Here is a 288,358-nt window from a genome sequence, read left to right as displayed (position 1 = left end):
TCTGTGGGTTTTTAAAAGAAAGTCTCACTTACGTTCAAAATCAGCTGTCGTAACTAAAAACGACTGCCAGTTATAGTAATAACGTCCGGACATCAATGGTCTTAACACCAATGCTGGGTCTAGACCATAGTTTCCATTATATTCCTAAAGAAAAATTCAACATGCTTAAAATATATAAAAAATCAAAAAAGTTAAAAGTTGTTCCAGTTATAAATATCAATTTATATTTAATGTGTTTGATTTAATACTTTGAACCACTTATGGTAACAAAAAAGAAATGATTAAAGAAGTAATAAATAAATGTTAAGGATACATGCTATAGCTTCGCATTTTGTGAAAAAACTAGAGAACAAAACAAGACACAAGGGCCCATGGGCCACATCGCTCATCTGAACAACAGGTCTTTTTATCATTCTACATTTGTATTTGAAAACTTAAAATAATATAATAGAAAATTTAAATATGTACCTCTTTAAAAATATTGTAAAACTCTCATTAATTCAAAGAATTGACAATACATTTACCAATATATAAAAAGAAGCCTACATTTTGGACATCATATCCTAGATCTATCTTAAAATACATGAACTGACCAATCGTATTATCCTAGCCCTCAAAGTATCAAAGATTACAAAATTATGATATGAGCTATAAACAATAAAATCATAATAAAAAGTAAAAAGAATGTCACTATTACAATGATATGAGGATACATAAAGATATGAAGATGCTAACATAGTAAAATAACTAAACGTAGCACTGTATTTCTGGAGAAAGAGATTTTTAAACATTTTTCCTATATACTTCTATGTTGAAATTTGAACCCAGAATGAGGCCCAAGTATTGGCCCAAGAGTGACATTATTAATAATTTGAAATTGACACTATTTTAGGGTACTTGCATAGTAATCTCTCACACACTATAGCATTGTTATTCTTGAGTAGAAGATTTTTAAACACTATCCCTATATATTTGAAGTTTGAACTTAGAACCGCTCCTGGTGCCCAAGTTTTGGCCTGGGGTTATGGTTTTAACAATTTAAAATCTATTCTATTTGACAAGGCTTCTAAAATTCATTTCACAAATTGAAGCTGCATGTGTAGTTCTTTAAAATAAAGTTTTAAAAGATACTAGTATTTCCTATAAATTTCTACGATGGACTTTGAACCCCTTCTGGGGCCCAAGTATTGGCCGGGGGATGTCATGGTTTTAACAGTATAGAATCTACACAATCTTAGGATGTTTGCATAGTAATATTACTTACTGTAGCATAGTAGTTCTTGAAAAGATGATTTTTAAACAATCTTCATATATAATGATTCTTATGTTAAACATTGCAACCCTCTTGAGACCCCAGAATTAGTTTGGGGGTCAATATTTTAACAATTTAGAATCTACACTATCTGAGGGTCCTTGCATATCATTAATATATGGCCAGTATTCCTTTATTGCCCTTGGGCATGTTTAAATTCATGTCCAGTCACGATACAATGACAGTCCTTGCTTTTAGGCGCATTAGAAAACAGTTCACATACTGTGCTTATTTAATTGGGAAAATTATTTAAAGGGTCGGACTTTGTTTAGAGAAAGATGTCTGCTGTACAACATTTTGAGTTTTCTGATGATCAACCATCATCAGGTATTGTGAAATCCAAATGTAGATACTGTTCTGCATACATATCAGGGAATGCAAAAACTACTTCAAATAGTAAATAATGCAACAAACATTGATACCAGAAAAAAGAGTCCTGTCAAAAAATGTGTTTTTTAAATGAAACATTTAAACTATGAAAAAACTGAAAAACAAATAATGTAATCTAAAGTAATCAGAAGTAATCATGATTACAATGAGGAAAAGTAATCTAATGTAATTGATTACTTTTAAAAATGGATGTAATTAGCCTGTAATCGATTGCTTTTAAAAGCCAAAGTAATTGTAATTTAATTGATTACTTTTGAAAGTAATCGACCCCATCCCTAAGACATACCTTAAAATTGTCATAAGATCTGAATTATGACAATCATAAGATCTATCACTTCCGTTTCACTGAACTATCTTTAAAAAAAAAATCTTAAGGCAAATCTTAAAGCACACTTCATGCTTGCATATCCTATTATTGGGAGTTCATTTTAATCAACTCTCCTATGCAGTTACTCTGGCAAACCGAAAGTGAAACAGTGTTTGGACCTTAGCACAAATCATCACCGCTGACAAGACTTAGTTCTCGGAAATAATCGATAAATTCGCTGTAATGAATTCAGAAGCATTGTTTTTCAAGGAAACTTATTTATAAATACCTTTAAAATTGTCAGATTTTAAATGGTAGGAACAATTTAGATATTTTTTGTAGTGGTTTGTATTCCTACGCAAGAGTGTTCTGTAGTCTCGTCAGACGATCGGAGGTTTTTGTAAATCTTCGACAAGCAGAGAATCTTTCTTGCTTGTCGGAGATTAACGGAGACAATCGAGCGTTTGGTTGAACGAAAATATAGTTTAATATTGTTTTGATCCCTACAATTTTTCTGAAATATTTCAATTACTGCTACGAACCTTGATGGAATTAATAGTATCTTTCAATATTACACGACATGATTCATATGAGGTTTTCTCGAAATTCTTTTCGGAAAAGTCCGAGTATTCATTTTATAAAAAATATGCGTAATTCAAAAACATATAAGAAACTACTTGCCATGCAAAATAACATATCGTTGATTCTAAAATAAATAACAATCGATAAAATCAACTCTCGTCAGTACTTCTGTACTTTAATTTTATGGCAAATTGCACCAACTGAATGTCTTTAACCATGGCGAAATGTTACTTAGTATTTCTTTAAAATGCATATATCAAGGTGTCTGACATATAGTTAAAAATTGTCATAAAAATAAATAAAACATATATTAGATTATAAATATCTAACTTGAGAAGAAATAAACATTATTTTTGATGAATTTAATTTAAGTCCTAGTATTACACGAACTACTGCTGCATTTGCGTCTGTACAAACAATAGATGTGTTCGAATGCACTCAGAGGTATAACCATTCAACCAGTAAAAGCTTCGAAAATCATCCACGACCATCTTCAAATATGCGAGCAAGTCATGCGATACTTTTTTCTTCGGTTCCATGCGAAATTTACAATACCAGAGCACGATACTGTCTTTAGCGCCATTGTAGCAATTTGTTCCACTAATGTCTTAAAAATAACAATTTTCTGACATAAATGTTATAAATAATTAAGGCAAACGTTGGTCTTATGACAGATTTTAGTCATAAGATAGTTTTGTGAAACGGGCCCCATACTTACGGCAGTTATTTTCCATTTAAAATTGGACATTGCTGTATCCTGTTTGAATGCACATGAAAACAGATCATCACTTAGCGAGCAGCTATTGACCGCATCAGCTACAAATAAGGAAATAAAAAGGAGAAGGGTATTTTCTATACAAGTTTGCTAAAGTACAATAAATGAAGTACAATAAATAAAGTACACTGTACCATGTGCTTTGATATTAATTTCGTCATGTTTTGTTTTATGTAATTTTTTGGGGAAACGTTTTCCATTCACATAAAGGATTATTGCAAAGTGGATTCATTTTTTTCGAATATATTTCAAATAGCTTAATATTTTGATTTTCTTAAAAATTGTTTTAACCAAATGTCATATACAAATTTTACATTGCTATTCTATCCATTTTAATTGCTCTTTAATGTAACTAAAGTACTGATTTTCAAAAAAAAAAATACTGCAGACGATCATAGGTAGTTTTATAATTAAAAAAAACCCATAACAATACTGTCATCAAACAATTAGTGTCACTATTAAATTTAATGTGACATTTTTTCCCTATAAACCTTAATTAGAAGCTTATAAAGTGCGATTGTATTTTGAATATCTTCTGTATGAAACCCAAGTAATTGATCAATTGGTCAAAATCTACATAATAATGCAGGTTGTCTATGATCATACTATAAATTTAAAAAGAGAGAGAGAGAGAGAGAGAGAGAGAGAGAGAGAGAGAGAGAGAGAGAGAGTGTAGTTGTGTGTCGAGATATTTATGTGTGTGTATGTCTAGATCTGTTGCAAAAAAAATACAACATAAATTTTGCTGAAAAAGCAAAAAATTAGTAAAAAAAAAAATACATAAACCTAAAAAACAATTTTGAAATGGTTAAGCAATTTATATTTTTCACATTTATACCTGCTATGTGTTCACATGTTGAGCCAGACCAGCCGTTGGTACACGTGCATACATATCCACCGTTTGCAGTTTCTGCGCACGTGCCTCCATTTTTACATGGGTAGTCAATACACCCTAAGGAAAAAAACAGAGATAAAATATATATCTTGATACTGATTTCCATTTGTGCAAGGTATACTTAACGCTGCTTGATCCGATTAAATATCAAATTTTATGCATGCTTTTAAACGAGGGTTTTGTTTTAATATGTGTATAATAATATAAAAGATATTTTCTGGGTCAATCGAGCTATATTTCAATGGGAAAATGATATACAAATGATATACAAAATTTGTTTACAAAACAAACTTGATTATAAAAGGGTATCGCTTTATTTAGGAATTTGCCTCTAACGTCGAGACAAATGTAAAAAAAATTATTGGCATTGGCAATGAAAAGAGGGAAAAGGATTTCAAAAATGTTTAAGCAAATCAAGTATAAACCTGTGTACATTTTTTAATAAACACAACCTGTCGGGGGAAGAGGGGCGAAACCAACTTGTTCCCTTTCTAAAACACGTCCATGATGCGTTTGCTTTGTTTTGTTTTTTGTGGGGTTCTTTCTGTGTTCTCATACTGAAATTATTTATTTCCACGTTCTCCGAATATCTTTATCATTGAAAGGAGACCTATTCTGCTGGTGTTAATAGGTGAAAGTCCATAACTTTTTTAAAGATAATTTATTTGCATGTTAATTTATTTGATACTGTAATAGCCAAAAAAAGCAGCTGTAAAAAACCCAGAGAAACCTGAATGAATGACTTTCATTTCATTTATCGATTGAAAGTAAAAGCATATATTTACATTTTCCAGTGTCTTTGCCTGTGATAACACTACGTATCGATTTTGTACTACATAACCCATAACGTCAAATTGGGGCGCCAGCAGGGTTTGCTTATTTATATTTAAATATTTAATCGTAAAATTAAAATAAATATAAGTAATAAGGAATCATTCTTTGAATATTATGAGGTGATAATTTCGGTCGGGGCGTGATCAAATCTCTCATAAAGCCCTTTGGGCTTTATTGGATTTGATCACGCCCAGACCGAAATTATCACCTCATAATACTCAAAGAATGATTCCTTATTCCTTATTTAATATATGAAGTGTTTCTTATACATGTAATTAGGCCTATAGCAACATTTTCCAAAACGATGTTTGATATCTTGCTAGATTTACACTTCAGAACATGTGTACTTATGCGATAAGGTGTTTTGGTCTTCTCAAGTCTTATTGAATCTAATGTTCGGATTCTGGTAGAAAATTTCTTTTACATGTTCATGTACCTATACTACATGCAGTTCCAATTTCTTTAACTCTTAAAAAAGAAAAACTTATATCATAATTTAATATTAAATCATAATTAAATACAAATTCTTTTTCATGGAGAATATCTCATTTTACATTAACAGATTGTAAATCTAATATGAACAACAACAAAAATGCTCATTCTTGTGATCCCCCCCCCCCCCCCCCCGAAATAAGAAAAAATAAGATAGTAAAATAATATAATAAACAAAAAAGAATAATTTAAAAAAATATAAAAATAGAACTGTCAGCTGACCTGAGGTATAGGCCTCCACTGTGAGTGAGAATCCTGCCCCGGGGGTCCTACTGCTGTGTTTTTGGCTGTCGAATCTGATCATCATTGCGCTCGGATTTCCGTCGATGCTTTTAACAAACTGTGACCCTCCCTTATTTCCGCACTTTCTATTAAATAATCCAATCAGAGTGTTAGAGCATAAAGTTTATAAATATTAATATGACTGTACTATATATAGTTACTAATGGACTACTTAATGAATTATCTCATTTCTTGGGTGAGAGCACGTCATTAGACCATTCCAATAATTTTTTTTCGGTATGTGACATCATTAAGAGAATAAGTACATGGGTATTATTTATCATTAAGTTATTCTTATACATGTTAATCTATAATCCACAATTAATAAAAAATCTTAAACATTAATCATCATTCATTATAAGTGTCGGGATAAACGCTGACACTAAACTGGTAAATGTATAGAACACTGATAAATAGTGCGTTTGCAAGCAGTAAAAATAAAAACTTATAGCAATATAGGAATTGTCACAAGACTCTGGCAGAAATTAGTCTTTATCATAAGATAAATGTACAAAAAGGCATGCGTTGCGATAAGCAACCAGTACCAATAACTATTTTTTTTATCTAAAAACAAAGTACTGAAGTACTGACGGGAGTTGATTTTATCGATTGTTATTTATTGTAAAATCAACGATATGTTATTTTGCATGGAAAGTAAATTCCTATAAGTATTTGAATTACGCACATTTTAATAATATGAATCCTACAGGAATTTCCGGAAAATCCAATATCAATCATGTTGTGTAATATTCAAAGAATTATTCCATCAAACTACGTATTAGTGATCGAAATACTTATGAGAAATTGTATGGATCCAAGAAAAATTGAACTCTACTCTCGTTCAACTAAACTCTCAGCTGTATCCGTTAATCTCCGACAAGCAAGAGAGACTCTATGCGTGTCGGTGATTTACGGAGACAGCCGAACGTCTGGTTGAACGAGATTATATTGAACTCTGGCGTAGGAATACATAAAATGTACGATTTCAAAAAATATCTAATTGTTGGTACCATTTAAAATCTGACTATTTACAATGTATCTATAATGAGTTTCCTTGAAGAACAATGCTTAAGAACTCATTACATCGAATTTATTGATTAGAACTAAATGTTGTCAGCGGTGTTGATTTGTGCTTAGGTCCAAACACTGTTTCACTTTCGGTTTGCCTGAGTAACTGCATAGGAGAGTTGATTAAAATCAACTCCCAAAAAACCTCTTTATCACTTACTCTAATCGCATCTTCTCGGGCCTCTCTGACAGAGCTCGGAAAAATACCGAGCTCTGCCGGAAAGACCCGAGAAATTGCGATTGCACTTACTCCTTTCCTGCTTGTCCAATCAGATTGTCTCTGAATTCTATCCAATGATAACAGTTGTACAGAGAGCTGAACGGTAGGTCCATGCTGTTTATTGTTGCTTTAATTCGGGTTCCGGCCGCTCCCTTAACATGGAATACAAAATGAAGAAATACATGGATTCAAACTCAGGCATAAAATCATATTCCACATCATTCTCTTTCTCGTTTTCTCTCCCTTTCTTTTCGTTTTCTCACGAGAGAGAGAGAGAGAGAGAGAGAGAGAGAGAGGTTGCTTTTGAAATTCGTGTTTTAATAACATTATATGGATATTAGAAATTATCCCTTTGCGCATAAAGTAAGTACTTGTAAATTTAACTGGACACGATACACCATATCATATATTCTATCTTCCCATTCCCATTTTACATTAGATGAAATTATAAATATCAACCCGAGCTTACCTTTACCAACCATGTACACTGGAGTCCAGTATTATAATTCTGAAGGTTTATTTGTGAACTTTGACCCGCAGCGAGGTTAATCACTCCTCCACAACCTACAAGATATGCCATAATATCTCACACACATAAAATGCATGAACATATACATTTTTTACACTATATAATTCAGTAAAACTGAACAATTGTTTGCTTGACATCGTTTGCTAAATTAAGGTGGAATAACACATCACCACAAAATGGCTGACCGCTGACCGAAACGACATTTCGTTTTCTTAAAAGGATTTTATGGACTGAAATATGAAAATTACTCAATAGCCGAGTGGATAAAGTGTCGAGCTTGTGATACGTACATCCCGAGTTTGAATCCCGCCGGGCTTTTGTTGTTATTTACTGGAATAAATTTTTTAGATATTCATTTTTTATCCCCAAACTGCACATTTTTCGCTTATTTGACATTTGTACAGGTTATCTATCATTATGTCTTTCATTATCAAAAAAATTCCTGTTAAATTGAGTGACTTTTTCCAGGTGTGTTATTCCACCTAAAAATTTTTGCAACACTAAGAAATAACCGTACCGCAACAGTACTATATAAATAAGAAAAATATACTCCAGATGAACGTACTGTAATTGAAAACATGCCAATTCAGCTCTACCTAATTTTGGGTTTTTTTTTCTGTTTGTTCCAAAGATAAATAAAAAATAACAAAAATTAGCAGCTAGTTCATTCGTTCATTCATATATTATTTTATCCATTTTGTCAATTCAAGTGTCATAAAGGTTTTCATCTCGTTAACAGTTCCGTAAAGAGATTTCAAACCACGCTGAAAATAACCAATTTTCTGAATTCTTAATTTTCCGCAACAAGAGCGGTCAGAGTGTGATACCTATGGTCAGCGGTGTTCAATGTTTTTATAATTTAGTATATAAAGCAAAAAATGAATTATACTTGGAAGGATAATCTCATGATGTTTAATTGCTTTCTGAAATACCAATGAACGAATATATTATGAATCACATTGATGTTCCGTAAATAAAAAAAATAATATGAAGCTGTCAATGCATACTAGTAGTAAAAAAAATTAAAGTAGGGCAAATCATAGCATGTACGAAAAAAAAAATGAAATTCGCTGGATGCCTTAGAGCACATATCACCGGATGCCTTATTTATAAACGCTTTCATAATATATATCGTAAGGAACAAAAAATTAATATTCCAATAAAATATTCAGGGTTTACAGTAAAGTACAGTATACGCGCCTCTAAAACTCAACGGTCTCCTACTTAACTGCACACCAATTCAAATATGACAAGACTCTTCAATACTTGATAGTACCTTGATAGTACCTGTAGTGTGTACTTACCAGCGCTGGAGTCGATCTGGGAGCAGGTCGATCCTTTAAGACCAGTTGGACATTCACAACTACAGACAGAACCACCGGGCTTCTGGACTACTCCGCCATTGTTACAAGTAATGCTGCAACCAGCTAAAAAAGACAAATATTACATCTACATATTGAAGAAAATATGCATATGTATCGGGCTATCGGGTTTAAGATTTAACTCATTTAAACCATTTACAATTGAGTCGTGGGACCTGATTGATGATTGACATACTGTTTAATAGATGAGTTCTCACATTGTATGCATTCGCAGTGCCTTTTTCTCGTACACAGGCTTTGCAAGCTTCCCATTGAAAATCAAAATTTATGCATACCATAATCAAGACACCCCATCCCCCCATCCTGGTTACTTCTAAATCGTCGATAAAGGCATTTCCACTGCGCATGCGTTGACTGAGATAACGACAACGAAACAACGATAATACGAATAAAAATGTGACTTTATACAAAATTCGTTCCACCCCTCCCTTGCCTTTAATCGCAAGGTCAGTAAAAATGTCACCAACAACTCGATTAGGCATTCAGGTTGTATGTTTCGACCATGAATTGCAGGTAAAAAGTAAAAAAAAAAATGCGTATATCCGGGTTTTTTTGCGCGTCACAAAATTTGCGAGAATGGGAAAAATGTGAGGCATTTTTAAGGTCGATAGCTAGTAAACGAACGGTGCCTACAGGTTTATAAAATTCAAGATATAAATTCTTTTATTGATGCTTCATAACAATATTTTGTTTCATAGGGTGTACTGGGGCTTAAATATTTGGTAAACACAATGACAAATTATGTTTTAAACTGTCATTTTCAATGAAATATGAAGGAGACAAGGAACAAATTTCGAATTTTTGTCATTTTTTGACTAATAAATCATATATAGAATGCCTACGGTCCCTAAAAAAAGCATTAACTAAGCTCTTGAGTCTCTCTTTAAAATGATGTCAAATTGAAAATAGATACCGGGATTATTTTTCCCGTGGTTAAATATTGAATGTCAAAATATTGTTTTATTTTCTACATAATTCCTTTTATAAAACAGTAACATACGGGAAAAGATTCATCAAATCAGTTATGACGTCATAATGGTTCTAGCACCAAAAAGACAGTCTGGAATCATTTACTAGATCTTGACCTTAAATTGCGATTGTCATTATTTGCGATTTAAAAAGTTTCTTATAGAAAATAATACAGAATATGATTTCTGCGTATTCAATAGTTTGCGATTTAAAAGACATCGCAAAAGATTAGATCATCGCGAAAATTACCGGATACTGTGGTTTCATTAATATTCAAGGATATCAATTTTCGTGGATAATGTGAAAATCACAGTTTCAAGGATACGTAAATTCGTGGCCAATGACCCCATCAATACAAATTGATAGTAGAAATTGCACTTCAATGAACATTTAAATTCAAGGATAAACTTAACAACGAAATCCACGAAAATCGGTATTCAGCGAATATTGATGAAACCACAGTATACGGTAATATTTACATTCCAAATATTTTTTCCACGTAAAGTGTGTGAAAAGACACTGCAGCTATAAGACCGTAACACACACAGGGTACTCAAAGGTTAGAATTACTAGTTTTATTATGACGTCACAAACGTTGAACGCTGTAAAATGCAACGTCACAAGCGAGAATCAAAGTTCACGCTTGTAGCTGTTACAGTGGCTCTTCCATTAAATTGAACTTTCCCTTAGGATAAAACAGAAATTTTGACGTATAAATCATATTTGAAGACAAAGCAAGAAGTTTAAAAAAATGTAAATATAAGCATTAAATCATTATTTTTTGAAAGATATAGTCTCACAACTGCAGCGGTGTGTGCATACAAATTTTCATAACATTAACGCGCTAGCGCGCATTACACAATTTGTATTGCAATTGCAAGCAATTGCAATTATTTTTCTATGATCGCAATTGCTCTGTCTGTATACTATGACGCCATAAAGGTGTGACGTCATATACTTTTCCATGACGTTAAAGATTTTTTTAAAACCACTATACGATACATCATGTGTTTTTCTTCCAACTCGTATTTAATATTTAAACATGTCTTATAATAACATTTTAAAGGAATTAATTGCTATTCATAACACCATGTTTATACTAAATAACGTTGTTTATTTCTTAATTAATCCACATTCGTAGTTAAGTTTAAGGTCATATACAGCTCCGATAAGTTTGAATAGAATAAATTTATGAGTATATCTACATGTACCTGTGCATTGATATGCTTCGTTGATTTCTGCAATGTCGTATATAGTTAACCCTTTATTGCCATTAGTGATCAAGTATTCCAAATCGGGATCAGCCATTTTCATTGTATCTCCACTAGCGCCAAAAGCCTTAAAGATAAACAACATTTTGTGTGAATTCATCGAGATCTAGCAAGATGTCTTCTAATGATTTTTCAAAATACAGTGAAAATACACGGATAAATAGAATTGAAAAGTATTTGGGAAAAAAATGCTGGTTTGCAAGAAAAAAGAGGTTTTTTCTCAAGAAAATGATCTTTTGTTAATTTTTATTGCATGGATGTTGAATGTGGTTGACAAATACTATCCATGAAATCCACAGAAATAGGTGCACCATATGATCAATGATATTACATAGAGTCATGTGGTCATCAAATGAGAGTAGACTCCTTGGGTACCATTTACCAAAAAGTTCATACATTGTATTTACTATATATTGACAGACAGCGTAGGTTTGAATAATGATAATAAGACCAGTTAATGTCTGATACTGCACAGATATCAATAGCAACTTCTCGGGCCTTTCCGGCACGCTCGGAAAAACACTTCGAATGTATAAAAATTACATTACGGATGTTAGAATTTTATACAAAATGGAGTCGTTTCCCATAATAATAAGTATCGGCTACAAGGCTAGACAGCCTTATAAGTCGCTTCTGTGTTATATTTTAGGGTATATCATTTACTTTAATGAAGTCTAGCTTATATCTCAACAGATTGTAAAATGTGTTGTATTTATATCAAGTTTTATAAAAAGGGGGGTTGTCATGGACGCATAGGTAATACATTCGAGGGTCACAACTTTCTAAGGTTGTTTACTCTGGATTATAAAAGCAGGAAAGAACGTTTTCCTTAATTATTGTTTATTTCTGTAAGATCCCATCTCCGTATTTTTTTTTATCCATTTACGTATAAATGTATATCAACAAACTTTGTCTATTTCTCGCATAAACATTCAATATCGACAACTCGATCCTTGACTTCTCCCACAAAAAAATAAATTAACCAGAACACTGACGGAGAAACACCTTTAATGCAAGCTTTGATTGTCCAATCGCACTTTTTATATTGCATGTTGTTTATTCTAGCAATAGATTGTCCTGTTTGGTAGTCCATGCAGGTATGAAGGTAGCTATATTGATAATATTATTCATTGGTATTTGATTCAAGCTAACACGCAATGCACTGAACAATGCTAAAATACGTTTAAAAGCAGTTTTAAAACTAAACTTAAAGTTTAAGGAATCATATTTACATACACTAAATATGATTGCTTTTATTTCTTACGGAAATTGATTGTTACTCATAGCTCTATAAAAACTGAATGGAATGAAATCTACATGATCCAGTTTTAACCAGTTTATCGATCAGTCAACCTAAGAAAAATCAGGAACTGCACGAAATTATCATGATGCTGTCAGACTCGAATTCCCATATCCTTAGTAAGACGACTTGGCTATTTTTTTCTTTTATCTAACTTACTTATGTAAATCAACAGTAAACTGTATGATTTTGAATACTTTAACGATCAATTTACTAATTTGTTAAAAGAAAGATTAAACATAAATAATAAAATGCTTTCTTTGATGATTCATGCGAGTTATGAAGGTATCGATCATTGCAGAAAAAAAATATTTAACCCGCGTTAGCGGGTAATGTACTTTTTCTCCAATGTCGCTACCTTCATATTCTGCATAAATCACAAAATGAGAGGCCCATGGGCCACATCGCTCACCTGAGCAACAATAGGTATGATAAAATCAGCTTAATGGAGTTATAATACAAAATATCTGGACAATGTAGCAAGATATTTGTAGATCATGTAGACATAGAAATACATTTTTTTTCCATTGAATATTCTTATGTTTACAATCAAGTCACTTTTCTAACAGGGTGATTTCATAGTCATATCACATGTTGAGTATTGCAGTTCTAAAAAAGATCCTAAACGATTGTTTACATATGGGATATAAACCTACATCATACTCTGATCCCCTTGTGAGCCCCAAGAATCATCCAGGGGCCAGAGTCTAAACAATTTCAAAAAATAAGCAATATGTCAAAATTATGCTTGCATATAAGTAAAACCATATATACTTGCATATAAGTAAAACCATATATTTTTACATTTCAGCTTTTGTGAATAAATAAAACGGGATCCCCAATGCAGCCCCACCCTACTCATTTTCTAGTATTTAAGAAGATTTTTAAAGACTTTCTCTATGCTCCGATATATTCCTATGTATAAATTTGCCCATCCCCCCCGTCATCCCATCCTTCCTCCGGGAATCATGAATTTTTTACAACTTGTAATCAACCCTACCTGAGAATGCTTCAACACAAGTTTCTGGCCAATCGGTTTTTGAGAAGAATATTTTTTGAGATTAACTCAATATTCCTATGTAGAAATTCGATCCCCATTGTGGCCTAAACCTACCCCCGGGGATCATGATCTGAACAAATTTGCCTTACCCGAGAATGCTTCCACATAAGTTTCAGCTTTTCTGGCCATTCGGTTTTTGAGAAAGAAGATTGGTTTCTGAGAAGATTTTTAAAGATTCACTCTCTATATTTCTATGTGAAAATTCGACCCCCCACTGTGGCCCCATCCTACCCCCTGGGGGAGGGGGTCATCATTTTCATAACTTGTAATCTACTCTACATGAGGATGCTTCCAGATAAGTTTCAGTTTTTCTTGTCAAATGGTTCATAAGAAGAAGATTTTTGAAAAATTCTCAATAATTACTCATTATCTCTCTATAAGAAAGGGCTTGGTCTTTAATTTACACAACTTTGAATTCCCTTTGTCTAAGCGTGCTTTGTGCTAAGTTTTGTTGAAATTGGCCCAGTGGTTCTTGAGAAGATGTACAAAATGTGAAAAGTTTACGGACAGACGGACGGCGGACAAAATGTGATCAGAAAACTTCTGAAAGCTCAAGTGAGCTAAAAAGCTTTTTGTTGCCTAGTTGTTATATGCCCGGGTCATTTATTTATTTAAACTGGTAAAGATTCGATTTTGTCAAATGCTGTCTGAACACAACCGGATTTCATTGAAAGGGGACAGGGGGCAGTAGATTGCAATAAATACAATCACAATGCAATGCGGTTTTTAACGCTATGTCACATATCAACTTACGATACTGAATGTTATCAAGTAACCACAAAAAAGTAGTCAAAAACTAACTGTGAATTACAGTTTTTAATGTGGAAGGCACTGTAGCTCCCAGATCGTTCATCCGAATATTTTCAGAGCTGGGGCTACAGACCTGCAGCTACCATGGGAAGGAGAGAAAACTATGCGCCTTACCGACAAACCGTACTGCATGACGGACGACAGGTCGTATGGGGCATCATCCTTTGTATCAGCTACATCAAAATTGTTTGCATATCCGTTTATGATGTTGTTCCACGTGATTTCTATGTAATGTGGCCTATCTATTCGACTCTGCTCGTGCCTACCCCCCATAGCGTGAAGCATTTCGTGGATCACTGTGTCCAACTGCAAAATACTTGAAAATCTTACTTGAAGAGTTTATGAATGGTTCTGCGTTGTTATAAAGTTTTGCTTAATGACAATAAAAGCTTAATACTTTTAATAATACTAGTATAAAAAAGATGAACATCGTGTTTCTTACAAAGACATATTGTGATGAATTTGAAATATTGATTTACTTGTAACGTGTATACAAAGGTCTTACATAGAGACATCCCCCGCTACTTAAAGTTAATGGTTGATAACCGTTAGAGAACTGGACATTCCCAATGTACGAGCTGCATCTACAATGTATGAAAAAAAATAACATTAAAATCTATTCCACATGTTCTACATTCATATTTACCCTATTTTAAAGAACAGAAACGTTCAAACATCATGCTGCAATACCTCTGGTGATTAAATAGACTCACCCGCCTCCGTTCTGAATACGAACGTAGTACTGTTCACTGTCTCGTACCTTCCACGTCACACAAGAGTGACTCTGGATGATGTTAGCTGCCTCTTGTACCAAGTTCTGAACCTTAGTTTGATCAGTGGTGGCTGCAAGAAGCAACAATGGATGTTAAAAACAGAAAATAGCAGCAAAAAAATTATAAAATTAAAGGTAAATATATTCTTAAACAGATTTTTATTCAAAAATGTTATATTACATATATTACATGGCTTCTCGGGCGACGATACCAGAATATTTGTGACAAGGCATCGGGCGACTTAACACTCCAGGGCTTTCCTGTCACCTTAGGGCAAATATTCTGGTATGTCGCCCTCGAAGGTATGTATACAGTTAATTCACGATGGCAATGCAATGCTGCGTTTTTTAAGACAATAGAGCCGGATATGGTATCTGTATCGGTAATGGTTTTTAAATATTGTATGTCAATGAGTAATGATTACATGAACCTGTACTATCGATGTATTCTAGCTCGTATAATTTATTTCCTGACAACAATTATTGCCGTTTAATTCAAATTTCAAGTTGTACATTGTGTGATTAATTTGATGCGTCGTCTTATTATTTTTTTTTAAAAAGTCTAATTCCTTACACAACCTTAACACTATAAGTATGCAAAGTTATGAAAAAACCCATTTTTGTTTACAATCAAATACAGATATAAAACAACGCACATGCATTTCGTTTTCTATTACGTTTTAATTTTTTCATGCGATCAACTTGCCGTTTGGCCTTTTACATATTAACAAACTTAATCAAGTTTTATATATATCATCATCCTAAATCAGACTTTAGAGATTACAGCTCTTCAAAACCTACAAAATTGACTCACTGTACGAGCTGGTATTAATCACGTAAGGAACAATTCCATTGGGCCACAACGATCCATTGTATTGAAAATTTCTCTTGGAGAGATCTTTACCTTTTCCTGATCCTGGTGGAGGCTAAAATGGTTTGAAAACAAATCAAAGTACTGAAACTATTTTGAGAAGGTTTTTTTTTTTGCTTTTATTACTGCAATCGCTGACTCGTGTGAAACCTTTTTTTAAAGAGTCTTTAATATTGTTAAAGAATTCACAATTCTCGATTCGAAGAATTATTTTACTTTGCGGATCCTTAATCAAACGAGTGATTATGTCGGCATCATCTTATATACTCATCCGTGGCGACTAAATGCATAATTTAAAAATCAACTCCTTTTTCAGTATCATCTACTAGAATACAATTGTCTAGACTAGTCTAGTAATTACACATTCTTGTATCTCATCTTCACTTTAATTGCGAATTAAAAATGCGCTTACCATTCCTATGCTAGCTTTTTTCGGATGGTTATCCAGACTCTGACTCAGTAAAACTTTCTTCTTCTTGGGATGCATGTTTTTGGGCTGAAATTACCTTAAATCTTTTTTACTGGTTCTATACTAGATGTATTCTGAATTTAACACGCAATTTTAAAAGGAAAAGATTAATTAAAGTTTAGTTAAATGGATCCTCTTGAAATATCCGTTTAATTAGGACTTACCTTAAACTTCCCCTTTTTTGTGTCGACTGTCTGTCTTTCAGCGTCATTTTCAAACGAAGATTCGGGATCTAAATCCTGAATCATTAAGTTTTGAATTGATTAGCGTTTGTTTATATTAGTCTTAAAGAAATTTAAAGAAAACATTGCTGAGTTTACGATGCAATGTATGATGAATTTACCTCCTCTAATGGGTTTTTCTTGCCCTTTGGCTTATCCTTGTTTTTGAAAACTCGTCTCAGGAGTTGCTCAAGCTCTTTAAACAAAAATATTAAATTAATTAAACTATATTTGAAAATATCAAGCACATTTAAGTATATTAAGTCAATACATTGTATATGCATAACACATCTTCTTGCCAAATCTTTTTATATCTCTTTACTCAGTTCTCATCTCAAACACTTAAAAGAACAGTCTATGCATTTGTGGTCAAAATTCAGACTCGAGGCATAGTAATAACTTATGGGAGTTTGATGACGTCGGTACCAGATATAGCAGATATTCTTAGGCATATATCTGGCTCCATGTGCATGTATGTATCCAAGGTTGGACAAAAAAAAGGGGGGGGGGATAAACGTACAACTCGAGCTCTTAGTTCGGTGTTTTTCAGAAAGAGGATTTTTTTTTTTTTTAAAAAAGGGGCTTTATCTAACAGTGATTTATTTATTCCGTTTTGTAAAATAATTATAACTACAATAGTAGCTACAGTTGGTTTTCATTGACTTGCATATTGACACCAAAAGTCTCTCCTAATTTAATTTACATGTATTCCGTGTTTTATGGAATCTCGAGGAGAATGTTTCAAAAATACGATTTCCTTCAATTTTTTCAGTGAAATTTCAACTTATGAGTAAACTATGTGCAAAATATAAAGTAAATCGACCTGATATTTTCTCTGTTTACCGCGCTCATATTTTGGTCGTATGTCCGAATAGTCCCCGACATTTCATATATGATTATATAGAGAAAATGGGGTTATCATTTTCAATTTAACATGGAAAGAAATACAAAAATACGATTTTCTTTTAATTTTCAGCGATGGAAGGTTAACGTATAAGTAAACTTTTAACCAAATTAAAATGAAATTGACTGGATACTTTTTAAGCTATCCGGTCCTCATAGTTTGGTCCTATAAACGTGTCTTGACAGCCATTATATATATATATATATATATATATATAAAGCACGTAAAATGACAAACGACACGAACAATAGAAATTGTCAAAATTTCAGGACAACCAGTCCCTTCTTCAGGACAAAAAGATAAATTACATAAGCAAAAAACAAAGAAAACAAAATCTAAAGCTACTACTTAACTACTACTACTAAACTACTAGTAGTTTAGTAGTAGCTTTAGATTTTGTTTTCTTTGTTTTTTACTTATGTAATTTATTTTTTGGTCCTGAAGAAGGGACTGGTTGTCCCGAAAATTTGACAATTTCTATCGTTCTTGTCGTTAGCCAATTTTAGTGCTTTATATATCCAGTTTACTGCCTTAGTATCTATATATCAGATCCGACACTTTAAAGATGCTTAGTATTGTTGATTCTATTCAGTGCTTTATATATATATATATATATATATATATATATATATATATATATATATATATATATATATATATATATATATATATATATATATATATATATATATATAAAAGGATGTTTGCGAATCAAATTTAATTTTACTTGCAATAGATTAAAAACATTTCCACTCACACGGAACATGAAAAGATCGCGCATATGTTTTTATTTTTCAAATTATATTTTCAATTTTAATTATCTATGAAATGAATTCAATGTCTACCCAAGTTCTGCGAATTTAACCTTGGTTGGGACAGGTTACGCTTTATAATCCTATAGTAATTTTTTGAGAAGTCATTTTATTTTTGAATAAAAACGCTACATGATAACCTGTGTATCTGACCATTTTACTCTACATTTGCGTTTTACAACAGTAATGCACAATACCCTGCATAGAGGGCGTAAAATTTCAAACCCGCGACCGACCTTAAATGGTTTTTGTTGTAATCATTCAGTCATATTTCTTATTTTATAAATTGCTATGATTATTTGTATTAATCAAAAAAAAAATTGAAATCATTTATCATGATAATATAAAACTTACCTTCTTCATCCCGACTGGGCCTGCACGAACTTATTTCTAAAGCAATGCAGAAAACAAATAATATAATCACAAACTTCATTATGAACAAAAGTAATGTACGAAGAAAAACAGAGTGCGCTTCTTTAAATAACCATTCACCCGTCAATCAGATCCCGGGGGAGCGCCTCAAAACTTTTAATTTGACGTAAATAAGTAACCCGATACATATGTATGACCTTTGAGAAATGGAATATTTTGTTTTTATCAAATGTTGATCACAATAACAATTTTTATTTGGAAATGGACCGCGGTTTTTTTTTTTGCTAAATCAGACATAATGAATTCAGAATTTAAAAAAACACATCGCACTTAGATGCACGAATAAATTAAACGTATCGAACATGAGAAATAATAAACAGGACATGGATAAATGTCCTCAATTCCACTATCCACGACCTTTGTCGTCGGGGTTTCTGAAAACGATTCTGATGTGAACGATTCAAAGTTAACAGGTTATCATACATTCTATCAAGTTTTGAGTTTTACCGCCATTTTAATCCTCCGATAACTGACTTTATTTATATCTGATATAATCATTCTCGTAACAATTTGGTTACTTGAGCACATACACTAAATGCTGTACCACCAACTCAACTTTCTTTCATAAATATCGCGTGATAAAAAGTAAACATAAACCCGGATATACGAGTTTTTAAAAAAAAAAAGTGGGGAAAGATTAGGACTTGGGGCGCCTTACAACAGCGTTATTGTGCTTTGATGCCAAATATGAAAACCGTGCATTTTGAGAGAAAAAAAAACCCCAAAATAACCAACATCAATAAATCTGCAAGTAAATGAAATAACGGTTAAAGTACAGAAGGTATTGTTTACCTGAATGACGTATTTCGGTCTCGGTTTCAATTTTAGTGCGACATACACGGTTGGAGTGAGTTGCTTATTCATTCCTATGAAGGTCTTAAAAGGAAAATAATTACGTTTACTTTTACAGCTGTTCAGGTATATGTGTTTAATTTTCGTATTTCATTATCATCCCTTCATTCAAAGTTTGAATGTATGTGTGTTTACAAATTGAAATGCTGTTAAAACTATTGTGATGCAGTTCGACATAATTTCTCATACCATTGAATCACCAATAAGATTCAAACCACATGTAACAATCTTGTAAAGCATACAAAACCAACATATATTGCATATATACACACAGATAAGGAGGTGTTATTGTTGATGATCATATTTTCTTCCATAAAATATAAACAAGTGAAATTCTCTGAGCATGCATAAAGAATTCATCGAATCTCCTTTTAGAGAGCTATAATACACTTCTGCCAAAATATCGGTATATCGATAACGTTATCGAACTCGAACGTCCGACGGCTGACATTTTTTGTTCAATCCGTTCGTCTGCGTTTGCAAGCGTTTCTCAAGTATTCGGCATATAAGCATGTTATGTCCGGTAATGTGTTCAAATCATGGCCTGGTCACCACAGGACTGAGGTGTCTGCTCACATGAAGGTAATTAATAATTACACTTCTGCAAAAAAATTTCTACGGTAATTAATGTGACTGTGGTTCTTTTTAGGAATAAGGAATCATTCTTTGAGTGTTATGAGGTGATAATTTTGGTCGGGGCGTGATCAAATCCAATAAAGCCCGAAGGTCTTTGTGATAGATTTGATCACGCCCCGACCAAAATTATCACCTCATAATATTCAAAAAATGATTTCTTAATACTTATATTTATGTAATTTTAAGCCATCGTGCGATTAAATATTTATATATAAATAAGCAAACCCCGCTGGCGCCTCAATTTGGCGTTGTTTGAAGTTATGGGTTATATAGTACAAAATCGGTACGTAGTGTTATCAGAGGCAAAGACACTGGAAAGTGTAAATCTTAGATATAACATTAGTCTGTTTCTCTTGACGTCTTCTTTGGATTGTTCAATCATCAGTATTTTAAATTTGTGTCGAAATACCGGAGGGATACAAATCACTGTGAAATTTCATTATCTGGGGTGTAACATACTCGCGTTCTTTGAATATAAACTTTTAACAATGGTTTTCAGAAGAAAAAAAATGTTAGGCGATGACAATGTTTGTTTAATGTTCTACTTTGATTTTATCGAATCTGTGAAATAAAATATGAATATATTATTTCTGCTTCCATTTCATTTATCTTTCAGTTGTGAACATAAATTAGTTTAAAATATATACGGCGGTCGGTATAGCATGCCATTGCTTATTTATACATGTAACATCCGAAATAAACCCGACTAGATGTGTATATTTAAGATGATTGTTAATTTTGTTTAAAGCCCCACCATTTCCGAAATAGCTGCATACGACATAATATTTGCATAATGACACCATTTGGCCCATTATAAACACTGAAATCAAAGCATTGATAAAAATTTCTTTTTGTCACATACAGATTTGAAAGTCATTAAAAGGAACTAAGGTTTGAAATCTAATTAGAATTCTTCACATTTTGGGCAACTCTTGTTCTCGGTGCAACATGGTACGTAATGATCTGAACAACAATAATTTCTCTTTGTATAAATCTTTTCTACATTCAGCATATACGCAGTTCTCCTTTTTGTAAGGGTACAATTGCACTGATTTTGCGTCAAGTAGCTATTTACTTATGTGTCACAATATATTTGAATCTGTAATCTATACCTTAACTCGTGTAGTTAAGTGTTGGAAAATTTCAGAATTGAAAAAAAAAACATCTCGAGGGATATATAATTATAGACGATAGAGACTCATAAAACTATATGTACATATATGTAAAATAGATATTTTGAAACATTTTTAATGATAAAATAACCCCAAAAAATTATCAATATTTCCTATTGGGGGGAGGGGTAGCGTTCCTCAAACTTTAATTTCACTATTAGCTTCCTTTCTTTAACTTCAATTTTTACATGTTTCAAAGCAAAGTTCGGGGAAATTTGGGGATTCCATGATATTCACTTTTCAATAAAATATTTGCTGCGAGAAAAAGTGCGCAAAAGCACTTCCTTCTGCTGCTTAAAGGGACATGGTGACGCACAAACCGATGATTCAGCAAATCTCGATTTTTTACCAGATTTCCACATATTTTATATATCATATGAAAAGATGAACTTTTGAAAAGTTACGGTGTTTCAAAGTAAATAAAACAAATTAAAAAGAGAATAATAGATGCGTTGGGCCAACACAAAAATATTCAATTTTCCTTAATTCCGCTTCAAAGCCACGCAAGCGCAGGGGAATGTAAATACTGCAGCGTGGCATACATCATGAACCAGAAAACTCTCATTGAAACATGATGTCTTTAAAAACTATATATTTATTAAGATGCATTCTCTATTAATGCATATTTCTTACCACATACATCGAATAGCTTCAAATTCTTTTTTCAGTGTGTCAATCCCATTGTAACTAAATTTAGACAGAAATCGCAATCCCGTGACACTAAACAGATGTCCAAAACAACTCGGTTTGTTTACACGTGCAATTTCTGGATGAATTTTATTGACCTGTAAATTGATAGGTGATGACTTGTGATGCGTGAAACCTTCCGTATGATGAAATTTCGAGTAGCTCTTTTTATTTTCGTTTTCATAATCAAAAAGTAAAACATCAATTTTGAGTCACCGTGCCACTTTAATAACTGTTGCCTGGATAAAACGTGTAATCCCCTTCCACACCACTTTTTATCTAAATTGAGACTTTTAACTCTAGGTTTACAAATAATATCTTGTTAATCCCTGATAAGAATTATTTTATTTACCTGTATATGTTATTTTTCTCTTAAGACGAATTGAATAAGCGTGTTTATAATAAAAGCTTTCTGTTCCTCGTTCCAGTTGGGTTTCTTTATTTCTATATTTCAGATGCTGCTCAATTAAATCTGCAGCAACCTTCATGTATATGGCGCCATGGCTTTAATTGGTTTATGGTGAACAGTCGAGTTTTGAAAGGATTCTCGCTGCATGTTCTATTTTATCCCAGGGTCTGTGACCAGTGACAAGTTTGTGGCTGTTTGATTTTATTGTTGTCAGTATATATATTAACGTACGTATATAGTTACTGTATACATGGAAATATTCGCCCCCCCCCCTTTTTTTTCGCCCCTTTCGCCCTCGTTGTCATCGGGCGAATTAAAGACTGGGCGAAAACGAGGTTTAAATTATCTCTCTTTAAACAAACCAAAACTGTTTTCAGTGAAGAAGAGCAAAAACATCGTAGAGCAAAAATAACCCTGTTTATAGTATATACATGTATTTGTCATAAACCATAAAAATCTATTATCTTTTGTCTCACGCACATAAATCATCAGCAGTATCAGGTTGATTAAAGCCAACGAAATTTCATTGTCGACAAAAGTCAAAAGATTAGCCTCAATATAATTATTATCTTTATTAAAAAAAAAGAATACCCAAATGTTTGCATATCCAAAAGTAATGGGAACGTTCCACCTTAAGAAGTGTTTCGCGATGTTCTTACTGTCCTTTCTGATATATTTCATTTTATCAAATAAAATGTACTACATGACTACTTTCAGTATATCAGAAAGGACATTACATCGACAGTAAAACACATAAAGGTTAAAATACAGTTAGTATTATACTTTATTAAATACTACAAAGGCGTGACTTCTTGTTTAGATAAAAAAAAAACTTTATCATGTTCGGACGTGGAAGAAAATCAACTTCAGGGTGTTCTTAATTGTTTATTTCTCTAGCAATAAAACGTGACCTTTTTGGGAAATCAATCGTAAAAAAACCCAAACTTCATATGTATATCTTAACCATTATTTCTTTACATTTTGTTTTTTAAGTTAATGGGTATAATGTTCCGTATCACAACAAGGTCGTTTGATTTTATCAATTAATGTATGAGACGTATAAATGGCGGCCTCAAAACTTTTTTTTAAAAAGAAGAAACTCAAAATTAAAGGAATTGGTCATATATGACTGAATTTATCAAAAAAAAGAAATGGCTTTAATGAAAAGTGTTAGTTTTTATTGCTTCAAAGCTTTTCTTTTAATGGATACTGTTTTGAGAATTGCTCGCGCAAAACTTCAGTATGAATTCGAAAATAAATACCTAATCACCTTTGAATTACAGTTTAATGTATGATGTGATGCAAAACAGACTGACATTTTTACATTATATAGTGTTATTTGAGTACTTTGAATATGGATTAATAATAGATCAAATCTTTTAAGAGTTAATTTAAAAAAAGAAACAAGGGTCACAAACTTTTGTATATGTAGATTACATTCCAATGACTTGCGTGTTAGTCTTTGAAATTCTGAAGATTTCACGATGAAAATTAATCTCCACAATACAGACAGGGTTTTGACTACTGATATAGAACAATACCTTACAGAATTGATATAGAAGTGAATCTCAGTTGTTCTACTATGAAATGGAATTTTATATATATATATATATATATATATATATATATATATATATATATATAAATATATATATATATATATATATATATATATATATATATATATATATATATATATATATATATATATATATATATATATATATATATATACATAAATACCTTTTTATATGTACATGTATTAAATACTCTTTTAAAATGTTTATATATTATAAAATGTCCTCTACATATTATTAATTCGAACACACTTGTAAAATTTTGACACAATATGATAAAACAAAACCAAGCAAAACTTCTTTTCAATCGGTTTACCCAAATCTTTTTTCTGGAGAACTTTTGTTTTGAGCTGAAAATTCCTATACTAGTATGCTAAAACTTTTTTTTCAAAATCTACTTTTGAAATAAAATCTTGTTGCATTCACAGGTGCTTAAGGACAGGATCGACCCCCCCCCTCCCCTTCCACAGCCCCCCCCCCCCCCAGTATATAGACCCTCGGGACTTAAATTTTTTTTTTATTAAATTATCCTTTTATGACATATTTCTAATCTAATTAGGGTCTTCCGTTTTCAATGGAAGACGCTCTTGTTAGGGTCTTCCGTTTTCAACGGAAGACCCTCTTGTTATTCTTCGGTTTCTTTTTATTAGGGTCTTCCGTTTCCAACGGAAGACCCTCTTGTTATTCTATTGTTTCTTTTTATTATTATTTTTTTTCTTTTTCTTTATTTTTCTGACTTTTTTAAAGCTTAATATCTCAAAAAGTTTTCTACGGATTTACATGAAATTTTCAGGAATTATGGAACATCACTGTGCCTTAAAGATGATAAATTTTTAACTATAACGTCACTTTTGTTTTTACGTTACGTCAATTTTTAAATTTTAAAAAAGTGATTTTGTCCAGGGCGTTTTTCAAAAACGCTTGAAGATAGAGACTTGGAATTTTTTGTGTTGAAGCATTGATCGTTTTTATTTGGACATAAGGCTGGAATTTAGTTTCCGTCACTTCCAGTCCAAACTGGAAGTGTTTTAAAATTTTCGAATTTTCGATTTTTTTGTTTCAATTTCAAATGTTTATGAGGTTTGTAGAGTTGGTCATGCTGAATACGAAACTGAAATCCGTTAAAATCGGACGATGCATTACAGAGATATCGGGGTTTAAAAATTGATTTTTCCGGAAATTTCGTTTCCGCGTCCTTGGTTTAAAAAATAGCGTAATGTTAATCGTAAAATTAACTCGTACCAAAAATAATTGTTAAGTCGTACTTAAACACATTCGGATTTTTTTGTTAAGTTGTTCTTAAAATCAAGAAGGTTTTTGTTAAGTCGTACTAAAAATGATTCGGATTTTGTTAAGTCGTACCAGGAATAATTCGATTTTTTCATTTTTTTATTATATTTTCTCTTGTTATTGGTTTATGAGCTCTGCTTCTTACAGGAACTTCCAGCTTTACTTCCGACATTAACAGGAGACCCACTCGTTGCTTTGCAACGAGCTTTGCTCTAGTAATTATTATACTTTTTCTTTTTTTTTCTGACTCCTTCTCGGCTTCATTACTCAAAAAGTTTCCAACCGATTTTGATGAAACTTTCAGAGATAATGTGAAACTATTATCCCTCAAAGATGTTAAAGTTTTCTTGACAACGTCACTTCCGTTTTTACGTTACGTCATTTTTAAAATTTTCAAAAAGTCATTTTGTCCGCGGCGTTTCTCAAAAACGCTTTAAGATTGAGGCTTGAAATTTTCAATGGTTATGATTTGGTCAATTTACCTCTGTAATAAGGCTCGAAATGAAAATCTGTCACTTCTGGTCGAAACCGGAAGTGAAACAAATTTTTCGAAAAAATGAATTTTCTGATCAAATCAAAAACGAATATGTGTTTTGTAGAGCTTATTTAGCTGAATCTAACACTGAAAGCCGTTTTTAAATCGGACAATGCATAACAGAGATATCGGGGTTTAAAAATTGATTTTTCCGGAAATTTTGATTCCGCTTCCTTGGTTTAAAAAATAGCGTCATGTTCAAAGTAAAATTAACTCGTACCAAAAATAATTGTTAAGTCGTACTTGAACACATTCGGATTTTTTTGTTAAGTCGTTCTTGAAATCGGAAATGTTTTTGTTAAGTCGTACTTAAAATCATTCGTATTTTGTTAAGTCGTACCAGGAATAATTCGATTTTTTCATTTTTTTATTTTAGTTACTTTTGTTGTTAGATAAAGAGCTCTGCTTCTTACATGAATTTCCAGCTTTACTTCCGACATTAACGGAAGACCCACTCGTTGCTTTGCAACGAGCTTTGCTCTAGTTTATTCATCCATTGCCCAAAAGTACCTAAAACAAATTTTTTTTTAAAATTCAGACCCTCTGTACATATAATGCAAGAAGGTTGTTAACTTCGTCCATCTAGAACCAACGGAAGTAAGGGTTTATCGCAAGGAGATAACTCGTAACATAATTTTTTTATTTTCTCTTTTATGTCTTCCATTGTAATACACTCAGTTTGAGTGCCTTCTTTTAGATTTTCCAGTACCCAAGACGAAAAAAAGTTTTTAGTTCTTCGCGGCTTGATTAGAATTCATACTTCTAATGAATTGTACTTTTTTTCGAGTTTGCCATGCAATTTCGTAAATCTCTCGGAGTTATCTTCCTTGCGATAAACCCTCACTTCCGTTGGTTCTAGATGGAATGGTTCAAAACTTGCAACTTGTCGGTGAAAATTGTCCTATTTGCCTAATAAATGTGTTTACACGGGCATGGCATGCAGATATTCAGTGAAGGGAATTATCGGACTATGACATGAGGTCAACCTTTTTACTAGTAGATGTAGTTTGATAGTACATTTCAACAAATATTCATCGGCAGTGCCTCTCGGCTGGCAGACGAAGTTAGCAACCTTCTTGTATTATATATGAAGAGGGTCTCATTTTTAGAAAAATGTTTGTTTTAGGTAATTTTGGGCATTGAATGTATAAATTAGATTAGAAATATGTCATGAAAGGATAATTTAATTAAAAAAAAAAAGAAAAATGAAGTCCCGGGGTCTATATACTGGGAGGGGAGGGGGGTCGATCCTGTCCTCAAGCACCTCTGGTTGAATTCAAATTTCATGAACATGGACACCTTTGCCATTTAAAAAATAACCCATGAAATGAATACTTATGTTAACCCCGATAGATCAGCGCGTAATTTAATCTAAAGTTTAAACAACACGTACAGAAATCCACACCAACTTGGGATGAGGTACTACGTCGATAGACCAACGTTCATTGAAATCAAAATGTTGCTTTTTCATTCATAAGGCAAAAAAGATTTCATCACCACTGTTCTGACTTTTCCATAATACATTTAATATTTTTAGTATTTGTCGATTCTAGGCTTTTCTAACCTCTTTGTTGGTATCCATTACATTTTGAATTGTTCTGCTTCTTTTTTGTCTAAAACTTGTGACCCTCAGCACCTTTTTTAAGTACAGTTGATACCTCGCCTAAGGGATAGGAGCTAGACAACATCCTGATTATGTCACTTGTACGTAAATATCTTTAAAAAGCATGAACATTTTGCTGAACTAAAAATCTAGCTGGGCGAGCTCAACTAAATGTACTTAATCTGTATACCAAATTTTATTTCAACATATGTATATATATATTAAAAAAACCTCTGCGAAGAAACTGAATAAAAACTGTAAATAAATATAATTTTTCTACGTCCAAGGGGCATTACTCTGTCGAAAATTGCTCGATCAAACCCAAAATCAAACTTGACCTTAATATTATTTAGTTTAACCTGTATACCAAGTTTCATTTCCATATATGCATCTTCTGCGAAGAAAGAAAGGAAACTGCAAATTACTGGAATTTTTCTACGTCCAAGGTCCCTAACTCTGTCGAAAATTGTTCGATCGTACCCAATACTTAATTTTTATTAGCTCACCGAGACGAAGTCAGGGGGAGCTTATGCTATACCCTCGGCGTCGGCGTCGGCGTCGGCGTCCGGACCTGGTTAAAGTTTTTGTTGCAGGTCCTGTATCTAAGCTATTACTTGTCCTATCTTCACCAAACTTGCATGGATGATGCATCTGGACCTACTTAATGACTTGAAAGACTTGGATGCTGAATCTGAGTCCTAAATTTCAGATGCTGGAGGAGGTTAAGGTTGTTAGACCAGGTTAAAGTTTTTGTTGCAGGTGCCCTTTGATAGCAATATCTAAGTTACTGCAGGTCCGTACTTCACCAAACTTGCATGGATGGTGTGTCTTATGATACTGATGCACCAGACAGGCTTGAGTGCTGAATCTGAGCTATAGGTTTCGGATGCTGGAGGAGGTTAAGGTTTTTGGAGCTAGTTAAAGTTTTTGTTGCAGGTGCTCTTTGATAGCAATATCTAAGTTACTGCTGGTCCGTACGTCACCAAACTTGCATGGATGGTGTGTCTTATGATACTGATGCACCAGGCAGGCTTGGGTGCTGAATCTGAGCTATAGGTTTCGGATGCTGGAGGAGGTTAAGGTTTTTAGAGCTGGTTCAAGTTTTTGTTGCAGGTGCCCTCTGATGATTATATCTTAGTTACTACTTGTCCTAACTTCAACAGACTTCCATGGATGGTGCATCTTATGATACTGATGCACCAGACAGGCTTGAATGCTGAATCTGAGCCATAGGTTTCGGATGCTGGAGGAGGTTAAGGTTTTTAGAGCTGGTTAAAGTTTTTGAAACAGGTGCCCTCTGATTAATATTTTGAGTTATTACTTGTCCTAACTTCACCAGACTTCCATGGATGGTGCATCTTATGATACTGATGCACCTGACAGGTTTGAATGCTGAGTCTGAGCCATAGGTTTCAGATGCTGGATATGGTTAAGTTTTTTGGAACAGGTCACATGTTTAATAGATAATAGTACTTTTTCAAACTTGCATAGTTGATTAAACTGTAGTATGAATGAATCACAGAGGAAGCTTCGGATGCAGAGCTTGATCTCCATTATCAAGGATGCTAAAAAATATATCTTAGTTATTACAGGTCCTAACTTCACCAAACTTGAATGGATGGTGTGTCTTATGATACAGATGCACCTGACAGGCATGGATGTTGAATCTGAGCCATAGGTTGCGGATGCTGGAGGAGGTTAAGGTTTTAATTGCTAGTGCCCTCTGATGATGATATCTTAGTTATTACTGGTCTGAACTTCACCAAACTTGCATGGAGATGCGTCTTATGTATACTGATGCACCTGACAGGCGTGAATGCTGAATCTGAGCCATAGGTTTCGGATGCTGGATGAGGTTTAGTTTTTTTGGAACAGGTCACATGTTTTATAGATGATAGCTTGCATAGTTGATTTAACTATATCATAAATGAAACGCAGAGGTTGCTTCAGATGCAGAGCCTGATCTCCATTATCAAGGATGCTAAAGAAATTTCCTACCTCACTCCAACCTGCTAGATAGATAGATGTGTTGATAAATGATATAACATGATTCCTATGATAAAGTATTGTATGGTATGAAACAATATTGTTTAATATGATACAATATAATATCATATGTAAATTTATAAAAAGTTATATGATACGATATGATATTGTATTAATTTTTTTGATATTTTATGTTATGATATTGTATCATGATATCGTTATGTATAGTGTTGTATATTATGATACAATATTGTATAATATTATATTGTATTTTTAATTTATTATTTAATCACATGATACTATTACATTAGATATTGCAAAATATAATATTGTATCCTATGATACTATATTGTATATTCTATAATATTGTATCATACAATTTTGTATTATATGATATTAGTTTCTGTAATATAGAATTATATCACATGAAATTGTATAATATGAGACTGTTATTTTATATAATATCGTATCATACGATATTGTATAATATGATATTAGTTTATAATATGATATATTATCACATCACATGAAATTGTATTGTATGATATTGTAAAATATATTATTGTATCATATGATACAATATGTATCATATAATATTGAATTATATAATATTTTACTTGATCACATAATATTGTATCATTTGATATGATACAATGTTGTATCAAATAATATTGTATCATATGATACAATATCATATTATGTATCAAAAATGATACAGTATCATACAATATCATACTATATTATACAATATAATATCATATGTTTCAATGTTATGATGTATTATGTAATATGATATTGTAATATAATACTATATTGTTTTATATATTATGATATTGTATTATTTGATCAAATACAATAACGTATAACACAATACATGTCATATCATACATTACAATATCATATCTCATCATTGTTTATTATGGTATTTTATTGTATTATATGATATATGTTGTAAATATGATAGGATGCAATATTTAATTTTATTGTATTGATTAACATATGAACATATGATTATCATATACTTTTTGAACAGATGATATACGATATTGTGTCAAAACAGAATCCATGAATATCCAAGATCATAAAGTATGATTTTCATTTAATATGATAAACGTGGTCTCATAAAGGTGATGTCTCATAAGGGTGATGTCTCGTCTCGGTGAGCTTTGTAATCTGTGATTACCTATGTTTTCAATATGTACATCTTCTGCGAAGAAAATTAGCGGATACTGAAAATAACTGGAATTTTTCTAGGTCCAAGGGCCATTACTCTGTCGAAAATTGCTCGATCGTACCCAGTGTCGAACTTGACCTAGACGTTATCATGATAAACCTGTATCCTAAATTTTATTTCAATTTGTTCATCCTCTGCGAAGAAAATGAACGGAAACTATTGGTGGACTGACCGACCGACCGACCGACAAACCAACAGACAGCAGCAAAGCAATATGCCCTCCCTTCTTCGAAAGGGGCACAAAAAGTGAATTGACGTGCAAATCCAAGACGTCAAGTCATCTAAGTTTATACGTGCATAGTTGTTGTACATCAACATATACAGTAAAACATTATTTTAACGAAGTGCCGGGGAACGGAGATTTTCCTTCGTTATAAGTGCTATTCGTTATATCCGTCAACATGTAATTTAGTCATTTGGAATGAAAAGTACTTCGCTGTAAGCGTCAATTCATTATAAGCGTGTTTGCTTTAACCGTGTTTTACTGTGTTTATTTCCGCAAAGTTAAACAGTTTAGATATAACTAAGAAAGGTGTCTTAATTTCTGAAACTTGATTTCTAAACCGGATATAAAAATCAAAGTAAGCTTTACTGAAACTGTACCATGTGTACTTGAAGAAGTTTAATTTATGTGCCATCATCTCCCTATCCTAAACACAGTCAATGACGCAGGAAAATATAAGGTACATTAAATAGTACAGGTGTGTGACAGTGTCATCTATTTATCTTGATCTAAATGACTTTGATCGGTTCACTTGCTCTAGTTGGCTTGTTTTTGTTTTGCATGTAATTTGACTTAAACGTTAACAGTTTGCTTAAATTAGGGTGGCGCTGGATTGGCGTTGGATACTCATAGCAAAGCTGTTTTTGCATGATGAGGGACTAAAATTTAAAGACTTTGTAAAACACATCAAAAAACCCACATGCAATGAGAATTTTGTTCCAAACTAAGAATGATTATTCTTCATTCTTTTTAACCGAATGCAAATCAAGTTATTAAATAGAATAAGCCACGTGTTAAAAATATATAATATTTGGTAACAAAATTATTTTTTTCTGTGAGGCCTTAATAAAAATCCTATTAAACCAAGAGCTCCTGCGAGACATAAGCAGAGACTTATTTTAGTGGATGAACAAAATATGTTTAAAACGCCGTCGCTCTAAATGAAAGAATACGTGGCAAAATACACTTATTTGTATAGAAGTATGATGACCTTGAACAAACTCTGAAGTAGTTTATACCAGCATTTTACTTGCCAGCGTTTAGAATGAATTGAATTTTAAAATGATATATTTAAGTCAATTTATAAATCTAATGAAGAATTGTTAGATTTTCCCACTTTGTTTCCTGATGTTTTTATTTTGTCTTGTCCTCAGCCTGCGTGAGCAATACAGTTGAGATTTCGTGATCCGGAAATTTTTTTCTCCTGCTTTCAGGTGAATATCATCGATACCAATTCAGGACATTGTTGATATGCGTTTAAAAAAGCTTTTGATGCACGTGTTCAAGATCGTGAATATTGTGTAATCACATAATTAAACAAAAAAAAATAAATGGCTCTGTTTCATCTCTTCTTACTCAAACGACATTCTGCCATGGTTCCATACAAAATATTTAATAACCTTTAAGTAATTCTGAAAATGTTATGTAAAGATCAATCAAAACACTTCTTTTAATTTACCTATAAAATTGTAATTCTATTAGAATACCTTTAAAAACTCAAATTGAGAAAGCAATGGATACATCGGAACGATTTTTATCTTATAAATCAGGCAAGGGCTTTTCTTTATCTTTGCAAAGTGATGGTTGTACAAAGGTTCTTGATTTATGTTATGTGTTATTAGGCATATGTGTCAAAATGTTTTATTTCGCTTTATTTTCAATAGTTTAACATGATGCTATGTTTTGTTATAAGTAATAAATAAGTATTTATCACTTATTGAACATTTACCTTTGTTCAAGTTGTATTATCAGAAATGGGTGTCAGTAAACTGCTGCCTGTACAATGTGCCAGAAATGATGTTCCCATGGGCAGCCCCACCATTCCCTGCGTGTAAATGACCGTCTGCATCATCACCATCGTCGTCATTTTCATCATCAGTTTTGTTGTCATCATAATCATAGGGAACGGGTATTTGTCGCTCTTTACAAATGTTATGTAGGACTGCACACGCTATGACAACTTGGCAAGCTTTCCGAGGGGACAATCGAATTTCCCCATGCAGAACATCAAAGCGCCGTTTCAACTGGCCAATCCCTCTTTCTACAACGCATCTTGTCTTTTTATGCGCCCTGTAAATAATTATTTTAATTTCATTTCAAATTATTAAGCCCTATCTCTCTCATGTACCTTTTCTGCTATACCAACACTGCATATGGGACACATGTACAGAGTTACTGTTGGGAGGCAGCCACCAAAGGACAGATGTTTAGAAATTCCTACTAAGAAAAGGAAATCTACATCCAATGACTGTCACAGTGATTCTGATGTGACAACAATGTTAAAAGTCAATATTTGGAATACTGTGATACATGTTTGTACAAAGAAGAAGAGATAAGGAAGTTTAAAAATCAAATAAGATGCCTCACTTTGGAGTTAAATGATCTTAAAAAGAAAACTTCAGTACATGTTCAAAATCAGCTCAAATCGCGTGACATGATGAGTTTGTTAGTCAATGATAGGAAAGTAAAATTCTATACAGGAATCCCTACTAACTCTGTCTTTAATCCAGTCTACAGTGCAATACAACCATCTCTTAAAAATGTAAGATATTGGAAAGGCCCATCCTATTATTGCACTACAGTAACTCTTAAATATAAAAAAAAATCAGAAAAATAGGGCTTGTAGAAAATTAAATCCAAAGGAGGAAATGCTTCTCACATGCATGAAAATCAGAATTGGTCTTTTAGAAGAGGATATTGCTGACAAATTTCAGATATCTCTATCATATGTGTCAAGAATTTTCACAACATGGGTGAAATTGTTGAAAAGGTATCTGAGCTGTTTAGTATTCAATGCTCAAATAGATGTAGTCAGACATAACCTATCCCCTTCTTTCAGAAATACCAAAAACTCCCAAGTAAGGCACATTACTGAGTATTTATTGTTCGGAGGTATTTATTGAAAAACCCAAAATTTAGTGCACCAAAACCAGTGTTGGAGCGATTACAAACATCATCACACTGCAAAATTTTTATTATGCATTAACCCATCAGGTATGATAAAATCTGTTTCAGAGGGTGGGAGGACCAGTGATAAGCATATCACACTTCACTCAGGGTTTATGGATCTTATAGAGCCTTTTGATTGTATTACGGCCGACAAAGGTTTTAGTAATCTATTGCAAGATTTCATCCTTCTTCATGCTACCCTATTGCCCCCCCCCCCCGGCAAACATGGGTCAGTCAAATGCCTGCTAATGATGTTAGGAAAACAAAAGAAATAGTAAATAGAAGGATTTTTGAGAATGAGGTACTTTCGCATATTGAAGTTTGAAGTCAAATGCCTGCTAATGATGTTAGGAAAACAAAAGAAATAGTAAATAGAAGGATTTTTGAGAATGAGGTACTTTCGCATATTGAAGTTTGAAATTCCCCTTCCATTGTGCCAACACCTTGATGATATTGTAGGAATAGGCAGTGGGGTGTGTAACATGTATCCACCTCTTCCAAAGTACTAAGAAAACTTACAATAGCCTATGCTAGAGTAGTCTAAAAATATATTGTTTGGTACTAATGGATCTTCAGTATATTTTTGGCATTTTGTTATATCATGTTATGAAATGCATTTCATATTCGAAGAGAATGTAAATTAAATTATATGGTATAAAATGAAACGAAAATGTAAACAATTTATTATTTTCCAAGTCATGCATGCAATGAAATATAGTACATACAAAGAACATACTATGAACATCAATGGTAACAATTAGAATATGTATGATATACATAAAATGTACATGCACATAAATATATCATTTTACAACAATTTTTAAATGTTTGCTTCAGATCATTTATTGAAAGAGGCTTAAGAAGAAGAAGATTGAATGCATTTCTGACAATGCCATGATGTCAAACATTTGACATATTTGTCAGTTATTCCAACACAATGAAAATGATACTAAGTTTGCACACATCACAATATATGCTACGCTTTTTAAGTTTGGTCACTTCATTCATAACAACAATATTACATTCAGGACAAAAATATCACACCTTCTACATGTACCTTGTCAATTTCCATTGGTTCCGGTGTATAAACATTAAAACCCTCTTGGGTCAAAAGATGTTGCAAAGACCCAGAATGAATCTCTGGTAAAACAAATGAATGATAGAAAATTCATGGTTGGATGACATTTCTGAATTAAAATGCTGGTCAAAAACAATATTTTCATAAAATGGTCCATTGCATGTATATACATGTATGTACACTATACACCATTTTCACAATGTAAGTTCAATCTGGCCCTGAATTAGACCATAATATGCCCCGTGTTTCAATGCAAGTGGTTCAGTGTTTTGTAAACAACTTTACAAATTACATATACAAAAATAGAAACACGTAGAACATTTTGGAATGAGAGGACATTTAAGTTCCACTAAACCCTCACCACAGCAAGAACATGATGCCAATAAATCAGGGGAAGCTGCTAAATAGGGATGATCGACATTTAAAATTATACCACATTCATCAAATGATACATTTTTGTGTTTTTTTCTGTACATTTTCATAAACTCAATTTTAGCAATGGGTTCCATTTCTCGTCCTTACTTTGAAGACATCACATTCGGATTGACAATTTTATATCCCATTATACGTGAAAGCAAAGACTTATTATCACAGTGTGTAGCGTTTCTCTTATAACTTTCACTTTTGTATGGACAGCATAGAAACTTGATGTCGTTATCCGTCCTTTCCTCAATTCTATCTAATGGGGGTTGGATGTTGACCAATGGTGAGGTTGATAATGGCTTGAAACTCAGTATCCATGACATGTTCTACATTGTTTTTAATCATATTGTCAATTTAATAACTTGAGACATCAAAAACCATAACATCAGCGGTTTCTTTCTGATTCACTGGTACATGTAACTGTGTGGTATTCTGGTCATCAGTGGTGTGCATTCCTATCATAAATCAAAGTACTGAAGTACTGAAAGTCGGGCTCTTTTGGTGTGTCTTTATGCATATTGTGTAGTAAAGACTGAAAATCTCTCTGTAATATTATTATCTATTCGGAATAATCAGTGTTGTACGTATATGACTTTGTCTACTTTCATTTATACATGTAATACCAGTTTAGGTACCTGTTTAAAATTAAATGTCGAACTAGAACAAACGTGTGGTTCACTTCTTGCCGTATCTCAACAATCATTTGATTGTTGTCTGTCATCTGTCCGTCATAACATTACATGGTGTCAGATGGAACACTTAAGACCACCACCGGAGCTCGATTTCTCATCATCGGATGGAAATCTACCCGAAAAATGGAGGAAATGGGAACAGACCATGCGACTGTATTTGAACATCGCCATGCATGAACGGGATGAAAAGGACAAATGCAGTGCATTCCTCTATATAATCGGACAGGATGGACGTGAAATTTTCAACACGATGACTATTTCACAGGATGATAAGGACAAAATTGAACCCTTGTTAAAAAAGTTCAAGGATTACTGTGCACCACGTGAAAATATCACGGTGTGGCGTCATAAATTCTACACGCGACAGCAAGGTAAGACTGAAACGATAGATCAGTATGTGACCGATTTGCGTGTAATTGCTAAAAACTGTAAATTCGGGGCACTGGAAAATGATATGTTGCGTGATCGCATTGTGTGCGGAGTAAATTCGGAAAAGGTCAAAGAGAGACTGCTTCGTGATAACAAACTGACATTAGAGAGTGCTTTGAGTGCATGCAGAGCCAGCGAAGAGTCTGTGATCCATCTGAAAGACCTACACAGAAGAAGCGGCAACAGTGTTTAAGAGACCGAAGACCAGCTTGTGGAAACTGGAGGAACAAAAAGAAACCAGGACAGTCTACAACAGCCTATGTACCTAAAGGCTCACCCGAATCGAGGGACAAAAAGTCATGTGGAAGGTGTGGTAAGACACATGAGGAAAAGAAATGTCCGGCATTTGGAAAACGTTGTCACAGGTGTAATGGAGCGAATCATTACCAAAAATGCTGCAGATCAAAAAGTGAATGTTGTTGATCATGAGGATGATGAAGACTGTCACTCTACAGATGACGAAAATTACTTCCTATGTGCAGTTACCAGAGAATCCGACAGGAAAGATGAAGCCCACACGACCATAGCCTTTAACAAGGTGAAAGTGAAATTTAAAATAGATACTGGATCTCAAGTTAACATTATCCCCAGAAGTATTCTGAGTCAGCTTCCTGTGAAAACCAATGTCACACGGACTTCAGCAAGAATAACAAGTTACACAGGAGACAAAATACCCATCCTAGGGAAATGCCACCTCCGACATGGAAACCATGTGTTAGAGTTTTATGTGACCGAAACAGATTCAGTACCTATACTTGGGCTCAGATCATGTAGAGACTTAGGCTTAGTCAAGCTGACATTTGCGACACAGAGACAGTCAAAGGACTACAGTAAGGAGGACATATTCAGTGAATTCACATCAGTATTTCGTGGATTAGGGTGTCTACAAGAACCTTATCACATACAGATAGACAGCACAGTAGAACCAGTTGTGCACCCACCTCGAACATTTCCCGCAGCACTCCGAGACGAACTGAAAGCATCACTCGAGGGAATGGAACTTAAAGGAGTCATAAAGAAGGTGGATGAACCCACTGAATGGGTGAACTCTATAGTTTGTGCTGAGAAGTCGAACGGCAAGTTAAGGATTTGTCTCGATCCACGCGACCTAAACAAAGCCATCAAGCGCGAGTACTATCAGTTACCCACGATAGAGGAGATCACCACCAGACTAGCAGGTGCGAAAATTTTCAGCAAGTTGGATGCCAACAGTGGCTACTGGCAGATACCATTAGATCCAGCAAGTCAGAAACTCACCACTTTTAACACACCCTTTGGACGATACTGCTTCTGCAGGATGCCCTTCGGAATAAAAAGCGCTCAAGAGTTATTCCAAAAGAGGATTTCACAACACTTCAGACACATACCTGGAGTAGAAGTGGACATAGATGACATTTTGGTCTGGGGAGAAAACAGAGAACAACATGATCAGAGACTTCGACAATTGCTAGAGAGGTGCAAGGAGATAAACTTGACTCTCAACAAGGAAAAATGTATGTTTCGTAGTCCAGAAGTGAGCTACATAGTACACATCATTAGTAGTGAAGGTGTGAGACCTGACCCCAAGAAGATAGAAGCGATCACCAAGATGCCCCCACCAGAGGACAAGAAAGGTGTAGAACGACTACTGGGGACAATCAACTACTTAGCAAAGTTCATACCAAACATGTCTAAAGTCACACAGCCAATCAGAACACTCTTAAGGAAGGACATCACATTCCACTGGGAACGACCTCAGGAAGATGCGTTTAAGGACATCAAGAAAATTTTATCAGAAGCACCCATACTTACCTTCTTTGATGTCAAGAAACCAGTCGTAGTGAGTGTTGACGCCTCGAAATTCGGTCTAGGAGCTGTGGTTCTACAAGAGAACAAACCAATTGCTTACGCTTCAAGAGCTCTCACCGATGCAGAAATAGATATGCTCAGATAGAAAAAGAGTTACTTGCAGTGACATTTGGACTTGAACATTTTAACCAATACACATATGGAGTGGATATTGTTGTGGAAAACGACCACAAACCGCTTGAATCCATTTTGAAGAAACCCCTATCACAGGCACCGCCTAGATTGCAGAGATTGTTACTCAGATTACAGAAGTATACTTTCAACTTCAAATACCGACCAGGTAAAGAACTAGTCATTGCGGACACGCTCTCTCGTGCATGCCTACCAGCAGGCAAGGAGGAGACCCAGTCACAGGAGTTAGAGACTTTTGTACACTCTGTGTTCTTAAGAAGCATACCCATGTCACATGATATTCTGAACGACATCTACCGGGAAACGGACAGAGATAATGAACTCAGTCTAGTAAGGGACTGTATACAGAACGATTGGCCACTCAGCAGAAAAAGATCTACACACAAATACTGGAAAATCAAAGACCAGTTAACAGTTGTTGATGATCTCATGTTCAAAGGAAACAGATTAGTAGTGCCAAAAGTCCTACAACCAGAAATACTGAAGAGGTTACACACAGGACACATGGGCATGGAGAAGACAAAGAGAAGAGCTAGGAACATCATCTACTGGCCCAACATGAACAGAGACATTGACGAGATGATCTCACAGTGCAACACATGTATGGACTTCAGGAATCAAAATCCTAAAGAACCTCTCGTGTCAACACCAGTTCCAGATGGACCATAGCAAACAGTAGGAACAGACTTATTCACGCTACATGGAAGTGACTACCTTGTAGTAACAGATTACTACTCCAGATTTTTTGAAGTCGTAAAGCTACCAAACACACAAAGCCGTACAGTTATTGAGAGACTCAATGTTTGCCAGATATGGTATACCGTTTGAAGTTATTAGTGACAATGGAACGCAGTACACCTCACAGGAATTTCGTGAATTCGCACAAAACTGGAACTTCCAACACACCACATCCAGTCCATATCATCAACAAGCCAATGGACTTGCAGAGAGAACAGTGTAAACAGCAAAGAGACTACTGGAGAAAGCCAAGACAGATGGCAAGGACCCATATTTAGGATTACTGGAGTACAGGAATACCCCAACGGACACCGGTTCGCCAGCACAGCTTTTAATGAGCAGAGAGTTGCGCTCTATTCTACCGATAACCAAGAAGCAACTTAGACCAAAAATCATTAACAGAACAGAGACGTACAAGGAAAGGGCACGAAGTCAACATCGACAACAGTACTACTACAACCGTACTACCAAAAGCCAGAAGGAAATTCCTCATGGACACAAAGTTCGATTCAAACTGAAGAAAGACTGGAAGCCAGCTAACGTCATCGCTCAAGACAATCGCTCATACCAGTTGATCACGCCAGATGGGGCCATGTATCGAAGGAATCGAGGGGATATCATAACGTCTAAGGAGAAGATGTTTCGTAAAGACACAGATATCTCTACAGATGAAGAGCCAAACCCAGATGTCAGTCAGGGAGAAGTCGTCGACACAAAGAAACCAAATCTGTTGACATCAGAAGTCCAACCGAGTTCAGAAAGTGGATACCGCCGCGGTCAGGAAGAGAAGTGAGGAAACCAAAGAGATTTGAGGATTAGTGAACAGTGTTATATTTTGTGAATTGGGGCAGAGTAATCCCCTGCATGTTTATTTTAGGCAGACTGGGCAGTCTACCAAAGTCTACAATTGTTATAGTAATCTCACATGATTGTGTTCAACTTATTTCATATCTAAAGTAACTTGATTCAACGAACATTAACTCAGAATTTTTAAAATTTTCAAATTTATTGACACTCATTTTTGATAAAGGGAAAGTTGTAATATTATTATCTAAAGTATCTATTCGGAATAATCAGTGTTGTACGTATATGACTTTGTCTACTTTCATTTATACATGTAATACCAGTTTAGGTACCTGTTTAAAAATTAAATGTCGAACTAGAACAAACGTGTGGTTCACTTCTTGCCGTATCTCAACAATCATTTGATTGTTGTCTGTCATCTGTCCGTCATAACATTACACACACTCTCTCTCTCTCTCTCTCTCTCTCTCTCTCTCTCTCTCTCTCTCTCTCTCTCGTGCTTTTAATGTCGGCAAAGCATCAGAGAGCGACCAAATTTTGTAAGCGGCTATAAACAAAAAATATGTCTGTTTAGTAGAAGTTAAAAAGTTCAACAGTTGCTGCCTTGAATCTTGCAACAAGCATTATATATTCAATCCCCATTTCTTCATTGCGCAGCAAAGTAGTTCATGGAAATTCATGCGCATTGTATGTGTCCAATATGCATAGTAATGTTTGTAAAACACGTTATTAATAAGAAAACTAAAAAAGATAGACAATTCATTCGAAATTTTAAAAAAAGAAACAAAATGCCAACACTTTTGACAAAACATGGCTCTTTGTGTAACTATTTGGTATAGCGGAAGTTGTTACCTTGAAGCTGTTTGGTTTTTTGTTTACTTTTGAAGTTGTGCTATTTATAGTAACATTGGCGATTTGCCTGCCTATAGCCAGGACTCTGCTTTCAGCAGAGCCCGGCTAAAAAGAATATATATTAACCAACAGAAAACCAGAACAGAAGTGTGGTTTGAAGGAGACAGAAGTTTAAATTATTTGTTAAACAAACGTATTAATTTACTCTATGTTCTCAATATACGCTGTACAATACTGAGAATCGATTTCTACATTTAAAACAAAGCCCATCGACAATAAGTTGAATAGAAAGCTAACTTACAAACTGCAACAATGCTTCATTTTTGTTTTCTGGGTTAAATTCAGACACATAATTTCGCCGATTTCAATGATACTTGATACCGCATACTACTCGCAGTAACCAATTTTAAAGTAATCGGTCCGGTTTTTTTAATAGTTTTAATATCAAAATGTTCTTGTAGTGTCGCCATGGATTTTTTTTATCTCCCAGAAGTGGTTAAAAGATGCCATGTTGCCCTTTTTTGACACATTGGCAACTTTAATATCTGGAAAGTGTTCTTGTACATTTTTTGTAGAGAGTAAGAATGTGACTGAAAGGGCAATGCTGTGTCAGAAGGATAAATAAACACTCAAAATAGAATGCATTGATGTAATAAACCTATATAATGCCAAAACCAAAATGTACTTATAAAGAAAAAGCCTGACATTTTATTTGGGTAAAAACTGACGGACAAGATAGATCAGCCGGGTACGTGTTTTTTTATACTTATAAAAGAGTGAGACAATTTCATATACTAATAAGCAGTTTACCACAAAAATATTTTGTAGAGAGTAATTTTCATTAAACGCGTCGGTTGACAATGGTTTTCTCGGGGTGTCAATTTCAACTGTTACCCTCCCAAACATGCACTATTTATATAATGTAATCTAAACAGTAACGGCTCCAACGACCTTTTTCATTGTATAATATGATATATTTCTACATCAAATAAGAAAGAGACGGACACATAACATTAATGAAAAAGCCTGTCTCCCTTTTTTCTTGCATCAAACATTTAACTTATATTTACAAAATTTAGAAAATTGAATTTGTATGGATTTAAAAATCACGAAATCGACAATTTTTCTGGTGGTCATGATATTTTCAATAAGTCTGATAAGTCTGTCAATCCCCCTTTTAATAAAGAATGCTAAGTGTCTAGGGGAGATAATAATTTTCTAACGTTGAATTTGTATGTATGTCGTTTTCAGGTATTTTACAGACGGGTAGACATAAACACTAAAATTTGGTTAATATTTCTTTACTTTTTGATTAAGATTTAAGATTGTTGATGGTTGAGAAGGAAAAGACAAGGAAATCTGTGTTAATTTTCTTCGTGGACTTTTATCATTTATGTTCACCTGTTCAGCCGAGACTCTTCTGTAATCATGTACAGAGCGCTACATCTGTCATTGCAACCATAGCTTTGACTAATGGTAAATCAAAAGTTAGTTAATTTTTGACAAGTGCATTGCTAACACTGCTAAAAATATAATGACATTTTACTTGTTTTTAATGCATAATATATTTTGATGAATTTAAGTCGTTATTTTAATGTCTGACCATAATTTTTCTTGTGTACTTATCTTTGATATTGTTATCAAATAATAGATCAATATTACGTGACAGCGATATATACTTCTTTTAGTTTCATTTTCAGTTTCATAATATTTCTATCCCAATGAAAACAATTTAAAATCATTTCTTTATTTGCAGATTTTATTTCTGAAAAGAATATATCCTCGAAAAACGTTGTCGTATTCACAGCATCATATTTATAAGCAAACTGTCCAAATGGTGTACAAATTTAATGTAATTTAATTATAACTTAATGCTCTCCTCTTTCATGCAAGTTTTCAACAAAGAAATGCAAGATGAACATGCAAGAAATCGACTATCTTGTGTTTGAAATTCAATTCAAATACAGAGTCTTATTAAATTGGGTTCTTTAAGATTGAATTTATGTATACCTGTTTGGTTATTGTGGAGTTTTTGAATGTTTTGATGAAATTAAAAAAAGTTTCTATCGTCACGATTTTGGTCAAATTCTATTTTTCTGTTTTTAATATTTTCAATGCTTCTTAATCATTTTAAGCATAAATAAAGAGTTTCTAACGTTTAACACATTCATTTAAGGTCTAACAGTGGACTGTTCACCTCAACATTCAAAATGAAAACAAAAGCTTTGTTTATATAGGAAAGAATTGCAAGCTCTGTAATTCGCTTATTACTCAACGAAAGCCACTCAAATTTTGGTTGCATATTAAAAATGGCTTACTTATTGTAAACATTAAAAACTAAAAAAATAATTTTTTGACCAAAATCGTGGCACAGTAAATCAATAGTAAATCAGAGAAAAGTTGTGAAAACATCTGCATTCATTGAAAAATGTTCAATTTTTTCTTAGTTTTAGATAACGAAGGTTCACAATTTAATTTTATAATACTTTTTCATCAAATAATATGATTTTTATTGGTTAATTATACAGAATAAATTAAGGCAATGATTTATACCGGTAGTTCTTGAAACAATTGTAAAAGCTTAACCAAATCTTGACATATTTAAATTTTACAATTTTATCAGTCTTATAAGTTTAAATATATATATTTAAATGAACCATAGACATCGTTGTGGGTTCAGTGTAAAGAGGATTTGATTCTTTTCTCAAAACTTCAAGATTTTTGAAATTGTTCATTTTCAATGTCTACACGCAACGTTAACAGCTTAACGCTAAACACAAGTATTCCAAGCGGAGTAGAGTAACCCGCATGGGATACTATTTTAAAATGTGTTGTAATACAAAGTTAATGCTAGCTTTACTAGACGAGTATACTATGAAGCTCGAATTTTCCAAAAACAACGCCACTGGTTAAATAGGAAAATGTAACCTGTAAATGTTTGTTGTGTGCTTTTGTTAGCTGGTACGTAATATTAAGTAGTATTATATGGATTCCTTGACGATTTAACTTATTACAAAAGTAACATTCTACACATTTGATATCAAAACAAGATTTGAGTTGCTTGGCTTCTATTGGCCCTTCAGTGCACTCAAAATGATCGTTTTGCTCTGAAATTGCACTTACAGATTCTGACTCTCTTTACTTTCTCATTTTCAACCGGGTTTTCCAACGGAAAAATTCGGTTATTGAAATGGTGAAAATGGCGGGCGGGCGGCTGCCAAAAGGGTACACTCATTGTACGGGTAACTCCTCCTACAGTTTTCAAGATAGGTTGTTGCTCTTTTGCAGATCAATTGTACATATATCAGGCGTATATCAGATGAATTTTTTGTACTTATATAGTGCATAATATATTATACTTCGTTTGTGAAAGTCGAGCCAGATAAAGTAGAAAAACATACTCAAACAAGGCTAGGCGGTTTTATCAATAATTCTTTGCGACTGGCTTGAAGTATTGTTATAAAAATGCATAATAAAAAAAAATTATATTTATTTTTTTTTTGGGGGGGGGGGGGGTGCCTCAATAACAGTCTCTGATCAAAAAGAAATTTGTCGCATTTACGTGCAACTTCCCTGTAATGGTAAACATGTATAAAGAAGAAGATCGTTCCATTGAACAGAATAATTTAGAATATCAATGCTCTACAGAAAGCAGGTTATGACAAAATGAAACAAAAGAAACACAATTTTTTCATTGAAATTTAATTAGTAACTGTCATACTGTGTTGAGTGTAACGCATATCTCATATTAGCTACATTAATTGGATTATTTGTAAAAAATTTGAGGTTTTTTCGGTATCTAAGACTTAGCAAGCAAATAAATTATTCAAAAGGTCTTACAATGGCTCTTAAGGTGTAATATCCCTTTGCTATTAATTTTGCCATATATGTTTAAAAAAAATTCATATTGATTTTCATCAAAGTCAATATCAATTGATTCATATGAAACAAAGTTTAAGTGATGAAGCGCTGCTAGATTTTTCAAAAATAAATAATATGCCAAATCTTGATATGAAGAAAACTAGACATAGTGATTAGAAAAAACAAAATTTTACCATCGCAGCATAAAATTAAAAATCTAAAATGTATATACAAATAATATAGAGTTATATACATTTTCAATTCATATTCCAAAACATAATGAAGCGATGCATTTTAGTTCAGAATAGCACTTTTTTGTATAGGTTTGGAACAAAAATTGCTTCAATCAGCAAGAGTTATCTTTCTTTATCATAGACTATTGAAGGTTTTACATACATGTTTTACATACAATGCATTATAATAAATTGCCACAGTTTCTAAATTTTCAGAAAAGGTTTTCTGTTTTTGAATTTGGATAAGATAATAGTAAATGGATATATATTTAAGAAATCCTAAATATGTAAACCAGAGCATTTTGTTATGTAACACAAAAAGGGGATCAGTGAATAATCTTCCAGTTATTGGTATATCAATATAAGTATATATTGTCTTGAATCAAAATGAGATATTAGGTGTATTTTTAATTTGTTTTCCCGTATCTGCTCCCTCAGAATAGAAAAGCCTTATTCAATTTTAAACATTTGAAATGTTAAAAGTTTTAAACGATTAAAACTAAGTCTAGAATTTTCCCAATTATAAATCATTCAGCTCTGTGAACGAGCTATAGATATAGAAATAAAAATATTCCATCAAAATATTCTCTGGCCTAAGACATCAAACATGTACTATACATGTACTGAACAAGTACATAAAATTTAGTTATATTTAAAAAAAGAATTTATCCATCGGGAGGGGGGAGAGGGGGAGGAATAGTCATGTAGATATTGCCTCATAAATACTTTATCATTATGATACATTTCTTGTAATATTTTGTAAAAGTTTTCTTTACTTTTTTGCCCCCTGCTTCAAAAGAGCCCTGGGGTTCAGTTCCTTCCGTTAATATTTTCTTTTTCTATATTTGAATTTGAATAAGTGTATCGCCTTCCAAAATGAATTAGGACCCAGCACCACCTCCCTTGATGTTACATGCCTTAACAATTGTGAGTTAACAGAAACAAAGTGATATTATTTTCTACAGAAGTTATCTCTCTTATCAGAGGGACATTCCACCTTAATTTTCATCAGACTGGTCAGAATGATATATTGTAAAGTATGGGTCAATTATTTCATTTCATTCCGTTAATTTATAAAATCCATCTATTAGTTAAATTAATCTAGACTAAACATGTTTTCTGGACTTGAAGAGTCTGGAGTCGTTCTTTTGAATATTGTTATTTTGAGTTGTAGTCCTTGACAGATGACAAAATCAAAAACATTATGTTCCAGTTAGTTTTAAACAGCGAAAACTTAACGGAAATTTAGGCTATATCACTAATAAAAAAACCTTTCAAAACCGAAACATGAGTTTCTGTTTTTTGCGGGTTTTTTTTTATAATTTCAACTTAAAGATACAGTTGAAAAATATGTACATGTGCACTCATAAGTTACCAACGGTTTCTGCAATTCAGATATGAAATTCCTCCTCACCTTGGATACAACAATAAACAATCTATGTCATTAACTGAGCCATTGCAACCAGGTGGGAAGTTATTATTCCCTCAGGTAAAATTCAAAACAAACCAACGAGGTATCAAATAATTACAAGTCTATTTTTGTAAAAATATCATTTCGTGTTAATTCTATTAAAAATACCACCAACACTTCCCTTCTATACGCCAAGGAAAGGAATTTATATTCCATACCAATTTATTATAGTTAGGAGTGTTATAATACAAATGATTTATTGCACGAAGTCAGATAGACAGGTAAGTATGTTAAGTCTACTTATGTGCGGCGTGTAATCATTGTTGCCAGGATACTACACCTGCATGATTTGATTTTTGAATGAATGAAGGTATTGAATTTTGAAATGCACATTTTAGAATTTGTATTTTTATTTTAAAATGTTTAATCAATCTTCTGTATGGACCTTAAAAACTCTGTACATGTAGTTATAGTTAACACTTCAATTCAATTAAATTTTTTATTGTATTTGCTAGCAAAAAGTAATTTATTTCAAAAATTAAATTTAGATCAAATTATCATGTACACTTTTATTTGTGCAATCACGTCTATTGTATGGAGAACACAGGTGATAAAAGACTGCGGGTTTATAAATAGAAAATGATGAATGGGCATACGAGAGGACAAAATACGTTTATGTAGTAAGTTTATGTAAAGCTAGCATCTACTAACATGTATCAAGGTCATGAATTACTCCGGTAAAACATGATGGAACAAGATGGCTAGCAAAGGGACATATTCTTAACATGGCAAAGTAAGATATTTACATATGTATTTGTATATTATTTGTATATTATATACATATGACATATTTCTGATTAAGTCTCAAAATCCTGAAAGGAGGTGCTCTAATTCATGTTGAATCTTATATGATTATCTATGTTTAATGTATTAGACATTGTTTATTTAGGCATAGATCTATAGCGGTTGATTTAAAAGGTTTTGACGATTTAAGACTCAAATCTATATCTGACAAATTAATAAGTTTATGGACATAAAGAGATGCAAAAAAAGAAGAAATATGATATTTTAAAGTTATGTGAATTTTATCTCTTTTCTTGAAATACTTTATTGCAAAAAACACTTAGTGTTTTTGTCATTTGCATGATGATTAAATGAACGAATTATATTAATAAATCAAATATTTTGATAGTAACGTCAACAATATCTATATTGAAATAAAAATCAAACAAAATCATAATGCCACATTTTAAACTATCTTTGTCTCTTGAACGTGTTTAAAAAATTTTCATTATTATCTCCTTTTAATTCCTGATAATTATCTCATCAACATTGAAATGTGCATAAATACATATCTAATGAAATTTTGTAAAAAAAGTTTTTGTGTAAAATTGCCAATATTTTTAATAACATTTTAATTTTACTGTCATTATGGGATTTCATCTAATTGTGTTGTTATTAAATGTTTTGAAGGACTCCGCTCATAATATAAGGATTCAACATATCATGCATTTCATACCTATTTAATCGTGTGACCAATTGTATATACCCTGTAATTATGATAATGAATATAAATTTTTTACAAAGTTTCTTTGCATTTCATCTGCAGGTAAAACACATACATGTATAAAAAGCATATGTTCGGCCATAGAGCTTTTTATCTTTTAAATGAGTAAGTTCAACCCTGTAAAGGAATAAGATGGACAAGACAAAGAAAGCTGTGGTTTTCTTTATTCTGTTGTTTTATCATCAATTAAATCCCGTTGAGCCAACACGATTATGCCTTCAACTACAGGCTACCGTGGCCATTTTTGCAACTATAGTTTTTACTTCAGGTAATTCTATATGTATTATTTTCAAGCACATGTACTGCTTGCTTACAAATATTTGATTTTTTTTTTCAGGGAGAATTTTATTAACATAAATATAAATGTAATTAAAGTCTCTTATTCATCATTTATTATTTTTCCTATTTTTTTTTTTTATTTTCAATTATTGATAATGATGATGAAGATGATGATACCATTAATTTCTACATATTTTCTTTTTATTTCCATTTGATATACTAAAGATCAATTTAGTTACCATGTATTTGATTACAGATTATGTTGGAGGAAAAGATGTATCTTTAGAAAAAGTCATCCTGTTTATAGCAGCATATCTTTTAGCACAATGTCCGAAAGAAGGTGACTTTTTGCCCTTTTAATGTTTTAATCCGTGTCTACTATATTAATAAATCTAAAACTTTTCACAAAGAGTCTGGTTTCAAAAATAAAACCAACTCATATACTAATATTTAACCTACATATAGAATTGTTGGACTTGTAAAAAATAAAAACTACATTTTGGTGTAAGCAAATGTTGGAATATACATTATAGCGATAATGCAGAGTATTATATGCTTATGTCTTTCTACTAAAGCTTTCCAACTCTGATTTGAATATTTCAGGAAACACTCACACAGATGAAGTCCCTGTAACGACCACTACTACTACTACTACTTCTACTACGACCAAACCCCCGCCACCACCTCCAAACAGATAAAACTCATTGCAATGAGTCTTGTCTTCTATTTGTATACAATAAAATATTTTGGAATGTGAAAGAATGTTTTAATTTTCTTATTGCGTGTGTTTAATTTGTTGAAAACAATTACTATATTTATTATCAAATTATATCTCTCAACATTAACAAATAAAATGAAGTTCTTGGATAAATAGGAATAAATTTTAAATGTAGAACAGAATTTGTATTCATTTAGTTCTGAGACGTACCAAAGAAGAACATGCGACTGTTATTTTTTGGGATTTATTAGCATCATACCTTTACAACATTTATCGATACATTGCAATGCTTTGGAAATTTGATTTTTTTTTTAGATAACGATTCTTACCCATTTTCCAACAAGCAGGTTTATTTTTTTTTTTAGTATGTATTGTTATTAAACAAAACAAACTTGATTTATTCACTCATTTAAACACAAAAAACTAATTTGTTAAAAAAGAACGGATACGGAATTTTGCAAATAACACTGTTTTAATTTAATGACTAATGATTGTAAATACGTCGTTTCATCTTGTCCTACTCCTTAGAACCCGGATGAGGCATGGTGAGATATTTTTCCCACACTTCAACGGATCTTTGTCAGTTAAACAACCTTGCATTGCTTTTATGATTGTTTAAATGTTGTTAACAGATTCTTGTATCATCATTTTTAATCAAACTAATAGGTAAGAAAGAAAACATATATATTAATTAAACTACATTTGTTATATTATATTTTGTATACAACAAATATAATGTATAGGTAAAAAATCAAATGATTTGATTGATGTTAGCAATCCAGTGGCTAATTAGAATACAAAAGTCCGCTTAAAGGGTTGTTAATATCTGTCATTTTGGTATATGAAATGAATTTTTAAGGATATTTCCATGTACATAGTACATACAAAGTACAGACATCCCACTGACCGACATCTGAACTTTGTCCAACACTTAGACCTGGGATCATAACCGTGTCTGACTCCCAGGTATCAGTGTTATACAACGGTAACACCTACAGGTGTCAAATACAGTTGTTTCCTTCAAAGAAGTGGAGAAAGTTCACCACCTATTACATTTACTTGTAGATTTGATGGATCGGTAGCTGATTGGCTTTTAAAGTGACATGTTTACCAAGCAATGTAGTCATAAGATGGTAATATCCCTTTTTTGCACGAATCCGGTCTCTGGAGCTACCAAATATATCTTTTAAACAAAAAACAGCAAATAAATCGCATTAAGATGGTATTTTTGTTTCTTTTTTTCTGTAATAAATAAATTTTTTCTTGAAAATCATTTCAAAATACAAAATTTTGATTTTTGAAGGAAACTATATAAATCAATTAAAATATGAATGATCTTTTTTAATTTACTTATCTTAGGACTTGATACAATAAATGTATATAAATAAAAATCCAAGATTTATAGACTTTGAAATCAGATTCCAAATTGTATTAATACAAACAAATCTCCCTCAACAAAAAAATTTCCAATTTAGTTGACTTTGTGTTTCAATATTTATTGATATTTTTTGTGTGTGTGCGTGTGAATGTTTTCTTATGATACCAAATGTGTATTTTCCTAAAAAGACAATGTGTTTAACATTCTAATTTGCAAGTACTTTAAAGAAAGTACATGTAACTAAGACCTTTATTAATATGTAATCTGCGCACATATGAAATAGGACTTTTTATTCTACGTTTATGTCTTTATATACTAGAACTTAGTACTACAATAATAATGATATATAATAACAGTCTGATACTTAAAATTCACTAAAAGGCAATATTATACATATTGCTGATAATTTTGGCCCGTGTCTAATTAAAGTCATACATGTTTTTGCATGCATATGAACTATAAAATGCATACCAAAGTTTCTTTTTAATCAATACTGTGTCTGTTTATATTGTGGGTACATATCTAAATCTCATATCGTCTAAATTGTATGAAAATTGTCATGTTCGTTGGAGTACAGGAAGGACTTCTAGAAATATACTGTAACATTGTTGTAACTAACCTCATTTTTGAGGCTACAAGGGGCATAACCTCTCTAGATTCTCTACTTTGTTTCACTTGCTACCGTACGAGACAACCAAATGAGTGCGGATATTTAATTTAAAACGAGAAAATACAGAGAGATTGCGAATGGCGTGCGACAAGACAACGTAAGGTTATAGAACGATTTTATTTTTAAAAATAAACAAAAATATTTAACAAAATACTTCATAAGTTTCAATTTAAAGAATTAAGTTTATAATTAATGTTGTTAAATAATATTGTCACGTAATATTAGTGACGTGGTAAATCTTCCTTTTTAGGATAGAGGCAAAACGAAGATTCAGTTTTCAAAATGAGCCGAAAATATAAATGCACGTGTTTATTGTACATATGCCTGATTCTGTCGCAGCAATTTGGAAGTGTTGACACATTTTTGGGATTAGACTTTAACTGTGTTACATTGAAGATTACACTTGCTTTAGCATCATCTGCACTACTATCAGGTATGTAATAGATTTTTTTTATTATATGTAATATGACTTATGGAAAATCTGTTTTTTAAATCATTAATCTTTCCCTAATTATTAAGCATTTCTTCTTATAAGATAAAAATTTGATGAAATAAAAATTTGGGTTTTTAAATTCAAAAGTTTGAGAAATAATATTGATGAAGGAAACGCTAGATAGAATTCAAGTGTATTGATATTGTTACAACAACAAAAAATTCCGGTTGCATTTATATAAATTAACTAAATTTGATCTGAGTTACATGGTAACATTTATTGTTTTTCTTCAGAGGATGTTTCTCAAGAATATCGAGTAATTATATTTCTATCCATTCTACTGATACCTTGTCAGTTTATTCAAAACATAGGTAAATATTTCAAAGCTTTTCTTTATTAGATTTCACATTTTGATAACATTAGATTGCGATATATTTTGCACATACAATATTACAAACAATATTCCGGGAATCCGAAATCAAATACTTGCAGGTTACAAAGAAGCTTTCTATTTTTTAAGCATATTTGAGTAGATTGATGTGTTTACTTTCAGTTTATCAATGAAATATCTTCAGGAAAAAAATTGTTTGCAAACTAACTTAAAGTTACTGTTCATTTTACAATGGAATCTATAACGTAAAATTATTCTTGTTTAATAGTTGTAAAATGTTGTTTTTTCTTATTGTTTTTTTTTTTCACAGTGATGTTTGGAACGAAATCGGAAGCAAAATCCGGATCAACAAAATCAAAAGAGACACCAGAAACAGGCCCAGATGAACCCACTGAGGTTGTCCAGACGACACCGGATCCTAACGGACCAATCATTATCGCATTCATAGAAAACAAAGCTGTATGAATTTTGGAGTACAATGTCATTTATTTGTACACAGATCCAACCTTTTCAAACATTTGACCCGCAAAGAAAGAACATTGATTATTTGAAATTGATTTTTTTTATCTAATATGCAACCTGTTGCTGCAAATTAATAGATATGTTCAGTGTAGTGAAGGATCTTTGTTATCATTCTGGTAATGAATCAACGTGTAATACTGTAGTTTCATTAATATTCAAGGGTATCAATCACAGGGCGAAAAACCATCTTTAAGCAAGTCCTTAAAGGTGGCTTAAAGGTGACTTAAAGGAGCTTAAAGGCTATACAACCTTTAAGCCGCCTTTAAGTCACCTTTAAGCAAGTGCTTATAGGTCCTTAATGTCCAAACTTCTTTAAGCTACCTTTAAGCCACCTTTAAGCCACCTTTAAGCATCTTTAAGTGGCATTTACGCTCTCTTTACACTGTCTTTAAGTGGCCTTTAAGTCAATATTGATCTTGACAAGCTGAACAATAAAAACATATATTACATGCAAAAGCTCTTTTATAGAGATGGGAGGGGGTCATCCGAGTGATAATATAATTTACAAGGAAGGGGGGGGGGGTGTTCCAGGCGGTTTTAATCGTCGCTCCATTAAACACAGAGCGCTATCATCAGCACCGCTCCGATGGACACAGATTGCCGTTATAAAATTCTTTATAATTTTTGGGGGTTTTCAAAATTATTGTAGGGATGAGCGCAGTCTCTGTATCTTAATATGTGCATAAAACTAATTAAAGTATGTTTGTTTCCTATTATAAATTAATCGGTGAAAATCTCTCTCTCTCTCTCTCTCTCTCTCTCTCTCTCTCTCTCTCTCTCTCTCTGTTCATCCGGTTATTAAACAAAATAAAGATAATGAACTCTCAACTGCCTTTGTTATATCGGGCAGGATATTACTGCTTTGTTTGTCTAGACATAGTTTTTTTCGTTTGTGTATATCTAATTAGAGTCTATTGTTTGTCCAACTTAAGAAAACCCCTGGAACTAACACAGAATATACAAGATATACACAGCAGTTGTGTCTTGTGCCCAGGTGCATGTTTGTGTATATCTAATTAAAGTCTATTGTTTGTCCAACTTAACAAAACCCCTGGAACTAACACAGAATATACAAGATATACACAACAGGTGTGTCGTGTGCCCAGGTGCACGTCAGGGTTTCTAAAGGCTTTGAATCTTAGTATGTACGAGTATACGATAAGTCTATTGAATAAAAGTTAATTTACATTTGTAATTCATTTTCAAAATATTATTTCCTAGCTCTGGGTTTCAAAGATGTTACGTCTACAAATTAACGATACATGTATGTAAAAGTAAAATCTTGAGGCTAATTAATTAATGTACCAGTGATCATAAATAGGGGTTGATTATTTAAATATATGTATAAGGGTATATATGTCAAATATACCCGGCCTGACACATCATACAATTGTATGTACAAGTCATTTGCAGTTGCCACATGCAGTAAATACGTCACCGGTAATTGGTAATTTTGTTTGTTACAGAATTGATAGTTTAAAAATCATGTACATGTACATACAATTACATGTAAATATTTAAACATATTGGAACGGCGCCGCGATCATGAAAACCGGGAAATTGAACAAATGCCCTAATAGTATCAATGCATTTAATAAAAGAAATGATTTCATTTTCTTTCTTACATTTTTCTAGCTATAAATTAGATGAACGTATATCTACTCGGTTTAAATTTATTAACTAAGAAAGGCTACTATAGTGAACCTAACGGTTTCCATTTAGGTATAATATATTTTTGTTCACTGAAGACCAAGTTCCGTTTTTCATTCTAAATACATGTATGCATGTAATTTATAAATTAGATATAATTGATTGTTACAAACTGAATGGTTTGTCAAAATCTTTTCAAGTAAACACATTCAATACAGTGATGCAATATCCATTGATATATAGGATATAAAACCGCTCATATATATGTAAGTTGCCGTGGCGCAGAGGATGTGTGGTGATGCTAGTAAATTAAGGGTCCCGGGTTCAATTCTCGCAGTGGCCTTTTTTTTTTTTTTTTTTTTTTTCATTTTTCTTTCAAGAACAAAAACCGTTTTAATACCTTTTCTTTCATAAAGTTAATACATTTTGTTGGAAATTAAGCACAATTTTGAATTAAATTTTTTTTAATGGCTTAAAGGTGGCTTAACGGTAGCTTAAAGGTGGCTTAAAGGTGGCTTAAAGAAGTTTGGACATTAAGGACCTATAAGTTGTCCTTAAAGGTGGCTTAAAGGTGGCTTAAAGATAGTCTTTAAGCTGCCTTTAAGCCATCTTTACGCTTTCTTTAAGCCACCTTCAAGCAATACATATAGCTTAAAGGTAGCTTAAAGGTGGCTTAAAGATCGTCTTTAAGCTACCTTTAAACACCTTTAAGCTATCTTTAAGGAGGACTTAAAGATGGTCATTCATCCTGTGCACAGGGCGAAAAACCATCTTTAAGCAAGTCCTTAAAGGTGGCTTAAAGGTGACTTAAAGGAGCTTAAAGGCTATACAACCTTTAAGCCGCCTTTAAGTCACCTTTAAGCAAGTGCTTATAGGTCCTTAATGTCCAAACTTCTTTAAGCTACCTTTAAGCCACCTTTAAGCCACCTTTAAGCATCTTTAAGTAGCATTTACGCTCTCTTTACACTGTCTTTAAGTGGCCTTTAAGTCAATATTGATCTTGACAAGCTGAACAATAAAAACATATATTACATGCAAAAGCTCTTTTATAGAGATGGGAGGGGGTCATCCGAGTGATAATATAATTTACAAGGAAGGGGGGGGGTGTTCCAGGCGGTTTTAATCGTCGCTCCATTAAACACAGAGCGCTATCATCAGCACCGCTCCGATGGACACAGATTGCCGTTATAAAATTCTTTATAATTTTTGGGGGTTTTCAAAATTATTGTAGGGATGAGCGCAGTCTCTGTATCTTAATATGTGCATAAAACTAATTAAAGTATGTTTGTTTCCTATTATAAATTAATCGGTGAAAATCTCTCTCTCTCTCTCTCTCTCTCTCTCTCTCTCTCTCTCTCTGTTCATCCGGTTATTAAACAAAATAAAGATAATGAACTCTCAACTGCCTTTGTTATATCGGGCAGGATATTACTGCTTTGTTTGTCTAGACATAGTTTTTTTCGTTTGTGTATATCTAATTAGAGTCTATTGTTTGTCCAACTTAAGAAAACCCCTGGAACTAACACAGAATATACAAGATATACACAGCAGTTGTGTCTTGTGCCCAGGTGCATGTTTGTGTATATCTAATTAAAGTCTATTGTTTGTCCAACTTAACAAAACCCCTGGAACTAACACAGAATATACAAGATATACACAACAGGTGTGTCGTGTGCCCAGGTGCACGTCAGGGTTTCTAAAGGCTTTGAATCTTAGTATGTACGAGTATACGATAAGTCTATTGAATAAAAGTTAATTTACATTTGTAATTCATTTTCAAAATATTATTTCCTAGCTCTGGGTTTCAAAGATGTTACGTCTACAAATTAACGATACATGTATGTAAAAGTAAAATCTTGAGGCTAATTAATTAATGTACCAGTGATCATAAATAGGGGTTGATTATTTAAATATATGTATAAGGGTATATATGTCAAATATACCCGGCCTGACACATCATACAATTGTATGTACAAGTCATTTGCAGTTGCCACATGCAGTAAATACGTCACCGGTAATTGGTAATTTTGTTTGTTACAGAATTGATAGTTTAAAAATCATGTACATGTACATACAATTACATGTAAATATTTAAACATATTGGAACGGCGCCGCGATCATGAAAACCGGGAAATTGAACAAATGCCCTAATAGTATCAATGCATTTAATAAAAGAAATGATTTCATTTTCTTTCTTACATTTTTCTAGCTATAAATTAGATGAACGTATATCTACTCGGTTTAAATTTATTAACTAAGAAAGGCTACTATAGTGAACCTAACGGTTTCCATTTAGGTATAATATATTTTTGTTCACTGAAGACCAAGTTCCGTTTTTCATTCTAAATACATGTATGCATGTAATTTATAAATTAGATATAATTGATTGTTACAAACTGAATGGTTTGTCAAAATCTTTTCAAGTAAACACATTCAATACAGTGATGCAATATCCATTGATATATAGGATATAAAACCGCTCATATATATGTAAGTTGCCGTGGCGCAGAGGATGTGTGGTGATGCTAGTAAATTAAGGGTCCCGGGTTCAATTCTCGCAGTGGCCTTTTTTTTTTTTTTTTTTTTTTTTCATTTTTCTTTCAAGAACAAAAACCGTTTTAATACCTTTTCTTTCATAAAGTTAATACATTTTGTTGGAAATTAAGCACAATTTTGAATTAAATTTTTTTTAATGGCTTAAAGGTGGCTTAACGGTAGCTTAAAGGTGGCTTAAAGGTGGCTTAAAGAAGTTTGGACATTAAGGACCTATAAGTTGTCCTTAAAGGTGGCTTAAAGGTGGCTTAAAGATAGTCTTTAAGCTGCCTTTAAGCCATCTTTACGCTCTCTTTAAGCCACCTTCAAGCAATACATATAGCTTAAAGGTAGCTTAAAGGTGGCTTAAAGATCGTCTTTAAGCTACCTTTAAACACCTTTAAGCTATCTTTAAGGAGGACTTAAAGATGGTCATTCATCCTGTGAATTTTCGTGGTTAAAGATAAAAACACAGTTTCAAGAATACGTAAATTCGTGGCCAATAATCCTTACAATACAAAATGTTGAAGAAATTGCACTTCAATGAACATTTATTTTCATGGATTAACTTAACAACAAAATCCATGAAAATTGGTATTCAATGAATATTGATGAAACCACGGTAGTTCTTATATAAGAGAAAAGGCTACCATTATTTATTGAAAGACTCTATATATATTCACGTTATAATTAAACAACAAATATGCAACAATTGACTATTATAAACCAATACTTATCACACTTGTACAGACTGGATTCCCAACAAGATTTATGAGGCCTCGGAGAATTTTCAAAACAAACCTTTAAAAAAATGCACATAACAGTAGTAATGACACAGACTTAAGGTGCACTGTCCATGGAAGCTCAGAAAACCGATGTCTAAAAATGAAATATGTGTATATCTACATGTATTACAAGGTGAGGGGGAGGAAGTTTACCTAAATAATACCAATATCCCTCTGTGGATGAGTACAGTTCATTCCGGCAAATTAGATTTGATCAAATATTAAGAAATACATAGAAAAGACACAAAAACGGGTAAAAAGAAAATATTACATAGACTTCTAATCAGATACGTTGTAAACACTGGCATAAACTCAGGAATCTCAGACACAAACATTAATCATAACTAGAACTTTTTTTGTCTTCAACAAAAAGTAAGGGCTTTTCGACATCCCCTTTCCCTTTATTGATTGTAAATGTCAGGTAAAATCGTATCTTATTTTATTTTAAAATTCCTCACCGCCTTGGTATAATCAGTTGCATATTAGAAATATAACCTTATAAATAATGCAATGTCAAAAAAAGATAACTGCAGCACTTTAAAAGTAAATATACTTTTAATTTCTAAAAGAATATTTCCAAAAAATCATAAAAAGTAAGTATTCCTTTCTCAAATAGAAAACACGGTATGCCTAGAGTATTAATTAATGTTCTACGTTCATTGAGCAAAGCGAGATAACTCTATCTAAATCACTTTTTCTACTTATAAAAAGTTGCAATATTCACACCCTTAAAACTCCTATAAGAAGTCAAAAAATGGCCCTACGGATCATAATTTTTAAATTGTACTCTTTACTCAAAACTTAAAACCGAAAAGATTTTAAAAATCGGATGAAAAATAAAAAAGATACAGCTAATGGGTTGTTTTTAGCTTTGACCCCTCTGGATCCCTTATCTTTCAAAATTTTTATCTCAAAACATTTTCCGGTCTGCAAATTAGGTCCCTCAATATAAATATTAAATATGCAAATATTTACTTGAAAACTGTTTGAGAAAAAGTGGCACGCGTGAATTCAGTTTAACATTAAAACACCCATAGACGATTTTTTATCAACTTATAAAACCGGAAGTTCTCAATTGTTTCAAACAAAACTTTACATATATGATAATTATGACAGTTTTAACATTTTCCATTCCTCATTTTAAAAAAATTTGGTGGTTATTTCAATTTTTATTTTTTTCATCCCCCCTTTTTTCATAGTTTGAAGTCTAATATCTCAAAAACGGCAAGAGATACAAAAATGTTGTCCCTTACGATTTTGTAAATCATATTATGAAGTATCTAAATCCAAAATTTCTTTGTTTATAATCAAAGAATAAAATAGATACAAAGGTCCTTTAAATATTTTGTTTTTTGCATGTGTAAACCGGGAGTATATAGACCGGAAGTCCAAAAAGGGCTATACGGGAGAACTAAACAATTGCTCAAAGAATCTATCATTAAATTTTTATTTTTCTGTTCCGTTTTCAAAAAATCCATGACGAAACTTTGTCGAGAAGAATGATAATAACTAGAACTTTTTTTGTCTTCAACAAAAAGTAAGGGCTTTTCGCTTTTTAATTAAATTAATTAAACGCTTTTTAATTAAATGTTCAAAAAAAAAATTCTAATTTATTTCCAAGTGTTCTAAACGCCTTGGTATCCCCAGTTGCTTAGATAGGAACTAATGAGTAATGCAGTGTGAAAAGAAAGATAACTCCAGAATTTTACAGGTAGCTTCACTTCTTATTTCCAAAGGAATATTTTCAAAAAATCATATTAAAGTAAGTATTCCTTCCTCTGACACAAAACTTGGTATGCCTATAGTATTTAGGCTCTACATTCTTACAGCAAAGCAAGATAACTCTTACTTAAAAAAAAATTGAAATTTAAACAAGTGATGATCTTTGGGCTCTTCAAACCCCTACAAGGAGTCAAAAAATGACCCCTTGGACCAAAATTTTAAAATTGTACTTTTTATTCTAAACAATAAACTGAAAAGATTTTTAAAATCAAAGGAGAAATAAAAAAGTTACAGCTAAAGGGCTTTTTTGTACGTTGGCCCCTGCAGATCCCTAATTTTCTCGAATTGTCTACCCAAAAACTTTTCCGGTCTGCGCATTGTGTGTATCATTATACATCTGAAATATTGTAATTAACTTGTAAGCTTTTTTGAGAAAACAAACGACGCATGATTTAAGTTTAACATTGAAACTCCTATAGACAATTTTTCATAAGCTCATAAAACCGGAAGCACTCAATATTTTTTATTCAAACTTGGAATATATGTTAAATGGGTCTATCTTAACAATATGTTGGCGTCTTATAAAATATCTAAGGTTTTTAAAAAAAAAAATGTTTTTCATCCCCCCTTATCTCAAGTTTGACCCCTAATATCTCGAAAACGGTAAGAGATACAGAAATGCCAACACTAAAGATTTTGTACATCTAGATAAGATGAATCTAATTCTAAAACTTGAATGCTCTATCTAATAAATAATGGAGACTTTGTGCTTCAATGAATTTTTAGCATTTCCCTTTTCAAAACCCTAAGTGCCGGAACCGGAAGTCCAAAACCTTACATACGCGTGTCATTTAAAAGTCCTTTAAGAGTGTTGCATAATTGTTTCAATATGTCTTTTGGTTTTCAAAAAATCGCTGACGGAAATTCTGTCGAGAAAAAGAATAATAAGAAACATCAGGATAACAATAGGTCTTTTTGACCGAAAGTCGAAAAGCCCTAATAAAACAGAACGAAAACAATAGGTCTTTTCGACCGAAAGTCAAAAAGCCCTAATAATAAACTCAATAGTTTCATTTTAATGATTTTTGTCAGGTGCTGATTTAACCATAAAAATTAATGCCCATATGGGTATAGTCCACTAATGCATTTTCCATAGCCGGTAATGTTAACGTTAGGATTCATAGCTCCGGCCCTAATGTTCGTTCATCAACGAGGGATCTCTTGAATGAAAGCTCATCAAATTGCCTCTTTCCTGTTAAAATTTCGTGGTTTGAAGTCAGATTCGTTTTCCGGCAAAATGCGTCTGCATTGAAAAACTCTGAAAATGAAAGTAAAAGTAGAGAATTTCTCAGTTTTGGAAAGGGTGTAAATCAAACAATTTCATTTCTCTTCTTCAAATGATAATTCAATTTTGACACTTGTTTTTAGAATTGCAAATCCTCTTTTCTGACATGTGTCAAGCATTCTGGTTTAAAATGTCCCAATTAATGTATATACACTCTGCAAGTATAGGGTCTATTTTGCTTAAAGGGACTACTTTGTTGTCCTACCGATTCTAAAAATAGTTAAAGAGATATTCCCATATCGGCTTTTTTAAACGTAAAAATATCGGCAAGAAACGATCATATTTGCAATCATAAATAAATAATTGTTTCAATAATACATATACATGTAAATGTTGGAAACATTTAAAAAAGATATCACAAATACAAAGGTAAAAGTAAATAATAAATTTGTAGTTTAATGTTGAAGTCCTTTTGGTAAGCTAGCACAATGTATATAGTAATTGTTTTCTAATGTTATAGTAAAGTGCATCTACCGAGATGTTGTGCAAGAGAGAACTTGACCTCCAAATGATAACCTATTAGAGTGATTTATGGCATGGTCACAAATTCACTTTGCATGAACACTACATTTTTTGCGGATCTTAATATGTTTGAGGTCACCGTTTAGACCCCCAGGTTTTAACAGATCATTGAACAAAACATTCACAAGCAGTTGTTTTATCCCACTGTGTAAGTAAACCACAAGGCTTTTAATCCCGAATAACGTAATAATTCTAATAATTGCAGTGCACGAATATTAAACGCGAGAGTATCTAGTTACGCGGTTTAAACCTTACCGCGTAACTAGTGTTAACCCCCATGTATAGGCAACTACTTTTACATTGTGGCATGCTTGTCTTCATTTACTTTTAAAAGAGTGTCTTAAAATTGCTCAACGATTGAAAAAGTTTTCAGAAATCTAGCATTTTACCAGTCTTTATTTCTCGCAATATTCAAGACAAAACTGGGTTCCGATGCATTTCACTACGTAGTTCACACGATTTGAAGCCACACTGGCTTTAAAAGGCAAAATAGCAGATCAAATTCATTATTTATGAATACGCAAAAAGGAAAGATGACAATCATTCTATTGCATATAACTTAAGATAATGACAAAATTGAATGAATTTGCAAATTGCAATGTATTTACCAGACATTGAGCAAGTTTGTAGAAAACAAAAAAATTATTGTGCAGTACACAATCGTTTGGAACGATAATGCAGTTTGCTTACAAACATCGTTGCTATTAGAATCGTTATTCTGTTGAGGCGTCACTAGAATTATAAAAAATGTTTATCAAGTATGTCAAAATTAAAAGAATATGATGCAACACATAGGCGTCGGAAGCAAATTGAAAGTGGGGGGGGGGGGGGCTAGACTAATCCTCAGAAATATTGAGAAAAAAGTAATTCCCAAAATCATGGAAATCCTAATCCGTGGTGGGGGGGGGGGTATACCTATACTTCCAAAAAATAAAATTACTTACCAATTTTTTTTTCTCCAAAATCATGATATTCCTAATCCGTGGGGGGGGGGGGGGGGGGGGGGGGGGGGGCTAGTACGCTTCTCAATCTAACTTTTCAATCTTTCAAGGTAAATTTAGGAACAATAATCTTTCCAGCGAGAAAAAGTGGGGGGGCTGAACCCTCTATCATGCTATGTTTCTAATGGTTAGGTATAACTTTGCAAAAAAAGTGGGGGGGCTAAGCCCCCCCTAGCCCCCCCGGTTCCGACGCCTATGCAACACCGACAGTTTAAATGCATTTATTTTTAGAATTCTTTGAGGCCAAATCTGACTGTGAACAGACCATTTTAAGGCCTTTGTGAAGGCATTTTAGTTGTTTGTTAAAAAGGAATTCATTTCGTTAACAAGTATTGTATATTCTTATTTATTGTGTATAACCAATAATAATATAGAAAATGTTTTATTTTTTTGTTCCGGGTTTATGAACACTAGGTTTTTGTGACAAGTTTTAAATACATGTATTTATTAAAAGAAACGGTAATATGAATTAGTAATATAGATTAGAGGTTTTTTGTATATTAATGTACAAAAAGAATCAGTTGTATTAAGTGAAACGTGCATCGACTTATTATGATAGTCACTTGACATAATTCTAAAATTTTGTCCATTTTAAGGAAGCTTTATTGAATTTTAGGCTGGTACCCAATACGAAAGATAACTGAACTTAAAATTGATTTCAAGAAAAATAATCATATTATAGTCTTATAGTCTTAAAATTGGTACAACGGTAACCACTGAACATATTTTTAAAAAAGGTTTATGATGTTATTTTTTTACATTTAAATTAAAACTTTTCTGCCGCAAGTCCAGTGGGCTAAATAACAGATTGCTATAGCTGGACACCCAAGAATCGATTAGTTAAAGACTACCACAATACAAAACATACGAAAAAGGCTTCTGAAACCTATTATCAATTTATTTTTCCTTCAAAATACTGCAGTCCAAACTGTTCATAATCCCTGTATATGTGAATTGATATTTTCGGATTTAAACGCGTAGGAATAATTCTTGCAAATCAAGAAAAATTGACAGCACACTTTTTTTTAACACAAATGAATTTATTCAAAATGATTCGATTTTTCGCATAAAATTGGACCCCAAAGGAGATAATTTGTCAGCACGGCCCGGTATGGAATACGACTGACGATATCCAAAAATAAGCATTCAATGTTTATATTCATACTTTTTTTGATGTTTATTTGTATGAAATGTTTGTGTATCGTCGCTTTAAAAAAAAGCCATTATACTCTCTCTTTGTCGGGGATATGAATAATAGATGCAACAGTAACAAAACATGTTATTAGTTCGATTCCGCGGCTAGAAATAAAATGCCAGAAGCTTTGTCTGGATTTTTTTTTTTTATTAATGAATAGATGTGATTTAACGATTATTTCTCACAATTATATATAAAATTGGTTATGTAATAAGTTTGAACGTTATAATTACATTTATTATATAATCTTACAATTCAGTATTAGTAACGACGTTTACTTGTACTCATACGCCGTGATCAGGTTTGGCATGTTATTGAAATTAAACTTCACAGATTTTAATGCAATGATAAGGGAAAATGTACACTTAGTGTAAATGTTGTTTATACAAATATAACGGATGTATGAAAGTTCTAAACGATTCTCATTTTGTGCATGCTAATTGAAAGCCACAATCCAAAAATAATAGACTAAAGCCAATATACAGTGTACTCATATCCGAGTATGCATGTTCGTCGTAATAAATATTCTCTCTCCTTAGGAGCCAAGCAAACAACGAGAAAATATGGCACAGTTTTTTGTTGGAGAGAGCCAGGTAGCCACGATGAAACAGAATGATCATAAAAACTGTTCTTAAGTAAAGAAAAGAAAAATGGGGTTTATTCTTAAAGATCCGGCTTGTAATCGGACAAGCTAATTACACTTTAAGGGTATTAAAGATTTTTTCTTCCTTAATGTGGACCAAGGATGTTAACGTGCCATTTAGTAAACAAAATAATCTCCAAAAGACTCTTAAAAGGTAACTAATATACAGAGCTATGCCATTTAATCTATTGAATGAATTTTAATTTTAAGTCCCAAATCAATGTTGTATTTGTTATGTGTAGAAAAGTTTATTATCTAACGACATTTAAAAATCAGGAAGAGTAAATATTTTAAATGTGTAATTCATGAAATAGAATAAGATGACCTCATATTGAATATTTTAGAGATTACTTCCCCATGTGATGCAAATGTTGATGATATGTTTGCGATGGAAACCGACAGAAAAGGGTTCATCCCAAGATCAGCTCTGTTGACCGCGAAAAAGCAGAAATCAACAAAGTTTGGGATAACAACTCTATTGATTTGCCCTCAATTGCATGCAAAATTGAATTATTCTAAATATTAAACATATGAATTTATTATTTGCAGTATGTGATAGGTTAATCAAATCAATGTTAAGGACGTATCCATTGCCAATTTTTTTAAATTACAAATGCGCCTTTAAAGGGGCATGGTCACGATTTTGGTCAAAAATAATTTCCGATTTTAATGTTTACAATTCTTCAATAACGCAGTTTTAATAGTCAACCAACATTTAAGTGTCATTCGTTGAGTTATAAGCGAGTTACAGAGCTTAAAATTCTTTGCTATGTAAACAAAGCGTTTGTTTAAATTTTGAATGCTGAAGTGAATATTCCAGTTTTAGACCAAAAATGAATGTATTAAACAATAGGAACTGTTTATCTATGATTAAAATAAATAAAAAGATAGACAAATCAGCTTAAAAAATATTTTTAACTGGTATATTGAACCTATGCAAACAAAAACAGGGCACAAGCCTTAATTACATGACAAAGAATTGTAAGCTCTGTATCTTTCTTATATCTCCATGAATGACTCTCAAATTAATATTTCTAATTTTTTTTTCATCATGATAACGTATTCATTAATGACCTTGATTTAAATGAATTAATGCTTCGAAAAATTTGGTCAGTTCTTGGTTAACTAAATCAAAAAATCCGCATCAGATGTGTTATAATATTGTTCTGAAATCAATCATACGAGTAAGTTAAATAATGCATTAGATACAAATACTCAGTAATCTAATCATTTTTTAGTCTGGATATATATTTAATCGATGTATATGCCAATTTTATTGTAACCTTCTTTGATGAAAGTTCTACCATTGGCATAGCACTTTATTTAAGGTCATTATCCATACGTCACAAAACAACGTCTGACGTAATTCACGCGTTATTACGTCTTATCCGTGCCCGATCTAATTGAGACCTAACGTTAAAAGGCGTATTTCAAAACAAAGAAATCAAGCTGACATAGAAATTGATTCAAAACAAATATATCAAAAATCCTGGCAACTGCAATCAATTAGGCCCACCGGGGTATTAATCAGCGAAATAACATGACTAGGTTGTGTCGATTGCGTACTCGTTTTGAAAATATAACGTTAGACCGCTTACTTTTGTGCTGCATAAACATCAATCCATTATAAGGTTGAATTTAATCAAATTCTTTTAGCATTAATCCCTGAAAGTCCATAAACATCCAAAATGAAATCCTGATCGAGATCTATATTTCAGTGCATAAGGGAGATAAAAACACAAGGGGAAATAATTTGACCTATATCATCTTTATCCTATTCGCTTAGCAACAAGCATAGATTTGTTTTCCACAAAAAAAATGTTTTTAGAAGAATTAAAAACCATGCGCTGAAGAGAAGTTATTTCATTATAAGAACAGTCTTTAAAAACAGTAAAAAAAAAAGTTTGAATAGAGGTTTTGTCTTGAAGGCATATATCAGGTAGTTAGCATTCTCCACGCATGTATCCGCAATTTCTAAATACCGATCTCGATCCATAATACTAACCGATATCCAAAGAAACAATCTTTTGCGATTTAAATGATACAGATTAATCTACAGTTTGTTTAAATCATATTTTCTATTTAACAATAATGAAAACATATTTGTTTAGAGTTATGAAATAATTAACCTATGCACAGTTTTATTTTTACGGATCTTTTTTCAAAATATATATTTTAATGATTTTGCCAAAAATATGCCAATTGTGATCCTGTAAAGGCCGGTCCCTTGGGTAATTTTATTTCCAATTGATTAATGGCGTTAAGATGTAAATAATATCAAAATTTTAGAGAATTCTGTACGTAAATAAAATCATAAGAGCTTATATTCTCTTTGAAAATTTATTCATTTTATCTAATTTGTATGCAGATTTATCTATTTTTTGATACATAAGCAAGTGTAACATAAAAATTTTTGTTTTGCAATAATAATTCCTTTATCTTACATAGGATATAAGTCAAAAAAAGTATTTGTAAAAGTCAAATTTCAGGCTTAGGCTTATATTCTTTGTGTATGAGAAAAGCGCCATTTCCGCAATCGGTTCTATTTTTAGCAACGGCCCTCGCTTTTATAATACCGATGGACCAGCCAACAGGGTAAAATTTGATAAGAACATATCCTCAGATACACGTTTGAAAAATATGAAAAAATTCTGTACGCATTTTATTTATCTAGTGGGGTATGGACCATTACCTTAAAAAATTGCAAATTACTTGTTTCAATTTACTTCTAATACACTTGACAAACCATTGATTGTTAATGTGGATATTTTATTAACAAGATTCTTATCAGTCATCGGGTATCTTATGTCTTCTTTTACTGCTCAATCTCAGCAACTAATATTTTGAAATGTATCAATGGATGTCAAGGCAGTGTGAAAATGTATGTTTACGAACAACTATTGAAGAGAAAAACTATATTTGATATACAAACCTCGACCTCATCACAGCTCGTTTTGCGGTTCTCAAAATAAATTAATATACGTGTATATCCTAATATGTAATCAAAACTCATTTTTTAGTATAGAATTGTATGGAAAATTATCTTCTTAATTATTTTTAAACTGAATTCTATTTAGAAACGGATAAAAATATTTCATCTTGATAAGAAAACTTTAAAGGACTAAAGAATATAAATCAGACCTGCATAACAATATTGAAATCAGCAAATGTAGCGAGTGATACCTAATGATACTAAAGTGTACTGCTTCGTGAACCGTTAGGCATTTAAAGATACCCCCTTCCCCTCCCTTAGAAAGTGGTTTATCTATTTTTTTTTTGTAGGTTCTGATGTGACGAAAGAAATGAATGATCAGCTTTTTTGACATAAAAAAGTACAAACATAAAGGAAATGTGTATTTTCTGTTAAATGTCTTTTGATAAGCTAGCTAGATTCTTTTTTCGACTTCCAAGACTACAAAGTCTGCATGAAATATTTTGTAAAACATTGAAAAAAAAACCATTGACAAAAACTGACGAGAAAACTATGCAAGTTTCATGGTGGTATATGCATATACAGTAATGGACAGTTATCATCTGAAATATACTCTTAATTTACTACCTACATTTTTTCAGTGGCGGAATTTGGAAGATTAAAAATAAAGTTTAATCATATTCCCTCTGGCAAAGAAATATTTACTTGTGTTTTTATAAATGTTTTTGAAAACTCGTGGACTTTCTCTACATTGGACTAATTTCAACTGTGTAATTTGAAGAAAACCCCTCCTGGGCTTAATAGAGTAACGTATAGAACACCCATTTTAGTCACGCTCTGAATACAATGTAGGTTCAAATGTGACGAATCAACCATCTTTTAGGAACTGATTATACATGTACTAGATAGTGTTTAAACGAATGTTTAATGTTTATTACAATACAAGCTGGCATGATTATCTTTTCAAACATTTCCTTTATATCGTCCCATTAAACTTAATTATTTTAACTGATTAATTCATCAGCCATTCCTAAGAAAAATATTAAAAGGAAATGTTTCTTATATGTCTGCAAGGAGGCTCTTGGTGGTATTAAACATTTTCCATTATATTACTTTTTAAGTATAATTACAAGAAGAAATATATCAAAAGTCTAAATTTGAAGACTTTTTTTCTTTAAGTATTTAATTAATTGTCGTTATTCTGTTGAGGCGTCACTAGATTTAACAAAAACGTTTACTGGGTATGTCAAAATAGCAAAGGTTATTATGCAACATTGACAATTAAGCGCATTTATTTAAAGAATTCTCTGCGGGAAGAACCGTGAATAGATCCCTTTAGAGTATTTGTAAATGTAGTATTGTGTGAATTTAAAGGGAATGCCTGTCGTTTTAGCTTGACGAAAATACATATTTTAATATTCTTAATTGTATATATATTCAATGTTGTTGAAATAATTGACATAATTAAATACTCTATGCACTCGGTGTTGTTTAAAAATTTTGTTTTTGATTTATATAGAGTGTTTGTGATGAAAATATTCAGTAAAAGAAGCAAAAATGTTGTTGAAATTTTTTTTTTAGTTTTTAAGGCATTTATGTACAGGAGTGTACAATAGGCCTTAGGTAACACCAGTCTGATTTCTTGGTCGCCGGATCCGCGCGTACGTGCCTAAGGGTTTCCAAGAATATAAAAAAATAAATCCCAACACCTTGAAATTTTGTTCCGTTTCCTGCTCAATTTTTATTTCTTTTATTATTTTAAGTCACGATTGCTCTTTTTTAAAACATCGATCTTACCAAAAATTCCCCGGTAGATTGTCAGCAAGGTTTACAAGTAAATAATGCCTGATTGTGCAGATAAAATTAGTAATCAGGAAGGGTCTAATACAATGGCGAATACAGTTACCAATTTTTACTGCTTTTTACATGTATTACTATAGCATTGAATGATTTTACGTCGTCGTGACAATAACTCTCGACAGCTGAGCATATACCATTATCGCATGGATACTCCTTTTTGTGTTCAACAGTTCATGAATATCAGATTTTGAGTTGATCGATGTTTGTTTTATTTACAAGACAAATATTAAAAATATATGCTTGCATCGGACAACATATTTTTTACTACTATTAGGTTTTCGTTTACTAAGAATGAAAAAAAAAATCACTGATGATAATAAAAAACCATCTATTGTGAGTTATAGACCTTTCATTGTGGTGTTATTTTTTACTTTCAAGAAAAGAAGGTCAATGGCCTACTTTTTGAGTTAATGACCATTGAATTTATTTTTAAAATTAAAGAAAAATCCTTGAACATTTTACACGAAGATTGAGCTTTTTTAATTGTGTAAATAGTAAAAATTGCTAAACTCTTTTAAAAATGAAATAAAGTTTATAAATGACAGAGACACCAAATAGGTACAAAGCATTGACTTTTCATTCACAATTTTTATAAATATTCCTGTCCAAATTTCCTTTTTCAGATTTGAAATTCCCATCCAATTTTGATTCAATTTTACGAAAAACTGAATGATGATATTTTTTTTATACTAAAACATTAATACTATTGAACTAAGTATGTTGACCTTACTCTGCTGGCGTATATAAAATTTATATGAGGTCAATGATAAAAATTTTGAGATATGATGTATTTTAAGCATTTTTATAATATTTTTGTAGTGTGTGCCATACAATTATCTAAATGAAAAAGCAAAATAAAACAAATAAAAAATTTGCAAAATTATGTTAAATAACAAATAAAATCTTTGTTTAATAATTTAGAACTTCCAAAAAATATTTCACTGAAAAACAAAATTTGAAATATTTAATCCGAATTTCCTCTGTTTTTGCAAAAAACACAACTTTGTTTGTGCATAATTCCATAATAGAGTAAAAATATCGAAAGTTTTGTCAATAACTCATATCATAAATACGTTTTGTGTGTTTTAAAACAAATTTTACTCATGACATTGAACTTTAAATGAAAGAATCCGAATTTGAGAACTCAAACCCTGAGTAAACAACGTCCAAAAAAATGAACGTTAATATTTGCATTAAAGAAAGTTACTGTTAGTAGCTTTTTCATGCCATATTTCAAATGTTTGAAATGTGACCCCCCCCCCCTTCTTTTGTTTTACTTTCATGTAAAACATTAGATTTATATCTATTTGCATGCAAAGTTTTGATACAATGGCAATAGTAATATTTTTCTCATTTGCGGAATAATTTGATTAATCTAACATTTTGTAACAAACTTAACATACATGTATGCTCTTGTGTTCACAAAATATTGGCATTTTAAGCGACCAGTAGGACAGGGTTTTTTAAACTTTGACGGAAGTGTTATATATATATTCATTACATACTGTAATAAAATTATAATAAAAATTTCTTCCAATAATCAATTTTTTGGAATTATTTCAGAAAAAATATCATTTCTGTTTGAGGCTCCATATTTGAAAAAATGGCATGTGTCATAGGTCACAAATAAAATTAATGAACATTTTAAGTTCCAATCTTTATGTCTAAAAGGTTTTCGGATAATTGACAATTGTTGGATTTCAGGTATCAACCTCTCAAAGGGGCATGGTCATGATATTTGTTAAAAATTATTTTTTCCGATTTTAATGTTTACGTTCCCCAAAACATAAATAACACAAATTCAGCGATTTTGTTATAATAGATTTATTTCGTTATAACGGATTCAACAATTTGTTATAACGATTTAAATTCGTTTTTACAATTTCAAGAATTCGTATATCAAATTCAAAAATATTTTTTGATATGTCGTAAACGGGCTTCCGTAGTTTACAATGCTTAAGTAAGGCATTTTTCATATGCATTCAAAATTTTAGTGCCACTCGTTGAGTGTTAAGCGAGTTACAGAGCTTACAATTCTTTACTAAGTAAACAAGGCTTTTGTTTACATTTTGAATATTGAAGTGAAAAGTCCAATTTTAGACTTAATTGAATGTGTTAAACGTTAGGAACTGTTTATTTATGCTGACAATAAATAAGAAGATAGACAAGTCAGCTTGAAAAAAGATTTTTTACTGGTATATTGAACCTATGTAAACAAAATCAGGGCATAAGCCTTGTTTACATGACAAAGAATTTTGAGCTCTGTACCTTGCTTATAACTCCATGAATGACTCTCAAATTTCCTTTGTTCATTAAAAATGCATTTTTAAAGCATTGTAAAAAAAAAAATCAGAAAAATAGAATTTGACCAAAATCGTGACCATGCCCCTTTGAGCTTCTGTTTCCATGACTTCTTTAGATCTATTTAAAAAATAAAAAAAATAGGAGGAGGAGCACACTTAGTGTCAATATGATGATAATTTATGATACATGTAGATATCGAAAACTCTTCAAAATAAGATTGACGTGTGTTTTTGTAAAAACTATGATTATCTCTTCATTTAACAATAACATGTAGTACCTAAGCAATATAAGAAAGACAGGGTTTCTTATATTTAGAATTTTTTTAATACAAAAATTAGAGGATCATTCAAAAAAATCAAATCAGCTAAACTTCAAATCTTATTGGTATTTTGAAGGCTGTTTGTTCCTTCTGTAATTGTGGACCAAGCCCTTGCATGATGTTACTGCCATTTAGTCAACGGAGTATTTTGTAAGAAGCTTTGAAGAGGTACATTTATATAATGGAGAGAGCTATGCCAGCCGATCCATTGAATACTTTTTTTGTCTCCATTCAATTTCAATGAATACCGTACATTTGTACTGTGGCTAAACCGGGAGATTATCTACTGACTAAACATTTAAAAATCAGGAAGAAGTATTATTTATAGACAAGTCATGATACATAATAAGATGACTTTATATAAATATTTTACAGAACACTTCCTCATATGATGTAAATATTGATATGCTTGCTATAGAAGCACGTTCATCCCAAGACCAACTCTGTCGACAGCGATGATGCAGTAATCAACAATGATTGAAATCATCAATTTTAGTGTTACCATCGATTGCATGAAATATTGAATTATAATGAATGTTTCAATTGTACGAACAATGCAATATCTGATATATAAAGTTAATCGAATCCAGGTTAAGAACATTTTCATTGCCACATTTTTAGTTTCAAATGTTTTCATGGAATCAAGACCATGGTGTAAGTGTGCGCGCAGTCAATAGTTTTTGTTAATACATACGTTGCCATGTGCATTGTTCCGACAACATGGCTAAGGCGTGGTTTCATCAATTAAGAGAATACTTCATTTTTAAAACTATTTTTTGACCAATCAGATCAAAATAGAAAAATTACAAAAAATATTTATATATATTTATATTAAGTGCTTTATACACGGGTGACATCGATGTATTTGACATAATGAATATGAGGAGTCGCTTGATTGAAGTTATATTTCGCATCTCTCTGTTTTTTGTAATTTTTGCGCAAGGATATGGAAATAGTAAGTTGATTTATTGTTTTTTTTTTAATTTTCACCGACTGTCAATCACAAATTTGTTTAATTTAGGCTGGAGAAAGTAAATAACATCAAGGTGCAATATATGCTGCAAAATCATAATTGAATATGTTTATTAATCATTGTTTTGAATAATAAATGTAAAATGAACGTATTGAACTGTAATCGAGGGTACTGTAATATTTCTTTAACCTACTACCTTTTCTATAAAATGGCTGTGGTGACACTGGAAATTGGTCAGTATTTAAAGAGCAGTGTTACAGTTGTAAAAGTGATAAACTTCCATGGCATTCCGCAAGATTGTCGTGTTCCCAATTAGGAGGGCATCTTGTAACCATCAATAGTTCAGAGATCCAGACCTTTTTACAAAGTACAGTATTATAATTTTTTTTTAGTAGAAACTACGTCCTTACGTAAATTTAACATTTATTTTGGCAATAATTTTTAAATCAAGCAACTTCAATATTTTTTATTTAAAAAATTGCAAAAATTGTATTTTACCTTCTCTATTCAAATTTATCAACTGATGGTATCTACGAAGGCATTCATAGGACATATGTTAGGGATATCTTTTATAAATCCAAGGAGACGAAATGAAGGTTGTTCGAACAAATAAAAAATTCTAAACCACAAAAAAAAATTCTATAACCTTGGTGAAAAAAACATTCTATAACCTTGGTGAAAAAAACATTTGCATGAAATTAACCTTAAAGATTTTTAAATGAATTAATTCCGTTCCCTTTTTAAAAAATCTGTTATTACGAAAAAGTTTCAATGTAGTTTATTTGTTCAACCAAATTTTCGGCGTGTATATGTATTACGTGTTATGTACGATCTTTAATGCTTTATAATTCTTGAGGAAAAAACCCCCACAGTATTTATAGGGGCAAATGATATATTTCAATATTTTAGATTTTGGTTGTAATGCGCTTTCTGATTCGATGCCTACGTCATAGTAAGACTAGCTTTAAGAACGTTGAGCATATTCTTTTCATAAAACGAAAAAGACTCAATTGTTATATTCATTAATTGCAAAACTTTAAATAATTATACACTACGAACATGTGAAATCTTCTCGACAGTTGAACACACTTTTGTGATTTTAGTTTTGAAGTTTTTTTTTAATTATTTGAGGGGTATTAGTAGTAATAGTAAATACATTGTAATAGCATTTAATTCATAAGATTAAAAGTGAGTCAACCAAAGCAACTTTATTTTTATTACCGTCTTTCTTGGAAGACGGTATAAAGAGTTGAAATAATTTACAGTCTCCGGATTATGCACTTCCTCTCCTTTCTGATTGGTAGAAAATACATGATGTGAAAATTTACAATTATTTCATTGGTTGATATACTGTTCGGCACAAGGGAGATAATTTTATGATGATTGTTTTTACGTACGACTTAACAATTTTTGTAGATTTCAAATCTTAAAAAGTGAGAAAACGAAAGAACAATAAAAATGGCTCTTAGTGAAATTCAGGCATTCATTTTTCTGTTAATTAGTTAAAAGCAATATTCTGTAAAATCTCCTGAAATAATTTGTTCTTTTCTCTTTGTTTTGATTATACAAATACCAAAGCAATTTCATAAGGTATGGCTAATATCAGTGAACAAGTTTGTATATTAGAAACGGTGAAACTAATATCAGTAAAACTGAATGATACTGAATGCAGTTGTATTAACTTTGATTTTACTATAGTGATACAACCCTTCCTAAGATCCCTTTTTACCTGCTACAGTCGATTTTTTGTCAATTTTTTTTATGAGTCTGCCCCCCCCCCCCTTTAAAAAACGATGGTAAGTGCCTAATAAAACAATTTCAATTGCCAATAAAGATCTTTGAATAAACTGAAAAAAAAATGGATATTGTATATTACATGTATTTTGAATTAGTGTTCGGACTTATTTTGGTGATTTTTTTTAACAAATAATGAAAATATCAACCAAAAAAATTTTTTTTAATGATTTGTCAAATTTTAAAGATCTTTGTATCAACGAAAACCATTGGATTGGTCTGAATGATCTATCAGTGGAGGGATTTTTTCTATAGGATATCACGGCATTGGTAAGTAAACTTCGTTTGAAAATTATTTAATAATTATTGCTTATCATTGGGGATTTCTGCATGGCGAATTAGAGATAAATATTCAATGATAAAACTCATCTTGTACGAGTTACTTTAAAGCTGACATAAATTCATAAACATATTCGGTCGCCATTTTTGTTTCGATCGCATCTTGGCTGCTATTGGGATATAGTTATTGGTGAAGAAAGTTGCGGTTGGATGCTTGTTGATCAAGACTGGTTCAGGTTGAAGGGACTTCTAAAGGCATGAACTACTCTTTGTAGTAAAGGGATTGAAATGAAGAATAAAAGAAAACACAATCAAAAATAACTATAAGGGGGTGTATTCTTAAAGAGAATTTGCAAGGTATCTGCCTTATCTTGTGCTAATAGTACTTTCTTTTTGTGTGTGTGCAAAATTAGTACAAGTTACATGTACTTGACGCGACAGTGTTATGCAAACCCGGGCCGTGGCAAAATAAAAGCCGGGGAAGATCGACAATCGTCAATTCCAAATACGCATTATTTTGCAGCAATATTTACAGCGACTACAAATATACTAGTCCATCAAATATCCTGAAATTTTAATGAGATTAACTGCCAATCTTTTGTTTTGCCCTGGCCAAGTCTTGCCTACCCATTTTACCGGATGCCGAGCCCGAAGCTATTAAACTGATTGAAACACGCCTTTCCTTTATTATTATTTTCGTAATAAGTCACATTTGAAACAGAATTACCCCTTAATTTTTGCAATTTATATTTTCCTTCACATAAGGATAATATATGCTAAACTACGTTGAATTTGCCTCGGTAGCTCTTGAGAAGAAGATTTTTAAAAATGCACCCCCCCCTTTTTCTACAATTTCAAGGTTTTCTCCGCTTTGAAAATAGATCGGACTTTTATTTCTGCAATTTATATTCGCCCTCCCATAAAGATGCTTTGTGCCAAATTTGGTTGAAACTGGATAAGCGGTTTTAGAGAAGAAGTTCAAAATGTAAAAAGTTTACAGACGGACAGACGGACGGACGGACGGACAGACAGACGGACGACGGACAAAATGTGATCAGAATAGCTCACTTGAGCTTTCAGCTCAGGTGAGCTAAAAAAATGACATGCGACGGAATGTCAAAAACAGAAAAAAGGTTTAATCAATATACACTTCAGAAATGAAATTCGTAAGAAAAAGCACACACACAAAGAAAAAAAATGTTTCAAAGCTGAGAGTTGTTCTTTTATTAGTTATCAAAGATTTTAAGTGTATTTTACAACAAGTTAAAATGTGAATTTGTAGAATATCAAAGTACGGAAGTACTGATGGGAGTTGATTTTACGGATTATTATGTGGTTAAAAAAAACGATATTTATTTCGAACGTCGAGTAGTATTAAAATAACGACATTTTTTTCTAATACTGGTATGAATTTTTGGGCTTTTCCGACGAGAAGTCCGATAAAACTCCATAGGAACCATGGTGTGTAATACTTATAGATTGAATTAATTTCAACAGTAATCTGAATATTTCTGAATATATAAGGATCCGAGCAATATTGCACTATTGTCTCGTTTAACCGTATGAATTATTCCTACGTCAGAGTTCAATATATTCTCTTATTCCGAATGCATACGACTACAAAATTATCTGAATTGTTCGTACTATTTTAAATCTGACTAATTTGAAGGTACATATACTAATAAATAATTTTCCTTGATTAACAATACTTTTGATACATTACATCGAATTTCTCGATTATTTTCAAGGATAAAATCTTGTCAGCGGTTATTATTTGTGCTTTGGTCCTAACACTGTTTCACTTCCGGTTTGCTAGAGTAATTGCATACGAGAGTTGATTAAAACCAACTCCCAAAAAGGCGATATCAGCGTTTGAGGCGACTTACTGGCAACTTTTATCTAGTAAAAGTCTGGAAAATTTTCCAATCTCATAGTTAAAAAATAGACAAAACTAGACACGATCTCGTTGCGAGCAACGAGGAGGTCTTCCGTGCGATTTTTCATCTCCTTATCGGGGCAACAAAAAAAATTGAGGGTTGAATTTTGTTAGGAACATCATTCTCAGCATTTTATTTTATACTGATTTTCAAATTGATGCTTTTTAAAATATCTGTTCTGTTTGAGGTATGTTATCAACGTTTTGTACTTCTGGACCCTTAAAACCCATTAAAAACCCCTTAATACGGAACACATGATAAAATAATTATGATATATTGTTAAATAAATGTGAGATGAACATTATTGCTTTCTAAACATATAACAAAATATTTTTCAGTAAAGTGCTATGAAAGAAAGACTTTAGAGCCCTTTTGGTCCCTAAATTGAAGGGTCAGCCCCTTTTTTTGGCATCATACGAAAGTTCTTATGATATTAAACATATTTTGTTCAACAAGTGTTTAGAAATTCTTTGCCGTTTCTGAGCTATCTGGGACAGGAAATTTTAGGGGCTGACCCCTAATCAATCTCCTTATTGGGGCCAGATAACGAAAATTGTATGATTGAATATTGTTAAAAACATCATTCTAAGCATCTTTTATTCCATATTGCTTTTCAAAATATTTGTCCTTTTTGAGATATATTCGATCGATAAAACCCCTTCTTACGTAACGCATAATAAAAATTTTATAATGTATTGTTTTATTAGTAAAAGATGAATATTTTTGCTTCTTAAACACATTACAAAATATTTCTCAGTAAAGTACTATGGAAGAAAGACTTTAGAGCCCTTTTGGCCCCTAATTTGAGGGACCAGCCCCTTTTCCTTGTTATCAAACGAAAGCTCTTGTAAATATAAATTTTATTTGCTCTATATGTTATGGTAAAATATTTTCAGGAAAGGAGATAAAGAACGAAAGCCATTAAAAATTACATCGTTTTTTCAAACTTGATTTTCGGGTCCAGGCGAACTTCGACGCCATTGAAGCCAGACAACCATAGATGCCTTTAAACACATTTACAATCTTTTGTCTACAATCCCTGAAAATTTAAATTCAATATTTTTTTTTTTTGTTTAGGAGAAGATAGAAGGACAAAATGACCCTCTAAAAATCACTAAAACGTCAATATCTCCCGAACAGAAATGACGTCATTAAAATAAAAAATATATAAAAGGTTTTTATCAATATCTACAAGATCTGACATTTTCACGAAAATCGGTCAAGCCGTTTTCAAGAAATCGCTTGTACAAAAAAGCGTAAGAAAAAAAATAATAAAAGGGAAAAAGAAACAAAGCAATAACAATAAGGCCTTCCGTTGGAAACGGAAGATCTTAATAAATTAGAAATATCTTTCTTCATTTGGTAGTCAAACAACAAAAACAATAAATCAGAAGATCATGATAACATGAAGTGAAAAAAAAACCCAGTCAATAAAATTGGACAAAATTGTTTACAACAGGGTTGTTTCTTTAAGAATATATTAATCACTTGAACTTAAAAGGTATTGTTCGACACAAGGGCAATGAAACAAATACAGCTGTCTTACGAAATTACATTGAGCAGATTTTAAATATTGGTCTCGGTAATACAACCTACTTATTCTAACAAGGTAAAATTATATGTTCGTCAACGATCAAGAAAAGAGTTGAATCTTTAGGTGACAGCTTTCATCCTCCATATTTATGGATATTAAAATGTTTGATAGTTATGGCTGATTGCCATCTTTATCTGACGGCTCAAATTTAAATAAATATATCATTGTATCATTTTTTAAAGCAACAAATGCCATTATTGAGTTTATAATATTAAAATTTCGAAGATCTTTGCCCTGTTGGAATCTATTGGATTGATCTGAACGATATATCAAATAAGGGCACCTTTTTATGGGTTTCCATTTCAACGGTAAGCTGTTTGCTAATAAATCGATTAACATGTTTGAACTATCTACAATCGGGTTTATGCAGAAAACATATTTTGATGCTATAACACTTTTTAAAGAAGATGGGTGGATAAGGCGTGTAAAATGCCCATGCACGGTCGGACAAGATACTGAAAAATAAGAATATCAAATCAATCTGATATTCTTAAAATATCATTCAAAACAATATATGTTTGACATAAAATTGATTTTTAACCTATAGATATGTTCAATACCGGGAATATGTTGACTCAAACAGGCGTATACGTATCAAAACCTGTAAACAGTGTCATTTTTTAGAACTTCAAGGCATTCCCTTATATAGAATGGGTCTATGCTCCATATTTTTCTCATAGCCTAAATAAGGTCTAATGGAAAACAAACCGATTTCAATCAACAAAAACGTGGAGAGGTGACCCACTATACGTTAAAATATCATTTTGTATCCCAACAATTAAACGTTTTGAAAAAATAATACTAGTCCGTAAATTCGAGGCCAAAGACACACATAGTATTTAAACACGCTACGTTGTTGTGTCTAAAATGGCTCAGTGGTTTGAGCACCCGACATAAGCTAGCCTCATACATCTAGGGTTTTTATGTTATGGGTTCGATACCACAGAAATTTAAGGTAATATTTTTTTTCTTATCATTTGTTAAATATATTAAAAAATGAATATAGTTAGAAATTAAGCTTTTGCAAACATGAATTAAAATAAATTTGAATAGATTTAATTGGAAAAAAATAAATTCAAAGTTGTATATTACTTAAAACTGAATGGGCATTTGCACAATTTTATCCCCCCATTTTCTTTTAAATATGTTTACAACTGGACAGCAAGTCTCTAACTCAAACTGGAACCCCGGAGAGCCGAATGATTCAGGAGGCGAAGATTGTGTGCATCTTTTGGAAAGTACTCAAAAGTGGAATGATTTGAATTGCGCACAGAATCACTCTTATGCCAGGAAGGTTACAGTAATATTTGTTTTATTTTTGATATTCTGTTGCTATCAAAACCATCAATGTTAGCATTATAATTGTAGCTTTACTAGAACATGAAGGCAAGCCTACATTTCCGCACTTTATAAAAGGCCGCCAAAAGGCGGTCGGTTATTGCAAGCGCTCTCGAGCTCTAGCAACTACGTTAGTCTTTTTCACTGGAATACGCATGCTCGACTCCATAGTAGGGGATACTGGGAATACCGTACTACTGTAGATAAACTGCAGTATTTGATTGTCGTTTTATCATCTTCACATGAAGTTTTTTGTTTTACTGTAAATGTCAAAAAGTAACAGTAGCTTAGGTCTCATAATGCAAAGTTATCTTAAATATTCTAATAAATAGCTAGCTTTATCTTAACCAAAAATGTCCACATGTGTAAAATATGTGTATAATTTTACACATGTTTTGCACATATAATGCATGTGTACAATACATGTTTTAAAAATGTATATGTTGAACACATATATAATACACGTGTGTAACACTAAACATATGCATTTTACATATGTTTAACATAATCATATATAAAAAAATTTATATGCACAATGCATGTTTCAAGGAACATATGTTAAACATAATTATACACGTAAAAAATATTTTTATTTGTTATTCATTTTTATGACCTTCACCTACATTTATGCATTTATTAGTGAACAAAAAAAGACAACAGCCCAAACATCTGGAAGCTTCTGCAGGAAAAAAGAAGAAAGAAGAATCAAGGGTTACCAAGAGGTAAGTTTAAAGATTTCTTGTGATTTCTCTCTTTTACAATATTAATACATATTTAGACGTAGATTACTTATCCAATATATTTCTGTATGGATTCTAGTTTTGAATCTATATAATATAATATCATTGGATAGTGCAACAACTGTATCCTGTAAAACAGAGACATGGAAAATAATAACTGGTGCTAAATTTGAAATAGAATCAATACATATGTATATGTAATTTTTCTTTTTATTTACGAGAACAAGAAAGAGAGAAATGAAATGTAACATGGCGATGAAGAATATACTCCTTAGAACAAATTAATGGAGTTTTTGTTATTATTTTTTTTTCATATACCTGGTATGCATTTGCAATAGTTCTACTGATGATCTATACATTGATATCAAGGAATAGTGTGCAATATGAAGTGCAGTGTACTTCAAATATTTTAAATGAAAGCTTGCATAAAGATGTACCTTTATTATTGAAAATTGCTTACAAAAATTTATACATGAATTTCATATATAAAATGCAACATAAATATAACACATATAGAATTTGTGTTTTACACATATAAAATATGCTGTGTTTAGTTTAACACATCCTAAACACATATTAAACGTGTGAAATTAAACACTTAATATATGTCTGCTCTTTTTATGTGTTTTACACGTGTAAAATATATATGTATGTAAAATATATGTTTAACACATGTTGCACATATGTGGACATTTTTCCTGTGTAATATTTTTGCAACTAACAAAATAATTCCAGTTGAATTTATATAAACTAACCAAAGTTGATCTTAGCTACATTGTAACATTAATTGTATTTCTTTAGATGATGTTTCACAAGAAAATCGAGTAATTATATTTATATCCATTCTACTTGTCAGTTAATCAAAACATAGGTAAATATTTCCGAAATTAAATACTTGCAGCTTACAAAGAATTTATCCATCTTTTAAGCACATTTGAGTAGATTTGTGTGTTTACTTTAAGTTTATCAATTAAATATCTTTAGAAAAATAATATTTGTTTGCAAACTAAGTAACTGATTATTTTACAATGGAATCTATAACATAAAATAATTCTTGTTAAATAATTGTAAAATGTTGGTTTTTTATTGGGTTTTTTTCACAGTGATGTTTGGAACGAAATCGGAAACAAAATCCGGATCAACAAAATCAAAAGAGACACCGTAAACAGGACCAGATGAACCCACTGAGGTTGTCCAGACCACACCGGATCCTAACGGACCAACCATTATCGCATTCCTAGAAAACAAAGCTGTGTAAATATTGGAGTACAATGCCATTTATTTGTACAAAGATCCAACCTTTTCAATCATTTGACTCGCAAAGAAAGAACATTGATTATTTGAAATTGATTTTTCATAATCTAATATGCAACCTGTTGCTGCAAAATAATAGATATATTCAGTGTAGATAAGGATCTTTGTTATCATTCTGGTAATGAATCAACATGAAATAGTTCTTATATAAGAAAAGGCTACCATTATTTATTGAAAGCCTTTATACATATTCACGTTATAATTAACAACAAATATGCAACAATTGACTATTATAAACCAATAAATATCACACTTGTACAGACTAGATTCCCAGCAAGATTTTAGAGGCCTCGGAGAATTTTCAAAACAAGCCTTCAAAAAGAATGCACATAACAGTAACACAGTGACACAGACTTAAGGTGCACTGTCCATGGAAGCTAAGAAAACCGATATCTAAAAATGAAAAATATGTATACCTACATGTATTGCAAGGTAAGGGGGAAGAAATTTACCTAAATAATACCAATATCTCTCTGTGGATGAGTACAGTTCTTTCCGGCAAATTAGTTTTGATCAAATATTAAATCGGTCAACAATCACTTTTTGGTCATATTAGCCTTTTACTTAGAAAAGACACAAAACGGTAAAAGGAAAATATTACATAGACTTCTAATCAGATACGTTGTAAACACTGGCATTAACTCAGGAATCTCAGACACAAACATTAATCATAATAAAAAACTCAACAGTTTCATTTTAATGATTTTTGTCAGGTGCTGATTTAACCATAGAAATTAATGCCCATATGGGTATAGTCCACTAATGCATCTTCCATAGGCGGTAATGTTAACGTTAGGATTCATAGCTCCGGCCCTAATTCTCGTTCAGCAACGAGGGACCTCTTGAATGAAAGCTCATCAAATTGTCTCTTTCCTGTTAAAATTTCGTGGTTTGAAGTCAGATTCGTTTTCCGGCAAAATGTGTCTGCATTGAAAAACTCTGTAAATGAAAGTAAAAGTAGGGAATTTCTCAGTTTTGGAAAGGGTGTACATCAAACAATTTCATTTCTTTTTTTCAAATGATAATTCAATTTTGACACTTGTTTTTAAAATTGCAAATCCTCTTTTCTGACATGTGTCAAGCATTCTGGTTTAAAATGTCCCAGTAAATGTAAATGCAAGTATAGGGACTATTTTGCTTAAAGGCACTACTTTGTTGTCCTACTGATTCTAAAAATAGTTAAAGGGATATACCCATATCGGCTTTTTTAAACGTAAAAATATCGACATGAAACGATCATATTTGCAATCATAAATAAATAATTGTTTCAATAATACATATAGATGTAAATGTTGGAAACATTTAAAAAAGATATCACAAAATACAAAGGTAAAAGTAAATAATAAATTTGTAGTTTAATGTTGAAGTCATTTTGGTAAGCTAGCACAATATATATACAGTAACTGTTTTCTTATGTTATAGTAAAGTGCATCTACCGAGATGTTGTGCAAGAGAGAACTTGACCTCCAAATGATAACCTATTAGAGTGATTTATGGCATGGTCTCAAATTCACTTTGCATGAACACTACATTTTTTGCGGATTTTAATATGTTTGAGGTCACCGTTTAGACCCCCAGGTTTTAACAGATCATTGCACAAAACATTCACAAGCAGTTGTTTTATCCCAATGTGTAAGTAAACCACAAGGCTTTTAATCCCGAATAACATAATAATTTTAATCACTGCAGTGCACAAATATTAAATGCGAGGGTATTTTACGCGGTTTAAATCTTACCGCGTAACTAGTGTTAACCCCCATGCGTGTGTTAGTAACTACTTTTATATTGTGGCATCCTTGTCTTCATTTACTTTAAAAACAGTGTCTTAACATTGCTCAACATATGAATAGGCTTTTAGAAATCTAGCATTTTACCAGCCTATATTACATACAATATTCAAGGCAAAACTGGGTTCCGATGCACTACGCTATGTAGTTAACACGATTTGAAGCCTACGGAAGCGTATTAGGCTCGCAGCAGTATTTTTTTTATTAATTTGTTATAACACATTTGACACTGACTGTGAAAGGCAAAATATCACTTCGAATTCATTCTTTTATCAATACGCAAAGAGGAAAGATGACAATCATGCTATTGCATATAACTTAAGATAATGACAAAATTGAATGAATTTGCAAATTGCAATGTATTTACCAGACATTGAGCAAATTTGACGAAAAAAAACTTATTGTGCAGTACACAATCGTTTGGAACGATAATGCAGTTTGCTTACAAACATCGTTGCTATTAGAATCGTTATTCTGTTGAGGCGTCACTAGAATTATAAAAATGTTTATCGGGTATGTCAAAATAAAAAGAATATGATGCAACACCGACAGGTTAAATGCATTTATTTTTAGAATTCTTTGGGGCAAAATCTGACTGTAAACAGACCATTTTAAGGCATTTGTAAAGGTATTATAGTTGTTTGTTGAAAAGGAATTAATTTCGTTAAAGCTGACATGAATTCATAATAGCGTTTGGTCGCCATATTAGTTTCGATCGCTCCTCTACTGCCACTGGGGTATATATACCGGTTGAGAAAGTTACGGTCGGTTGCTTTCCGATCGATGCATTCACGTTGCACGGACTTCTACATGCATGAACTACACATTGTAGCAATAAAGAATAAAGAAAACAACAATCAATAAATTACAAAATATATTTATTCTTTGAAAGGATATTCAAGGTATCCGTATTATTTTGCACAGACAGTGCTGCCTTACATCGCATGCACATCGAACACGTGTGTCGTTCATACAGAGTGCATCACGTCTGCATCTTCTTGAAAACCCCGGCGACACTACATCCAACACAGTAGCTAAATGATAGTAAATCCAAGAAAGTAACAACGTTTCCATCCGTTCCTACAAAAACGCCCCATTTCTAAAATCCATGCGATAATTGACATTGCTCGATCTGCCACAGTGTGTGGTTCGCGCATGTGCGATGTTATAACATACACAGGAAAACGGTCTACAATTATCGAGAAATTTTCGAAGTATCTGCGCCTGGATTTCAGTCTGTCTTGTTTCGCCGTTTAATGGATATATCTTGCCAGTGCAGTGGTTGTCATATTATTTTTGTTCAAAACGCGTTTTTACAAGTCTTTTCGTCCAAGGTAACGCGTTCGGGTGTATAAAATTCCTGAATGCGGTGAAGCATGAATAGTGCTCTCGGCCTTATATAGTGGGTGTGTAGCGATGAGCAGAACAATGGAAATCGACAACTAATATGGCGGTAGTCGGAGATAAAAGGGAAATAATGCGTATTTATGAATTCATGTCAGCTTTAACAAGTACTAGTATTTTATATTCTTATTTACTGTGTATAACCGATATTGATAAAGGAAATGTTTTATTTTTGGTTCCGGGTTTATAAACACTAAGTTTTTGTGACAAGTTTTAAATACATGTATTTATTAAAAGAAACGGTAATATGAATTAGTTATATAGACTAGAGGTTTTTTGTACATTAATGTACAATAAGAATCAGTTGTATTAAGTGAAATGTACATCGACGTATTATAATAGTCACTTTACATTCTAAAACATTGTCCATTTTAAGGAAGCTTTATTAAATTTTAGGCTAGTACCCAATACGAAAGATAACTGAAATTAGAATTGATTTATGGAAAAATAATCATATTATAGTCTTATAGTCTTAAGATTGGTACAACGGTAACCACTGAATTTTTTTTTTTAAATTCTGATTCAAAATAAGGTTTATCATGTTATTTTTTAACATTTAAATTAAAATTTTCTGCTACAAGTCCAGTGGGATAAATAACAGATTGCTATAGCTGGACACCCAAGAATCGATTAGTTAAAGACTACCACAATACAAAACATACGAACAAGGATTCTGAAACCTATTATTAATCTATTTTTTTTCCTTCAAAATACTGCAGTCCAAACTGTTCATAATCCCTTTATATGTGAATTGATATTTTCGGATTTAAACGCGTAATTCTTGCAAATCAAGAAAAATTGACAGCACATTGTTTTAACACAAATGAATTTATTTAAAATGATTCGATTTTTCTCATAAAATTGGGTCCCATAGGTGATAAATTGTCTGCACGGCCCGGTATGGAATACGACTGACGATATCCAAAAATAAGCATTCAATGTTTATATTCATACTTTTATTGATGTTTATTTATATGAAATGTTTGTGTAAAGAAAAGAAAAATGGGGTTTATTCTTATAGATCCGGCTTGTAATCGGACCAGCTAATTACACTTTAAGGGTATTAAAGACTTTTTCTTCCTTAATGTGGACCAAGGATGTTAACGTGCCATTTAGTAAACAAAATAATCTCCTATAGCGTCTTAAAAAGTATCTGATATACAGAGCTATGCCATTTAATCTATTGAATGAATTTTAATTTAAGTCCCAAATCAATGTTGTATTTGTCATGTGTAGAAAAGTGTATTATCTAACGACATTTAAAAATCAGGAAGAGTAAATATTTTAAATGTGTAATTCATGAAATAGAACTAGATAACCTTATATTGAATATTTTAGAGATTACTTCCCCATGTGATGCAAATGTTGATGATATGTTTGCGATGGAAACCTACAGAAAAAGGTTCATTCTAAGATCAGCTCTGTTGACCGCGACGATGCCTAAATCAACAATGGTTGGGATAACAACTTTTGATTTTACTCTCAACTGCATGCAATATTGAATTTTATTGAATGTTAAACATTTGCATTTATAATTTGCAATATCTGATAAGTTAATCGAATCAAGGTTCAGGATATATTCATTGCCACATTTATTACACATGCCCCTTTACTTGCTGTTCTTTGATAATTCCAGAATTTAACTATTTTGTGATCAAACCTTATTTTTCAGTATAGATTTGTATGGAAAGTTATCTGCTTAATTATATTAAAACTGAATTCTATTCAAAATGGATAAAATACTTTATCTTAATAAAAAAAAATTAAAGGACTAAAGAATATATAATCAGACTGGCATAACATTATTAAAATCAGCAAATCTTGTGCGTAGCGAGTGATACCTTAGGATGGTGAAGTATACTGCTTGGTAAACCATTAGTCATTTGAAGATAAATCCCCTTAAGAAATAGTTTCACTTTTTTGTTTTTGAAAAATCTGGTGTAACCAAAGAAATGAATAATCAGTTTATGGACATAAAAAAAAAATCTTCCCGACAATAATGTATGTAATCATGATAAAGTAATTGTAAAGAAAATGTGCATTTTCTGTTCAATTTCATTTAATAAGTGAGCAGTAGTTTTATAACGTGATTGTAAAGGCCATCTTCCGAGATGTTGCGCAAGAGGGGCCTTGACATTTTTCAAATGATATTCTGTGTGAATGTCAAATGGTTGATGCTGAGTACACATTTCTTTAATTCTACATTTCTACAGCCTAGATTAATTTGAGTTCACAATGTAAATCCCTAAACTTTCAACTGACATTTTACAAAGCTTAGTCTTGGTGACGTAATAAAGCAACGTTTTAAAATATGTACCTTGTATCTTTTTTAGTTACGTTTTGGACAAGTTTGAGTTGATTATTATGCAGCAGAGTAAATTCATATTTCGACTCCCAAGATTACAATGTATGCATGAAATATTTTGTAAAATATTGAAAAAGAATTGACAAACACTGCCGCAAAATATGCAAGTTTCATGTATATGCATATATAGCATTGGACAGTTATCATCTGACATATATCCCTTAATTGCTTATATTTGGGTTTTTTATTTGTGGATTTTGGGAGATTATATATAAAGTTTAATCATACTCTTTCTTGCAAAAGAAAATGTTTTCTTGTGGTTTTTAATTATATACCAGGTTTTTGAAAACTCGTGGAATTTCCCAACATTGGACCCCCCTGGGCTCAATGGAGTAACGTATATAAAATTTTAGGCACACTCTGAATACAATGTAGGTTTAAATGTGATCAATCAACCATCTTTTGGTTTGGTTATACTTACTACTTAATGTTTTAACGAATGGTCAATGTTTATTATGATGCAAACTGGCCTGATTATTTTTTCTAAAAGTTGTTTTTATATCACTCCATAAAACTTAATTATTTAACTGATTAATTTACAACCATTCTTAGGGGAAAAAGGAAATGTTTTTCATGTGTCTGCAAAGCAGAGGCTCTTGATGATATTACTGCAAATCTTAAATCTACAAACCTTAAAAAAAATTCAATTTTAATACTTTTAAAGTATAATTACAGGAGGAAATGTCACAAAAGTCTAACTTTTAAGAATTTTTTTTTTACAAAATGATTGAACTAATCATAAAGAGTCCTTGTATATAAAAGTAACTAAATTATTGTTAATATACAGCTGTGCGTTAGATAGAAGAAATAGCCAATTTTTTCTGTATGGGAATTTGAGTTTGACATCAACATAATTATTTCGTGTAGTCCGTTATTTATTTTTTTAGATTGCAGTTGGGTTCGATCAATCAATAAACTGGTGAAATCTGGATGGTGTAGATTATAGTCCTGCTAGTTTATTTATAACAATAAATCACAATCGGTATTCTCTGGAAATTGAGAAGAAATAAAAACAAAGTATAATTATTTATATAAATACTCACCAAAGGAAGTGCCAATCATTATACACTGTATAGCATATAGCTTAAGATAAAATAAAACTGAATGAACTTGAAAATCGTTTATTTCTGACCACATTCCGAACAAGTTGTGGATATTTAGTGTGCAGTACACAATCGTTTCGAATCGCAATAAAGTATGTTTACAAACAGTGTTGCTACTAGTGTCATTATTCTGTTGAGGCGTCACTAGATTTAAAAAAAAACGTTCACTGGGTATGTTAAAATAGCACAGGTAATCATGCAATACTGACAATTAAAGCTCAATTATTTTTAGAATCCTCTGCGAGATGAATCTTGAATAGATCACTTTAAAGTATTTGTAAATGTTTTAACGTGTGTATTCAAAGGGACTGCCTGTCGTTTTAGGTTGACAAAAACACATATCTAATATTTTGAATTGTATATATTCGATATTATTGAAATAATTGACATTTTTATTGTAATATTATATGCACATACCCAATGTAGTTAAAAAACGACAATTGTTTTTTTTTGTTGGATTTGTGCATAATATATATTAAAAGAAGCAAAAAATGTTGGTGAATTATATTTTGATTTTTAAGGCATTTTTGTACAGTGGTATACAATAGGATTTAGTTGAAGTTAGTTAAATGTACGTGTACATTACAGTCAATTTTTATATTGTAAGATATTGTCAAATATAGTGATAAAATCAAATATAGTGAGAATCAGTGAATTTTGATGTCAATGCCCTAAACTAAAAAAAGCTGAAATGAAATATCAAAATAAATGATAAAAAAACAGTTAGTTCTCGTATATCAAAAATTATTGGCTGTCTCATTTATATAAAATACCGGTTTTTAGTAACCGCCTAAAACTAGTTTTGCTGAAGACAAACAACACAGAGCAAGGAAAGATACTATATAAAGATTATTTGTCTAAAAAACAAACAACCTAAACATCGTAATTCGTTCACTTGGTTACAAAAATCCAGTTATAGAATTTACAAAATTGAAGTTTTTTACAATGATGTTAAGTTATCATCGTGGTAAACTTAATTATATTATTTCTTACAATGTTTCTCTGATTGTCTGACTGTATAAGATATTAACATTCTTTTATAAAATATTTTTCCTACAGAACCAAAATTGTTGCCATCACAATTGTTCGTCATCAAGTTGGCTTTAAAATGTCAGTATTTAACTTAAGCCTCTGCTTCCATGAAAACGGGCTTTTTTCTTCAGATTTCGAAAGAGAGAAGAAGAAGAAGAAGGAAGAAGGGCAAACTAAGTGTCAATATGATGATAATTTAAGATCGATATCGATGAATATATACATGTAGTATAAGATTGCTCATGTTTGTTTTGGTATAAACTATGATTTTTCTTTGTTTTAATAACAAGAAAATAAAGTAATTAAGCAATACAGGCAGCCCTGCTTTTTTACAAATGGGCAAATATTTAGAAACTTGTTGAATGCAGAAAATTAGGGACTTATTCTAAAATATCCCGCATATAATAAAACCAGCTTTAAGTCCCATCCCTAAGGGTATTTCAAGACGGTTTGTTCCTTGTCTAAGTTAATGAGGACCAAGCCGTTGCTGGATGTTACTGAGTCAATAAGTCAGCATAATGTTTTTTAAAAAGCTCTGAAAATGTATATAAAGAGCATAGCTACGTCTTTCAATCTATTGAATAAATGTGTAATCTCAATTCAATTTAAATGAATGCCATACAATTGCCCTGTGCAGAAAAACAACTGGATTATCAAATGGCAAATTTTAAACATTTAAAAATCAGGAAGACTTAATATAAGTTATGTATAATTCATTAGAAAGATTTTTTTTTTACAAAGTACTTCCTTATACTATGCAAATATTGATATGCTTGTGATGGAAACATTTAGAAATACATTCATCCAAATACCATGCAACTCTATTGACCTCGAGAAAGCAGGAATCAACAATGGTTAAATTATCAATTTCAATGTTACCTTTGATTGCAGTAATAATTTTTTTGAATGTCACAAATATGCTTACATTATTTGTAATACCCAATATTTTTGTTAAATCAAGACAAGGTCCTTTTTCTTTGGTATAAAGTGCGTGCGCATCAATGAGTTTTGTCAATAGATTCGTTTCCATGTGCTGTTTCCGGTGTTTCTTTGTACCAACAGCATAGGGGCATGGTTTCATCATTGAGAGACTGAAACCATTATTGTTGTTTAACGGTTTCTCGACCAATCAAATCATACTCATACCTATAAAATCATAAAATATGTGTATATATTCACACCATGATCTGGAATTGATGCAATAAACATCTTTAATATGAGGAGTCTATATATTAGAGTCACATTTCAATTTTTTTGGTACATCATAAGTTCCGCAACTGGAAACAGTAAGTCGCTTTACGGTTAAGTATGTCTGCAAGTAATCAACCAAAATTTGTAATTAAACTCAAAATCGAAAATTCGAAAACACCAAGGAGTTATTCTGGTTGCAAAATAATATCTGTTTATCAAAATATTATTTTATGTAACCCACTGTAAAAACAAAATTTTATTTAATTACCGTACATGTATATATTGAACAGATTTAAAATGAAACATAACTTACTCCATGCTACAAAAAGATTTCTTGAACCCTTGTTTTCTTATCAAAAAGATAACTGTGGTGACACAGGAAATTGGTCACTGTATGAAGGTCAATGCTACAGTTGTAAAAGTGACGAAGTTTCGTGGCATTCTGCAAGATCGTCATGTTTACAATTAGGAGGAAATCTCGTAACTATTAGTAATTCAGGGATCCAGACCTTTTTACAAAGTAATTTATTTTAATGCTTTTGTGTAACAACTCGGTTCAATCCCAAGTTTCAAATTTAATTTTAAAATTTCTTTAAAGATGTGTTTTTTTTTGCAATTCTAGGATCCAAAAAGTTAGTTTTACATTTAAAAAAATGAATAAATGAAATAAAAATTAAATAAGAATTCATTTGCATTGAACATTGAACAGTAGTAATTTGACTTATATCGTGGATAAAACCATCTCGGTGACTGATCAAATTCCAATAATTCTTAAAGGAAACATTTTGCAATATTGAATTTGATATATTGAATTTCAAAGATCTTTGTGGTACCACATTCTTTTGGATTGGTTTGAATGATATATCAAATGAGGGCGACTTTGTGTGGGATGGCACGTCAACAGTAAGTGTTCTGTTTTTATGTTTTGTTCATAACTAATTATTTTACTTCATTATAGTACATTTGTAAATCTATATTATGCGTTATCTGATATTTTTTAGATAATCACGTGTCAGACAAATCAAATTTTAGTTATTCCTGTCATTGTCTTTTTTCTCTCCATATTCCACCTCTTCGGAAGCCACTCGAATTTTCATTACATGCATATTAAGAAATCCCGACAATGTAAACAAATGATTAATTTTAAATATTATCGGATGATACTATTTTTTTTATATCAATTTATTTTATTCAAATTTTGAAAAAAATGAAAAAAAAAATTGAAAGAAACGTGTCAACATTCACAACGTTTTTGCTTTAAAAGAGTTGAAAAGCGATTAGAATCCGACGTATTCTGTGTATTCAACTTATTCAGCATTAGAAATATTTCATTGCATGATGGTAAGGGAGATATGGAGAATTATTTTCACAGAAATATTATATTTCCATCAGGAAATATGTTTTCCCTTGGGGGAATAATTCTAAATATCTCCCTTACCATCATTTAAAAATGTATAGGATTGCTTGTTAAAACTGAATTGGGATTAAATGCTTTATTATTAGGTCATGTAAACGTATCAAATCAACATTAATATTTTTTTTAATGCAGCCTTTCTCTTACTCAAATTGGGGATCTGGCGAGCCAAATAATTCAGGAGAAGGTGGTGAAGATTGTATACACCTTTGGCTGGGGGGTCGGTGGAATGACTATAACTGTGAAAGGAATGTATCTTTCATTTGTCAGAAACCTCAAGGTTAGAAATAGTTGTCCCAATTAAAACAGATTTTAAATTCTAAAAGTATATTTGATTTTGTAATTTTATAATATATTAATAAAAATATGAATTTTTATCCTATTATACCAAACAATTATTTTATTTTTATTAATTATTGTTCTTTTAAAAAAATGATTTCAAAATGGTTTTTATTATAATTTCAAATTTCAGACACTGGCGAGTGTTCAAGTTCCCCCTGCGTACATGGTACTTGTACAAATCAGGTTAACTCGTACACATGTCAATGCCAACCAGGATATACTGGAACAAAATGTGATATTGGTAAAGTGAATTTTAAATTTATCAAAAACTTCAAGAACAACATCGCTATAGATAGATGACATATTTTTTCTATGTTTGGTGCTACTGGCCACGGTTATGATATGAGGAATGGGCTTCCCCGTCAAAAACCAAAACATTATACAGTACACACAAAGTTTGACGACCTGTGCATTGGTGAATTGCGCATTTCGTTAGGTAAAAAAACCACCACAAACGTAACAATTATTAATATGCAATATATAATACATGTACCAATATACATTACACAATACCAACACAAATATGCAATGTTCCAAAGTTCAATGAAATGTTCAATGGCTAATGTAGAAGGCCATATACATGTAGCGATGATTAATACAATGATAGCAAATTGATCAATTCGCATTCATCCATTGGTGTTGGGGTAAGACGATAACGCCACTGAAGGAAGGAGTCTTCTCTTTATCAGACATTCTTCTTATATGAAGGAATTCTTAAAATTTTGACACAATCAAACAAATTATATAACCAAATGATTCTATCAGTTAAATCAAATTTGACCATTCTGTTTTTGCATCAAGGTCAAGGTACCTTTTTCTTCAACTTAAAGGATGATAAAAATGAATGTAGTTATATGCAGTTGTGTAGACATCTGTTTAAGATATGAAGTTTCTCTTCATCAATAAAATGATAGAATATTAGAATGTTCATTATTATTTTACTAAATTGGAATTAATATTCAAACTAAAAATGATATTGCTTAGCCAGCATCTCTTCTAATTTTCTTGAATTTTGAAGATATTTTGATTATTCTTTTATGCTTCGAATATTAAAATATTTCTGATTTTTACATATTATGAAGACCTTACATAAAAATATAAATTGACAAAAAGCTAATATATTGATCATTTATTAAGAGAAACCCCGATTTTAGTGATTTTTCACACAAATCTATTTTAAGATAGAACGCTTTAAAAAACATATATAAATGTAAATTAATAGGCTAATCATATTTTAAAAACATATTCTGAAATTCAAGTACCTTATCATTAGTTCACATTAGTTGAAAAAATCCAACATTAATGTTATTGTTTTAAAAATGCTAATGTAGACTCTACAGCAATTCTGAATTGCAAAGACATGTGATATTTCTATGCCAAGTTGTATGATTGTAAAAAAAGAAAAGAAAAATGTGATATTCTGATTTCATTTATCCTAATTAAATGACCCTTTAATCAAATTTATCTTTGACTGGTCAAAAACTAGAAATGACCTCTTCCTTAAAGGACCATTTTTATGGCGCTGATTCCGTCACCAGGGAGAGTGCCAAGTGACCGTGGTAACGACGTCAGTACCCCAACACGAATGGTCACCGCTGACCTGAGCCTGACGTTCTTTGGTATTAAGGGTAATATCCACTGTCCTTACCACCGATGATAAATCTAATACCCTGTTGGAGGTTCTCCAGGAAAATATCATTCCCTGATGGAGAGAGGTGTTCTCTTTCGGTATGAAAAGGGTCGGGTGGCTTTGAAATGAACTGTGAGTGTTATAGATTAAAAAAGGCCACCCTGAGATTTGAAGTAAGCCATAGCTGCCCGATCAAGCCGCGTTCTAGTTTGCTCCATGGCATTTACGTCAGATTAAAAACGCCAGTTATTTCTCAACAAGGTGCAAGGTACAATATTGCAATGATTGCCGTGTGTATCCATTGTCAACATAGTTGGCTTTTTGCTTAGTGGGGTCCCTAACCTATTGATTTGCTAGATCGATATACTCCCACTTAATAATTATTTCTTCAACATATCGGTCCACATGATACCCCTAAGAAAAATGATTTGATTTGTAACCAAAGATGTGTCTGTTGGTTTAGGTTATGAGTGATGGGAAAGAGGGATGAAGAGTCTGGTAAAACATAACCTTACAGCTTTGCCTGTGTCAGGGTTCCTGCCGGTGGTGGCGTCTGTGGAGACAGGATTTGTGGGACTAGCATTTGCGGTTGATCTGAGAGCGCTGATTTTGTAGGATCCTAACATAAGGAGGGCGTTTTGATGCTACACTAGACTGTACATTAGATGACGATTCTGCCGCGGGAGTCGCCTTCCTCTTTGAAACAGATCGCAGCTTCCCTCCTCCTGTTCCCGGGTTGTCACTCAAACGTGGTCATGATTTAGACTTTAACATGGTTTTGGCATTAACTAGAATAGTAAATTTTAAATCTTTTTTAAACACGTGACCACAATACTGAAATACGGTTTTCAAATCCAACGAAACATGCCATAAACTTTTCCATCGTTTATCAATCCAGCTTTAAAACGTTCCTATATATGGCTTATGTAATCTTACTATAAAATGTTTTTAAAACTAATTTAAAAATATTGAAAATATCCAATAAATTGATTGACACTAATTCAAAGCAGCCTTACCATGAATACTCAAGATTGAAGAGGATAAAGCAAGGTGAAGCTAGTAGTGAGATTTTATATTCCTACCCATAACTTTTTGGAACAGCATACAGCATTAAACTTTTGATAACTGTGCATGTTCAAGACAATCTAGAATGTGCGATATTATCTCAAAAAATTTAATTCGAATTAGATTTATATTATAAAACAGAAAGAAACTGACATACAATAAAAATACTAATTGCTTTTTTCTAGACATCAACGAGTGTTCCAGTTCTCCATGTGTACACGGTACTTGTACAAATCAGGTTAACTCGTACACATGTCAATGCCATCCAGGATATACTGGAACAAACTGTGATATTGGTAAAGTAAATCTTAAACTGGTCTCAAAAATTTAATAAAAATTATTTTAAAACAATTCAAACATAAAGAAATTGACAAACAATACAAATACCAATTGGTTTAAATTTTAGATATCAACGAGTGTTCCAGTTCTCCATGTGTACACGGTACTTGTACAAATCAGGTTACCTCGTACACATGTCAATGCCAACCAGGATATACTGGAACAAACTGTGATATTGGTAAGAGAATTTTATAATTATTTAAGAAAAGGAATACAAATTTTTTTAAACAATTCGAACATAGAAAAATTGACAAACAATACAAATGTTAATTGCTCTATTTTTTAGACATCAACGAGTGTTCAAGTTCCCCTTGTGTACATGGTACATGTACAAATCAGGTTAACTCGTACACATGTCAATGCCAATCAGGATATACCGGATTTAACTGTGATGAAGGTAAATTTAGATTTTTAAAATTAGCATGAATATTGTACAATTGATTCAAATAACACCAAGCTGAATATATAAGGTTTCTTGTTTATAATATGGTATTTTAATAATTTGACTTTCAAAATCTTTTGAGTTTCATCGGTTACACCAGCATGCATAGGCGTTTTCAATTTCTTTTTATATAAGATGTGGATGAATGTCAAAGTTCCCCCTGTATTCATGGCGTTTGCAGCAACCTTTTAAATGCATATAGTTGTCAGTGTTTTCCTGGATATGAAGGGGCTCTATGTCAAATAGGTAAATATTTGAGAGATTAATTTACCAAAATAGTATAATCTTCGTTTTAAAACCCATCCAGTTCTATGAATCTGATTTAAAATGAATTTAATATACATTTACTCCACTTGTTTTCACAGATATAAATGAATGCTTAAGTTCTCCATGTCAGCATGGTACATGTATTGATAAAATAGATTCTTACTCGTGCAACTGTTCCCCAGGATATGTTGGGAGAGACTGTGATACAGGTATTGAAGCACTAAAACAAAATATCATTTTGTTTTGAAAATCAAGTTTTTCTCGTTTCGTTAGCATCTGATCATAAATAAAAGATTTGGAGTACATTACGGAAGTCTGTTACTAATTTTTAGATGTGGATGAATGTCAGAGTTCACCGTGTCTCCATGGTAACTGCAGTGACCATGTAAATGAGTACATATGTCAGTGTTTCCCTGGATATGAAGGACCTCAATGTCAAATAGGTACCAGAGACAATAAATAACAGAATGGAACAAATATACAAAAAGATATAAATGTTTTTTTTTTATTTTTTAAAATAATTACAAGTATAAATTAGTCTGTTATTTTACTTAGATAAAGACGAATGTTTAAGCTCTCCGTGCTATCATGGAACCTGCATTGACAAAACAGATTCTTATGTATGTGAATGTTCTTCGGGTTACTCTGGGAGAAACTGTGAACTAGGTAAGGAAACTATTAAAAATCATTTTGTGTAGAAAATATAAAACAATATATGTATACTTTTATAAAATAAAGCATTCGGTAGCGACAAAATGAACCTAGTACGGCTGTTAAGTAAAGTTAAGTGTAATTTTATTGTGACAATTCATCAAATGTGTTTTTTTTATGTAAATATAAGTTAAAAAATCGTATTTCCTCTTCCCTTTTTTGAATAGATATAGACGAATGTTCAAGTTCACCCTGTAGTCACGGCAGCTGCATCAACAAAATTAACTCTTTTGTATGTGATTGTAATTTTAGATACAAGGGAACATCTTGTGACCAATGTAAGGGCAACATCAAATTCTATTTCAAAATATACCAACTATCAAACAACTATCTGTGGTTTCATTAATATTAGTCGACATTACTGTTCCTCTTTAAAAAATATCCACAATTTTGTTAACAACAGCTCTATTATACATATTGTGTTCATGTTTTTTTTTTCGAAATGAATTTGCATTTGTCCGTCCTTTCAACGGCAAATCCAGGAAAATTAGTGTTTACCAAAAAATAACATTTACGTTAATCAAGAAGATATTTATAAAATAAAATGAAAAAATAGCAAAATTAAATATGAATATAAATATAAATTTTAAATATTATTTCAGTTGATACAAAGCTGTTGTTTATCCTATTTATCTGTCTGCCGATCATTGTGCTGATTCTCTCTTTATATCTGTGTAAAAAGATAAAACAAAACAAGTGAGCAAAAGATCTATAATTACTAGTGAAATATTTCAGCATTGATATTAACTTTATTTCATAAAGGACCTAATTAAACTTATCCACAATTGTTATCCCATATTTCTTTTGATATCCGGATATCTTAAATCTGTTTGTGTTGTATTATTTTTTTTACAGAAAGTTATTTTGTTTTGCAGAGTTGAAAATGACCCAGACATATTTGAGTTTCCAGACGTTTTATCTGGAGTATCCAAACCAAATTTGCTGTTCCGAAAATGACAACTATTTATCAAAAAAAATCTTTTCCTCCTTTAAAAGATTTTCGGTTTCCCACATGTTAAATCGATAACAATGTTTGATACTTACGAAACCTAATTATTGCCGCTATGAAAACACAGAAACAGTAACAACAAGAAATGTGAAATCAGATATAATACTGAACAATGCCTTATAAGCATTTTAAGGTTTTAAATGTAAAATCAATATTTTGCAAAGAAATGACTGTTACAGTAATGTAAAAAAGTTTTAACAATAGTATTGCGTTACTTCTTCTTTATAGTCTCTCTCTCTCTCTCTCTCTCTCTCTCTCTCTCTCTCTCTCTCTCTCTCTCTCTGAATTATCTATGAATCACAAAATGTTTACTTTGTACCAGTTCCTTGTCGTTTTCAGTTTTGATGATTCCTTATTATCAGGGGTCTATTTTAAAATGACACCAACTTGTTTTGAAAACCGGACCAAACATTTAAACCCAAAAGAGCAATACAAAAATAACATAAAGATGAGTTTACAATTTTTGCAGAAAAACCTCCTTTTTTAGAATAAAACCTATTGATCGTGTGCATTCCAAACATACTTGTATCAAGGAGCTAAACGAACTGTTTTCTCAAGCAAAAATAATATCTTTGTAGCTTTTGCAATTTTTCAAGAAGTAGGATTTGTTATTTAATGGAAGAAATTGTCCTACTTCCATTAATTAATTTAATTTGTCAAAGGCAAAACATTTCTTATATATTGTGTAATGAGATAAAATAAATCTATCAAAAAAACTTCATTTTTTAACTTTTTATGTAAATTGACCATAAAGGCCACGGCTGTCTGATATAATAGCGAATACAGAGACCAAGGTGAACCCAGGGACCAAGTGTTCATGCGGAAAAATAAAGACATTTTCTATTCATACATGGGTCGTCCTAACACTTCGTAGACAAATGATGTTGTTCAGTGAATAGAAGACAATAAAACTTGTACCACAAAGAGTTCAAGTAATGTGCATTTAAATCATGCATTGATATCAAATATTATTTGAGAGTATGTTGGCAAAATAAAAGCAAACTAGATTTAAAAAAAATGACATGCGACGGAATGTCAAAAACAAAAAAAAAAGTTCAATCAATATACACTACAGAAATGAAATTCATACACAAAGACAAATATGTTTTAAAGCTGAGAGTTGTTCTTTTATTAGTTATCAAAGATTTTAAGTGCATTTTACAACAAGTTAAAATGTGAATTTGTAGAATATCAAAGTACTGAAGAACTGATGGGAGTTGATTTTACGGATTATTATGTGGTTAAAATAAACGATATGTAATTTCGAACGTTAAGTAGTTTCTTGGTTGTATTAGAATTACATTTTTTTCTAATACTGGTATGAATTTTTGGGCTTATCCGAGAAGAAGTCCGATAAAACCCCATAGGAATCATGGTGTGTGATATTTATAGATTGAATTAATTTCATCAAACCATGTATCAGCAATCTGAATATTTCTGAATATGTAAGGATCCGAGCAATATTGCACTATTGTCTCGTTTAACCAGACGCTCGATTGTCTTCGTAAATCACACAAAAGCAGAAAGACTCTATGCTTGTCGGAGATTTACGGAGACAGCCGAGCGACTGGTTGAACGAGACTAAAATGACACTCTGGCGTATGAATTATTCATACGACAGAGTTCAATATATTCTCTTATTCCGAATGCATACGACTACAAAATTATCTGAATTGTTCGTACTATTTCAAATCTGACTAATTTCAAGGTACATATACTAATAAATAATTTTCCTTGATAAACAATACTTTTGATACATTACATCGAATTTCTCGGTTTTTTTCAAGGATAAAGTCTTGTCAGCGGTTATTATTTGTGCTTTGGTCCTAACACTGTTTCACTTCCGGTTTGCCAGAGTAATTGCATACGAGAGTTGATTAAAACCAACTCCCAAAAAGGCGATATCAGCGTTTGATGCGGCCTCCTGGCTACTTATACCTAGTAAACGTCTGGAAAATTTTCCAATCTTATAGTTAAAAAAATAGACAAAATAAATTAGAAATATCTCTCTTCATTTGGTAGTTAAACAACAAAAACAATAAATCAGAAGATCATGATAACATTAAGTGAGAAAAAAAACCTCAGTCAATAAAATTGGACAAAATTGTTAACAACAGGTTTGTTTCTGTAAGAATATATTAACCACTTGAATTAAAAAGGTATTGTTCGGCACAAGGTCAATGAAACAAATACAGTTGTCTTACGAAATTACATTGAGCAGATTTTAAATATTGCGCTCGGTAATACAACCTACTTATTCTAATAAGGTAAAATTATATGTTCGTCAACGATCAAGCAACCACTAAGAAAAGAGTTAATTCTTAAGGTGACAGCTTTCATCCTCCATATTTATGGATATTAAAATGTTTGATAGATATGGTCGATTGTCATCTTTATCTGACAGTCCAAAATTAAATAAAAATATCAGTGTATCATTTTTTTAAAGCAACAGATGCCTTTATTGAGTTTATCATATTAAAATTTTAAAGATCTTTGCCCTGATGGAGTCTGTTGGATTGGTCTAAACGATATTTCAAATGACGGCACCTTTTTATGGGTTGCCATTTTAACGGTAAGCTGTTTGCTAATAAATCGATTAACATGTTTGAACTATCTACAATCGGGTTTATGCAGAAAACATATTTTGATGCTATAACACTTTTTTTAAAGAAGATGGGTGGATAAGGCGTGTAAAATACTGAAAAATTAGAATATCAAATCAATCTGATATTTCTTAAAATATCATTCAAAACAATATATGTTTGACATAAAATTGATTTTTAACCTATAAATATGTTCAATACCTGGAATATGTTGACTCAAACAGGCGTATACGTATCAAAACCTTAATAGTGTCATTTTTTAGAACTTCAAGGCATTTTCTTATATAGAATGGGTCTATGCTCCAAATTTTTCTCATAGCCTAAATAAGGTCTAATGGAAAACAAACCGATTTCAATCAACAAAAGCGTGGAGAGGTGACCCAACAATTGAACGTTTTAAAAAAATAATACAAGTCCGTAAATTCGAGGCCAAAGTAACACATAATATTTAAACACGCTACGTTGTTGTGTCTAAAATGGCTCAGTGGTTTGAGCACCCGACATAAGCTAGCCTCATACATCTAGGGTTTTTATGTTATGGGTTCGATACCACAGAAATTTAAGGTAATATTTTTTTCTTATCATTTGTTAAATATATTAAAAAATGAATATAGTTAGGAATTAAGCTTTTGCAAACTTGAATTAAAATATATTTGAATAGATTAAATTGGAAAAAATAAATTCGAAGTTGTATATTACGACTAAACTGAATGGGTATTTGCACAATTTATCCCCCCATTTTCTTTTAAATATGTTTACAACTAGACAGCAAGTCTCTAACTCAAACTGGAACCCCGGAGTTCCGAATGATTCAGGAGGCGTTGATTCTGTGCATCTTTTGGAAATTTCTCAAAAGTGGAATGATTTGAATTGCGCACAGAATCACTCTTATGCCAGGAAGGTTACATTAATGTTTTATTTTTGATATTCTGTTGCTATCAAAACCATCAATTTTAGCATTATAACTGTAGCTTTACTAGAATATGAAGGCAAGCCTACATTTCCGCACTTTATAAACGGCCGCCAAAAGGCGGTCGGTTATTGCAAGCGCTCTCGAGCTCTAGCAACTACGTTAGTCTTTTTCACTGGAATACGCATGCTCGACTCCATAGTAGGGGATACTGGGAATACCGTACTACTGTAGATAAACTGTACCATTTGAATTTCGTTTTATCATCTTCACATGAAGTTTTTTGTTTTATTGTAAATGTCAAAAAGTAACAGTAGCTTAGGTCTTATAATGCAAAGTTATCTTAAATATTTTAATAAATAGCTAGTTTTAATTTATCTTAACCAAAAATGTCCACATGTGTAAAATATGTGTATAATTTTACACATGTTTTGCACATATAATGCATGTGTACAATACATGTTTTAAAAATGTATATGTTGAATACATATATAATACACGTGTGTAACACTAAACATATGCATTTTACATATGTTTAACACAATCATATATAAAATAATTTATATGCTCAATGCATGTTTAAAGGAACATATGTTAAACATAATTATACATGTAAAAAAATATTTTGTTTGTTATTCATTTTCATGACCTTCATCTATATATTTATGCATTTATTAGTAAATAAAAAAAAAGAAAACAGCCCAAACATCTGGGGGCTTCTGCAGGAAAAAGAAGAAAGAAGAATCAAGGGTTACCAAGAGGTAAGTTAAAACATTTCTTGTGATTTCTCTCTTTTACAATATTAATACATATTTAGACGTAGATTACTTATCTAATATATTTTTGTATGGATTCTAGTTTTGAATCTATATAATATAATATCATTGGATAGTGCAACAAGTGTATCCTGTAAAACAGAGACATGGAAAATAATAACTGGTGTTAAATTTGAAATAGAATCAATACATATGTATATGTAATTTTTCTTTTTATTTACGAGAACAAGAAAGAGAGAAATGAAATGTAACATGGCGATGAAGAATATACTCCTTAGAACAAATTAATGGAGTTTTTGTTATTATTTTTTTTTCATATACCTGGTATGCATTTGCAATAATTCTACTGATGATCTATACATTGATAACAAGGAATAGTGTGCAATATGAAGCACAGTGTACTTCAATTAATTAAACGTGTGAAATTAAACACTTAATATATGTGTGCTCTTTTTATGTGTTTTACACGTGTAAAATATATATATGTAAAATATATGTTTAACACATGTTGCACATATGTGGACATTTTTCCTGTGTAATATTTTTGCAACTAACAAAATAATTCCAGTTGAATTTATATAAACTAACCAAAGTTGATCTTAGCTACATTGTAACATTCATTGTATTTCTTTAGAGGATGTTTCACAAAAAAATCGAGTAATTATATTTATATCCATTCTAGTGATACCTTGTTAGTTTATTCAAAACATAGGTAAATATTTCCGAAATCAAATACTTGCAGCTTACAAAGAATTTATCCATCTTTTAAGCACATTTGAGTAGATTTATGTGTTTACTTTCAGTTTATCAATTAAATATCTTTAGAAAAAAAAATATTTGTTTGCAAACTAAGCTACTGATTATTTTACATTGGAATCTATAACATAAAATTATTCTTGTTAAATAATTGTAAAATGTTGTTTTTTTTTATTGTTTTTTTTTTTTGACAGTGATGTTTGGAACGAAATCGGAAACAAAATCCGGATCAACAAAGTCAAAAGAGACACCGGGATCCGGACCAGATGAACCCACTGAGGTTGTCCGGACCACACCGAATCCTAACGGACCAATCATATTCACATTCCTAGAAAATAAAGCTGTATGAATATTGGAGTTCAATGTCATTCATTTGTTCTAAGATCCAACGTTTTCAAACATTCGACATGCAAAGAAAGTACCTGATTATTTGAAATTGATTTTTTTTAATCTTACGACTTGGCCTGTTGCTGCAGAATAATCATATGCATATATTCAGTGTAGTGGACCTTTTATATCATTCTGTTAATGAATCAACAACATGTAATACATGTAGTTCTTATATAAGAGAAAAGGCCACTGTTATTTATTGAAAGCCTTTATATATATTTACGTTTTAATTAACAACAAATATGCAACAATTGACTATTATAAACCAATAAATATCACACCTGTACAGACTAGATTCCCCACAAGATTTATGAGACCTCGGAGAATTTTCAAAACAAACCTTTAAAAATAATGCACATAACAGTAGTAATGGCACAGACTTAAGGTGCACTGTCCATGGAAGCTAAGAAAACCGATGTCTAAAAATGAAATATGTGTATATCTACATGTATAACAAGGTGAGGGGGAGGAAGTTTAACTTAATAATACCAATATCTCTCTGTGGATGAGTACAGTTCTTTCCGGCAAATTAGTTTTGATCAAATATTAAATCGGTCAACAATCACTTTTTTGGTCATATTAGACTTTTACTTAGAAAAAACACGTAAACGGGTTAAAAGAAAATATTACATAGACTCCTTATTCAGATACGTTGTAATAACTAGCATTAAGTCAGGATCTCAGACATTTGTCAAACGTTAATCATGATAATAAACTCCAAAGAGTAGTTGCATTTTAATGATTTTTGTAGGGTGATAATTTAACTAAAGAAATTAATGTCTATATTGCCTTTTCAAAAAGTAAAAATATCGACTTAAAACGATCATGTTTGCAATCATGATGAAATACTTGTTTCAATAATACACATACATGTAAATGTTGGAAACATTTAATAAAGATATCACAAAATGCAAAGGTAAAAGTAAATAATTAATGTGTAGTTTACTGTTGATATTCTTCTGGTAAGCTAGCACAATGTAACTGTTTCCTTATGTTATGGTAAATTGTAACGTTGTGCTAAGAGGTTTTGACTTTTAACAAATGATAACCTATCAATGTGATTGATGGAATGGGGACAAATTCACTTTCCATTAACAGTACATTTTTTCATATCTTAATATATTTGAGGTCATCGTTTAGATCTTCCAGGTTTTAACAGACCATTGTGCATAACATTCACAAGCAGTTGTTTAACCCCACCTTGTAAGAAAATAACAAAGTTTTTAATCACGAACAACGTGAATTGTAATCACTGCAGTGCACATATATTAAACGCTAAGGTGTTTTACGCGTTTTAAACCTTACTGCGTAACTAATGTGCTTGTCTTTATATACTTTTAAGGGGGGTGTGCGGCGATCTTGTACGTTAGAGGATAAAAATGTAAACATTTCTTAAAATGGTTTGTTTTTGCCCGAATCTGGTCAAAAATGTTGCCAAAAGATATTTTAAAAAAAAGCAATAAATAAGTCCTACATGTCATTTTTGTTTGAAAAGTATGCATACAAGAACAGGACAGTGGGTTTTAATCACTTAAAACAGCTGTTGAACTGCGAAGCTACAGGCTTATTCTTAAGATTAAAAACACTAAAAAAAATATGAAGGGAGTTCATTGGTGTCCTCTCTACAACCATTTGTTGAGAAAAAGGTCTAAGCGTGCTTAATTAAGTTTATTAATTCCCGCAAGAGATATTTGTCTGTGTCTAGGGGGGTACATTGAAGATACATTTTCACTGAAATATAATGTAAGCTTTTTTTTAATTTAGGACAATCACTTTTTTGGACCCCTACCCCACTTCTAAGAAGAATTTATACTTATAGAACTGAAAAAAAACCCCATAAAACAGACATGGGACAGGTATAGAGATGCATATCAAATTCAACAAGGATTGTTTTGCATTGACATTTATTTCTCCATAGACACAAGAGTTCCAAGTATAGACTGGATTTGTTTTGATTTTTAAAAATGCCGACAGATAAAAATAGGGTAACCTAGTTTGAGACAAAGTTACAAGATTTAAACCTTTCTCAACAAACGGTTGTAGAGAGGATACGATTAACCCCGTTCATATTTTTTCAGATTTTTAAATCTTTAAAATAAGTCTATAGCTGCGCAGTTCAAAAGATGTTTTACGAGAGTGATTAAAAAAGCATTGTCCTGTTCTTATATGCATAATTTGCATACAAAACAACAGCTGGAATCTCATAGTTATTGCTTTTATATCTTTTGGCAACAGTTTTGGGCAGAAACAAGTCAGTTCAAGAAAAGTTTACACTCGCACCCTCAAATGTACAAAATTGCCGAACATCCCTCTTAAAACAGTGTCTTAACATTGCTCAACAATAAAAAAGATTTCTGAAATCTAGCATTTTACCAACCTATATTTCTAACAATATTCAATCCAAAAGTGGGTTCCGATGCATTTACGCTATACGTAGTTTACACAATTTGAAGCCACATTTGAAACTGGCCTTTAAAGGCATATTCACAGATCGTATTTATTTTTTTGTATGAATTATTAATGAGGACTAGAGGCTTTTTTGTACATTTATTTACAATAGGAATCAGTTGAATTTAGTGAAATGTACACCGACGTATAGTCAATTGACATTCTAAAACCTTGTCCATTTTAACTTAATTAAATTTTAAGGCCAGTACCCGATACGAAAGATTACTGAAATTAGAATTGATTTAATTTAAAAGAATAATAGTCATATTATGGAGAACGTATGTTGTCTAAAGAACGATACAACGGTAACCGCTGAAAGTTTTCCAAAAAATATTCTGGTTCAATATAAGGTAAATCATGTTACTATTTAACTTTAAAAATAAAACTTTTATGCCACAAGTCAAGTGGGAAAAATTCCAAATTACATTATCTAGGCACCCAAGAATCGTTTAGTTTAAAACTAATACAACACGAAACATATGAAAAAGGCTTCTAAAACGTATTAATAACTTTTTTTCAAAATACTCGTGCCAAACTGTTTATAATACCTGTATGTGTACATGTAGACAAATTTCTAGCGAATCAAATATAATTGACTGCACACTTTTTGTAGCACAAATGAATTTATTCAAAATGATTTGATTTTTTGCATAAGTCCAAAAGGACTTAATTTTCTGCACGGCCTGGTGTGGTATAGGACCGTCGATACCCAAAAATTGAAATTAGCATTCAATGTTTATATTTAAACTTTCTATCGTCGCTTTAAAGCTATTATCTACTCTTTTTGTCGGGAATATGATTAAAAGATACAACAACAATAAAACATGTTATTTTTAGTTCGATTCCACGGCTAAAAATATAGTGCCAGAAACTTTGTCTAGAAAATTCTTCTTTTTTTTTTTTTTTTTTACTAATGAATAGATGTTATTTCACGATTATTTTTCACAATTATAGATTTACATGTTTATTTGTAGAGGGGGGGGGGGGCGGTCACAATAGCTATGCATCAATATGACATAAGTCTTGATAATAAACTTTTGTTGTAACTATATTTTTATACGTTATATAAAGACCTGTGGTAGTTGTACCTTGCAAACAAGCAAGCCAGGTAAATTGGTAATCAAATCGCTTAATATTTAGAAAATAATTAAATGCGTAGAATTAGGGGTTTATTTTTAAAGATCCGGCTTATAATCGGACCAGCTAATTACACTTAAAGGGTATTAAAGACTTTTTCTTCCTTGCCTAAGTTAATGTTGACCAAGGATGTTACCGTGCCATTTAGTAAACAAAATAAACTTCAAAAGGCTCTTAAAAGGTATCAAATATACAGAGCTATGCCATTTAATCTATTGAATGAATTTTAATTTAAGTCAATCAATGTTGTATTTGTCATGTTTAGAAAAGTGTATCATGTAACGACATTTAAAAATCAGGAAGAGTAAATATTTTAAATGTGTAATTCATGAAATAGAATTAGATGACCTTATATTGAATATTTTAGAGATTACTTCCCCATGTGATGCAAATGTTGATATGTTTGCGATGGAAACCTACAGAAAAAGGTTTATCCTAAGATCAGCTCTGTTGACCGCGACGATGCCGAAATCAACAATGGTTGGTTTCATTATAGATTTGTATGGAAAATTATCTGCTTATTTATATTTAAACTGCATTCTATTTAAAATGGATAAAAATACTTTATTTCAATGAAAAAATTAACGGACTAAAGAATATATAATCAGACCTGCATAACATTATTAAAATCAGCATATCTTGTGCGTAGCGAGTGATACCTTAGGATAGTGAAGTATACTGCTTGTAAAACCATTAGTCATTTGAAGATAAATCCTCTCAGAAAGTAGTTTCACTATTTTGTTTTTGAAAGTTCTGGTGTAACCAAAGAAATGAATAATCATGGACATAAACAAAATCTTCCCGACGATTATGTATGTAATCATGATAAAGTAATTGTAAAGAAAATGTATATTTTCTGTTAATTTTTTTTAATAAGTGAGCAGCAGTTTTATAACGTGATTGTAAAGGTCATCTACCGAGATGTTGCGCAAGAGGGGCCTCGACATTTTCAAATGATATTCTGTGAGAATTTTAAATGGATGATGACACATTTCTTCAATACTACATTTCTACAGGCCTAAATTGATTTGAGTTCACAATTTAAATCCCTAAACTTTCAACTTACATTTTGCAAAACTTAGCCTTGATGACGTAATCAAGCAACGTTTTAAAATATGTTCATTGTACCTTTTAAGTTACGTTTTTGACAAGTTTGAGTGGATTATTATGTAGCAGAGTAGATTCATATTTCGACTCCCAAGATTACAATGTATGCATAAAATATTTTGTAAAACATTGAAAAAAAATTGACATAAACTGCCGCAAACTATGCAAGTTTCATGTTGGTTTATGCATATATAGCATTGGACAGATATCATCTGACATATATCCCTTAATTGCTTATCTTTGTTTTTATAGTGGCGGATTTTGGGAGATTAAAAATAAAATTTAATCATACTCCCTCTTGCAAAGAAAATGTTAACGTGTGGTTTTTAATTATATATCAGGTTTTTGAAAACTCGTGGAATTTCCCTACATTGGACTAATTTCTACTGTTTAATATGAAGACCCCCCCCCCCCCCCCCGGGCTCAATGGAGTAACGTATACAAAACCCATTTTAGTCACACTCTGAATACAATGTAGGTTTAAATGTGATCAATCAACCATCTTTTAGGAATTGGTTTTACGTGTACTGCTTTGTGTTTTAACGAATGGTCAATGTTTATTATAATGCAAGCTGTCTTGATTATATTTTTAAAAAGTTTTTTTGTATCACTCCATTAAACTTAATTATTTAACTGATTAATTTACAGCCATTCAGAGGGGAAAAAGGAAATGTTTTCTCATATGTCTGCAAAGCGGAGGCTCGTGATGATATTACTGCAAATCTTAAATCTACAAACCTTAAACAAAATCAATTTTAATACTATTAAAGTATAATTACAGGAGGAAATGTCACAAAAGTCTAAATTTTAAGACTTTTTTTAATAAAATGATTGAACTAATCATAAAGAATCCTTGTATATGAAAGTAACTAAATTATTGTTAATATACAGCAGTGCGTTAGATAGCAGAAATAGCCAATTTTTCCTGTATGGGAATTTGAGTTTGACATCAACATAATTATTTCGTGTAGTCCATTATTTTTTTCTTAGATTGCAGTTGGGTTCGATCGATCGATAAACTGGTGAAATCTGGATCGTGTAGATTATAGTTCTACTAGTTTATTTATAACAATGAATCACAATCGGTTTTCTTTGGAAAATGCAGGAGAAATAAAAAAATATCATTATTTATATAAATACTCACCAAAGAAAGTGCCAATCATTATATAGGATATAACTTAAAATAAAACTGAATTAACTTGAAAATAATTTATTTCTTACCACACTCTGAACAAGTTGTAGATATTTAGTGTGCAATGAACAATGGATTTGAACCGCAATACAGTTCGTTTACAAACAGTGTTGCTACTAGTGTCATCATTCTGTTGAGGCGTCACTAGATTTTAAAAAAAACCGTTCACTGGGTATGTTAAAATAGCAAAGGTAATTATGCAACACTGACAATTAAAGCTCAATTATTTTTAGAATTCTCTGCGAGATGAATCTTGAATAGATCACTTTAAAGTATTTGTAAGTGTTTTAACGCGTGTATTCAAAGGGACTGCCTGTCGTTTTAGGTTGACAAAAACACACATTTAATATTTTGAATTGTATATATTCGATATTGTTGAAATAGTTGACATTTTATTGTAATATTATATGCACATACCCGACGTAGTTAAAAACGACAGTTGGATTTTTGCATAATATATATTAAAAGAGGCAAAAATGTTGAATTATTTTTAATTTTTAAGGCATTTTTGTGGAGTGGTATACAGGATTTAGTTGAAGTTAAATGTACATGTACATTACAGTCAATTTTTATATTGTAAGATTTTGTCAGTCAAATATAGTGAGAATCAATGAATTTTGATGTCAGTGCCCAAAACTAAAGAAAGCTGAAATGAAATATCAAAATCAATCAAATCAATGATAAAAAAAGATGTTAGTTCTCGTATATCAAAAATTATTGGCTGTCTCGTTTATTTGAAATACCGGTATTTAGTAACCGCCTAAAACTAGTTTTTCTGAAGACAAACAAAACAGAGCAAGGAAAGATACTATAAAAAGATTATTTGTCTAAAAAACAACCAACCTAAAAATCGTAATTCTTTCACTTGGTTACAAAAAAACAGTTATACAATTTACAAAATTAAAGTTGTTTTTTTCCAATGATGTTAAGTTATCAACGTGGTGACTTTATTATATGATTTTTTACAATGTTTCTCTGATTTGCTGACTGTAATAGATATTAACATTATTTTATAAAATATATTTCCTACAGAACCAAAATTGTTGTCATCACAATTGTTCGTCATCAAGTTCGCTTTAAAATGTCAGTATTTAACTTAAACCTCTGCTTCCATGACAACGGGCTTTTTTCTTCAGATTTCGAAAAAGAGAAGAAGAAGGAAGAGGGGCAAACTAAGTGTCAATATGATGATAATTTAAGATCGATATCGATGAATATATACATGTAGTATAAGATTGCTCATGTTTGTTTTGGTATAAACTATGATTTTTCTTTGTTTTAATAACAAGAAAATAAAGTAATTAAGCAATACAGGCAGCCATGCTTTTTTACAAATGGGCAAATATTTAGAAACTTGTTGAATGCAGAAAATTAGGGACTTTTTCTAAAATATCCCGCATATAATGAAACCAGATTTAAGTCCCATCCCCAAGGGTATTTCAAGACGGTTTGTCCCTTGTCTAAGTTAATGAGGACCAAGACCTTGCTGGATGTTACTGATTCATTAAGTCAGCAGAATGTTTTTTAAAAAGTTCTGAAAAGGTATATAAAGAGCATAGCTACGTCTTTCAATCTATTGAATAAATGTGTAATCTCAATTCAATTTAAATGAATGCCATACAATTGCCCTGTGCAGAAAAACAACTGGATTATCCAAAGGCAAATTTTAAACATTTAAAAATCAGGAAGACTTAATATATGTTATGTGTAATTCATTAGAAAGATGGCCTAATTTTGATTTTTTTTTTTTTACAAAGTACTTCCTTATAGTATGCAAATATTGATATGCTTGTGATGGAAACATTTAGAAATACATTCATCCAAATACCATGCAACTCTATTGACCTCGAGAAAGCAGGAATCAACAATGGTTAAAATTATCAATTTCAATGTTACCCTTGATTGCAGTATTAATTTTTTTGGATGTCACAAATATGCTTACACTATTTGTAATACCAAATAGTTTTGGTTAATCAAGACAAGGTCCTTTTTATTTGGTATAACGTGCGTGCGCATCAATAAGTTTTGTCAATATATCCGTTTCCATGTGCAGAAGGATAAAACGTACGCTCAACTAGGACCCCAGGTCACCTGCTTATTCACAACTACCAAATCTGTGCACTCCGCTACAAAATGTAGTGCATTGCAACCGCAAAGTGAAAGTAGAAAAACTAGTGCCACTACTTAGCATTTAGAAATGATATACAACAGGCAGAAATGTATTTTTATTAAAGAATACCCCTCTAAGAATTGGAAGTACACTATAGAGGATAAAAAAATTCAACATTGACTGTTATTTGAAAGATATATGATATACGTTGTATAGACATAAGGTGACCTGTGGTCCCCCTAAGGATATATAAGTTAAATGTGACACAAAATCCTCCTCATTGAAATATCAAAGTACTTCACCTTCTTACTCTGTATACGTAGGTGTAGCCTGTAGAAAGAAGTAGTTTTGCCCCCCCCCCCCCCCAGCCACCCACCCATAGACTTTTTACTGATACTTTAATATAATGGTAAAATGATTTGATAATAAATTACATTAGATGTCATCTGGTTTCCGTAATGGATGCATGCCAAAACAGTTTTGTATAAAAAAAAAATATCTGACATTTTCGAGCCCGTTAGTGATGAGAACTGTGTGATATTTTTTTTTTCCATACTGAGCTGTTTTCGGCATACATCGTACTAAAACACTGCTATTGAATTTCATTGTTGAATTACCTGAGACAGTCTGATTTTGAAAGATGTCAGTACTGTAACCACGAGTAAAGGTCCTATTTTAAGAAGCTCACTAATATCGGACTGTACATGTAAAATTTTAGACTGCTGGAACAAAGGAATGACATCAAATTTACAACAAAGGCAACCTTATAAACTTAATGCTCTAGCTAACATCTGGTCTCTTTATTGTCATTACGGAGTAGGTGTTCCCCTGTCTACAGGTGTTGCATGAGGGTTGGAGTTCACCACTCCCCCCCCCCACCCCCCCGCTCCACCTACCACTTCCCTGGACTGGATTTTCACTCATCAAATTAAAAAAAAATATTTAAATTGCTAAATTAAACATAGTAAATACGGACCTTTTGTGAATTGCATCTAAGAAAAAAATGAAGACGAGCAAATCGTCACCCCTTTACCCCCCCCCCCCCTAACTTCCTTTGACGACAAAATATAAAGAATAAATGTGATCGAAATGTGTACCGTTTTTGCTTGTTTATAAAATCAAATCTGAACTTTTGTGTTCAGTAGATTAGAGTATAATTTTTCACACACCACACTTTTAACCTGTTGTCTCCTTATAAGTTATGCAATCTCTGGTCTCCCCAATGATGTACAATATATGGCGAACTCTGGTTTACGTATTTATTATCATTTTTATGTGACACATGTTCCCTCTAACAATTATGTTCTTCCTAATAAACAATATAAATATAGTGCATGATTTTCGTCTTGTAATGACATACGTTGACATCTGGACTTCATGTCATTTTAAGAAAATTAAAACTACATTGTCTTTAGACCCAGGTTGACGTCTGGTAGCCTTTTAGATATTCACGTAGGGTAATCCCTTGTCTTCCCACTGTGGATGGTTTTGGTAAATCTTTACCTTTTTTATTGATATTTTGTTAAAACTCAGGTCTCCATATTGAATCAAAGAATTGCAACGTCAATCTTAAACTATTGGTGACCTCTGGTCCCCTTATCGATTTTTTACTTAAGGTGACCCCTGGTCACCCTACCGTGAATAACCTAAGTGAATCTCCATCTTGTAAAATCATCTGAGGTAACACCAGGTAGTCAAAGAATGGATGAAGACTGATTAATCTCCATCTGCAAAATGCATCTGCCGACCTCCAGTTTCCGTATTGATTTACAAAATCACTACGACATTTGTGTAGGAAATACATGTAAATAGGTCACTTCTCTTTCTCTCATGATATTTCAATTACTACAGTGGATGACAGGTAGCTCTCAATCCTGTAAAATGACATAAGGGGACCCCTGGTCACCCTACAATGGATGACCAACGATTCTCCATAGTGTAAAATGACATAAGGTCATGACCAATGACTCTCCATAGTGTAAAATGACATAAGGTGACCCCTGGTCACCCTACAGTAAATGACTGGTGACTCTCTGTATTGTAAAATGACATAAGGGGACCCCTAGTCACCCTACAGTGGATGACCGGTCACTCTCCATAGTGTAAAATGACATAAGGTGACCCTTGGGCACCCTTCAGTGGATGACTGGTGACTCTCTATCCTATAAAATGACATAAGGTGATCCATGGTCTCCGTATTGATATAAAGAATTAATACAACAATGATAAAAAAAAACTAAGGTTACCTCTGGTCCCCTTAGGCATATTTCAAATAAGGTGACCCCTGGTCTCCCTACGTTGGATGGCTTTGGTAAATCTTCACCTTGTATATTGAAATATTTGTTAAATTTGGTCTCCGTAATGACTCAAAGAATTACAACATCAATCTAAAAACATAAATGACGCCACATATTCATTTTTCACTTAAAGTGACCCTTGGTTATCCAACAGTGAATAACCTTAGTGAATCTTCATCTTGTAAAATGATCTGAGGTAACACCAGGTAGTCAAAGAATGGATGAAGACTGATTAATCTCCATCTGCAAAATGCATCAGCCCACGTCCAGTTTCCGTATATATTGATTTACAAAATCATCACGACATTTGCGTAGGAAATACATGTAAAGAGGTGACTTCTCTTTCTCTCATGATATTTCACTTAAGGTGACCCCTGGGCACCCTACAGTGGATGACCGGTCCCTCTCCATCGGGTAAAATGACATAATGTTCACATAATCATAACGACATTTATGTGGGAAATACATTAAGGAGGTGACTTCTCGTTCTCTCATGATATTTCTGTTAAGGTGACCCCTGGTCACCCTACTGTGGAAGACCGGTAACTCCCCATAGTGTAAAATGACATAAGGTGACCCCTAGTCACCCTACTGTGGAAGACCGGCAACTCTCCATGGTGCAAAATGACATGAGGTGACCCGTGGACATCCTTCAGTGGATGACTAATGACTCACCATCCTGTAAAGTGACATAAGGTGACCTCTGGTCACCCTAGAGTAGATGACCGGTGACTCTCACCTTATGTCATATAACATGATGGAAAGTCACCAGTAATCCACAGTAGGGTGCTCACAGGTCACCTTATATCATTTTGGAGAGTCACCGGCCATCCTCTGTAAGGTGACCAGGGGTCCCCGTACACAATGGAGTGTCACCGGCCGTCCATTGTAGGGTGACCAGGGGTAACCTTTTATCTTTCTACACGATGGAGAGTCACCGGTCATCCACTGTAGAATAATCAGGGGTCACCTTTTATCATTTTACACGATGGAGAGTCACCGGTAATCCACTGTAGGGTGACCAGGGTTTCCCGTATATCATTTTACACAATGGATGATCACTAGTCATCTGTAGGATGACCAGGGGTCACCCTATGTCATTTTACACTATGGAGAATCATCGGTCATCCACTGTAGGATGACCAGGGCATCCACTGTAGGATGACCAGGGGTCACCTTATGTCATTTTACACTTTGGAGAGTGATCGATCATCCTCTTTAGGGTGACCAGGGGTCCACTTACCGGTATGTCATTTTTAATTATGGAGAGTCACCGGTTATCCTCTGTAAGATGACCAGGGGTCACCTTATATCCTTTAAACACGATGGAGAGTCACCGGTCATCCACTGCAGAGTTACCAGGGGTCCCCGTATGTCATTTTACACGGTTGAGAGTCATCTGTCATCCTCTGTAGGGTGACCAGGGGTAACCTTATATCATTTGACACGATGGAGAGTCACCGTTCATCCTTTGTAAGGTGACTATGGGTCCCCGTACGTCATTTTACATGATGGAGAGTCACCGGTCATTCACTGTAGGATGACCAGGGGTGACCTTATATCATTTTACACAATGAATAGTCACCGGTCATCCACTGCAGGGTGACCAGAGGTCACCTTATGTCATTTTACATGATAGAGAGACACTGGTCGTCCACTGTAGGTTAAACAGGGGTCACCTTATGTCATTTTACACGATGGAGAGTCACCGGTCATCTTCTGTAGGGTGACCAGTTGTCACCTTATGTCATGTTACGCTATGGAGAGTCATCGGTTATCCTCTGGAGGATGATCGGTGACTCTCCATTGCGTAAAATGACATACGGGGACCCCTGGTCACCCTACAGTGATTGACCGGTGACTCTCCATTATGTAAAATGATATAAGGTGACCTGTGGGCACCCTGCAGTGGATAACTGGTGATCTCCATCCTGTTATATGACATAAGGTGACCCGAAATTTCCGTACTGATATAAAGAATTAATACAACAGTGATAAAAAAAACTTAGGTTACCTTTGGTCCCCCTAGGCATATTTCATTTATTCATTGTGTAAAATGACATACGGGGACCCCAGGTCACCATACAGTGGTTGACCGGTGACTCTCCATTGTGTAAAATGATATAAGGTGACCTGTGGGCACCCTGCAGTGGATTACTGTGACTCTCCATCCTGTTATATGACATAAAATGACCTGAGATCTCCGTATTGATATAAAGAATTAATACAACAATGATAAAAAAAAACTTAGGTTACCTCTGGTCCCCAAAGGCATATTTCATTTATTCATTGCGTAAAATGACATACAGGGACCCCAGGTCACCCTACAGTGGTTGACCGGTGACTCTCCATTGTGTAAAATGATATAAGGTGACCTGTGGGCACCCTGCAGTGGATTACTGTGACTCTCCATCCTGTTATATGACATAAAATGACCTGAGATCTCCGTATTGATATAAAGAATTAATACAACAATGATAAAAAAAAACTTATGTTACCTCTGGTCCCCCAAGGCATATTTCATTTATTCATTGCGTAAAATGACATACAGGGACCCCAGGTCACCCTACAGTGGTTGACCGGTGACTCTGCATTGTGTGGTTCCCCTAGGCATATTTCATTTATTCATTGTGTAAAATGACATACGGGGACCCCAGGTCACCCTACAGTGGTTGACCGGTGATTCTGCATTGTGTGAAATGATATAAGGTGACCTGTGGGCACCCTGCAGTGGATTACTGGTGACTCCCCATCCTGTTATATGACATAAAATGACCTGAGGTCTCCGTATTGATATAAAGAATTAATGCAACAACCATAAAAAAAACTTAGGTTACCTCTGGTCCCCCTAGGCATATTTCATTTATTCATTGCGTAAAATGACATACGGGGACCCCAGGTCACCCTACAGTGGTTGACCGGTGACTCTGCATTGTGTAAAATGATATAAGGTGACCTGTGGTCACAACAGTGGATTACTGGTGACTCTCCATCCTGTTATATGACATAAGTTGACCCGAGATCTCCGTATTGATATAAAGAATTAATACAACAGTGATAAAAAAAACTTAGGTTACCTCTGGTCCCCATAGGCATATTTCATTTATTCATTGTGTAAAATGACATACGGGGACCCCAGGTCACCCTACAGTGGTTGACCGGTGAGTGACTTTGCATTTTGTAAAATGATATAGGGTGACCTGTGGACACCCTGCAGTGGATAACTGGTGACTCTCCATCCTGTAATATGACATAAGATGACCCGAGATCTCCGTATTGATATAAAGAACTAATACAACAGTGATAAAAAAAAACTTAGGTTACCTCTGGTCCCCCTAGGCATATTTCATTAATCATTGTGTAAAATGACATACGGGGACCCCAGGTCACCCTACAGTGGTTGACCGGTGACCCTGCATTGTGTAAAATGATATAAGGTGACCTGTGGGCACCCTGCAGTGGATTACTGGTGACTCTCCATCCTGTTATATGACATAAAATGACCTGAGATCTCCGTATTGATATAACGAATTAATACAACAATGATAAAAAAAAAACCAAGGTTACCTCTGGTCCCCCTAAGCATATTTCATTTATTCATTGTGTAAAATGACATACGGGGACCCCAGGTCACCCTATAGTGGTTTACCGGTGAGTGACTCTGCATTGTGTAAAATGATATAAGGTGACCTGTGGGCACCCTGTAGTGGATAACTGGTGACTCTCCATCCTGTTATATGACATAAGGTGACCCGAGATCTCCGTATTGATATAAAGAATTAATACAACAGTGATAAAAAAAAGTAAGGTTACCTCCCCCCCCCCCAAGGCATATTTCAATTAAAGGGGCATGGTCACGATTTTGGTCAAATTCTATTTTTCTATTTTTATCTTTTAGAAATGCTTTAGACGTGCATTTCTAATGATCAAATTAAATTTGAGAGTCATTCGTGGAGTTGAAAGCAAGATACAGAGCTGAGAATTCTTTGTAATGTACACAACACTCGTGCCCTGTTTTTGTTTACATAGGTTCAATATACGAGTAGAAAAATTGTAAACCTGATTTGTCTATCTTTTAATTTATTTTAAGCATAAACAGTTTCTAACGTTTAACACATTCATTTGAGGTCTAAAATTGGAATTTTCACTTTAACATTTAAAATATAAACAAACGCTTTGTTTACTTTGCAAAGAAGTTCAAGCTCTGTAACTTGTTCACAATTCAACAAATTACACTCAAATTTCGGTTGCTTATTAAGAATGCCTTACTGAAGCATTGTAAATATTAAAATAGGAAAGGTGATTTTTGACCAAAATCGTGACCATGCCAATATAAGGTAACCTCTGGCTTTGGTAAATCTTCACCTTGTATATTGAAATATTTATTAAATCTGGTCTCAATATTGACTCAAAGAATTACAACATCAATCTAAAACCGTTGGTTACGTCACTTATTCTTTTTTTTTTTACCTAATGTGATCTATGGTTATCCTACAGTGAATAACCTTAGTGAATCTCCATCTTGTAAAATAATCTGAGGTAACACCAGGTAGTCAGTGAATGGATGAAGTCTGATTAATCTCCAATTTGCAAAATGCATCAAATGACCGGTGACTCTCCATACTATAAAATGACATAAGGTGACCTCTTGTCTCCCTAAAGATAAAAATTATTACTCCATTGATTTCAGACCCACGTTGACCTCTAGTCTCCTTGTGAATGTAATTTGATATTTAGCTTTCTTACAGTGATTGACTTTTGGTGAATATCCATCTTCAAAACTACATTAAGGTGACCTTTGGTCTCTCTATAGATTCACAAATTATTCCTTCATTGATCTAGGACCTAAGATGGCCTCTGGTGTAATTTTGAATAGTTTACTTAAAGTGACCCATACTCTTTAGATTAACAACATTATTTATTGGTTAAGGACCTAAGGTTACCTCTGGTCTCCTAATGGATATTCCACTTAAGAGGACCCCTTGTATTCCTACAGTGGCTGAATTATGTTGAAGCTCTCCACCTTGTAAAATGACATAAGATGAACTCTGATCTCCCTATAGGTGAACAACAATTTTATATGATTGATTTAATACCAAAGGTGACCTTTAGGCCCCTTACAGTGGCTGACTTCTGGTGAACCTCCATCTTCAAAAATGACAAAATGTGATCCCTGGTCTTCTTATAAATTATTAAAATCACAACAACATTGATAACGGACCTATAGTGACCTCTGGTCTTCCTTTGGATAATCTATTTAAAGTGACCCCTGGATTCTCTTCAGTGGATGCCTTCTGGTGCAGCATCCTTTACACATTTTTTTAAAGATAGAGTTGGTGGTGAACGTTAATGCATCAGGTCTACCTTAAATTTTAGAAATGATGTTTTAAGCTATAAACTATATCTTTTTGTAGAATTTTATTATAAAGGAGATCAATATAATATAAAAATGGTCACGATCATCGAACTTCCTTAATATGTGACCTCCGGTCTCCCTAAAGATTAACAAAAAAATATTACTTCAGTGATCTAGGACCAAAGATGAACTCTGGTGTCATTATAAATGGTTCACTTTAGATTTAGATTGGCAGAGGCATCCAAAAAATCTTCGCCAAAGTCTTCAAAATCCTAATCCGTGGAGGACTGTGGGGGGGGGGGGGGGGGCAGCCCCCCCCCCCCCTCCCCGATGCTACGTGCCTGGACCTCTAATTTCCCTATAGATTAATAGAATTCATAGGTCCTAATATAATATGACCTCTAGGCATATTATGAATATTTCACTTAAAGTGACACCTGCTCTATTAATTACCGAATTATTTTTTCTCTCTTCATATTTAGGACCTAAGGTAACCTCTGGTCTCAAACGAACATTCCACTTAATTTAATCCCCGGTCTCTCTAAAATGACTGACTTCCAGTAAATATTAATCTTGTAAATTGTCATAAGATGACCGGATGACATCTCCCCATTGATATTACACATTAGGTGACCCCTGGTCCCTACAGTGGATCACTTCTGACGAATCTCAATATTGTGACTTTTGTTTCCGTATTGATTAACAAAATGATTACGACATTGTTTTAGGACGTAAGGTGACCTGTGGTCTCCCTATGGATATAGAAAAAAAGAAATTAGATTTACATTCTTATCTTCACTTGTAAAAGAGTTCCATAAGTGCTCATTAATACACTCATTTTGGAGAACTATTTTCGGGTGACCCAAGGTCCTAGTTGAGCGTACGTTTTATCCGTCTGCTTTCCATGTGCTGTTTCCTGTGTTCCTTTGTTCCAACAACATAGGGGCGTGGTTTCATCATTGAGAGACTGAAACCTTTATTGTTGTCTAACGGTTTCTCGACCAATCAAATCATACTAATACATATAAAATCAAAATATGTGTATATATTCACACCATGATGTGGAATTGATGCAATTAGCTTCTTTAATATGAGGAGTCTATATATTGTAGTATTATTTCGATTTTTTTGGTTTATCATAGGTTCTGCAACTGGAAACAGTAAGTAGCTTTACGTTTAAGTATGTCTGCAAGTAATCAACCAAAATTTTGTAATTAAACTCAAAATCGTAAACTTGAAAACACCAAGGAGTATCTGTATATCAAAATATTTTTATGTAATTCACTGTAAAAAGAAAATTTCACTTATTTATCGTATAAATTGAACAAATTTAACATGAAACATAACTACGAAAATTTCTTGAATCTTTTGTTTGTCTTGTAAAACAGATAACTGTAGTGACCCAGGAAATTGGTCACTGTATGAAGGTCAATGCTACAGTTGTAAAAGTGACAAAGTTTCTTGGCAATCTGCAAGATCATCATGTTTACAATTAGGAGGAAATCTCGTAACTATTAGTAATTCAGGGATCCAGACCTTTTTACTAAGTACGATACTTTATAATCCCAAGTTTCACATTTAATTTAAAAAGTTCTTTAAAGATGTTTTATTGCAATTCTAGGATTCAAAAAGTTATTTTTACATAATAGAGATAAATAAATCAAAGTTAAATAAAAATCAATGGAATTTGTATTTTATCGTGGATAAAACCATTTCAGTGACTGATCAAATTCTAATAATAAATATAAAAAAACATTTTGCATTATTGAATTTGATATATTGAATTTTAAAAGATCTTTGTGGCACCACTTCCTCTCTCTATTGGATTGGTTTGAATGATATATCAAATGAGGGCGACTTTGTATGGGATGGCACATCAACAGTGAGTGGTTTTCGTTTGATGTCATTTAATAAAACATACTCCATCCTACAAAATACACAGTAATTTTATTGTAAATCACTTTGTCCGCGAACTTTTCTAACAACCCTCGTATATTTAAAAAAAACCCTCATTATAATAATTCTATGTAACGCGTTATCTGATTGGTTTTAGATAAGCACGTGTCAGGGCAATACTATACAGTTGTTGACTGGGGTCGAGGACAATAATTGATCTGTCGGACCGACTCGCAAACTGTTGTCCAAGGCCGAAGCAAACTGTTGCCCGGGACACAGTCAACAACCGTTTTGTTATACCTCCTCTAATCAATAACACGTTTTCGTGGAATTTGACGTCACCGGTCAACAGTCTTTTTTAACAGTCCATTTTAACAGTTCCAATCTAAAAGTTCCAGTCCAACAGTCAAAATGCTGCACTATTTTTCGTATAGAGTTATATAGTAACTGTTTTACGGGGGTACATTAAATATTTCCCTGTCATCGTCATGTTTTTTTTTAATCATATGCATTCCCTTCAGAAGCCCGATGAACTTTATTTTGTAATTCCATTCGTATTTAAAATTTCAGAGGACGAGAATACGATTTAATCAAATGTTTAATTCTTAAATCTTATCGGATTATACCAACATTTAAAATCCTTTTCATATTAGAAGACTATCTAATTCGAATTATTCAAAAAAGCAAAACACTAACATGGAAAAAAATTGTAAACATTCACGACGTTTTAATTTTCCTTTGGGGAAAAAATCTCAATATCTCGATCCCTTACCATCATGTAATAAATGTTTATTATTTCTTATTATAACTCTGGCGAATTACTTCATTTGTTAGTGATATCTGGTGAATTGTGAATAAATGCTTCACGGTTAAGGTCATGTAAACGATAAACATGATTGCGATGGTATATTATTTTTATCCAGCTAGTTATATATTAAGATGTGGGTTTTTTAATGTAGCCTTTCTCTTACTCAAATTGGTGGCCTGGCGAGCCAAATGATTCTGGAGGTGACGATTGTATATTCATTTCGGCGGGGAATCAGTGGTTCGACCATAATTGCGACGTGAACTTATCTTTCATATGTCAGAGAGGTTAGAAATAGTTGTTCAAATTAAATCCGATTTATATCTAATTTCTAAAGTATATTTGATTTTATAATTATATGAAATATCAATTATAAATGTAATTTTTTTCATCATTTTATGCAAAACGATTATTCTATTTTTATTAAAGTATCATTCTTTTTCAAATATCATTTTAAAATGTGTGTATTATCAAGTTTCAGACATCGGCGAGTGTGTAAGTTCCCCTTGTGTACACGGCACTTGTACAGATCAGTTAAACTCGTACACATGTCAATGCCAACCAGGATATACAGGAACTAACTGTGATATTGGTAAAGTAAATTTCATATTTATTTCAAAAAATTAAATACAAATTAGTTTTATATAATCGAACACAAAGAAGTTGACAAACAATACAAATACCAATTGATTTATTTCTATATATCAGCGAGTGTTTAAGTTCCCCTTGTGTACATAGTACATGTACAAATCAGGTTAACTCGTACATATGTCAATGCCAACCAGGGTATACTGGAACAAACTGTAATTTTGGTAAAGAGAGTTTTGAATTTATCTCAAAAATGGAAAACAAATTACTCTAATACAATTCGAACAAAAACTAATTGACACACATTACAAATGTCAATTGCTCTATTTTTTTAGACTTCAACGAGTGTTCAAGTTCCCCTTGTGTACATGGTACATGTATAAATCAGGTTAACTCGTACACATGTCAATGCCAACCAGGATATATCGGAACTAACTGTGATGAAGGTAAATTTAGATTTTTAAAATTAGTATGAATATTGTACAATTGAGTCAAATAACACCAAGCTGAATATATAAGATTTTCTTATATATATTACGGTATTTTAATAATTTGACTTTCAAAATGTTTTGAGTTTCATTGGTAACACCAGCATGCATAGAAGTTTTCAATTTCGTTTTATTTTAGATGTGGATGAATGTCAAAGTTCACCCTGTATTCATGGCGTTTGCAGCAACCTTATAAATGCATATAGTTGTCAGTGTTATCCTGGATATGAAGAGACTCAATGTCAAATAGGTAATTATTTAAGAGATTGATTTACCAAAATAGTATAACGTTCATTTTAAAAACCGTCCAGTTCGATGAATTTGATTTAAAATGAATTTAATAATCATTTACTCCACTTGTTTTTACAGATATAAATGAATGCTTAAGTTCTCCATGTCAGCATGGTACCTGTATTGATAAAATAGATTCTTACTCGTGCAACTGTTCCCCAGGATATATTGGGAGAGCATGTGATACAGGTATTGAAGCACTAAAACAAAATATCATTTTGTTTTGAAAATCAAGTTTGTTCTCTTTTCGTTAGCATCTGATCAATAAATAAAAGATTTGGAGTACATTATTGAAGTATGTTACTGATTTTTAGATGTGGATGAATGTCAGAGTTCACCGTGTATCCATGGTAACTGTAGTGACCATGTAAATGAGTATAGATGTCAGTGTTTCCCTGGATATGAAGGACTTCAATGTCAAATAGGTACCAGAGATAATGAATCGTAGAATTAAAAGGATATGACATAGTAATAAGATATGTTATTTCATATTTTGTAAAATAAATGTACAATAATTAAGTCTGATATTTTACTTCGATAAAGACGAATGTTTCAGCTCTCCGTGCTATCATGGAACCTGCATTGACAAAACAGATTCTTATGCATGCGAATGTTCTTCCGGTTACATTGGGATAAACTGTGAAACAGTTAGAAAACAATAAAAAAACATTTTATATAGCATTTATTAAAAATGTACCGTTATTAATTTTGAATTTCAAAATATCTATATTTGTTATATATATCTAGATTAAATATACCCTAAGCTAAACAGTAATGGTTTATGCCTAATTAAACAAAAACCTGTAAAAGATGTTAAAATAAATCATTCGAAAACATGAACCTATTATGGCTGTTATAAGTTTTGTGAAGTGTGATTTATTGTCCCTGTTGATATACCATGAGGGGTTTTTTTTTACATGTTAATATAAGTTTAAAAATCTATTTTCTCTTCCCTTTTTTGAATAGATATAGATGAATGTTCGGGTTCACCTTGTTATCACGGCAGCTGCATCAACAAAGTTAACTCTTTTATATGTGAATGCAATTTTGGATACGTTGGAATTTCTTGTGACCAATGTAAGGGCAACATCAATTTCTTTTTTAAAATATACCAACTTTCAAACAACTATCCGTGGTTCCATTAATATTCGTCAACATTTTTTTCATTAAAAAAGATCTATAATTTCTTAAACAGCAGTTTTAAAAACATTTTGCTTTTATGTTTCTTTTCGGAGTGATTTTTTTAATTTGTCCGTCTTCCTAGGCAATTCTTAGAAACTTATTAGTCAAAGATTACATTTCCATTATTATCATTGAAAAGAATTTTGTCAAATCAGAGTGCAAAAACATTAAAAAGCCATATATATGAGAATTTCTTCCGCTATTCCAATTTTTTTTTCATCCAAAACCAAAATTTTGAGATATAATTTCAGTTGATACAACGTTGTTGTTTATCCTATTCGCCTGCCTGCCAATCATTGTGCTGATACTCTCCTTTTATCTTTGTAAAAAGATAAAACAAAACAAGTAAGTATCTATAATTACTAGTGAAATATTTCAGCATTGATATTAACTTAATTTTTAAGGTGACTCATTTTGTTCACAATTCTTATCCCATATTTCTTTTGATATCTGGATATCTTAATCCGTTTGTATTTTCTAATTATCTTTTTACAGAAAGTTGTTTTGTTTTGCAGAGTTAAGGTTGAGGATGACCCAGACATACTTGAGTCTCCAGACGTTTTATCTGGAATATCAAACCAAAAATGTTGTTCCGAAAATGAGAACCATTTCTAAAACAAACTTTTTTTCCCTCTTTTTAAGGACTTAAGTTTCCCACATGTTAAATCGAAAACAATATTTGATTCTTATCTAACCTAGTTATTGTCGCTATTAAAACACAGTTACAACCAGAGATGTGAAATCAGAAATGATACTGAACAATACATTATAAGCATATTTTAAAACATGTCTTATTTCAACAAACACTGTAAGGTACCTTCAGACCTAAAATAAACAAACAAACAAACAAACAAAAATAAAAATATTCATACACAGATAATTTAAGAGCATTGATTTCAATATTTATAAAATGCGTAATCATTTACGAAATCATTAGAGAAAATTCAAAAAAGTCAAAACTATAGTAACATATATTTTATATTTTTGTGATAAGGTTTCGAAGATGACAGCTTTGCTAGACTTTTTTGGTGTATATAAAAAACAATTGTTTTGGGGTAGGCTTGATTAAATATAAAATATCCAAAATTATATGTTTTAGCAATTAATTTGTTAGCAGTCTAAAACAATCCTGAATAGAAAAATACTGAAAAACCGATCATTATTGCTACCTTTACTAAGAATATATATTTTGTATATCATTAACAAATAAGTTTCAATTTATTTTGGATGTCGGATCCTGCTATAAAAAGTCACACACGCACACACACAAACACACATACAGAGATTAACCAAAAAATAAAATTGGAGCTCTCTCTCTCTCTCTCTCTCTCTCTCTCTCTCTCTCTCTCTCTATATATATATATATATATCTGAATCTTTCGGCGCTACAGTGCATTTACCTTGGTCTTCTGCACAAGAAGTGATATAACTGAACTTAAAGCTATACATGCTATGATTTGCTTCAAATTTGATTGACAGTGAAAACGCATGTGTTTGTCTACTTATAAAAGTGGTGGAATAATGAAATAATTCATTGAAATGTATTACATAAATGTAAATGACATTTTTCAAATGAAACAATGAAAAACTATGACATGTCATAGGTAAATGAATTATGAACTATGTAAAAGGTTGATAATACCTCCTTCAGTAAATTTACGATAGGGACAGACTGTCTTTATTACGGATTAAAATGAAAGAAACCTGCATTATCTATAAATCACAACATGTTTACTTTGAGCCAGCTCCTTGTCGTTTTCAGTTTTGATTCGTTATTATCAGGGGTCTATTTAAAAATGACACCAAATTGTTTTGAAAACCGGGCCAAGCATTTAAACCCAAGAGCAATCCAAAAATAACATGTAGATGAGTTTACAATTTCTTTGCAGAAATATCTCCTTTTTTAGAATAAAACCTATTGACCGTGTGCATTCCAAACCAGACTTGTATCAAGGAGCTAATATGAACTGTTTTCTCAAACAATTATATCTTGGTAGCTTTTGCAATTCAAGAAATAGAATTTGTTATTTAATGGAAGAAATTGCCCCACTTCCATTAACTTGCATATCAAGGCAAATTAATTTGTCTAAGATAACACATTTGTTACACATGGTGTAATGAGATAAAATAAATCTATGAAAAAAACTTCAATTTTGAACTTTTTATGGCGACGGCTGATTGATATTATAGCGAATTCAGAGACCAGGGTGAAGCCAGGGACCAGATGTTCATGCAGGAAAATGAAGACATTTTCTATTCATGCGAGGGTCGTCCTAAGACTGCGTAGACAAATGGCGTTGTTCAGTGAATAGAGTACAAATATAACGTGTACCACGAAGAGTTCAAGTAATGTGCATTTAAATCATGCATTGGTATCAAATATTGTTCGAGATTATTTTGGTAAAATGAAAGCAACCTAGCTTAAAAAAATTGATATCCGACGGAAAATCAAAAACAGAAAAAAGGTTTAATCAATATACACTAGAGAAAAGAAATTCGTGAGAAAAGGCGCACACATAAAGAGAAAAAATGTTTTAAAGCTTGGGAGATCTCTTTTATAAGTTTTCAAAGATTTTAAAGTGCGTTTTGTAATGAGTCAAAATGTGAATCGTAGTAAAATGGTGATGTCAGCGTTTGAGGTGGCTTACCGGCAACTGAAACCATGTAAATATCTGGAAACAAATACAAGGTCAATTTTATAGTTAATTAAATAAGCAAAATGAATTAGAAATATCTTTCTTCATTTAGTAGTTAGGCAACAAAAACAATAAATCAGAAACCATGATAAAAAAAAAGTGAAAAAAGTCGATAAGATTGGACAAAATTGTTAACAACAGGTTTGTTTCTTAAAGAATATATAAAGCACATGAACTTAAACAATATTGTTCGACACAGGATCAATAAACCAAATACAGTTGTCTCAAGAAATTACATTGAACAGAATCTAGATATTGCGCTCGGTAATTTTGCTACAACATACGTATTTTAACAAGGTATTATTCAAAGTGATCACTACTGATCAGCTGAAATGGTAGGCTCACTATATGTTCGTTAACGATCAAACAACCATGAAGGAAAGAGTTAACTCTTAAGGTGACGGCTTCCATCCGGTGAAAATAAAAACTGCAGAGCCAGAAACATCAAATGTCAACTTGTATTCATAGCTTGTACCATATAAAAACAGATTAGGCGAAACCAGCAGTTTCAAGTGAAAGTTTAATGTGGCTACTGCTAAAATGATCTGAGGGGAGTTCATTACTTTATTATTTGAGGTAAAACAAAAAATGCAAGGGCAAATTCACATCAGTTACGGCGTTATATCAAAAATGGATTTATTTGAGCTTCGATAACTTGATTAAACTTACATGAATTTAACCCAAATAAATTGAAAATGTGTGTTACTCTATTGATGTAACCTATGTGGATTACGTTTCAAGATTTGACTCTACGGATGTTTAATTTTATTCATTCCTACGAAGCACACTTTGCACCTTGGTTGTATTTGTCTGCTCACCTTTCACTATTGCAGGTTTTCCATCTATAATATCTGCATTTGTATATCCTTGCTTTACAATAGCACATCTGACACATGTTACAGATGAACAATTTTTGAACAAACGCATATTATTGTATTATTTCTGTTTGGATTTTTTTTATTTAAAAGAAACCCACTAAGATAGGATATAATATTTTCCATTCTGCATTCAAACATACATTATGGTTACGTCTACATCCTTTGATATTTTCATATTACAGCTTATCAGTGCTATGAACATCTATTTTTTTCCTTTTTGCATTTATGTTGCAGTTTAACCTGCATTACACTTGTGGTTCACATTTTTTAAATTCTTTATTACTTGAGAACCGTAATTGTGAAGACATAAACCTATAAAAATTCAAGTGTTTTGATTGAGAAGGTAAAAGGGTCCACATTTTTCTGAATTGTTTACCCTGTACTTGCCAGAAAGAAAACTTGCTTTAAAATATGTATATCAACCAATGCTGTGACAATTATTTGACAACTGCCTGTTCTTCCGCGTGTTTGGTCATAAAAGAAACTAGTGCATTAGTAGAGTTATGATAAATTATCAAAGTAAATGTATTAAAATCAGGAAGAGATAGAGTTTTGTGAAGTATATCCTGAATCAAAGCAATAAAAGTCCCTGATGTGATCATTTTTTAAGAGAACTTCCTCAAGTTCATCATATATATATATATATATATATATATATATATATATATATATATATATATATATATATATATATATATATATATTCAAAATGAAAACGGATAGCTTCATTGTTACAACTTTAAGTTTATAGCATAAGTTATGAAGGGTTCCTTTTTTGTAGTCCTCTCAAATACTTTTTTGTTCACTTTCTTCACATCTTGTACTAATGCACAAAGAAATGGAAAGAGTAAGTTGCTTTTTTAAATTTAAAATTGACTTTATTTATGAAATGCAAAAGAAATGCAGGACATTGGTTGTGAAATTGCTAACATTTCGAACTTACAAATTGCGACACTTTAAATGCAAATCATAATCAGCTACCTTATTTTTTAATTGGATGTATATTTATATATATATATATATATATATATATATAGGTAAATCCAGAAAAAATTCACAGTGGTCGGATAAGATATAGAAAACCTAAATGAATAAAAACACAAAGTCCGAGTAAAACATAAGCGCTTTCATTTTCATCTTCAGATGTTTTACAACTAACCAAGGTAACGCCGTTATTGTGACGTCATAATAATGTTAGCAAAGTCTCTGGTGTTGACGTCACAATTTTGGCGTATTTTTAAGCATAACACATATCAATGAAATAAAAACAATGTAATTTAACACAAACATTGAAATGGTACACGGATGTTATAATAAACTGTTCAATTTAGGTTTATATATTCTTATAAAATGTTTTTCTTTTTCTCGTCTTTCAGAAGTATTACACTCGCACATTTTATAAAAAGGGAAAACAGTAAAAGATTTCTTTCCACATACGTCCAGATGTTCACTGAGTTTTATTTTACGATATTCCGGTGAATTAATATGTTGTTTGTGTATCCGGATTCGTTCCCGTAATGCATTTCCTGTTTCACCAATATAAAGTTCTCCACAACCAGAACATGTGATAACATAAATTAAATTTCTGGTTTGGCATGACATGTTATTGTTGATAGTGAACTCTTTTCCACTAAAGTTAAATTTTTGTCCTGTTTTGATATATGGGCAGGTACCACATCGCGGATCTTGGCATTTGGTTACTTTGTAATCTGTTTTTTCTGTGAAATTTGACTTGGTGAGAATTCTTCTTAGATTCTTTGGTTGTCTTTTACTGTTAATAAACTTCTGTTTTTCAAATATTTTAGAAAAGGTTTCATCCGTCTTCAAGACTTCGTTAAGATGTTTGACTGTACTTGTAACGTTTGGATTTCTTGGGTTATATGTTGTTACTAATGGGATTATGCATTGAGTTTTGTTCCGTTGAATGGGATTAAGTAAATCTTTTCTATCTAATTTTTTACATTTCTCAATGGCGTCATCGATAATTTTTTCTGGATAATTTCGTTTCATCAGGAACTGCTTCAGTTGATGTAACCTCTGTATTTTTACAGTCTCACTGTTGACTATGGTACATATCTTTCTTGCTAAATTATAAGGTATAGCTCTTTTTGTATGCCGTGGATGACACGAGTTAAAATGTAAATACTGATGTGTATCAGTCGGTTTGTAAAATATATCGGTCATGATGACTTCGTCCTGTTTAGTCAGTAGAATATCCAAGTACGAAATACGGTCAATGCTTTCTTCCGCTGTAAATTTAATGTCTGGATTAAGTTCATTTAATATTTCTTTAAAAGTTTTCAGGTTGTTATCTCCTGAATTCCAGACTATAAAGCAATCGTCGAGGTATCTGTTCCAGTTAGTTAAGATATATTTTCCAGTGTCCTCCTCGAATGTCTGGTTAACTTTTTTGTACATCGTTTCCTCCAAATATCCTAGGGCTAACGTCGCATATGTTGGAGCCATTTTTGTCCCCATGGCGGTTCCCTTGATTTGTCTAAAGTGTTTACCATTGAATGTGAAAGTATTGTTCGTAAGGACGATTTCCACAGCTTCTAAAATAAAATCTTTTAGGAAACGCTTGTTTATTTTCTCTGGATTCTTATTTACCCAATACTTAATTGCTTCAAGTCCCAGAGAATTAGATATGTTACTATATAAATTGATAACATCCAGTGTAACAAATTTGCTGTTTTCCTCAATTTTATCTGGTAAATGACGGAGGAAATCCAGGTCATCTTGAACGTAGCTTTTGACTTCACTACAGAATGGTTTTAAAAGAGTGTCTAATAAACTGCTGAGTCTTTGAGTTGGTGCTGAAGGTCCGCCTACTATTGGTCGGAAAGAGATATCACTTGGATTTGGACAATGGATGTACTCCGAACGCTGGGTTTTAATTGCCTCCTTGATTTGTTCTGATTTGTGTATTTTTGGAAGACCGTAAAAGTTGCTCTCTCTAAATTCAAAATTTGTTAAGTAGTCTTCCTCCTTATCTGTTAAATTGGATGTTGTTTTGTGTCGTTTTAACAGATTTTTTATTTTTTGCATAGTTTTCTTGTCGTCATTGTCTTCTATTTCTTTGTAATAGACAGTGTTTGACAGCATGTTAATTATATGCTCTTTGTAAAAATTAGAATCCATTATGACAACTGCACTACCTTTGTCCGCCTCTTTAATCACAATTGATTCATCGTTTGACAGTGATATTAAGGCTGTCCTTTCCTCGTTATTTAAATTGCATTTAGTGTTTTCACTTTTGGTGTTACTATTAAGAGGTAAATTATTAAGAGTATCACAAATAGTATCTAAAATTTCATTTTTACCCTTTTTAGGATTAAAGTAAGACTTGTTGCGTACAAGATGTTCTTCCAATTCAGTTTCACAGTCATCTTCCTCATAAAAATACTCGGCAACTCTCAGTTTTCTAGTGTACTCTTTTATATCTGTTCTTAGTTCATGTTTGTTGCTCTGTGGCGTTGGAGTAAATGTCAAACCTTTACATAAAAGTCGTACTTCTGAATCACTTAGATGTCTGTTAGAAAGGTTAATAACTTTAGGTTCAATATTGTTGGTAAATGGTTGAGACGTATCATCTTGATCTACACATACCTCGTTCGCGATGTTTGTCGGGGATGAAACTGGTGTCTGTATTGACGACCGTTGTTTATGTTGTTTGCTCCTTGGTTGGGTTTGCCTCCTCCTAAAAAATAGTTTCTGGCGTTTCGTCCTACGTAGGTCACGTGGTTGTTTTTGTATACATTGTTTGCACGAAAATTGTTGTGGTGCACGTAGTTTCTTTCATAAGAAGATCTTCTAAATGTTGTAGAGGTACCATTCTCCCTGTTTGGTGTTGATCTATTTTGGATTTGGTTGTTTCCATTGGTAATAGCTTGGTATCTTGTGTTATTATTTTCCTTTTGACTTGAAGTTGGTCGGTGATTGTTTGTAGTTATGGCGGTATTACTCTTAATTACAGCTGCATAGTCCCTGGATTGATCCTCGTTTGCCATGCTTGTCAGATTTTTCTTTGGTTTGGTTTTAGTGGTTTGTTGTGTTTTCACTTTTTCATTTTTTGTAAGCTTTTTTCCATAATATCTCTCGTAATCCAATAACCAAGCTTCCTTATATCGCCATTTGTTGAAGGATTTCTGCTCTTCTCTTTTGCAATCGGACTCCCACATGTTTAGGAGAATTTCCAGAACTCTACCAGAAGCCTTATTTTTTAATACTTTTTCCATCTCTGTATCGTATTCAATAACCTTTTCCTGACTCTTGTTGGATCTCAATCGTAGTAACTGGATCTCTCCTCTTAAACGTTCCTTGGCGACTTCAATCCGGATGTTTCTTTGGTCATAAGGCTCCTCGCGGATTGGCTTTATTCTGAATTTTCTCGGCAAAATTGGTTCTGCTTTTTCTAGCCATTTTTCAAATTGTTCAGCATGATTAGCGTTATTTATCTGTTTCCAGTTCCATCTTGGATGAAGAGGAAACAAATTTAAAAACTGCTCTGATTGAAGAGAATGAGGTAAGCTCCTTACAATCCCCTACCCAGTTATTGCAAAGAGAAATAAACGAGCTAGCTTTACAAAAAGAAGCGTCAAAAATCAAGCAAAAAATCAAACCTTATTGGAATCAGACTTTGAATTCAAGAAAACAAACGTACTGGAAACAGATAAATAACGCTAATCATGCTGAACAATTTGAAAAATGGCTAGAAAAAGCAGAACCAATTTTGCCGAGAAAATTCAGAATAAAGCCAATCCGCGAGGAGCCTTATGACCAAAGAAACATCCGGATTGAAGTCGCCAAGGAACGTTTAAGAGGAGAGATCCAGTTACTACGATTGAGATCCAACAAGAGTCAGGAAAAGGTTATTGAATACGATACAGAGATGGAAAAAGTATTAAAAAATAAGGCTTCTGGTAGAGTTCTGGAAATTCTCCTAAACATGTGGGAGTCCGATTGCAAAAGAGAAGAGCAGAAATCCTTCAACAAATGGCGATATAAGGAAGCTTGGTTATTGGATTACGAGAGAAATTATGGAAAAAAGCTTACAAAAAATGAAAAAGTGAAAACACAACAAACCACTAAAACCAAACCAAAGAAAAATCTGACAAGCATGGCAAACGAGGATCAATCCAGGGACTATGCAGCTGTAATTAAGAGTAATACCGCCATAACTACAAACAATCACCGACCAACTTCAAGTCAAAAGGAAAATAATAACACAAGATACCAAGCTATTACCAATGGAAACAACCAAATCCAAAATAGATCAACACCAAACAGGGAGAATGGTACCTCTACAACATTTAGAAGATCTTCTTATGAAAGAAACTACGTGCACCACAACAATTTTCGTGCAAACAATGTATACAAAAACAACCACGTGACCTACGTAGGACGAAACGCCAGAAACTATTTTTTAGGAGGAGGCAAACCCAACCAAGGAGCAAACAACATAAACAACGGTCGTCAATACAGACACCAGTTTCATCCCCGACAAACATCGCGAACGAGGTATGTGTAGATCAAGATGATACGTCTCAACCATTTACCAACAATATTGAACCTAAAGTTATTAACCTTTCTAACAGACATCTAAGTGATTCAGAAGTACGACTTTTATGTAAAGGTTTGACATTTACTCCAACGCCACAGAGCAACAAACATGAACTAAGAACAGATATAAAAGAGTACACTAGAAAACTGAGAGTTGCCGAGTATTTTTATGAGGAAGATGACGGTGAAATTGAATTGGAAGAACATCTTGTACGCAACAAGTCTTACTTTAATCCTAAAAAGGGTAAAAATGAAATTTTAGATACTATTTGTGATACTCTTAATAATTTACCTCTTAATAGTAACACCAAAAGTGAAAACACTAAATGCAATTTAAATAACGAGGAAAGGACAGCCTTAATATCACTGTCAAACGATGAATCAATTGTGATTAAAGAGGCGGACAAAGGTAGTGCAGTTGTCATAATGGATTCTAATTTTTACAAAGAGCATATAATTAACATGCTGTCAAACACTGTCTATTACAAAGAAATAGAAGACAATGACGACAAGAAAACTATGCAAAAAATAAAAAATCTGTTAAAACGACACAAAACAACATCCAATTTAACAGATAAGGAGGAAGACTACTTAACAAATTTTGAATTTAGAGAGAGCAACTTTTACGGTCTTCCAAAAATACACAAATCAGAACAAATCAAGGAGGCAATTAAAACCCAGCGTTCGGAGTACATCCATTGTCCAAATCCAAGTGATATCTCTTTCCGACCAATAGTAGGCGGACCTTCAGCACCAACTCAAAGACTCAGCAGTTTATTAGACACTCTTTTAAAACCATTCTGTAGTGAAGTCAAAAGCTACGTTCAAGATGACCTGGATTTCCTCCGTCATTTACCAGAAAAAATTGAGGAAAACAGCAAATTTGTTACACTGGATGTTATCAATTTATATAGTAACATATCTAATTCTCTGGGACTTGAAGCAATTAAGTATTGGGTAAATAAGAATCCAGAGAAAATAAACAACCGTTTCCTAAAAGATTTTATTTTAGAAGCTGTGGAAATCGTCCTTACGAACAATACTTTCACATTCAATGGTAAACACTTTAGACAAATCAAGGGAACCGCCATGGGGACAAAAATGGCTCCAACATATGCGACGTTAGCCCTAGGATATTTGGAGGAAACGATGTACAAAAAAGTTAACCAGACATTCGAGGAGGACACTGGAAAACATATCTTAACTAACTGGAACAGATACCTCGACGATTGCTTTATAGTCTGGAATTCAGGAGATAACAACCTGAAAACTTTTAAAGAAATATTAAATGAACTTAATCCAGACATTAAATTTACAGCGGAAGAAAGCATTGACCGTATTTCGTACTTGGATATTCTACTGACTAAACAGGACGAAGTCATCATGACCGATATATTTTACAAACCGACTGATACACATCAGTATTTACATTTTAACTCGTGTCATCCACGGCATACAAAAAGAGCTATACCTTATAATTTAGCAAGAAAGATATGTACCATAGTCAACAGTGAGACTGTAAAAATACAGAGGTTACATCAACTGAAGCAGTTCCTGATGAAACGAAATTATCCAGAAAAAATTATCGATGACGCCATTGAGAAATGTAAAAAATTAGATAGAAAAGATTTACTTAATCCCATTCAACGGAACAAAACTCAATGCATAATCCCATTAGTAACAACATATAACCCAAGAAATCCAAACGTTACAAGTACAGTCAAACATCTTAACGAAGTCTTGAAGACGGATGAAACCTTTTCTAAAATATTTGAAAAACAGAAGTTTATTAACAGTAAAAGACAACCAAAGAATCTAAGAAGAATTCTCACCAAGTCAAATTTCACAGAAAAAACAGATTACAAAGTAACCAAATGCCAAGATCCGCGATGTGGTACCTGCCCATATATCAAAACAGGACAAAAATTTAACTTTAGTGGAAAAGAGTTCACTATCAACAATAACATGTCATGCCAAACCAGAAATTTAATTTATGTTATCACATGTTCTGGTTGTGGAGAACTTTATATTGGTGAAACAGGAAATGCATTACGGGAACGAATCCGGATACACAAACAACATATTAATTCACCGGAATATCGTAAAATAAAACTTAGTGAACATCTGGACGTATGTGGAAAGAAATCTTTTACTGTTTTCCCTTTTTATAAAATGTGCGAGTGTAATACTTCTGAAAGACGAGAAAAAGAAAAACATTTTATAAGAATATATAAACCTAAATTGAACAGTTTATTATAACATCCGTGTACCATTTCAATGTTTGTGTTAAATTACATTGTTTTTATTTCATTGATATGTGTTATGCTTAAAAATACGCCAAAATTGTGACGTCAACACCAGAGACTTTGCTAACGTTATTATGACGTCACAATAACGGCGTTACCTTGGTTAGTTGTAAAACATCTGAAGATGAAAATGAAAGCGCTTATGTTTTACTCGGACTTTGTGTTTTTATTCATTTAGGTTTTCTATATATATATATATATATATATATATATATATATATATATATATACACATGAATATTTATATATATATATATATATATATATATATATATATATATATATATATATATATATATTTGATTGAAAAGGATGGAGTGCAACCTAATTCGTTAAAAAATATTATACTTTTTTCTCTTTAGATGGTTGTGATGGCACAGATTGGTCAGCTGATGACCACCAGTGTTACCGATGTATGCCTGACGCTGTTTATTGGCAAACCGCCAGATCATCCTGTCAACGATTAGGGGCGGATCTTGTTACTATCAATAATGCAGGGACACAGACTTTTATAGAAAGTGCGAAGTATTTTTTAATTCTTTTAGCTTCGTTTAAACTGTACAACTGTAGATTTAACAGAAAGCTTTGGTTGATAGGCCTGAGAATTCAAGAACCGCATACTGAAAATCTTCTTTTGTGCGAATAAAGATGCGCCATATTTTTCTGCAGTTGATAACAATGTTTGGAAATATTCGTTAGACATTTATTTCCTGAGTTTATTTGAAAAAAGTCTCAAATTTATATTATACGCTTATTCGTGTACTTAAACCTAGGAAAATGTTTATGGATATGAAAATGTTCGAAAGATATGGTTGATTGCCATCTTTATCTGACGGTCCAAAATTAAATAAATATATCAGTGTATCTTTTTTTAAGCAACCAATGCCTTTATTGAGTTTATCATCTTAAAATTTTTAAGATCTTTGCCCTGATGGAGTCTACTGGATTGGTCTAAACGATATTTCAAATGAGGGCACCTTTTTATGGGTTGCCACTTCAACGGTAAGCGGTTTGTTAATGAATTGATTGCAAGCATGTTTGAATTATCTACAATGGAGTTTATGCAGAAAACATATGTTCATGCGATAACACCTATTAAAAATTTTGAATATGTTTACAACTGCACAGCAAGTCTCTTACTCAAATTGGAACCCAGGAGAGCCGAATGATTCAGGGGGCGAAGATTGTGTGCATCTTTTGGAAAGTACTCATACGTGGAATGATTTGAATTGCGCACGGAATCACTCTTATATATGCCAGAAAGGTTACATCATATTTTTTTTATTTATGATATTCTGTTGCTATCAAAACCATCAATGTTATCACTTAAAATTGTAGCTTTACTAGCCTAAATTTATATCGTTTATATGAAAATAAAGAGTAGCTGTGTGTTCCTGCAGAACTTTATGTATTATGAACGTCCGGTTCAACCAAACGTTTTGTCTACGCAACGCAGCTTTGTTAAGAGAGAGCGTGTTTGGTTGAACAAGACAAATTATAAAAATCTTGATTTAAGTATAATAATAATTAAGTACAAGTAAAATAATGTATTGTTAGTTTTAATCTTAATCGCTTTCAAAAACGATCTATTTTATTTTTTTTTTTTTTGGCTTAATTTATCGTGTACGTAATTATGTTATTATCTGAAATCATCTAACTAAAAAGACAGTATGCAATTTCAAGTATCAGCTATGAGATCCTTTAGCATTCTATACACGCTTTGATATATGGGAAACACATCAGAATATTAGGGTGATGTACACACCTTGTCAACTTAGTGCATGTTTCGTGCAATGCAAAAACTAATTTTTTTTTCATAAATCATTTTGCCAGAAAAACAAATGAATTGCTGTCGGTTTTTTAATTCTTGGGTCTACTTTGTATGATTTGAAAGAGTAACTTTAATGAAAACAAAGTTGAAAATTTCCCGCTAAAACTATTTTCTTACTTAACAAAAAATTAAATACACTAGTTGATACAATGTTTAAGGATTTATCATTTGATTATGGTTGTTATTTCATATGTATCTTCTCTTTTATTCGAAATACACTTTAACAACATATTACAAATTTCAGATCTTGATGAGTGTTTCAGTTCTCCATGTGTACATGGTGTTTGTACAAATCAGTTATACTCTTACACATGTGATTGTCAGCCAGGATATACCGGGGCAAACTGTGAAACAGGTAAACTGAATATAGTTCATTATTACTCTACTACGACTCCATACAAAATACGTAAGATCAAATTATTTATATTAAACAGTAGTGTAAGTTTATTTTTTTAACCTAACGAAGATTTGCTTTTTAAAATCAGATTAATTAATGACATTTAATTTTTTAATAATTTTTATAAGATGTAAAAGAATGTCAGAGTTCACCGTGTATCCATGGTAACTGCAGTGACCTTGTAAATGAGTATAGATGTCAGTGTTTCCCTGGATATGAAGGTCTTCAATGTCAAATAGGTACTGAATTCAACACATCAGAAGTTATGAAATTTCTTACGCAACAAAAATATGCAATTAAATTGCTCATACAAGCAACGCTTGTATTAAAAGTTATTTCTTTTGTATTATTCAGATATTTCTTATGTATTATTCACTTTGTAAATAAAAAAAGAACATTATCTTTTCAACTTGCACAGATGAGTTGCTAGTATTTTGACAAGGCCTTAAAACACAGCTTTATTTAGCTTACGCTGGATAAATATAATCTATAAACAATATTGTTTTTCTCCATTACTAAACATCTTTGAATAAGGTTTTTAATGCTAACAACTTTTTTTTGTTTTTCGAACCTTTTTTGTGTTAGTGTAGAAAATGATTTATGGCTACATTTTTGATCTGCAGTTGAAGTAAACGAGTGTCAGATTTGACCGTGTATCTATTGAATTTTTCAATAATCTTTTAAATAGATGTCTGTTTATTCTTTGATATTAAGGATTTTGTAATCAATAAAAACAGAAGAACAGTTCAAACAAAATTGTTTAAAATGCATTTAAAACCCAAACATTGAGATGAAGGGTATGTTTCAGATATAGACGAATGCTTGAGCTCTCCGTGTCGACAAGGTACCTGTATTGACAAAATCAATTCTTATATGTGCCACTGTTCACCTGGATACACCGGTGTACACTGTGAAACAGGTCAGAGCAGAGCAAAAATAATGTTTAAAATATTCTCTTATAAGAATATTTTATGTTTTATATTATATCATAATAATATAATTATGAAGAAACTTTTATCCTGCAATAGATTAAAAGAAACATAACTATATAAAAGTTTTTCTTGCAATTTAGTTTTGAGTAAGAGAAAACAAAAAACATAAAACATATTTAAAAGAACATTTTTCTCAGTTGGAAACTATATCATCAGAATAACATGTTGTTTCTTAAACCTTAAGGTATATTTTTTTCAGTTTCAATGAAAACGCGTTGTACATGTATATCTTATTTGGTTTTTATCCATTAGATGTAAATGAATGTTTGAGCTCACCTTGTGGTCATGGCAGCTGCATTGACAAAGTCAACTCATTTGTTTGTGAATGTACATTTGGATACAAAGGAATTTCTTGTGACGAATGTAAGAATATCACCACAATTTATTGAAAATTTATACAAATATCAATAAAGAAATCGTTTACATAACAATAAGAAAAATATTGGGGTTTTTTCAAAATAAAACAAAACAGAAAATGCTACAGTATGAATACATGTACAGTCATACTCTATTTTCTTTTTAATTGGAACCCAATTGAATATCTTTTTTTAGTTTCAGTTAATACACTATTGCTGCTTGTCCTTTTAACTTTCCTCCCAATCATCATGTTAATTTTCTCTTTTTATCTGAGCAAAAGGATAAAACATAACAAGTAAGTTTTGATCTTTATCGTTAAATGATAATATTTTGTTACAATAACTTAGATTTTCATTTAATCAAGAATGAGATTACAAGTTTTGTGTTTAAGCACTTATTTATATTTCTGACAAGATTATTAAATAATCAACTCTTATGTTTTGCAGAGTAGAAGACGTAGCCATTTTTGTGTTCCCAGATATTTCAATTGGGGAATCCAAACCAAAATTGGTGTTTCAAAAATAAAAATAAAAACGCACCCCCAATATTTTTATTGTTTCCATCATTAATTCATAATGGCAAGAATTTTGGAGGCAGAACACATTAACTTATAAAGTTAGGTGTCCGCTAATAAAGGATCAAACTTGTCGTCATACATCCCATGCATATTAAATATATTTAATGCTGACATGAATTAATAAATACGCGTTATTTCCCTGTCATCTCCTACTGTCGCTATATCAGATTAAGATTGTTACGCTCATCGCTACAAATCCCCAATGTAAGGCCGAGAGCACTATCATCCTCTATCGCATTCAGGTATATCATTCACCCGAACACACCATATTTTACAAACAAATTTGAAAAAAATCTTTTGACTCTGCACTAGTAAGGAATATCCAGTGAAAGACAAAATAACAAATAGACTGAAATCCAGGCATACATTTCTCAGAATCATTGATCACTGTAGAACGATTTCCTGTGTTTCGCTGTTTATCGTCGTTTCTGTGCATAAAATTTAATCATCCTCAGCGGCAGATCGTCCAGCGACAAACTGGGCTTTAGAAAACATGGTGCTTACCTACTGTGCTGAATGTTATAGGACCAGCGTCTGCAATACAATGTTGGCTAAATGCACTCTGTATAAACGACACGCGTGTTCGATGTGCACGCGAAGTAAGGCAGCACAACGTGTATCTGTGCAAGATAGGGGGACTTTGAAAATTCCTTCAATAGGAATATTGATCGTAGTTCTTTAGATCTTTTTTTTACAAACATTTAAAAATACAATGTATACATATGTAGGTCATGCGTTCAGAAGTCCGTGCAACCTGATTACCTCGATCGGAGAGCAAGCGACAGTAATTTTCTAGACCAGTAAATATACCCCAGTGGTTACTAGTTGAGGAGCGATTGAAACTATTATGGCGTCCAAATGCTTAAATAAATTCATGTCAGCTTTAAATTAAAGACAATAATATACATTGAGAACGCAATGTGAATGAAAGTTACTTCACATAGCCTTTAGTGAACTTTACATTTTTCCTAGTTTTTCAATAAAAATACGAAATACGCTCACAGAGTCAAACATAATGAAGACTCCACCAGCTAATCCCAATAAGATGATACCAAAGTAACCGATGTTGCTCGCTGAAGGTCTGCTGTCCTCGGCACAGGACAGCTTTCGTTTGCTGGCTGAGAGATTGGATACGTTCACGGATAAAGCCTTCAGTCGCTCTTTGAGAATATCATCCACACTGTCATTTGTTTCTTTGCAAACGCAAGAGCACATAGTCTCTATTTCTGTTGTAGACTCGGGAAGGTCAGAAGTTGTTGATGGAGCTGTAATATTTTATAGAAGGCGTCAAAGACATTTCATAAAATCGATACATTGTCAATGTGGACATCTCCAGTCAATTACCTACTATAGTATTGCGTTAAAGCTGCTTTGTCCGATGTTTTGGCTTTACAGTATCAATTATTTTCAATACAAATTAATTATCTTAGAGAGGTATGTACTTCAACTATTTACACCATCAGCATAATCGGTCTCTTTTCAAATATAGATATATTAGAAGTAGAAACATAATTTCTGAATGTCAATGCAAAAAAAAACCTCATGCGTCATAGCAAAATGAAACCAGTTGGTTTCGTTCCTCGCTGTTTGAATATTTTTAGCACACACAGTAGTCATCGAATGTAAACACAAACAAACCTTTTTAACGGTATATTTCACTGCTGGCTCTAAAACGTACTTAATGTGCCATTTTTTACAGATAATTTCTGATATTTTCTGATATTGTACTGTTATTGCTGAGAATTGCTGATATTTACTGCTAATTTTACTGTTGTTACTAATGATTGCTGTTGGTTCTGATATTTACTGATGTTTTTGTTCTGATAATTACTGAAATGCGACCATACCCACCTTGGTATTGGGAAAAAGGTTTTTAAGGCGTTTCACTGTTATGTTAGGTTTGTTTTTGTAAACATACTTTGTGCATTAAATTACCCAAATAAATATCGCCTAAGTGATCTGGGAAACTACTGTATCGCCTTATTATTATACACATACATACAAAACCATCATTTTACAAGGTATAAAAAATTCGACATTCAGTTGGGCCAAGCAGCTTTTTTTCCTGATGTTAAACGTCTTTTATTTTTTAAGTTCAAATTTAAAAAAGACCTTTTGTAGAAAGATGCAGTTATTTTAGCGATTATTCAAGAAAACACTTTTCAGTTCTTTTTAAAATAAGAAATAAACCTATGTAAGCTTTACCAAAAGTCCTATTATTATTTTGAATTACACGCTTTTTTCTGAAATAAAGTATTTCATTAATACGAATGCAACCCATTTTACAAACGAATTTAACGTTTTCCAATTGATATCATGGTACCTCATTTATTCCCGTAAGCAATTAAGTGATCTTTCACAAAATGTTTATTGTGAAATTTCACTCCTCTTATTTTTAAGACATCTGAAAACGATATTCAAATGCTCATAGAACTATTTATATCATTGCTGTCCTGTGCAAAAAAAAATGGTTTAATTTTGCTATGTAATCATCTCAGAAAACAAGTTTTAGGAATTATTATTACTATTCAAATATATGACAAAGTTAAATTAGGAATTTTTAAGAAAGCATATATTTAAGATAAACGGCTTCCCTGAAAAAAACACAGCTTATGTTGCTGTTGACGATAATTTCCATCAAATTCTGTCTCAAAAGATATGCAGAATCCGAGTTTTTCCTTCAAAATTAATCACCACCTTTACAAACTTTTACTGGTAAAACATGAATAATAAGAGTTCAAAAGGGTAAATTATATACCAACTGCCTCCTCGGTTTGTGTCTCACATGAATTAATCTTTGTCCCTGTAAAACAACCGGAGCAAGAAATATTCCAGTTGTAGAACAACCCATCGCGATCGTACAGCTGACACTGGTGTGTTGAATTTGTGTAGGTAAAGTAGGAGCAGCTAGCATCGTTAGTACATCCAAGCTCACAGAAGGAAAGTACAACGGGTTTATAAGTATCGTAGGGAAGGCGATACACAAAACGCCGATTTGTATAAGAGAATGATGTCGTATTAATGCATCCTGAGTGAAAAATAAAAATTAAAAGGAATTAATTTACAAGGCAATTTGTTTAATTTGTAAAAACGGATTTTAATTATATACATATGAATTAATTTTAAAAATTATTCTTGAAAGTCTTACCGTAAACATAAGCCGCTGATATCATGAGAACGTCAATCAATATGTTCTAGGGAAAATACCACAGAAAAACAAATTATTTTATAACTCTTTTTTCTCTGTCTTTGTCTATGTATAATTTGTAGTCTACGTATATCTTACCTTTTTTGTCATGTTTTCGACTAAATGGGTATCACTTTTACTCTGTGGCCTGCAATTTCAGTAATGTAACTTTAAGCATGTAGTCTATCCTATGCAGTTATTCTGACTATTCATCACACAAATTTAAAAAGGACGATCTATACAGGCCAATTGTATTTTTGCTTTCGACAATTGTATTTGAAATAAACAATAAAAAGAAACATGAATTCTATATAGGAATGATATATTTAACATTTTATTGATCAGTAAATAGACAGAAAGGCTTTTATTTTTACAGCAAATACAAATCCATTTTCATTGTTCAATATATTTTACTTTACTCTAGACTTTGACCCGTGTGTGCACGGGTTGACATTGCATATTATATCGGACATTTACGAAATAGATACATCGACACATCGTATTGTTTACATGTCTCAGTACAGGCCTTCACCACAGTAAATATGTGTCCCATATACCCGTAATGTAGCAAAAATTTATACCTATGGACTCCAACTTCAATCTTTTCAAGGTAAATTTAGAAACAATTATGTTTGCTGCGAGAAAAAGTGGGGGCGCTGGACCCTCCCTGATGCTATGTGCCTAATGGTTAGGTCTAACTTTGCAAAAAAATGTAATTTCCGACGCCCATGGGAAATGTAAACTAAAGAGCCTCCTGTGATTTAACGTGAATGTAATGCGCATGCCCAAGATTGTAAAATAAAAAAATATGGACGATTTCCGGATTCTTTACATGAATTTTCGTTGATTATTAATAAGCGAAGCTTGATTGAGAAAAAACAAAAACAAATTGAGAGATATTAGCTGTATTATTAATACCTCTTTATGTTTTTTCTTTGTATAATTAAAGCGAAAAAAAATATTTTTGTCCGTTCTCAGGCTCATGCTGAAAAGTAGTCCAAACTATTCACTGGTAGCGTCCGATTTAGCTCGATAATACTCTTAGAATTCAACTATAATTGTTATCCCAGTCGGAACGTTAAATTGAGAGTCCAATAACGCTTATTTGTTACAAACAACAAATTCAACATTCCTGACAAATAAAATGTTTTTCAATATAATGAAATACCTATTTAGTGGCTATCAGGACGATAGAAAGTGTATTGGCATTTTGAAAACAACTATTTCCTAAGGTGAAGCCTCAAGAAATCGTTTTTTTCTCAAAGGACAATAAACGAAGCCTCCGGAAATAATTGTATCAGGGGAAAATAAACTTGCTACCGTCCTCATTGGAAGTAAATAGATTTATCACAACCACAAGCACTTAGGAAATTGACTTTAACCTTTTTATCTTATATCAAAGAAATTGATATCGATTCTTATTTATTTCATTCTATTTTAAAATAAAATCTAAATATTTCCTTTTATTTGTTCACTTGCTTTTTAATTTTTGAGTTTTAAGGTGGCTAGATCGATAAATTAACAGTCAGATCTACCTTTATTTTCTTAGAGTGATTTTAAATTTGTAAAATATTATTAAGTACAGAAATTTGGAAATAAAAATTTAAATATTTTCGTATCAATGCATACAAAGTTCTTCAACTAAAGTATACATTGTTTTTATCTATATAAATAATCATGGCCATGCATTCAGAACATAATTCCGATATCAAATTTTGAAAGTTTAATGATGACATCTTTGTTAGTACATATGTTTTTCATGGCTTCTTATCAAAGTAGTAAAACATTTTAATCCATTTCATTTTTTTAAAAGATTTTCGGGCTAGTATGTTATTGTTTATAATATTATTATTGCTCTTTGTTATCTTAGATATGGCACGCCAAATTCACAAAAATGAGCTAACCATAGTTTCACAGTCGAAACTAGGTTTATCAACTGTTAACTATAGTTCATGGATCCTATACTATAGTTAAGGATTCGTTAACTATTGTTTACATCTGTGAAACTATATTTCATGAATGTCAACTATAGTTTACGAATGATAATCATAGTTTATCTATCTGTAAAAAAAACGTTAACAGTAGATTTTGCTGATAAATATAGATTCACATTTGTTAATCATAATTTACAATCGTAAACTATAGTTAAGAGTTGTTAATCCATCCATTTGTGAAACCACATTTATCAGACAAATTCACAAAAAATGAGCTAAACATAGTTTCATAGTCGAAAAATTAGGTTTATCGACTGTTAACTATAGTTTACGGATCGAAAACTATATAAAGTTAACGACGTTAATCTATATTTAACGTCTGTAAACTATAGTTAACGCGATAATCTATGTTTCACATTTGTTAACTATAGTTAACACTGAAAACAATCATTTGCGAGTGTTAAACATAGTTTATCTGATAAATATAGTTACACTATTGTGAAACTATGATTAACAACTCTAAACTATAGTTCACGAATGCAAATTGTATCTGATAAATATAGTTTCACAATCGTGAAACTATATTTATCAACTCTAAACTATAGTTTACGAATGTAAACTATAGTTTACAGATGTGAATCTATATTTATAAGCAAAATATATTGTTAACGTGTATTTCCAGACATAAAAACATAGATTTGCATTCGTAAACTATAGTTTACAGATGTGAAATATAGATTAACGTCGGTAACTATAGTTTAGGATCCATTAACTATAGTTAACAGCCGAAAAACCTAGTTTATCGACTGTGAAACTATTTTTTGCTAATTTGTGTGAATTTGGCGTGCTTTAGATTTGTAAACCGTAGTTTACTGGTCATAAAACCCTATTTATCAGATAAACTATGTTTAACAACCGCAAATGATTGTTTTCAGTGTTAACTTTACTTTACAAATGTGAAACATAGATTATCGCGTTAACTGTCGTTTACAGATGTGAAATATAGATTAACGTCTTTAACTATAGTTTACGATCCGAAAATTATAGTTAACAGTCGATAAACCTAGTTTATCGACTGTAAAACTATGTTTAGCTCATTTTTTATGAATTTGGCGTGCCATACTTAGAGGGAAAATTAATATGAATGAGTAAAATATAGACATACATGTAACTGTATTTTTGCAGTCTTCATTTTATCAACTTAACTCTTAAAATTTACTATTCACATTTCTTCTTGTCTACATTTATCGGAGAAAAACAATTAAAATTCCAATGTGAAATTAATCAATATTACTTTTGCAGCTACAGTTGACTACTGTGTTATTTATCATCTAAACATTACATAATATTTTTCGTCAATACAACCGTTAATGTGAACACATCTAATTAAAAAAATACGAGAGCGAAACTGTGATATTTGCTGTTTATTAAACTTTGTGAGCAATGTCTCCTTTGCATACTGTTGATATAACGTCCAACAAGATGGCGAAACATCTTTACAAACCGAAAAACAACAACTATTCCAGTAAGATGAGTCCAAAGTAACCAATGTTGTTTGCTGAGCGTCTTTAATCCTCGACACAGGGCAATATTTGTTTGGTCGCCGACAGATGATTTGTTCACGGATTAAGCCTTCAGTCGCTCTTTGAGAATATAGCAAGTCTGTCGTTTGTTTCTTTGCAGACACAGGAACACGTGGGCTCTACATGTGAAGTTCTGTAAACAAATGTTCGCGACCAAGCCTTATCCAACCCCGTGTTGTTATAACAACCATACGTCAAGGACTGATTCGCAGTAAGAAATATTCGCAACGACGAGGCTCTTGCTTACTTCGCAAAAACTTTTCGCACGCAGTTTACAGACAGTAGTTTGCTAGGGGAGTTTATGTCCTGTTGTTTTATTTGTTGTCATTGGTCGTGGTGTTGCTGGAACTGTAATAAAGTGAAAGTTACAATATTAAACGTTTAAAACTTTTAATAATTTATGTGAGAATGTTAAATTAGATAAGGGTATCGATCACCAGTTTTTCCTTGTTATAGTATGGTGTGCCTGTGTTTTGGGGTTTTTTTTTAAACTTCAGGGAAAAAAAACTGTTCAGTTTTTTCTTCAATTAAAAAGAATCTTTATGATAACACCATGAGATAAAAAGAGGATGAACACCAACTGAGAACAGTAAAAGCATTAGTGAGATATGTACTGTAATTATCCCCAACCCCCAAGTATCTTGATCCCCTGGACTTTATTTAAAAATATTCTTGTCTTCAAGCACCTGTGGATCTAGCCACCTTAAAACTCCAAAATTAAATTGCGAGTAAACAAATAAACTATTGTCAAAGAATAAATACTTAGAATTTTTTTTTACAAAAGATTTATCTTTTTTAGGGGATTTTGTGTCTCATATTAAGCATTAAATAAATAAGAATCAATATCATTTATTTTTCTCACATAATTGGTAGAGGAAGATGATGACGTGTTTTTTATTGTCCATGTGACTTTCATTGATCACGTGATAGTTATCAAAATATATAGTAATAGGTATTAAAACGATGTGGAACTCAAGTTGTTTTAATCGTTTAAATAATCTATAGATATGATAATGAAGACGTATTCGGTTTGAATTTGGCCCAAACAACCCCAATTTTTCAGGGGGGATGCTTTTAGTAGACTGACATATTTTGATAAGTTATGATATGTAAAATTTCCAAATTAAGAGCACATAGTTTGGGAGAAATTTAGCGCTTTAATCTTAAAAATGACGATGTGCATTATGATAAGTGGGTAATATAATCAAAATAATTTTATTTTCTAATTATTATTATATTAAAGTTAATGATTATTGAATAAATCCATTCTTCTATCACATTTTGTTGATTAATCAAAAACTTCCAAATTTGAAATGTTGATTTTATCAATATTTCTGTAAAGTTATAAAATAGCTATGTAAAATGCCAATGTTATGAATTATTTTATCATCTATATCTGTTCTAAAAAAAAAAATATTGAAATAAATTCCATCAAATTGTTTAATAATTTCAGTAAATTGAAAATGTCGGGGAAAAAAATCATAATTCGAAAAAAAGGAGGGGTAATTGTATCAAAGAATCGTTCATGCAAGGCACGAAAGTGGCCACAAAAACAATGTTTGTTGTAGAGGACACTTGAGAGTTGATGTGTGCAAAAAAAGTACAACATTTCATTGACACATAATTTTTCACAGCAACATAATGGTCCACCTAAAGAACTTTGATTATCCATGAAGCGTCAAATTTGAAAAGTTAATATTTTACCTCTCATATGGATTGGCACATAAGTGATAAAACATTTTAACACATCAAAGCAGTGGTCTATCCTATGGCTGACGTGACTTTCAAAGAAACCGAGCCGTAGGTGGGCGTACTGTAAATGTACATGTATCTCCTTAACACTTGCATAAATATCCGGCACAGTGTTGATTTCTTTTGTAAGAGTTTGACATTTAAAGTTTTCCTGGCAAAACAATTGACGACGCTGAGAGTATTGTCAAGATAAATCAGTCTGCAATGAGTATCAAGTACTTCAATTCGATCAATATATATAGATGAAATTCCAATTTTATAACTTAGTATTCATCATGTTTGGGGGTTGATTTTAATCACTCTCCTATGCAGTTACTAGGGCAAACCGGAAGTGAAACGGTGTTAGATCTAAGCACAATTAAGACTTCGTACTTTTAGATATTTTTAAAATATCGATAAATTCGATGTAATGTATTCAGAAGCATTGTTTTTCAAGGAAACTTTATTTCTTGAAAATGGTCAGATTTTAAAAGGTACAAACAAATAAGATATTTTTTGTAATCGTGTGCTTTTTTGCTTTAGAGTTTGGTGACGTTCCTTCTATCTTTAAATATTAAACCTGTCAACATGATTCACATATGGGATTTTCAGTCTCTTGTTCGGAATTCTTGTCAGAAAAGCCCGATAATTCATAAAAGACAAAAATGTGCTTGATTATTCAAATATAGCTAAGAAACTACTTGCCAAGCAAAATTATATATTTTTTATTTTAAAATAAAAAATAATAAATACATGTGTAAAATCAACTCCCGGCAGTACTGTTTTGTTTATCAAAGAGAAACCAATTTAATTTCTAAAATCAAATTCAATCAATAACTAAGGTTCGTTAATGATTAAGGTTGAGCATGCATCAATGAAAAACAAATTGAAGACTCGATCTCGCACGATACTTAATTTTTCCCTTTTTAAATACCCAGGTCATAGGAGTGTTGTAAACCTGTCTCGGTGTTTTATGAAAAACTTTTTATAAGTCCGAAAGATAGTTTTGAAATTAATTAACACCCGTATGAAGTGTTATTTTATCATCTTAGTCCGGTTTTTTAAAATAATAATTTTCCCTTTTCTACGAAAAAAATTGTATTTGGCATTCGATAGGTTCTTTATTCCAAGACTTACGGAAAATTTTAAATTTAAATGTAAAAGCAATGTGAAAATCATAGTAGGTTTATTTGGAAAGTTTAAAAAAAAAAAAAAAAAAAAACAACATTCTGTTTAAGGCTAGAAAAACAAACCACATGTGATAAATGTGAACATATACAAGAGTGAAACTGGGAAAACTGATGTTTAATTAATTATTCAACGTGTCCACCGTCTCCTTTTCATAATTTTGATTTAACGCCCAATACGACGGCGAAACATGTTCACACAGTCAAACACAACAAATATTCCGCCTAGTAACCCCAGTAATATGAGTCCAAAGTAACCGATGTTGTTCGCTGTAGCTCTGTTGTCCTCGGCACAGGACAGCTTTCGTTTGGTGGCTGAGAGATTGGATACATTCACAGTTAAAGCCTTTAGTCGCTCTTTGAGAATATCATCCACACTGGCGTTTGTTTCTTTGCAAACACAGGAGCAAATTGTGTTAAGTGTTGTTGTTGTTGTTGTTGCTGCTGTTGTTGTTGTTGTTTGAACTGTAATGTTTTAGAAGGTATGAACATTTCTTTTTATCCCAACGGTTAGTTAAACATAATATTAATTTTTGTTAAAGTAAAAATGGTAGGCGATATGGCAACCCAAATTGATTGATTCATTGATTGATTTATTTATTTATTTCATTAGTTTTTGTTTGAATCTAAGAATTATGCGACCAATTTTCTTTGAATAAAACCATTTGGTAGCTCTATGGGAAAGGGAGAGTTGAGAAAATTACTTAGTTGATTTAAAATAAGTTAAAATGAACAAGATGCATATCACAGATGAAACCGGCATTGGCAGTTGTTCAATGATGTATGCATTATTGGCAAACACAAATTTAAGTTAATTGATGGGCAGCGTAGAACTCTCAAAGAAAACAGAATATGTACTAGAACTACTTTTTATCAACCTACTTTACAAACGCAAATGAAGTTCGCTGTAAAATTTGAACAGAAGATAAAATATCAAAGTGACATACCAGGTATAATTGTTGTTTCTTCGGGCTGTGTTAGGCATATCTCTTCTTTTATTCCTATGAAACAACCACTACAAGATTCACGCCACTTAGTGGATTCAATCTTGTCAAATATCTGACAATTTTTTGTGTCGTTGGTAAATTTGAAGTAAGCACATTTCGAGTCATTGGTACATTTGATTTCGCAGTAGGAGAAAACGACAGGTTCATAGACAACGTACGGATCATCTTTCGGACTTGAGCGAACTGTGTAAGAATATGAGATGGTATTCAGACATCCAGCTGTTTTAAAAAACAAAATAAATATTAACTGGTATTTGCTTTGGGTGCTTTTTCTTCTTCTTCTTACCTGTTTAAATTATTTTTTGTTTTGTTCAGATATTTTATTTATTTTTGACTGTGAAGATGACAATTTTTAATTTGAAGGTAAAGCTATATTTAAAGACAAATTTGATATCTTTTTATGACGGATTATATCTTAGTTCGGACGAAACAGAATGAAGTAATTATATGGACGACTGAGGAACTTGTTTTGTAAAGAGAGGGGAAAGAGGAACAGAAATAATTTGTCTGAAAAAAATACGGTCAATCCCCTAGTTTGTCTGAACAAACACCCGAATTTGTCCATTTCTACCGTAAATAACTTTATATTTTAATAAAAGTGTTTTAGAATGTTGTTAATTAAATTGTTTTAAATTTCTTACCGTAAACACACGCTACAGACATCAACACAATGCGAAGAAAGGGATTCTGAAAAAGAAAAAGAAACCAAAACAAACAATGATAAGTAAAATCTTGTTTTAAAAGATTGTTGCTTTTCCAACCTTTCTTTTTAACATGTCTTCTAAAAATTTATGATTTCCTTTTGCTTTAGACTTAAACTTCCACTTACGCCACTTATTCTGACCATTTCACATGCACAAATTAAAAAACTGCCTTTCCAGAAAAGCCAATTCAGATACTCAAATTTTGTTTGCACTCACAGCTTTTTATTTAAGATGAAAAAAAAACGTTTTGTTTAGTTTTTGTTTTTTATAAAGAGTAATTTGCATATTCTATCATTGTTTAGATAATCGACTTAATAACTTCCCTTCTTTGCATTTAACGCAATCCATTTGTAAATTGTTCAATATGTTGTTTACTTGACATACCTTTTTTGAGAGAGAGAGAGAGAGAGAGAGAGAGAGAGAGAGAGAGAGAGAGAGAGAGAGAGAGAGAGAAGCAGACAGACAGACAGAGACAGTTAGACAGACAGAGAAAGATACAGAAAGAAAGACAGACAGACAACACAGGGAGAGACAGAGAAAGACAGAGAGAGAGAGGCAGAGACAGAATGAAACAGAGAGACAGACAGGGAAAGACAGACAGACAGACAGACAATTGAAAGACAAACAGGTAGCTGCAGATCTGTAGCTCCTGGTCTGAAAAAATCCATCCGATTAGTTTCAGACCGGGAACTACGGACCTGCAGCTAACAAACAGGTAAACAGGTAGACAGAAGGATTTTGCTTAAGGAGGTCCACAAGTACATTCATGCGTTAAACATTCATTTGTAAAAGTATTCGTTATATTCATGTACAATTATAACAGTTACACCACCATTATCTTAACTTTAAAACCTGTGTTTTGTTACATTTCATTATATTTAATCGTAAGAACATCAAGGATGAAAAAACCGTAAGTGAAATTGAAAAACATAAATCTTGGACTTTTTCATACGATAAATTGCCCCAAGTGTCTGTTTCCGCCATGTTTTTCACAATATTTCGACAGTCATAAATCAGGGACGTAGCACTACCCCCCCCCCCCCTTTTCCCCACGGATTAGGAGTTTGATGATTTTGAGAAGAAGTTCCTTTTTTTTCTTTTTTTTTAAGCTTGTCAAGATTTTTTGATGAGTATGCCCCCCCCCCTCCACTTTCCAAAACTAAGCTACGTGCCTGTAAATACTTTTGTATCAACTAATTCACTACTTTTATTCATATATTAGAGGAATTTACCCAAGTCTACAGTCTTTAAAGAGAGATGTTAATATAGATTTGTTATAGGTTATAATCATTTATTGCTTGCAGTATGTAAAGATGAAAAAATACGTTTAATTTTTTTTTTTTTTTTGCAACTGTACGCGTTTATTTTCATATTAACCAACAAAAAAAATTATGGTTCAAATGAACAATGAATAAACCAACTCATTTTCATTAGAAAACAATTTTTAGTATCGAATTTTCTGTACCATCAGATATTTAACAGAGTGCATCAGCTTTACGCAGTCCCATTACTTTAAGTGATGGGAGTTTACTTAGATAGTTAAGTAATCTAAAAGTTAGTTTTTTGTTCATATACGTTGTTGGTTCAGGTAAGTACAAACCACTTAGTTATTTCAAAGTGTGCCCTTTTATTTGTTTACTACCGGAATTCCCATTCCGTAACAGAAGTGGAGGGTTTTGTTTGGGGTTTTTTTTGACGCATTAGAACATTATAGATATTTTAAGAAAAGAGCGCAATACCAATATTTTTCTATTCATTAACTGGCATTCAAGCGAATCAGTTATCAACGACTTCATATACATGCAAGCTTTTTATGTCCATAAAGATCGAAGATTGTGTACAATTATGTATATTTATCTTGTCCGTCTTTTCTGTCTGGCAAAATGTTTAATTATACCTGCACTTTCTAAAGAAAGTTCGGGTATATTGTTGTTACCCTGTTCCGTCCGTCTGTCCGTCCGTCTGTCACGTTTTACTTTCTCAAACTGCTCTTACATCTTATAAACCAGCAAACTGAACTCTTGGAGTTTGATTTGGGGTGTCATGTTGTTTTGTAAAAAGGTTTCCAAAATTCACTGGTAGTCCTGGGGGTCAAATAATTTGTAAAAAATGACGTTTTTTCACAAAAAACCTTCTTCCTCGAACTCCTCCTACATTTTCAACAGTAGACAAATCACCTCTTGGAATATGTTTTAGGGTATCCTATAGATGCGCAATAAGGTTTCGGAATTTTCAATTTTGTCCTGAAAAGGATTAGTTAACATGCATAAACATTTCTTTTGTGGTGATCAGCTAAAGGGATTCATATTGTGCTCTAATTGGATTATCAATATGATGTTGACCAATATAGGTAAGCATAATACATGTATAGTGACTATTATAGTAGCACAATATTATGAGACACCAGTATGTGCATAAGTATTACTTTCACTGTCTAAATAAGTGATCTCCCTTTGCTAGCATACTGTATCATCATCTTTTAATATCTAGATAAGTTTATCATCGTCACCTATCCTATCGCATTTGTAAAGTTTCTGTCATTTAAATTGCAAAAGTTATTTTTTGCATTTGTCAGACTTACAGTATTGAGTTGACCCCATATTGACCCTGTAACAGTTTCGTATTAAATTTGTGTATTTCATGTATAAGTAAGTGTACAGACTTATAATTTTTATATGAGTTATAGTAGGAAGGAAGGGGTCTTTCTTTCTTAATGTATTACAATGCATCAAATACAATGTAGGTCATGACCCTATGGGATTGTCCTGACCCCATGAAATAGGAAAATACAAAATATCTTCGTATGTCATTATGATGCATCAAATGTTGTGTAAAGTACATGACCCCCAGGTGTTGTCTTTAACCCCCCCCCCCCCCTTATGAAATAGGAAATGATGATACACTGTATATTTTGATAACTTTTGAGATCCTCATCCCTAAACCATATAATTTTATTCTTGCTCGTTGTGTCATTGCACATCAAATTGTATATAGGTTATGCCCTGACCCTGACATTCTAGAACTAGAAAAAAATAATGTATTTTATCTTATTCGTATGTTAGTATTTGATCCATGTGGGTAATTCCTAGCCGATGCTTTGTTTAGGACATGTATGTACATCTAATCGAAAAGCTGGGTAAAACTAGTACCAGCAATTGAGACCTGTATACCTGTGTTGTGTACATAACTTCAGACAACGATCAGTTATTTGTAACATGCATGTATTTTTATGACCTATTCTTCAAAACCTTTTCTGAATATGAAAAACACATACATGTATATAAACCACCTGAAACCCATCTAATCGAAGAGCTGGGTAAAACTAGTATCCGCAATTGAGACCTGTAGACCTGTGTTAAATTATTGTTTACATAACTTCAGACAAAGATCAGTTATTTGTAACATGCATATATTTTCATGACCTATTATTCAAAACCTATATTATGAGGAAAATAACAGCTTTAAGGTGGTGCAGGACACCTGCATATGGTGATGTATACTTCCTATTGAATTAAACAATAAAGTATAAATATAATATTTTTCCCCCAAATAATGTTACCGTACGGGTTAGAGCAGTTACATGTCTGTAAGGGCATTGGAGTCCGAGGTGTATTTTTGGTAATTTTACTATTGATTTAAATGAATTTTCTTTGGGGGGTGGTGGGGAGGGTCTGGACCCATCACTCCCACCTCTTTTCTAAATCCGTGCACACGATTATGTACATGTAGGCACACAGAAGCAAATCTAAAGCCGGAAACCGCCGCGGAGAGCGGGCATAATTTAATTTTGTTTGTAATAATTATATAGACCAGTATACTTTCTATGACATGAAAAGTTAAAATTATTGATTAACTTAAAATTCACATGCAAAGAGTTCAACACCAAATTGCACATAAAGTGCTGCTCATGTGTTTTTATCATATGGGAAGGGATCTCATCCTTCAGTTATGAAAATTATAATTTTTAAATGTATTACCGGAACTTGCATGTGGCCTTCATTTTTAATTAAACAGTGTTATTTAGGGGCAAACACTTAGTGCGGGTATTACTGTCTAATGACAGCATCTAGTTTTGTTTGAACTTATATTTATCTTGCTGAGCTTTGCATATACATGTTTATTCTACAATAAGTGATCTTTTATATGTACTGCTAATACATTCGGTGTTCTGGTCTATTTTTAAAATATATTTATTAGTATAAGATCGCAAAGTACATGTATACTCTTTCGATATCAGAATTTGCTCTTTAATAACCTCAAATGTATTATACATGCGTCCGTGTTAGCCCTCTATTTTATAAACGTTGAAATAGCAGCTAATATATTCAAAACCAATAATAAAAACTTTATACATATACAAATATTTTAAAGAAGATGCATGTAAACTTAAGTCTAGCTAATACTAGTTGCCTAAATGCTCCCAAACAATTTGAAGTAAACTAGTTCATCAAATTGTTGGGAGCATTTGGACAACTGCTCCATGTTAAAGATATTAGATTTAGTAACATCAAGTGCCTACTTTGTACAAATACATCGGATTATTCATAACATCATTGTGGCCACGTTTTGGGGCATCGTCTCACCTTATTTTTAATGATCGTTTCGCGTTTCGAAATAAAGATTTTTTTCAAACAACGAACTGCAATGATTAAAACTTTTAAATTTTCAGTTTAAATGCAAATTCATTGCAAACAAGTTTCCCCAAAAGGAAAATCTGACTAAACGGTAAAAAATGCAATGCTTATCTCGACTGCAAACTTTAATTTCAATATGTATCTACATTCTGCAAATTCGATTAAAGGAATAATACACACGAAGACATGTACATATGTAAAATCAACCGAACACTGGATTATTCCTCTCTCTGTACCTTACAAACCTATCTAAGCATGTACATATGTATGTACGATATTTCTATTTACATGTATATGTTAAAATCGGCAATACTCAAGCTTAATCCCTACGGTCTCGCATAACTCAGTGATTTTGCGTTTCCGTTTTTATTTAAGTGTCGGAAAAATCTTATTATGCGTCACTTTTAAAACCATTCACCCCTTAAACTGAAAAATTTAGGGCTCGATCAATAACACCCAATGTTCCTTGTCATGTGATCACGTTGGCGGTGAACCACCGATCTGATTCGAATTAAAGCTTTCAGAACAAAGAATCTCGAAAGGAAGTAAATCAACAAATGAAAATTATTGTGAGTGCTTTGGCTTCTTTAATAACTTTTACCATGAATGGCAGTGGTAAAGTTAAACTTTTGTCACAATAAACGGGAAGTTTGGGACGGCTGAAATCTGAATCACCCAACCACAAAACATGTTTAAGCTGATAGTTCATGGCGCCTTGCTTGAAGTGATAGGTTGTGTAATTGACTAGTTTAACTCGGTATTCCTACCTCTCCCCATTTCATAAACAACAGAATACATACTATTCAAAAACGATTACGACCATCATCTTCATACTCTCTTGCTTTATAAGGCTGGAAAACCTCCCTTTGGGTAACCCTCGATGCACCGCATTACTCTATAGATTGTAAATAGCTTTAACATCGTCGGAAACCCACGGCCAGTCTAGCATACGTATATACTTTGTAAGCGTATGCCAGTCTGGTCGTGGGTTTCCGACGATGTATCTTGACTCGAAATGTAACGAACTCTCAACCAAATATTATCTTGATTTAAAATGATCATATTTTTTTCTCATCCTTGTTATAGATAAATCCTTGTGGTTCACACGTTATTTCTCATGTCACATCATGACATCTTCCGCTGTAATCAATCAATTAATTAAAACTGCATCGTTTATTTTTTAATCGTTCAAAAATGAACTTTTAATCGTTTTAGATAATTATTATAAAATTTTAATTAAGTGTTATACATGATGTATTGTCATTAAAACCTTTCACCCTCCCCCCCCCCTTCAAAAAATCGTATAACATTTTCTGTTATTATTAAATACATGTATTAATATGATTTTAAGTACACAACTTGATTGATGGTGACCTATAAAGTCATTATGTACAATACAATTTTAATTTTTTTTTGTAAACCAACTAATCTTGTCATCACACATTATTCTGCAAACAAACCAGTCTTTTTGCTGTTTCTTGCATTTGAATACTGGAGGGTGAAATGAATTGCAACAAAATAGTTTATAATGGTAAAGCGCAAAATCAAGTCGCCGTGAATAAAAATTGGTTTGCAGTATGTTTACAATATAATATTTTTTTTTACAGATGATCACAAAGCTCGTTGTTTGCGATGAAAAGCTTATAATCTCTCGTATGATTTCAGTGTAGTTGAGCTTATTTTGTTACTTTATGGGCAAATAGAAAATATCAACAATAATTGATCTTAAGCGTTGAGTCCTAGTCCTTCTGTCTGTTGGATGGTACTCTAAAACACTTTTTTAGTTTTAGAAGAAACAACAACACGTCTTGCCAAGGCATGCTTTGACTGGAGGTGTAACAAATATCAAAAGCAGTGGCTTAATGCTAAAGTTTATGATCCAGGGCAAGGGGTTAATCCTGAATATTCTGAATTCTGACGAAGTCGTGAGTTCTTTGAGCCAGTCAGGTAAATTGGAACCCCAGATCAGGTACACAGAAATTAAGACCACCTCTTGTAAACAGGCCAAGTTGAAAAGGGTCAACATAATAGTGATGACCACTGCCATACTCTTGCGTACGTAGTAAAAATTGTTTCTGATGCTCAGTCGCATGAAGTGGAGAACGAAGCTGGGAATCAGTGGAAATGACGTCATGGCAAGTCTTAGATAAAGATGTGCAATAGAAAAGTTTACGACAAGCTGTTGGTACTCTGTTGTAAGGCTGTAGTCAGACGATTCAATATCGATGAACAAGGGTGCAGTAAAGGAAACCCCCGCCGCCATCCCAATAAAGAAAAATATAACATTGGAAACGATTATTTTTTTCCAAAGTCTTCCATAATTTGTTTCTTTTTGCAGACGATAGCGCACCACTGTCAGTAGGATGGCATTGAGACAGGACCACATGGTTGTGCAGATTATAAATGTCATATTCACCGCCAGCACCATGTCAAACAGTACGATGACTTCTGTAACGTACCCGGTTATAGAGTAGGAAATCAATGCCATTGTGTCCGAAACAAGAACACACGCCAAGGCGACGAAGATGTCAGAATGGAGTTTCTTGTCAAAAACAATCTTCAGGAAAGCGACAATATTTCCAAAAAGTCCGATGCCTGCTATGATTATGCCTGATAAGGCAAAGGCGTAAGTGGAACCATCAAAACACGACCAAAGTTGGTTCTGATAAAAACCGTCTTCAGAACACCCTTTATTGTATTCTTGTACGAAATATTCCTTGATGGCATCTTTCCCGTATGTGGGGATGGCTGTGCTTCCATTGGAAATGTTGATTGTTTCGTTAGTGGAATTTACAGTCGCCGTTGGAATAAAAGTAGATGTTGAAATGTTACCATCCATCTTACAAGTGCTCACTTTATATCGTCATAGAATGATTGTTCATCACTTAAAACTCCAGACGCGTCTTATAAACTGTAAAAAACATTCGTGTGTTCCTTTTTAGGTTTTTCAGGAAAATCTATATACACAGTAAACAAACTGTCTTGTACTTATGAAATCGCGTCCGCTTTTAAAGCAACGTTCGAGTGTTGGCTATAACAGTAATGTGTGAGTCACACTTGAAAGGAAATCCGCACTGCGTATTTGTCAGGATTACGTACTGGTTTACACTGCTAGGTCTTCATCATTTCCCCCTCAGTTTCTCTACACGTCAATACACAGTTCATGTCAACTTGAGCTAAGAACTCAACGTATTTTACTGTAGTCCTTCAGTATTCGACAACTTTATAAAAATACATATGCGCTCACATATTGACCGCGATTTTAACTCACCCCTCCCTTTAGGAAGGAAGTATTTAGTTGGTCATAATAATGCAAATGATATGTATACTCATTCAAAATGTATATCACATTTGTACTGCGTAAGTTGAAAGGAAATATTACATTTCTGTAAACATTTTCATGGTCGTATTTACATGTAATTGCTTTACAGGAAGAAAACTATGAATAATATAAGTAGAAACGAGGATGTTTTTTTCACACATGTGATAAATACGTTGATCTTATTAAGAAACTTGCTAAAAAAAACATAGTTACCCTATGTAAAATCAAGTAATAGAAGGTTGATAAAAAGCAATTTAACATTATGTACATGGCATGATGCAGATCCCTTTACATTTAGGGTATAACAATACTTCCATTGTATAAGAATTTATATAGTACAAGTATTATAGTAAAACTGAATATATGTGTCATTAAGTGATCGGGTTAGCTAGATTAACGTTCGAATTTTGTTAAAAAAAAATCGTTTGCTTTTGATCATCCACTACATTGGTTAAAATAGTTGCACACGGCATATGTTTAATAAGTACCAGTCTTCTTGCATCCAAACATGTTGTATATAAAGTTATAACAATATTGCTGGGCGCCACATAACTGTAATATACATGTAAGTATTATATTTTCATATTGAATCTACTGGGTGGGTGTACATGTTAATACAAAATTGTACAACATGACATGTTGTCAATTTAGCACTTTAGTGTGTCAATGGATACTGTTTCCGTCCCTCTTTGACGAATTTTAACAAAAAAATACACATGCCTGTCAAACAAGTACAATTGAAACCGATAAAAGGGGGGAAATCAAAGATTTCTTCATCTACACTTCTCCTATTTTTACCCGGAGAAATTAACATGAACGAAAACAGAGTTCGTACTGAGATTCATAATGGGAACTGTTTACATCTTTTCTCCGGCCGTTCGGAAATACTCGGGACACCTCCCACAGCTTTTCAGCATTATCATCCGGATATTTTTCATGTCGTTTGCAATGCAAAACTCTGTAGACTTCCTATTTTGGTCGTGTATTGAAACCTGGAGCGGTAAAGGGGCGTTTAAAAGCAGATAATCTGGTCCTTTTTTCATTTTATAAATGAACGTAGTTTGGGCACAAAAGTTTTTTATTATTATCGAATAATTAAGCAAGAAATGGTGGAAACAGAAACTTCGGAACAGAGTATGATTTTAAACCCACCCAGTAATTTAAAATTTAGAACCTGAAAATTAGATGAACGTGGCTGCATTAAACCTGTACGCGCACTTTGTACTTCTATTCTTAACAATATCTATACACAAAGTACAAAGTACATAGTACAAATTTTGTCAAAATGCACAAAAAGCTATGTAATATATGTGTAATTGAAATGTTAAAGTATCCTCGTTTATGGTGACTTAGACCTCAATATGCCAGGTGTATCAGTTTATCTCATAATTTAGTGCCTGTGAGCGATAATACGAGTCACTTAAAGTGATTATATACCTCAATACTCCCAAGTCCACAAGTGTTTTCCGGTTTATACAAGTTTAGATTACTTTAACCTTTAGCATGCGTTTGACAAAATAATATAAATTGTGGATGGAATCTTCAAAACGAAGATTTACACTGTAATACTGCTCCGCAGAGTCCTTCAGATCTCATGACTTACTATATGAACAGGGGGGAGGGGGGTGTCCCTGTACTTTTTTTTCCAAAAAAATATCTTTTTCCATATTTACATGTACATGTATCTATAATCAAATAAAATAAAATGCCCAAGTCAATTAATTGATTTATTCATTTTTGTTAATGTCTGCAAGCTTGATAAAATCCAAGTTGCCATTAGACCATGGTGAAAACGGGAGTTTCTGTGGCGGCAGAATTTGATTGTCATGCAGTTCTTGCATATATATATATATAAGAATTAACTACCCGGCATGTTTCTCCGTTAAATCGGATGCATATAAATGAATGGGGTTAGGGTTTGCCTTTGTTTCTTGTAACTACCGTGTACTTTTGTGTGCTTTGTTCGTTAATAAGCAGGGTTTCCCGTGTTACACATCATTAAAATTCTTGTGGTTTAGGATGTAAATAATATTATACAGTTGTTGACTGGGGTCGAGGGCAACAGTTGATCTGTCGGACCGGCTCGCAAACTGTTGCCCAAGGCCGGAGGCCGCGGGCAACAGTTTGCGAGCCGGTCCGACAGATCAACTGTTGCCCGAGACACAGTCAACAACTGTTTTGTTATACCCCTTCTAATCAATAACACGTTTTCGCGGAATGTGACGTCACCGGTCAACAGTCTTTTTTAACAGTCGATTTTTTAAAACAGTTCCAATCTAACAGTTCCAGTCCAACAGTCAAAATGCTGCACTTTTTTCGTATAGAGTTATATAGTAACTGTTGTACAGGGGTATAAGAAACTTGAATAACTCCATGATTAATCTGAAGTACGTTATAATGGTCAAGTGTTGGACATAGCAAGGCCAATGCAAATAGGTTCATTTTGTAAGTAAACTAGCTTAGGGTTTCTCAATTCATAGTTTGTTATCCGAATCTCTCTCTCTCTCTCTCTCTCTCTCTCTCTCTCTCTCTCTCCTCTCTCTCTCTCTCTCTCTCTCTCTCTCTCTCTCTCTCTCTCTCTCTCTCTCTCTGTATTATAGGAAATATTTGCTCATTTTTGGAAATAATATTGCATGCAGGTGGCATATTTTTGCCCTATACATGTCGGCATGCAACTTACAAATCTTTTCAAAAGTTTTAATTTTGAGGTGGCGGTAAATTTACTTAATAACGCCCGCACATGATAGTATACATGTACATGTACGATGCAACTGATTATTATTCAACATGCAAATCTCAAAGTCAGCTGTTTTAGATGTTAGTTAGGTAAATTAATCAATTGCGTACTTTGTATGTCTTTTCGAGAATCACACATTATGAAAAATAACCATTTGGTACATGTAAGCATTAAAATGTATCAATATGTGGTTCTTACGAATTTTTAAAAATGTCTCTGACGTAACAAGATTCATGACACAGAATAAATGCATTATATGTGTTCACACATCAGTTTTTATTTTGTTTATTTTTTTGGCAATTGACAGTGATGATACATGCAAGTCCTTCACTTTATTATTATTATTATTTTAAATACATGTATGTACAATGATGATTCCACGCACTAAAAAATGATATTTTGGCCAAAGAAATGAAAAATTTATCTCAATTTTAGGGATAAATAGAGTAGGCCTAGTAAATCTTCCAAAAGACAATTTTACTAAGTCATTTAATTAAATATAAACATTCAAAATAAAAATAAGTCTTTTTACAAAAAACCTTTGGAGCACAACTTGCCACCATAATACATCAAGATTCAATAAATTATCTAAAAGTTTGTTAATTGTTTCATCCCGAAATCAATTTTTGAGGCCGAACTTATACATGTTCAAGACACTAATTACTTACAAAATCTATACGATTATATAATAAAAGCAACTTTTAAACTGAATTCTTTGAATGCCTTAAAGGTGATAAACAGACTGAAAGAAAAATTATAAATGTTTCAATTGAAAATATTTGAGAACTATATTCATGAATTCTCCATGCAGCAAGAGGTGGTTATTGAATGATTTCCATATACATGTATTCATGCGCGGATCTAGACCCTGGTCTGGACCCCCTCCACCCCCTGGAATATTCAGATTTATTTAAATTCCCATTTTAAAATTGCCGAACACCCCCATCCCCGGTAAACTTAATTATCCCTCCTGTAACAGTTACATGCAAAAACAAAGGTTTGTGCATTGTTAAAATGTTGCCGATTATTCATTTTGATAAACGTTAGTTATTTTTTCTGTCAACATGTAATTTGAAAAAAAAAAAAAACTTGTAAAGGCAGGGACGTATATACATGTACGTCCCTGGTAAAGTTCACAGGGGCTTGGTTGTTGGATAGTGAAGTTCTTAATTATTTGTTCCCGAAGAAAAAAATTGATTAAGATTGGTAATCTAAGATGTATTTCTGTGTATTACATTAAATAAATACACAACCCCCCCCCCCACCCCCCCCCCCCCCCCCGTTTCAGTCATTCAAAAAAAGTGTAGGCCTATTCAATGTACATTAATTAAAAAAAGTACTTTTTTAATGTATATATATACATTGAATACACTTTTTTAACATGACTGAAACGGGGGGTTTCAGTGTATTTATTTAATGCAATACACACAAATATATCTTAGATTACCAATCTTAATCAATTTTTTCTTCGGGAACAAATAATTAAGAACTTCACTATCCAACAACCAAGCCCCTGTGGTAAAGTTACGGTTTCCGAGATAAGCAAGTTTATTTTGAAGTGTAAGGTTCTAAAATTATGTGGCTTGTTGTACTTCTCGCTGAAAATGGCGGAAAAACAAACTGAGAAAGACGGACAATGCGTTTTACCGTTGTCTAGAATTAGGACAATAATGAAAAGTTCTCCAGATGTCGGTAGCATAAGTCACGAGGCGCTGTTTTTGACCGGAAAGGCAACGGTAATTCATGTAAAAATTGGTCAAATTCGTCGTTCAATTCATCCAAATGCAACAGCAGTGCATGCTGAGCAGCTGAAGCACTAGGTATCGTCATGAACTGTTGTCCTCTTACTACACGTAGTATTACGTAGCATTACGGTACTAAGTGACCAGTCTATACTTTAAAAAAATTGACAAATTCGTAAATTCAAGGCATCATTTTTTTTTTTTGGCGGGGAGGGGGTGTATTCTATAATAGAGGGTGGTCACATTGTATATTGTGAGAAGACAAAAGTTCGTGACGAGCCCCTGTGGCATACATGTAGTTGACATCCTGCAGTTAGAATCACAATGAATCAAGTGCTATCATTCCCATGACTGTAGATGTCTTAAAAACAATGTCATTAAACAGTCTGGGCAGACTCCGAAAACGGAGTGAACGGAAGTTGGTAGCTCAAATGAAAAAAAACTCTGAAAAAGGAGTTCGGCGCATGCGCAGTTAATCAAAATATCACATTTTTACGTGAAAACAGGGCACTCAGGAAAATTGATCGTGCAAAGTGGACTATTCATATGCAGGTCTGAAAAAACGTTTAAATGCTTTATAAGACATGTTTCAACAGAATGTATTTGGCATAAATATACGTTTGTTGGGCAAATCAAATTTTATTTGCTGTCAAAGTTGGTCAATTCTGTTTCCGATAATGAAGCCAATAAAGTGAATAAATTAATGTTTTTTTCCATGATTTCACTATTATTAAAGATAATTTATGTGCTAGGGTGTGAAATACACTTACTGTGAGTTTTTTTTTTTATCCCGTTTGTAGTCATTACACCGTTCTTTTGATCATGCGCTGACTCGCCAAGTCGGCACTTCATAAACCTTGTATACATCGTAATTAGTCGTATTTTTTAAAATAAAAAAAACCTCATCTATATTAAAGGCTTGAATACTTACATGAGTGCAACATTTAAATTTCAATCTCCATACTTCCAAGTTTTAATTTGAAGTCTGATTTTCTTATCTTATAAGTCCTGGTCGACCACGTGTGAGTTTTAATATTTGTATGTATTTTTCCTGTTGTTTACCGAAACATTTCCACATTTCTTTTGAGGTATAATTTTAAGATTAATCATTTCTGAGTCGTTTTAATATTTTTTTTCACGCCTCTGATGGATTTTAATCTATTTTTCAATCACGTTTTTACGGGAAAGGGAGGCAACTCTCCATTATTTACATTAGCTGAGAAAATCGCAATGTATGACGACGCCAAAGACTCCATTTTCGGAGTTAACTCCTTTTCCGGAGTCCGCCCAGACTGTTAAAGTGAGAAGTCACATTTGATATTCAATGATATGTTTTACGTTGCGAGCATTAGGAGGATGCTTAAGTGATCAATAGATGATCTGGTGCATTTTAAATTCATAAATCTGACATTGAAATGATAAAGCATGCTGAATTGTGATTTTATGCTTATTGCTTCTATATTATTTCCTAAACACGTTTTAAATAGAATAAATCAAACAAAAAATATAAATTTGTAAAATAACGAATTTAAGTCCCCAGTTTGTAGTGAAAATCAGGGGTAATTACTGCTCCGATCCACTGGTAATTCCCAGCACCGATATTTTTAGGCCAACCCTGTAACGAGGCCAAGTCTTATTATTTATACCCAAGAGCTGCATGAAAATATTAAAAAGAAGTGCAAATTGAGTCACACACTGTGGAATTGTACTCTGCCTTTTTAAATCTGTTTGACTGTAAATCATATTTTTATTTAATAACGTTTTCAGATGTTTTATAATACGTGCAAGCAGATTCAGAATATCTATAATCATCTCTATTGTCTTTTTGCATTAATCGTAATCTTAATTCCAAAAAATTTAATGTGAGAAATTTATATGATAGTAAATTGTTTTGATTTTTGTCCAGGAAATGTTTGTGAAAAATTTAGCCACCATTTCAAGGGAGAAAAGCAAAGACAAGATGAATGTCAACTATAAGGATCTGGCTGAAGTTGTCAACTCCGATGATGTTCTCCAGTTTCTTCAAGGTACCTGTAAAAAAAATTGTGAAACATCTAAAGCAGATGTAATACCAGTATATAAATTTTAGGGTTACTTTCAAAATTATCAGAGCTACATTTTGGTTTCCTTATCCTCAACTCAAAATATTGTCATCATACCATTTTTAAAATATATAGAATGTTTACTTAATGGAGTTGTATTGAAAAAAAAATTATAACATGAAAAGTGTAGATTCGTATAAAAGTTTTATCATATGCATTTAAGGGATCACCACTCAATCATTATAGTTGTTGCCCATGATATTACTTAGCAAATTAAGTTATTGACATTGACTATAGTGTCATGTGTGTATTATAAAAACTAAAAGAGAATAACCCATTTTCTATCATGAAAGCCAAATCTATGTTATTAACAAATAGTTCCTGGATATAAACGAGTTATCTAACTTTGCTGAGAATAGAACATTGTGAAATGGTTATAAAAATAGTTCTACTTGTGCTTTGAGCTATATATCCAAGTATTTTTTATAGCGTAGTATCTTCTTTATTTATTCACTTATTGTTTTGCATATGCATGTAAATGAAATGTCATCATTGAGAAAAGAGCATATCCAATATTTTATTTTTCCTTGGGGGGGACAAGTTTGGAATTGTTCACACTTCACACTGAAAGGTAAAACGGAGGTGAACATAAGAACCTAGGGAGGGTTTCTAATTTATAATAATTTCTACACAGGTGAGAGTGTTTCAGGTATTTATTTTTTTAATTTTCAATACCAAGAAATAAAGATAAGATCTGGTCTGGTAACAGCAGTAACTTAACATCCTGACTATGAACAAGGAAAGATAACTAGGAAATACAGCATCTGCTAGTTTTAAAGTTACAGCCCTGTCCTAAATACAAGCATTTACTATTACATTTCTTGGAAATGGTGCAATACCCTTTAATTAATACTGAGAGTTAAAAAGTTTACCAAAACAAGGAAGCAATCTTATGGGCCTAATCTATAAAGGTGTCTTTTCAGGTATTACAGGTACCTTTTTTCCAAAAAATGCTTTAGTTCCAAGAAACAAAGATAGATCTGGTCTGGAGATTAAAATTCCCAGGTTGTTTTGATATAACAAGTCTGGAATCAAAATCAATTGACCTGAATACGAGCTCTAACCAAGATTTAAGCTAGCCATGTTAAACCTGCATTTTTTAAGAACTGTTGTGTAAATTAAAGTTTTTGAAATGCTTAAAAATTTCAGGAGCTGTTTTGATATCAACTGTTATATTGTATGTATGTTCATGTACAACTGAAATCAAGCATTTTAAGGTTTTGGACAACTCCATATGTATTTCTGATCGAAATATTAAAGGAAAAAAATTAAGTATAATAGTAATTGTTTTAAAAAAAATTAATTCCCAAAATTGTTACCTAATATAACAGCATAACACAATGAATTAAAGAACTAACAATGAATCTGCAATTCATGAGTTCGAATCCTGCTGGGGCTTTTATAAATTTTACCTTTTCAAACATTTTTAAAACATATTTTAGTCAAATATTGTAAAATTTAAAAATTCTAAACCGATGTCTCATACCACCTTAATCACTATAGTGTAATGCATTCTATTTACAGATATCATCCCTCGGAAGATCAAAGCCAGAGAATATCTGGAGAAGCTGGAAGATGAGGATTCCTCCTGATATCTTATCATACACAGGCCTGACCGGGCCCAACAACCAATCAAATTGCTTCAAATAAGCATAACATTCAAAGACAGAATTTTCATTTTCAAGAAAAAGTTGGTAGACAACCATGTATTTCTGAGGAGTAAGATACATTGACAAGAACAACGACAAATAAGAAATTGTTTACTTCATTTTAGTTGCAGCTTTGTAAGTTGATGACTTATTTTGAAATGTATTATGGCATTTTGTCATGTTGGAAGATTTGTTTATGTATGATAACATCATTTAGTTTAAGGATTATTTTGTGGGGGGCAGACCCCCAGCTTTTTCTGTGAAACCTTCCTAAGATGGATTGTTAGATTGTTGAGAAGAATTTGCTCTTTCCAATAAAATTATACAAATATTAAAGGTGTTTTTAGTTTCATTTTACTTCTTAAACAAAGTGTTAAAGCAACACAAGCTTTGATTTTCAAATTCGAATTTTTTTTATTGTCGAATGGTTAATTTATGAAATGTTTACTTCGCATGCTGTTAACAATTAATTTTGTTAGAAAAGCTATTTAGAGGTTCTTATGAATGAAAAGATTCATACTGTAAAATCATCAAAATTCATATGGGGTCAATTTTCATCAAATTCACAAGATAATTGGAAAGTACCAATAATTTGTTTATTGACATGTACATTTAATATAACAAATAAAGACCAACTCGTTGAGTAGTATTTGTATGTGAGGGTTATCCATGAAATCCCCGAAAATTGAGCCACCGCGAATTCTGACTAATGATTTCACATTATGATGTTTTTAATTTACCATGGTTACATACTGAATCTTATTATAAAGGTTATTCTACAAAATTTTATAATATCCTTCGCTACGTTCGTCGAATATAAAATAATGAAGTGCTGAACAAATAAAAACAACAAGTATTACATGCGAACGCTTCTCACAATTATATGATACCATATGTCAGCCTAAAATACTGCATTCCATTTGATCTGCCATTTTACCTGAATTAAAACACATACATCTAGCGAGCGATCTTAGAGTGCCGCGCCACCGCATGGCCCTACTACATGTATTTATATTACCTGATCACGTGACCCGAAACCTATTCGAGTACGTATGGAAACCAATCTCGCACATAATTTTAAAAATATACAGTAAAACTAGATTATAAAGAAGTGCCAGGGACAAATAAGTTTCAGTTGATTTGTTATAAATTTATTATATATGATCTGGCCCCATGATCACAAAGCAGCCTGAGACTTACATGTAAGTCAAAATTTGTAAACTTATTGTCATGTGATTGACAACATCGGGAAAAAATGGAATGCTTTTAAAATGTGTTTTTATATTACATTAATAGTTACAATTTTTAAGCGTAATTTTATGATATAATATAATTTTGTGAACGATTGAAATTCGGACTTAAGTCTAAAATTGCTTCATGATCACGAGGCCTGGTATATTTAAGCTTTTTAGATTAGGTAAATGATTTCAAAGATGAGGAGAATAAAACTGACTTCGCTGTTAGCGTGATTTTGTTACAATCACAGACATGTTCAGTGTAACCATGTTACTGTCAGTGTTTACCCATGGAACGCTAAGGAAGAGTTTAAAAACTATGAGTTTAAACTGTTGTTAAATTTTACTTGCGATACCTCTCCCCATCCAAAATGATCAAAAGAAATAAAATTATATATAAACGTTAAATTTCAGTATGTTAAACAACGATGTCCCTTTTACAATGGACATGTCGATGTTATTTTTATTATTCACGTATTTCTACCTCAGTATCTTAATCCCTTGGATATCGTGTTTTTTTTCTCTCTCGCTCCATTGACGTTCGAGATATTGAGGTCTGACTGTAGTAATTCAGAGAAAAAAAATATTTTGCACACTAGACATCTTTACAGTTAGACGTCACGGATGCAAGTTTTTATATTTAGACCAAGTGCGTAACATGTACAATACCAGTATAAGAAAATAGGCTTATTTTCCGCATTAAGCCAGCTTTCTGATTTTATGAGCAGAGTGAAAGCCAAGAGCAGATAACGTTGCTATTAATTGCATCAAACAAGATTCCTGACGCAGTCTTTCCCTCCCTCGCCCTTGTCTTATCCTGTGTGATTATCTATCATTATTAAGGATATACATGTATTATTTCGCTTAGACTTACCTAAAATATTGAAAATACTGCTTCTATACACTGTGTTACATAAAAAAGGTTGAAAGAATAAAGTAAAGCTTTTGTCGATATGCTGAGAAAAAAAGACAATTAAAAGTAGAATCAATTAATCAAAAGCAGCACAGGGGCCTAACGAACAGATGGTTTCTCTTTTATCAAGCGTTAAAATGTAATTCAATAATGGACAAACAACCCTTTGAAATACATGTAAATTATTTCTTTTTTTGTTTTATAATTTTTGTGTAGGGTTGGTCAGGGAGGATTTTTTATTTGGACCTTCAAACAAATCCTAAATGAACCTATGTTTTTTGTCTGTCTTGCCAAAGAATTAGAATAATTCGACAGGGATGGCTGAAAACTCTCTCTCTCTCTCTCTCTCTCTCTCTCTCTCTCTCTCTCTCTCTCTCTCTCTCTCTCTCTCTCTCTCTCTCTCTCTCTCTCTCTCTCTCTCTCTCTCAGGCCAATATAACGACCAATATAAGTCAAGATATTGTACACTGTTAGAATCGCATCAATTTTTTGTTCAGTATCAGCGTAGTTGTTAACCATTTATGTCTCCATAAAATATGATATGCAGACCAGGCACATGGAAGGAAATAATTATTTAGGCATATATAGTAACACTAAGCCGGATTTTTTGTTTTATCGATAGGATATATATATAGCTCCTTACACGTCACTTCACGTGATCATGCATCATTGGTATTCAGATTTAGACTTATAAAAGCCCCACCCGTCCCTCATTCAAGCATAAAGCGAGGACAACGAGAGCAGATTTATCGCTTTATTGAGGGATAACGCGCGTTGTTAGAATCTTTGTTACGTGTATAGTCCTGGCAGTCTCAAAGATGGCTGCCGATGCTAACTAACATTTGATGAATTAAAGAATTGATCTACATCGCTCGGGAGTTCGTCAACACTTCACATAGAGACATGCAACTGAAGCTTCATTTAATCTCATAGTGTATGTTCTTAGTTACTTCTAATCTAGAAGAGATTGTTTTATCCTTTTTTTTTTCTTTTTTTTTCGAGGGGTATAGGTGGGACTATTTGGTTTATTGCTTGTTTTTTACTGGTTACGTGCAAGTTACTATATATAATCTGTGTCACATTTTTTCATCAAGAAATTTTTAAGCGGTATATTCGAAAAGTTGTAAGCTGTACGAACTGGATATAACGAGTAAAACGGCAAAGTGTTTTTCGTTATCATAAAAGTACATATAGTATAAGATACTTTTGCAATTTTAGGTTCTTTGAAAAAAAAGGAACAGTTAGTTATTGGTACTCACAAACAAGAAATATTTATTCAGATTTCCTATAATTATTGTTGCATCAATAAAAACAAAATACATGTATGAATCTAGTAAGTACTTGTTATCACTGATCTATCCGAATCTATTTATTAAATTGATGACCGTTTCTCAATGATACAAGCAAGGGTCTTGCATGGATTAAGACAGACAACAGCAAGTACTCGTTTTAACGTAAATCTTTACGCACAGAGTAAATCACCAATACATGTAAATGCAATCAGTAATTGTTTTGAACCATTACAGGGAGTAGTCAACACTTGGTGGGGGTGAACGGTCTCCAACTTCCGGGTATCTGTATTATTACGCAAACTGCTCGTTGGCGCTAAGTACCATAAAAATAGCAAAAGTAACGCGACAACACTAGCGTTTATTTTGATTGAATTTCCGATCATTCATCTAATCGATGTATAACATATAACATTACCTTAAGAGAATATATAAATGTACAGTCATGTATCTCTCAATCATTTAGTAATTCCAAAAGTCGTCTATGTAGTCAGACTAAATTCTTAAAATCTTGAAAGACGGTCAAGGAGGCTGAATGGTTAGCGACTTTCCCGTCAGATCTACCTAAAAATTTTACATATGATTGTGCATATATAATTGGCCATGTACTTTTATTTGGTTATGAAAAATCTAAGTATTGAAGCTTTAAAATTGGAACATTTTTCCTTTATCATTATACAGAACTCTTCATCCCAAGGAATATGGTCTAAATTTAGCTCCTTCCAGGAATGACCACATCCACTCAGGCATTTGTCTAACGGTTTAATCACTGACAACAGACATATCATGTTAAATATTGTTCAGTATCACATTTCATTACCCAATATTACCACCAAACTTGAATTAGTCACCGGTTCGAATCTCTCTGTAAACCGAGGATAAGTGTTAAAATATAACATTAGTCTTCCGAATAACACGGTTGATATTTCAGCAAGCCTTCAGTTTGTACCCGTCCGTCAAATTAAAATATTCTATAAATTTCATATATAGAATATTCAAGGTTAGAATATCTTTATTTTATACATGTATAATGATTCAAACAATCAAGCAAATTGCAAAAGTAGTACATAAGTTAATAAATTTAAAAAACCAAGAAAGGCGTTAAAACAGTAGCGTCCCCGGTGCAAAAATGTCTCGTATAGAGAGCACAGGTGCCAAGCCCGTTTTAACATTAATTTCAATGTGCCCATGTCACATTGAAATTATTATTAAAACGGGCTTGGCCCCTGTGGTAGAGAGCAATACTTACATGTACATAGCAAAGGTTTAAGGGATTTTTGTTTGAATAAAATTTTCCGATTGCTCCTTTATGTTTTAAACGATAAAATCCGCACATTTTCTGCACACATGCAATATTTGTGGGTTTGTACAGCCAAGAATGTACCCCTGAAAAATAGAAAATAATTAAAGGGGCTGGATGGGGTGTGTATTAAAAAAAACCAGTAATTAGGAGACTCGGTTGTTAACAAATTAACCATGAGATCTACCAAATACTTTCAGGTATGATTTGTTTTCCTATAAGCTATTATTTAGGGGGGGGGTCATTTTTTTAAATTTTAAATTCCAGTATTTACGTATTTTTTTTATATAGAGCTCTTCTTTTCAAGGGGATCAATACAGTAAAAAAATGGCCATGACCATCAAGCCCCTTAATAGGAGAAACTACTGTGCTGACTTGAAAATAATTTTATTCTACTCTTATTGTGAATAGGGAAATATTCGCCCCCGTTTTATTTTCACCCCTTTCGCCCTCGATTTCAGCGGGCAAATTTAAGACTGGGCGAATTCCAATGTCTCAAATTATCTCTCTAATTGAATATTTTCTTTATTTAGAAACTTCATACTTGACACACACAAGAAAATAATACAAATAGTAATTGCAGTCTTGTTTATCAGTAACTTTGTTATACCGGTAATTTTTAAATTACAAAACAAAATGAGGCACTTACTGAGATAATTTTGTGTTACCGCTATCCTTACCCCAACCCCTTCCTCATAGTTTACTTGGTTCCCTATTTTTAGAAGAAAAAAAACTCCATTACAGACATCTGATCAACTTTTACTAGTGGGAAATCTGATATCAGCTCTTTGTGAATTTCCTCCGGATAACATCGTCTAGTAAAGGAATATCGCTGTGTCCTGTTTTTCAGTGGCTTTTCCAACAAAATCTCACTTTATACATGTTGAACAGCAATCAGACAATCGTCCTAACATCCCGTACTGACTGTGGGTTTGAGGGTCTCTTGTAATATCATACAGATCTATCCCGTGTTTTTATATCACTTTGCTTTACACTTGACTATGCACCCAAAGTTGATAAAAAAGATACAAACAGAGGGTTTACATTGTATGTCATACCGGTATTCCCGTGCGACTGAGATTTTTTCTTTCCCCATTTCCTTTTTTCTCGGCCAGATCATACTGGCTATTTTATTTCACAATTAAGAGTTAGATTTGCTAGAGTCAGTTGTAGTTTGTCATGTGAAATTGGTGAGGATACTCTGATGCAAAAAAATAATAATTCTAAAAAAAATTTAAAAGATAAACTATTAGGCTAATTGTCCTCGCACAGTAAGAGGTCTTCCGACCGTACTATTTTGATTTATATTTTACAAGTTGGTTTTGATTGCGTTCTCCCTACATTACTAATGAAAAAAATATAGCAAAAACATATAATTGATAATTCTGTATTTTACCTTTATTTGACCTTTAACCTTTGTGTCATTATTATTTGCCACGTAGACACTTCCATCCTTAGTGGTCCGAAGAGAAACTTGCTTTGAGGTGACCTCCGCTCCTATTAGTCTTTACTGATTATATATAAAGGGTCGTAAAATTCAGTCTCTATCTTGTATAAACAACAACAAGCATTTCATACACTATGGGCGAACAACTCTCCATATATAATTTTCCAAAGTGGGGACTAAAGGGATCCACTTTGAAATGTCTTGTAAATAAGAAGTCCTACGAATTACCTGATGACGTGACCGGAAACCTATTCGAGTACGTATGAAAACCAATCGCGCACATAATTTTAATTATATTTACGTTATTTTAAGACCTAATATATACTCAAGCCAAACTCAGACATATCATTTATAGCTAGCTAGCATTTAGAATTATAGTATCTGTTAAGATAAAATATTTATATAGTACATCTATGAAAAAGTTCTATACCGCCATAAACAAAAGAGATATGAAAATGTGAATGATTCACAGATTTTTAATGACCTTTGACCTTTATGTCATTTTATCTACAAGTGACCCGAAGTCTCTTCAATGTATGGTTGAAAGTTATGTTTTTGAAAATTCTAGTAACTTTCATTCACAATAGCTTTTTATCTGTATGAATAAATTTTTACATCCTCTTAGTGAACTTAAAATATTGGTAAAAGTTCCAAAGCTTTATGCTTTTTTGTTAGATTCAAAGGATTAGCGATCACATGTATTATTTTAACAAGGCAAGCACGTAGAATCGGGGGGGGGGGGGGGGGGGGGCAGGGGGCCTGCCCCCCCCCCCCCCCCCACTTTTTCTCGCAGCAACAAATTTTTTAAAATTTACATATGAAAAATTGAATTATCATGGAGTTGCCCCCCCCCCCCCACTTTTTAGGGAGTATGTAAAAAATTGATATGAAAATAAGGAAATGAGGTGTGAAATTGAAGTTATATACTACGCTAGCCCCCTATTTTGCCTGACTCGTTTTTTTACAATGAAAAGTCAAAGGTCATGATTTAACATTTATTTGACAATTAAAAAAAAAAGTCAAAAGAAAAATTAGTTCTCTTTAAAATTATAAGTTACGTTCAATTTGTAATAATTATGGACAGCGATGTCGGCAAACTCTGTATGTGGGAAAAGCTGCAAGAACAATCAGAGGGTAATGATAATGGCATTTATCTGAAGAAACTTCGCAAACTAAAGAAGACGCCCACTGTGACTAACTGATATGGAATTGATGGACAGAAAACTGAAAGAAAACTGAAAGAAATTGGTAATTTAAAAGAACAATATGATTATGTTAAGAAAATTCAGAAGGATCGAGCTAGGCCGACGAGACAAACAAACAGTTAAGGGAACAAAACAACGCCCTGCTGCAGACCATTCGAATACTGGAGGATAAAAAAAGATCATCTAGTTTCAAAAACGCCGATTCCAACCCGTAAGCATCAAGGAAACATCAACAAGGCTTTTTAAAATCCGCACTGACTTAATCTCACCTGAAGCACAACCAGAGATGGTCAGTTAATCTCTTAATTGACTTCTGTGTATATTAGCTAACACTTACCGGTGTTCTTTTATCTTAGATTTATCTTTTATGTACATGTTACTAAAATATGTCATGAGTGACTCAATAACTGTTTCATAATTGATTTTCTTTTAAATAGTTTTTTTTTCTTTCATCGAATTATTTCATTGGTCACTATGTAAAATTTTGAGTTGTAAACTGTCGTCTGTTGGATCAGATCTTCTGAGCTGATACATACCAAACTGTTGTAAAAGTATATTCTATGCAAAGTCTAGATAAAAGTCTTAAAAACTAAAACGCAGGTTGGTTTGTTGTAGGCTTTATAAGAGATTATATTACAAGAGATAATCACAGGGTTGGCCCAGTTATAGTCCTGTACGGGAAGGAGCGTCCCGTAATATCTGGACAGCTGACAAACTTGGAAGAAGCACTGTGGCTGAGAACTGCTTAGAAGAAATAATTCCAAAAGCATACACTAGTAAACAAAGATTCTTCAACTGGCTCAATTTATGACATAAAATCAAATATATGTCTCTTTGTTATAAATTTAAGACCAAAATTTCGAAATAACTTCCCAACAGACACTTTACACTTAAAAGAAAATTGAAACCTTTTGTGATATTGATAATAATTTCATTTCAAATAAGTAGGATATATAAATCAATTTAAGAGCTTTGTATCAATATTCACCGATGTATATTAAATATTAATAACTGTAGGGTCTCGTCTGAGGATGAGAATTGTTGGCCATGAGGTCACCCTTGAAGCCGGAAGTGAATTAGTCCAAAATGTAAGCTTAATCTGAAATATTAAAATCAATGTCTAGCGGGACCATTTTGATTTTACTTGAAAATGATGCACCACAATCCATGCAACAAACAAAGTACATTCACATGCGCAGAAAGCATGTGGGCAGTAAGAGGCCGGCGGGAAGCTGTAAACAGCTGGCAGCTGACAGTCTGTCGTATCTGGAATTCCATCGGTTACTGTGATTCTTTTAAGATTTCCGTTATTTCAGCAAATTAATTTTGGTCAAATGTTCAACAGTAAGTATACATTGTAGGAAAAAATCCATTAATAAACCATCAACCATCGCGAAACCTTCGCGAAATAACCCGTAATCTTCGCGATTAAACGCGAAACTTTTGCAAACGAACGCAAAACTTTTAAAAACAAATGCGATACTTTCGCAATATAACGCGAAAGAAGATGGGTGAATAAGACATGTAAATTGCCCATATGGGGATAGATATGATACTATAAAATTAATATATGAAAAAATCTCATAATTTCTTTCTAAATTATTGAAAACAATGTTTATTTACCATAACATCGATTTATAACCTTTAAATATGTTCGATATTTGGAATAGGTTAATTTAAACTGGCGTATGCGTATCAAAATCTCCAAATAGTGTCATTTTTAGAACTTCAATGCCTTTTCTTTTATAGAGTGGGTCTATGCTCCATACTTTTGTCATATTCTTTATAAGGTTTAAAGGAAATCAAACCGATTTCAATCAACAAAAACGTGGAGAGATGACCCACTATACTTTAAAAATGTCATTTTGTATCCGAACGTTTTAGAGAAATACTACAAGTCCGTAAATTCGTGGTTGAAGTTCCATTTAGCAATTTACATTGAAGTTTGTTATGACTGAAATGGCTCAGTGGTTAGAGCACCAGACATTAGGTAACATAATACCTAGGGTTTTTAGGTTGTGGGTTCGATACCACCAAAACTTTAATATTTATATTTTTTTTCTTATCGTTTGTTAAAATATTCAAAACTGAATATAGTTAGAAATTGTGCTTTAAATTTGTGAACTTGTAATATAACATCATCTAGTATTTTTGGTTGAAAAAATTTAATATGAAATTTTTTTTACGATAAAACCAAATGGGCTTTGGGCTATCTTGTGCCCCCATCTTCTTTTTGCGATAAAACGCAGGTAATTTGCGAATACACGTATAACTTTCGCGTTAGTTAAAAAGGATTATACATGTATATTATTTTGGTTCACCTATCTAAATCTATAAATTTTACATCTAATTTAATCAAAACTGAAATGTATTTCTTTCCACCCATTGTTCTTCATAATGGTTCTTGTACGGAATAAAAGTCAATTCTACTAAAGTTTCGCGTTTAAATGCATTTAAATTTTAATCGTGATAAAAAAATTTTACCTACGAAAATGAGCTCAGTGGGCTTTCGTACTTTCACGCGTTATTCGTATGTGAATGAACATCATCGATTTTTTTTTATTTTGATTTTAACTCTTAAGATATATTTCTTTTGTTTAAATAAAAAAATGTCAAAGGGGCATTACTATACTAGTATAAAAATCCAGCAGGCACGTTTTGCCAGAGTTAGATATTTGTTTATACATGTACACATATTATATGCATAAACGTTGAATCTAACATATCTTAAAAGATAGATGATGAAAATCTATTTAATCAGATTTAATTATATTTCCTGATTTTTGTTTTTGTTGTTGTCGGAACAATAGCAATGTTGTTAATTGTCATATATATATGATATTTGGTTGAAATGTCTTTGCATTCGATATAAATGAGTCTATAATAAACTATTCCGCTTTTCAAAAACCAGAAACATAATATTTTTAAATTAATGTCATGACCAAAGCGTCCGGATTAAAGTATATATATTTAAGATATATTCAATTATTATTCTTTTTCAAAATGGTATGGTTTACTTAGTAAAGTATCTACAGACAGTTGCTTTTGCAGTACAGTTAACCTCTGACAAGAGTGAAACGATTTACACTATACTGAAAGTTCGTCATCATATTAAATAAGCTGGTCTGGGATTTCAAATTAAAATACTTAACGAAATGGGTGGGTTTTTTTGTGTGTATACAATATGGAATGATGAGTCTGCGTAGCCGAAAGCGCCTTGCAGAGGAAATAATGTATATATTTATTAACATGCAGTTGGCTCCAAAGTGCACTCTGTTAAAACAAATCCAACACAAATGAAATGTGACTATTAATATTATTTCTCCAATTTCTGTATTTATGTACATAATTTATCATAATTTTTAGGATTCGATTGCAATTAATGAAAGGACATAATACATGTATATAAATAAAATTTATAACGTTTACTTTCATAATCATAATTAAATTATACAGTAATATTTACATTTTCCAGTGTCTTTGCCCGTGATAACACAACGTATAGATTTTGTACTATATAACCCATAACTTCAAATGACGCCAAATCGAGGCGCCAACGGGGTTTGCTTATCTATATTTAACATTTAATCGTACGATGGCTTAAAATTATATTAGGAATCATTCTTTGAATATTATGAGGTGATAATTTCGGTCAGGGTGTGATCAAATCTATCATAAAACAGGCACGTAGCATCAGGGGAGCCAGGGGGGCCTGCCCCCCCCCCCCCCATTTTTTCTCGCAGCAACAAATTTTTGAAAATTTACAAGTAAAAAATTGAATTATCATGGAGTTGGCCCCCTACTTTTTTGGGAGTATTTAAAAATTTGATACGAAAATAAGGAAATGAAGAGTGAAATTGAAGTTATATATCACGCCTTTATTGGATTTAATCACGCCCCGACCAAAATCATCACCTCATAATACTTAAAGAATGATTCCTTGTTCCTTATTATAGTATTTTCATGTTATAAATTTTGAAATTTTCAACATGATAGTATGTACTTGGGCATGACTTTATAAGCGCGTACGTCATCGGTTCATACACGCGACACTGTGTTAAATGTATTTCCCCCTTAAAACAGAATATATTTGAACGTATCATAAAAGTACACTTCACGAGTCTCAACAACGTATATAAATGTAAGGTGGGGGCAGGGAGGAGGTATAGTTTGTCACTATATATGTGTTTGTGACCGATATTTCAATTCAAACATTTGTAAATAAAAATGACTGAATATTTACAATGATAGTTATAATTTTTAGATTTTAAAATAATAACACTGAAGAAAATATTATACAAAATAATGAGTTTAAATCATCATGCATCATGCACCCTCGCCTGTTATGATGATTTATTAATTTTCTAAACCGATTACTTAATTACCCCCCCCCCCCCCAAAAAAAAAGAATAAATTATACTACACATTTTCAAGTTTCGTGTACGTTAAAAAAATGAAGCCATTCAGTTACAGTAATTATAACATTTTCCCTCGCTGGCTTTTCAGCCACCTGTTTAAAAGCGCCGATGATATAGATCTACCGTGCAACGGTACCAGCTGAGTACAGTGCGAGCGCGTGGCATGCAGAGGCACTCAACACATGGTGCGTGTAAATATTCTTTAACATAAGATTATTCAGTTACATTTTGGGTCTTATGTGCTTTTGCAATATGTATGCCGTTCTGAAAATTGCTTAATCTCCAGCATGTATTTATTTATATACGAAAGCTACTCCCCTTAGCTCGCCTCTAAATTTAATCAAGATACAGCCGAGAAATGCGTGGGTGGTAGGCTTCGACAGTTGCGCGAGTTACTCTTCATTAAGGAGATTGAAAAGCTCTAAGCACAGATCGAGGAAGTTTCGTGCTACCACGGTAGATCTGTACACCAGCACGGATTTTAGCGGGATCTAAGGAATCTTTTTGGAAAGGTAAGAATGTTGAATTTCAGTGGAGTAAACCGAGAAGGTAAAAATGCAGACGATCGTAAGAATGGTTGTGTGGGATATTTATAGAACTTGCAGTGCGCCGACCTCGGGGGAAATACACAGACATTTTTTTCATGAAGGCATGAGGGTTTGTTTACATGTACAGTGTTTCGCTGTCGGCCATCCAAAACGGCGAAAGTAGCATGCCTTGGAATATCAGGATAAAAGAAAATGTGAGGCGCAAGTGTGTGAAGGTTAAGGGTGTTCCATCATGTATTTCATGTAATGTAATTTAATGAATTCATTGATTTTTTTTCTCTCTCTCTCATTTTCTTTTGTTTATGCCAGGAGTTGAAAAGTCCTTCACATTTCTTGTCAAGAACATGACCAACCAGCTGATAATTTTATCCCCAACTGCCTCTCAAAAAATAAAAATATCTGATGTACTGAATTCAACACATTATTGACTAACATGCTGAAGAAATGGTCAGTGCCGAACGAATCCTAAAGTAATTCATTATAAAACGGTGGCAACAATAAGTTCTTGATTCTTTGATTTCTACAGAAGATTTTGGGTAAGGAATCTGTGTAATATGTCAGTTAATCACATAAATGAAAGACTTTCCCTCTATAACCATTTAAGCTGATCTAGTTCATGTACTTTTAAAAAGCCAGCTGTTTTTCGAGTGCTGTGAAGTAGACCATAGTAAATTTAGAACACCTTCCCATTTATACAATACAGTGCCAAGCAGTGTAGACAGGTTTGCAAAGTTGTTTATGTTGAAAAGATACCCATCTACAAAATGAATTTAAATGAGAGATGCCTTAAATGTTAGATACTGTCCCAAACATTAGTCATTTAATAGAAACCTGATTTATAAAAATAGATTTCATTTATATTCCAGTACTACGCACACACTATTTCCTTGTACTAATAAATATAATACATGTGCTTCTACTACCATTACGTCAAGATAATGGCTTTCCATTTAAGTGGCGCATGATTGTGTTTTGTCAAGTAGAAGTTTGGGTGGGTGTCTTAGCTAGTTGATACCTATAAGAAGAGGATTTTTGGCCTTTTGATGAATTTAATTTGCCAGAGAAAATAAGAGAAGAGTAAGAGGAGAGAGAGAGAGAGAGAGAGAGAGAGAGAGAGAGAGAGAGAGAGAGAGAGAGAGAGAGAGAGAGAGAGAGAGGAAAGAGAGAGAATAATTGGTAGCATACTTATTTTTCATTTTGGGAGAATAGAAGGATGAAATTTTAAAACCATTTAATATAAAAGAGGTAAGATAATAGATTAAAGAATACAAGACTAGACATAAGTACTTGTATTTGATTATGCAGGGAGGAAAGTATACATTTTAAGTATCTAAAAAAGTGATTGTTTTCGTTATTGCAATCATTGTAAATTCAGTGGGATGCACCAGCTTTTATATACCTCATTATTATGGTCATAGTTACATTATGAAACTCATTATATTACATAAAATTATGCCATCAATAACATCCTGAAAAGGGCGGGGAGAACGGAAGAAAGATGGAAATGTTTTTGTGCGATATGCATTGTACATGTATACATGCACGTTGAACTGATTTTACAATGAACAACTACATGTAATAATAAAATAATGTTTTCCTGCATTGCATATACATTGGGATATTTTTGCATGTGTATACATGAAATGAATTCAGTTTAGAAATAGAATACAATATGTAACATAGAAAACTAAAACTACTTTAATATATTAACATATAACTTGATTTTGAAACAAGATTATGGGTACCCTTTGCCATGGCATCTGAGGCAAAAACTTTCCAGTTATGTAATTTCTTTAATAAAAGTAAATAAAATGGATATTGAAACAAAAATATGTTTTTTGCATAAAGTCTGGATTTTTTGGGGGGGTAAGTTGAGTTCTTTGATAGAAAACACTAGAATATGTATTGTATACAAGATTTATGGCTACAATGTTTTAATATATATATATATATATATATATATATATATATATATATATATATATATATATATATATATATATATATATATATATATATATATATATATATATATGAATTAAATGGGGGACCCATTTGACTTGCAGTAGGTGTATGATAAATAACAATCTGTATAGGATGATACATGTATCTAAGGTGAACATTTTTCAGATATTATGTACATGCATTTACACCACTCTCAGTCAGTCTTCGGATAGTGTATGTGTATATATATAAATGCATGTAATTTACACTGTCACTAACTGTGTTGTGTTAAGCTTACCTCATACATATATAGTCATTAAGGTTGGGCCAACCTTAAAAAAAAAATGTTTGTTTTGAATTGCTGCCTGGAAGTATCCAGACCCAGGAGGGAGGGTCGGGGAATTTTTGTTTGTTTTTTAAACTTGAAGGTCAACTTATTAAAGATTGGTTAAAAATAAAAATATGATTGAACATGTAACTATGTAAACATTGTATGACGAAAAAAACAACAAATTAAGAAAAGATGCTTGATTTTTAGGCAGGAGGCAATTCCATACAAATACGGTAATTTTATTTTTGCCATGTAGCATTGAGTCCAGACCAACTGGTTAATGGTTACCGGTAATTATTAACCATCAATCATCAAGAATTAGAGTTGTGAGAACAATATAGTTAATTTTGACGCCAAATTATTTTGTATTCAGAAACATGCAGATGACAGTATGTGTGAATACTCTGTGAATTAGGCATTAATTTAGAGCTTTATACTGCAGGTATATAATTATAGTATTTTTTCTAAATGGAAAATTTGACTTTGATGTTTTTAATGGGCATATGAAAATATTGAAATTTAAAGTGATTTAGTTGAAAAGAAAATGACTTAAATAATGGTCTTGAAAAAAGAAGGGAAAAGAATCAGTTTTGACAGCCAAGTGTGGCATAAAAATTGAAAGTTTGAATGAAACCCAATTACATTAGATAAAATATGGAACATATTTTGATTTTTAAAAAGTATATTACTGGTATTCGTGTATTTTTGTCAATGAATATATATGTGAATTCCTTGCTTTTAAAAAAGCTGATATGCTCTAGCTAAGAATTTGTTGTGGTGAACAGATTTATTAGAGGTGCATGCACTTTAAAACTAGCTGATCTGTGTTTGAGTCTTGACTTGTATGCATAATGTTTATCAGGGGGAAACACCCAATTCTTAACATGTATATAAGGAAAACCAATTTACTTCAAAGCTCCTTCTGGACATGCATGTACCGGTATGTTGAGTATAAATGTTCATTAGATAAAGGGAAAAGAAAACCCCCTTACTGATACGCTCTACTCTTTAATATAAGGATGGCAGTTAGGAAAAACGAGATGGACAATAGCTGCTGTTCATACATGTACATAATCATTTTAGAAATCATAGTGTGCAAGACTGGAGTATTAATGGAAGAATAATTTCATACTTAGAGACTCAGTCTGTCTTATTTATGGCATTGCACTGCAATATAAGATAGGTTGTCTTCGGTCAAACAGGGCATAAATGAGATATCATATAGCCCACTATTAAGTTATCAAGTTAAGCCCAAGAAATCAATTGTTGGTGTTTGTCAAACACATCGTTTGTTACTGTACACATTGTGAAGTATCGATAGAAAAGAAATCATTTTGCACCATAGTTACTATGTATTTGTCCAAGTAGTAAATTTTATTTATAAATTGAAAAATAGTTTTCTTCTGAGCAATATAATTTTGAAATTCTCTGCTTAATATTCATATTTTGGTTGTACAGTTTTTTCTATAGCTCATTTGCACCAATTTCAGATCGATATGAAGGTATAGTGAGAACTGCAAAAAAAAATGACCCACTTCAACAACCAATATACATGTAAATTATAAATTATTATCATGGTTCATGTAATTTCAAAATTTATTTATTTTAATAAAAAGAAAACAAAATAAGATTTTTTTATGGTGATCAAGTTCAACTGGAAATAATATTTGATATTTTTGCAAGATAAGGGCTCACATTCAGACCAGTATAGTATCACTGGTTAGTAAATAAAAAAGAAAGAAAGAATTAGTTTTAAAATGTGTTGTTCATGAACTGGGGTATGCAAGAGTTAGTTACAATTATGATGCTACTATACAGTATATTAGATATGTATGGAAATCAGGTTAGAAGGCTCTACATTCTCCCGTTTATGGTATTAAGTGTGTCCTTCACACCGAGCTGTGTGCACCGAGTGGATCTCATTTTGTGTCTTTGAATTGAGTGAATTGTCACCTTTTATATAGTCTCCTTTCTCCCTGGTGCCATTTTCTCCTTAAGTAAGAAACATGACATGATGAAATTCCCCCGTAACCCAAAAACGTCATACACCCTTCCAACAAAAGAGCAATCTAGCGGGAAAGTAACATTTCATCTGACCTACGTCGCACTTATTCGCAGACAATTCAATAGATTAATTCACGAGGGTCTATTTTAAGGCGGTTTTGACAAGCAATCCCCATCTTATTCCTTCTGAAGCACAAATCATCCCCCCAGGTCTGACAGAATTTCCATTTCACGAAATGTTAATTAATAAATCCATCATACGACCACACTATATGATATATTGATCTTCATACATGACATATCTTGATGGTGAAGTTTGGCAGTTTTTTTCGTTTCCTTTTTTTTTTTTTTTTTTTGGTTGGATACAGTCTTTGTAGTTAGCCCATCACTCTGCATGGAAGCAAGGTTCGAGTAGAAACTAGCTGACTCAAAACGACAGCATTACGAGTTTGAACCATGAACTCCCTGGATCATAAAATTTCTGTAATCAAATATCATTATCATGCTTTTTATGTCATACGCTGGCTACTTGATCAAACTTCAGTAAGAGAATTGCCGATATATAAAACACAGCATTTATCTCTTTATTGAATATACTACAGCAGCATGCAACAATTTAATGCCAAGAGTCAGGAAACTGTCTTGCTTTTGTTGTTTGTCAGTCCAGGCATTATTTTACATTTAAGAATCAGTAATCGGAAGTATAGGGGTATTTCTATTAATTCTAAAGAGCCAAGGTCCTTTCTTTTTCTATTAATCTTTTTTGTCTTTTAAAGTCTTTCCGACAACTCCACCATGAGAATAAGATTTTATGTATGATCCTTCTAAGGTTTAAGGTCAAGGTCATTTGAAGTAAAAAGGTCAGATTTGGGCATTGGTATTTATAGCAGGGATATCTTAAAATTACTGGTATCTGAGCTGAAGGTCAATCCATGTTTGTAAGTGGATTATAATGCATAGTTTAGTAATCTGCATGTATAATCAACAAACCAATCACTGGGACATTGGAAATGCAATCTCTCGGATAACTTCTTTTACAATTTTTTGACAGTTTTTTGCCCTCTTTTATAAAAACAAGCATCATATTACAAAAACATGTAAATCATAGATTGAACACACAAAACACAATCAAGTTACTTGAACTTGGAATTTGCACATAACATTTTTTTCATTGCAGCAGCACTAGCTGTCATTTTTTTCAGTTATTCCACTACATTTTTTTGTTGTAGACCCATGCAAGACTAATGTTTGTCTGGATGTCTGTCTCCCCAAATATGCCTTTCCATTGATAATTAAGATCTGCCATATAGCTCTGTAGCAGTTTTCTAGCTCATCAACCAGAAACCATAGAGGCTTTAATTGATATTGGGCACTAGGATCATTCCTCTTGGCTTGTTTACATTATGCAGTATGCTAATATTTACCTACATTCATATTTTCTCCCCTGTGCTGTCACACATTTGCAGGCTGAGGTATTTACATGGAGGCAGTAATTTTGTTTCCATTCAATAATGTGTCAATTAAAACGGTAACATCAGGAGATGAAGATACATAGCCAGAAGGGAAGAAACAAGAGTGAATATCTGAATGGTGTTGATAGATCTTAGAGGTTATAGCAAGGGAGGAGAATTGGGGGGGGGGGGGGGTAATGTTATTTATATACATTTATTGTATTTTATGATTACCAGTATCTAGGGGGAGGAGGAGGGGGGGGGGGGTCTTAAAGGTTTGGTTAGCTGAATAGTTAATCAACCATCCCAAGGTCAATACAAGTTTTTAATGATACATATCTGTTTAGATGAACATTATATTCAATACATGCATGTGGGATATTGATGAATATAGTCGGATGTTTAAACAGCTGTTATTTATATATAGCTGTGATAAGGTCAGTTACTTTCCACCTCAGAAACCATGCATGCCTGTTTATAGATTGTGAAGGGTTTTTATTTTTGGTGCGATTTTTAATATGTTGGTGATCTTGATACATGTTACTGATGTACAATATGGTTTGGCTAAAGCTTAATGTATATGAATCTATATGAGTTTAGGATGCTAATTTCATTTTAGATATGAATTATGAGAGGTAGCTTGGGGCTGTACAAAGCAGCTAGATAGTATATAATTATCGGAATGAATTTGAGGTCAGTGATATGGTGTAGCTCTACTGTTCATAAAGGCCTCAAGGCAAGGGTGCTTAATCCATGGCTTAGTTCACAGTTTTGTGGTATATAGGATGGCTGAATGGTGAACAATTGGTACATACCATGTCATCCTAAAACTGAACTTCATTTTTCTTCTCTACATGTATGTAATTACAATAAGATCACTGTGAATTTTGATTTAATTACTTGCGTCCTAGTTTATAACACATCATATATTGTTAAAACTTCATCATGATTTTTTTTTTATTTTCAAAGGTTACAAATGTAGCACATATTTGTTCGAATGAAAAAAATTAATTAATTGGATTGAACATTGAAGTATGTTGGTTGTAATGAGATTTAGAGAATCGATATTTCAAGAAAAATGAATGCATGAGTGATTAGACACTCTAGAGAGAGAAGCGACATTGAAGTGACTCATTAGTATGGAAATTTATTGCTGTAGCATATGATTGAATAAACTGAGTTTTTGAATAGGATTGCGTTGATTACCGTATCATTTGAGTTATATAGTTTTAAAAGGGCTTGAATTGATCGTCATTGCCATTTTCATACTATATTTATCTCCTTTAGAAAAAGAGTTTTGTGTTAAGATTAAGAAAAATATTCAAATATTTTAGGATTTTTCTTTTCTAATAAAATAATAGTTTATGGTTCATCATATTTATTTAAATATAAAGTAATCATGTCCAAAATTTTAAGGTAGATATGATGGTTAGTTTGTTGATCATCCAGCCTCCTTTAAATTGAAATGGGGGAAAATGGTGTGGGCGTTTAAACTTGTATTTGTGGTTCATGGTCGATCAATGTTATGTCATGTTTATATGTCAGATGGTGGCTGCATGGTATGATGATGGAAATACAGGTGTAACTAAGTTGTTTTCATACACTTCATGCCAACTGAATTTGCTGGACCTATATAATTCTGTTCTGCTATTATGCACATTGATAATATCATTTGAGATTAGGTTTGGCATGCAGGGGATTCTGTCTGTTCCTACTATAGTATTTGGTCAGAAAGATGGAGAATATGATCTGGTATATGATATAGAAAAGGAGGGATATTAAGCTGCACATGTATATGAAAACATTTTGCATGCTTATAAAAAATTCTATGATTGATTAATTGCATGTTTATGTGCAGTTTTAAAATCAATGTAATTGAATTTTTTTGTTTATTTTTTTGTTGTTGAAGGAAATTCAGGTGTGCATAAATTTGTTGTTGTATCAAGATCTTAATATCCAGCATAGTCAACAGTTTGTTGTATTTATTGCAATGTTGCTCTGAGTTTGCACTGTATCCATACCAGCACTGAACTGTTCAGAAGAATCTTTTTTTGGCAGTTTATATCCATTTTTATACGTATATATACTGTATATTTTTGTTTGATCGAAGGGTCATTGACAGCCAGTAAGCATTACCTTTGGGTGTGGCTGTGTAATGTTTTTTTTTTGCTGATCAGCCTTGAGTTCATTGGTAGACTACCAGTGAGGTTTCAAGATTGTATTAAAAGACATTTGAATGGAAGTAAATAGAAACTGATTTATGCCGATTTTTTTGTGTTTTAAAGCTATAAACTGAAAACAGAAGGAAGTTGTTATGATAAAGTGCAGTTAAATAGAATCTACATGTAGTTCTGTTGTAAAAATGTCTTCTTTCCATGACTACATGTATATCAATTTTATTTTCACCTCTGGAATGAGCTATATCAGACGATCAGTAAACAGGAGCTGTTTTAATCTTGATAAAATAAATCTTGGAGTTTTACAAGGCATTACCTGCTTAAAACAAATAGTAGGATGTCACAGTAACACAGGTACTCTTCTCAAGCTATGAAGTATGTGTTTTGATAAGACATGCAAAACTTATGTATGTTTAAATTTGAGAGAGAGAGAGAGAGAGAGAGAGAGAGAGAGAGAGAGAGAGAGAGAGAGAGAGAGGTCAAAATAAATATTTGTTTATATTTCTTGGAATCAATAATGATGTGAGTAAATTGATTAAACTATTGCATGCACTTCTCTGCTGTTATTTTGTGCACTTTTACCAGTTAGTATCTATCATTGGATGTTTTATAAGCTTGCATTGAAACCCATTCACAAAGAGATCCTGATTTGTGTTGGCAAAAATAACCTGACTCAAAGTCTTTCCAAATGCAGAGAATCTGCAGATCCCGGAGCCATCAGCCCATTGAGTGGGTGTGTTTGGAAAGCAAATCTATGAACAAACGTAAGGATATACTATTACACAGAGCTGCCACTAAGTTTCTGCCGATTTCTGTAAATGACTTGAGTATTGCATAACTAATTGCCAAGTCAAGCATGCATTCTTTCACGTGTCTCCTGCTACTTGGATGCATCAAGACTGGTGTTGAAACGCGTCCTTGTAAACAAGAATCTGACAATATAAAAGAGTAATTTGATATGTATACATGTTTTGATGTGGGCGTCTAGAAATGGAGTGTTGTGATTTCATCAAGATATGAATAAGTTATTGGTGGTTTAATTTGCATTATATTTGCATGAAATATTCTGCAGGTAAAGGTGTATGTGAATTTCATAACTGTATGATAGATGTATATACTTGTAGAGAGTTTATATACATGTACTAGAGTGGAAACATTGCAACATTCACTTGATCATTATGATCTAATGACAAATTGTTTTACACCATTGATCAAGTCAAAGTATGTCAATATATACACTAACTAATTACCAATCATGTCAGCATTAATTACCAATCTAAATGCATGCATAGCGTATCCCCCTTAACCGATGGTGACAGGTCACAGTAATAAATATCCATTGATTGCCTGCATTCTTCCAATCAATAGTAGTGGATTGTACTACTACACAGATCAGATAGAACAGTAAATTCACTAGTTTAACGCTTGGTTTGTTTCCTCCAATGACCAGCAATGCACTGTGGGAAAACTCCTGGCAGAAACTTAAGGTCCTCAATCAACCACCTCCCTCCTTTTTCCTCCCCCCCCCCCTCCTCTCATAAGGGAATACAGATTGTGGGAGGATGTGACCCAGTAGATCAAAAGACTAATCTTGTCAGGGATATTAAGAAATGTGTGTGCATGACCAAACTTCTCCTCCAGATGACCATTCTGCCTGGAAGAAAAAAACTCAATTAGCTTTTGATCCCGAGAGAGAGAGGGCGAAACTGAACTCAGTCAAAATTGATAGCCCTGTGTTCTGTGATTGATGAACAGCTAGTCATTTGATATACATGAACTGTGGACAGTTTAATATTAAAAAAAAAAAACTCTGAACAATACATGAATAATGCATTTATCTAGTGGAAATTTAAAGTTGCTGGGATATGCATACAAAATAGCACTGATAGTGGTTGCATGTAATTGAGTTGATTAGCAAGAAGTATTTGCAGTTTCGTCACATGTATGAATGTACATGCATACATACATGTATGTGTACCCCAATTATGCTTATATGACTTGTTAGTTTATAAAATGAACTTGACCTGGAATTTCTTGTTGAAAGTTGTTGTCAATTGCCTTTATTTGTTGTTTGAATGTGTTTGTATGTTGTTCATAGCATATATATGTACTATAGCATAGGTCAATATTCAAATACATTAATCAAGTTTTGGGGATGAAATTTATGAACAAGGTACTTAATTAGTAAGCTAGCTGGCTGATTATTGGTTTCCATCAGCTCCACAAAGTACTTGTAGCTGGAGGTGATATGGCCAGAATGACCATGACATTAGGGTGATCGAGAACTAGGTTGAAAATATAGTGTATTGGTTAAAAGGATTTTATACAGTGCAAAATGGATGCGTATAACCATGGTGGCAATTTAGAAATGATAGTGGAAAAGTTCAGTTCTTTATATTAAGGGTCTGAATTGTATATCCTTCAGTTCTCTCCAGATAATTTTAGTGGATTCAATAAGCTGACGATTGGATGAAATCCACTCCGTCATGGATCAGATTTTGGACAGCGAAATGTCGCTGTGACCTGTGCACATATTAAGCACGATGGCTATTAATTAAATTGATGGCAATGAAAGTTGTCAGCTCAATGTTCAATATGATTCATACACGCATGGTCAGCGATATAATGAATTTATGAATTGGACCAAGAGCTCTGGTTTCTCTGAAATGGTTTACAATATTATTGCATGGTTATTTATAGACAAATCGAAGACATAAGTCATTGTATTGTAAAAAAAAATTTCCCTTTAAAGCACATGCATTGCACCTGGCTTTTTAATCTGCATGAAGACCAGCTACATGTATTATACTTTGAGATTAAGTGAAGATGATCGAGAGATAAATGCTATGATAAGAGTTTATACATGTATTTATACTTGTGTTCAATTTAATATAAAGGGACTTATTGATTGTTTATGTAGCATGTGGACTTCTATAGAGTCGTTTGTTTATGTACTGTCACTGACGGCAAAATCCGTTGATATTTTGTAGATAATCTTCCTCACGGTGCATCTATAGGAGACCAGTCAACAGTGAACAACATGGTGAAATAGAATTTTCAGACTTCAGGGATTAACAGAGGCAGTGAAATAAAACATGCCCACGGATCTTCAGGTATGTCTGTTTACTATAGCTGTAAGCCATTCTTTTTGTTTTTAAAGTTTAGTGGGATTTTTGTGTTGAGGTTGGGTTTGGCTGTTGGGATATGGCATATATGGGAGCCAGCGGTTGGAATGGGGGGAGGGGGGGGGGTGTTGGGTAGTGGAGAGGAAGTATTTTCCTCATGCATACAGATTGCTTTGCAGCTCTGTTATAGGATATTGTGTTTTCAGAATCATCTAATACATGATATATGCTATTGGCCACAAACTTGATTTGACCCTGATAGAGCCGAGAAATGATCAAATCAGTAGCAAAGACTGTTAAACAGATATGAGGCATAATTCTTGGAAATGCTATCTCTTCTAAGAAAATGCATTTATCTTTGCATTGGACAACAAATACCATTTGGCGTATGATTGTCATGTTGCTGTGAATATCCTTGACAACAGATGTCAAGGCCATTGGTGACTAGATGTGAATGTCAGAAGAAAAAATTTAGGGTATGAAGTATTATAACTGCTTTTATCAATGGTGCAAAGATTAAATGAGGAGTGATACAAACTTTTAATGGTTAACATGTTTTTGGGGGGGGATTAAATTTTTGCATGTTTCATATCCATTTTTTGCTTAAAGATCTTTCCTTGATTGAATTATCATATTGTTGGGTTAAGTTTATTAACCTTAAGGCTTTCATTCTTAAGCAAATTAAATTAGAAATATTTTATTCATTCATTTCTAGAGAGAGTATCTTTACGTATTCATAAGATTTAAAGCTAACAGTTGGTTTCCCCTTTATGTGTTCGTTTACAGTGACGCAATTTGTGTTTAATCTACAAAGATTACATAATCGGAAACAAATTTTGTAGACCAGCCCCGGCCATAAACACAGTACAAAACCTAGCTACAGCCGATTGGTTTACATGTTTTTAGTGTTGTTTAAGACCTACTCCAATGATCACAATCTACATAGCTGGTTAGTGGTTATAGATAGGGAAGCATCGTGATTTCTTATTGAGCTATATATTATTCCTGGTTAAATTTAAGTCTTTTTGATATATGAAACTGGAAGTTTTATGAAACTGGAAGTTTATGTTATTGTTGTATCACCTTTACCATACTCCTCAGTGTTGAGAAATCATTTTGCTTAATTGATATTTATTGCAGCATAAATAAGGGATAGGCTTTAACTTAATCAGTTTGAATTTTTAAAAGTGCACAATATACATGTTATACACATTAGGTATTGTTTTAGTGCATCGAAACAAAAAAGGTTTTATTTTCTATACAGCAACGTACCCCCCTAATGCATAGTAGGTCCACTGTACATGTTGACTGTAATGTCCTGTAAGTATTTATGCATCATTTATGTATGTTTAACTTGATACAATATACCATTACATTGGATATGTATTCATAAGCGTCATCTTAGTGCTCTGGTTTTTAAAAAAGTGATTATTTGAAAAAAGCTTATAATTTGTGTTTTACTGTAATATATGTATACGTACCCCTTACCTGAATCATGAAAAAAAGAAAACGAAACTCCGTACAAATTCTCTTTATCAGATTGCTAAAATATTTCTGCAGCTTGTCCTTAATCAAATAAATTCATTATATTTCAAAATGGAAGACAAAAATGTTTTTTCGAATATATCTAAAAATCTCTTTGTTTTGAAATGCTTTCAAGTTGAAAGTTTATACTGATTAGCGAGTTGTTTTGTTCATTGAGTTTATACATAACAGCTGATTCCATACACAGGGGTTATTATGTGGCAGAATAAGCCACGAAACGGTGCCTCATAACGTCTGACAGGGTCGTAACAAAACTCCTATGGAAATAGTTTGTTCTCGAGAAAACTGCACAGTTTATAAACTTCCCCCATCTGAAAAAACTACGCTGAAGATATAATAATGTTCATGAAATACCATCTGTGGCATTCTCATTTTTTTTGTTAAAAACTTTTTTTTTTCGCTTTCTTCCATCAAAATATGCAGAGCGACCAGCTAACCTAGTTTGTCATTCAGTGTCTTGTGTTTGCCAGCCTGATGATGTGTATGTGTGTGGGAGGGGATATTTTTTATCACAGGCATAAATAGACGGCCGATTGTTATGGATATTTCGGAATGTCGCAGCTAGATGCTTTTGATTATGTAATAGAGGGTCCTGACCGATCTTTGCAGGCTTTTAAATATATTGTGAGCATTTGATCAGAAACCCCCCTCTTTTTTCTATACCACATTGGGAATTGGAGAGAAGGAATCGTTTTTTGGCTATAAATTTTTTTATTGCATGTCGCAAGAGACTATAGCTCATATTACCTTACAGGTAAAGGGTTGTCAATATGTAGAGAGATTTGTGTTTATTATTAATGCATTATTTACATATAGTTCAGGCTGTGAATGTGAGGAGCTAACAATCCAGAACTGAAAGTATGTGTGTTACATGAAGTACGTGTTTAATCTATTATCAAATGATGTTGCTTTCTTTGCAGAAGGGATTATAGAGATGTGATCTTTTTGCACGACCAGATTTACCTACTTTCACCGATTCATTTGATTGGGACTCGACTGAAATTTTTTCCAAGTAAGTTGATTTAGCATTCGTTGCACAGTAGAAGTGTTATGTTATTGGAGATGATGAGTTGTATTTATGAAAAGTTGATTTGGTACAATCCTTCTTGAGAAACACAAAATCAAAATTGAATTGTCATTATGTACTTTTAATTGATGTACAGTATTTGACTTTCAGGGATGTTGATATGTTTTTAGCAGCCCCTGTGAAATACTGCAGTTTCCCATTTTTTATGAGAGTACTTAATTCTGTGATTCCACTGTTTTGTATTAATTCCCGAGACAATAACATAGTGAGTACCCAACTTTTGCTTACACGTAGTTCTCAACTGTCAGAAAAAAAAGCAAGTCCTAAATTCTGCAAGGGATGCTTCTCAAGATTTTATGCAGATACGGTATTAATTCGTCATGTTTAATAAAGAATCTACAGTCACTCTTTCAGTATTCCCTGTGAAAAATCCAAGCCATGACCAATGCTGGTAAAATACTTGATGCATTAACCCTTCCATCATTGAGCTCATGAGCCTATGAGCAGTATAAGGCTTTTTAAGAGCTTACATCAATATTTTGAATAGCTTCAATAATAATGTTAAGACTTTTTTATTAACTTTAAAAAAAGAGAAATTATGGTTGTGCTACAAAACTGTAGCATTAAGATCTACAGAGAGAGAGAGAGAGAGAGAGAGAGAGAGAGAGAGAGAGAGTACTGGTACTTTGTTTAAAAATGAGTTTAAATACTGAAAAGATTAAGAGATCTTTCTAATGGGTAGTTTAGTAGTTTATTGCCCCTTCAGTCTTCTTAAAATTGATAAAAATGCAGAGATGATGAATATAGCATATTTTTCGAGCATATAAGAATTTTTGTTCCTGATTAAGGTAGTCCTACACTCGGCACTAAATGGGCTCAATCATTAAAAGCTTAGCTTTAAATGATAAATATGCATTCTAGCAATACATATATAAAAGAAAATATGTATGTTTACATGCTAGTTTGTTTGTTATCACCTCTCAGATGGGTGTACCCCCTTGCGAAAATTATTGACAATTATGAAAATTGCCAGACGTCCGTTTTTCCTAAAAATAATTACCAATTTTGGGAAAATTAGAACTGAACATACAAAATAGAGTATAAATATTTATTTAAGCCATATCTCATCAATAATTTTGCGCAAATTTTTGTAAGTAAGTACGCTTTATGGACCTGATGTATCAAAATAGAATACAAAAAATGCAATGCTAGTCTCGCGTTTGGTAATTTTTTTATTATTTTATGGACTCAAACTTAAATTCATGGTGTTTATTCTATAGATTAACATCTTAGAAAAAAGATTTGGTAAAATAAATTATATGTTGACGGATTACTTTTCACGCTATAAGCTCTAAACCAGGTAGACCCTGACGAAAAAATCCGTAAAAATCACATTTTGCAAGTTTTCTGCCTAGATCTGTCAACAATGTTCGATATTATTTAAACATTAATGAATTGACAATTGATTAATTTCGAAATAGCTTCTGTCTCTAAATTTAAACCCGTTTTAGTAAAAGAAAAAGAAAAATTCGGGGGGGGGGGGGGGGGGGGGGGGTCAAAACAAAGAAGAGATAAGCATACCTGAGATCCTGATTAATCAGAAACTTCGTTTTTCATTTTACTTTAACAGAATCGAGTTTCTCAACATTAATCATTTCTATCTCTCATAGAATACATATATTACCATTCTAATTACTTATTATTGCCATTGTTTACAACAGTGATGTAGAGCAAAATCAATACCGGGTATCAAAAACGCTTTGTAAAAGTCGAACCAATATTGTAAAATCCGTATTATGACGTAGTGCGATACTCGGACTACTTTAAAGGAGAAAAGGAAAGGAGGAAATGTCTTGATAAGTCTTTCTTGTAAACATAACAAAAATCAAACTTTTGATCTGCTCATTTAAAAAGTGGTTTCCTATTAAAGTGTAGTATTTTTTATTTTCCTGTATGAAGCATTTTGAGGTGATGTAAACAGTATATTTGTTAAACATATAAAATTTGTAGCTGAATTCCCGAATTAATTGATTGAATTGGTACTCTATACTATACTCACTGTACATAAAACTTTCTCAAATCAGCTGATTATTTTTTTCAGAAGTAATTGCCTTGTAATTGATCAACATTGCGACATTACACTAACAGTAGAATTTTACTTTATGAACATGATGAAGTGATTTAGTGCTCTGCACACACATGCTTCAGAGCAATTTCCAGAACATCATATTTTATTAGAATAAAAGGACTCTTTTTTCAATTTCATTTCAATATTTGATGACACATCAAAAACGGTAGCTGTAGGATTTTATAGACCAGTTAACTTGCCAAACATGGCTGCAGGCTAGATGCCATGATTACATCTGTTTTTATGGTTGTTACTTGAAGTTCATTGTTTGATCAATTTTTACATTTTGCATGTACAATTGGTATCAATAAGTTTACTTCTAGATTTGAATTTCAAATCAGATTGCATTACGCAGTCATGATAACCAAAACAAGTGATCTTTATTGGCTATACAAACAGGACAAGGTATTATAACTTGAGAGCTTAAAAATTCAATTTGTAACAAGTAGAAAATGTCTTTGTGTGCAAAGATGTTGTTTCCGGGTAGACTTCAAATGATTAAAGTCCTAGCTGTCACTTTCACAATGACAAGTCAAGATGTCATCTTGTTTGTGATGTCAAAAACGAAATAGACCAAATAGGAGAAAGGGAAAGAGGATTATGAGTTGTTACAATTAAGGTAGCAACAGCCTACTGTGTGTGCTCAGGGAAGTTGCCTAGTCTTCATACATTGGCTACATACACTCAAGTAAAGTGTCCCTCAATGAATAAAGAAATCTTTATCATTCGGATGGTGTTTTTTTCATTGTGCAAAAAATCTACAAAACAACCACATTGTTTCAGGATATCAAATCAACGTTGAATTGAATGTGTCGTATAGGTGCATTCATGTGTATATTGTGCAGTGTATATATTTGGTTTGTAAGTTTTTATTTTGGAACTATATTAAGTGCTATTTGCATGCACATATTTACTTTCTCTGCCAAGCATATTAAATTGAATTGACTTCAGTGAATATTGAATGTCTCTGTTGATTCTTGCGTGGCCAGAGATTGTAAAAACTGATTGAAGGTGTTGCTTTCACGTTATTGTACATTTAATATACTGTAAAAGTGGTTAATATTTAAGCTGTTGGCTTTAAGTACATGTTTTCAAGTCAAACAATATATGTGTTGGTATTAAATATGGGGATGTGTAATTTACCACTCTAAAGTTTTCAATTTTTTACCATAGGTGCATTTTTTTCCCGCACTTTTTAGCATACTGCATAACTAGTGTAAATTTCCACTACTCGTGAATTACCACTTTTACAATATTTGTTTACAGTGAACATTCTAGAAATGAGATAGTAGAAGTTTGAATACATCTCATCTTTTTCCAACTCAATTTACAAAAAGTTTTTTTTGTTTAAGTAAATGTTATGTTGTTTTACATTGATCATCTTTTGTTTATAGATCTTGCTGAATGTGACACCATCATGACACTAGTTAACAGGAAGAAAAAGGTCTAGTGCAATCTGAGAGTGCAACATGGCTGATGTTGATTGGAAGAAGATCAGTCCAGACGAGTTCCATCAGCTCCAGGAGTACACATCATGTAAGTGATCATCATGCTTTCTACTATACGCATCATGTAAGAAATCATCATGGCTACTACTTTACACATCATGTAAGTGATCATCATGCTTATACTACTGTACATATCATGTAAGTGATCATCATGCTTACTACTGTACACATCATGTAAGTAATCATCATGCTTACTACTATACGTATCATGTAAGTGATCATCATGCTTACTTCTGTACACATCATGTAAATGATCATCATGCTTTCTACTATACGCATCATGTAAGTGATCATCATGCTTACTACTATATGTATCATGTAAGTGATCATCATGCTTACTTCTATACATATCATGTAAGTGATCACCATCCTTACTTCTGTACACATCATGTAAGTGATCATCATGCTTACTTCTGTACAGTGTACATCATGTAAGTGATCATCATGCTTACTTCTGTACAGTGTTCATCATGTAAGTGATCATCATGCTTATTACTATATGCATCATGTAAGTGATCATCATGCTTACCTCTGTACAATGTATATCATGTAAGTGATCACCATGCTATCACCATACCATGAACATCATTTAAGTGATCATCATGCTTACTACTGTACAGTTTTCATCATATAAGTGATCACCATGTTTTAACCATACCAGGTACATCATGTAAGAAATCGTCATGCTGAAACCCTATCATGTTAGTGATTATCATTCTTACTTCTGTACAATGTACATCATGTAAGTGATCATTATGCCTAAACCAACTTGTGTTCTTTTTTACAATATACGAGTTCATTATGTCATTCATCCTCATGCATACAACAATGTGCCCGTGTACTCAAACACTCATCATTTCTTATTTACAGTTCACCATGTTTATCCAGGCATACAAATAATCAACACCATGAAATTGCTTTGATATACAGTATTCATGTTCATCATGACCAAAATGGCTACAGTTAAAATGTATATCAATTTAGCAATTAACAATCATGCCTATATACTGTGCAAAATACAAATTATCAAAATCTTTGACTCCTGAGTTCTGCTAATGTTGTATTCACAAAAAAAATGGCTCACAATGTCATTCCCACTCCCAACTGTTGTCCTTAAAAGTAGTCTTTTTAATTCAAAGGGAGAAATAGAGGGTTAGAATGGTTTGAAAAGAGCTATATCTTAGTATGATATATGTGTGTGTTCTCTAATAAAAACCAAAAAAAAAAAAGGAATGCAGGTGGATGAAAAAGAGACAAAGCTCAGTATTATAAGCTTCATACTCTTGTGCGGTCATGTTACCTTTTCATGTGTGTACACAGCAATCATCATCAGGGAACGTATAAATGTGGCATCCTGGTTAACCACATTAATGGTGCCTGGTTAATCCAATGAATCCCAAAGATTCGGCCCTGTTTCTAGTCATTTACCAATATTTGAAAAAACTCAGTTGACAGGGGAAAAAGTTTCTAAATATATTTCGTCGTGATCATTTATGTAATTGATTTTTTTTTTTTTGTTTAACTGGTGAGCAATTTGCTAGAAAGGTTTTGGATATAGATCCTTGCCTTTTAATGGACGGGATTAAAATTGCTATCCGTCTGTGTATAAAACTATGTGGCTGGATTTGCGGAGCTCATGGTCTTTTTAAGCTGCGGAGATAAGGAATACCTTGAGTCATTAATTCTCTCAATTCTCTGTCCTTCAAATTGTGGCCTAATGGCTAGGCTGATTTACTGGCTCCGATACATCTTGTTTTGATAGAGCTTTACGAGGTCCTCTGCCTCTTTCAAAAGCATACACACTTTAATACATTTTCATAAAGATTTGCCTCCATTTGCAGCTTTTAGGGGAAAAAATCTGAAATAGTTTTGCTTGTAATAAAAGTGGTTATCTCATCATTAAAAAAGTGAATGTATTTCAGTTTTATTATCATGGTTTTTTTTTTTATAGTATGTTTGTTTATTTGTCATACATGTGTCATACGTCAGTTTCCCATTTGGTACAAATTTTTTTTTGGGGGGGGGGGGGGGGGGAGGTAAAATAGATCTATATGCATTTTTTTCTCGTTACTGCAGTGGTTATGATCAATTTTCATTACAAATTATCATATTTTTCTTTCTGTTAAGATGGCAAAACAACTCTTTCAAGGGAGATAATTCCTTATTTTTCTCATTTTGAATGCCTGGCCCTTAAAATTCTTTATTACTGAGATAGGAGGGTCAATGGAATGCTCAGAAGAGCTCAGGAAGACCGGATGAAGAGTAAAGAGCCCTCATTGAAAAGGAATATGAAGTTGTTAAGTGTGGTGGCTGGGGAAATTGAAGGAAGTTTGTCACTCAGTTCCGGACATGCACACAAGGAAATAACCAAGCAAAAATGTTGTTTTAAAAAACATCTCTTCTACACAAAATAATGGTAGAGGTTGTCACTTGTTTGCTGAATCGAGCATTTGTAATCCTTTGGAACTTTTAAGTGCATAAAGTGTGCTGGAAAAACAAACATTTGGATGACACTCGTGTGATGTAGATATGTTGCGTTGTCGCGTTTTGAAGTGCTCCTCTGGAGTGTATACATATGTAATCAAAGTACATGTCAAGCACATGTAAACATTTTATAAAAAAAAACAGGGATGACGTTGTTGTAAATGTGTCTTTACAATAAGCTTTCCTTTATGTTATGGTGACAGTGGGAGTAAAATGCATTTGTGGTGGATGGACAATGGATTTCCGTTCACTGGGCTCGGATATTTTGAAATATATGTTTAATAAGTGGATAGAGTTGGGTAAGTCAGATCTAGCAGATTATGATGTGCTGGATGTCTCTATTGAGAACTTTGAAAAAAACCACCCTATATTGTCGATTCAAATATGGCTGCATTATATTCCTTTGAGGACAAAAAAGCCTCTCTCTCTCTCTCTCTCTCTCTCTCTCTCTCTCTCTCTCTCTCATGCAAACTCAACATCTAGCTAAAAGCCATACACATACATACCTTTGAAATGAGAAGGTAAAGGGAATTATTTTCATCAGCCCAATCCCCTTGCAAATTTTTATATATTATGGTCAAACCACATTTACAACTCATGCACCTTTAAACTGTTTAGATGAGTACACTAACCATTTTTTCCCATGACCCTTTGATGGAGGTTTGAAATGGGCTTGGTAGATGTATGAACTGTGTGGTAAATATTTTCAGTATACTGAGACTGTATGGGAAAAAAAGATGCTCTTTTTAATTAAGTTAAATTCAATTGTGGTCTAGTGTTGAAGATATTTAAGTCTGCAGAACACAGATTTTATTCTAATGACTAACTGCGATGAGACTGTTTTTAATGATTCTTTCATTCTAGAGAGTTGAAAACAGAAATTGTGTTTTTAATCTTGTATTTAAAATTGTCTTTTTTATCATTCCAGACTCTTCGAAGAAGTTAAAAGATGTCCTAGAGGAATTCAATGGTGATGGCTGCTTATCCAAATACAACCAAGATGAGGTTTGTTGAATTGATTTTTCTTTTAGGGGGTCTGTTCTTTTTAGATTTAAATTTGCATGAAAGAACTTAAAAAAGAAAAAAAAAATTTATATCCTTCCAAAAGATTGAATAACATATCTGTAAGGAGATGTGTTGTTCAAATGGTAACTGTTAGATGAATACTAATGTTAAAATAATTTCAACGTGAAATCATTTATATTTTATATTTATAGAACTGTTTATGAGTGTATTTCTTTATACCTGATTTCAGCCAATTGGGTATGACTGTTTCGTGCTGTTTATGGAGACGTACCTGGATGCTGAATTGCCAGAGGAACTATGCAAACACCTTTTCTACTCCTTCATGAAGAAGCCTTCACAAGCGGTGCCGGCGCCGCAAACTGTGGGTAAGGATCTACATCTGAAGGATGTGGGTAAGGATCTACATCTGAAGGATGTGGCGGCAGTCACCGCATCACAGACTGTTTGTGCCCCCATTACACATTTGGGAACTGAAATTCTGGTTGAAAAAGATAGGCACCACTCAGGACTGGCTGAAAAACTCCACGGCTTAACTGAAAAACTTAGTCTCCACGGGCTGGGCCATAGTCGCCATGATAGCGGGAGTGGTGAACTAGGGAGGCGGAGTCGAGCAGGTACCAGGAACCTGTCAATCATCCTGGGGCTTGCATGGTGGCCCCCTGGTGTTGTGGGTAGCTCTCAGTTTGTGCTGTTGATTTGCTGCCTGATGATTGTTGTGATGGATACACTGTGGCCGTTATTTTATTTTCCTTTTGTCATATATATTTATATATATATATATAATATATCATATCATCCGATTCTGCTGTATTTTAAATGGCTTACTTATTACACTCTCTCTCTCTTTCTTTCTTTCTTTCTCTCTTTCTTTCTTTCTTTCTTTCTTTCTTTCTTTCTTTCTTTCTTTCTTTCTTTCTTTCTTTCTCTGTGATTAGGGTGTGCTGGTAAGCTGGTCTTAACCATGGATCATATGATGTCCTTATATTGTTTATGAATCTCTTTCCAGAATTTTTTTTCTGAACCGCTTGTTGGTTATGAGCCTTATAGGGTACAAACAAAAGAACTTCATAATGTTTATAGCCTTTCAAATCATTGTCCATGCAAGATAATAAGGGCCTCCTGTGTTATTACTGTAGACATGATTCAATCTAGGTCATTTCAATGTGAGAAGTTTTGCTACAGTGTATTGACTTTGTTTCATCCACACATTTAAAAACCAAAAAGCAGCATCAAATATAAGATAATGAATCTTAAACTAATTAATGAGGATCCTCCCATTACTCTATGATTTAACAAATGCAATAGTGGGTATTGAAATACCATTATCAGAATACTAATTAATGCATGCTTCTCAAAGTCTTCAAGAAATTTTAGTGTATAGTAGTTGTTTTGGTTGATTTTGATAATGCTTTGTTAATACTTAAATGCATGCTAGGTATTGCATTTATATATATTTGATGGGCATTTTGATTAAAGTGAGAAAGTGTGTTGTTATTTGATCAAGCGTTATAAAATAAAATATTTCCGTAACGTTACTTTCAGAACGACTAGTTTCATTGGTGTCAGGTTTCATATGATAAACTCGCTGCCCCGGTGGAAATGTCAGATAGGCTGTTGATTTTGTCTCCTGTTTGCCCTGGGTAGGGTAGGTTTATGGAAGGAGAGTTCAGATTAGAGTCATTTTGTGCACAGATTTGAAATCTTATTGTGCGTGCAGTAAGGTGAACTGCTAGGCTTTTTATGGTGGTTGTGTGCAAGGTTATTGATTGATACTGTCAGAGGAATATTATGGCTGGGCTTTCAAGCATGGATTCAATATTATTGCCCTATTCTCCGAAAGAAGATCATCATGATATATATGTTGATGATTTTTTTATAAAATATTAGCAAATGAATATACAGTCAAACTTCATTTTCTCGAAATAGACTGTTTAAAAACTTCAAGATATTCGAATATTCAAGATATCGAAGGTAAAATCCTTAATATGTGCTTGGGACTTACAAATCACTTTGACATATCCATTGTATTCAAGACATCAGTGTTCGAGATAACGAAGTTCAACTGTATATTCTTTATTATTCAAAAAGCAAAAGTTGTATGAAAAAAGGATAGATATTTAATATGAGGGGAAAAAAGAGAATGCATGTTAAAATGTTGAATGTTGTATTGCTGAAAAAATACAGTAGAACCTGTTTATTTTTTAAATATACTCCTTCAAAACCTTTCTAATCTGAAAACAAACTTATTTTATTACAAGGTCTGAGACCTTCAAAATTATGGTTATGTGCATATGAAAAACATGTAGGTGTTGATTAAACAGGTAATGCTGTATTTAATTGTACGTAATTTTAGATATAGTATTTTATTGTAATTTAATGTGTATACATGTATTGACTCAAGTCCATGTTGTTGTGCTTTCAGAATGTATGTCCATTGATGTACCTTCAAACGAGAATGGTAACTCCCTAATTATCAACTTAATTAGTGTTATACCTCTCTCTCTCTCTGATTACTTACATTAGTAATGTACCTGAATTAACAAATTCTTCCATACAACCTTTAAGCTGTTGACTATAGTGCCTTTGCTTTGGAGTGGAATTCCTGCATAACTGTCTGTCACTCCTCTTGATATATCCTAATGCTGGCTTTTGTTTCCTGTCACCATACTAATGATATTTGCAGTTAGTACTTAGCTTCACTGGTGATACAGAAGATATGGTTGGCATTCATGAACCCATTTGATTTGTACTATTTCAGATCATTGTTGTACTTTGATCCCCATCCCCCCCCCCCCCCCCCCCCCCAAACAAAAAAAAGCAGAAACCAAAATAACAAATCAAGAAAATAAATGGAAAGATAAACACTTATTACTACATTTAGAAGTGAAATGAAATTTTCCATCACTGTTAAAGCTTCTTTTTCTTATCATAAATTAAGATTACTGATTATAACTGTCTTATATTGAGTGAATGGTTAAAATTTTCTACAGTACGTGTTTTACCTTATAGATTCCATTTGAAAAATACAATGGAATAAAGCATATCCATTAACAGGAAACAGTACTTACAGTAAAAAGTAAACAATAAAGATAAACCCTTACTGCCTCATCTTTTTGATTCTTCATGATTTCTTTATATAAAGTGCATACCAGAAGGTAAGTTTTGTGATCTGACTGTGTCGTAAGGTCAAGGCCAGCTGAGGTTATCACAACTTTTTCTTAAGGTCAAGTCCAGCTGAGGTTCTCACAACTTTTTCATAAGGTCAAGTCCAGCTGAGGTTATCACAACTTTTTCATAAGGTCAAGTCCAGCTGAGGTTATCACAACTTTTTTGTAAGGTCAAGGCCAGCTGAGGTTTTCACAACCTTTTCGTAAGGTCAAGTCCAGCTGAGGTTATCACAACTTTTTTGTAAGGTCAAGGCCAGCTGAAGCTTTCGCAATTTTTCGCCTTCAAAAGAATTTTGGAACCTATTTTTCAATATTAAAATTTGAAATAACTAACTTTAATGTGCTGAACTCTTACCTTGATTTATATTTTATTATAATGTGTTCAATTTCAACTGAAAAGTTAAAAATTTGCATTTAATTTGAAAGTGAATTTTTTATTTAAGATTTAAAGAATTATATATTCACCCTTCCCCAGAAGGTAGTGGATTACAATATTAACAGTTTTGGTATTGTGTAAAATTTTGTAAATTGATGATATTTATATATTTTGGGATCAATTAGATTACGTTTAAGAAATCTTTTTTAATTATTGGAACAATTAACTTGAAACATCTTGTGAAATTTCTTTTTTCAATTCACCTTTTCCAAATGCTTAAAACCTGTTAAGGTAAAAGTGATGATAAAGTACATCTATGAATTTTGAATTGAATTACATCTAGTGAGTAATGAACACGTGTGTGTTTGTGTGGCTTGAACTTTTTTCACCTTTCTTCAAATGCTTAAAACCAATTTAACATGCAAGTGAGTTTGAACAAAATGATTCTTCATATACGACACAGCCAAATTATTTTTAGTAACATCATTATGGACAGTCATGACAAGGAAAAATATGTATATGTTTATAAAATCATAGATAGCATTTTGGAATTATCATGATGTCCTTTCAGCATAAAGGCCACCAAATCATTTGTAAATCTGTGTGCTCGCTCACGTAATTCACAGATCACGTAATTCACAGATAAAACGGGGAAACTATTTGGTGTTGTGGTAGCCTTGTGTGATTGCTTGCTGTAATTCAGCATCACCTAATCTGTCTTGATATTCTAACACAAATCACCCTACCAATATGTCTGTGAGATGAATTGTGATTGTACAGCAGGGACAATGTGTCTGGATAAGAACATAAGCCCAAGAAGTCAATCATTTCCCCGTCTCTTCAGTCGACAGTCTGATTTTTTTTTTTTCGTCTTTATTTTTTTTTTTTCGCCCTCCCTTCTCTGGGTCTTCACTTGCCTTGATTTGTGTCATTTGCTTTTTTTGTGTGAATAGATTTGATGAAAAACTGTTTGATGTATAACATGGGATGATGTAGGGTCTGATGTCTTGTGACATTCCCATCAGCGCTTGGGGCGCAGTTTGCGGCTTTCAGGTTTTTAGGGCAATCACAATTGCTCCAGTGACATTTTGGAGCCTGCGACGGCTTGGAAAGCACTCTGAGGAATTGGTGCACCACTGAATCGGCTGAATTCACCTTTGACATTTTCATAAACTTAATTCTGGAAGCATCTTTGGCGGAAAATAGAAAGTCTAATTCTATTTGCGTTGTACTTGATTGCAACTAGATTATGGGAGTCAATAGATGTATGGAACATTTGCATGAAGAGATAACTAAATGCGGGACAATACATTCTGGTCACTCTCCAATGCTTTTCTTTGCCAAGTTTTTGCCTCATTGGGAAGCCGTTATTGGATTAGGCCGATGCAATAAGAAGGCGTTTATTAGTTTATGGCACATTTCAACTTGAGATATGGTGGTCACCAATTCTAAGAAAGTCTCTGATAAAACTTGGAAATAATGGTGTATTAATTATTTTTTATTAGAGGCATTCAATATTGATGCTGGTACATTTTTCACATAAGAATGGTATTCTAGCTCAATTGTTTTAATTTTCAGCAATTTACAAATTGATAAATATTCTCTTTTTCTAAATTACTTCATTATCTAAATTCTCTAAATATGTGAATCTGCCTTATTTATTTCAATAATAATTTGATTTGAGAACTATGGTAATACTAATCATTATTTGAGTGAGACTACAATGTATATTAAAATAAATTCAAATTTAATTGAAAATATTGTTATTGTAATTAATATCCTTTACAACACTTTATTTCTATACATTTAGTATATATCTCTCGTAATTTTGCAGATTAGCTAAATTATAGTGTATTGGAGAATTATGGAAAAATTTTCATAAGAAATTATCTAGATTTAATTAAAGTTTTCACATTATATTCAAATACATACATAGCAGCAAATTTTGAAGAAAAAAAATTCAATTTAGCTACATGAATACAATTTGATCTTCCAAAAGGGTATTATTTATTAAATTTGAAGAATTCCTAATTGATCATTTTCATATACCAGTACTCTCCAAACACTCAAAAATTTATTGAGGAAATAATTTTCATCTACAGTTTTCTGAAAATTTTCTTCAGTGTCAATGAATTGATTGTTAATCAACTAGTTAAAAGGTACTCAATAATTGTGTAAAATAGTTTTTTAAATATAAGATAATTTGCATATACTTATACTATTTTGATATACATAGAAACATGAATTATATTAGATCTTGATATAATTTATTATGATATATATATACATGCAACTATTATTTTAATGAACCATTACTTGCATTTCATCTTATTTTTTAAATTGATTTGTAACTGTTGTAGTTAGTTTATATTCAGAGTAATTATCAGGCATTAATTCACTAAATAATATAGCTAATATTGAGTTTGACTGATTTCAGGCTCTGCCTCTGTTTCAACTCACACATCTGTTGCTATGACAACAAACCCCGGCCTGGAGAAGTCCTTGATGGCTCGAGATGACAGCCAGCTGGACGCCTCCACTCACTCACGCTCATCCTCCAAGAAATCCAGTCACAGTATACACTCCAATCATAACGGTAACCAGTCCACCAATCACAAAAACCGCTCCCCTCAGTACCAAATACAGTCAAACTTCGTTATCACAAACTAGATGGGACTGTTTAAAAACCTCAAGATATCTGAGTATTTGTGATATTGAGGGTAAAATACTTAAGAAATAAGTGGTTGGGACTTTCAAATCTTTACGGCATATCCATTGTGTTTGAGATATTGGTGTTCGAGATATTGAAGATCAACTGTGCTATAAAATCCAAAATAAATATTATTTTTTCCATTCATAACATTTTTCAACTTAATTAAATCGCCAGCAAAATATCTTCATTATAGTTATACCGGTATATTGATTATTTAAAGCAAAACTTAATTCAGACAAAACCATATTTTTTTAGCAAATCAATGAGATTTGTTCCCTGAAAAATTTCTGTTTCTAAAGAACATGCACTGTATTCAGGAAAATATTTGCCCCCATTTTATTTTTTTGCCCCTTTTACCCTCCTTGTCATTAGGCAAATTGTAAACTGGGCAAATTCAAATCAATTCTTAAATTACAGTGTTAATTAGAAAATGTGTGTATCATATATTCCATTGTCTGGACAAATTAAGATTGGGCGTACCATTTGCAAGTGTAGAAGGGCAAAAATAAAGACAGGGCAAAAATAACCCTGTATACAGTCATTTTTATCATGTTCAGAATCTATGGCTACGCTTGTATAAATGATACAATAACCATTTTCTTGAAATAGCAAGCTTTTTATGTTCCCAGCATATATTGTTCAAATGTGTATATATATCAGTGATATTTGCAATGAACAACCCCAAACTAATGATTGATGGCAGAACAGGACACCATGCATTCAATCAAATTACCACTTCAAAATTTTTGTTGAACACCATTTAAGTTTTGAATTGTTTTGCACTTGATAGTATTTTATTTTATACTCTCTAGATATTTTTGGCTAAAGTCAGACATGATCTATACGTGAAGCAGTTAAATATAAACTGGAAATCTTGCTGAATGGAAAGAAATGTCTGTATATAAGTTTCCATGGATACTATTGCTCTGTCATCATGTTGAGTTTATTCATTGTATATGTACTGGCATATTTTTTCATTACAGATTTAAGATTGACCTTTATTGTTCCTTTGTTCCTTGCAGGTCACTCATTAGATTCTTTAGATCCATGGATACCTCAGTCCAATTCCTCGTTACCTCGGGTCAACCCTGTCGAGCTGAAGTCGGTGCAGAAACGCTCCGGCAGCAGCGATATCCGAACAGGCCACATCTATCTGAAGGACCTGGTCTGTTTTCTGTCTCTACTAGAAGCAGGGAGGCCGGAGGACAAACTAGAATGTGAGTGGGGACTGCGTATTGTCAACATGGGCACAGGTTTTAAATTTCATGGGCATAATGGGCTTCACTGGTACTTTTATGTATGCAGTACATTTGCCTGATAGTAAAGCTACAGGAAAACTTTATTTTGATTTGGCTCAGAGTTATTTTTTAAAAAGTACAACAAACTACCAATTACTCTACTCTGATATCAATTTTTGTGTCCGTCTTTAGACAGAAATATTAAGTAATGGCTTTGTGGATCTGTCTGTTTGGCCACACCTTGTAGGCAAGATTTTGTACACTAGGTTGCATTGGGTAAGAGGAAGAACCCAGTTTTTTTGTGTTCAGAGTTTATGGACATTATCCAGATTTACAGCAAACTATGCCATGATAATTGCAAGCCATATGTGATTTCACTTTTACCATGATTTTTTTTTTTATAAAAATGCATACTATATTTACTGCTGCTGCCTTTTTACATAAATTGGTCATGTGTATTTTTTAAATTATGTAACATTAGCAGAACTTATTCAAGTGGACGCTGCAATTCATAATTGATAAAATGAAAACAAATGCACCATGCATTAATTGTTAAGACGTCTTTGTTGAATATGATAGAATCCGCTTTATGCTACATACAACAAAATTTATCTTTCTCTGACATCAGAAATATGATGATACACCCAAAGAGTAGGATTATATAATATGAACAACAGCCTATATGTACATAAACATTTAGCACAGATTGTTATCAAGTGTTCTCTTTGTGTGACTCAATCCTTATTCCATCAATGGAACAGTTGTATGTTTACATTTCTGTAACAGTTTTTCTTTTGATTCTGCATATTTGATAATTATGTAAGGGGAATTGAAAACATATCAGATCAACAGTTTAAATGGAAAATCGAATAATATATATGTACCATATTGAGAATATATGTCAAATTGTATTTGAGAGAGCTAGGACCTGATGAAGGTCTGCAAAGAAATCTGTTGAGTGCATGTTTTCTAAATTAATTAATTAGCTTTATCAATAAGGAATAAGGTAAATCAAAGGAAATCAACAAAATCATTTATACATGTACTGTATACAGTGACATATTCGCCCCCTTTTTATTTTCACCCCTTTCGCCCTAGTTGTCAGTGGGTGAATTTTAGACTGCATGGGCAAATTCCTTTATCTCAAATCATCTCTCTTAAACAAAACTGTTTGCCAGTGCATGTAGAAGGGCAAAAATTACTTAGAGCGAAAATAATGTGTACAATACTTTATGAGATGAAGATGGTTAAATATATACAACATGAGACATATTTGTAAAATTAATGAATATGTTTAAACCATAGGAATCTGGGTGGGATTACGGCTGAAACTTATTATATGGTCATTAAGTATGAAAATTCTGTAGGTAGATCGAATTATGCCTTTCTAACAATAGTAAGCTAATCTACCGTCATTCTTATAAAGGTGAAGGCGGATCATAACCTAATATGATTAAAAGGCATATTTGCCTTAGTATAACTAAGACAATTAATGCTTTTACCCACATTGAGTTTTATTTTTGATAGCAACCAGCTATTTGACGTCGTCATGCCGTTAAAATTAATGATAATTTTATACGTAAAGGAATGAATGACAGACACGCGGGGGTCACTGAGTCATTCAAAATAGTGATGACATCATCACAGTCCCCCAGTCTATTGATCGGCTTGCTCTAACACAGTTATTAGTCAAGGTTATTTTGAGACTTTGGGAGGTTACTCATTGACAAGGCAATTCAAAATGATATCAAACATACGGGTTGTCTGTGAGAAAATAATTTCATGGGCCAAGATTTATAGCAGTTTAATAAGAACACTTTCAATAAGGGTTAATCAATGTGCGTTCTAGGGGATTGGTTTGTGTGATGTGTGAAGAGAGATTTTTCAGTTTGATTAAAGAGGAATTGAATGCCCGTTTATATATTATTGTCATTAGTTCTCTCTGTTTATCAAGTTCTAAAATGTAATTACATTTTATGTACAGGGATCTGATTTCTTTCCTCTGATAATTAACAATTACAGTATAGATACTATAATTTCATATACCTCTCAACTTTCTGCCTGTCTTAGTACATCTGTATGTAAATCAAGTTCACATGAACTGAAAATGAAGTACATGTAAATGTTTATCTAGGAATTTTTTTTTGTAATGTATTCTATGTATAATTTATATTTTGTTAACTTCAAATTAATATACTGTATATTCCTGATTAAACGAGAGAAATATTTCTGCATAAAATCGCAAGAATTTTAAAGTCTTGCTTTTATTTTTCAGACAGTTTTCAAATATAGAATTTAATAACAAAAGTTGGTCATCGCGTGTACGGAAATATATATTCTCACGATTTGATACAAAACAGCAGAATCGCGCAATTAAAGGCCGAACATTTTTACGGGTGGTAAATCTCAGGTGAGGGCGGGGCTTAATTATTAGAGGTGTGAAAGCCTCTGGGGCTTGCAGTCTACCGTGGTCGTGAACGCTGGTAATCGCTATACACAGGAGGCAAATTAATACACAGGAAATAAATAATTAGTCAGAATTGGTCTTAGTTTAAATAGCTCATTGTTCTTATGTCCATACGAAGTAATTTTATACGGAAATGGTATTGTCATCCGAATTTTCTCTATTGTGTTTAGCACTTGACATTGTTTAAAAAGTTAATTTTAACAATTATAATAGTATACGAAAGCCATACGATCAGTAAGAATGTGGAATGTAAAGACAGACATTATACGTCGACAATTAATGGAGTTCGTTTTCCATGGAGTGACGTTGACATTCACCAACTTCCAACTGAGTGAATTACCAGTAAATATAGCTTTAGTAGCACATTGTACGTTTGTTGTAGAAAGAAAATTTTATATGTTTTGGAGCTGTCCATGCATTTTCGTGGAATTCATTAGGTCACACACATTCAACATAATTCAAATATAAATTGTGCGGATTTTCAATCACTGAATAATTATTTTTCATAATCAATTTTAATACTGGTAATGTTTTAAAATCAATTTTTCAATCCCCCCTTTTGAATATATGATGGAAGATATCAAAGATCACGTTGTTAATTGCTAGTAAACAGAAAACCGCGGACCTGGCAAGATCACGCTCGGACGATCATGTCAATCAAACTGGCTGCTATTGTTTCAAACTTGATTGACAAGCGGCATCATTTTGAAGTTTGTACAGGTAAAAAAGGGGGCGTTTGTAAAATGTTTGGCCTTTAAGTACTCGCATAAAATAAGGAATTTACAGTAATTTTATTTGAATAAGTAATGTAAAAGAAATTTAATCTTTGGTAGATTGAATAAATCTAACAAGGTTACTGTTTCTACTTTGCAGTCATGTTTAGGTTGTACGATACAGATGGCAATGGCTTACTAGATGCTAGTGTGAGTATGAACCTCATTTGCTAAACATCCGGATGATTTTGATTATTTTTAAATTCATGTATTTTTTTTTGATGATTATTATTATTTCATACTTCTTACCTTGCAATATGTAAACATTTATTTCATTTATTATATTAATACTAATATTGGTCTTTAACTCCTAAGTAATGAATTCATTAAAAATTTTCAGCAAAGCATAAAATTTATTGAATATTAAATTTTTTTTTTTAATATATATTTTTTAGACGAAAAATAAGAAACTAGTCAATCTACTGTCTATTGCTTACATTTTTAGGATTTAAAATAAAGGATGGGGGGGTTATAATGATAAAATTTTGTTGCTGTGTTTAATCTATTTTATATGACATTGTGTGGGTTTTCAAGGGCCCAGTAAGGGGCATTGAAAATGAACAGTATGGATTGAGTGTACTTGTGGCAATATGTCTCTGATTTCTTCCAACAGGAACTAGATTGCATAGTGAATCAAATGATGTCGGTAGCAGAAAACTTAGGCTGGGACGTTAGTGAACTAAAACCTGTAAGTATATTACATGTATCATGGTCTTTTGGTAAAAAATATTATCTACTGTAATTAGTCTGAGTTCTTATCAGCTAGAAGATGGTCAGTTGGATAGATTGTGTTGAAACATTTATGAATGTAACATATGTTGGTGAGTATGATGGATAAAGTAAGCTCTAATTAAAGGAAAAACATATTTTGAGTGACCGTGTATTTGTGCTCCGGACATTTTCTTTGGCTAATTTAAAAAAAGATGTGTTAGGATGCAATGACAATGTCTTCCAAAGTTATCCATGCAGACAGAGTCAGCGAAACAAAAAATGCCAAAAATGTTTGATAATCTGCAGCAACTTACAATGTAGTAGAAAAATTAAGCAATTTAAGTGAAGCTCAAGGCACAAAGAGACTTCCAAAATTCTTGACTTCTAATACATGTACATGTATATATATTTTAAATTTCCATGTTTGCATACAACTGCATGGTTATTATATATTGAAGCCCACATTGTGTTTACAGTACTGCATGCAGAAGTGCATATATAGAGTCTGTGGTTAAAGGATTTGAGATATTGAGGGTAAAAAAAAAATTGGAGTTGGGACTTCAAATTCACTTTGATATGCTATTTTAAGATGCTGAAGTTCAGTTGCATGTGATGCATTGATGAGCAGCTTGTTAAGATAGCTAATATTGGAGCACCAATCGAGCAACAATCAAGGACTTGCAGTTGCTATGATTTTAGTAACAGCTTGGCATTTAATGGCTTTATGTATCCTTGATATTGGTGACACAGAAATAGTCTGTTTTCTGCATGTTGATGCAGGGCGTTGTTGTTTGTGATAATATATATATATATATATATATATATATATAAGTCAGTACACAGCAGTTTATCACCCACATAGTTGTATGGAAATTACAAAATTAACCACACACATCTGTTTCATTTTTATATATTTATGAATTTTATCTAAATGTAGATATCTAGATCCTTGACATATATATCTCTAAAAATAAGATACGTTTCAATACGCAGAACACAAATTTACTATTTTATTTCATATTTGCATAATATTAATGTTATTACAGATTCTACAAGACTTGTTGAAGGAGATAGACTATGACTCTGACGGTACTGTATCACTGGAGGAGTGGAAGAGGGGGGGCCTGACCACCATTCCACTGCTAGTCTTGCTGGGCCTCGACACCGTAAGTCAAGCACACCGGAAGATACTGTCAAACCAAGTAAAATTCACAATGACTTGGTTTTGCTATATACTAAGCTGTGATAAACTTGTTCAAGAAGATAAATTTTTCAAGTACTAAGCCAATGGTTATGAATTTAAAAAATAAAGAGCAGGTTCGGAGCAAGTAATTTTTGAAACAACAAACTCATGGTGAACCTGGCAAAAATTTTCTCATATATAAAAATATGTTGATTAACAGTGGTCAGATTGAGATCCTCTTATATAGTCATGTATACAGATATAACTGCATCACATGAAATTTGCATAAATTTGAAAAGAAAAAATACATCTTTTAAAAAATTTCAAACAAATGTCTTTCTGAGTTCATAATGCATAAAAATAATTTACATTCACTCGAATTTGCAACTGATTTATGCAATTATTGTAATATTTATGTTAATTCTCAAGACTATTGTATGTGTGCTATTTTCATACGGAGCACAGTTCCTCTTACTGTTGTATGAATAATCAATTTTAGCCATAACAGTTTTTTATGTTTAACTAATTATTCAAATATTTTTTCATCAAAGTTAAAATTATGTTAGTGGGATACCAGTAAATTTTGATATAATTTGTTTGTAGAATGTCAAAGATGATGGAACACACACATGGAGATTAAAGCATTTTAACTACAAATTAAAACCAGCATACTGTAATCTCTGTCTCAACCTCCTGGTGGGGCTTGGCAAACAGGGACTGTGTTGTACATGTAAGTAGGGGGGAAACAGGGACTGTGTTGTACATGTAAGTAAGGGGAAACAGGGACTGTGTTGTACATGTAAGTGAGGGCAAGCAGGGACTGTGTTGTACATGTAAGTGAGGGCAAGCAGGGGCTGTGTTGTACATGTAAGTAGGGGGGATACAGGGACTGTGTTGTACATGTAAGTAAGGGGAAATAGGGACTGTGTTGTACATGTAAGTAAGGGGAAACAGGGACTGTGTTGTACATGTAAGTAAGGGGAAACAGGAACTGTTTGTACATGTAAGTAAGGGGAAGCAGGGGCTGTGTTGTACATGTAAGTAATGGATTTAGGTAAATAAATACATGTAAGAAAGGCTGGGTTTTGGGAACAGTTTTGCTCTATACATGTAAACAAAGGTAGGGCTTTCGAATCATGAACTGCCATACATGTAAATGGATGTGTTCTGCTTGTCCACCAGATGCTTTATGTGGTTTATATTTTGTTTATAAGGAAGAAAAAATGATGGAGGATTGTATAATAGCCATTGAATTTTTGTATTTTTCTATTAAGACAAGTATTCTAAGAACACTTATCTATTTGACAGTCTGTAAATACACAGTGCATGAGAGATGTGTACAGAGGGCGCCAGCGTGCTGTATAACGACGTACGTCAAATCTAAGAGAACCCCTCAGGTATGTCACGCCACTGACAGACACAGCCAATCACACAGATATACAAATATCTTAGCAACCATGCACTTGCTACTTATGTAGGGGAGTTTTACCATAGAATCTCATTTGTGTTATATTCATATTAATAGAAAATATTTATAACCATGAATTTGAGGCATTGTTTTACTACTTGATGCATTCAACACTGAAAAAACTTTGTTTAACCTCTTGGTGGAGAGCTATCAAAAAAGAATATGGATTTTAAGTGCAAACTTTTATGTTTATATTCATTAAGGATATCTGCCATGCCTATAACACAAGTGATGTAGTTACAAATTCTTTCAATCATCCTGCCTTCTCATCAAATTAAAAATCTGTTCACACACAGTACTTATTTTCCGTAGGATTTTAAAATCACAACTCATAACTACTTAGTACTTTTTTTTTCTTTTCAAAATATTAATTATTTTAATTACAAGCATGTATGCTAGTACATGTATGCTAGACAAAAGGCAATGTATTTTGTGCTTTTGGAACAGCTAGACTGTGTTTCTCTAACATCATTCAGTTTAAGTGTTCTGTGCCAGCTAGCTGCCTCTCTATTATTGACTTCTCCATTATAAATGATTTTCTGTTGATAACTTCACTTTCTACATGTAATCCATGTAGTGAATTTACTTATCATATGCAGGTACTCTCAAGGTCATTTATCGGTTGTTTCTTAGAATCAATTAAATCAATACAGGTTTTTTTTCTATGAATGTTTGATCCATAGAAGTAGCTTATATTGATATGATGAAGAAGTTGAGAAATGTGGTGCATATTTTGATAAATGATAGTGAAGCCTACTGGTATTTTAGTTATATAGAAGAGAGAAACAACTCATATCTGGTCCTTGATTTGGTACTTGCCTTGTGCTTTTGTTTTGAATCTACTTGATCATATTGCCATTAACTTACACCTCCTTCGTTACCACAGGATCGCCCACAGGTAAATTCACTCGCTCTAGTTCAGCAAATCATAGATTAATGCATTTATCATTACATTTTTATCTTTGGTTGAGAATATTATTTTTTCTTCTTGAATGCCTTGCTTTTGGTTTTTTTCTGTGGAAATATATAAATGTATTTATATACACATCAATGTTGTGGTTTTGGGATGAGGTTACTGGTAGTTAAAAACCAATGCTTGGAAACAGTCAATTGAAGTTTTAGAAGTGTGAATTTTTCGGTTACCTTGCTGTTTCAATATCATGTAGATACTGTAAACCTACTTTTATTCGCAATGTCTTTATTTCGCGATTTTCTTTAGATAAACTGGTTTGCGATGACTAATGTTAGTGAACTAACCTTATTCAGACCCAACAAAATGACAAGGCCTGGTTTTGTGGCAAGAAATATTCGCGACAAAGAGGCTCTCGCTAACCACACAAAAATTTCTCGCACGCAAATAAAAATTTGGTTTACAGTATCTTTTGCATGATATATCTGTGCCATGAACCTATGAAAAAGTAACAAATCAGTGTTTTATAAATTGAAAACTCTCATTGATATGAAGAAGATGTATGTGTGTGTTTTAAAATAGTTTTATACATGAAACATATTAAGCTGAATAGGCTAAAAAATGATTGGGAATTCTTTTAGAGGGTTGCAGAGATAAAATTTGGATCAAATGAAGTCAGACTGTTGAAGAGATAGAATTTGGATCAAATGAATTCCTTTTTATCTCGAACTCATTTGTAAATTCTAGAAATATATTTAGATTGAGATAATCTTATGACTGGGAACAGCAAGTTACCATAAAATGACTAAATGACTTTGAATCCTTTGTGACAGGTTGCTGTGCCAGAGTAAAAAATAGAAGCTTAAAAATTGTAAACTTAGATGAAAATTGATGTGTATAAAACAGGTCATAATAAAATACAGAGCATCAAACTTATCCAATTTCATGCCTTTCGATTTTTTTGTCTACTGCATCCCTATCACTTTCATGGTGAAGGACTTTCACTCGCAAACTCTTTTGATGCATTTAGAATTATACAAAAACCTAATTTTTCATATACATGTATACAGATGCAAAGAAATGCATTTTAATAAAAACCAGTATTCTGAGTAAGTAATTTGTGAAAACTAAATCATATTTTGATCAGTTTAAAGAAATTGTTAAATCATTTCGTAAATTTATTGTAAAAATCATTTTAACCATGCATTGCTGCAGTAAATGAATACTGCAAAACCCATAGAGTTTAGCTGTAATCATGTTTTCATGCATATTGTGCTGTACTTATTAACTGCCAATTAAAGTACTAAATTAATCCTTACATGTATATGCTGTTAAAAGAAATACTAATTAGTTGAAAGGGGATGTCTAAGCCAGATTTTGAGTGCATTAATTTACGAGCATTTTACAATACATGTTAGAGTAATTTTTAGAAGTTCTTCTTGTTTTAAAAGTTTGTAAGACCTCATGTCAAGTTATTATATTATCAATTGTTTTTGTTTTATTCAATTTTGTAGTTAATAGCATGAGATATGTACAATGAATTATTTGATTTTCAATTTTAAGAGAACACATAACGCTTGGTTTTGGAACTTTTCTTTAGTTTCTTCTCCCTTTCTTTCAATCATCATTGATATGAGTATTTTCACTAACATCTATAGTGACACAATAATTTTGATATAAGCTTTTTTTAATGCACTTCAGTTTTCAAAAGGTTGCATAAAATATCCCATTGCATACCATTACATTAAGAAAAAAAAGAGAATGCATCAATCCCAGGCCATGGGCAAATATTGTGCATAACTGGTGAAGGGTATCTTGGACTGTTTATCATTTCTTTGTTATAATATGTTGTGTAAGGATCCCTGGAGATTCAGATAAATAAATAAAATATTTCAATATGATAATAACTATTAAAGATTTGATTTTTATTTCTGCCAGATAATTGTGATGAAAAATTTTGTAATGTCATATGCAAGTTAGGTAAAAAAGAAAATGTCTGTGAAATGTTTGTGATTTAAAATGAAAAATTAAGTAATTGAAATATTTCATCACCAGAGAGAGAGAGAGAGAGAGAGAGAGAGAGAGAGAGAGAATATTTTCAAAACAGCAGAGAAAGACATAAAAGCTTAAAAGACTATAATAATGTATCATTACTTACTGTATTAAGCAACAAAGATAGAAGAGCGTTTAAGACTTAAATTATTCATATTTAGTCATGCCTTACACATAGCCGATTGATTTTAACTTAATTGATCTATCTAATAAGACATGCAAGCTTTATAAATACTTCCACCTCTAAATGGATGAAAGTCTGAATTTTGAGTCTGATTTGTTTCTGTTTTGCAGACACTGAACCATCACTGGGTGGAAGGCAACTGTCCGGGGCGGTGTGACAAGTGTAAAAAATCCATCAAGACGTACAACGGGTTAACAGGCGTGCACTGTCGATGGTGTCATATATCTGTAAGTATACGGGGGAATCATTTTTATTTGTGGGGGTCGGTGTTCATGGGTAGCCAAGGTTTTCCTGCTTTGTGGGGACGTAATTTCATTGATAGTGTAAATGGGAAAATCTTAATAAATATGAAAAAGTGATTGTATATAGGTTCATGGGGATGTAAATTCATGGACAAGAGTTATTCACGAAACCCACGAACATTGGTCCCCAAGGAACAATGGTGATTCCACAGTACATGCAAGAGAATTGGCATTGCTGTACCCATTTTGCTCTCTCTCATTGAATATGTCATCTGACAATAAGTGACAAGCATTAGTATTTAACTAAGGGTCAAACTGTGTTAAGAATATGTAATACTTTTCTACTACATATACAGATGGTTCCTTTGAAGTCTGTTTCTTTTAAATCATTTGTTTAATGAGTTTCTATTTAACAATCGACGCACCCGAGATCTCGCTACTAGGTAAACATGGTTGTCATAAGGCGAGTTTTTTAAAACGATGACATTCCAAGGCGAAGGATGGCCGTTGTGAACCATTGAAAGGAAAACAAAGTTAGCAGAGTTAGGGTAAACTATATGTTTAATTAATAAATCCAATTTTTTAGGCGGTTGAATGCTTTTAAAGTCGGATATAATTCTCGAAGCGAGCGACACAAAAACGGCGGCGTAAATCGGAGGTTTTTACAACGCTTGGAACTGTAGCTCTCTGGTTTGTCTATCCGAATTTTTTCAACCAGAGAGCTACAGATCTGCAGCTAACCCATTTTAAAAGTTTTGTATATACTTCTTAGCATTTCAAGTTAACAGTAGTAATTTCATACTTTTTATTTGACGTTAAAAGAGTATTGTTTTATGATGTCTTGTAGTTACATAACAAATGCACATCACAAGTGAAGCCCGAGTGTGATTTGGGAGAATTCCGAGAACACACCCTCCCCCCAACGTCCATCTGCCCAGCAGTGCTGGTAAGTGCTATAGTAACGGAGGTTACAAATGATGAAATAAATACGTACTTTACATATTCCAGTAGGGTCAGCTGTGAATCAAACGAATTGTAAAGTTTTTGGTAGATAAACTTTACAATGAGTTTTAATTTATATCATGTAGATGCCAGCTATAATGTTAATATTATTCATCAAAATGATGTAAACTTTGTATTTTTCATTAGATATGGAGTTTATTTTCACAACATACACACATTTGATATACATGTGTACCGTATTTTTCGGGGCATATGTCGATGTGGGGCATAGGCCGAATTGCTAATTTTTAGACAAAGTTCAAGAAAAATCCTTAGACTAGCCTAATTGGGGGATAAGCCGATTTTCAATCGATGATTACTATAGTGAAAGTATGACCGCTGATTAAAAAAGTCACCGTATTAGGTATATACTTTCAGAATAACGATGTAGAAAGTCAAAAGAGTAATTAAAGTTATTAAATTTGCTTAACATATATATTTCAAGCAATTTTTAAAAATTAATCTGTGTTTTGTGGTTGTTTGGTCTCTTCCGTATTTGTCCGTGTATCGTTGTGTATCGTAATTTTACATAGTGTAAATTTAATTGCAACACCAACCTCCGTGGTTCTGTCTGGTAAGTAAGCTAAGTATAATATTTTACCAAACCTTTTATATTTTATTAATACCTTATTGCTAAATCTCATTTAATCAAGTTATACTTTGAAAGCTACTTGTAAATATGGGGTATGGCGTCCATTAGCTCAACACGTGGTTTCATATTCAAATAGAGTTATCCCCCGTAATCGCTATGAATGAGAAAACGAAATACCAAACATAAAATATTTAATTTGTGTTCTTTCCATTAATTAATTAAATAGTGACTTGTCGTTATGCAGAGAAGTTGTAATGTTAAAAACACAGTTAATGCAATGAAGTGTAACAGTGTAAACTAGGCTACGTGCCCCCAGGCTGTGTTTTAGTCACGGGTTTCACACCTTTGTATATACACACGACACCAGAATACCGTTATTTCATCCAACAGAAAATTAATTGTAAAAACACATAGCATTTGATTTATTCTACACCCAAGACCAGTGATTCCTAAGAACGCAGACATGAAGAATTCACCAAAATTCCGTCATATTACATTCTACCTGGTTTCGTTTTCTTTTTTACTACACAATATTAGTTTCCAGGGTTCATACACGAACGTGGGAAAAAATTCTTTTGATTGGGATTGTAAAGAAATACCTTGTACAGTACTGTAAATTTTATTACTCACGATGTCATTACAAAAATTATCAATGGGACAACTATCGAACAATAGTTCAAACGGATGAAAAAAAACCAACCCTCATAATAAATTGCTACAACAGTACAACGGATAAAAACAGTGGATTTTATATTTTACTGTTAATTTTTTTTAACTTTGAGTCTAAGAATAGCCGATCCCGGGGGATAGGCCGGGGCTCGCTTATCGGAGGAAAAAAATACCGGTCTATGCCCCGAAAAATACGGTATTTTTGTGTTAGATGTATTTTAATTGTCAGTTGACAAGAAAAAAGCAGAATGTTCAACCTAGTAAATAAGATCACGATGAATTTTCCAATACAAGCATTCATTGCAGGGTCCGCGATCAGGAAAAAATGAGAAGAAGGAACTACAGCGAGCAGACTCGGCAACTTTTGATTGCTCGGTGAGTTCACACCAAGGAATTAATATATATCCTCCATGTAATTCTGTTGTATTTTTATATTGTATTTGATATAATTTTTAAACAAATGAAGAGGCAAAACAACCTTAATTTTCTCATCTTCAGTATTCTCTTCCAAGTTGAATCTTTTTTGTAGAGATCATAGCATTTATTTATAATACTATATAAAATAATCAATGTCTATGAGATTTTGAAAAACAGGAATTCACAGGAAAAGTTCTTCTGAAAAACAAAAATCATTACAAGGGGAAATAACTTGACTTTATCCTATCTGTCTCATGTCTTATTTATTAATACAATGTAGATACATTTGGCTGATTTATAGAGAAGACTTGGTTGTTTTTGCTCTCTGATTCTAGAGGAGAAGGTCAACACTTATAATTTGCCTCTATATTACTTATAATGTATTGTATTTTGGGTTTACATGTATACTTACATGCATGTTAATGTTGTCTGTTGATCTGAATGAGCATGTGGTATGGTCTCCTCGTGCATTTTTAGCAGAAATCACACAGATTTAATGATTCTGACATTTCTTCTAAACAATGCTTTGGTGTTTTAAAACGACATCTTTTGGAAAAAGCTGGGGGTGGGTACATCATTATTGTGTTTTAATTGTAAGTCATATATTCTAAATTTTAACATATTATCATTTGATATATGAAAACAACATGATACTAGGTATTACAGTGTATACTTTAATATAGGAAAGTTAGTGATGATAGAGAGAGATCGAGAGAAAAAGATATTTTAAAAAATGTTATTTTTTATATTTTTAGAAATTAAGCCAAAGTATTTATGTTGTAAGTGAATGCTTTGTGTGAAATAATTGCACAGTTCTATCATTGAACTCTGATATTAAATCTAACTCTTGTTTACAGTTGTCTTTCTTGAGTCTGCTCAGGCTTTATACTAACTGAACCTTTGTTTGCTTTTCCTCTAGCTATAACTTCCATTTACAATTTTGGATAATATTGCTTAATAATGCGCTATTAATTTGATTGGCTCAGAAAAAATTATGTTGATTTAATGTATCATCCAAATATGTATCAATCAATGCTTTACAATATGAATTTAAATTAAGTTACTTATATGGGAATGAATTTAGTTTTATTTTTTGTTCTTAAAAAGTTATGGTAGAAATTAAAAGGAATGAGTAAAGTAGTAATTGATTAACTTATATAGCTAGGTAGTACATGGTTGACATATGGCTGTTTACAAACCTGAATATGCCTTATCTAACCTAGTTTACGCTCTAAAAAATGGGTATAAGTATTAGATTTATTTGGAACTTTTTATTTGAAAAATATTCTATTATAGTGAAGAAATTAAGTTTCCACTTTAAACTTATGTATACAAATCTGCAACCCCACTTCTTTTTAATAGCTTATGTTACATATAACACTCAATCAAGTTAAAAATTATAGAAATCCCCAAGTTACCTATATATTTATACCTTTTCAATATATCCACTCTTTGTATGACATGCCTGGTTATAACTGTGGATGGCAAGATGTTTCAGACATTAACTCCTTTGATAATTTTTACATGCATATATCCTTGCTATATATACTGACATGCAAAAGAAATGCAGCATTTGCAGGGGGAAAATGACACTTTTAGAATGAAAATGAATTGTGAATAATTATTAAATTGGTTGGTTGATTTTCATCACATATGACTTGTTGGATGTCATAATCTGAATGAGATGGTGTTACAAGAGTGCCCCAGATGTATATACAGATGCACCATATCAACTACAAAGGCTAATTCAATTTTTAACCAGGTTTTCCAATGGAAAATCCGATAATTGAAATGGTTAAAATGGCGGGCGGGTGAGCTGGCAGGCGGGCGGCTGCCAAAAGGGTACCCTCACTGTAGGGGTAACTCCTCCTACAGTTTTCAAGATAGGAAGTTGTTCGTTTGCAGATTAATTGTTCATGTATTAGTAAGAGGGGTGCGTATTGCTAGGATTTTGATTTCTGATAATTTATGAAAAAAATACCAGCTTTTGAACTTAGTCATTTTTTGGCAAAATATTGCATATAGGGTACCCACATTGTACAGATAACTCCTCCTACAGTTTTCAAGATAGGAAGTTGTTCTTTTCAGATCAATTGTACATATATTAGAAGTGTGCATATTGCTAGGATTTTGATTTTTGACTATTTATGAAGACAATACCAGCTTTTGAACTTAGTCGTTTTTTTTGCAAAATATTGCATATAGGGTACTCTATTTCACTGGATATGGTAGGTAGTGTTTATTAATTCAGGGTTAATTGACATGGATTATGGATACTGTTCACATAAAAGAAAACCTGGTATGCTGTCACATTGACAGCTTTTCACTTGTTTAGGATGTTTCTTAATACTTACATGTATTATTCTCTTTCTAATATTCAAAGACATTTACTTAACGTAATACATGTACCAATATATTAAATGTTAATCAAGCTTTTCAATTTTTTTCTTTGAGAAAAAGCATTATATTATAAATATAATTAAATGTATTTTGATGTTTCTTTAACAGTTGAATGAGGGAATTTTTTTTAACACTTACATATGTATACAGCATGCATAAAATTTAAATATTTTGTTTCAATATTGCATGAAAATGATTGTTTTATATGCAAAGCATCTTGCTTTCAAAACTGCATTATTTTAACGATTCCAGTGCCACTGATCGAGTCAAATTTGATGATATTGATAATATACTGCATCCATTGCTAATTTTTGGTGTGTTTTGTAGGGTCAGAGTTCATTTCAAATCACCCCTGTGCCAGGATCTCATCCACTGCTAGTGTTTGTGAATCCCAAGAGTGGGGGAAAACAGGGAGCCAAGTATGTACCTCCTAACGCAAAAGATCATTTTTCACAGAATCAAGAAACTAGCTATGACTATAGAGTTTGATTATTATTGAATTTTTAGGTTTTGCTATCTGGTTTTGTTTCGTAGAATTGATATCAATATGTTTATTGTTTAATACTACAGATTAATAAGAAAATTCCAGTATCTTCTGAATCCACGCCAAGTGTATGATATGATCAAGCATGGGCCAACTCAAGGGTATGTTTGTCAAGAATATTGTGTACAGAGTTATTTTTGCCCCATGTTTTTTTCGCCATTGTACACTCGCAAATAGTTTTGCTCCATCTTGAATGTTCCCAGACACAGTTGTGTTAAAAGAGAGTTTCTTTTCCTAATTTTGGAAAGTGAAATTGTGGAATCTTAACAGATTTGAATGTTATTTACTCTATACATTTACTTCTTATTAAAATAGCTACAGGTACTATTAGATCTTAAAATTGACAGATCGATAATCTTGTATTATTCAAAAAACCAAAATGAAATAATTTATCACTTGTACTGATGGAGATTTAATGACAATGCATGTTGATTTTAAAAACTTGGAAAAGTTGGTGAGAGTTAAAATGACAATAATTGATGAAGACTTTGAAATTTTTTTTTCAGGTTGCAGTTCTTCAAAGATGTGCCCGGTGCCCGTATCTTGGTGTGTGGGGGAGATGGAACGGTGGGCTGGCTGATCGATGCCATGGACAAACTGGGTATGGTGGAGCGACCCCCTGTAGCTGTCCTACCGCTGGGGACAGGGAATGACCTAGCAAGATGTCTGCGATGGGGAGGAGGTAATATATGATATGTATTTTGTGCAAAAGGCATTGATATTGTCAGCTTTCTGAAATACATATACATGGATTGTCAGTTGTTATCATCAAAGTTGATAAAAGAGGTTGCTAAGAGGATGTTTTATTATATTTAGTAGCAGTATGGAGTTGTTAAAAGTCTATTTTCATTGACACAGAAATATTTGGACTGTTAACTGGAATTATTTCTTAGAAATAGTATTGAATGATTGATTATTGCCCTATCAGTTGGTAAATTATCATGGTTTTCAAATCTTAGGTTATGATGGTGAAAATCCAACAAAGATCCTCCAGAAGGTATCACAGAGTGCGAAGATAATGATGGACAGGTGGAAGATTGAGTTCAGTAAGCCGGAGGAGGGAGAGGAGGAAGAGGAAGGAGACCCCATTCCATGCAATATCATCAATAACTACTTTTCCATTGGTGTTGTAAGTATTACATGAATGGGCTGAACCACAGTATTAAATTTCTGTGTAATTGTTTATACGTATGTAGGAATAGGTTTACTCAAGATGCATTTTGTAAAATGAACTTCTAGGAAAATGTTGATTAAAATCATCCTAGAAGATACTTCCTACAAATTTAGAAGAAAAAAATGCATATGACCATCCAGCAATTGCACTAGTTTGTTTACACAGAGACTTTAACCCTACCAAAACAACATACATCAATAAGTGATATGATGTTGTTTCCTTACGTACAAGACTTCTCGCATGTTTTTCTTTACTTTTTCACCTCATAAAAGTATTCTGCTTATTTTATGGACAGAAACTTTGTAAATATGAATGGGAATTTAGGTATTATTTTGTGTCTGTCATATGAAGAATTGAGAAGAATTGTCTTTCCTTACTTGAAATTTTGACGAAGTTCAGACGAAATTTTTGAGTTGTCTTTCTTGGTTTTAGGATGCTTCCATAGCTCATAGATTCCATCTCATGCGAGAAAAACATCCAGAAAAGTTCAACAGCAGGTGGGATTTTTTGGTTTAAATTAATTGGTATCTGGATTGCATAATTTGCTTGGTAAATTTTTTTTCTTAATTATGTAATTTTATTTTTGGCTAAATGTTTTGGATGGATTGCATTTAATTTGATACGTACATGAACAATCATGCTGGGTCGGTGTACTTGTGATGTTTGAGATGTAATTAAACTTTGAAGTTCTTTCTAATTTTTTTTAACAGAATGAAAAACAAGATGTGGTATTTTGAATTTTATACCTCAGAGACATTATCAGCCACATGTAAAAATCTCCACGAAGAGATTGACATAATGGTGAGCATAACGTTAGATTACTTGTAGTCTGAACTTTGTTTTGATATTTTGAGGTAAATAATGACATTTTTTACCCATTTGAATTAAATTACATATATTTTATTGCTATGATAATTCTATTATTCTTTAATATAAAAAGTTACAGTTGAAATAGCTAGAAGGCAAATGATCAGATTGTTCAATTAAAAATAATTTTTTGCACAAAAGTATGATTCACAACATGGAGATGTAATTGTAAAAAACAGTGATGTTTTTGGGGGGTACAAAAAACTACTAGCTGGTATTTTTAGGTGCATTTGACTTTATTAATCTAAGCTTAATTTTGTTGATTTTTTTTTTGTCAGTGTGATGGATACGCCTTGGATCTAGCCAACGGTCCAAGGTTAGAGGGTATAGCACTTCTAAATATTCCAAGCATATACGGCGGTACCAATCTATGGGGAGACAACCCCAGCCAGAAGAAGCGCAGGAAAGCCCAGAAGGCCGCCAAGAAAGACAAAGACCGGGAATTCTCCACCAGCAGCATGTCCTCAGCAGAACTCTCTATCGCCGTGCAGGGTAGGTGTCCTCAATAGCAAACAAAATTATGCTCTCCAATAATACCCAATTTCTTTCATGTTGTATTTTATTTTTTACAATGGTGTCTAGAACTGTCCATTGCCCATCAGGGTATGTGGGCCTCATTCACAAACAAATTTATTTTTATTATCTCCATCAACAGTCATGTACTTCCACAGGGTCAGTATCCTAAGTCACACAAGTTTTATACTTGACATATCTATACTTTATATATTTAGCCTTTATCCACAGAAGAGAGGTGGATGAAGGCTATGCCTGCCCATGTCTCAAAAGAGAATAACTTTTTTTTAACTCCCAAATTTTTGCAATGGTGTCCATGCAGGCAATCTTTATCCCCATGTGTGACTTGTAGCAGAAGGAATAAGGCATCATTTTTGTGTATTTGAGTGTTTTTGAGTGTCTGTAAATGAAGCATAATGTCATTTATGCAAATTAAATTATTTTTGAGAGAGAGAAAAATTGATACATTGAATCTGTGTTTTAAATCTTTGATGTACATTTGATATTTTGATAGCACAATTTACTTAAAAGAGAGAAAAACTGGAAACGCTGAAAAATAATGTGACTGATCAGAAATTGTGATGAAAAATTGAGGATCTTGAATGTGTGATACCTGGTTCTCCTTATATAAGTAAAGTGCCTTATTCTAGATGCATGGTTTCATGTTGAAATAAAAAAAGACCCCAGTATCATTAGCTATAAAGTCTCAATAAGTGCAACAATAGTCTGTAGATCCCTGCTTTTTCTTGAAATGTGATTTCCAAGAGAGTTGTTTTTGTCGCTTGTTGTGTTACATAACTGGATTACGTAACAAAGTGAAAATCAAAGACATTGCTTGATTCTGAGGAAAATTCTTTTTCTTCCTGTTGCCAAAAGTGTGTAAATTTTGATCCCCACAAGTCTTACACTCCCAGACGATGAAGAGTTATGCCCGCTAGCTAGGGTCCCCCCTCTCCCTAAGTGGACGGTAGTAATGAATTGTCATCTGACTCTTGTTTGAATTTTGACTCGATTCAATTAATGGTGGAGAGGAGAAGCTATGGGGACCTCATTTACTGTATCTATTAGCTCGGCTGTTCCTAACTTGACTTCTTATTGTGGGCAAGTTAATTGGAGCCGTGTCTATTACTATGATTTACAAATCTCAAAAAATCGCACACGGGAGGAAGCATTTTGTCACAGGCCTAGCACAAACTATCAGCGTTTAAGCTGTTCATCAAAAATAATTTTGCCGCCGTTCTATAATAATCATCACATCGCTATGGTAACAATTTTTTTTAATTGAGAAAGCTCTGTTTGGGCCTGACAAGCTCCTAAATAGAACTATAAACAATTTGTCATTTTGACATGAAAGTCGTTATAAAATGTAATAAAAATCTGCAGGGTTTCGGCTCTCCATACTGTACCTGCATGGTTTGCGGTTTTTTTTGTATTGATTTCATGCAGTCCTGATGATCTGACACAGTGCATCATTCAGCCGGTGTTTTCTCTTTTTCTCTCTTTCCTTAATCTATCCCTATTCTGTCTCTTGTCTTTCTTACATTCTCTCTCTCTCTCTCTCTCTCTCTCTCTCTCTCTCTCTCTCTCTCAACTTTCATAAACAAAGTATGAAATAAACATGACGTACCCTTACTTTATATTTGCGACAAACTATTATAAAGACCATGTCCTTTTTCAAAGGTAATATCCTGGAGTTCTTAAAATAATATTTAATCAATGTCATTAGTCATTTTTTTTATTTCTTTAAAAAAAAAATAAAAAAGATGTTTCAGAAGTTTCTGAATCGAGGCTTTGTCAATATCACACAATATCTCGACCAAAAACCAATATTACAATTTTATATTGTATTAAATTTCTGATACAGAGGAAAAAAAGAACGAGGCTCTTTTCGTGCAAATTAAGTGTAATTCCCTGACAATCACTCGCTATTTGAAGATCAATTTTCTGGGGAAATATGAGTGTCGTTTACTTCTTCACCAGTTTATGAATTACCAATAACATGAAATTTTATCAATGCCATTTTCTTTTTTAAAAGATGAAAATTGCTTATAATAATGGCTTGAGCATGTAGTTAGTGAAAGACGGCCACCAAGTTATTAAAGGAAAGTGAAATGTCATGAAAAGATAAGATTTATTTTTTTGCTCCTTCTTATACTTTTGATAATCAAATGCTCAATCCTTCTGCACTTTAAGTTTTGAGAACTGCATTCAAAATAATGATCTTGACATTTGCAGTGTTTAAACAGCTTTATAATCAGAGTCAACACAATTGCTTTTGGATCACTATAATTTAAAGCTCAAGTCTTTTTTTTTTTGAAGTGGACTTGCATACATTGTATTAACATATTTACATGGTCATATTACAAGATCAGTCCACAGTATTTTTGAAAATTGCTTCAACAAAATGACTTTGATTAATTGTTAGATTTGAAAGAGTTAAGAGGTGTACACTGTACTGGTACTGTACCAGTTATCGGCTAAGACCAGTTATCGGCTAAACTGAGAGTTCGGGTTTATAGCACGGGACAATCCAAGATTTTTTAATTCAGTCGTCTTTTTCGAATAAAGAAAAGTAGGTTTGCTTGAAAACTTTCTCGAATATGTTTTATACATGAGCTTAAACAATCATTGTTTACCGCTGATTTTACATCTTTGCACTTTCAGCAGTGGGGAAAATGACGTAACAAGTTAAAAATAGAATATTACCTCTTTGTGATACGTTATTATATCCCTTCTTTGATTTGACATATAATATCAATACATATTACATGTATAAACAAAAGGAATTCATTACCTTCTGAGAGATGCGTAGCGCAGTTGAACGCCTGATTGCACAATTATGTATTGAATAGTGTACGATTTGGTGAATTACCGCATGATAATAAACGAATAATTTTATGAGTTTTGTTTATAATGTATCACAACCCAGATTACTTTAGTCTGACCCCATAAGGGACATAATTCAAATATCATTTAGCAGAGTATAAAATCAACCTGTTACAGGGATTTTACTATGTTATTATCACGAAGCCGATAACTGGTACAGTAGATCTAGAAAACTCGGCAATTTCAGGCCCTGATAAAAATCACAAAACAAGATGTTTGCTATTCTAAAAAATGATTTAAACTAACAGATTGATAAATAAGGAGTTCATAATTTAACGTATGGCAATTTTTTACCAAAAATATCAAGAAATAAGAAAATACGAAAAGAAAACATTAAATTTTAGCCGATAACTGGTACAGTGCCAGTATATGTACTAGTAATTTTGTGAAATTTTTTGGGAAAAAAAAATAAATTTTCTTGTTGTCTTACGAAAACATTTTTAATTTGTTTAATCCACTAAGCCCATACAGAAAATTAACATGATCAAGAGTATTCCTTTCAAATGTGTGTGATTAAATTGTAGTACATGTATTTCATGAATTATTTATGATATTTTCATTAAAAAAAAGAAAATGATCTTTGCATATGCTTGCAAGGAAAGCACAAAACCAAAGCTTAAAAAAAAATTGTTTTGTAAACACGTATGCAGTTTACAAGCATTTGATATGTACTTTGCGCTGTTTTAATTTATGCGCAAACCTATATAATAAAAAATAAATCACCAGAGTTAAATAACAAGTACTAATAACCTCAAATGGCAATTGTTCTGTTCATTCACTTTTATTAGGATAGTAGGAGTAAATGACTTTCCTGCTATTAAAAACACATAAAAGTATTGGCTTTTCTCGACCATGCAGGTATTAAATTCGCCTGAAAATGATCTTGTTAATCACTCTTGTTTTCTTGACACACGATCAGATGATTATCAGGTCTAATTTTTATTTTCAACTAAACGTTTCCTGCAAAATAAAAAGCCTCAGCCACTTATATGTTGCAATTAGGGGGTAATACCTTAGCTAATTTGAATATACTTCGATCTCACCAATTACAATAGAGAGTCTCTCTCCCATTACCTTGGCTCCATTCGGTTTAAATGCATGGAGTTAAGATTCTAATGGTGCATTTTTTTCCCCTGTTATAAATCTGTATTGACAAAATTAATATTCTTGGTGTATTTTTTTTTTTTCGAGAGAGGAAAAATGCCTTTTACTTGTGAAGATTATCGCCGCAATTATGGCCACATGAATAAAAAGTCGCCATGCATTCCCATCTTAAATGTGATTTGCCGTGGATTTGAACAATGGCTAGCTTTATTTACACCGTATTTAATCTCCTCATTTGCATACATTGATACGAGTATGGGGGTAATTATCATTGGTGAAAAAAAAGTTGAAATGTGAAAACCAATGAATAGAGAGAGAGAACATAAAAAAGATCAAACGGGGGGCATTGTTTCTACACCGTTAATACTATTATGGGTTGATCATAAGGCGTAAGATAAATCAAGTATGTTGATAAAGAAGAAATACAGGAAAACAGGCAATGATATGTATATTGGGGGAGAAAATGGCACATAAAAAAGAGAAAATTAAGATATATTTGTTTGAACTTAGTTGCCTTTCTTGTTTTGATAATTCATGGCTACTTGTTAGGTCAAGTAGATTTTACTCTAGTCAAAACTTTAACATTTTTTTATTTTTGGGGGTGGGGGGGGTGGTATTTAAGTAGGAGGAAATAAAATTGGTTATTGGAAAAGAAAATGATGGAGTTTAAGATAAGTTGAGCCAATTTCAGTTACAGGATGCTTTATTTATTTTCATGATCCTTTTAATCAGGCATTTTTTTTTTTTTTCAAAATGCAATGTTGTATGTATTATTGTTCAGCAAAAAGCAAACTTGAGAATGTATATAGTTGTCATTTAAATGGTACCATAGTTGATAATTCCAATTAACATATAAAGTAAAAAAAAAAGATTAACAAGTGTCCTGCTTCTGATTCTGCAGTACAGATCACAGGGAATTGACATTTTCCTCGATTTTTTCCTCTCTATTTCAATATATGAAGTCATCCGCGAGAGAACAAGCACTGTAATCCCATTTGATGATCCACATGCTCCCACAGACATTCCACAAAAAATGACAGATCCCTAACGTGATTAAGATCTTAACTTTTTTTGCCTTTGACAAGAGTTCTATGTTTAATATTGTTTTCTGTCATAAATGTTCATCGTCGGAAGTTAATATATCAAGTCTCCTGGTGTGATAGGAAGTCAATAAATAAACCCACTGTTTCAGAAATGATTTTTAGCAAGGAATATATCATTGCCTCGTAAGAAGCCATTTTCCCGTCCATGAAGCCGTTAGGAAAAGAGCGAGAAAAAAACTCAATAAAAATTGACAGTGTTTCTAAATTTGATTCATGTTCAATGATGTATGCAATTAATAAAAATTGTGTTTTAATCGTTTGCCTTGAATAGAAATAGAAATGTTGAAGTAACAAATGAATTAGATGCACTGTTACTCTTGAAGTTGAAAAAAAAATTGAAAATACATTTGCATTATTGTCAGTAAACATAGACCAAATATTTTTCTATGAAAATCATTTGTTAAGAAATGGAAACTCATTGCGCCTGGTAGTGCTTAAATGCTGATTTAGAAATTAGACCAAAATTTAAAATACTCTGAAAAATAAGTAAGAGAAAGACTGCTCAAATCTATTGAATTTTAGAAATTTTTTACAGGTAGTTCTTGTAACTTGTTACATGTAATTAAATGTTTTTTTGAAACGTGTGTGTTTTGTTTAGTTTTTATTTTTGCTTTTTCAGGGGAAAGGATGGGGGAGGGGGGGGGGTTATATATATGATATCTTTCATCAGAAAGATTTTTCACAAAATGACACTGCATCCATATCCATATATTTAAAATGAAATTTGTTATAGGCATATAGGTACCTAAAGGAAATGTTATTTAAAACCAGCTAACTCTTAAAGGTGGATTTTTTCTATCTTACAGATGTTGGAGACAGCATGATAGAGGTGGTTGGGCTAGAAAACAGTATGCACATGGGTCAGGTGTATGCCGGTCTGCGGGCCTCAGGGAGGCGCCTCGCCCAGTGCACACAGGTTGTGATCAGGTGAGTCAAGGTGGACAAGGATTTTGCAACTGCTTTGACCTCAACTGATGTAATTAGAAGTTAATAGGATTTTCTTGGTTTGTTGGTGTTAAAATTTATGGGGGTTTTGGAGGGTTTTTTACCACTGCATCCTTAGCCATCCTATATATATTACAGGACTAGAAAAAGGTTCCCCATGCAGATAGATGGTGAACCATGGTTACAGCCACCCTGTACTGTGAGTAATTACATGCAACTTTTATTGATAATTTTTTTAAGGTTATTATCTTTACACAAAATTTATAGAATATGCCATTTATGTTTCATTTTAGATAAATATTACACATAAAAACCAAGTACCTATGCTCATGGGACCCCTTTCCACGAAAAAGTCATCCATTTTCAAGATCTTCAAAAAGTAACGGCATTGTAAGTATAGTTGTATCGGTTATCATATTAATTGCATATATGTACCAGGTATAAAGTTTGATGAAGTTATAAATCTGTGAAGTCTTAATAGCATTGACTTCTTCTTTTACAGATCACAGAAAAAAAGAAACAAAACGCAATCAATGGCAGCAGACTACACAAATTACTAAAACTTTACCCCTTAACAAGATGTTGGACTATGGGAGACCTAGTGCTACGTTTCTAATATACTGCCTCACACGATGACTCTGTACAATGTAATGGAACTACCCTGTATCTCATCTTCATGTCTGCATCATCAGGTGCAGATGACCCGTGTTTCTGTGAATCTTGAGGACTTGTTTGTTTTTTTATTCTGTTGAGTAGAGAGATGTGCTAGCACACCATATTGTTGGTCCATTCCGGAAACAAGATATATTATCAGCAGGAAGTAGTTATATTTTATCATGTGGTCAGATCAGAAATTTTTTCTCTTAAATTTTTTTTTTTTTCAGTATTTCATTTCATTCTTTTAAGTTTTACTTGTATGTGCCATCATATCATGGCTGTTTACCTCATGGTCAATAGGAAATCAGGCAGAGGAAATGCTGGCTAAACCAAAAAGGGAGACAACTCATTGAAAAACCCTATCAACCGTCATATCTATACATAATCTGTGTGGGTTCTCGATACATAGTAAGTGTATTGGGACTGTTTCCTCCATCAGTAGTGAAGACAATGCCCCATTGTTTTTTGTTGCACTTGTTTTTTTCAAAGCTGGTGTATATTCTAGAATCAGCTCTGTATCAGCGATGCATGGAATTGCTCAATTTGTGTTGTGTGACTTTTCACAACAACACTTTTTTTTATTTTCGACTTTTATTTAAAAAAAAAATTATTTAAGAATATTAGAGGTGCTCTTTCTGTTGTACAATTTTTCTTCACTTGTCAAAATCTTAGCAAAATTATTTTGCTCACTTAAATGCTTATGGGTAAACAAAATATATGGAAATCAATTGTGGTTAAAAAGAAAATGAAGACACAATGATACAAATGATTTAGCTATATTGTGGTCTAGGTTGATTGGACAAATATCAGAAGTACTGATTACTGTTTTAAAAAAAGGAAGAAAATGGAAAAAAAGAATCAAGCATAATATAATGTACACTGTTGCAAGTAAATGCAACTTGTGCGCTAACTTTTGTTTTTCATATTTTTTTTCTGACATTTTAATGGGGTCATATAACCACATTGTTTTAACACATGTACATGCAGGTCTTCTTGTAATTGCTGGCAATTGCAGTGTAAATCATGTACGTGACAAAAACAGAAAAGAAAATAACTTTCTTAAAAAGTCGTGTGTAGTATCTGAGATACGCTACGAATTTTTTTTCCAATTTTTATTCTCTCTTCTTTGATCAACTAATTTTTTTTTTTATTTTGAAAATGAACAAGCACAAAAGAAGGACAGCAAAATACATTGCATTGACTTTAGGTTATTATTTCGTTTACGATTAGGGAAATCTTGATTTAATACTGACCATTGTTGATTAGATTTGATTTTAGATGTGAAATGAATTTTATATACATGTTTAGTTAGGATATTGTCTTCCGTCATTCCAAACAGCATTTGATATTTGATGACTAGAGTTCAAGTGTTCGTGTTTCGTACAAAATACATTATTGCTCGCCTGAAGATTTTGAACTGGTGTCTTGAGGCATTGTATTTTGCTTAGGGAAAAAAGTCTTGCCTGTTTAGTTGCTATAATTTTTTATATATATTTAAATATATATGGAAGAATTTAGACTGAGTCATATTCGCAGGATGATAATGTGTTTGTCATTAAGACCAAAGATCAAATATGAATTATATTTTCTTGTTCTGAGTTTTAAAGCATTATCATGTTAATATATGGTAAGAAAATGCAGTTTTTGTAAATTTTGAAAACATTAAGCATTTTGGATTTCCTCGAGGTTAGCATGATCTTTTAATAATGATTTAAATAAAAAACACAAGTTCATCAGAATCTGTTTGGGTAACTGAATATATATTCTTCCAAGTTCATGTTAGTTGATGGAATGTATATATAAAAGTCCTTTTTATAATGTTAACTTTTTATCTTTTTAAACTTAAATATTGTATTTTTTTCTAAAATGGTTCTAGCTTTTTGGTCCTGTCTTTGTTAAATAACCTATTATGGTCGCAACTGTTTGTAAAAATTACCACAGTAAAAGTTTTAAAATTTATATACATGTAGTATAACTTTTCATGTTGACTAACATTATTAATGTGTAAATTTTAATGAGATTAATCTGTGTTACCTGAATTACAAATATAGAATTTAACCTTTAAAGAAGAGATTTTAGACAATTGTAAAGAACATCTCATTTGGCAACACTAATACGGTGAAACCTTGGGTATTTTGAAAAGATTCTTTTCAGTTGAATAAAATGCTTTAGATGTCAGTTTGTTAACTCAATCAGATGTGTACTAATTGAATGTAGTTCAGATATAAGATTTTTTTTAAGTAAAAAGTTAAACGATGTTAGAATTTGATCGAAAATCATCCATATGCATTGAAGTAACAAGCGTTGATTGTTGAAATGGTACATTGTATTAGAAAGATCGCGTTGAAATTGTAATGGTGAAAAAATAAAAATAAATTTTATAGAAAACGGAAAACGACTCAATATGATGAGAGACTGTGAGTGTTTACATACATCACCTCGCTAATACGTCTTCTAAATGTTGTCTGTGTAATTTCAAAATCCAAACTTATTGGTGGTGCTTATAACATACATATATTATATACATGTACAAACACAGCATTTTTTTTTTACAACATTCATGATTCTATTATACCCTGCATAGAGAGAGAGAGATAAAAAAAAATTGTTCAAACATGTCTGCGTTGAATTAAGAAGTGAACCGATTGATTGTTGATATTTATACCGTCATATTTCTGTTCTTTTTATGTATGATTTCAGTGACACCAAGATGCTTGTGACTGGTTTTTCTTTCTCTCTTTCTTCTTCTGTGTGTGCGAGTTGAACAAGATGCTAGTTAGTTATATTTTTATTGTTGAGAATTTAGTCTGACTTTGTTGGGTTTTCTTCATAAAATGGCAAATACCAAAATGTCTTAATTTTTATATAATCATACAAATGTGCTCACCCAGTCTATTGTGTTTGTGTGTGGTTTTTTTTAAATGAGTATAAAATAAAAATATTAACTTTGTTTTTTTTTTTAAATCTCTGTTCATAATATCACGTGTGTGATGAGACTAATACATTATGCTTAACTATCTGTTTGATTTGTTTTATTTTCTGTAATTTAATATATAATTATATAAATGTATTGGATGTTAAATTACAGATTTGGTCTCTGCTTTGGAGATACTAGTAGTACAAGAGATCTCGCGAAGATAGGAAGAGAAAAACAAAGCATTTGTATAAGTGTTCGTTGTTTTATTATATATCATCATAGAATATATATCTATATATATTTTACTCGGTAATGTTAACATATTGAATTCCTTCGTTACCAAATAAATATTTCACGAGTCTGTTACTGAAGCGTTCTTTTATTCTGCCAACATATATGTACATGTATGTGTACATCTCTCTCGCCGTTCCTGCTATTTATGGATTTCGGGGGGGGGGGGGGTCTCTTTTGGGTGATGATGGTATAAAACCTACTGACAACCAAGTAGATGGTTGCTTAAAAAAATTTCAATGCGCTGATTTATTTTTATTTTTTTTACAAATTGAAGTTTAGCTTTGCAACAAAATTATTTTTACAATAAAGTCATGTTTTTTCACTGAAAAAAAAAATTATAACGTCTTCTGTATGTCTACCAAATTTTAAATTTCCTGAATTATCTTCAAACAAACCAAAATTCTTTTCTTATGCAACAAGTGGATTTCAAAGTGGTTCTGGTGATAGGAATTCCTGCTCCACTGGTCGGGGTCGAGTCTGTCCGCAGACAGCATGGAGCTGGGGTAGAACTCCCTGGATAAGATAGAATCAGTGTCGACACATTCCGCTCATAGCAGGTCTCTGACTCCCAGGGACATGCATCTCAGTTTCACGGAGCTCCAGTGGCACGCGTACGATGTTTACCCGAGATAGCCTCACTGGGGAAAGATTTAGAATAGGATTAACAGAGATTTGAATGCGTCCAACACATTATAAAGGTATCAAGCGCCGAGTCGACCGCAAAGAAACTAGAAGGCAGACGACTAATAGTCGTTTGATTTTTGAGGCGATGGGGATGGAATGGAATTCGTCAGTTGTTCATAGAGGGGATTCTTGGTGACACACTGAAGCGCGTTCTTTCCCCTCTAGGAGGTTCACAGTATAGACACCAATTCTCCTCTGTTCGCTAGGTATAAAGTAAATCCCATGTAATCCCCCCAAAAATCTTCTAATCAACTTATTCGAATTGGATAGACCCGAGACTGAAATAAAGAAAGACACAAAATTGTGATTAAGTGTTTCAAATACGATGATATGAAAACGATTTGATTCACGTCTGTCTTCTCTGATAATTTTGTTGAGATAGGAAACAAAATAAAGTGAAAACAAATTCCCATTGTTATATCAAAACAGTGGAGCTAATTAAGAGGCTCTTGATTGAAATTCCTTTCAAATGATGTCACCTTCGCGCGAAACATACCCCAGGTTCGGTCGCTAAAAGCAGAAGTCAACTTCTCGAAATGATACGCTTGTTGTCTGTCCAAGTTATGAAAACGGCGGAGAAATCGCACACCTAATAGAGAAACACCTTCTCCGTCTGAGTGCTGTTGCTCTAACAGTCTCATCGTTTTCGTGAGAATTTGGAATACACCTAACATTTAAAAGTGTCGTTGCCTCGTGGCCTGACTTTATTATGCATCTGCAAGTATGTTTGCAACAAAACACAAATAGAGAGCTCGGCGGAAATGTTATTGTGTGGCTGTACACAGGGTAAAAGGCGACCATTTAAAACCTCAAATCTAAATACCCCGATTCTAAACATTGTTGGACAAGAACGACATTTTTTTCTGTCAAAGTTTTTACCATTAGTCTCTCAGGATAATGGGCATATCTTTTGGCCTCTATCTGTAACAGAACGATGGAGTTTAGACCTTTGTTAGTAACATTTCTATTGCATACCTATATTATCATCAATCCGTTTGATTTTGCAATCGAAGAATGCTATTTACAACTATGTAAAAATCTTCAGTATATGTAGTTCTTTAGAAATGGAATAACATGTATTATAGTCATCTTCCCAAGTCAAGGAAACCATTGACCTATGAGGATGGTATTATATTTTGTTTTATATGCATGTACTCTTTATAATATTCTCATAGCTATGTTATTCATTGCAATGAGAGTTTTGTTATTTATTTTCTGTGTAACTATGCAGATACTTTCTCTCAAGCATTGCAACCTCGTAGAACATACATTAACCATACATTAATTATTAATGTATCAATGTATAAGACAACAAATTAAAAGAATTCAATTCAAACCATAGACAAAAAACAATTACTAAACATATAAGCGAATAAAAACAAAACTGTGCGACTTTTTTTGTCCAAACCCCCCCCCCCCCCCCCCCATCTTTTAAAAAGGGGAGAAAAAGATTATTATTTTTTATACCCCGGAAGAGGCTGGGAATCTATTGCACATTTCGCTGCCATGAAATGACTGTCCCTCTCTGTATGGTGTGTGGTATTATTGATTCCATTGTCCTGTCAACGTCTCGGTAGTTTTGTTCACCTGTCAGCAAGAAATAATTTACTCTTGTAACATCTTGGTCGTAATGTTCGAGGAGACTGACTGTTCCTCACCCAAGTTATGCGTGAACTTGTGTGACTTGTTTGACTTTCATGACAACTCGAGAGTTGGAGCGATTTTGCAAACTATAGAAACAACACCCGTTACCTGTCTTTGGTTTTTATGGGTTTGTAGTTGACAATAGTATATTCGTGTATAAAATGATATCAATATTTGCTGCGAATAGATTTTCTTTTCATTTTCAAAAATCTTTTCCTTGTCCAGTTTATTCAAGAAAATGAAACAGCAAGGTTTATAGTTGGAAAAGACGAGCAGACGTTTAATAACGTCTATATTTAACCGTGGGCATTAACTTGCGAGTCCAAAGTTAAACCAACCAGACGGATCTTTTAATGTAAAGAGAAGAGAGCCAAGAGAACCCGCCAAGCATCAATCACACCTTAGAGACAGGTTCAGGTCATTTTTACACATAATTTTAAGGACTTCCCTATGAAAACGAGACCTTAAGTAACCTCCAGCTTCCGAGCCCGACTTAATTTTCCCATAGAACGTGTCGAAAACAGGCTCCTCCAAATGACATTTCTCAGAGTAATATACAGAAATCCAAAAAGAGTGTTTACTTAAGTAATGTGTATGGAACCACTTGTCTACGGTTTTTACTTTGATACAAGGAATGGTTAAGTGCACCTATCAAAGAAGATGATGTACTACAATGCGTATATACAAGACACCTTCTTATGTCAACATGATTTTGGATGGGGGCAATTAATAAGCAAGATGAAGTTTACTTGCATTTGATTTCTTATTAAGGACACTTAGAATCTGACGATAAACAAATACTATCACCTGAAGGGTTGTTAACGTTCTCTATATCGTTGAGATAACTCTCTTGCACAAATGGGCAAAAGAAAAAACAAATAATTTGGAGGATAATAGTCAAGATTTAAAGATTAGAGTTCATGAATGAAAAAAAAATTGAAAGAATGTGTTATATTCCTATATATATTGTAATGTAAAAATAAAAGGACAATGAACTCAAAATATGTTAAAAAAAAATCATAACCATATCATTGAAATCATTAAAACCAAAATGCAGCAACAATAAATTTACAATCTGTAATGTGCATTGTAGTGCTATCGGGTTATTTTCATATTTGATGAAAAACAATCCTTCGATTGTTTCAATAAACTATTTATAATTGACAACTTAACGTTGTATAAAAAAAAGAGCACAAAGGCGACCTTGCTCGAAATTTAAAAAAAAATATGAATTTTTAAATATGCATGTAATCCCAAAGAAAATCTACAGTCTCCGCAATATCCCAATAGAACCTTCTTCAGAAGCCTGTCCGAATTCCGGTCTCTCCAAGACCGTTCTCAAAGACTTTAATCTCGGCCCTGTGAAGAACCAAATTTGGCTTTTAACAAAAGGACACAAAAGAGATTCCGCCAACGACCTTGCTTCATTGTTTTTGCATTAAAGTCTATCGTCGGAGCCTGGCGAAGAATAATTTGGTCATTAATCACAATATCGCCGTCAGCAACAAAGTCCTCGGTCTTGTAACAACTTAACCCCAGATTGCGATAGATATAAGGGGTAGAAGCTTATCCTGAAATACAGGGATGCAGCCACTTAAGGGGGGTTTCTCTACTTTTTGATAAGTAATCATCTAAATTTACTGTCATGCTTGTTTACTGATGTTAATACAGTGTATGTGTACATTTATGAACAGAAACCAAAAGGTATATGATGAAACAATTCGCTTAATTGAACGCATAACAATGTCTGGATTTTTTCTTTAATAGGTTTGTCACACTGATTGGAAACAAATATTGATAAACAAAATTATTAACTAATACTTATGTTTTCGTGTAAATTAGATTTTTATAAAGATCTTTTAAAACATTCTCTGCATGAATTATGTGCAATATTTTTCATATGCAGACTATACCATTTATTGTAACGTGTTTAAAAAGCCTGTCTGGTTGATACATGTATCACAAAATAAAACATTGCACTGTGTTTAAATTGCACATTGCACATGAACAGATTCAACCTAATTCATGGTGACGTCATAATCAAATAAACAAAACTAAGAGTCTTAAAAAGTGTCTAAATATCGAAAATTTTAATAAATAAATTTGAAAAATATGTGTTTCGGTCGCAATGTAATTTAGAAACTTCCTAAACGTAATGAAATCCCAAGTTTTCCAAATGACGATATCTTCTCACAGAAAGCGTTATGCCATAGCTCGTACATAGCACAATCGCCCCATTGGAAACTCTTAAACGATAAGGGGTGTTAGTTTAACCAAGTATCCACCTCTAATGAGCAAACAAAATTTCACTTTTACCCTGCACAAGTCGATTCTTAATAGAAGCCCGAGTATTATCAGGAATGGAAGGTAGAAAAAAAGAGAGAGAAAACGAAAGTTGTAACTACCGAGGGATCTTGACTTGCAGTTTGATAATTTTGATGTTTATACTTTAAAAGTTGGTCTATTTGTAAACTAACTTTTATGTATGAACACCAAAGAACTAAATCTTCCAAACAAACGGCCCGGCTGAAATGCCATCAGAAAGAAGATACATTGAGATTTCTGAATCGCCCATAGCAAAATGTCATTAGTGGGCCATTATAAGAAGAAAAGAATTTCATAAAATCCAAAACAAACTTATTAGTAAGCTGAGAAAAACGTTGTTGGTTCACGATGTTGCGGATATGTCTTGGTGTATACAACGGCAAGCAGCCCCCAGAAATCGACAATACTGTACGTATACTATAAGTGTTATATGTTTGTGTTTACAAGGAAAAAAATCGATACTAACCTCGAATAATGTTTTACCAAATGCCCAGCATTAAGGAGACAAATTACCCATTAGATCTATCGTAGATTTTTTAAATACGGTTTAAAAGCTATAAAGTACTCGTATTATTTGGTAAGGAAAATTTTTTCATATGTTTGTGTTAAAATTTGAAAATTTTTCTACATTCATAAACGGAGTTCTCCTTTTCAAGGAGATCAATATAGTCTAAATCAGGCCGCGCCCATCCAGCCCTCTTAATATAATAATGAAGGATAACGCATTTCAATTTCTTTTGATTATAAGTCTGAAATTAGGGGTAGGATTAAGAAAGGGAGGTTTTGGGAATCAAATTCATAGCATTGTCCTTCACTTATCTTCAATCTTGTTAAAAATGATTACATGACAAGTTTACTGTAACATAGTTTGCCATGTGATAATTTTTAACTTTAGATGGAAACTTAGTAAAGGGCAGTGTTGCATTGTCCACATCACAAAACACATTAGATGTGTTTTGAGGGAAGACGGCATCTTTCAGTTTATACCTCATAATACGTGTTTGAGGTTACGAGTTCTTGTCGATTATTTCTTATCGACATTGTTGGGCTAAATCTTTCATCCACAAAAACGAGAAAATCGTTGATACACCTTACCATTATTTAGGTAAACTATATCAGTTAGTCTTGCTATGGGGGATTTTCTCACATGAGGCACATATACAAGGCGCTATCCCTTTATAAACACATAGATCTTTGCCTAAAACAGCATGATATATTCATCAACTTCTGCATTACTATGATCAGCTCTTCACAAATACATGATAAACTCGGACCCGATGGTTGTACGGAATAACTGGAATAACCTAGTTCCTTTAATGCCTTTTTCTTCAGACAAACAGATTTGCTGTTCTATTTCAGACTTAGAAAAACATAAACTGAGTTTCGGGATTCTAAAATCGGCACACATAGCGGTTAAAATGGATCCGCAAAAACATTTATACAAGCTAGACTTGTTTTCACTTTAAGCAATTAACATGCATAATCATCCTCATAAGGTCTATCTCTTTGAATTGACATCTCTTTTTATCAGCTTTTAACACTTACCGGGATGAAAATTCCAATAAAGCAGCCGATGATATTGTAAATAGAGAGAGAGCAGACGACAAAAAAGTCCGCGGAGATCCCCGGATATAAAAAAATATTGTTACTATTGTTCGTTACTAAGAAATTTGATTGATTTGTGTCGCAGACGATAGCTTAATATCTCGTGCAAAGAAAGATGTAAAACTGTCATTTGCTACTGACGTTTCTGACGTAACATTCGTAAAAAGTAACATTTGATATTCGTATAATTCACCTATTTATTTTCTGCTAAGTTTTAGTAATACATGTACATGCTTAATAAAGTGTATATACATTGACCTATTTAAGTGGTTGCGTCAAATGTTTTAGGTTTTTTTGGGGGGTTGGTTGATTTGAATTTAGAATTTTTAAAGAGACTTTGATATATAACTATCTGCAAAATAGATAAATGAAAAACAATCTCTATATTGCATGCCTGATTCTTGCCAGTTTTGCGTAATATTCTAGATTTCGAATCTTAAAAAAAAGGTGGGTGGGTGCAAAGATAAGATTCTTTGAAAATTAAAAGTAAGGGAAATAACTTTTTCACTGGTCAGTTCATTTCCTTTGCCAAACAAACAGATGGACGGTTATCTAACGCCACTCTCGTCCGACAGCTTAGTGTCGGGGGTTTGATGTTTGATGACTTATTTGCTACTTATTTGTCAACGAAATGTTGTCTTGAAATGTGAAATAAATGTCTTGGGTTGTAAAAGTGAAGCACTCAACAGGCGTGATACTATCTATCAAATTAAGTAATGGCTCCTTGTTGTAAATAACGGAGTGACACTTTGTCGAAGTACATGTACTTTTGTTATTGACACCAACCGATTAACCCGAAGTTAGTACATACGCAAATAGGGACACAGTCTCTTATCCAAAACTCCAAAATAAATATAAATTTATTACGATATGATCAAAATATGATTATATACAAAAATTATGAATTCTTTTTAAACTGTGATAATTTAAAACAAAATTGGAAATTTTAAATAATTTGCAGAATGATGCATGTGTAAAAAACTTAAAATTTAGTGGTCTTACGAAGATCATTGTTTGAACGTTTTACAATAGATACTCTTTGTTAATATTTCTAACCATTTGAATAAAGAAGTAATGCTTCACAAAAGCCTTGAAATATCTTACTTTGATAATATGGGCAATAATATTTTACGTACTGGACAACAAGACTAAATGTTATCCTCACATGAAACAGTTACTGAAATATAGGATGCGGGATGACGAAAAACAATTGTTAAAATTTCCCAAAATTCGTCGCAATTTTACGGAACATGGAATGGAATTTTAAGCCTCCCGGTACAGATAAAGACAATTCTTTCAAATACTCCGATAAGATGGATTTGGTTTGAACATTCTGATTAATTATGACATGGCGACAAGAATCTTAAATACAGTCTATAATCAACTGTAACGAGCCGCCGCAACCTTAATGATGACGTCAGAGAACTCCTCCTTATGGACACGAGCGGCCGACACATGATAGCAAAACCGTCGTAAAAGGCTGGTCACTTGGTTTCCCTAATGACCCAAAAGTCAACACAACTTTTAACATATGTTTTACTTTGCAAAGAGACTGGTTAGATAAACAGAAATATTAAGGCTAATTATACATCCATGTTCCAGCGCAGCCCCGCCACTTTCGGTTGAAGTTTTCATCTCTCAAGAAAGAGAACTTCTAAACACTATGTTATCTCGTGCTTTTGATCCTTTAAGCCCAGTGAAGTATTGGAACAAACAAACAGACAAACAGGACAATAATGGGTTAGGGTAAAACCGGGTCCACCGCGCCAGGATCTGGTAAACTGAGAACAAGAATTAATTTCCAATTCTGGCGTTTTAAGCTGATGCTCTTCATTGCATTATCAAGATTGATTGTAGTTTTTTTGCAGACAGCGCTGGCATTTTTTGCACAATTCTTAAATTAAAGGCTTCATTTTTGTCACTAAGAGCTGATCTTCACTCTTTATAGATAAGGCATCCATGCAATAGGCCTGTACTTAAGGTCGATTGAAGAGGCAATGGATAAATTTACTTGTAAAGTATTGGCATTAGATAATGTATATCATATATTATAATGAATTGAAATGTACCATGATGACACTGAATTTGAAAGAGGAATATTCATTAATTGTAGGGATAAACGAACAATAGACAATTAGTACCACTTCGCAATATAGACGTATTGCATTGCAGGTTTTCAAAGAAATAAAATTCACCTATTATCATTTTAGCTCGTCTTCGAAAAATACACAAATGTGTGTTTTTATTTTCAAACCCTTTGCTTTGCTTTGGCTCTTTCGTTAATGAACCATTAATGATAGCTAAACTAGACTAAACTCGAATTTCCATTAAAAAGAAAACTCAGTTCCAAGACATTTGACGTCATCGGAGAGGGTATCAAACTACTTATCCGTCAGCATACACAAAATGATCTGGTGTACTTAGAACCGCAAAACCCACAAATGATCATCGGATGACAACATTTCTATTTATGCAGAAAAACAAACAAAAGTTGTGGAGCTGGATGAACGACGCATCAGCCGTTTTCTTTTAACCTCAAAAGCAAATCTCTATGCCTTAAATGGGCAGCGCCAACTGCATAACATTGTGTCGCCAAAACATTGCCAGCTTCAAAGGCTGAGAAGGTGCCCAATTAATAGTCATGCCATCTAGTGATTAATTTGTATATTGCAAACATCACATTATTAAAGTGTACAAGGGGCCTATTCTATCATCTTGGTAACGATAGAAGTATGCTCAACTGTTTTAAAACAACGAAGCTTGGCAAAGGCGGCCCAACGAAAGGATTTTTTGGTCGTATTTTTATTTAAAAATTTTATCTTCTCATTATCATGAATTGTTTTATAAAAAAAGGACAACCTTTTCGACATTTTGTATACGTGATATATTTGCTTGTGTTATGCTATGAAATGTTGGTGATTCCATTGGGTAAATAATGAAGGTTTTGTCATAAATTGGTCTCATGGTTTGTTGTTTTACAGACGTGACGAAATATATACTAGTATAAATAAAAATAGGTGGAATCCAATACTTTTTAACTTTAGGGGTAAAAACATAATTTAATCAGGATTAAAGTAATTGAAACTAACATCTACATGTATATTAAAGTGTTATAAAAGGAATAAAAATGATTTTGAAATTAAGATTGTTCAATGAAAACGTCTGGAAAGTCTGAAAGAATAAACTTGTCTATAGTTAAATATTATCGTAATTTATGTCTCACACTTTGAAATCAAATTATGATGTGCTTTTTGATTTACCACGCAACGTCTTTAATAATTATTATACGCAGTGGAACACACATTTATTTAATTCTAGTTTAAACAATGCATGTTGGTTTTATATTCGCATAATGTTTATGGTTGATACCAAACTTTTTTTCTTTTCCAATGCTTTTGTTGATGCTATATTTCTTATTTCTGTGCTTAATTAAATACAATACCACTGACGTCGAATGGAAGTCAGTGATATTCACAGAATAAGAATTAAGAAACTTTAATTTTTAACCAGTGGAAGTATTTATATCTATTAATGCCATAAACTTAATATATACAATTATTTCTGAAAGACAAGCATCAGGCTTCAAAGCCCGATTGGCTTTTGGGTTGATCAATTACGAAGGGTGGAACTGACGTACATTGTATACATCTAAACAAATATACATCGTAGTTTTTTTTTATTTGAAGGAGAAGAGAATTTAAAAGTTTTCCTAAAATATTTTGAGAGCGAAAAAATACTTTCTATAAAAAAAGCTGTTCAATCTAATTCAGATACGTAGAAATCAGCAAGTAAAAATAACCATATGCATTCCATGTCGATAAATATAAATTGTTCAAGATACAAGAATAAAGATTCAAAATAGACTGGATTAATGATTTAGTTAAAGAAACACACTAGTGGGTGTCGGTGAGAGGTTTATAATGTGCTTGCATGTCAAGTGCCGAGTGGAAAAACCGGATGAATCTCATTTAGGCATCAAAAGAACTGCACCATATACCATCCAGCAAATTTATATTGCAACCTAAACAATACTCGACGCAACACTCACTGGAAATATCACTTCTAAAGCACGGCCATTCGATTGCTTACAAACGATCTGACAAGAACATGAAGTTGTCACACAAGATTCTCTAAGTGATCACTAATTACAAAAAGCTTTGTTTTGACTCGAAAGAATTTATTTTTTCAATCTTTAGGGTTTTCTTTCATACTGGGCATCGTTGGTGGCTTTTCTGCAGTTTTCCGGTTTTTGTTCTTCTTGTCTAGATATTCTTTTTTGGGGAAGAGTACCTTAAAATTAGAATGTTACACAAAATTAATTTATGTATTGCTTAATGCTGATTTAGAAAATGTTGAAATTATAATTTTTACAAAATGTAGAAATAAAAAGATAGATCAAAGAAATAAAAATTTAAACAATGAAAAATAAAGAAAGAGAAAAAATAAATCACAAGTAAGTTATCCGATAAGACATGTAGTTTATCAGTTTTATTCTTGATCAATAAAATGCTGTTAATAATATGCTTTTATCTTTAAAAAAAATTGATATCGAGATTATTATCTAATATTTTTTTTAACTTCCGTTTTGTTATATGGCTGAGAGAGAGAGAGAGAGAGAGAGAGAGAGAGAGAGAGGTGTTATACATATATCCAGGGCATGGAAATGTAGAGTAAAGAATGTTCGTTAATTAATAAAGATTTGTGCTAGAAATGTTTGCTATTAATTCACAAAAACAACAGAGCAGTTTACTACTCAATATTACAAATGAGCAGCGGCGGTTCATCACAGAGAAGAGAATGCATTCGTCGCTTCTAGCTATTATAACCAATATTCTATTCAAATAAACCGCTATTTTAGCAGCTCTGTCATTCGTTATAGTGTATTCATAACATAATTATTGATTTGGCTTTCCCTCCCCAAAAAATTACAATTAAAAGCATGCTGTTAATACGAGAGAGAAAGGAAAGTTATTTCGTGAGTTCGAAGTTAAAAAAAAAAACTTGACAATTTAATTTTCAATTTCTATAGTATCAGTTCAGAACCTTTTATATATTAGGTGCTTTTTTGTGAGTTTTGTGGCGGAACCATGGGTGTAAACAAGCATGTTTCGAGTTTCTTGTGAAATATTTACTCTTATCGAAGTTTTTTATTCTTCCCGTAAAATCACAAGCGCAGAAGTCCGTCCCACGTGCATCAAGAAGTCATCAGCCAATCAGAGAGCACAGGAGAAGAAGGCGAAGTTAATGATCTGTTTTTAAGGTATCTCAAAGTTTGTGGCTATAATCATTGGGATGACACCGTATTGAATGTGTATTATCACGGGGAATTATCTATCAGCTAGATCCTTGCTTAATCCGCCACAAGCGACACAGGTAAGAAAGCGCTCTTCCTCACTCAAGAAAACTAAAGGTGTGCGAATGAAATATGACCCACTGTGATTTTAAACTATTAATGGGCAAATTCTGCAATTTTTCTACTATGCTACATTGTGCATAATTTAAAAAAAAGAATGCTAAATTATGTTTGAAAGATATATTTTAACTTATTTTTGTAATACTCAAAATAACGTTTTTCGTGTCTTTTGAATTTGTTTTTGGTATATATTAGATTAAAAAGATAGTGTTTAACTTAATGAAATGAAATGTTAGATATATATTTTTTTTAATATAAAAAGATTTCGCATAAATCTTTATTTTTTTCTCTAAATATATCAATTACCGTATAACAGCATATTGATACATGAATACAAATATCTTATGAATATCATCAAACCTAAAACTGTATTATGAATGTAGAGCTCTTCATTTTTTCTTGTTGCTGAATTAAAAGAAATAGTTACAATTACTTGTATAACTGTATGTAATAGCTACACTTAGTTATAATCATTGTAAGCATTAGTAAAAATAATAGTTCTAGGACTTTATGTATAATTTACATTTAGTTATAACCACTGTATGCATTAGTAACAACTATTTCTTCCACTTCATGTATTAGTTACATTCAAAATTTGTTCGCATGACTACTACTGTTGAGAAAAACTAGCAAGTTGAAAGAACTTGTTTCCGATCTTTTGGTTAATATTTAAAAAGATATGCTTAAAACCCCAAAAATAATCAACGAAACTATTGTTGGAATAAAAATTACTCGGATTTGCATATTCCAAATCTCAGATTTTCATTCTTCAAAATTTTCTCCATTTTCCTCGCGGATTGTGAGTTGATAATTAACTCGATATTGACAAGGTTGGCGTCAATATTTGTTCGCACCCTTGTTGGAGGTAAAATTATATCATTTGCAATTATGGTGTTGACCATTCAATAATTAATCTGGGAGAGCAGATGCTCTCTTAACTTTCCCAGATAAACTCTCAGACAAGAAATATTTGTGGTCAACATTGAATGTATTTGATATATTATTAATCTAAATATACATATATATATACACCTATATTTTACTGTCTCTTTTTTTTTTTGAAGAAGGTAGTGTGTTTTTAAAACCCATTTTTCCTTTTTAAAGATAGTTTTTAAAAGCGATTTTTTATATTGTGCAAGTGCCGTAATTCTTATCTTCAAAGTATAATTATATGGATAATTTTTGGTTATGATAACATTTCATCAACGTTGGTATTGTGCTAATTTAATGCATTTTTGATTATTTTTAAATATCTTTGATAGCAAAACATATGAAAATCAATAATTACTTTATTATGAAAATTTAAGCGGACTTCTATTGAAAATATAAAATGTATATAGTTCTAATTTCTTTAAAAAAAGTTAGAATAATAATTATAGTAAAGAGGAGCAAAATCATTTTAACAATGAAGAAATGAGGTGATTTGTTAGTCACTTAGTAAACAATACAGAGGACTTCTTAATCATGATGAAATCCCCCAAAATTCCTAAAATACATCAGACGTTGTTAGAATAGTTTTTGGGGGCTGGTGTGGTATGATCTTCTAGGTAACAAAGCTACTCCAAGATAAACTTCACTCGGCCCGACTCTTCCCTGACAGTCAGGGTTTTAGTCACCTCGAACCTTTTTGGGGGAATAGTTCTTTGACGCTGCAACCGATTTAGGCCGTCTGACGCCAGCCGTTTGTAACCTTCCTTGCGCCATTTTTATGCCATTTCCCGCGACCGTGAATTTTTACTTATTTTTCGACATTGTAAATATAGTCAGTACATGTAGTAAGCAGTGCGTTTTATAAGGACTTAGTTTTTTTTCAGTGACATTTCTTTTATTGGAAGCATCATCTTTGAATATGGAATAGCAAATGCCAGTGAACTGTAATAATTTCATGGGATTTTTCATTTGATTTTATTTCTCCCAGATTGCTCAAATGTAATTTTGCGCTGACTCGGGCGATGAGTGAAACAAATGCACACTCTGCAAAAGAAACCGAATCACAAACTTCTCCGCAGACTGACCAAATAGTCCCAACCGCTATTCCTCTGGTAGGTACACCATCCTGATCTATTTTCTTATATTTGTTATTTTTATTGGTATATGTTATAAAAGCTTTTTTAACAGATTAATTGCCCAAAACCAGCATTGTGACAATCATTTATAATTAGTGTGCAACTACAAAAATGATAACGGAAGAAATTTTAGATTTAAAACAGTTTTATTATCATGCACATAAAATTATACATGCACTATCTATTCACTTTATTGAAATAATGTTGATATCTTTATATATTTATTTTAGAAATATCCCGATGAATAGCTTTTAATATTAATCGTTGATATTTTGTTTAAAAATTAAAAACTAAATTTGAATCTATATGTACATGTATACACTCAAAGTCATTACACAAAAATCCATTTGTTTTCACCAATTTCTTATCAGTTATATGTACGCTGGTTTTGATTTGTTAAATTGTTTGATGTTAAATCTTAAATCATCACCCATTTTTGTATGATGAATTGGTTGTACAGTTTCAAAGAAAAAATTGAATTAATAGTAAATTGTATTCGCGTAATTATGATAAAAATTATGTACATTCATTAGTTGCTCATTTTTAAATTTCTATTACTATATACATCTATGTCTATTTTGTTGGGATATACTTACATGCAGTATATTAGTTACTTAGTGGGTTTTTTTTTGGCTTATATTTGCTTTATTCTCTTTGTCTGTTAAACGTTACTGTTGTTTTACTGTAATTTGGAAGACATAAAAGAAAAAAGAAAAAAAAGAAAGAAAGAAATCTGATATTACACCTGGAATTTAACAAACAACCTCTGTAATATCAAACGTGTTCTTCTCTTGCCGATATGATCGATTCCCTCACGTGCATGCTATGTCCAGAAATTTGAAATCTAGTCGGGGACAGAAAATTAGTAGTTGTAACAACTCAATTCAATAGTTTCCATTATCCGAGCCTCATTATTGGATATTTTCACATTTGCGGGTCACATGTTCTCAAGTCTCGCGCGACGGGAAGTCGCACGTGCCTTCAGTCTTCATCTTTCTAGAGGTTTTTGAAAAGGATTTGATGCATGTAAAATACGTTTTCATGTTCAGCTGAACAATGACTAACAATGGAAACTATCGGACACACCACATGTGCGCATGCACTCTTAAATACTGCATTTGAAAGGAGGGAGAGAGAGAGAAACATACGGGCGTTTTTCTTAAATCTTTTGAAGAATTTTCACTTTGATGTCTTTTTACGCTGCCACGATAAGATTAAGTAATCTCATCATCCAGTCGCGTCCATAAACTTTAATTAATCAACTGTCCTTATAAAGTAAATATGGCCGATAACCTGAACAGTTGATCTTGTATTAGAATAAACAAGTTATAAAACATCGAAAATTAATGTTAACATACATATAAAACATCTCAATGAGTCGACACATAACTTTAGTGGGTTTTTTTTTTTTTCTTAAAATCATATATGTCTTCTTCTTTCTTTTTTTCATTTGTAATAATGAGATTATTCATGTTGTGTGTTTAGAAAAGTGAACCAAAGTCTGAAGAGAAGAAATCGGAAACGACAAAGGAACCCGTAAAAAAGAAGGGAGAAAACGAGCTGGTTCAAGTTTCCGAAGGTATGTTTAGTTGTACGTTGCATGTACTTACATAGACCTTTTAAAAGTTATTGTCAGTATCTTGTATCAGACTGATTTTCAAGTCTATTTGTTATTTGAAAACCGAGATTTAAAAAAAAATATGATTGATTTTATTTACACACATTTCATTGGTATTCAAATGGATTAAGTAAAAGGCATAGATTATGTTAACCTTGAATTGTGATGTACATTTTTTTTTTAGAAAAATCAGTATTCTTATCACTTGAAAATATCTAAAACGCAGTATCTCCTAGAACATATGCTTTAATTTATCTTTTTAACGTCATTTAGATATTTAAAAAATTGAAATAAAGATTTCTGTAATAATTTTAGTTCAAATAATTTAATAAAAAAAAACTCGGTCATTTTAAGGATTGGGGCTGACAATATGATGTGAGTGCTTGTGTGGCTGTGTCAGATATCGGCTGTGTTCTCTTCACTGCCCATCTTTCAAATCTCAGCCTCCGACTCCCGCAGTCTCGGCAAATAGCTTGTGTTAATAGTTTATGAATATTTCATTTAGTGCCGCTCCACAAAAATCTCGCATCTTTGTAACTGTTTGATTTGTCTACTTTAGCGAGCAGCTGTATAAATGATCGAGCTAAATTAGGCGACAATGCTAATTAGTGTTAATTTGGTCTTGCGGGGATTTTCATATTGCCAAATGAAATTTACAACACATCTTGTACACGGGCTCTCAAATATTGAAGAAAAACAAATCGGCTTCCGGGTTTGACCTTCGATAATGTTCTTGATATTCTGCTCAGATTTAGTTTTAATTATTATTGTCATGTTTCTGATTCTTTTTTTTTTTTAATATTAATTAGAAATACTTTTTTCATTCTAATGAAACAGTATTTTTTAATTATATCATTGTCAGTTTAAAAAAAAATTATTAATATGCGAGCATGTACATTTTTATAGTTATAAAAATGCTGTACATTTTTAAAGCAATGATACTAAAAATCTATTTGTTTTCACTTTATTTACATGACATAAAACAGATGAGCCGACATTCTTTTGATTTTATTTTTTACAGAGCTATTTCAAGATCTTAGACAGATGCAAGAAGCGTGGTTAGCTGAAGGTATTTCTTAAACATTTTACAGAGCAGATATTTCTCTAAAAAAACTCCAATATTTTGACACTTTGTATGTCATAATTGCTGTGAAAAAACATGTGATGTATTTGGGTCTGATTCAAACATTTCTAAACATGCAGTGTCTCTCACAAAGAAGCAAAATTGCACGGTAGGAATAAACTCGTATAATGGATACCAACTTAGAATATACGTGTCATCAAGCTTGGTGCAAGAATTTTTGAATCTAAAATCAAATATGAATTAGATGTTAGCTTATACATGTTAAGAAGTAATATGAATTCTTTGAACAAGGGATTTTTGGACAAATAAAGACAAACAATAACTGCCAAAAAAAAGTATCTTGCGAAAAAAAAAAAATCTTTAATCAACTTTCATGACATTGCAGCCTAAGCCATATCTCAGGTTCTATCGACAGAGTTCATTAATTGGTGAAGACATTAATGCCTCTAATACGAGCCTTAATCAATGCTCAGAAGCCCCTGTCGTCAATGTTTGCTTTAATAGTCCTTTAAAAGGCTAGTCCTGCGATTGCAAAGCAACTTGTTTGGGTTCCAGTTTTGAGGCTCTGGGACCAAAAAAAAAAATTATTAACGAATATTATTGAAATGTTTTAATTTTTGTTTTCATTGTTAAAAAAATACTTTGGTGTTCAATAGCAAACTTTGCTTTATTTGCTTTGCATCTCATTTGATGCTTAATTAATTACCCGACACTATGTTTTGTGTTAAATCTAAGACTTAAACTTATCTCTCTGGATGAAAACGATATTTTTTTTCATTCATTCTTCACTTTTTGGACTACTAAAATAATATGTGACATTTTCAAGATTCATTTACATTATATTCTACAGGAAATGTCAAAATTATTTATGTTTCATATTTTTTTGAAGTAAGTAATCACGTTTTTAAAAAATTCCTATTTCAATTCTTTTCCACATGGAAATTTTTTTTAAATACAGCTGCTGGGAATTTTTACAACATTTTTTTTCTTCAAAAACCTGCCTTGATTTAAACTATTCAATGTATGAGTGCTTTTGTCTAACTGACAATGATTTCGTTTTGTTCCAGCAAACCAGTCGGACGAAGGTGAACAGTATGTACCTGGATACAACGGGGGCTCAAAAGGGGGCAGAAGCTCGGGTATGTTACATGCACTTTTTTTTTTTTTTTTTTTTTTTTTTTTTTTTTTTTTTAGAAATTTTAAAAATTCGCTCTTCAAAGACTCTTCCTATCTTTGTGTATTGGTTGCAGATTTCTTCGAGCGTCATAACAATCTTTTAAAAACAATGTATAAACATTGTACAAATTTTAGATTTATAAAGTTGTGTTTTGGGGATTAGAATTATCATTCTAAACTGTAAATGCTTGTATACTGGAAATATTTTGCAATTTTATATGCAATTAATTGTACCGAGTTATTCATCAATAATATAATTTAAGTTGTTACAAACGTGAAAAAGATTTTTTGAGGTGGATTGAATTGGTACAAATTAATTTTTCCTGTTCAAAAGTTTTATTAAACACACCACATCATGTATTAAGAATTTTAACGTGATGTGATTTCAAGTCTGTCGATTTAGTCACGCTCGCGTCGAACTCCGCCCGAATCCTGGCGAATTATTTTTATCTATCTTGTCTATTCTGTATCAAGATGGCTGGCTAATGGTTTAAAAATGACAAGTTCACACAGAAACTTTAGCGGGGTGGAGTGTTGTTTACACACAAAGCGACTTCGTGTGTTCACAACCAGGCTTGGTGGACGAAATAACACGAACTCCATTTTTTCTTACATGACGAGAGTCATTCTAAAAATGTTGATAGTACTGTACGTTTATGTCTTTATAATTCTTCATTTATTTTTTTGCCCTGCTTCTAACTTTAATACATGTCTACTAGTAATCATTAAATTTTTTAGAGACTTATATACTAGAATATTAGTGTATGGTATTTTGCAAGATATTTATAACGTACCAAACGTGGTAATTATAATATCTTAACAAGTACATGTAGTGGTATTTATTTCACATTTTCTAGTGTTTGTCACATTAAGCGTGTTATCAAGTATATTGGAATCGTGATTTGTATACATATTCTGTTAGAGATATTATTAATCTCCATTGTGTCAGCAATTTCCGCAAAACCGTACTCTTCATTTAAAAATTTAAAAAGAAAATAATAATCAATAATTGACTGTACGGTTACTTATCTATGACTTGCAATATTTCAAAACAGATGAGTATACAAAATACATGTATTTACAAATCACAACATACAACATAATTAATTATTTGCTCGAGATGTTGAAACGATGTATCGGATCCGTAAATGTTTCAATTTCTGTGTGATCTGCCATTGTTTTGCTGATAGAAGAAGGTTCGAAAGGAATTCGCGACATCTATTGTACATAAATTAATCTCGGAACAGAAGACAACTCGGTGTTTGTAAGTCAATCAACGCGAACAAACACTAAAATGTCAAGCTAATCACCTTCTGACTCGTCCACACACACGGCCTGGGGTGGACATGAGATAGATGACGCGCGCGGAGTGTAAAAACCAGCTACTTATAACCATTTTCATAACTTCGATGCCAAATTTATTCCCTAATCTACGTTATATTCCAAGAGCTCTTGGCTTCTGGAATATGTTCCCGATCATTATATAGGGATATTTATCAGGAACATCCCAGAAAGGCCAATAGGATCTGATAAATGACCGTATCATTGACACCCAAAGCAACGGCTCTTTTGCTAATACATGGTCTCGGAGTGATAGGCTTTAAATTTGTTTGCTCAGATTAAAATTCTGCGGTTGCTGAGAAATTCTGAAACTCTTGTCGCAGCATCGGATAGTGTGTGTTTTGAGTGTGTCGAATAAGATAGCTGAATATTAAGTTTATTGTTAACGAGAGAGTGTTTGTCAAGTGCTTGCATGAACACTTCACTTAAAACCTGTACCCTCTTCTGAATAGTAAAAATTAATGAAAATCAGACTCAGTTATTGCCTTACGTGTACAATATTAAAATTTATCGAAATACGAATCTGTACGAATTACAAATATTGCAAATTCATTAGCATTCGATATTCAAGCAAAGAGAAACATTGTATTTGAATTTTTGTTTGCATCGATTTCCGACAAGGAAAAAAATCATACATTCAATCGTTCTGATTTTAATTCTCAGTTGCTTTTCTTATTAATAGTATGGGGGTATCATTTTAAGCTCAGCTGCGTAATCGAGGGAGTAACCCTTAAACAACAATTAAACTCTAACTTTTCTCACATGCATATAACACGCCTTGGTAGTTATTATAGCTCCCCCCAACAATCAAACCATTGCACATGCTGTAGGTATATTGCCTTGAATTAATATGGCCTGAAAGTGTCAAAAGTTTATACCACCCTAGTTCTGGGAAACAGCAACAGTAAGGCATGCATAATTGTTTTCAATGAATTCTTCCACCATTAGGAATGTAATTTAGGTAGTATATATATGGCCTTATCTAAACACTAATTCAGCTTGATGAGATCTCATTTTTATTTTTTTGTACATGTATATTGAATTACAAATGCAGACATTTACATCTTCTATATTCTTTTCTGCAACAGAACAACAAAGCGTTTGAATGTGGTATTAACTATGGGCAGAAAATTGAAATGTACCAAATGAAAGATGTTTGCAGTGAGCACAACTATAAACATGAAATATTAAAATCATTAAAATGACATTCAAATTTATCTTTAATATAAAGACGAGAGATATCTCTGACAAATTTCACATAACCCATATGCCTTTATTAGCCGTTCCTAGCCACTGCAGCTTGATCTGTAGGCTACAGAGTGAGTAGATTTTACGTGCAATAATTGCCTCTCCCTAGCATCTGGTTGGAAAGCATTGGAAAGCAGAAGCGCAGGCAGCTGGTCTCTTGGACACGGTGTGATGAAGTAATTCCTACTGAAACAAACCCAAAGATTGTTTTAAAATCTTATTTTTTGTTATCATTTTTAGCTATTCCTTGTGTATCCGTTACATATCACGCGCATCACTGACTATGATTATCATTTTATGCATAACGTTTGGAAATGGATTAACCTTCCCTCTTCTTTAGCCAATATTTTATCTGTTGTTGAAATATTGCCGAATGTTCTACTTAACTCAGCCTTACTTCTTTCTCTTTATTAAAAATACGTATCGTGAATTGTTTTCCCTCTAATGCATACGGAAAAATAGGAATGCACAAAATTAAGTGTTAGACTTAAAAATAATGATTCAAAAAAGGAATAATTAAAATCAAACACTGAAAATCAGTAAATCATTCTCAAAATATAATATTATAATAAATAAATATATATTACCGTGTATCGTTTTTTAGAATATCGCTTTACAGCCATTACCAAACATCAAATGTAAATAAACATAACGAAAAGATTAACAACAGTAATGAAAGTCTGAAAAGTTTGAGTGCTGAATGTGTCAATTTAAATGCAGACTTTCATACACTCATAAATGGAGCGAAATAAAAAGAAGGTCTGAAGAAAAAACAGCAATAAACCTGTCCAACTTGTCTCGGGGTAGAATAAAATTTTCTCCATTGATCAAAATAACATGAAGGGATCGACAGATATCGTAATGATGTATTGACTCTCGGACGAAATCTCGCGAGCAGAGACTATATGATCTGCGACCATAAATTATTCACCCGTTGTGGAAAGCAAATAAGGCAAATAAACGGGGCGTCTTTAGCATCCAAACAAGATTCTTAGAGATGCTGTCAATCAGGTCGTATACAGCTCAATTATCGCGTCTCCCTGGGGTCCATTTTTTAGAAATGTCGAGCTTCGCATTTTGTCACTCTGTGCTTGAAGCAGGTGGACAGTCAAACACATTTATTCTTTACGAGCTTGTTTTCCAACGATAAATCCTTTACACTTTTAGCAAAATATAAATTGATTTAAACTTTCAGCAATATTTCCTTTACACAATCTAACTTGATCAAAATAATTGGATGTCGTTTCAATTTAATTTGTATTTAGTTTTGTTAGTTTTGGAAAGGAAGATTTTAAAACAATTACATGTAAATTAACAATACAGCTGCATAATTGTTTCAAATAGGGCTTTCTGAGTTGAGTTTCAATAGAAGTATACTTAAAGAACAATTAATTTTACATTTAGATAAAATTCGGGTCTTTGTTTTCAATTCTTACATCTTGTGTCAAAAATTATATATTGGATGAAACGTTTCTACGATTTGTCATGTATGATCGGTTATTTTGTCATTGTAGCAACGAGTTTATCTTAAGATCACACGTTATTACTGATATAGAAGTCATGCACAGAAGTATATAGTAAATATTGTGTGCCAAAAAAAACTTGATCAGCGGCAATATGTATCAAATATTTGATCACAAAAAATTCTGAAATAACTAGACCATTAAGTCAGAGACACGTTATTATAGCTTCTTCATACTGTCCGTCTTAACTAATGACAATATTTAATCATCGCGCACTAGAACTCGTCACGCAAGGTTCTTGAATGTTGTTATCAAGCAACAATAACTAATACCCAAAGTGAAAAAGTATTAAGCCGATTGCTCTTTTTAGACGACACAAATTGCCAAGGTATTATTTACTGGGTATTCTGCGAGGTATTTTTCATAAAGACCGCTGCCAATATTTCGTGTTGTCATAAGACGTGCGTGCCAGAATTTAATTACCCAGATTGGTTCTAAACATCTTTATAGAAATTGGTTTTATTTTTCACGTGGATTTGATTCCAATGAGTTAGTGGGTTTTTTTTTATCTGTGCAAGTTACAGACGTGTGTGTATATATATGTTTTATTTTTATTTTTTTCATTTTGCGGTTAATTTTTCCTCCAGCAATCAGTGTGCCAGATGGCACTAAAAACCGAAAACAGGGGCGATTGTTTTACTTTACAAGTGGTCATGAAATTTTTGTTCATATAATAAGTTTTGCAATTTTACAAACGATGACAAGTTTAAAAAATCAAGACGTGAATTTATATACAAAACATCAACAATCAAATACACGTGTTTTAAAATAATAAAACAAAAATATATTAAAATGCAGCTGTTTTCCCGCTTATCAGTCTTTTACTCATTAGATAGTGAGCGATGAACCAAAATGTTTGGAACAGATAAGAATGAAATTTCAATAATTCTTTGACAATCTACTATTTTTTATTAAACATAATCAAACAATCATCAAGAAATTTGCATTTCAGATCCGTATTCAAAAACAAAATGTGACAAGATTATGAACTGTGACAAACAGTGCCACGGAAACCCACAGAAATCAACAACCAAGTTTGATTTCCCAGAAAAACGCTTCATCGGAAGTCCCTGTCAACCGCCAGCATCACCTAGTGGTTCTCTTGGTTCTACCACTTCCGGTAAGGACAATAACCAATCTCCTATGACGTGTGAGAAGGAACTGACAAGCTCCCATGCCCCGTTTGCAATGACGGCAACTGCAAATTCCTGTAGCTACCCCAACACAAATAGGTAAAGTCATGTTTTTGAACCCCTATATCAGGTATCTGCATAAAATAAATATTTGCCTAGCATTAGTGAAGTATTATCATTCTAAAGAAACCTGAGAAAATGTCTTAATCAAACAAATTAAAATATATGAATACTGAGTGGTTTTATATATAACTCTAAAAAGTTACTCGACTTCCTTTCGACGATGAAACAATTTCATTGTATTCATAAATTACAATGAATGCGATTATTTGTTTAACTTTTACATGGAACTTGTCTTTCTCATAACAATGAAAAAAATTGTTATGAAATACATTCATAAATAACAATGAATTCTCGAGATTACTACATATTTTTACTACAGTATTTCTGATTTGCAGTTATTCCAGATTCCGAAGGTCACATTCTGACCCTGACCAGAACTTCCTGTCCACGGACAGTCACTCCGGTTACCCTCGGTTCGTATCCTCGCCTTATGCACACCCGTTCTTTAAACAAGACTTTCGGGATCGGTCATATGACATGACGCAGTTTCCCAGAAATCATAGCTACCCACAGACGCCTTCCGCCTCGTCACCGCCTCACGTGACCATTAAACAGGAGCCCAAAGATCAGGGGTTTGAAACAAGCGGTAAATTCCAAATCAAATCAGTTTAATTTTTTAGAAATTTTAACATCGAAAAAAAAACGAGTGAAAAAAACAAACAAACCAAAACTGGCGGTTTTGATGTAAACTGTACTTTGTCTTTGATCCTCATAGACAAAAGTCAATATCAACATTTACAAACAGGGTTGTTTTCTTTCCTTGCAGTTGATAGGTTTCCAGCATGCAGTGGTTTTACCAGACCTGATATTGCAAGGCACGGAAGTCCCCAGGAAGGTACATATCTATACTAATCTATGTTAAACAAATGAATCAAATAAAAAGTACTTCGGGCATTGCAATTGTGTAACTAATTCATTCTATGGTGTATACCAATGAGTCAAATTTTGTTTGCTATCAGTAGGGTTTCCTTGCCCATACCAAAATGCCATGAGGTTTTTCTGTCAAGAGGATTCATCATATTTGGATCGGATCAGAGAAAAACACAGGGAGAGATGGGAGGGTAAGAGGATTTCATGTTGTCCTTAAAAAAGTTTATTCGAACCTCTTGACTCGATTAAATATTTACGTCTAGAAACAATACCTGTGCAAACCTCTGATGCCAATTGGAAAGTAAATACGGCTCATCGACTTATATGCAAATCTATTCAGTAGTGATTTCGTTATTCTGAGCATAAACAGACAGTTGATCTCTGATTGCCAGATCTAATTTAATTGTCGCTTATGTCCACGGGAACTCAATCAAGGGGTCCCTTATATCACCTAAAAACTAATTCAATTCAATTAAGTTGCTGAATGCAGCCGTCTAAAAGGGGATCAACGAGTATTCCTTAGCCTCAAGATGTGATCCCTCGACTTATTTACTAGACCAACGAAAGCCTACCAATATCTCTCCGAGCAAAGTTCAGTTTGTTATTCCCGAATTAAGGATTTTTATTAGTGTGTGCAATGAACGTAATTTTGCTTGGAATAGGCGATAAAATTGTGCTTTGTGACCACCAAAATCGCCCTATGACTTCATATCCCGCCTGTATTTATCGCCAAGAAAATATCCGTATGACATTTTCTGGCGACAGCAAAACCCAGGCTCGTCACCAAGCAGATAATGTGCAACGTGACAGAAGAGAAAATGATGAACACCCTCTTAACAAAAAGTCCAAGCTCCCTGCATTGTGCACCATAATGATGGTGTAAATCAATAGGAAGGAGATGCATTATTCATTTTCTTGAAGAACTGCCTTAATGACACTGTCAGCGGCTCTATAATGTATTTGTCATGAACAAAATGTAGCCGAGTGTTGCTCAATTTCGATCGCACTTTCCATATTTCAACAATATAATTAGGAACAACGAGGTATTTCCTCGGCCATACCAGCAGAAAAATCTGGGGAACTTTAAGAAAGAGCGTTAAAGATACATGTCCATTTAGCCCAAATAACTTCCTTTTTTAATATCATTGGGACTAAAATGTACCTGATTTATCAAAAATTCAATAATGTAATTACATATAGTTATAATTTTCTCCATTTGACATTTAAAGAGCAAAGTGTAGTAGAATCAGGACTCATGGTTACTAATAATTTTCATAATTTCCTGGGTACGTAACCCATATTACATAAGAACTGAGTTGTGAATTACAATCTTAATTTATATTAACATTTAAGAACCAAACAATTTAAGTTCATTGGAGCTGATAAACCATGGTATATCCATAGAATCTAAAACTTAATTTTCAGTCTCTGTTGGTAGCATTAATACTATAATTTTAAAGATCTAAAATTTCAAAAAAAGTTAAAAAGAAGGAAGTCTTTAAAAAACAAATACATATATGTAAAAGAAATATTTTGCATTTTTCCAATTCATGCAATTTTCTTTCTGAAATACTTTATTTGTGTCAAAAGATTATTTTTGCACTAATACATAGTGCTTATGCACGAGGTGAAAAAAACATGATTTGTTGTTCCAACTGAATTTAACGACTTCAATTTAATTTTCAATGTTAAGATAATAACAATAATAGCCAAGTAGCAAAAACAGTAGCTGATATTTTAAGTATCAAATAGGTAGTAAATAGGTGGATTTGATTAATTACATGAAGTAAAATAATTGATTAGATTTTGGAACTAAAGAAAAAAAAATGAACATAAAATGTACTGAAGCGTCAGGACCCGAGTTTGAAATGAGATTAATCATTATTGAAGTATATCATAAACTTGGTTTTAATTTGCACTTTTTACCGCGATCGACTTCTTCAGTCACTCAACATTGTTTGCAGAGCCATTCCTCAGATATCACAATGGTTTAATAGCTGTGTTTGGGAGTTATAATTACCTTTTCTAAAGTTTCAAAGAAACCAATTAGCGTTATCAATGGCAGAGGATACTCTTACAAGAAATTCATATCGCATATAATCCAAAATTGGCCCATCTTCCCAAGTAGATTAAATCCTCGGCCAAAGTTTTCATTTTCGTTTGTAAGTCTTCTTCTGATTGGTTATCTTGGCAGTTTGTGTCATCAGACACTGGTACAGAGAGAGAGAGAGAGAGAGAGAGAGAGAGAGAGAGAGAGAGAGAGAGAGAGAGAGAGAGAGAGAGAGAGAGAGATGGTAGTGGCAAGTAGAAGGTATTTTTAACAGAGTACAGTAACTGTATACTCAATACTAATACTCCTAATACATGCACTGCCAATACATTGTGATTTGTCCTTTGAACCTTGTGTATCAGCTAATCTTGCTGTTGGAACAAAGATGGAATATACGTTGTGCAATCACTAATGGTGTTGAATGATCCAAAATGTTTTCTCTCTCTCAAAAGAATAACTATACAAACAATAAAATTTGATTTTAACACATCTTTTCCGATTTGTTGAATGTCGTGAAGCTGTATAATATTTCGATGTATGCTCAATTTTGTTTATCTTTTACCCTATCCAAATTATTTATGGTATCCAGCTGTTCATCAAACTTTATATAATAATTGTTTGATTTTAGTCATGCTTTATCATATTTTTTTTATTTCAAAGGGGTGGATATCAAAGCGGAACTATACCGAGACTTCTACTTTGACCGCTTCCACAGAGAGGGGCAGCCCCCCACCTACCAGAGAAGGGGGTCCCTCCAGCTGTGGCAGTTCTTAGTGGCGCTCCTGGATGACCCGTCAAATTCCGCCTTTATTGCTTGGACAGGGAGGGGACTAGAGTTTAAGCTTATTGAACCAGAGGAGGTAAAAATGCCACGTCTGTTATTTATTTTATTTTAAACATGAACAATATTAAACATCAAACTTAATTGTAAAGCATTGATTGACTATAGGATGTTTTCTAAAAACCAAAAATATCTTTTTTCTTCGATGGATCCTGGTTTTTTTTTTATTTCCCTTGAGTTTAGGTGAATATCTGTACACCAAAGTCTACCAAAAATTTATGTATAAAATGTTTTGTTATGAAATTTATTCATTAATGTATAATTATTTGTAGGTTGCAAGACGGTGGGGGTTACAGAAAAACAGACCAGCAATGAATTACGATAAACTGAGCCGATCACTGCGATATTACTACGAGAAAGGAATAATGCAGAAAGTGGCTGGTGAGAGATACGTTTACAAATTCGTGTGTGACCCCGAAGCTCTATTTTCCATGGCGTTTCCAGATAACCATAGACCCATTCTGAAAACGGACTGCTACTCTGAGGAGTTTTACCGTTCAAACCAATCAATTGAAAACCAAACAATGACATTCGAGCAGACGAATGCGAATCACATGACTGGTCACATGTCAAGTCACATGACCCCTAGTCCGTTTACGTCAAATCATCACGTGTCAATGCACGGACTGAACATGATTTCCTCGCCTCCGTCATCAGGTTCTAATATGCAGAGCATGGACCAGCATCGATTACAATACATGCACGGCATGCAGCGGATGTACAACACTGGACCTTATCTCGACAACTGTGTGTACTAACAACGAATGCAGACAAAAAACAAACATACGACCGATGCATATCGATTATATTCGGGGGATATTATTTATATATTTAATATATTTTGAAAGGAACATGATATTTTTGGTCATCTTCTAACTATTTGCTGATTTTTATGTTTCTTATGCTTGGTATTTTTAACAATTATTTGTTGATTCTGATTAAATGAAATTGCTTTTTATTATTGTTTTCACACTACTTCTTATTCTTTTTTCAAATTTTGTAATTCTTCAAGAACGTAGAAGGAATGATTGCCATGGTCCCAAATCTTGACACATGTGATACTGATAAAGCTAGCTTAAGTATTCTTTTAAACTGATTTAAATCTTATCATAAAAATGTACTCAATGAGACACCCGTCGAACAAATGAATATTTATGCAAATAAAAACGCACTGCATAATTATGTTATAGTTTTAATTCTAGTCGTGTAAAAAAAGTAAACTTACTGTATGAGAATCAGAGCTAAAGACGAGATTGTTGGAAGATTAAATGAAACTTCATAATTTGTGAGTGGTTCCATACAATACCAAACGTTCTTAAGTATTTGGTTAAAAACTTTCGTTGTTTTTTTTTTCAAGAGACTCTTATAGACACTGAACGCATAGGCCGTTGTTCACTCTTTACTCTGGACATAATTAATACTTTTCGTGTGTGTAAGTATAACATTACAAAGTAAATAATATTCAACATTAATAGTATACGTCAAACATTATACGTATTCATTTGTCATATCTGTCCAGAACTCGTATGTCTTTCTCTCTTGTGGTCTATTCTGTGCATCAAATTCAATGTAGCCCCTGTCCCCAATGAACGTGCTCTGGTCAGCACCTGAATAATCACGTGACAAGAGAGTGAATGTGTCAGCGGTGGGTGAGGAGTATGACGGGGGAGGACTGTACGGCTTTGCGGGAATTGGAATGGATCTTTTAGAATCCCGGTTTTGTGTAGGTTGAGGTCTTTCTCTGTAAACTGGTGATGATAAATCAGCTGCGAAAGTAATAAAATGCATTTGTATTAATGATTGATTTAAAACTGCCGATTTTGCTGTTGTTATTATAAACTAATATGTTACTTTATTAACATTCCCCAGGTGGAAACCTGAGAAAAAAAGATTACAAACAAGCAAAAAATTCAGAAACTACTGGTTTTCATTCTATACCTAATTTCGCATAAACAGTTTCACCGTTTTATATCAAGCAAGGTTCGTATAATATGAAAATGATGTACCTCTCTCTTCAGCAGGGGTTCGAACCCTTGTCCAATGCTTTATTTCCGGTTTTGGAGCCGATCTTTCTTTGGCAGGTTTTGGTTTCATAGGTGGTTCTTTAGGCTTGGGTTTTTCCATCGGCAGGGCTTTCGGTTTTGGTAACACTACCTGGACAGGTTTAGGTCGCCAAATTTTCTTCCGTTTACTTGCAATTCAATTTGATATTTGCATAATTACCTCTTTTTATAAAAAAATTACTATTAAAAATTTTAGCAACGTGTTTTCTTCAATCAAAATCAGGTATATCTGATAACCAAAAACTACTCACCAGCAATCACACTTCGGTTTCCTGCATTTGCAATCCACAACACACTTATAGCAGAAGACGCCGAAGAAGATCATAGAGAGGAGTCCACTTACCAACGCCGGTATGAACCAGGCCATATCAGTGGACTTATCCAAAAAGTAATACGGACGATCGACATAGCTTGGGGCTATCGTTGTAGCGTACCTTGGTACGGTTACGACAACAGGGACTGATGCAGAGCTACCTGCTTGATCGGTGGCGGTTAGGCTTAAAGTAAACGTTGCCGCGGTATCATAGAGATCGGTGACGTTCTTCACGTAGATGCTGCCATTTTGGAGGACGTCGAACCGGTCATTGGGAGCCAAGGAGTAGGAGTATTTCCCGTGACCGTGAGAGGAGAGGTCCTGGTCAGCAGCTTGGATGGTCTGTACAATTTGTCCGGTTATTTCGTAAGATTGGACAGTCAGACTGTAGCTTGCTTGTGCGAAGGCCGGAGTGAATTCATTGTCATGGCGGACATGGAGCGTTAAGGTACAGTTGTCGCTTAGACCGTCAGCATCTGTGACCGTCACGGTACAGTTCACTTCGCTCGGTGACACCCCGTCGTCCAGGTTGTAGTCCCCTTGAAAGCTAATTGTTCCGGTAGAAGATGATATGGAAAACCGGTTTGTATCGCTACCACAGTCCAAAGAGTACGTCTTTGTATCTGCACTGTCAGGATCGGACACTTCGTACCTGATGGTCGGGAAGCTACTGCCACCCTAAGAAAATTACAAAACAGATTATATAAGGAATGACAAAATATTTTTGAAAATTTACTATAAAATTTAATAAATATTTTTTTTTTACTAAAAAAAAAAAATTAATAACTTTCCTTAATAAATCACCCCGAAATAAAAAAAAGTTGTTTTGATTTGCATTTAAACATCTTTTGGCACCATTAGTTAGTTTAATACGTTTGAAATGTAACGTAACTCCATACATCGCCAGCAACAAAATATGCTACTGCTCTTAATTACGATGCAATATGTTTATTTTCTGCCTTAAACACATACCGCTCCCTCAGTCCGTGAACTTGAGTAATGGGTCTGAGAGAACACAGGATGCTCGTTCACGTTCTGAATCTGAACAGACAGATGGTCCGTGTCGTACCACTTCCCATCAGTCACCGTGATGTACATCAGGAAAGATGGCGGACTGGGGAGAACCTCGTAGTTGATGTTGTCTGAGCTAGACGTGTATACTAAGCCAGCTAGAACAAAGAAGCAGGGTTACAGTAACTTCAAGTTACTCTGGTAACGTAGAGTCAAGATTTTGCCAGCTGGAACATTGCTTAGGCTTAAATCTTTTTCATTTATAGCACCTATAGATGGTATTGTTTGAGATTTATAATTCAAGTATTTAAACGGGTATTGATTTATAAAATAGTCTATTTCAATGAAAATATTAACGGACATATTCTATATAATGAACTTTTTGAAATAGCATTTAACTACTAACAGTAAATTCATACTTTATTCACAAGGCACTAAACCCAAGTCACGGTCAACTATTGTGCTTAAGCTAGACTACTCTACTGAGTATGTCAGACCAAGTTAATATTTGGATCAATGAATTTAATAATTGCTATGAACAAATAAAAAACGATAAATTTTCACATCAACACCTTAAAAGTTAGTACTTGTAACGGTACCGTACTTGAACTGTTCACTGTGAAATATTGAGCGGCCCATTCTTTATCAAAGGACGCTCGGAACACCTTTGGATCGGACGAGTCTGTATCGTTGGCGAAGGCTTGGAATACGGATGTAGCTAGTGGTAGGTTTTCCAATACATTAATGGAATCGGGGAGATTGGTTAAAACCGGGTCATTATTGATATCTACAATCATTTGAAAAAGCTTAGTATGTATTTGCAAAATGGATATTTCATTTAAAGGAAAATTAAAGCCATAATGCAAAATGTTTTATTCCAAAATTATACGGTTGATTTAGCTTAATTTTATATTTACAATATTTTTCTTTTTCACATATAACTCGTTTTTCAATCCCACTTAAGACCGCAAAAGCATTTTACTTTAAACAAATTCTTTTGTCAAGAGAAAAACAATAAAAAATTACTTCGGTTTTTATGTACAGTATTTCTTCACTCACAGTAGTACAATATGACTACAAACATCACATAACTCTTGGGTTTTGAAATTTTCATTGATTTGCTAATAATTTAATTTTGGTTGTAACGCGCTTTCTGATTGGCTAAAAAATTATTTTATATCGTATAAAGAATGTTGCCTACGTCATAGTCAGACTAACGTCAAAAACATATCAATACGCCTGACGTTACATTTGAATTTTGTACAATTTTACGTCATTTTAAAGGTCAAATGACCGTTTTAATCTACAAAGAGGAGGGAAAAAAAATTAAATTATAAGCAATGAATTCAATATTAATTAGTTTTATATCGTATAAAACAAATAAATATTGAATTCATTCCTTAACTGTAATCTTACTAGTTATTGTGACGTCAATAGTACTCGGTCCCACGGTATTCCATCCGTCTGAGACTATGACGTTAATGTTATATCCCGCCGTCGTGTGTCGCAACAGACGATCGGTTAAAACCACTTTTCCAGTGTAGCCATCTACAGATTGAATGACACGAAAATGCCTGATCAAAAATTGATCGAAAGTTTACATATACATGTTACTAGTATTAAAGGCTTCCAATCTAAATTGGTGCACAGGAAAACAAAATTATTCACCAAAAAGTCAACATGACAGCAAGTCGCCTCTAACATAAGCTCTTTGTCTCGACCAGAAGTGACTAAACTTAAAAAGTACACTTGTTTTAAATTATACTTTCGTATTTCAGTTCAGTTAAATTAATAGAAAAACATTTCTTTTTAAAAAAAATATTTTCGTCTCTGCATAAAACAAACTAGCAAATTACGGTTGAGATAAAACGTACCAAAATGGCGGAAGTTGCTTGCCTTTTTATGAATTAGGATGCAGATTACTTCTAATAATCGAGTTATTATACACTGAATAAGATGGGAATTACATGTACCTACGTTTATTTCAGACGAATGAATAGTGAAATTAACTAAATCATGTTAATTTCAATTATTAAAAAATCACAAAAGTGTAATGTACCATAATTATCTATACACATTTTCGACGACATTTAATTTATATCACAGTTTATTTGTAGAATATGTTACTTACTATTGAGTATATCGAATGGACAGCCAGTCGGGGTGCAGGATAAAGAATACGTCAATTGTGTACTGTCGGAGTCAGTCGTACTCACAGTAAATATGACGTCACTTGCTTTGGCTGTCAACGCATCAATTGACACAACCCCTTCGAAAATAGAAGAATAGAAACACACACGGGTCTGATAAAAAAACCCACCCTGTTTATTCCGATTGAACAACTAAATATATTCAAAAATGCATAAATTTTAACATTAATTTTCTTAGTAAACTAGTTTTATTTTTAATTTGAAAATTAATCGAAAATACCTTCAACGTATTAACAAAAGATAAGAAAATCTTTTATTAGTTTTATGAGTTACATAAGTTATTGTGCTCACAGTTTGTATTGTCAATGGTCGGGTCGTTGTTTTCGATGACGTTTACTGTGTACGTCCCGGTAGCTGTGGCTGTTCCGTCTTCACATTCTATGGACAGGCTGTAACTTGATGTTTTGGTGTAGTTCAGCTGCGGCCAGTCTATCAGGTACACCCCGTAAGCTGAACAAAGAGAGATGACTCTTATAGGTATATAAAATGGCTGACCGATGCCGACAACTTTTCCCATAAAACCCGATTTCACAAACTTTAACCGTATTATTATTATTTTGTGAAGGAAAACTTTTTAGTTTGAAAATTCACTTCAACTTTAATCCTTTATTTGTTCTTTTTTCAGGATAAATAAAAATTTAATGTAACGTTTGCTGTGTGTATTTTACTATAGAAATGAAATTGATAGGAGAGTTAGCTTTGTTTCATATTTAATAAAAAAAAATTCAAACAAATATAAGAGGGCGTGGAAGGGTCTTTTTTAAAGATAATTCTCAATGGTTACCGACAGCCTCTCTTAAAATGAATCTAATTTAGACGGATTAGCTATTTGATCTGACGAATTAGGATTTGTTCGGACAAACAGGTTTTTTGTTCGACCAAATAAGTTGTTTGTTTGTACGAATAAGTTACTTGTATGGACGGATAAGTTATTTGTTCGTACGAATTAGGAATTTTTCAGACGAATTAGTTTACGAGTTCATGCTCAGATCCATAAACTTTCCGGGGGGGGGGGGGGGGGGGGGGGGCTGGTCTGAGAGATGTTTGTGTTTGCTAAGGGAGCCCCCCCCCCCAGATTTGCCCATGGAGATGCCCACTCTAGCCAACGCAGGTGTTTTCTTTGGTTACTATAAGAAAATTCACGCTATGCCAGGACAAATAATATAACTTCCATCTTTTACCGACATGAAAAAGTGTGATGGATTTAACAGCTTACATTCTGGCAGCAAAATATGTCAGATATTGTATTAAAAATCGATTAATTAAAAAAAAAAAATATTTGTAACATGTAATTCAATAACAGTACACAAACTGATATCTTAATCTTGTTCCCTACTTAAATGAAAATTAAAATAATTAACAATTATCAGGTTCAATTCACTGACAAAATGCCTATGAAACATGAAACCACATATATTCAAATCAGATCGTGAACATGAAATTCTACACCATAAAAAGTTGAACATTTCAAGTGTCAGTCTTGATTTCGAGATAATTTATTTACTTGGGTTGGCAGTGTTCACTTGCTTGACAATAAATGGGACGTTCGAGGTGGTCAGCGTGCACGTGTACCCATCATGCAATTCGGTCACAGTCAAATCCAGCAACTTCCGCTCAGCAGTTTCGTCTTCCTTCACAGTTCCGTTGCTGGGCAGATTGTCTATCGTTAGCGCCTATAAAACATATACTTGGTCTCTCATTCAGTTTAACAATTAAGGTTCAAACAATGGGTATATTTGATTCTGTCTTGTAAATACACAATTATACTTAGAACATTCTCTTTAAATGGTTTTAACTTTGAAAGAGAGGTTTTTGGTGCACTAAAATTCTTGGCCAGATCTGTGCTAGTTAGAGTGTTTTTTTTTCCTCATGAGCCCAAGATATTTTGGGTTCGGCGGATTATGATATACAATTTACCGTATTAGGCGCTGTTAACGTCACGGTTCCGGTTTGAGTCAGACGACAATCGTCATAAACTTTGACCTCCATGACGTAAGAGGCCTGGTTCGGTATATCAGACTGTGTTGTTACAATCTGTTCTAGAATGTTGAAAAAACACTGATTGATGCACAAACATGTAGAAGTCAAATGATCTCGATGATTACAAGTATATGGACTCGATATCCAGCGATGTATTCATTTATCATGTAATATTTTTCATAAGTACATGACTCTACGAAACATATATTATGCAAGAGTTATTTGACTGGAGTTTTGAAATTATACCAATAACGCTAACACATGCATTTTTTTTTTGTTTAAGGCATCATATTACACTGTACACGTAGTCCGCCATTTGAAAAAAAAATTAAGATTATAAATTGAATAAAATTATATTTACTGTTATTAATATCGAGGCTGAAAAAAGAGTTGTCTGTGGACACCATTTCCATGGTGAGTGTATCCTGGGGGTCGGCGTCCGTCACCGTAAACACGTATACTGCGGCACCGGAAGCTGTAGATTCCGGAACCGTCACAGTAACGGAAGTCCCGAATGAAAATTGGGGAGTGTTACCTGTGTCAAAGACAAATAATCTTATTCCATGCAACAGAATTTAAAGTAGGCCTATAGATAATTTATGTGAAATATTCATTATTTTGATTTAAATAGACTACAGTGATGTAAGTATTAAAATTATTCATTTTAGATTATGACTTTTTGAAACGGTAATATTCTGGTTTATCTTCGTAGGCGTGTTCAGTTTAAACAACTTACTAGTATACAATGTATCTTTATTTAGATTTTCGTCCGCAATTTAATTAAAAGAAAGGTGATTAATTTGACGATGCAGTGCGGTGAATATATGAGATAGGGGTCCAAATATACCATTAAATATGGAAATGATAAACTAGCAACTCTCATTAGATTTATAGCTATTTGTGCTGTATTTGACGCTATTTTCGTTTTGCTGGAATGCAGACCCAAAGTTTGTCAGTGTGATAAGCTGTACATCAAAGAAAACATTGTGACATAACGCAACCGACAGATTATTTATAGGTGTTAATTGAGGACTTAGGTTATTCAATGAGAAATATTCATTTCACCCTCTCGCAAAAGGCTATTTTCTTATGCATATTTATAAATGAATAACGTATGTGTAGATTTGCCCATGTGCGGGGAAAAAAATCGAGAGAAACAGCATGAGGGAAGAGGTATGATAGCAGGTTTGTTTACAAAAATAAAAAGTGAAAACAGATTTATTTATTATTTATTTCTTCAGAACAATAAACGTTAACTATATTAATAGACATTTAGACCATTATTTTCACAACTAATCAGATAATTAATGAAATACATGTCAAACGTCGACCCAAAACAGTTCTTATATCTATCTTTCTTTTTTGCTCCGAATAACAACATGCCGACCATGTTTTCGCGTTGATTTCTAGTTTACATTCTTTAAAATCTTGCGACATCACGTGATCATGAATATTTCAAACTGAATATTACAAACAGTCCGGTCCGGATTAAAAATAAATAAATAGAAACTATGTTCAATACTAGCTTTTAAATATATTTGAATTTAACTGTATTTAGTGCAGAAAGTTAATGCTTGTAGCTTGGTGAAAAATCACACACATTTCTTTCTTTAAAATCGGTGAAAAATACGGCAAATACATGTATATAGCTTAAAGTATTATATCAACCTGGATAATTTGGTTTTGATTCTGTTCCGTCCAAATTACAAAAAAAAAGAAATCATTTAAAAGTACAAAGGTACGAGTGCCAAATGCATTTGAATAGAAATCACAAAGCAAGTGATAAAGGAATGACATGTTATTGACATGTTTTGAATTCTATTCAATGCATTGTTTTTGGGTGAAAATAGAAACAATGAAATGCCGCAAAATCTCATCCAAAGTTTGAAAGTAGATCATTAAAGTTCTTGGTTATTTGACTTGACGTAACAGTCTGCATCGGGCATTGGTATTACGTAGAACAATTGGATTTGGATGACATTTTGTACATGTACATGCTTTGTTGTTTTGTTTATTTTGATTATTTTTGGGCGGGGTGAATATTATTTCTACTTTCATGGCATTATTGTTATCTCAAATCGTTTATTATTAGCTTTTTAGGGGTTGTTTATTTAAATATACAAGGGCGCTTTTATTGTCTGGGGGAAAACTCCAGACTGATTAATGATATTCTGGGGCGCTTTTTCCCCCTAAAAAGGGATCCATACCAGGCCAATTTTTCCGGTGGAAAAAACTACGAGGGGGGGGGGGGTTAAGTTACATCACCGGTGGAAGACATGTATTGCTTCTGCAATACTATTGTAATGGTTAGTTTTATATACATATACATGTACTGCTTAATGGTATATCGATAAATTAAAAACAATTTCTTTTGTTTTTTTCGGTTCTTTTTTATATGACTATTTTTTTTTAAAATGTTTACAACTCATATGGGGTCTTTGCAAATTACATGTACCTTGCAGTACCTGAAAATTCTACGGCAGAATTTTGTGACCATTTAGTAGGCAAAAACAATTAAGAGCAAAGTTCCGAGGTTCAATAAGCGAACAAGACAGAACAAAAACTCACGAGTTAAAACGCAGTATTGGCTGATACATGTACATGTCTCTTTAATTAAAAAAAAAAAACCATGAAACACACTCTGAAACTACTTATCAAGCTATATAATCAGCTTACCTTGTTTTACGATCGCCCTGATGGCGTATTGACGATTACTTCCGGAAGTCTGCGGACCAGTGGTGCTCCAGTCTACGAGGTCGCCGGCAGTTCTGTCTCCGAGACTGGTTTTTCTTCTGTTTAGAATCGGGTAACTATTTCCGGTATTATATGAAATCATTTCTGTCGTACTTGTGTACCTGAATATCATCAACAACCATTTATTTTTCTTAAACACGATGCAAAGGTTAATGGTTTTGCCAAACAGGATTGTGTCCCATTAAGAAAACTGGATGGTGAACTAACTTACATGTACCATCAAATCTACCCAATATTTTGAAATATCTTTTGTTTATTTGTAAACTATTATTTAGCAAAGAAAAGATCCATATAAAGCACCTTTTATATTTGAGATATTTTTATATAGAGCTCTTTGTCTAAAGGAGATTGATACAGTCTGAATTTGGCCACGAGTATCGAGCCTTCTTAAATTACGAAACTCAATTCAACTTCATGTAATTTGCTAGCCTATAAGACTATCTGATATATCTATGTAAAATATATCTGCTCACTAAAAATGAGAAAAGTTAAAAAAAAAAGCTAGTCTGTATAAAAAAAGAAAAAATCCTCAACAAATTTTATTTGTTATATATATTAAATGTCTTGATATACGACTGATTTCGTTTAGGGTTACTTACCATCCTACATAGTCCCCAGGTTTAACACTGATGGAATTGGTGGACGGAACTGTGTATAGGTATTCTCCAGTACCTGGAAAATATTGCAGATATATTTCCATCCTAAATGTTTCGTCAAGCTACCTTACATGTACTTAAAGTCTTTATGAGTTCAATAACAATGTCGATTTATTCTTTAAAATGTTGAATAGTTATAATATAAGTCTTACAATCCATCACAATTTTAAATTTGTTAATAAAATTTTATAACTTTGTTATTACGTTCAAATCAAACAGGTTTATTTATTTTTGTTTATCAAATATTCTTACTTCCACGGTTTATCACATTTTCTCCCACTAACATGTACTCGTTCGCAGAATTTTTCCTCCAGATTTGACATTCTAAATTCCCGGTTCGGAATGCATAAAATTCCCATTTGTTCACAATACCACAGCACGGGACTTGGTAGTTTGGGTCTTCTATTAGGTACCCGACATCTGTCATTACAAAAACAATAAAAGTTAATATTTTTTCAAAGTTATTTAAAAATAACAAATTTTAAACACGCCGCAAAATGGTCATGGGAAACGTGATAACAGAATCGTTTTTACCTGTTCCGGATCCAACGGAATTTTGGAAGGAATTTGGATCAGATTCACCAACTGTGGTTTCGGAAGTTCCACATACTTAGGAGGTTAAAAGATCAAGAACGAAAATGATTATAATAATTAATTAAACAAATAAATATACTTTCATTCATTGAAAACCTGAGGCACCCATCTTATAGTTCTTACGTACATTACTTTGAAGTTTTACAAGCAAACCGCAGTTTACTATGAAAACGCGATATGCATGATAAGATCAATGAATTTGCAAACCACTTTACAATTTACCATCTTGTAATTTTTTTAAAATTGTGAGAAACTGCGATTTTATATAATTTTGTTCGGGATCGGTTCAAACTTATGATTTTTCAATTTTACTTAAATTTCACAATTCCGTTTCAATTCCTTGGTAAAATATAATTGTAAGGTGATTGCTTAACGTGAGTGACAGTTAATAAGTTGGTTGTCCGAGTAGCGCAGTGGATAATGAAATCTCTTTTAACCGCTGCGACCCGAGTGCAATCCCCGTGATCGACAGTATTGTATGTGAAAGGCTATCATAATGGTGTTCGCCCGCTTCGGTTTTTTCCGTACACTCTGGCTTTTTCCCACACCAATGACCCCCCCGCGCTAACATCCGTCCCAACGAAAGACATTAATATAAGTGGTAGAACTTGTCTATCAATCGTTGTAAAAAATATACCGGTAATTCAGTTACAGTTAATCAGTTTTCCGCGTTCTGTTAAAAAATACAAAAAAAAAAAAAAAAAAAAAATCATATCAAACCAAGGAGCCGATTTTGGTCTCTTTCTTGTGTAATTATATTTCAAAAAACGATTCTTTACGGATCCATCAAATAATATATTGATGTATTGAACCACCTTAATATCTCGCAGTTACAAAAAATTCAGATTATTAAGAATAAAAATTTGTATTGTCATGTTCATATTTTGATTCTCAATAATATGATTTTTCTTTGCACCCTTTTTGTAAAAATCATTGCATTACGTAATTTCAGTGGACTTTAAGTTTTGATCAATCGTAAAATACAGTTAAAGCGTTAACTGTAAGCGTATGTTGTGTCTATATATGTTCAACGGACATATATCACCATATTGTCTAATAATATTAAATATAATTTATTGGACCCTTGACATTACGATTTAACGCAATTAACACAATTCTGTACTTCATGTACCATTATATATATAGTGCCTGTTTGGGAAGGTAACAGTTGAAATTGACACCCCGAGGAAACCATTGTCAACCGACGCGAAGCGGAGGTTGACAATGGTTTTCGAGAGGTGTCAATTTCAACTGTTATCCTCCCAAACAGGCACTATTCATTTTATTATACTGAATGTCTTAATTTAAGAGAATGTTTTTATTGCTTTCATATAGAAATGACGTGAATTCTACGGCGAACCGTACGCGCATAATTTACGCGCATGTAACAATTCGTTGTGTTACCCATTGCTAAGTGTGTTGCTAACGCTGAGGGTAATAGAACGGATTATCAACTGCGTCTAAACCAATCAGAGTTCAGTATTTAACATGAAAGTATAATAAACCAATCAGATTTCAGTATTTAACATGAAAGTATAATAATGTATTTTAATGGTTTGAGAGAATAAGCAAACTGAATAAGAGTCTTTAAAAAAAGAATTTTCCCGCGAAACCATATCCATATTCTATTGAAATAAATTATCGTGATATTTTCAATTACATTTTAATAGCTTGAACCTTTGTAAACAGCATTAGCCTTAATTGTTTTAAATTGTTGATTTTTGATAATCTTCAAATGCACTTTATCCGGTACCTCTCATAATGCAGACATTTAATTGATTCAAAAGGCAACGAAACTTTTTCTGTTAAATTTTAGTTGACCCTATGGCTCTCAAAATAATAGTGCTTTTTAAAAGTAAAGAGGTCTTAATGACACTTTGTGTATTATGACCCCTGCAGCACAATTTTATGGATTAATTCTGGTCTAATAATACGCACACAGATAATACTTCACGCACGCTAAAGGTTAAAAATGTGTATAACGTATATAAGCCGATTTTCTAAATGAGCCTTCGCGAAATGTGATACAATCAATTAATCATTAACTAGAGAGAGAGAGAGAGAGAGAGAGAGAGAGAGAGAGAGAGAGAGAGAGAGAGAGAGAGAGAGAGAGAGAGAGAGAGAGAGAGAGAGAGAGAGAGAGAGAGAAAGAGAGAGAGAGAGAGATGCACATGCGGTCAGTAATTAAACATTGATACTTACTTGTTGAATGAGTTATTGGCAAAATGTTAAGTAGAAATAAACAAGAAATAAAACATCTCGTCTTAACATCCATAGAAGATCTATCAATCTTTCATAGATTCAGAATTATCCACAAACGTTTCAATTTGGTAACGTTTATAAAAATTTAATTTACATAAAGCGTCCATAATCTTCATTTAGAAGTATCAATTTGGAAGAAAAAATGTAAGATTTTGAAATCTAACGCATTTTAGTTCTTCTATTGTTTTATATGTGCGCCGTGGTCAACTTCGCTTCACTGCGAATGAAAGGAAATCGATAAGATTCGACTGTTTTATTTCAACTGACTAGTTCTTTATCTTCTGAGTTCTTAGTTGTCAGTCAGGGCGACAGTGCATGAGAAGTGTCCTCTATCTAAATCTATTCTATCTAGTTTTGAAGAAACTCAATCCCACGTGGTCCAATTGTTTATATTGATAGGACTGATTAGATCTTTTTTTCTTTCCTTTTTTTTTTCTATTGAGTCTGTCAAGTGAATGAGCAAAGTGATTGTCTATTCAAATATTAGTGCATGCGCATCAACAAATTAAAAAGAACATTTTTAATGGAACAATGAATGCTCGTATTAACTTAAATAGTTTAACAAAGTGGTGGCAAATGTCGTAAATCTTCATTTAGCACTAATTTATATAAAGACGAAGTGAATTAAAATAAATGTCGGAGGTATGCACTACCAAATACGAAAAACACCAAAAACCTAAAATAGGTGCAAGATAATCAAAAGAAGTATAAAAGTCAGTTTTGATGTTTTAAAAAATCCACAAACCTCTTTATTTACGACAGTTTAAAAAGTCAACACGCATTTTAATTTTCAAAATTGTGTATTTTAAAAATGCTGACATGGATAGATAAATATTTCTCCAACATGAAAATAAAAATATCCTAGCTATTTTCAGTTTCATGTGAGAGAATTTTTATTGTCATGATCACATTCATAGCAACATTGGAATAATGGGTTCAATCAAAATAATATTTAATGTTACTTTAAACCAAATTTTCGCGACCACTCTATTTCGCGATTTACCGGAGATAAACTTGTTCGCAACGACTATTTTTCGCGATCACGCTTTATCCACACCCGTCTTGATACAACACCCATACGGCAAAGAGTAGTTCGCGGTGAGTAATATTCACTACGTGCATTTCGCGAATATTTCTATTACGCGAATTAAAGTTGCTTTACGGTATATGAAATAATTTTATCTGTTCATTGACATAAACTCCTAAAAATAAATTCTCTATTAAACATTGCAAATGTCAGCCTTTATGTATAACCAACCGGTGACCTGTCTTAAAAGAAATACATCACAAGATGAAGATGTGCCTAACGTGTGAAATGAATTAATGTGGACTGAACAACTGAATGTGGACTGAGGGTTCTGGAAACTTTACTAGAATGGTACATGTAACACCCTGCCATGCAGTCAGCCGTAAGTAAACATTCAGCACTTTTTCAGCTGACTGAATGGCATGAAAAAACAAAACACATCTTACAGCAATTTCAGTCTATCCGAATAATCTTTGTCAAGATGACTTTTTTTTTATAGTGTAACTTTGTTTGTACTACCCATTTAAGTCGGTTTAAAGAATCCGCGTCTCCAAATAACAGATTATCAAAGATTAATCTTAATTCACGCCATGCCGAAATATATAAACGGGCAGGATATTAAAGGAAGAAAAAAAAACCTCGGTCCTTGCTAGTGGCAGTTGGAATTTATACATTTGTGGTGAATTATTAATGAAGTAATCAGCGTTTGGGAAGGTTGTGATTGACATTAAAGAGAAGGTGAGACAGTTGAATATAACATAATATTCATAATCGTTTGCTGGTTAAAAACTAGCCTTCTCCAACATGATATTTCTCAAGTAATGCTTAATATATAGGTAACATTTTTGTACAGACGTAAATGAATCACAGTTAGATTACGAAACGTGTATTATACATTTTTACTACCTGTTTTTGTTTTTTAATATGTTTATGGTACGAGCAGAACTTAAAAATTAAATAAACTAATGAATAAAAGTACACTACACTGTTAGTCATAGTAGAAGTAGATTGCGGGTAGCAAAAGTAATTTTACATGAATTAAAAGTATTTTAGTTCGATGAATTAAAAACTATCAACCTCTATCAATTCACCAAGAAAACCTTGAACCATAAAACGTGGCGATGGTAGTGAAAGAAAGTTAAGTTACTGTAATAGTTACTGTATTGTAGTATGTTAGTAGTAATTCATAGGCGTCGGAACCGGCGGGGGGGGGGGGGGGGGGGGGAGGGTGCAAAGTTAGACATTAACCTAACCATATCAGTAAGTTTTCTTTTCTTTTTTTTTTTTTGCTTGTCAAGATATCTGTTTCTGAATAGTCTAGCCCCTCCACCCCCCCCTCCACTTTCAATATGCCTTCGACGCCACTATTATAATAAAATGGATGCATGTCAGTGGTAGTTGAAATACATTTGAATATACATCTAGTGTAGAGTGTATGATGGAGAGTGCTTAATTCGAACAGTAGTATGCCTTCTATTCCATAATTGGCGTAGTTTTTGTACATTGCTATTAAGTTGTTTAAGTGCATTAACATCATTGTAAGAGTATATGTACAAATAAACAAAACGTTTACACGTATTTAAGATGTATCAAGATAAGAAAGTATATATTTTGTATACTCAACTTATTTTTATTTTGTTATCAAACAGTAAAATTGAACTTGAATATAGTATACAAATGTACACCTGTAATATTATTAATTATGATCTCGATATGAAAAGGCAATCGATATGTAAGAATATGTGTTCACCTATCTGCACTGTCCGTTGCCAGTTTTCTCTGCTAATGATCCAAAGAAAAGATAACCAAAATAATTCAAAGCTGTTTGTTATTTTTTCGCCATAGAAGAACATGCCTTTACTCACCAGATGGTTTCATTGATAGAAAATAAAATACACATATCCTTGAGACTAGACAAATACCTCGAGTATATACTATGAAAATATTATTTTTAGTTATTCATAAATATTCAACAATTTATCCCTTTAAGCACTCTAAAGAGCGTACATTTACCATAAGTGCTTTATATTTTATGTTGATATGACCACGCAAATGAAGCGTGAATCTTCTTTGTGTCTGTGTAAATGTCCGGTTCTTTTTAATCCCTCACTAATCTCCCGCTAAGTTACTAAGTCCGCCACTGGTCAACGATTTGTTAATCTGTTTTGAAATTCAACAAAACACTTTCTACTTGATTACAATTATCGATAAGATAATCTTGACGAGCTTAATTAATTTACCTCCGAAAGTGCGGATTATTTTCACCAAGACCAACCCATTAGCATTAAAAATCTTTTTCTTTTTTTTTAATTTTGACTGCTTTTTTTTTTAAAACAAGAAGAAAAACTGAATGCTGAATTAAATGGACGAAATTACAAAAATAATTTGACTTCTAAATGTAATATCCTCTAATTACAGCAAAAATCATGGATCCAGAGGCGTTAGCAGCAATAGGGGAGCGAGATTTAACAGTTGAGGAGAAAAAAGGTTAATCATCTACTAGATACCAATCTTCAACACTTTTTGAAGTCCTTATAATTATGATAACGTTCAATTAAAATGAAACTGAGAGTCAACGTGTAGTTGGAAAATATTGTCCTGCAAGTTTAAGGAAGTTTTACTGTATGAAGAATTCGGTAACTCGGTGTTGTTGTGTAGTTTAATCATTTTCATGTATATTTTTTCCCCCAGAAATACGCAAAGTTTACCGGTCCATCGACACAAACGGTGATAACCAATTGAGTGCTGACGAAATCTTGAGGGGTGCCCATCTACTTGGTATAAACCCGACCAGAGAGGAAGTGACGTCATGGATGTCAGAAACAGATAAAGATGGTGTGTTAACTGCGTACAGATTTTGATAAGCGTACACAATATTATATACAAAATTATCATTGAACATGTAAATATTTCAATCCACAATGCTTATTTCTGTGCAATTGGGGGTGATTTATTATCATGCACTAATCTTATACATTTGCAGAATTTTAATGTGTCCAACTATAGTCTGTCCCAAGATATTTATGCAGCACATTTGGACGATTTTTCATAAAAATACACTTACTTGTGAAAGAAGTGCAATTGAAATAGTTGAAAGGGATATTTTCCAAGATAATTTCATTGACACATTATCATCTTTCACTCGGAAAAATTCACAGGAACGAAAACAGATTCCTAACGGAGATTTATAATGGGGAATGTTTACATCTTTTCTCCATTCGGAATACACTCGGAATACATCGCGCAATATTTTAACGTTATCATCCGGGCTTGCTGCAATACAAAATCTCCGTAGACATCACATTTTTTAGCATTGTATTGAAACCTGATAAGCTTAAAAGGGCGTTTTGACTGAGAAATCTTGGAAATTTTTCATACTTTTGAATGAACATCGTTTGAATCCTGAGGTATTTATAAATATTAAGCAATTAAGCCAAATGTGAATCCAAAATATCTTGGGACAGAGTATAGACAGTTTTATATCTTACTATATGTACTGTAATTCACGTGACATTTTTAAGACTATCTAAAACAATAAAAATTTTAAATTTTTTAAGAATAAAACGATCGACAGTATAAGAACACTCACTTCATCGCGGAATTACGGTGAAACTCGTTAAAGGAATTTTACGCTAAAGACGACATATAGAGGCAACATATTAAACCCAGCGAACTAAAAATACGATATTCAGGGCCATATATTAGTATTCAAAATACTTTAAACTCTGAGAACTGACTTGACATATAAAATATTATTCAGATATAATAAATAGTCTGGACTGCGTTTTACAAAAGAACTTGCGACTTACGACCAAATTAATGAATGCTAATTAATCACAAATAAATTAATGCTCTCTTCTTGTGTCCGTAAAATATAATTATGGGAATCTGTCTGGTCTGTGAAATTTTAGATAATTTATTGTTATTCCTATATAAAATAATAACAATATTCAAATACGATAACCATAGATTCACCCATGTTTCTTTACCTGTAGGTAATGGTTACATGGGATATAAAGAATTTTTCGAGGCAATGAAACTAAAGTTGCTTTCCAAAGAACACGATAGAAGACAGCTGGAAAAAGCTTTCAAAAAGTTTGACACAAAAAACAATGGTTACTTGAATAAGGAACAACTCGCCAAGGCTTTGAGAAAATATGGCGAAGAATTTTCAGCTGAAGAAGAAGAGGAATTCTTTCGAATAGCTGACGCCAACGGGGATGGCAAAATTCAAGTAGAAGGTAACAGTCTTCTTATCAGAACGTTTCAACCTTTGTCAGAGCTACACAGGCACGTAGCATCGGGGGGGGGGGCACTTTTTCTCGCAGCAACAAATTTTAAAATTTACATATAAAAAATTGAATTATCATGGAGTTGGTCCCCCACTTTTTTGGGAGTATGTAAAAAATTGATAAGAAAATAAGGAAATGAGGAGTGAAATTATAAACTAAACGAAGGTTATCAGGTTATATATGACTATCTTTTCAGAATTCGTGGATCTTTTCATGGGTTGATATCAGTGGAAAATGGCGTCTTTCAAAACATCAGGGAAACATTTTTGTTCTTATTGTATTTCATGTAAAACCAACTGTTTTTTTTAAAATTCAACGCACATAATAAACATTTAAAGAATTCATATATTCAGCGATTATTTGTGTGTAAGAAAATCTTACTATGTGTGTGTGTGTGAGAGAGAGAGAGAGAGAGAGAGAGAGAGAGAGAGAGAGAGAGAGAGAGAGAGATTTTATAGGCGTTGCCAATTATTTAAAAAAATCATCAAGACATCGTTGTCATTAAAAAGGGATTTGTTCAGACACAGTTAATTAACATACTGCAATTCACCGTTACATACTAAATCAAAGTACTGAAGAACTGACGGGAGTTGATTTTGTCGATGTTTATTTATTTTAAAATCAATGATATGTTATTTTGCATGACAAGTACATGTAGTTTCTAATTTGAATTACGTACATTTTTATAATATGAATTTTTGGACTTTTTCGACAAGAATGTCGAGAAACCCCCATATGAATCATGTTAAATAATATTTAAAGATAAAAAAAATTCAATCAAACTATGTATTAGTAATAGAAATATTTCTCGGAAATTGTATGGATCCAAGCAATATTGAACTCTAGTCTCGTTCAACCAAACGCTCGGCTGAAACCGTAAATCTCTGACAAGGATTTACGTACACAGCCGAGCATCGAGTTGAACGAGACTATATTGAACTCTTGCGTAGGAATACATACGTCTACAAAAAATATTTAAATTGTTAGTACCATTTAAAATCTGACTATTTTCATGGTATTTATAAGTTTCTTTGAAAAACAATGCTTCAGCATACATTACATTGAATTTATCGATTATTTTCAAGAACTAAGTCTTGTCAGCGGTGATGATTTGTGTTGAGGTCCAAACACTGTTTCACTTTCGGTTTGTCTGAGTAACTGCATAGGAGAGTTGATTAAAATCAACTCCCAAAAACCAAAATTCAAATAGAACGCAAGATATTCCAATACCTTTTATTTGAATATAACGGCTATGCACCATGCACATCTTCTGTGACTATTCTATAAAGTATTTCAAAAACCAAGCAATTCATAGGGTTATACTGTGCATTAGAAGTTACTAAAAACCTAAAACCTCCTATAAGTTCTACAATGTTTTGCTTGTTTGGGAAACATCCTGATGGTAGGATTTTGCATCATTTCCAATCTCGTCCACGTGATCGGCGATCCGATTGCGCAGTCGCACTCACCCTACACACAAAGTACAGACCCCCGAGTTTCCTTTTCTTTACAGCTAGCCACCATGGGTTAGAATCTGTAGCTGGGCACGGATCAACGGAGCAGAAATTAGTTGCACACTCCGTCGGATCGTTCTTCCAGCGACATAGAGCGTCCACGGTCGCTTGGAAAACATCGGAGTATTCCGGATCTTGCTGAATTTTAGCTTCCTGCCATTCGATCGTGTCGTTAGGACTATTCAAAGTCTCATATTGGTAGTTTCCATTTGACATTCTCTCAAAGATCACTGAATACAAGTTGCTAGGATACGCTTCGTGACGTATTCGGTTGATGATGGTGTAAGCGACCCCGAGTTTAGCTTCCATCGGTTCTCCTCTGGCTTCTCCGAAAACAACCCTCCCCACAACATCAAAATATTTGGCGTTACTGAAATAAATTATTTACATTTAGCGATTAAAAACGCAGTCTTTTTTTATACAATACATTTCTATTGTAAAAGCAAAAAAAAAAAATTAAATAAATCTATCGATAAGAAAAAATGTAATTATGAAGGCTCTTATAGTTTTTAATATTAATACTTCAAGTACATGTAACAGAACTGTTTAAACAGGTCATGCAGTGCTTCTGGATTCGTAAACATCGGGATAATGTTGGATCTGGGTCATACATGAAATCATAAATCAACATGACGATGTCATTATGGGTCGTGAAACACCTTTAAGCTGTTTAATGATTTCTATTTCTCGCGTACGTAAATTCATAACAAACAGTAACAAATGCCTTAAAACTTTCAGTTAATATTTTTTTGACTCCACAATAAAGCGTTTTTGTTATTATTGTTTAACTTCGCTTTATTAACTAATGGAAATGTTTCTCTTCTGACAGATACATTTAACCTTCTCTCTAATTCTAAAAAGACCAGCATAACTATATTCTTTTCACGTGCGCTTGTGTCCTTTTCTATGAAGGTGTAGCAATGTGTACTTTATGTACACATCATCTGAATAAATGCAACAGTGTTAATTGTAGAATTCACAATATGGCAAATGATTTCACCAAACTGAGTTCGAATGATAGAATTGACAATCCGGCTCATCTTTGTAATCATGACAAATTGCTTTAATTCCTAGAACTGTCACACAGTAATGAATATAAAATACGTTCTGGAAACCGTAGTTTAAAAGAAGGGTACATGTAGTGCTTACATGTACATACAGCTTACGCGCCTCCCATTGTCTTGCTACAGTTTTTCAAGGAGTAATTTTTACGTTTCGTCAACCCCCAAACCTTCTTTTCGTTCCGACGCATATGTAAACTATGTGATACTATAACTTATGACCCTTTTTTATATATGGCTTCACGAAATACAAAACTCTTTAAATGTCACATATTGACATTGGGACAGAAGCACTGCGTTGTCAAAGTATTTCATAAAAGACAACTAGACATCCGCGTAATAACTCATTTTTTGACCCAATTGAACACTATATATAGTTACAATTATTAAATATTCATACCCATTTTGCCCTTCTTTTTTTTTATTGTAAATATGTTTACAAGTAAATATTCAAAGTATTCTGCTTTTATACGGGTACCAAGTTTAAGTTTAGTTTTTTCACCTTCGAATACCAGACTTAGGGTTCACGTACATGAGAAATATATATAACGAATAAATTCAGAAGCAAATCGTTAGAAATACATACAATGTACTTGCATGTATGTTTAAACACAACTTAGAACAGAAACTGTTATGTGGAAAAATGTCTGTAATAAAAGAGCCCGGCGTGGAACCCTGGTTAAAATATGTCATCAAATACATTCTATGTAAATTAAAAAAAGACTTACCATAATTTACAGAAGGCATGATCTATGAAGACAAAGATTAAACTTGTGAACAGAATTCTCATATTGACTGCTTTCAACACGTCAGATGGTGCACTAATGAATTGCTGATCTGTTTTCATTTTAATCAAGGCGTGCACCGCACGCGTACGACACAATGTCAAGAAAGTTCACGTCGTGCATTAATGATATAAAACGTAATATTAATTATTGTGTCAGTTTTAACGGTATATAGCACAGTGGTAAACAAAGTTATAATTTTGTTTTCGTCTTTGTTTTGTAAATAGTAATTAAAAATTGCATCATATCTGTTTTCAAACAAGTAGTAATACGCTTTATACTGGTAAACTGTCGTAGAAAATTAAAATTCACCTTGATCAATGATTCATTTATTAAATGTTAAAATACTTTTAAAATTCTGGATTTAAAGGCGGCATTTATTTGAATTGAGTTTTAATTTTACCCCATAAAAATGAAGAAAAAAAACCCGAAGCAACCTCACCTACCCTCCCCCCCCCACCACCAACTAAAGCGACAGAACACACCATATCAGTGCTTTGTTTGAGTAAGTCTTTAAAGTTAAGGTGGAATTGGTCACTTCAACATATCAGTATGGACAGGAGTACGAGTACATGATATTGAAATTGTAGTCATCGTGAGTTTTTTTATTACCAAAATCTGTGCAAGAATTTCAAATAAACTATAATTTAACAAAAAATTTAAAAATTCAAAGGTTTGAAACTGATGACTCACACAGCATTGCTCACCATGATTGCTTTGTAAGTAAACAAGGTTGTGCGATAGAAATTACCAAGTTATGATTTTTTTTTTGTTATTTCAAAATACAGTATGTCAAAACAAGGCGTGTTTTACACATTCTTAAAAATAAAGTATGACCGACATTACGGTCTTGGACATAATTACCATTTCTTTATTGCGGTAAAGTTCGCCCGTAAAGCCTACTGTAAGGGAAGTAATCGAGTTTTAAGATTCACTACAGTTTGTATATGTACAAAGTTATGATTTTAAATTCATACATGTCATGAAAAATGAAATACAATACATATCTGGATATATTTGTTATATATCAATATAAACAAATATACAAATTAAAGATGAAGCGTTGTAAACGAGCTGTCAATCTTGCAACCCATGTTTGCAATTGTTTTCTCCCTTTTCGAAGTCGGATGCCAAGAACAGATGGTCATGAATTTAACATTGTCCTAACCATAATGGAAAGCGGGGGCATTTCATTGTTTCTGGGAATAACTTTTATTGATTGGATTAATAATATTTTGGTTTATCAATGACCAAAACAGAATTGCTGCGCTGTTAAACTTTGAACCCAAATTACCTGGCTACTAAAATAAATTAATGACAGAATAAGATAATCAAACGGAACAAAACAACTGAAATCGGGCAACATTTTTTTTCTTCAAATTCTAAAGTGGTTATTTCATAAAATATACTATATTACTTTAAATTTAAAACTGCATATAAAATTTTGTGAACGCTTTTAAACGATGGTTATGCTATGTATGTGTATAATAAAAGAAATTGTAGTATTTTCCCGTTCAATAAAGCCATAGTTTAATGGGAAAAATGATAAACAAAATTTTTTAACAAAACAAACGACATAAAGAGGTACCGAAATATTTCGCCTCCGATTTCGAGACAGCTGTGGTTGTAATACGACTTAGACATCACTTAAGCCCCCCCCCCCCCCCCCCAAAAAAAAATATGTGGGTTTCCGGTTTCCCGACCGACCCTATTTTTTATGCGCTGACCCTAACACTTTTTATTCCAAATCCAGATTACCAACCGTAATTGGTTTAAACAATAGAGTCTTTACAAATCAGAGTTCAAAAAACGCTTGTAACAATTCTAGAGAAAACACCACTTATCAAAGCGTTTTAAAGATTTCTAAGTGCAGATTGACAGCATGGATGATTGTTATCCTTGGTTATTTTAGCTAAATTATCAATGCAATAAATAGTTTCATAGGGCAGTGTTGTAGATGTACAAAAAAAATCAAAGGCCTGAAGGGCCATAATGGCTTACGGGTTTGATATGACTATATTTACATGGATCGAGTATGATTCCCTCTATTTCTTACGGGAACTTTAGTTTATTTATAGCTCTATAGAAAGTAACTAGCTACATGTAATTCATAGATCTATAGAAACTGACAGGACCCATATCAACATGTCCCATTTGTTGATTGGTCGAACTTTAGTGACCGAAACAGACAGGATTGAAATCTAGACGCATCTTTTATCAATTGGTTGAAACCACCATTGCTTTTAGGAAAATCACAGACTGCATAAAATAATAATGATGATGTCAGACTCTATCCAATGACTGAAGTACATTAACTGTAAATTCATTCAACTATAGAGGACACAAAAACACTTAAAACCAACATGCTCTCAAATATCAGTATACCTTGTATTCCTACGCACTATGAACTTGCGCGAGAGTTGGTGCACGGTGCGACGTAACAGGGCCACAGCCAGCGCAAAATCATTGCGCGTAAAAATAATATTACCAAATGATGATATGTACTATAATTAATGAATGCTCATGAAATCTACACCAACAAGTATTATTCCATTTTATTTGTATTTCATAAATAACACTGTGCCGGATAATTATGCCAGTGCCAAGGTGGCATTTTTGCACCCGCTTAAGCTGCATATATCGAAAAATTCAAATATGCCATATGATAGACCATTGCTTAAAGAGTTAACAACCACATTTTTTATCAGTGTATCTCACCTGTCAGGTAAGATATTTACCTTTCAAATATGAATTCCTATAGGAAAATAATTTTTCCCATAGGAAAAACAATATTCCTATAGGTAATTTGAAATTTCCTATCGGAATACAAGAACTTCCTATAGGAATTTCAATTCCGATAGGATTTAATAAAATCCGATAGGAAAACTTAATATCCTATAGGAAAACTACATGTCTAAATAAAATTCCTACAGGAATTACCATTCTCCTATAGGAAATATAATTCCTACAGGACTTTTAAAAAATCCTATAGGATTGTCAATATTTCCTGTAGGAGAGTCAATTCTCCTATGGGAATTATCATTTTCCGATGGGATATTCATTTTTAAAGGTAAATATCTCACCTGTCAGGTGAAACACACTAAAAACAAAAGTGGTTATATACTCTCTAGACAATGGTCTATCATTTGGTATACATGGATTTTTCCGAAACTGCATCTTAAGCGGGTGCAAAAATGCCACATTGGCACTGGCATAATTATCCGGCACAGTGTTAAATGTATATTTATTCATATTTTCTGGGTTTTTTTTTCTACTTTTTTAAGAGGCTGACCTTCACAAGCTTTTATAAGAAATATAGATTCACAAGGCAGTTCTAACACCTTCTATTTTATTTTTTTCCCTTTGTACAGAGATAAACTATTTGGAGGGGGGGGGGGGGGGCAAGAAAAAGGCAGAACTATGCAATTACAGCAAACTTGTTTTGACACCAAATTTGATAAAAATTCAGTACTGCACTATAACTTTGCAGTCAGTCTCTCTTCACATGACATGTGTACACA

The 288,358-nt window shown here is 32.7% G+C and overlaps 12 protein-coding genes and 3 long non-coding RNA genes across 36 annotated transcripts in view; 10 read left to right on the top strand and 5 right to left on the bottom strand.

Moving 5' to 3' along the window:
* Positions 1 to 19,022, bottom strand: part of LOC128183150 (MAM and LDL-receptor class A domain-containing protein 2-like) — a 30,419-nt gene extending 11,397 nt beyond the window's left edge. The window contains exons 1-16 of the mRNA XM_052852043.1: positions 18,882 to 19,022; positions 16,934 to 17,007; positions 16,755 to 16,829; positions 16,534 to 16,617; positions 16,065 to 16,176; positions 15,192 to 15,321; positions 14,984 to 15,062; positions 14,593 to 14,784; positions 11,249 to 11,375; positions 8,991 to 9,113; positions 7,627 to 7,721; positions 7,188 to 7,309; positions 5,810 to 5,955; positions 4,205 to 4,318; positions 3,310 to 3,407; positions 33 to 144 (exon numbers count right to left, since the gene is read on the bottom strand). Of these exons, the coding sequence (XP_052708003.1) occupies positions 33 to 144; positions 3,310 to 3,407; positions 4,205 to 4,318; positions 5,810 to 5,955; positions 7,188 to 7,309; positions 7,627 to 7,721; positions 8,991 to 9,113; positions 11,249 to 11,375; positions 14,593 to 14,784; positions 14,984 to 15,062; positions 15,192 to 15,321; positions 16,065 to 16,176; positions 16,534 to 16,617; positions 16,755 to 16,829; positions 16,934 to 17,007; positions 18,882 to 18,960 (1,762 nt within the window). The 5' untranslated portion in view covers positions 18,961 to 19,022. The remainder of the gene's footprint in view (positions 1 to 32; positions 145 to 3,309; positions 3,408 to 4,204; positions 4,319 to 5,809; positions 5,956 to 7,187; positions 7,310 to 7,626; positions 7,722 to 8,990; positions 9,114 to 11,248; positions 11,376 to 14,592; positions 14,785 to 14,983; positions 15,063 to 15,191; positions 15,322 to 16,064; positions 16,177 to 16,533; positions 16,618 to 16,754; positions 16,830 to 16,933; positions 17,008 to 18,881) is intronic.
* LOC128183289 (uncharacterized) lies at positions 15,296 to 23,176 on the top strand. Its single transcript, XR_008243572.1, has 2 exons — positions 15,296 to 15,385; positions 22,762 to 23,176. It is a non-coding gene; the product is annotated as an uncharacterized LOC128183289 (long non-coding RNA).
* Positions 23,177 to 47,280: 24,104 nt separating this feature from the next.
* Positions 47,281 to 49,295, top strand: LOC128183270 (uncharacterized). Its single transcript, XR_008243567.1, has 4 exons — positions 47,281 to 47,406; positions 48,223 to 48,448; positions 48,716 to 48,799; positions 49,063 to 49,295. It is a non-coding gene; the product is annotated as an uncharacterized LOC128183270 (long non-coding RNA).
* A 1,881-nt stretch (positions 49,296 to 51,176) lies between these two features.
* LOC128183245 (uncharacterized) lies at positions 51,177 to 52,662 on the top strand. 2 transcript variants are annotated; one of them, XM_052852196.1, is made up of 4 exons: positions 51,177 to 51,322; positions 51,476 to 51,658; positions 51,952 to 52,029; positions 52,360 to 52,662. In XM_052852196.1, exons 2-4 carry the CDS (start codon positions 51,508 to 51,510, stop codon positions 52,512 to 52,514), a joined length of 384 nt encoding a protein of 127 aa, XP_052708156.1. In that variant the 5' UTR covers positions 51,177 to 51,322; positions 51,476 to 51,507; the 3' UTR covers positions 52,515 to 52,662. The 2 variants fall into 2 exon arrangements, with proteins under 2 accessions (XP_052708156.1, XP_052708162.1); XM_052852202.1 differs by having other exon boundaries at positions 51,213 to 51,327.
* Positions 52,663 to 79,941: 27,279 nt separating this feature from the next.
* LOC128183282 (uncharacterized) lies at positions 79,942 to 81,277 on the top strand. Its single transcript, XR_008243571.1, has 3 exons — positions 79,942 to 80,018; positions 80,838 to 80,907; positions 81,140 to 81,277. It is a non-coding gene; the product is annotated as an uncharacterized LOC128183282 (long non-coding RNA).
* An 8,904-nt stretch (positions 81,278 to 90,181) lies between these two features.
* LOC128183179 (fibropellin-1-like) lies at positions 90,182 to 98,157 on the top strand. Of its 3 annotated transcripts, XM_052852093.1 has the most exons (15): positions 90,182 to 90,327; positions 90,594 to 90,752; positions 91,053 to 91,135; positions 91,782 to 91,926; positions 92,119 to 92,229; positions 94,869 to 94,979; positions 95,090 to 95,200; positions 95,309 to 95,419; positions 95,600 to 95,710; positions 95,830 to 95,940; positions 96,064 to 96,174; positions 96,287 to 96,397; positions 96,610 to 96,720; positions 97,045 to 97,138; positions 97,318 to 98,157. In XM_052852093.1, the coding sequence occupies exons 1-15, from the start codon at positions 90,258 to 90,260 to the stop codon at positions 97,397 to 97,399; spliced, it is 1,632 nt and encodes a 543-aa protein (XP_052708053.1). In that variant the 5' UTR covers positions 90,182 to 90,257; the 3' UTR covers positions 97,400 to 98,157. The 3 variants fall into 3 exon arrangements, with proteins under 3 accessions (XP_052708053.1, XP_052708066.1, XP_052708060.1); XM_052852106.1 differs by lacking the exon at positions 97,045 to 97,138 and having other exon boundaries at positions 97,318 to 97,456; XM_052852100.1 differs by lacking the exons at positions 96,610 to 96,720; positions 97,045 to 97,138.
* Positions 98,158 to 119,600: 21,443 nt separating this feature from the next.
* Positions 119,601 to 139,958, top strand: LOC128183212 (fibropellin-1-like). Of its 3 annotated transcripts, none has more exons than XM_052852148.1 (13): positions 119,601 to 119,693; positions 119,922 to 120,080; positions 120,327 to 120,415; positions 121,389 to 121,521; positions 121,710 to 121,826; positions 122,158 to 122,268; positions 122,450 to 122,560; positions 122,680 to 122,790; positions 122,916 to 123,026; positions 138,262 to 138,372; positions 138,698 to 138,808; positions 139,004 to 139,097; positions 139,249 to 139,958. In XM_052852148.1, exons 1-13 carry the CDS (start codon positions 119,624 to 119,626, stop codon positions 139,325 to 139,327), a joined length of 1,407 nt encoding a protein of 468 aa, XP_052708108.1. In that variant the 5' UTR covers positions 119,601 to 119,623; the 3' UTR covers positions 139,328 to 139,958. The 3 variants fall into 3 exon arrangements, with proteins under 3 accessions (XP_052708108.1, XP_052708099.1, XP_052708119.1); XM_052852139.1 differs by having other exon boundaries at positions 138,998 to 139,097; XM_052852159.1 differs by lacking the exons at positions 138,262 to 138,372; positions 138,698 to 138,808; positions 139,004 to 139,097; positions 139,249 to 139,958 and adding exons at positions 123,568 to 123,678; positions 124,035 to 124,128; positions 124,299 to 124,404.
* Positions 139,959 to 140,040: 82 nt separating this feature from the next.
* On the bottom strand, positions 140,041 to 142,800 carry LOC128186307 (uncharacterized). The gene is made up of 4 exons (XM_052856138.1): positions 142,666 to 142,800; positions 142,528 to 142,573; positions 142,138 to 142,407; positions 140,041 to 140,644 (listed from the first exon to the last, which is right to left on the bottom strand). The coding sequence occupies exons 1-4, from the start codon at positions 142,675 to 142,677 to the stop codon at positions 140,337 to 140,339; spliced, it is 636 nt and encodes a 211-aa protein (XP_052712098.1). The 5' UTR covers positions 142,678 to 142,800; the 3' UTR covers positions 140,041 to 140,336.
* Positions 142,801 to 149,066: 6,266 nt separating this feature from the next.
* LOC128192034 (uncharacterized) lies at positions 149,067 to 158,185 on the bottom strand. Its single transcript, XM_052864437.1, has 4 exons — positions 157,697 to 158,185; positions 150,650 to 150,695; positions 149,949 to 150,191; positions 149,067 to 149,466 (listed from the first exon to the last, which is right to left on the bottom strand). Exons 1-4 carry the CDS (start codon positions 158,183 to 158,185, stop codon positions 149,168 to 149,170), a joined length of 1,077 nt encoding a protein of 358 aa, XP_052720397.1. The 3' UTR covers positions 149,067 to 149,167.
* Positions 158,186 to 162,983: 4,798 nt separating this feature from the next.
* On the top strand, positions 162,984 to 167,234 carry LOC128192935 (chromatin accessibility complex protein 1-like). Its single transcript, XM_052866070.1, has 3 exons — positions 162,984 to 163,141; positions 165,054 to 165,174; positions 166,774 to 167,234. The coding sequence occupies exons 1-3, from the start codon at positions 163,010 to 163,012 to the stop codon at positions 166,839 to 166,841; spliced, it is 321 nt and encodes a 106-aa protein (XP_052722030.1). The 5' UTR covers positions 162,984 to 163,009; the 3' UTR covers positions 166,842 to 167,234.
* An 11,795-nt stretch (positions 167,235 to 179,029) lies between these two features.
* On the top strand, positions 179,030 to 235,643 carry LOC128174531 (diacylglycerol kinase beta-like). Of its 15 annotated transcripts, XM_052845672.1 has the most exons (31): positions 179,030 to 179,217; positions 190,151 to 190,273; positions 192,751 to 192,842; positions 193,008 to 193,122; positions 196,380 to 196,521; positions 199,906 to 199,982; positions 200,233 to 200,617; positions 202,426 to 202,461; positions 205,984 to 206,142; positions 207,282 to 207,476; positions 210,838 to 210,887; positions 211,351 to 211,425; positions 212,495 to 212,614; positions 213,235 to 213,361; positions 213,940 to 214,028; positions 214,986 to 214,997; positions 217,356 to 217,472; positions 218,335 to 218,433; positions 220,057 to 220,125; positions 220,923 to 220,946; positions 222,895 to 222,986; positions 223,138 to 223,212; positions 223,618 to 223,793; positions 224,071 to 224,240; positions 224,718 to 224,782; positions 224,996 to 225,086; positions 225,431 to 225,644; positions 231,565 to 231,685; positions 231,842 to 231,902; positions 231,997 to 232,093; positions 232,206 to 235,643. In XM_052845672.1, exons 5-30 carry the CDS (start codon positions 196,455 to 196,457, stop codon positions 232,084 to 232,086), a joined length of 2,856 nt encoding a protein of 951 aa, XP_052701632.1. In that variant the 5' UTR covers positions 179,030 to 179,217; positions 190,151 to 190,273; positions 192,751 to 192,842; positions 193,008 to 193,122; positions 196,380 to 196,454; the 3' UTR covers positions 232,087 to 232,093; positions 232,206 to 235,643. The 15 variants fall into 15 exon arrangements, with proteins under 15 accessions (XP_052701632.1, XP_052700085.1, XP_052703868.1 ...); XM_052844125.1 differs by lacking the exon at positions 193,008 to 193,122 and having other exon boundaries at positions 179,031 to 179,217; XM_052844896.1 differs by lacking the exons at positions 179,030 to 179,217; positions 193,008 to 193,122 and adding an exon at positions 189,549 to 190,025.
* An 11,447-nt stretch (positions 235,644 to 247,090) lies between these two features.
* LOC128161201 (ETS translocation variant 1-like) lies at positions 247,091 to 263,446 on the top strand. Of its 3 annotated transcripts, none has more exons than XM_052824443.1 (11): positions 247,091 to 247,202; positions 249,161 to 249,284; positions 250,794 to 250,887; positions 251,948 to 251,995; positions 253,078 to 253,149; positions 258,251 to 258,530; positions 258,890 to 259,140; positions 259,321 to 259,389; positions 259,517 to 259,615; positions 262,135 to 262,334; positions 262,588 to 263,446. In XM_052824443.1, the coding sequence occupies exons 2-11, from the start codon at positions 249,195 to 249,197 to the stop codon at positions 263,071 to 263,073; spliced, it is 1,689 nt and encodes a 562-aa protein (XP_052680403.1). In that variant the 5' UTR covers positions 247,091 to 247,202; positions 249,161 to 249,194; the 3' UTR covers positions 263,074 to 263,446. The 3 variants fall into 3 exon arrangements, with proteins under 3 accessions (XP_052680403.1, XP_052680389.1, XP_052680396.1); XM_052824429.1 differs by having other exon boundaries at positions 259,514 to 259,615; positions 262,588 to 263,444; XM_052824436.1 differs by lacking the exon at positions 247,091 to 247,202 and adding an exon at positions 248,873 to 249,017 and having other exon boundaries at positions 259,514 to 259,615; positions 262,588 to 263,445.
* Positions 263,447 to 263,695: 249 nt separating this feature from the next.
* On the bottom strand, positions 263,696 to 276,345 carry LOC128161191 (protocadherin-like wing polarity protein stan). Its single transcript, XM_052824420.1, has 16 exons — positions 276,099 to 276,345; positions 273,837 to 273,911; positions 273,555 to 273,722; positions 273,246 to 273,318; positions 272,569 to 272,747; positions 270,254 to 270,427; positions 269,830 to 269,951; positions 269,417 to 269,585; positions 268,204 to 268,362; positions 267,834 to 267,971; positions 267,119 to 267,250; positions 266,307 to 266,489; positions 265,664 to 265,860; positions 264,630 to 265,369; positions 264,322 to 264,506; positions 263,696 to 264,081 (listed from the first exon to the last, which is right to left on the bottom strand). Exons 1-16 carry the CDS (start codon positions 276,169 to 276,171, stop codon positions 263,804 to 263,806), a joined length of 3,045 nt encoding a protein of 1,014 aa, XP_052680380.1. The 5' UTR covers positions 276,172 to 276,345; the 3' UTR covers positions 263,696 to 263,803.
* A 1,438-nt stretch (positions 276,346 to 277,783) lies between these two features.
* Positions 277,784 to 281,815, top strand: LOC128160251 (uncharacterized). The gene is made up of 5 exons (XM_052823552.1): positions 277,784 to 277,923; positions 279,604 to 279,672; positions 279,877 to 280,020; positions 281,181 to 281,426; positions 281,674 to 281,815. Exons 2-5 carry the CDS (start codon positions 279,612 to 279,614, stop codon positions 281,697 to 281,699), a joined length of 477 nt encoding a protein of 158 aa, XP_052679512.1. The 5' UTR covers positions 277,784 to 277,923; positions 279,604 to 279,611; the 3' UTR covers positions 281,700 to 281,815.
* Positions 281,816 to 282,696: 881 nt separating this feature from the next.
* On the bottom strand, positions 282,697 to 284,925 carry LOC128159520 (spore cortex-lytic enzyme-like). The gene is made up of 2 exons (XM_052822642.1): positions 284,781 to 284,925; positions 282,697 to 283,361 (listed from the first exon to the last, which is right to left on the bottom strand). Exons 1-2 carry the CDS (start codon positions 284,897 to 284,899, stop codon positions 282,893 to 282,895), a joined length of 588 nt encoding a protein of 195 aa, XP_052678602.1. The 5' UTR covers positions 284,900 to 284,925; the 3' UTR covers positions 282,697 to 282,892.
* Between the last annotated feature and the right edge of the window lie 3,433 nt (positions 284,926 to 288,358).

The sequence above is a fragment of the Crassostrea angulata genome, chromosome 1, assembly GCF_025612915.1.
Source record: "Crassostrea angulata isolate pt1a10 chromosome 1, ASM2561291v2, whole genome shotgun sequence".
Classification (NCBI taxonomy): Eukaryota; Metazoa; Mollusca; class Bivalvia; order Ostreida; family Ostreidae; genus Magallana; species Magallana angulata.
Note: the sequence above shows the minus strand (reverse complement) of the source record. Positions and strands in the feature narration are given on the sequence as shown.

Bases quoted from the DNA above. Each gene is read 5' to 3' on its own strand.
- LOC128183245 (XM_052852196.1), top strand. From the start codon at position 51,508: ATGAGCCGAAAATATAAATGCACGTGTTTATTGTACATATGCCTGATT. The intron at 51,659-51,951 runs GTATGTAATAGA...GTTTTTCTTCAG, and splicing joins ATCATCTGCACTACTATCAG to AGGATGTTTCTCAAGAATAT. The intron at 52,030-52,359 runs GTAAATATTTCA...TTTTTTTCACAG, and splicing joins TCAGTTTATTCAAAACATAG to TGATGTTTGGAACGAAATCG.
- LOC128183179 (XM_052852093.1), top strand. From the start codon at position 90,258: ATGAGGAGTCTATATATTAGAGTCACATTTCAATTTTTTTGGTACATC. The intron at 92,230-94,868 runs GTAAAGTGAATT...GCTTTTTTCTAG, and splicing joins TGGAACAAAATGTGATATTG to ACATCAACGAGTGTTCCAGT. The intron at 95,201-95,308 runs GTAAGAGAATTT...TCTATTTTTTAG, and splicing joins TGGAACAAACTGTGATATTG to ACATCAACGAGTGTTCAAGT.
- LOC128183212 (XM_052852139.1), top strand. From the start codon at position 119,624: ATGAGGAGTCTATATATTGTAGTATTATTTCGATTTTTTTGGTTTATC. The intron at 121,522-121,709 runs GTTAGAAATAGT...TGTATTATCAAG, and splicing joins ATCTTTCATATGTCAGAGAG to TTTCAGACATCGGCGAGTGT. The intron at 123,027-138,261 runs GTACCAGAGATA...GGTATGTTTCAG, and splicing joins AGGACTTCAATGTCAAATAG to ATATAGACGAATGCTTGAGC.
- LOC128186307 (XM_052856138.1), bottom strand. The intron at 142,408-142,527 runs GTAAGACTTTCA...TTTTTCACTCAG, and splicing joins ATCAGCGGCTTATGTTTACG to GATGCATTAATACGACATCA. The intron at 140,645-142,137 runs GTATATAATTTA...AAAATATTACAG, and splicing joins ACAAACCGAGGAGGCAGTTG to CTCCATCAACAACTTCTGAC.
- LOC128192034 (XM_052864437.1), bottom strand. From the start codon at position 158,185: ATGGATGGTAACATTTCAACATCTACTTTTATTCCAACGGCGACTGTA. The intron at 150,696-157,696 runs GTGCGCTATCGT...TTTCTTTTTCAG, and splicing joins ATGCCATCCTACTGACAGTG to AATCCCTTTCTTCGCATTGT. The intron at 150,192-150,649 runs GTAAGAAATTTA...ATTCTTACACAG, and splicing joins GTCTGTAGCGTGTGTTTACG to TTCGCTCAAGTCCGAAAGAT.
- LOC128192935 (XM_052866070.1), top strand. From the start codon at position 163,010: ATGGCGGAAAAACAAACTGAGAAAGACGGACAATGCGTTTTACCGTTG. The intron at 163,142-165,053 runs GTAATTCATGTA...ATTTTTGTCCAG, and splicing joins TTTTGACCGGAAAGGCAACG to GAAATGTTTGTGAAAAATTT. The intron at 165,175-166,773 runs GTACCTGTAAAA...TTCTATTTACAG, and splicing joins TGTTCTCCAGTTTCTTCAAG to ATATCATCCCTCGGAAGATC.
- LOC128174531 (XM_052840298.1), top strand. From the start codon at position 199,171: ATGGTGACAGTGGGAGTAAAATGCATTTGTGGTGGATGGACAATGGAT. The intron at 199,983-200,232 runs GTTTGTTGAATT...ACCTGATTTCAG, and splicing joins CCAAATACAACCAAGATGAG to CCAATTGGGTATGACTGTTT. The intron at 223,794-224,070 runs GTAATATATGAT...TTCAAATCTTAG, and splicing joins ATGTCTGCGATGGGGAGGAG to GTTATGATGGTGAAAATCCA.
- LOC128161201 (XM_052824436.1), top strand. From the start codon at position 249,195: ATGAGTGAAACAAATGCACACTCTGCAAAAGAAACCGAATCACAAACT. The intron at 259,616-262,134 runs GTAAGAGGATTT...TTTATTTCAAAG, and splicing joins ACACAGGGAGAGATGGGAGG to GGGTGGATATCAAAGCGGAA. The intron at 262,335-262,587 runs GTAAAAATGCCA...AATTATTTGTAG, and splicing joins AGCTTATTGAACCAGAGGAG to GTTGCAAGACGGTGGGGGTT.
- LOC128161191 (XM_052824420.1), bottom strand. From the start codon at position 276,171: ATGGATGTTAAGACGAGATGTTTTATTTCTTGTTTATTTCTACTTAAC. The intron at 272,748-273,245 runs GTAAGTAACCCT...GATGATATTCAG, and splicing joins CCTGGGGACTATGTAGGATG to GTACACAAGTACGACAGAAA. The intron at 265,861-266,306 runs GTACGGTACCGT...TCTTTGTTCTAG, and splicing joins TTTCACAGTGAACAGTTCAA to CTGGCTTAGTATACACGTCT.
- LOC128160251 (XM_052823552.1), top strand. From the start codon at position 279,612: ATGGATCCAGAGGCGTTAGCAGCAATAGGGGAGCGAGATTTAACAGTT. The intron at 279,673-279,876 runs GTTAATCATCTA...TTTTTCCCCCAG, and splicing joins AACAGTTGAGGAGAAAAAAG to AAATACGCAAAGTTTACCGG. The intron at 280,021-281,180 runs GTGTGTTAACTG...CTTTACCTGTAG, and splicing joins GTCAGAAACAGATAAAGATG to GTAATGGTTACATGGGATAT.
- LOC128159520 (XM_052822642.1), bottom strand. From the start codon at position 284,899: ATGAAAACAGATCAGCAATTCATTAGTGCACCATCTGACGTGTTGAAA. The intron at 283,362-284,780 runs GTAAGTCTTTTT...AATTTATTTCAG, and splicing joins CATGCCTTCTGTAAATTATG to TAACGCCAAATATTTTGATG.